The sequence below is a fragment of the Podarcis tiliguerta genome, assembly GCF_965153285.1.
Source record: "Podarcis tiliguerta genome assembly, chromosome: 12".
Taxonomy (NCBI): Eukaryota; Metazoa; Chordata; class Lepidosauria; order Squamata; family Lacertidae; genus Podarcis; species Podarcis tiliguerta.
In genome coordinates, this window is record NC_139545.1 from 54,681,273 (window position 1) to 54,969,630 (window position 288,358).

Sequence of the window (288,358 nt, forward strand, 5' to 3'; positions counted from 1 at the left end):
GTAAAGGATATCGGCATTGTCGGATTACCACGTATAATTCCAGGCTTGGGACAATTGTTTTGAAAATGATGGCTCTGCTGTATACGTAGTAAAGGAAGGCAAACTCTAGGAGAAGGAAAACTCTGATCCTAAATCTTGATGCTAACAACAAATTATTTAAATCCATATCTGCTTTGCTCTCTGTTAAGCATCTCAAAACAATAGACTCATGGAATTGTAGTGTTCCAAGGGATCACCTAGTTTGATCCCTTGCAATGCAGGAATCTTTAACCCGCAACCCTGAGATTAAGAGTCTCATGCTCTACCAAACTGAGCTAGGCGACTGAAGAACAATCACAAATCACTGCGGCAATCACAAATCAACAATGAGCACGTATATGAAACAATAAAAATATTGAAAAATACCATACTTTTCCATGCATAAGACTACAGTGGTGCCCCGCAAGACGAATGCCTCGGAAGACGAAAAACTCGCAAGACGAAAGAGTTTTTCGTTTTCTGAGGTGCTTCGCAAGACGGATTTTCCTAAGGGCTTGCTTCGCTAGACGAAACGGCCCTGCCTCTCGTGTCATGGCGACGGTCACTGCACGCACGCACGCTCGCTTCCCCGCTCCTCCGGCTCCCTCCCACCTTCCTGCTGATGGTTGGTACCCCGCGCCGCTGCCCACCCCCCTCGCGCGCTCCCCTCAGAGAGCCGTTGCCGCCAGCGCCTCTCTCTCCCTGGAGTCACGCTCCTGAGCCCCGCCGCCCTCCAGCAGCCGCGTCACGCGGTGGCCACAACGCGTGGGTGAGTCTGAAGTACCGGCTGCGGCAGCTGTCCTGCTTCTCCCCGCCCCTCCCCGCCGTTGTCAGTGTTTAAATGCAGTGGTGCTTCACAAGACGAAAAAACTCACTCAACAAAAAAACTCGCGGAACGAATTAATTTCGTCTTGTGAGGCACCACTGTAGTTGTTTTTTTACTGAAAAATTATGTTTAAAATAGGGAGTCATCTTATACATGGGTATTGCCTGCGGGGGACGTGGAATTGGTTGATGCCGCGAGCCAAAGGTGGTCTGCAACGTGTTGTTGGTTTCTGTGGCAAGGGGTGGTTGTGATTGGGTGTTGCTGTGGCAATTGGGCAGCCAATAGGCTGCTTCTGCCAGTGAGGGGACAGACATTAGGATGCTGTTGAGACACACATGAGTGTTAGCATCGGCTAGGCAGGTGAGTGATTTTCTGCAAAACCCCCCCCCCCTTAAAAAAGCTTTTAAAACTGTGGGGCACCCTCCCTGGAAAAAGCTCAACAGCTCTGGGCAATCCTCCCCACCCCCAAAAGCTCAACAACTCATTTCCTTAATTTTCAGCCCTCTTATACAATGGGGGCGTGTTATACACGGAAAAGTAGAGTAGTTTCTGTTCGGCAAAACGGACTTAAAATTTGTGTCTGTTCAAGGGATGGAGGATGAAGCTAGTGGACTATGCAGAACTAGATAAACTAACAGGAAGGATTCGAAACCGGCGGGACCAGAAATTCATGGAAGACTGGAGTAAATTTACAGACTACAGTGGTGCCTCGCAAGACGAAATTAATTCGTTCTGCGAGTTTTTTCGTCTTGTGAATTTTTCGTCTTGCGAAGCACGGTTTCCCATAGGAAATGCATTGACGGTTTCCCATAGGAATGCATTGACAGTTTCCCATAGGAAATGCATTAACGGTTTCCCGTAGGAATGCATTGACGGTTTTAAGAAAAAGGCGCAAGACGTTTTCGTCTTGCGAAGCAAGCCCATAGGGAAATTTGTCTTGCGAAGCAACTCAAAAAACCAAAAACTCTTTTGTCTTGCGAGTTTTTCGTCTTGCGAGGTACCACTGTATCTGAAAAGTATTTGTGAAGAGCAGAAGCCATTTGTAGGTTTGCAAGAAGTTTTGTGAGGAGTATTAATGGAATTATTGCAAAAATGGATAAGGGGAAGGATGATTTGTCGAGAGATGTAAAGGCAATATAAAGTTTGGAAATGCATAAGATGTGGTTAAAACGGTGGATCATCAGAGGTGCTGATGGAAGTCTAAAAAGATTGTATAAGTGATAGGTTTTGTGGTACACTTTATAATTTACCGGTATATGTTAAAATTAATAAAAAAATTATATATATATATATATATATATATATATGCAGGTTTTGGTGTCCTCGGGTGTCTTCCCGTGTAAAAGTTGGGGTGTCTAGGCGACGTTTCGACGAGGTCTCACTCGTCATCTTCAGGCTGGTGCTTTCGGCTTCTTGTTACTGGAACAGAGCAGGATCTCAGTGTTTGAGTTCCTATAAATACTGTTGAGGAGGTGTGGTGTATAGCCTCCAATGTTCTGGGCAGAGAGGAGGTTCCCAGGCTAGTGTGCCTTTTCTTCTTTTGTTCCTTAATTACTTGAGGGATATCTTGAGTGATTTCTTGAGTGATTTCCTGAATCCCACTTAGGTGGGTCATTAGGTGTGGATTAGTTGCTAAAGCCTTCGTGTCTTGAACTCTTGAACTTTGTGAAGAGTTTTTCTGAGAAGATGGCTGTACTGCACTTGGTTGTGCTCTGGCTTGGCTTCGTGTATAGGGGCGAGCTGTGGTTTTGTGGCCTGTGCCAGCCAGATCTGTGTAGGGATTGCAGGGGGGTGCAGCATCCGGAGGTGCCACCCTGGTTTGGCTACTGGATGGTGTCTGTAATTTATCTGTGGAGAGGGTCTGGGTTTGGGTCTGGTGTGGTTGATTGGTGATGGCGTTCTGTGTGCCTCTGGATCTGGTGTCAGATTTTGTGGGGAGGGCTAATTTCCAGATGTCTGGCAAGCGGGATGTGTCGTCACGCTTGTTCATGTTGTGAGGGTGTTTCTCTATCTCGATGGCTTCCATGATTATTCTCTTGTGGTGATGTTCCATGTTAAAGAGCAATTTGGAATCTGCAAAATTAATTTCGTGTCCTGTTTCTTTCATGTGTTGGAAAAGAGAGGAAGTTTTTTCTTCTTTTTTGACGGCATTCTTGTGTTCTGCGATACGTGCATTTATTCGTCTGTTTGTTTGTCCAATGTACGTGGCTGGGCAGACTTTGCAGGGTATTTCATAGACCCCTTGGTTTTCCAACTGAATTTTATCCTTGGGGTTTCTGAGGATATTGGCTATTTTTTGGTTGGTGCAAAAGGCTGTTTTGATATTGTGTTTATGGAGGATTTTGCTAATTTTATCTGTAGTGCCCTTGATATAAGGAAGGAGGGCTATGCCATTGTTTTCTTCTGTGTCTTGGTTTTTGGGGGGTGTTTCTTTTTGGATTAGCTTCGTAACCCTGTTTTGCTGGTATCCATTGGCAATTAACACATTTGAGAGATTCTGTAACTCAGTTGTCAAGTGGTCTTCGTCAGCCAGGCGTTTGGTTCTGGAGATGAGAGTCTTGGCTACGGAGTTTATTTGTGCAGGGTGGTGGTGTGATTGTGCATGTAAGTAGCGGTTGGTGTGTGTTTTTTTCCGGTAGATAGTGTGTCCTAGGGAGCCATCAGGTTTTTTGTAGATTAGGACGTCAAGGAAGGGAAGTTGGTTGTTGGCTTCTATTTCCATAGTGAATTGTATTTTGGGGTGTAGGCTGTTGAGATGTGTGAGGAAGCTATCCAGTTTTTCCTTCCCGTGTGGCCAAATTACAAAGGTGTCGTCAACATATCTGAGCCAAAGTTTGGGTTTGTGTTCTGACTTGTCTAAAGCATTGGTTTCAAAGTGTTCCATGTACAGGTTAGCGATGACCGGTGAGAGGGGTGATCCCATAGGTGCTCCTTCTATCTGTTTGTATCTTTGTCCATTGTGGATGAAGTACGTGTTGGTTAGGCAGTGGTTGGTCAGGTCCAAGATGTATTCGGGGGGATTGTATTTGTTTTGAATGGCTGTCAAGGCTTCATTAATGGGCACTTGTGTGAAGAGAGATACAACATCGAAGCTCACAAGTAGGTCATTGGGTTGTAGGTTTTGCTTCTTTATTGTTTCTATGAACTGGAAGGAGTTTGGAACGTGTGAAGAGATGGATTCTGCATAGGGCTGAAGTTGCTTGGCGAGAAATTTAGCGAGATTTTGTAGAGGTGAGCCTATGGAGCTGACTATTGGTCTGAGTGGTGTTCCTTCTTTGTGTATCTTGGGGAGGCCGTAGAGTTTGGGGCATCTGGATGATTTTTCTCTGGGGATGATTCTTAGCTGGATTTCTTCACTGATAGGAGAGGCTTTTATTTTGGATTTGGTGGTTTTTTCCAGATAGGTGGTGGGATCTGTTTTTATAGGTTGGTAGGTAGGGTCTTGGAGTAGATTTGATAGTTTTGCTTGGTAGTCCGATGTGTTCATCACAACAGTGGCATTACCTTTGTCTGCTGGGAGAATGATTATGTTGTTGTCTTTCCTCAGGTTGGTGAGTGCTTTCTGTTCTTCTTTGTGTAAATTGCTTCTGGGTGGTTTGCTGGAGCAGAGGATGTTGGTGACTTCAAGTCTGATTTTATTGGCTTCATCTGGATTGATTTTGGTTAGGCTAGCTTCGACTCCGCATATGATGTTTTCCGTGGGGATGCGTCTCGGGGCGACTGCAAAGTTGAAACCTTTGCAAAAATCTACAAATCTACAAAAAACCTGATGGCTCCCTAGGACACACTATCTACCGGAAAAAAACACACACCAACCGCTACTTACATGCACAATCACACCACCACCCTGCACAAATAAACTCCGTAGCCAAGACTCTCATCTCCAGAACCAAACGCCTGGCTGACGAAGACCACTTGACAACTGAGTTACAGAATCTCTCAAATGTGTTAATTGCCAATGGATACCAGCAAAACAGGGTTACGAAGCTAATCCAAAAAGAAACACCCCCCAAAAACCAAGACACAGAAGAAAACAATGGCATAGCCCTCCTTCCTTATATCAAGGGCACTACAGATAAAATTAGCAAAATCCTCCATAAACACAATATCAAAACAGCCTTTTGCACCAACCAAAAAAATAGCCAATATCCTCAGAAACCCCAAGGATAAAATTCAGTTGGAAAACCAAGGGGTCTATGAAATACCCTGCAAAGTCTGCCCAGCCACGTACATTGGACAAACAAACAGACGAATAAATGCACGTATCGCAGAACACAAGAATGCCGTCAAAAAAGAAGAAAAAACTTCCTCTCTTTTCCAACACATGAAAGAAACAGGACACGAAATTAATTTTGCAGATTCCAAATTGCTCTTTAACATGGAACATCACCACAAGAGAATAATCATGGAAGCCATCGAGATAGAGAAACACCCTCACAACATGAACAAGCGTGACGACACATCCCGCTTGCCAGACATCTGGAAATTAGCCCTCCCCACAAAATCTGACACCAGATCCAGAGGCACACAGAACGCCATCACCAATCAACCACACCAGACCCAAACCCAGACCCTCTCCACAGATAAATTACAGACACCATCCAGTAGCCAAACCAGGGTGGCACCTCCGGATGCTGCACCCCCCTGCAATCCCTACACAGATCTGGCTGGCACAGGCCACAAAACCACAGCTCGCCCCTATACACGAAGCCAAGCCAGAGCACAACCAAGTGCAGTACAGCCATCTTCTCAGAAAAACTCTTCACAAAGTTCAAGAGTTCAAGACACGAAGGCTTTAGCAACTAATCCACACCTAATGACCCACCTAAGTGGGATTCAGGAAATCACTCAAGAAATCACTCAAGATATCCCTCAAGTAATTAAGGAACAAAAGAAGAAAAGGCACACTAGCCTGGGAACCTCCTCTCTGCCCAGAACATTGGAGGCTATACACCACACCTCCTCAACAGTATTTATAGGAACTCAAACACTGAGATCCTGCTCTGTTCCAGTAACAAGAAGCCGAAAGCACCAGCCTGAAGATGACGAGTGAGACCTCGTCGAAACGTCGCCTAGACACCCCAACTTTTACACGGGAAGACACCCGAGGACACCAAAACCTGCATTCCTGTACCCGTGAAAATCTACGAAAGCATATATATATATATATATATATATATATATAATTTGTGTCTGTTCGGAAAAAGACACACTTCAAGTGGGTTTTCATGAGGACATTCTTTTTAAAAAAGTTCTCAAACCCAGGTAAAAACGTAAAAATGAAAAATGGAGAGAGAAATGAGATTGTCATATTTTCCCATTTCCTGGCGTTGATGTAGTCCATCATGACTATGCTAAACAGTGGCAATTGCAGGCTTCTTCCTGCTTCTTCCACCTGTGTCCACCCATTTCTCCTGTGTCGTTCGAAAGGAAGATGCCGGGACTCCTGCTGAGAAGTTGAGCAGTTGGGGGAGTGGTGCAGGAAAAACCACTTACTCCTTAACTTAAAGAAAACAAAAGAGATTATTGCGGACTTTAGGAAACGTAAATTGAATATTCAGCCACTTATTACTGAGGGGAAGTGCGTGGAACAGGTCTCGGTGTTTCGATTTCTGGGAAAGGAGTTGAGAGACGACCTGACCTGGGGAGAAAACAGCAAAGACCTGGTGAAGAGAGCACAGCAGAGGTTATGTTTTCTGGGAATCCTCCGGAAAAACAATCTCTCAAAGGACCTGTTGATGGCATTTTACCATTGTACTGTGGAGAGTGTATTAACTTAGGGTCTCTGTGTGTGGTTTGGGAGCTGCATGGTCAGGGGAAAAACAATGCTGTCCAGGGTTGTAAAGACTGTGGAGAGAATAATTGGGTGCCCTCTTCCCACCTTGGATCAAATCTATGCTTCCAGGTGTCACAAGAAAGCTGCAGAGATAGCGCAGGATAGTGCGCACCCCGGAAATGATCTCTTTCAGCTTCTGCCTTCTGGAAGAAGGTACAGGGTTATAAAGACTAGGACTAGCCGCCTGAGAAACAGTTTCTACCCAAATGCGATTTTGGTTTTAAACGCAGTATAAGGCGTCTCTATGGGGTATATTGCATTTAAAAATGGGGTATCAGAGTTTTTAGGGGGTTAACCAGGTTGGGATAGCAGGCTTGCTGGTTTTTGAATGTCTGATGTAGATTTTTCAATTTCGTTGTTCTGTATGGGACAATAACAATAAAGATTATGGTATCTTTCTCTGTGACTCGCCTCCTTTTCTTCTGTGCAGAAGGAAAGCGATCCCCTGCGGAGAGGGTGGTGGGAGATCGCTCACACCCACCAAAACAGGTTATGTCTTTGTCAGCTAAGGAGCAGGAGGGGGCCTCAGCCTGGAACGTGAAGCTGGTGGGTTTCGGGTTCCCCAGGGCGGCTGCCAGCACAAACAACAGCCTGGTCATCCAGTGATAGCCCAGATGCTTGAGAGGTTTGCATGCATGTCATTGTGTGTGTGGCATAGAGATCTTTGTGGAACATCCATCACTTCTTCCCCAGGCCCAAACAGGTGCAGCAGGTAAAATTTCACTCCTCTTTTGCCTAGAAACCCATCACTCCATCTTCCTGGAAGCAATTCTACTAGCAGTTTTCATCAGTGAAATATACATGGAGTCGAGAGTGGATTTCATGCTCTTTATTCAGCTCATAGTGGTGAGGAAGAATGGAGGTTCCCCCAGAATGTCTTCTTTATATACATTATTTACACAATGGGCCCCACGTGATTGGCTAATTCCGGGATTCTCCTGTAGGCCAATCAGGTTGCAGATTCACTTCCAACTGGAGCTGGATTGGGTGGCTCCTGTGGACCAACCAGACTGCTGCATTCTGGACCCTATTGTACTAGGACCAATCAGACTGCTGCATTCTGAATCCTATTGTTCTAGGACCAATCAGACTGCTGCCTTTTGGATCCTATTCAACTCAGTACATAGCAATCGGGGGGGGGAGAGAGGGGGGATCTCTTTTGAGCTAAAACTAGGCCTGGATCAAGCCCAAGATTTCCATTCCTGCTGATGTGTGAATGTAACTTGTTTTGTTTTTTTGTTCTAAGCCATCTCCCCTGAAGGTTCCCAAGCTTTGGGGCACAAGATATTGGGCATAACATTCAATCTTGGGAAAAATTATGGAAGGGAGATTTAAATTTTACAGCGTGCTGAGCGTTGAAGGGAAACTATATGAAAATGACGTATAGAGGGTACTTAACGCCAGTAAAATTAGCAACGATGTATTGAACCGCTTCTAATGTTTGCTGGAAATGTAAAGAAAAAGAAGGCACCTTCTACCATATGTGGTGGCTGTGCAAGATAACCCAAGCATTCTGGGAAATGATATATAATGAATTGAAGAAAATGTTTAAATAACATTTGTGGAGGGGAAACCAGAGGCTTTTTTGTTAGGCATTTTAGGTACAGAGATTCCAAGAGAGCAGAAAAGACTTTTCATGTACGGGATGACAGTTGCGAGGATATTATTGGCCCAGAGATGGAAAGAAAATAAAGTTCCAACCAGAGAAGAATGGCTGATGAAGATGCAAAGTCTACAGCAGGGTTTAAGGTCTAAGAACGAAAATAGCAGAACATAGCAAGAAATATGTTTAAAAGGATGAAACTTTTCTTTCCTGATTTGTTTTTCTCTTTAGTTTTTTGATACAGTGGTTTTTTTTTATTACAGTGGTACCTCTGGTTGTGAACGGGATCCGTTCCGGAGTCCTATTTGCAACATGAGCAGAACACAAACCTTGTCTGTGCATGCGCGGGTCGCGATTCGCCGCATCTGCGCATGTGCGCGATGTCATTTTGTGCATCTGCACATGCACAAGCGGTGAAACCCAGAAGTAACCCTTTCTGGTCCTTCCAGGTCACTGTGGGACACAACCTGAAAATGCGCAACCTGAAGCAAGCGCAACACAAGGAATCACTTTAGTCTCTTTAGTTGGAATTTTATGGTATGTTAGGTTGAAAATCTTTAATAAAAATAAAAATAAAGGATGAAACTGGATATGATAGATTTTTTAAAAATTGCAATTGTATGTAATCATAATTATAAACATTGAGGCTGGGTGAGTGGGAAGTCATCCGCACTGTAGAATACGACTATAATCACTGAGTGACAAAGTGCAAATAAAATCTTAAGATAAAAAAAATCTAAGCCCATTCCTAATGTTAGGGGAGAGCGCAAAATATGGCCTGAAGCTCAACATCAAGAAAACGAAGATCATGGCCACTGGGCCCATCACCTCCTGGCAAATAGAAGGGGAAGAGATGGAAGCAGTGAGAAATTTTACTTTCTTGGGCTCCATGATCACTGCAGATGGTGACAGCAGCCACGAAATTAAAAGACGCCTGCTTCTTGGGAGAAAAGCAACTACAAACCTAGACAGCATCTTAAAAAGCAGAGACATCACCTTGCCGACAAAGATCCGTATAGTTCAAGCTATGGTTTTCCCAGTAGTGATGTATGGAAGTGAGAGCTGGACCATAAAGAAGGCTGATTGCCGAAGAATGAATGCGCTTGAATTATGGTGCTGGAGGACACTCTTGAGAGTCCCATGGACTGCAAGAAGATCAAACCTCTCCATTCTGAAGTAAATCAGCCTTGAGTGCTCCCTGGAAGGACAGATCCTGACGTTGAGGCTACAATACTTTGGCCACCTCATGAGAAGAGAAGACTCCCTGGAAAATACCCTGATATTGGGAAAGATGGAGGGCACAAGGAGAAGGGGACGACAGAGGACGAGATGGTTGGACAGTGTTCTCGAAGCTACTAAAATGAGTTTGACCAAACTGCAGGAGGCAGTGGAAGATAGGAGTGCCTGGCGTGCTCTGGTCCATGGGGTCACGAAGAGTCGGACACGACTAAACGACTAAACAACAACAATGTTCAGTACCCTCCCACCTTCTCATTTTTTGTCACATAGCTGCGACCGCAAAACTGATGCCCTCCTGTACCTTTGGACGAGCTTCTGGGTGCTATAGCAGCGACTGGGTTAACCGCCTCCTCTCTGCCAGGCTCATTATACGGATCTGGCGGTTGTAATTAGAGCTTCCTTCCTTTCCTTTTCCACTGAAAGTTCTCCAAGGCGTCCAAACAGCTCAAGCCGGCCTGTGCCAGCTCATTAGCAGGTCAACGGGCTCCGTTGCCCCAGCCCTCGTTGAAAAGCCAATTAATAAGAACAAAGGCAGCGGGAAAGTTAACTAGACGGGAAGCGCCACTGGAGAGTGGAGGGCAAGAGGTTTCCAGGAACACACTTAATGGGCTTAAGTGTTTTCAGGGGTGAGCAAACCAAGGTCACCTCTGTTGCTTGCTAATTTTTCGTGTCCTCTTGACCGTGGCTGATATCAAGCCAGGTAGGAGAGGCGAGGATCAAAGGGAAAGGTCTCAAAGGAAATGGAAGTGTGGGGCATATTTAATACACCGTATTTTCCCGTGTATAACACCTCCATGTGTATAAGACGACCTCTATTTTGGGGTACTCCAAATTAAGGAAATGGGTTGCTGACAATCGCTCACCCGCCTGACCGCCACTGCCAATCACACGCCTCGTGAAAGCCACCAATCATCTGCCCACTTGCCCCCAGCAGCCGCCCACTTGCCGCAGCAGCAGCCAATCACCAGCAGGCCTTGCCATAGCCACAAATCACGCGCCCAATCACTGCTTACAATCTCCTGCTTGCAGCTACCCCCAATATTTAACTATTCTTTATAATTCTAAAAAAACCTTGTCTTATACAGTGGTACCTCGGGTTAAGTACTTAATTCGTTCCGGAGGTCCGTTCTTAACCTGAAACTGTTCTTAACCTGAAGCACCACTTTAGCTAATGGGGCCTCCCGCTGCTGCCGCGCCTCCGGAGCACGATTTCTGTTCTCATCCTGAAGCAAATTTCTTAACCCAAGGTACTATTTCTGGGTTTGCGGAGTCTGTAACCTGAAGCGTATGTAACCCGAGGTACCACTGTACATGGAAAAATATGGTACAAGTGTGAAAGAGCAGCATGGCTGGTCCTCAGAGGGTGAAGCCCAGTGTAGGAACATCAGAGTAAAAAAAAAGGTAAAGGTACCCCTGCCCGTACGGGCCAGTCTTGCCAGACTCTAGGGTTGTGCGCTCATCTCACTCTAGAGGCCGGGAGCCAGCGCTGTCTGCAGACACTTCTGGGTCACGTGGCCAGCGTGACAAGCTGCATCTGGCAAGCCAGCGCAGCACACGGAACGCCGTTTACCTTCCCGCTGGTAAGCGGTCCCTATTTATCTACTTGCACCCGGGAATGCTTTCAAACTGCTAGGTTGGCAGGCACTGGGACCGAACGACAGGAGCGCACCCCGCCGCGGGGATTCGAACCGCCAACCATACAATCGGCAAGTCCTAGGCGCTGAGGTTTTACCCACAGCGCCACCCGCGTCCCATATAGGAACATCAGAAGCTGCACAAATATAAGTTAGGGGGCACCTGGCTTGCCAGTAGTACACGTGAAAAGGATCTAGGGGTCTTGGTGGACCACAAGCGCAACGTGAGTCAGCAGTGTGATGCAGCAGCAAAAAAGGCTCATGCTATTCTAGGCTGCATCAACAGAAGTCTAAGTTTCCAGATCAAGGGAAGTCATAGTCCAGGTCTATTCTACCTTGGTCGGAACACGCCTGGAATACTGTGTTAAATTATGGGCACCACAAAGGGTGTTGACAAGCTGGAAGGTGTGCAGAGGAGGGAAACCAATATGATCAAGGGTCTGGAAACTAAGCCTTATGAGGAACGGTTGAAGAAGCTGAGTATGTTTAGCCTGGAAAATACCCAGGTTACAAAATATGAAGGGAACTCAGCTCATCATTTGGAGGGTTGTAAAGCCAGCATCAGCCTGTGTACTAGCTGCTCCCAGACTCCCCTTCTCTTGTTGTTGCTTACAATTCTTACCCAGTGCTCTTTTGTGTCATTGTTGTTGTTTAGTCATTTAGTTGTTTAGTCATGTCTAAACAATGACCCCATGGACCAGAGCATGCCAGGCACTCCTGTCTTCCACTGCCTCCCGCAGTTGGGTCAAACTCATGCTGGTAGCTTCGAGAACACTGTCCAACCATCTCGTCCTCTGGCGTCCCCTTCTCCTTGTGCCCTCCATCTTTCCCAACATCAGGGTCTTTTCCAGGGAGTCTTCTCTTCTCATGAGGTGGCCAAAGTATTGGAGCCTCAGCTTCAGGATCTGTCCTTCCAGTGAGCACTCAGGGCTGATTTCCTTCAGAATGGATAGGTTTGATCTTCTTGCAGTCCATGGGACCCTCAAGAGTCTCCTCAAGCACCATAATTCCCCTCCGCGACTTCCCTCAACTTCCTGGTTTTTTGTCATATTATCTTCTCCTTGTTATTTCTTAGTTTTTTTTAAAAAAAAAATAATTCCTCTTCTCCTCATTGTTTTGACATGCTCATTCTCTTTCCTACATTGATGTTGTTCATTGCAAGTGTTTAATCAAGGGCTGATTTCCTTCAGAATGGATAGGCTTGATCTTCTTGCAGTCCATGGGACTCTCAAGAGTCTCCTCCAGCACCAGAATTCAGCACCCCTTCTATTATAACACCAGAACTCACAGGCATCTGACAAAGCAGGCCCAAAAAGGTACTTTTCACACAATGCACAAACTATTGGGGTTACTAGTTTGCAGGTTGTGACTTGTGAATTTGGCCGGAGAATAGACCGTTCCTTGCTATAATCACACACCGAGTGGTGCTTGTGGGTAACAAAATAAGGAAGTTGTTTACTGTAGGAAGCTCATCACTTGGATAGAGAAGTTTTCCAGTTCCATCCTAAACAAAGCGTGTTCTCATTAAAGGAGAGCACGTGTTGCGGATGGGGCCGAGCAAAGCACCCCATGGTTGCCAGGCAGGATAGATTGAAGGGGCTTGGATCGGATTGGTGGTTGGTGTGACTGGGGTAAATTTGATGTTGCCAATTTAGGGGTGGGAACAGAGGTTATTTAAACAAGGCTCACAGCACGTTCCTTTCTCTTTCGCTGTGGGCACCGGATCACCCGCCCGCCCTCCCTTGATTGGGCTTGTGCTTTGACCTTGCTATGCCTGTCATGGGGTCGTCCGCCTTGGTGCGGGGGCCTGGTAGGAATTTTTCCTTTTGGCTGATTAGTGTGTGCCAATTGGTTTTTGTCTACTGCGTAGCAAATCGTCACAACTTGTAAGGTTGGCGGTTAGGCACTGGTTTAAATTGGTTGGTGGAGGGGTATGGATTGGCTGTGCCTGCCCCTCCAATGCTGCTGCTGCTGCTGCACGGGAATTCCATTAAAGGAATTCAGGGGCTTACCATCCTCTTGTCCAAACCCCTGGAATTGGGTGCGGGCCACGTAAGCTCCTGGGAGCATGCGGGGAGAAGCTGAGGGTCTGTGTCGCAGCTCCAGTTATCCCTGATCTTGTTCCTCCACACTGGCTCCCGCTGGAATCCGGGAGTCAGTGCTGTCCCCCAAGGCGGGGGGGACAGCTAGTCATAACCAATGCCTAAGCAACCACTCACAATTTGTATTTTAATAAAGTTGTGGCCAAAATTATGCCAAAAACCTTAAACAAAAATTATGTGTGATGTGTGAGTTATTGGGGTACGGGTGTTTTGGGGACCTCAGCACGCAACTAATCTAGAGATGATGAAGGCAGTCATTCTATAATACTGTAATTCTATGCTTGGGCCTTATGTTCTCAAAGGGTAGGTGACCTTTCATATTGAGGTCCAAGAGCGAAGTAGGAGGACGTTGTGAACAGAAAGGGACCTAAGATGTATCACTCTAAACTAGGGAGGTCAGCACAGAGACCAAAGGTATTCTGGGAAGCCCTTTTTATTCCCATCTGTTTTAGCCTCCTGCAAACCCCTTTCTGCAAGCTGGCTTGCATCCAAACTTCCAACTTGGTGGGAACTGCAGGGGGTGAATTTATTTGAGGGCATCCCATAGGCCAGGGGTCAGCAAACATTTTCAGCAGGGGGGCAGTCCACTGTCCCTTAGACCTTGTGGTGGGGGACCGGACTATATTTTGAAGGGGGAAAATGAATGAATTCCTATGCCCCACTAATAATCATAATCACAATCACAATCACAATCACAATCACAATCACAATCACAATCATAATCATTTATTTATACCCCGCCCATCTGGCTGAGTTTCCCCAGCCACTCTGGGCAGCTCCCAATCGAGTGTTAAAAAAATACAGCATTAAATATTAAAAACTTCCCTAAACAGGGCTGCCTTCAGATATCTTTTAAAGATGTCTTTTCTCTTTGACATCTGGTGGAAGGGTGTTCCACAGGGTGGGCGCCACTACCGAGAAGGCCCTTTGCCTGGTTTCCTGTAACCTCACTTCTTGCAATGAGGGAACCACCAGAAGGCCCTTGGCGCTGGATCTCAGTGTCTGGGCTGAACGATGGGGGTGGAGACGCTCCTTCAGGTATACAGGACTGAGGCCGTTTAGGGCTTGAAAGGTCAGCACCAACACTTTGAATTGTGCTCGGAAACGTACTGGGAGCCAATGCAGATCTCTCAGGACCGGTGTTATGTGGTCTCAGCGGTCACTCCCAGTCACCAGCCTAGCTGCCGCATTCTGGATTAATTGCAGTTTCCGGGTCACCTTCAAAGGTAGCCCCACGTAGAGCGCATTGCAGTAGTCCAAGCGGGAGATAACCAGAGCACGCACCACTCTGGCAAGACAGTCCGCGGGCAGGTAGGGCCTCATCCTGTGTACCAGATGGAGCTGGTAAACTGCTGCCCTGGACACAGAATTGACCTGCGCCTCCATGGAAGGCTGTGAGTCCAAAATGACTCCCAGGCTGTGCACCTGATCCTTCAGGGGCACAATTACAAATAACCCAGAGATGCATTTGAAAGAAAAGGACACATTCTACTCATGTAAAAACACACTGATTCTCAGACCGTCTGCGGGATGGATTTAGATGGTGATTGGGCCGGATCTGGCCCCCAGGCCTTAGGTTGCCTACCCATGCCATAGGCCTCTGGTGGGCCACTGGGAGAACAGGACCCTGGACTAGACAGGGCTTTTCTGAGGTCATTTGGAGAGCTGGTTGGAAAAAATCCCACTCAGACAGGGAAGACCAGCTCTGCTTGTCCCCTTTTCCCCCTCCCCGACCTCCTGCCCCATTCCTCCTCCGCCCGGTCCACTAATGTCACAGTCTGAAGGGCTTTAAAATAAAACAGGTCACACAAAAATGCGATGACTTGTCAAAAATGCAGCCGGCAAGGTGTTTAAGGCATGAATTTCCTCTTAATGAAGGCTCTCGGAGGGAATATTGCCTTCGGCTAGGAGAGCTGGCGATGACGTGGCCGGGATTTATGACTGTCCCCAAGCAATCCCTGGAGGGCATCGGGGCTGGAGGTGGGCAGGATGGAGAAGGTGGGCGGGAGAGAGGGATGGAGGAGGGGGAAAGGTTCAGAGCGCAGGGGAAGGGCTGTGTTAAATTGCAGCCCCTTCCACAGACAGGGAACAGCTTGAATTGTGTAACACACCTGCCAAGAGTTCAGGTGACCCATCTTTGAGGGTGTGTGACATAGGGAGGTTCCCATTAGGGGCCGGTATTACACCTAAACACTTTTGGCCTTTAGCTTAAAAACGTATAAATTATTTCCTTCGGTCTTCCAGATTACTGTTTCTACATCTTTCTTCTTCTTCTTCTTCTTCTTCTTCTTCTTCTTCTTCTTCTTCTTCTTCTTCTTCTCCTTCTCCTTCTCCTTCTCCTTCTCCTTCTCCTTCTCCTTCTCCTTCTCCTTCATCGTCCTTTGGTTATTTCAGTTCCCACCAGCCGCTGTACCGGGACTAAGTATGTTGTGTTTGTTATTACAGATTTCTTATCTGTCTGAGAAAATTTCAATTAATTTTTTTTTATTAAAAAAATCCAAGAGAATTCAGGTGATCTGTCAGTGAGGGTTTGGGAAATAGGACACTGCCTTTTACAAAGGTCTCCTCCGCGCCGTACCTTAGAAAGCGCTATGGGAACCCTCTAAGAGAATCCTGGAAACTGTAGTTTGCAAGGATGCTGAGAGTTTGGTAGGAGATCCCTAGTCCTCTTACGGAGCTAAAACTCCCAGAGCTCCCTGTGAAGGGAGGGATGGACTGTTCAACCACTCTAGGAACTGTAACTCTGGGAGGGGAGTTGGGGCCTCCAAACGACTCCCAGAATTCTTTGGGGGAAGCCATGACAGTTTAAAGTGGTAGCACAATGCTTTAAACGTATGGTATGAATGTGGCCTGTGTCACATTGGCATTGTAGGGGAGGATATTAATAGACAGGATAGCAAATTGTTTTTATACGCAACGATGGCAGCAAGAAAGAATATTATTGGAGCAGAAATGGAAGCAAGAAGAACTACTGGCGAAAGAAGAGTGGCAAATGAAAGGTTGTTTTCTGCTTCTCCAGAGAAGCGGACACGGAGCAATGGATCCAAACTACAAGAAAGAAGATTCCACCTAAACATTAGGAAGAACTTCCTGACAGTAAGAGCTGTTCGACAGTGGAATTTGCTGCCAAGGAGTGTGGTGGAGTCTCCTTCTTTGGAGGTCTTTAAGCGGAGGCTTGACAACCATATGTCAGGAGTGCTCTGAAGGTGTTTCCTGCTTGGCAGGGGGTTGGACTTGATGGCCCTTGTGGTCTCTTCCAACTCTATGATTCTATGAAATTAATGGACTATGCAGAATTAGATAAGATGACAGGAAGGATCCAAAGGATTCTTAGAGGACTGGAGTAAATATTTGAACTACTTGAAAAGCAATTGTAATAAACAGATTGCGCTAGTAGGATTGCAAGAAGTTCTGTACGAAATATTGCAATGAAGATTATGATGAGAGTTAAGGACGATTAAAAGCAATAGAGAAATTAAGAAATGTAGACTAAGTGATAAAGATTGAAAAATCTTCAGAGGTGGTTGATGGAAGTCCAAAATATTGTATAAGATAAGAAAGTATGTTAAATGATTGTTGGAAATGCCTTGAGTGCTGTTGCCTGAGCCGAGTGTGTCTTTGAGCTCCAAACAATGCATATTCCTTGCCTGGACAGAGGTGGCGTTTGTGTAGAAATCCCCTTGACTTCCATGGGCATGAGAGTCCCTTTCCTAGCTCCGCCCACTTTTGCCTCTGGCCCCGCCCACCCCCACCACATGGCCCCTGCAAAGCTCCCCAGGGGAGAGCATGGATCTCATCTGACAAAGGATTCCCCCCTCATTGTAAACAATACTGATCCAGTTGGACCAATGGGAACACCCCCCAATTTCAAGGCCTTCTTAAGGTAAAGGTACCCCTCCCCGTATGGGCCAGTCGTGTCCGAATCTGGGGTTGTGCGCCCATGTCACTTAAGAGGCCGGGGGCCAGCGCTGTCCGGAGACACTTCCGGGTCACATGGCCAGTGTGACATCGCTCCTCTGGCGAGCCAGAGCCGCACACGGAATGCCGTTTACCTTCCCGCTAGTAAGCGGTCCCTATTTATCTACTTGCACCCGAGAGTGCTTTCGAACTGCTAGGTTGGCAGGCGCTGGGACCGAGCAACGGGAGCACACCCCGCCGCGGGGATTCGAACCGCTGACCTTTCGATCAGCAAGCCCTAGGCACTGAGGCTTTTACCCACAGTGCCACCCGCGTCCCTAAGGACCTCTTACAGGCTCCCAAATATTTTAGGACAGGCATGGGGAACCTCTGACTCTTCAGCTATAACTCCCACCATCCCTTGCCATCAGCCATGCTTGCTGGCAGTGGCGTAGCGTGGGGGGTGCAGGGGGGGCCGGCCGCACCGGCCGCAACATCTGGGGGGGCGCGCTCGCGCTCGCAGCTCTCTACCCCTACCTGGCTCACTCTCTCTCACTGCAGTGCTGGCTGTGCGAATCCGATCCGAGCCGCCGGGTCGCCGCCCACTGTGGAGGGGAGGGTGCCAGGCGTGCAGTGCGGTGCAGAGAGAGAGCGAGGGACTATCTGGGGGAGGGACAGTGCAGCGGGGGGGGCGCAAATTACTTGCCTTGCCCCGGGTTAGGGGGCGCAAATTACTTGCCTTGCCCCGGGTGCTGACAACCCACGCTACGCCACTGCTTGCTGGGAGCTGTGGGAATTATCGTTCAGCTACATCCAATGGACCAAAGGTCCCAGACACCCAGTGGCGTAGCGTGGGTTGTCAGCACCCAGGGCAAGGCAAGTAATTTGCGCCCCCTAACCCGTGGATTTGCGCCCCCTAACCCTAACCCCCAGATGTTGCGCCCGGTGATGCCGGCCCCCCCTGCACCCCCACGCTACGCCACTGCAGACACCTGTTTTCAGCCCAGTCCTATTAACAAGGCGAAGTTCTCCGTCAACAAACATAGCAAAAAAATACTTTTCATTGGATCTGGGTACAGCAAAGAAAGTGCCAGCACACAGACTCCATCCCCCCTCCTCCGCTGAATATTGTTATTTTTCTTGCTCACTTGCGCTCTCCCCCCCCTCACCTCCAATCATCCGAGATCTTGTCTTCCCCGGTCAATCTGAGAGCAGCTGACACTTTCCCTACATGAAAGAATAAACATTTAATTTGCACCACAGGTTGAGGGAGAAGAATGCTAATCCGGTTAGGTCTGCGACAACAGAAATGGAGCCTAACGCCTGCTCTTCCACAATGACTTGCCGGCCATTTAATAATAATAATAATAATAATAATAATAATAATAATAATAATAATAATAATTTACTTATACCCCGCCCTTCTGGCTGGGTTTTCTCAGCCACTCTGGGCAGCTTCCAACAAAACATTAAAAATACAATCAAACGTCAAACATTAAAATATTGCTAAACAGGGCTGCCTTCAGATGTCTTCTAAAAGTCAGAGAGTTGTTTATTTCCTTGACATCTGATGGGAGGGCGTTCCACAGGGCAGGCACCACTACCGAGAAGGCCCTCTGTCTGGTTCCCTGTAACCTCACTTCTCGCAGGGAGGGAACCGCCAGAAGGCCCTTGGAGCTGGACCTCAGTGTCCGGGCAGAACGATGGGGGTGGAGACGCTCCTTCAGGTATACTGGGCCAAGGTGAGGATAACTCAGTTGCATCGCTCAGTGGAGTTGAAGGTTGTGAGGAAAGAGGAGGGCAAAAGCGAGAGGTCCGTCCATCATCCAGCAAACTGCCTTTAAAGTTCTAAATGATCTTGGTTGTGAGGGTGGCCTAGGATGTGGTTGGTTGTCTTCGGATACCTGTAGTGAGATTTGCTTTTGTGTGTGAGCGGTGTGTGTGTGTGTGTATTTTTAAATCAGGTTAGGCAGATTGATTCGTATGCTGTCAGCGGATTCTTGTTGTCGTCTTGTTGGGCTGCGTATGTGTCAGAGCTGGCTCCGGGTCCCAGCTCACCAAGGACCAACGCTAGCCGGTAGTACAGTATCAAAGTCTTTATTGAAGAATAGTCTCCATTTACAAATCTCAGCGTCCCAGCTCTACGTCTGAGCTTTAGACCGGCGAAGCTCTATCTGGATCTCCGCCCCCTGTGCACCAGCTTAAAACTCTAATCTTACTCCACCTCCTCCTTCTCTCTCTCTTCCTCTGGGTCTTACTACCCCCCGGGGTCTCTTCCCTCCTGGACTCTTCTGACGCAGAGCTGGACCCCTCTGACTCCTCCCCCTCTCTTCGGCGTGCTTTAGGACCTGGCTCCCTACCCGGGCTGCCCACCTTGCCGCCCTCCTGTACATTTGAACTTGGCGCGCGCGCGCGTTTAACTTTCCTGATGACCGTTTCCTCGCTCCCTGACGAGGGTGTGGCCACTCCTGCTTCACGCTCTCCCTCTGCCTGCGCGCTCCCTGATCCCGATGCCTTGGACTCCTCCCCCCTACTGCACTCTGGGGGGGAAGCTGGTCCGGATTTCCAGCTGTTACTCTCTGAGTCCCCTCTGGCCCCTTCTTCCCGAGGTGTCCCCCTTGCCCTGACCATGGGGGCCCCTTTCTGTGAATCCTCCGAGTCACTGGAGAGACTCAGAGACCTCGGACTACTGTCGCCGCTGACATTTCCTTCCGACTCCTCCCCCTCGCTCTCCGTTTCTTCCCTCTCCTGTGACTCTGCTCCTGAACCCCTGACATCCATCCCCCCCTCGAAGCCCCCCCTTCCCCCCTCCCCTTCCTCCGGCGGGGGTGCTGGGTGCTCCGTCGTTGTGGGGGTGAATGGTGGATACAGTTCGTCCCCCGTGGCGTGCATCCAGTTAGAGAAATCCGGCTCGTCCTCCATGTCTTCGCCGACCTCGTTCTCCTCTGCTTCCATCTCCGTGCCGCCATGCTCGAACCCCACGTCCTCCCCCATCACGTCCATGTCCCTCTCACCCTCGTTCCCCTCTGGGTCCGTTCCCTGCCAAGGGCCCCTCAGCCACCTCTCCTCTCCTCGATTGTCCCACCAAAACGAGCGGTCTGAGGCAAACCCCGAGGGCGAGCCCTCCGGTGAACGTGTTTCTAATGCTGGTTCTTCGTCCGATGTGAATCCCTGGAACGTGCTGGTAGAAAGCGTGGGTGTGAAAAGCCAGTCGTCGAAATACTCGGCTGGCATGGGCCTGTGTGGGAACAAGGCATGAAACTCCTCTTTGAGGAGAGGCTCGTCCAGGGCATAGTCCGGCACCCAACTGTTGGCGCTGGCCGGGGTACCTTCCCTTGCGAGAAAATATTCTACTCCCTCCTCCCCCCATCTCGAGTCCAAAATCTCTGTGACCTGGTTGATGGGTTCTCTTCTTGGCGACTCCCTCCTTGGGGGGGCCTCCCTATACGGGTCTGGTGCCGTGCCCTGCGCCTGAAATCGGTGAGGTGCTTTGTAGGGCGTGAGCACCGACCTATGGAACACTGGGTGCATTCTGGATCCCTCCGGAAGTGTCAACCGGAAGGCCACCGGATTGATCTGTGCCTCAACTAGGTAAGGTCCTAGCTGCTTATGTCCGAGTTTCTTCTTAGCTAAAGATCTGGTCGGCACTGCGTGGGCCGCTAACCACACCCAGTCTCCCACCTGTATGTCTTCACCAACCCTCCTGTGCTTGTCAGCCTGCAGTTTGTATGCGTGCTTTGCAAGCTCTAATTGCCTCCTAAGCTGATCGTGGACTTCCTGCAATTCCGCCGCCAAGACTTCCGCTGCCTGTGGCTCCCCCTCCCCCAGTTTCTCTAATCCCGGGAAGGTTCTGGGATGCCTCCCGTTGTTGGCGAAGAACGGCGTCACCCCTGTGGACACGTGCTTCGTGTTGTTGTAAGCGAACTCAGCGAGTGGCAGGTAGTCCACCCATGTCGTCGGCTGTTGATTTGCATAGCATCTCAGGTACTGCTGCATGATGGCGTTGACGCGCTCCGCTTGTCCGTTGGTCTGCGGGTGTCTCGCCGACGCTAGGTTGATCTTGACGTTCAGGAAACCCATCAGCTTCTGCCAGAAGCTCGAAATGAACTGGCGCCCCCTGTCGGACAAGATAGACCGTGGCAGTCCGTGCACCCTGAAGACGTGGTCTATGAACAGTTTGGCGGTCTGTTCTGCCGTGGCCACCTTCGCGCACGGAATGAAGTGGGCCATTTTAGTGAACATGTCCACCACCACTAGCACTGCCGTTTTACCCCTCGAGCTGGGTAAATCCGTGACAAAGTCCAGTGCCACCCTCTCCCACGGTTCGCTCGGGGTCTGCAGCGGTTCGAGCAGTCCTGCCGGAGGTTTGTGCACTGACTTGGCCCTTTGGCAAGTGTCGCACCTCGAGACGTACTCCGCGACTTCCCCCCTCATCTTGGGCCACCAGAAATCTCTGGCAACGAGTTCCGCCGTCTTCTCCTTGCCGAAGTGCCCGGCGGTTGGCGCGTCGTGCAACTGCTGCAGTACTTTCGCGCGGAGCTCATCTCCCGGTACATAGAGTGCTCCTCTGCGGATGAGCAATCCGTCCCTTATTTGGAACTCGTCGTTTTTCACCGTGCCCTTGTGCACCTCCTCCATCTTGGCTAGAGCGAAGGAGTCCTCCTGCAGTGCTCGACGGACCGCTTCCAGGTCCACGGTTGCGGAAGCGCACGCCCACGCTTTCTGGGCGAAAATGTGCTTGGCCGCTGCTGGCGCCGCTTCTTCGAGGTATTGCGGCTTTCTGGACAGTGCATCTGCCATGATGTTGTTGTCGCCTGGGATGTATTCTATCCTGAAGTCGAAATCCGCAAAGAACTCCGCCCATCTGATGTGCCGCTGGTTCAGGAACCTTGCCGTGCGCCAGTACTCCAAGTTCTTATGATCCGTGCGAACCTGCACAGTGTGTTTGGCCCCGATGAGGAAGTGCCGCCACGCCTTGAATGCTGCATGAATGGCCAGCAACTCCCTGTCCCAGATGGTGTAGTTCTGCTCTGACTTGCTGAGCTTCCTAGAGTAGAAGGCACACGGTCTCCAGTCCCCATGCGGGTCCTCCTGCAACAGTACGGCGCCCACGGCTCTGTCTGAGGCGTCCGTCTCAACCCTCAGCGGTTTGCTGGGATTCACATGCAGTAGCTGCCCTTCGGACGAGAAGAGACGCTTGAGGTTCAGGAAGGACTGCTCCGCTTGCTCCGTCCAGATGAACTTCTTCTTCTTGGAGCTGAGCGTGTCGGTAATGGCCGCTGTCTGCATCGCGAACCCCTTGATGAATTTGCGGTAAAAGTTGGCGAACCCCACAAACCGCTGGACCTCCTTCCGATTGCGCGGGCTCTTCCAATCCAACACCGCGCGAACCTTGGCACTGTCCATGGCGAGCCCCTTGTCCGACAGCTTGTAGCCCAGGAAATCCACCTCCTTCCTGTCGAACTGGCACTTCTCCAGCTTTGCGTACAGCCGATGCTCCTGCAGTCGCTGCAGAACCTCCTTGACGTCCCCCTCGTGGGTCTCCTCAGATTCTGAGAATATCAGGATGTCGTCCAAGAAGCAGACGCATTTCTTGTAGAGAAGACCCGCCAGGACGTGATGCATGAACGCTTGAAAACAGTGGGCGCCATTTTGTAAACCGAAGGGCATAACTCTATATTCATATGTGCCCAGGGGCGTGAACATGGCAGTCTTCCACTCGTCCCCCTCCCGTATGCGGATCAGGTTGTACGCCCCTCTCAGATCCAACTTTGTAAAAACGCGTCCTTTCCTCACCGTTGCAAGCAGGTCATCTATTTTGGGCATTGGAAAGGCTGTGGGCTTGGTCTTTGAATTTAAGAGCCTGAAATCCACTACAAGTCTTTTTTGGGGCGTGTCCTTTTTCTTCACAAAGAATACAGGACTGCCCCCTGCTGCTTTCGACTCCCGGATGAAACCGCGCTTTAAGTTGAGGTCTATGAACTCCTTGAGCTCCTGCAGCTCGTCTTCAGACATGGAATACAGTTTCCCGGCTGGCAGCGTCGCCCCTGGCAGGAGGTCAATCTGGCAGTCATAGGGCCTGTGGGGAGGCAGCTTGTCTGCTTCCTTCTCGCAGAAAACCTCCAAAAACGCTGCGTACTTGCGTGGCACTGCTTGCAGCGTGCTCAATTGTAGCTGCGTGTCTTCCCCTCCTTCTTCTTGGCTACGAAGAATGCAATGTTCCGCGCAATAGGAGGAACCGAAGGTCAATTGGCGTTGGTACCACGCCAATGCTGGACTGTGCCTGTGCAGCCAACTCATGCCCAAGACTACCGGCGTGCCTGACAGTTTGGTGACGTTGAAGCTGATGACCTCTTGGTGATTTCCAATCCGCATCACCATTGGTTGCGTTTGTTGCACCACTTGCCCCCCTAGCAAGTCCCTGCCATCCACTGTGACAACCTTCAGGGGCAGTGTGGCTGGCAGCAGTGGTATATTGTGCTGCTGAATAAAATCCAGTCCTATAAAGTCGGCGTTGCTGCCGGAGTCAATGGTGATCGGCACTTCCAGAGTGCTTCCGTTGGGCAGTTGGAGAGACGCTGTAAGCTGCACCACTGGTTTGGGTGGGAGGGGGTCTGTGGGCTGCAAAATCCCTGGGGATTGTTTCATTGATTTGTCTGGCTGGACCCCAGTACCTCTTCCTCCAGCCAGACTCTGTCGTTTCCCTGCTGCGTTGCTTCTGTCACTGTTGCTGATGCTGCAGTGTGCTTGTGGAGCCTCTGGGGACACTCTTTCGCCATGTGTTGAGCACTGTCGCAGATGTAGCACTTCCTGTTCCCTCTAGGAGGCTTCGTCTTGACTGCTCCCGGCGTCAGGGCTCTGGTAGCTGACTGAGCCCTGGCACCTCCGAGCTCCATCGGTTCCTCTCCCCCTCCCTGCGAGGGCGTGGACTGCGCACGCGCTGCTTCTTTGGGATAGAAGGGAGGTGCTCTGGCTGGTGCCCTTCCCCAACGTCCTTCTTCTCTGTTGCAAGGACGTTCCTCCAGATGCACCCCGATCTCCAGAGCCCTCTGGACCACTTCCTGGGTGCTCCTTGGCCTCTCCCCCCTTCCAATCTCGGCTTTTACTTCTGTATTCAAGCCCTCCCAAAAGAGATCTCTCACTGGCGCAGAAGCTTTGTCCCATCCCAGTGCATGAACCAGTGCGAAGAAACGCGTATGGTACTGACGCACGCTGGCTTTGCCTTGCTTAAGTCCATGTATGTCTCTCCTGGCAATATCAACGTCTATCTTTGATAAAAAACACGAGTCCATAGCTTTAATGAAAGCCTTCGCGTCTTGGAGCGCCGGATCATTGTCCCTCCATAAATTTCTCAGCCACGTTTTGGCTTCACCATGCAAATGGGATAGGATAAACCCCACTTTCTCTCTTTCATCTCTAAAGTCTTTGTCAAGCAGATCCAGCGCAAACAACAGGTCTGCTCTAAAGTTGGGGTACTGCTGTAAACTCCCGTCAAAATGGGATACAAGGCTGCCTCCCCTCTTTCCCAATCCAATGCCCTCTGCTTTGGATCCAGGTGGCCCCTGTTTGGAAATCACGTCCAATCTTACTTGGAGATCCCGGTAGGCGCTACTCATTTCCTCCTCTCTTTTTCTGGATGCAATTACCTCCGTGCTGAGTCGTGTCACAGCTTCTTGCAGGGCGGATATCTGCTCTTCCGTCGTCATCTTGCCTGAGTTCTGTGAGCTCTTGAAGCACCCCTCCTCTGCCCTCGCTGCGTCAACTCACGTGGCGAGGTTCTTGGTGCCAAAACTTTAAGAATGGAGATAGAGCTTACTGTCAGAGCTGGCTCCGGGTCCCAGCTCACCAAGGACCAACGCTAGCCGGTAGTACAGTATCAAAGTCTTTATTGAAGAATAGTCTCCATTTACAAATCTCAGCGTCCCAGCTCTACGTCTGAGCTTTAGACCGGCGAAGCTCTATCTGGATCTCCGCCCCCTGTGCACCAGCTTAAAACTCTAATCTTACTCCACCTCCTCCTTCTCTCTCTCTTCCTCTGGGTCTTACTACCCCCCGGGGTCTCTTCCCTCCTGGACTCTTCTGACGCAGAGCTGGACCCCTCTGACTCCTCCCCCTCTCTTCGGCGTGCTTTAGGACCTGGCTCCCTACCCGGGCTGCCCACCTTGCCGCCCTCCTGTACATTTGAACTTGGCGCGCGCGCGCGTTTAACTTTCCTGATGACCGTTTCCTCGCTCCCTGACGAGGGTGTGGCCACTCCTGCTTCACGCTCTCCCTCTGCCTGCGCGCTCCCTGATCCCGATGCCTTGGACTCCTCCCCCCTACTGCACTCTGGGGGGGAAGCTGGTCCGGATTTCCAGCTGTTACTCTCTGAGTCCCCTCTGGCCCCTTCTTCCCGAGGTGTCCCCCTTGCCCTGACCATGGGGGCCCCTTTCTGTGAATCCTCCGAGTCACTGGAGAGACTCAGAGACCTCGGACTACTGTCGCCGCTGACATTTCCTTCCGACTCCTCCCCCTCGCTCTCCGTTTCTTCCCTCTCCTGTGACTCTGCTCCTGAACCCCTGACAGTATGTGATAAAAGGGAGCCATACCGGGGTGAAGGCGTCTTCTTCTATTTGTCCCCGTGTCAGTTTCAGTTTGTTGGTTAGTTCTTCTAATAGGGCCGGAAAAAGGGATTTTTGGAGAGTGGGGAGGGGGGAAAATGGGGGGGGGGAATGAAGATGTTATGTTTTTAATAATTTGTGATGTTGAAATTCTAATAAAAACTATTTTTAAAAAAAGACTTTTGCAGGACTTTCCTTTGTATACACCTGCCCTGGGTTGAGGAAGTTCATGTTGCTGGTGGGTGGGTTGGGTGGGGGGGGGAATGACTGGCGCTGGAGTGCCTCAGCTGTCAAAGCTCTCCCCCCCCCCCCGACCCTGGACCGGTGTTTGCTTACCCGGGGCCCGTTGCCGTGGAAACGGCTCCAAAGCAAACAGCATCACATCGCACGGGGTGAAAAGGGAAGACATCCCCGGCGTGACAGAGTTGGCAGCGGTTCCACGGCTGCTGCGGTGGGTGGGCAATGCTTGAGAGACGGATGCAGAACTCCTCGTCCCTCAACACCCCTCTTTCCTATGGGGTGAGCCCAACGCAGGCTCCTTGGAAGCAGGGCGTTTGCAAGATTGCAAAAATGGCCACATAGGACAGAACTAGGGAAGCATGGTCGGCGGTTCGAATCCCCGCGGCGGGGTGCGCTCCCGTCGCTCGGTCCCAGCGCCTGCCAACCTAGCAGTTTGAAAGCACCCCCGGGTGCAAGTAGATAAATAGGGACCGCTTACTAGCAGGAAGGTAAACGGCGTTCCGTGTGCTGCGCTGGCTCGCCAGATGCAGCGATGTCACGCTGGCCACGTGACCCGGAAGTGTCTGCGGACAGCGCTGGCTCCCGGCCTATAGAGTGAGATGAGCGCACAACCCTAGAGTATGTCAAGACTGGCCTGTACGGGCAGGGGTACCTTTACCTTTACCTTTTAGGACAGAACTGTGCGCAAAAAAATGTGTACATGCACACTGAAATGCTGGTGAATTATCACAAGGACTTTTGGCTTGGGTCCCCCCCCCCCCGGATGTTTGGGGGGGGATGTTTTTAATGGTTTGAACTACATTCACAGCCCTTTCGATATTGCTATTCTAAATAAATTTAAATAAATTGCAATGGCTTAATTATTTATCTCGCCTTTTTCGCAGAAGGGACTGGGTAAACCACTTTGTGATGGGGTTGGGGTTTTTTGTACCGAAAAGCAGGCTGGAAGTTCCAAGAAAGAAAGAAAGAAAGAAAGAAAGAAAGAAAGAAAGAAAGAAAGAAAGAGGGGGGGGGAGAGAGAGAAAAAAGAAGAAAAGAAAAGAAAAGAAAGTGGTACCTCGGGTTACATATGCTTCAGGTTACATAAGCTTCAGGTTACAGACTCCGCTAATCCAGAAATATTACCTCGGGTTAAGAACTTTGCTTCAGGGTGAGAACAGAAATCGTGCAGCGGTGGCGCGGCGGCAGCAGGAATCCCCATTAGCTAAAGTGGTGCTTCAGGTTAAGAACAGTTTCAGGTTAAGAACGGACCTCCGGAACGAATTAAGTACGTAACCCGAGGTACCACTGTAAAATAAATAAAATAAAATACTTTCAGTCTAGTTCCAGCCTGAATCTGCGAGTTTTCTCATGTTTGAAATGCCAGGCTAATGGATGTGTCTTGTTTGCTTGTTTATCTGCAGAATGGATGCTGTGGAAAAGTGATGTTGGAAATGGCTTATTCAAGTAGGGTTGCCAAAAGACCAGGCTCTTGTGCTATGAATAGTAGCTGGATCTGCAGATCTCAGCAGGTGAAGCTTCTCAAGTCATATAGGTAGACTGAGGGCATTTTCAGAGGTTAACAATTCTCTCCAGGGCACGAAAAGCAGAACATATTTTTGTGGGGAATCAACTTTTGATTAAAGGCATGGGAGTTGGGTGGGATGATAAACGTTGGACACCCAAATTCAGAACCAGAGCTTAGGGTGAACCTGAGACAGTGCTTCACCCCAGAATCTATTTGAGCTTTGGAATAGAATGCCTCTGAGCATAAACAGAGTGTGTATCACTACTGAATAACTGGTATGTCCCTACTCATCTGGCTTCACAGGGCAAAGGCAACTTCAGGGAAGAGGAGGTTGCGTGTCGAGACCCCGCAACTACCCCCTCGTAAGGAATAAGACACCAGGACACAGATATTAGGTTAATGTTATTGGGCAAAATTTGGCCACAACTTTAATATAATAATAATAATAATAATAATTTATTATTTGTATCCTGCCCATCTGGCTGGGTTTCCCCAGCCACTCTGGGCGGCTTCCAACAAAGATGAAAAATACACTAAAATGTCACATATTAAAAACTTCCCTGAACAGGGCTGCCTTCAGGTGTCTTCTGAATGTCAGGTAGTTGTTTATCGCTTGGACATCTGATGGGAGGGCGTTCCACAGGGCGGGCGCCACTACCGAGAAGGCCCTCTGCCTGGTTCCCTGTAACGTGGCCTCTCACAGTGAGGGAACTGCCAGAAGTCCCTCAGAGCTGGACCTCAGTGTCCGGGCAGAATGATGGGGGTGGAGACGCACCTTCAGATATACTGGACCGAGGCCGTTTAGGGCTTTAAAGGTCAGCACCAACACTTTGAATTGTGCTCGGAAACGTACTGGGAGCCAATATAGGTCTTTCAAGACTGCTGTTATATGGTCTCGGCGGCCGCTCCTAGTCACCAATCTAGCTGCCGCATTCTGGATTAGTTGTAGTTTCCAGGTCACCTTCAAAGGTAGCCCCACGTAGAGAGCACTGCAGTAGTCCAAGCGGGAGATAACCAGAGCATGCACCACTCTGGCGAAACAGTCAGCGGGCAGGTAGGGTCTCAGCCTGCGTACCAGGTGGAGCTGGTAAACAGCTGCCCTGGATACAGATTTGACCTGCGCCTCCATGGACAGCTGTGAGTCCAAAATGACTCCCAGGCTGCGCACCTGGTCCTTCAGGGGCACAGTTACCCCATTCAGGACCAGGGAGTCCTTCACACCTGCCTGCAACTTTATTGATTACAGACTGTGAACAGTATTGGCTTAGGCACTGAATGGACCCGACTATATCTGACTCCTGCCCATTGCGCAGGAAGGGTAAATCACCAGAAAGGGGAGCCTTGTTGATGTAGACCAACTTGAGCTCCCCCAGGTGTTCCCAACTCCCTGAACTGGCCAATTTTCAGAAGGTAAATTAGCAGCAGGCAATATACCAAGCGTTGGCAAGCAGCCCCAATCTGCAAGGCAACCAAAAAAAAAGTAAACCCAGGAGAGAGGTCCGCGAGCCAAGAGGAAGCCCATGGGCTCACGCCACTGCTTAAATGTTTTTGGCCACACCCCCGCAGCCGCCTGATTGGCCAGCTGGCAATGACGTGGCCGGGATCCCCCGGGCAACCCGGGACTATGTCCCCCAGCCCCAGGAGTAGAGGGGGTGGCCACACGGTCCACCGCAACTCCTCCCCACAGGCAAGTGGAGTGGATTTTTCAACAGCTACTAGCCAGGATAAGTGAAAGCTGGACCATAAAGAAGGCTGATCGCTGAAGAATGGATGCTTTTGAATTATGGTGCTGGAGGAGACTCTTGAGAGTCCCATGGACTGCAAGAAGATCAAACCTCTCCATTCTGAAGGAAATCAGCCCTGAGTGCTCACTGGAAGGACAGATCCTGAAGCTGAGGCTCCAGTACTTTGGCCTCCTCATGAGAAGCAAAGATTCCCTGGAAAAGACCCTGATGTTGGGAATGATGGAGGGCACAAGGAGAAGGGGACGACAGAGGACAAGATGGTGGAACATGTTCTTGAAGCTACCAGCCTGAGTTTGACCAAACTGCGGGAGGCAGTGGGAGACAGGAGTGCCTGGCGTGCTCTGGTCCAGGGGGTCACGAAGAGTCAGACACGACTAAATGATTAAACAACAACAACAACTAACCAAGATGGCTGTTCTCTGCCTCCACAGTTGCAAGCAGCAATGCTTCTGAACACCAGTTGCTGGAAACCACAGGCGGGGAGAAGGGTCTTGGGTTCGAATCCTGATTGCTGCTTTCCCACGGTCATCTGGTTGGTCCCTGTGAGAACAGGATGCTGGAGTAGATGGGCCATTGGCCTCATCCAGCAAACTCTTCTTGTCTTCTAAAATTACAGCTTCTCTAAACCCCTCACCCCACTTTCCAGAAATTAAACCCTACAGACATAACCATAACAAGAGTGCTTTGGTGTGTTTCGATTCTTTAGACAAATTGGTCGTTTTCTTGCACAGAAGATGAATTTGCAAGCGTCCTGTTGGCTGTGATTAATAGCATTTAGGGGAATCTGAAGTAGATATACAGCTTGGATGCAGGAAGCTCATACTGACCATAAATAATGAAATAGAGGTTGTTGATTTAAACATTGAATAAAGAAAACAGTGCTGTGCTGAAGAGATCCCATTTATTTACTTTTTGGAATAAAATAACATAAAGACCTTACCGTGGGCACAGAATCCGTTCTGAGCGCTTGGTTGTATCGACGTCTCTGCCTTAACTTCTCTAAACTAGAAGCCAAATTAGGTAAATGAGAAAATTGTAGTGGTGTTTTTTTTCCCCAAAGGAATACATTAATTGATTCATTTATCTCCATGTGATGGGGAAATTTACTAATTAATTCTTCCACATAAAAGAAATTTGCTCTTTCCAAACCCCTTTTTCCTGCTTGCTTTTTTTATTTTTATTCCGTTCTTCACCTGGAAAAAAAATCCCACGGCGGTTCTTAAATGTAGAGTGAACACAGAAATATGCCCCCATCTACACAGTACATTTAAAGCAGTACCTCACCACTTTAAACAGCTCCTGCGAAGGAGAAGAGGGGTTGGTTGGGAATTGTAGCTCTGGGAGGAGAAGGACGCAAGTGGCGCTGTGGGTTAAACCACAGAGCCTAGGACTTGCTGATCAGAAAGTCGACAGTTCGAATCCCCACGACGGGGTGAGCTCCCGTTGCTCGGTCCCTGCTCCTGCCAACCTAGCAGTTTGAAAGCACGTCAAAGTGCAAGTAGATAAATAGGTACCGCTCTGGCGGGAAGGTAAACGGCGTTTCCGTGCGCTGCTCTGGTTCGCCAGAAGCGGCTTAGTCATGCTGGCCACATGACCCGGAAGCTGTATGCCGGCTCCCTCGGCCAATAAAGCGAGATGAGTGCCGCAACCCCAGAGTCGGTCACGACCGGACCTAATGGTCAGGGGTCCCTTTACCTTTACCTAACAACTCCCAGCCCCCTTTAAAAACTACAGCTCCCAGAATTCTCTGGGAGGGGGAGCCATGGCTGCTTAAAGGGGTATGATAGGCTTCCTGGAACAAAACCGTTTTCAGCAGGTGCCAAAAGCACTACAGCGGTGGCAGTCTCTTAATATCAATGGGCAGAAAGTTTCAGAGTGTAAATGCTGCCACACTAAAAAGACTGATTCCTTGCAGGTGTGGAATGAAAAGTGGGATGAAAAGTGGGATGGGTTTTTGGAATACGACTGTGCATGAATTTGTTTTATGGGTGTAGATCAGTGCACACTAACCAACACACAGTCTTCACAGTAAGGCTCTGTTCTGATGGCATGATGACCGGTACTACCAACTTGTACTACCAACCTCACTGTATGCTTGTGAAGCATGGACCACTTATAAACGCCACCTCCAACTCCTCGAAAGATTCCATCAACAGTGGCTCCGGAAAATTTTACACATCACTTGGCAAGACAGGCGAACTAATACCAGTGTACTGGAAGAAGCAAAGATCACCAGTGTTGAAGCAATGATTCTTCAACATCAACTTCGTTCGACTGGTCATGTTGTTCAGATGCCTGATGATCGTCTTCCAAAGCAATAACTATTCCGAACTTAAAAATGGAAAGCATAATGCTGGTGGTCAACAAAAGAGGTTTAAAGACTGTCTCAAGACAAATCTTTTAAAAATGTAGTATAAAGACAACACTTGGGAAACACTTGCCTGCAAGCGCTCCAGTTGGAGAACAGCCTTTACCAAAGGTGTCATGGGCTTTGAAGACACTTGAACTCAGGACGCAAGGGAGAAATGTGCTAAGAGGAAGGCATGCTTGGCAAATCCACACCATGATCAACTCTTGCCCGGAAACCAATGTCCCCACTGTGGAAGGACGTGTGGATCCAGAATTGGCCTTCACAGTCACTTACGGACTCACTGTTAAAACCGTGTTTATGGAAGACAATATTACTCAGCTACGAGGGATAGAAGAAGAAGAAGAAGAAGAAGAAGAAGAAGAAGAAGAAGAAGAAGAAGAAGAAGAAGAAGAAGAAGAAGAAATGAAAACTTTGTTGCATTTGTAAAGGCGCCAGTTTTGCATATCCAAGTGGTTAAATGTGTATACATTTGTGGAGTGTTCATTCTGATTTGCTTGGGCAAAGCCTCTATAGGGGTTAGATTAGATCTGGTCTTTATTGACTTGTATTGACTACAGAGCAAGATTCCAGTGATTTTTCTGCATTAACGGGACTCATTTCCCCCCCTGGAGCAATTAACTCAGAAATGAACGCTAAGCTTCTGCCAGATATTCAGAAGTAGCTTTTACATCATGTGAATGATCACAAAAACCATGGAAATTATTAGGTGAGGAAACATCTGGAAAACAGACTAAACTAAGTGCTGTCTGAATGCAGCCTCAGGAGCTATCCGTGGTGCTAAAACTCTGTACTTGCCTTGCCACATGGCAATCCACATTAAACCCTAACATTTTGCTGTTCTGCTCCTGCGACGGCAACCACTGGGCTGTTCACATGTTATGTTGATAAAGCATGAAGTCTCTGCACCTGCATATAAAACATTTTAAAGAAGAAGAGTTTGAATTTGATATCCCACTTTATCACTACCCTGAAGAGTCTCAAAGCGGCTCACAATCTCCTTTTCCCTTCCTCCCCCACAACAAACACTCTGTGAGGTGAGTGAGGCTGAGAGACTTCAGAAAAGTGTGACTAGCCCAAGGTCACTCAGCAGCTGCATGTGGAGGAGCAGAGACGTGAACCCGGTTCACCAGATTACAAGTCCACTGCTCTTAACCACTACACCACACTGGCATATATCTGGAGAGGGTTGTTGTAGAACTGAGTCTGGATACGGCAACCACCCCGACGCTTGGGCAGATGTGTTCCGTCTACATATCTGTCACGGTTGAAGAAGAAGAGTTTAGACTTGATATCCCACTTTATCACTACCTGAAGGAGTCTCAAAGCAGCTAACCATCTCCTTTCCCTTCCTCCCCACAACAAACACTCTGTGAGATGAGTGAGGCTGAGAGACTTCAGAGAAGTGTGACTGGCCCAAGGTCACCCAGCAGCTGCATGTGGAGAAGCGGGGAAGCGAACCTGGTTCACCAGATTACGAGTCCACTGCTCTTAACCACTGCACCAAGCTGCATAGATCGTGCATGCATACAGAAAGCCTGAACCTGAGTTCAGTGTAAGGGAGAATGAGTGGATAAGGCTACTGAACGCATTATTATTATTATTATTATTATTATTATTATTATTATTATTTATTGAATTTATACCTAGGTGAAAAAATGTTGCCCTAAATACTGGAATATTTGCCCAAATTTTATTAACTGCATTCAACACTTGAATTGGTATTCGATCTCAGTATTTGCTGCTAATCCACACAGTTGGGATAGCTCAGTTGGTAGACCATGACTCTTAATCTCAGCCTTGTATCAATAAGTTTTTAACGTTTGATGTTTTAGTATGTTTCGATATATGCTGTGAGCAGCCCAGAGTGGATCTTGAACCACAACAAGAGAACAAGAAGAACATACATTTAGAGAAGATTGGAAATATTGAATATATGGGAAATAACTGTGTATAGCTGAAAACGGTGGCAGCATTAAGATAAATTCAACAGTGTAAATAAGTTTTGATGGATGTAATACAGTGGTACCTCAGGTTACATATGCTTCAGGTTACATACGCTTCAGGTTACAGACTCCGCTAACCCAGAAATATTACCTCGGGTTAAGAACTTTGCTTCAGGGTGAGAACAGAAATCGTGCTCCGGCGGCGGGCAGCAGCAGGAGGCCCCATTAGCTAAAGTGGTGCTTCAGGTTAAGAACAGTTTCAGGTTAAGAACAGACCTCCGGAACGAATTAAGTACTTAACCCGAGATACCACTGTATTGGCTAAGTTTGGAAGCTCAGCTCTTTGCATTCAAGCCAATGGGTTGTAGGAGAAATTGGTTTTTGGGGAGAAGTTGGTTTCGCTTTGTTATTTTAATGTGTTTTCATTATTATGTTGGAAGCTGACCAGAGTGGCTGGGGCAATCCAGTCAGATGGAATAATAATAATAATAATAATAATAATAATAATAATAATAATAATAAATGCACACTTCCTAAAAAATATTTGGACTGAAACCCAACTACCCAGCTGATTCTCTAAATTTTGTGTTGTGGCTCTCGAGCTGAAAAATTGGGGGAAACGTATGTATCAGTTAAAATAGCATATATAAAAGCAATGCTTTTTACGCACACCCCTAAATGTTTTGTGAATCTAAGTTTGGCCTCATTGAGGGCCAATATTTCAATATGTGTAGGAAAATGAGAGTACCCCAAAACATTTTTTAAAAGAAAAAAGCATTGTATAAAAGAACAAGGAAGGTGAGTCCGGGCACCTCTTTTTCTAGAAAAATAGCACTGTAAATACCATATTGAAACTGCATTTTATTCAGGGAAATTAATTTGCAATAAATAAAAATAACCCCTCTTCTGATGTTCTTAACACGTGTTCCCTCATTCTTTACACCACCGAACCAAAACTCTTGATAGTTGCTTCAATTCTCCTCGCTGACGTTACTGATGACAGGATAGGTCCCTTTTTCTGAGCTGGCCTCAGTTTCAGTTTACAAATAAAACAAATTGATACAATTCATACAGTTTTTTGCATCCAATCTCTTTTTTTTGACTTCCCTCAACTTGGCTGGTACTCCTTCCCTTCTTAATTTCTTACACATTTCTAAAGTCTCACCTAATTATTTATAAATTAAATCTTATTTCACTCAATTTCTAGCATTTCTTTTTTACAGAGCTTCATTAAAGCTTACAAGCGTTATTTGTTTTTCACTTAAGTTATGCATGTATTCTGTAAACTTTTCCCAATCTTCTGTGAATCTCTGATCTCGTCGAATTCGAATTCTTCCTGTCAGTCTATCAAGTTCTGCAAAGTCCATCATCTTCATTCTCCATTCTTCCAATGTAGGTAACTCTTCTTGCTTCCATTTCTGAGCCATCAATATTCTTGCTGCTGTCACTGCATATCAAAATAATTTCCTATCTTTCTTATTTATCTCCTTCCCTACAATACCAAGTAAGAGTGCTTCTGGTTTCTTAACAAAGGTATATTTAAACATTTTTTTCAATTCGTTATATATCATTTCCCAATAACTTTTTACTTTCTTGCACTCCCACCACATATGGTAATATGTACCTTCTTTTTCTTTACATTTCCAACATTTATTACATCCCTTGTTAGTACTCTGCGTTTGTAATGGTTCTAGGGATTGCTTGTGCATAAGTAGCCTTTACTCCTGGCTAGGTTGCATGGTTGAACCCTTTCTGACCAGACAGCCCTCTATTCCGTGGCTGCCTCAGTCGCTGGCAGAATCCGACAGTGGGCGTTTCTTAAACCGCTTCCAACATAAAAGCTGCTTGACGCCCAGTCTCCTCCCCCATTGCCTGCGCGAAAGCTTTCTGCGCAAGGTGGGTGTGGGCAAAGGAGCACTAGTCCCCTCCCCGCTGGTCTCCTGCGAAGAGTTCTGGAGCCACCTCTCCGCTTCCTCTATCTCCTCCCCTTCTCCACTGGTGTTACGCTGATTTCCTTCCCCACCGTATGGGCTATCCCTCCTCCTACTAGGGCCCTCTCCACCATCATGCGGGAGCCCTCTCACCTCCTCCTGCTCCGATGGCAGTTCCCTGACAGCGTTGTGCACAACACACATTATCAACTGCATCAGCACACGAAGATGCCAAGAGTGGCCTTCTCCAGACCTCTTTCCTCCCACCATATAGCAGAGACGCCTCTTCAAGCTTCCCGCTCTACTCATTCACAGTAAGAACATTAGAAGAGCCTGCTGGATCAGGTCCATCTTTTCCACCATCCTGTTCACACAGTGGCCAACCAGGAGCCTGCGGGGGGCAACCAGGGAGCAGGATCTGAGAACGAGAGCCCTCTTACCTCTGGTGGTTTCCATCAACTAGGGTTTGGAAGTATTGCTTGGAGGCAGAGCATAGCAATCTTTAGACCTCTCCTGAATCAATTTGTCTAAAGGTAAAAGGACCGCTGACCATTAGGTCCAGTCATGGCCGACTCTGGGGTTGCGGCGCTCATCTCGCTTTATTAGCCGAGTAGCCGACGTTTGTCCACAGACAAGTTTTTCCAGGTCATGTGGCCAGCATGACTAAGCCGCTTCTGGCGAACCAGAGCAGCGCACAAAAACACCGTTTACCTTCCTGCTGGAGCGATACCTATTTATCTACTTGCACTTTGACGTGCTTTCAAACTGCTAGGTTGGCAGGAGCTGGGACCGAGCAACGGAAGCTCACCCCATCGCGGGGCTTAGAACCGCTGACCTTCTGATCGGCAAGTCCTAGGCTCTGTGGTTTAACCCACTGTGCCACCCGCGTCCCATCAATTTGTCTACAGTGGTACCTCAGGCTACATACGCTTCAGGTTACATACGCTTCAGGTTACACACTCCGCTAACCCAGAAATAGTGCTTCATGTTAAGAACTTTGATTCAGCATAAGAACAGAAATCCGGCTCTGGCAGCGCGGCAGCAGCAGGAGGCCCCATTAACTAAAGTGGTGCTTCAGGTTAAGAACAGTTTCAGGTTAAGAATGGACCTCCAGAACGAATTAAGTACTTAACCTGAGGTACAACTGTAGTTATCTTTTAAAGCCATCCAAGTTGTTGGGCCATCACTGCCCCCGTGGCGAGCAAGTCCCATCATTTGACTGCATGATGCATGAAGAAGCACTTTCTTTTATCGGTCTGGACTTCAAGTCCCAGAAATACAATTTGTCACAGGCTGAGGAACGGCCACACGGCGGGCCTCTCCAGCCCTGGGTGGCCAATTGACCCATCCGTCAAACAGCACTCATTCTTCATCCTACCACTGGCCGTCCACAGCCTGAAAGGGGGGAAAGAATAACAATCTTGTTCACAGCTTGTTACTCTCTCCCTGCAGGGAGATAAGGCTGTCAAGTACCCAACCCTTCATCATAAAACTACTATCTTCTGTGTTTTTCTTGGCTGAGACTGTCTGTTCCTCCAGGGAATTCGTTTCAGCCCAGATGTTGGAATGGGAAATGTTTACCTCCCTACATCCTGGATGGGGGAAAAATACCATACCACCATCATTCCTATGCTTACCCTTATCAGCTGCCCAACAGCAACTGCTTTGAATGAAAAAAGACCCGAGTTCGAATCTCGGGCTTTTCCCCAAATAATCTTTATTAGTTTTCCATTTACATACTCCACATACACATAATGTATTGCATTTTACATTTATACTTGCTCCTAAGTGCTGACTTCCCTCCTTCCCTCTTCTGGTTTTTTACATCACATATAATTTTATCTCATTATTTTCATCCATTTTGTATATTGTTATTCATTTTCCATATATGTCCATGGTATATCCATAAACAAATAAATCCTCCTGTTTATACAGTTCCTGTTGTCTGTCTGTTTTCATTTACAACTACTGTTAGTTATATTAATCTCCTTAAGCAGAGACATCACCTTGCCGACAAAGGCCTATATAGTTAAAGCTATGATCTTTCCCAGTAGTGATGTATGGAGGTGAGAGCTGGACCATAAAGAAGGCTGATCGCCGAAGAATGGATGCTTTTGAATTATAGTGCTGGAGGAGACTCTTGAGAGTCCCATGGACCGCAAGAAGATCAAACCTATCCATTCTAAAGGAAATCAGCCCTGAGTGCTCCCTGGTAGGACAGATCCTGAAGCTGAGGCTCCAAGACTTTGGCCACCTCATGAGAAGAGAAGACTCCCTGGAAAAGACCCTGATGCTGGGAAAGATGGAGGGCACAAGGAGAAGGGGACGACAGAGGATGAGATGGTTGGACAGTGTTCTCGAAGCTAACAGCATGAGTTTGACCAAACTGCGGGAGGCAGTGGAAGACAGGAGTGCCTGGCATGCTCTGGTCCAGGCGTCACAAAGAGTCAGACACGACTAAACGACTAAACAACAACAACATTTTGCTTATTATTATTTTTGTTATCCATCACTTTTCTTAATCTTTCCTGTTATGAGGTTTATTTCCAATTCTACTGGTTTCACTATTTCATCTGATCTTTCCTATATACGACATAAAATTTCCCCATCATTTTTGAAATGTTTCCTCGCCCTTTTGTCTAATTTTCCCTGTTAATTTGGCTATTTCTGCATATTCCATTACCTTCTGTCACCATTCTTCCACTGTTGGTATTTGCTGTTGTTTCTCTGCATTTCCAAGTATAGCTGGGCGAGACTTGGAATTCTTGCAATTCTGGGCTGCATCAATAGGAGTATAGCATCTAGATCAAGGGAAGTAATAGTGCCACTGTATTCTGCTCTGGTCAGACCTCACCTGGAGTACTGTGTCCAGTTCTGGGCACCACAGTTCAAGAAGGACACTGACAAACTGGAACGGGTCCAGAGGAGGGCAACCAAAATGGTCAAAGGCCTGGAAACGATGCCTTATGAGGAACGGCTAAGGGAGCTGGGCATGTTTAGCCTGGAGAAGAGGAGGTTAAGGGGTGATATGATAGCCATGTTCAAATATATAAAAGGATGTCACCTAGAGGAGGGAGAAAGGTTGTTTTCTGCTGCTCCAGAGAAGCGGACACGGAGCAATGGATCCAAACTACAAGAAAGAAGATTCCACCTAAACATTAGGAAGAACTTCCTGACAGTAAGAGCTGTTCAACAGTGGAATTTGCTGCCAAGGAGTGTGGTGGAGTCTCCTTCTTTGGAGGTCTTTAAGCAGAGGCTTGACAACCATATGTCAGGAGTGCTCTGATGGTGTTTCCTGCTTGGCAGGGGGTTGGACTCGATGGCCCTTGCGGTCTCTTCCAACTCTATGATTCTATAATTCTATGAGACTCCTTGACTGAAGCCCTGGAGAAGGGCTGACAGTCAGTGTAGACAATGACTGAGCTAGATGGACCACTGTGAAGCTTCCTTGGTTCTTCGTTAAACAGTTCTTCATTTTCAGCCATGAGGACTAGAATCTTACTTGATTTTTAAGAAAAGGGACTGCAACTCAGAGCCAGAGCATGGTCCCAGGTTCATAATAATAATATTATAATAATTTATTATTTATACCCTGCCCATCTGGCTGGATTTCTCCAGCCATTCTGGGTGGCTCCCAACCGAATGTTAAAAACACAATACAGCATCAAACATTAATAATAATAATAATAATTTTTACTTATACCCCGCCCTCCCCAGCCAATGCCAGGCTCAGGGCAGCTAACAAGCAATAATAAAAATAAGTTGAATGAATACAACTTAAAAACAAAATTAAAATACAACATTAAAATATTGAAACGTTAAAATATTAAAATGTAGCCTCGTTGCGGGAGGAGAAAGGAAAGGAAAAAAGAAAGAGGGGGAGGGAATCAAATTGGCTCCAAGCCAAGCCCTGCGGAAAGAAATCAGATCCTTAAAAACTTCCCTAAACAGGGCTGCCTTCAGATGACTTCTAGAAGTCAGGTAGTTGTTTATTTCCTTGACATATGGTGGGAGGGTGTTCCACAGGGCGGGCGCCGCCACCGAGAAGGCCCTCTGCCAGGTTCCCTGTAACTTCACTTCTCACAGGGAGGGAACCGCCAGAAGGCCCTCGGAGCTGGAGCTCATGCTCTGTTGAAAGTTATGGCTTCTACCCCCCAAAATGATGAGAAGTGTAGCTTTTTACAGGTGCTGAGAGTTATCGGGGCACCCCTATTCCCCTCACAGATCTACAAATCCCAGAGAGGTTTAAACAATCCCTCTTCATAAAAGTGGTAATTTGGTTCCCAAGCGCCAAAAACGTGGAAGTAAGTGTTCCGATTTTCAAACGGTTTTCGGAAGCCAAATGTCTAATGCGGCTGTTGGCTATTGTTTCCGGGGCGCCTGCACCAATCAGAAGTTGCACCTTGGTTTTCGAACATTTCTGAAGTCAAACAGACTTCCGGAACAAATTAAGTTGGGTGCTTTTGTTTTTGCTATTTGTTTTGCGTTTTTGAGGCTTTACGGTTAATTTGTTTTTGTGACTGTGTGGAACCCAGTTCAGCTAGTGATTGATGGATTGTGTGACCACAGAAATGGATAAAAGCCCCCCATCCAAACAATGACTATCATCAGTGCAGGTAAGGGGAAAAAAGTAATTTTATTTTTTATCATCTATAATACTGTCTTATTTATTTTATAGTACATTGATTACTGCTTTCATTTTGGGGATCAATGGTCTCGTTAGATACTAAAATTCATGTTAAATTGCTGTATTAGGGTTTTTTAAAAAGTCTGGAACGGATTAATCAATTTTGCATTACTTTCTATGGGAAAGCGCGCCTTGGTTTTGGAACGTTTTGATTTTGGAACGGACTTCCGGAAGGGATTAAGTTTGAGAACCAAGGTACCACTGTATAGGGCAAGCTGACCGTGATCCTACCTTTGGAATGCTCCCTAAACAAGGAAACAAATTCGTATTTCTTATACCTATGAGGACAAAGGTGAGGGGTTTTTTTGTTTTTAGCAGCTGGATCTTCCAGGGGATCTCAGTGGAGTCCTCTGATGACCAGATGCAGTTGGCAACTTTGTCAAGAGCCTCCTTTGCTCTCACTGATGGGGACACCTGCAGTTGAAGGCCAAGTGAGAACCTTAGCAGGAGATACCGGCCTTTGTTGTTGTGACGAGATAACAAGGCCTGAAGGCTCTGCTTTTTCTCATCAGCCCAGTTCCCAGCCTGAAATTCAAACAGGTTCGTGTGACTCTCTCTCTTAGATGGCCTGGAACAAAACAAAACTGTTTCGAACAGTTGAACAGCCCTGGCTCCCCCAAAGAAAACTGGAAGCTGTAGTTTGCTAGCAGAGAGTTGCTAGGAGACCCCTGCTGCCTTCTCAGAGGTGCAACTCCCGGAGTTCCCAGTGAAGAGGGATTTATGGTTAAACCACTCTGGGAATTGTAGATTGGGGAGGGGGAATAGGGGTCTCCTAGCAACTCTCAGCATCCTTAAGGGCACCTCCCAGAAATATTCAGGCGAAGGCATAACTGATTGAAATTTCAACATAGTGCTTTAATATGTGGTAAGGTAAAGGTAAAGGTACCCCTGACCATTAGGTGCAGTCGTGGCCGACTCTGCGGTTGTGGCGCTCATCTTGCTTTACTGGCCGAGGGAGCCAGCGTACAGCTTCTGGGTCATGTGGCCAGCAGGACAAAGCCACTTCTGGCGATGCCAGAGCAGCGCACAGAAACGCCGTTTACCTTCCCGCCGGAGCGGTACCTATTTATCTACTTGCACTTTGACGTGCTTTCGAACTGCTAGGTTGGCAGGAGCAGGGACGGAGCAACGGGAGCTCACCCTGTCGCAGGGATTCGAACCGCCGACCTTCTGATCAGCAAGTCCTAGGCTCTGTGGTTTAACCCACAGTGCCACCCGCGTCCCTTAATAAGTGGTACCTCGGGTTAAGAACTTAATTTGTTCTGCAGGTCCATTTTTAACCTGAAACTGTTCTTAACCTGGGGCACCACTTTAGCTAATGGGGCCTGTCATTGCCGCCACACTGCTGCTACACGATTTGTGTTCTCATCCTGAAGCAAAGTTCTTAACCCGAGGTACCATTTCTGGGTTAGCAGAGTTTGTAACCTGAAGCGTCTGTAACCTGAAGTGTCTGTAACCCGAGGTACATCTGTATATGGCTTGAATGTGTTCTTGCTTTTCCATCCTCTTTCCAAGTCTCACCATCTCACCCTAGAAGAGACACACGTTAAAATGCTGCTGAGGTTTCATGATCAAATCCACAAACTGATGCAGAAAGAAGAAGAAGAACCGAAGTTAAGACTAGGAAATTTTGAAACTGAAACAGCTAGATACTTCCACCCCTAGCTGTAAAAGGTAAAGGTAAAGGACCCCTGACAGTTAAGTCCAGTCATGAACAACTGTGGGGTTGCAGCGCTCATCTCGCTTTACTGGCCGAGGGAGCCAGCGTTTCTCCACAGACAGTTTTTCTGGGTCATGTGGCCAGCATGACTAAACCGCTGTTGGCGAGCCAGAGCAGCTCATGGAAACGCCGTTTACCTTCCCACCGGAACGGTACCTATTTATCTACTTGCACTTTTGGCCTGTTTTCAAACTGCTAGGTCGGCAGGAGCAGGGACCAAGCAATGGGAGCTCACCCAGTCGTGGGGATTAGAACCGCCGACCTTCCGATCAGCAAGCCCAAGAGGTTCAGTGGTTTAGACCACAGCGCCACCTGAGTCCCTACCCCTAGCTGTAGGATCCTGTAAAAGGTACATAAACACTGAAATAGCTCATCAAACCAGCCACTTAACTGAGGACTTTGCCTTTGGATGCCAAAGGACGAAGCCCAGGGGACAAGGGCACCAGCAGCTCACATATCAGCTGTTTCCTGTTCATTGGCTGCCGATATTCTCATCAAATGGCAAATCCTATAACCTTGCAAAATATATCAGAATTCCTCTGTGCACACAGAGGAGAGATGCAAGAGGAGCGGAGTGCTGTGACCCTCGACTTGCGTTTCAGCATCAAGTGAAAATATTTAGTCTGCGACCATTTGAGAAAATATAAAAAGGGCTTGCATTCCACCAGCCTCACAGCCCACACCTCCCAGACATTCTCTGGCTTTTGGCCAAGGCTCATTCCCTGCTCCCTTCCCAACCCTTTTGGCTCTCTCTCTCTCTCTCTCTCTCTCTCTTTCTCTCTCTCTCTTCCAATTCTCAGAAAAATCCGAAAGGGAAATGATGGAAACCCAGCAAATTGCATTTAAGTTCTGAAGATATATTTTTTTGTTCCACACAAAAATGCAGGGTTCCCTTGCTCCCTGGTGACACCTCCCTTTTGCACACAGATGGTGCTGTTTTGGCATCATTAGGAACGGCGCTCACCACCTGAAGATCACAAACAGAAGGAGAGATTCCATATGGATGGCAGGCAGTTCCAGTTAGGATGTCTGCACTATGGGTCAAAATCCTCCTGGGCTAAAAGTCAGGGGTCTCCAATGCATCAGCAAAGTGTCCCCTGGCTGATATAGATCTCCTCTGAGATAAGAAAAATGGTTTTGCTTCTGAAAAAACTAAGTTGGAAACAGAGTTGTTGGACTCTAAAGTTAAAAATTTGTCTAAAATGTATAATTTATTGTTGGAATGGCATACAAAGGATGAACAAGTTCAATCTGTGGTGATAGACTGGGCAAGAGATGTGGGACACAACATAATTGTCAGGGAACTGCCATCGGAGCCAGAGGGAGAGGGAGGGCTCCAGAGGGATTCCGGAGAGTGTCCCGGGAGGGAGAGAAGCAGCACATCTTCTGGGGAAGGAAATCAGCGTAGCACCAGTGGAGAAGGGGGGCAGATGGGGGAATCGGCGAGGTGGCTCCAAGACTCCTCACCGGGGACCAGCGGGGAGAGCACGGGTCCTCCGATGCCCACACCCTCCCTGCGCAGAAGGCTTCCGCACAGGGAGAGTAGGCGGAGACTAGGCGTCAAAGAACTTTTATGCTGGAAGAAGTTCAAGAAACGCCCACTGACGGATTCTGCCAGCGATTGAGACAGCCACTGGCGAGTGGCTGTCCAGACAGAAAGGGTTCACTCAGGCAACCCACCCAGGTGTGGCGCCGATTTACGCACGAGCAACCCCTAGAACCATTACAATAATGTTTGAAGATTGGGAGAGGCTATGGAGGAAAGGGGTCAAGTTCACTGCATGTACGGTGTTAAAGGAAAATATTATGAAAATGATGTATAGATGTACTTAACTCCTGTAAAATTGGCAAAGATATATCATAATAGTGATAACTTCTGTTGGAAATGTAAAGAAAAAGAAGGTACTTTTTATCATATGTGGTGGACCTGCCCCAAGATGAAAGACTTCTGGGAGAAGATTTATAATGAATTGAAAAAAATGTTGAAATATACATTTATTAAGAAACCAGAGGCCTTTCTTCTTAGAATAACAGGTTTGGAAGTGCCCAAGAAAGATATTAGACTGTTTTTGTATGCCACAACTGCCGCTATAATTTTGTAAGCTAAGAATTGGAAAACACAAGAAGTCCAAAGAGTGGAGGAATGGCAGATGAAGATGATGGACTTTTTGGAGCTAGCCAACCTCACTGGAAGAGTCCACGACCAGAAGGAGGAGGAGTACAAGGAGGAATAGATGAAATTCAAAGACTATTTAGTTAAATATGTTAAGATAACTTAACTGGGAAAAAATGCAAATACCAGATAGGCTTAGGATTTAAATACGTATTGTTAGAGAATAACATGTTTTAAGTTAAAATGAAAAGAAAGAAAGATGTTAAGTGATTAAGTTAATTTTGTGAGAAAATTGGTTTTGGAAACCTGTTACTGAAATTCAGCCAGACGGATTTGAGGAAGTCACTTAATAATGTTACTAAGATTGGATTAAGTACAATTAAGATGTATGTTTGTTTGTTTAAAAATTTTGGAAAACCAATTAAAAAAATTGGGAAAGAGGAAAAAAAAGATATAGATCTCCTCTGCCTTCTGTGGGAATGTTAAGGACAGTAGGAGAGGATATATTGATTAAATATTATCCTTCTTCACTCATGCTAGTGAGTCATGTAACAGAGCAGATTCTGATCAATACATCAGGGAGCTAGTTTGCAGATTCATTTGAATTTCTTCAGTTAAGCAATCCAGTCTGGCTTGATCAGACTGGATTATTCCTGGTGTCCCCTTTGATCACTCTGAAAAGAATAAAGACACAAGAGTCTTTCCTTCAAAGTAACAAGAAGTTTACTCACATTTAGTTCACAGTGTGATTCCTGAAGGCAGGCTTTAGAGCTTGTAGCTACAGATACATAGTGTTAGTTCATCCCTTGTGGGGACTGAGCCCATGTGCTGCTGGCTGAGAGCCAGCAGACAGCAAAATACATTAAGAGAACAGCACCAAGAGAACAAAATGGCTGCAAGAGAGCAGCATGGCATCAAGAGAGCAAGATGGCTGCATGACTAGACCTTTTGTGGGGTCTTCTGGGGTCATGCCCACCTATCTGGTCACATGCAGGAAGAGGACACTCCAGACCTGTGAAACAGGAAGTTATACTGACTGGAATAACATCTCCCTGCCTGTGCCCACTCTAGGGAAACAGGAAATGTTGTATTTGACTGTTCCAATGGATTACTGTACTTTTCTGCGTATAAGATGCCCCCTTGTATAAGACGCCCCCTATTTCGGGGGACTCCAAATTAAGGAAATGGCCCTGAGTTGTTGAACTTTTTTGGAGAGGATTGGAGTTTTAGAGCTTTTTGGGGGGAGGATGACCCAAAGTTGTTCCCCGGAGTTACTGAGCTTTTCAGGGGGGTTGACAAACGTTATTGAGGTTTTTGGGAGGGAGGCAATGCAGTAAATCACTAACCCGATGATTAAAATTGCTTGCATCACTCACTAGCAAAACGCACCTGCCAATTGCCCAGTGGCGTAGCATGGGGGGTGCAGGGGGGGCCGGCTGCACCGAGCGCAACATCTGGGGGTTAGGGTTAGGGGGCGCAAATCCACGGGTTAGGGGGCGCAAATTACTTGCCTTGCCCCGGGTGCTGACAACCCACGCTACGCCACTGCAATTGCCAACAGACGACGGAAACCACAAGCCCAGTTGCCACAGCGGCAGCAAATCAAAATCTGCTCTTGGCGCAGCAACCAAGCACACACATGCATTGAACGCAACATCAGCCAATACAAAGCAGCCTTTGCCACAGCCACCAATTGCACACATTTTCTGCTTGCATCTCAATCCGGGAAGCAAGTCAACACGAGAGGTTGACCAGCACAATCTCCTTCCATGACACCAGACTACTGGCTCTCAGGCTGCCCAGCTTCTGCCAGCTTGCTTTCAAAAGAAATTTAAAACCCCACATTCTCTCATGTCTTCTGACTGCCCAAGATACTCAACTAGCCTGGGACCCAGATGCCTGACAACACCGTTCTAAATAAATATCGCCGTATCTTGGCGTACGACCGTCCTGGAACAGTGTCATCCCGCTTGAGTTTACAACATTGACTGCTGAGAATCTCTTGGGTGGCCTATCTGGTTCTTAAATCATCTCTTTTTAATATTTTTTAAGCGTTTCCAGGATCTATAAATATTAAATCCGTACCCATACGCAAAGCCTCTCCCGAGAGGGCTGTCCCAGGTGACTCAGCGGGCTGAGTAAGATGTCAGAAATATGCCTTTCCTCCCGCTGTGATCTCCTTCGTCCCAGACAGGTAGATAAATGTGTTCGTGGAGGGACTTTGGAACCCAAAGCCTTTGCAAGTTCAGGCCAGGAGACAACAGAGTTGTCTGAAGTCCGTCCAGTTGCTTCCCAGCAGGAACGTTTCCCACAGACATTAGTAATGGTTTTTGCAACCATCGACATTTTCTTCTCCTATGTTCCTAGCTGTCCAAACAAGTTGTGGAGATGTTGTCAGGCCGCGAAGCACCGTCAGAAAGGGGGCCTCCATCCATGAGGGAATGCAACTCTTGGCCAAAGGGTCCTGGAAGGCCAGCTCAGAAAAAGGGACCTATCCTGTCATCAGTAACGTCAGCGAGGAGAATTGAAGCAACTATCAAGAGTGTTGGTTCGGTGGTGTAAAGAATGAGGGAACACATGTGTCAGGGAACTGCCATCGGAGCTGGAGGCGGACAGAAGGCTCCAGAGGGATGCCGGAGAGGGTCCCAGTAGGGAGAGAGGCAGCCCATCCACTGGGGAAGGAAATCAGTGTAACACCAGTAGAGAAGGGGGGCAGATGGGGGAATCGGAGAGGTGGCTCCAGGACTCCTCGCCGGAGACCAGCGGAGAGGGCACGAGTACTCCGCTGCCCACACCCTCTTTGCGCAGAAGACTTCCGCGTAGGGAGACTAGGAGGAGACTGGGCGTCAAACAGCTTTTATGCTGGAAGAGGTTCAAGAAACTCCCACTGACGGATTCTGCCAGCAACTGAGGCAGCCATGAAACTTGAGGCTGTCCAGACAGAAAGGGTTCAACCAGGTAACCTAGCCAGGAGTGGTGGCAACTTACGCACGAGCAACCCCTAGAACCATTACAACATGTTAAAAACATCAGAAGAGGGGTTATTTTTATTTATTGCAAATTAATTTCCCTGAATAAAATGTAGTTTCAATATGGTATTTACAGTGAGATTTTTCTAGAAAAAGAGGTGCCCAGACTTACCTTCCTTGTTCTTTTATACAATGCTTTTTTCTTTTAAAAAATGTTTTGGGGTACTCTCATTTTCCTACACATATTGAAATATTGGCCCTCAATGAGGCCAAACTTAGATTCACAAAACATTTAGGGGTGTGCATAAAAAGCATTGCTTTTATATGTTATTTTCACTGATACATACGTTTTTCCCCATTTTTCAGCTCGAGAGCCACAACACAAAATTTAGAGAATCAGCTGGGTAGTTGGGTTTCAGTCCAAATATTTTTAGGAAGTGTGCATTTATTATCATCATCATCATCATTATTATTATTATTATTATTATTCATCCATCTGACTGGATTGCCCCAGCCACTCTGGTCAGCTTCCAACATAATAATGAAAACACATTAAAATAACAAAGCGAAACCAACTTCCCCCCAAAAACCAATTTCTCCTACAACCCATTGGCTTGAATGCAAAGAGCTGAGCTTCCAAACTTAGCCAATACAGTGGTATCTCGGGTTAAGTACTTAATTTGTTCCGGAGGTCTGTTCTTAACCTGAAACTGTTCTTAACCTGAAGCACCACTTTAGCTAATGGGGCCTCCTGCTGCTGCCTGCTGCCGGAGCACGATTTCTGTTCTCATCCTGAAGCAAAGTTCTTAACCCGAGGTAATATTTCTGGGTTAGCGGAGTCTGTAACCTGAAGCGTATGTAACCTGAAGCATATGTAACCCGAGGTAGCTCCCTGCACCGCTGCTTTCAAACTTCTCCAACAGACACTCTCGCCATCAGAAATAAGGATGTCTATGGACATTCTGTGATCTTCACACCTTCTTCTTCTTCTTCTTCTTCTTCTTCTTCTTCTTCTTCTTCTTTTTCGGCGATCACTCGTAGCTGAGTAAGATTGTCTTCCATAAACACGGTTTAACAATGAGTCCGTAATTGACTGTGGAGGCCACATGCTCTGAACATAACAACGTTGTGTTGACTATCCTTCACCGCTGTGTTGATTTCTTAAAACCTGGCTTTCAGTAGACTTGTCACAAAGCGCTGTCTGGCCTTCTGGGCGAAGATGATTATCTGCCCATCTTGCCGGGGCAAATGCCTCACTTCGTTTTTGATCACAATGGTCCTCTTTGACCATATCGGCCTGCGATTGTTCCAAGCACAGCACCTGCCTTTGTCTCCTCAATCCCCATCAGTCATCCCCTTTGCCTTTCAGCGACCGCAAAGGGTAAAAGTCTCTTGGCCAACACATCAAGACCAAGAGGGCAGCTTGCCTGATTTCTCTCATGTTGAGATCAAAGGGGACTTGGGAAGGACAAAGGCACAATTGGCAGTCAGGATGCAATCGCAGGATGAAATGGGCATTGAGGTGACTTTGATGGTCTCTCAGAAATGTGTGGTTGCTCCCTCACAGCCCTACCTGTTTCCTTCAGTCTGGGCCCTTCCAGTACCCTGGGAGGTTTCCCACCCTCCTCCAAACAGTATATACCGTATTGGCCCGAATATAAGCCGCACCTTTAAAATTCGGGGGGGGGGGGGAGAGAGAAAAGACAATACCCAAATATAAGCCGCTCCCTTAAAATTACGCAGGTGCTCACACCCGTTCCGTTTTACCGTATGTCTGTTTCGGCAGCGATATCGTAAAAGCCCATTTTTGTAAGGCCGCAAATTTAAGCCGCAATTTGGTCGGAATTTGGGTGGAAAAGTGAGGCTTATATTCAGGCCAATACAGTGGTACCTCGGGTTACAGATGCTTCAGGTTACAGACGCTTCAGGTTACAGACTCCGCTAACCCAGAAATAGTACCTGGGGTTAAGAACTTTGCTTCAGGATGAGAACAGAAATCGTGCAGTGGTGGCACAGTGACAGCAGTAGGACCCATTAGCTAAAGTGGTACCTCAGGTTAAGAACAGTTTCAGGTTAAGAACGGACCTCCAGAATGAATTAAGTTCTTAACCCGAGGTACCACTGTATAGGTGGTATCTAAAGCCATTTGCACATGTTGACATGCAGAATGTAGGCACCCTCTTGATAGAAATGAGCAAACCAGTGGTATTTTAGGGAGCAGGCTAGAAGGCGGTACCTTACAGTACCTTGCACTGTTCTCATCCTGAAGCAAAGTTCTTAACCCGAGGTACTGTTTTTGGGTTAGCGGAGTCTGTAACCCCAAGCATATTTTTGGGTTAGCGGAGTCTGTAACCCGAAGCAGGGCCTTGCACTGAGGTACCACTATAGCTAGAAGGCGGTACCTTACAGTACCTTGCACTGTTCTTATCCCGAAGCAAAGTTCTTAACCCGAGGTACTATTTTTGGGTTAGTGGAGTTTGTAACCCGAAGCATCTGTAACCTGAGGTACCACTGTATTATGTTTTTATATATGTTTGAAGGCACCCAGAGTGGCTGAGGCAACCCAGTCAGATGGGCAGGGTACAAATATTATTATTATTATTATTATTATTATTACTATAGAATAGGACCTCTCTATTTACACTAGAGAAATGTTAGAGGGTATGCTATAGAGGATTCTGATTGGCTGCGATGACAACCGAGTGCTGGACTAGATGGGCCTGATCCAGTTGGAGGATGGATGGCGGCTAACAGATTGAGGTGGAATCCTGACAAGACAGAAGTACTGTTTTGGGGGGACAGGAGGCGGGCAGGTGTGGAGGACTCCCTGGTCCTGAATGGGGTAACTGTGCCCCTAAAGGACCAGGTGCACAGCCTGGGAGTCATTCTGGACTCACAGCTGTCCATGGAGGCGCAGGTCAATTCTGTGTCCAGGGCAGCTGCCTATCAGCTCCATCTGGTATGCAGGCTGAGACCCTACCTGCCCACAGACTGTCTTGCCAGAGTGGTGCATGCTCTGGTTAACTCCCGCTTGGACTACTGCAATGCACTCTACATGGGGCTACCTTTGAAGGTGACCCGGAAACTACAACTAATCCAGAATGCAGCAGCAAGACTGGTGACTGGGAACATGTGCCGAGACAACATAACACCGGTCTTGAAAGACCTACACTGGCTCCCAGTACATTTCTGGGCACAATTCAAAGTGTTGGTGCTGACCTTAGAAGCCCTAAATGGCTTTGGTCCAGGATAGCTGAAAGAGCTTCTCCACCCCCATTGTCCAGCCCGGACACTGAGGTCCAGCGCCGAGGGCCTTCTGGCGGTTCCCTCACTGTGAGAAGCCAAGTTACAGAGAACCAGGCAGAGGGCCTTCTCGGTAGTGGCACCCACCCTGTGGAACACCCTTCCACCAGATGTCAAAGAGAAAAACAACTACCAGACTTTTAGAAGACATCTGAAGGCAGCCCTGTTTAGGGAAGCTTTTAATGTTTAATAGGTTATTGTATTTTAATATTCCGTTGGAAGCCACCCAGAGTGGCTGGGAAAACCCAGCCAGATGGGCTGGGTATAAATAATAAGTTGTTGTTGTTGTTGTTGCTGCTGTTCACATTAAAACTTTTAAGTTCCTAAGGACTACAAAGAATACAATTACGAAATTAAAGCACTGCATAAATCGTGCTGGTTAGAGCCACCAAAGGTTGCTTAAAGCCATCTTGGAATACCTGGTCTCTGCCCTTTTGTGACTTGCGGTCAGCAACCCTCCAAGATATTGCCAGTGGGCTTCTCAAGGAAATTCCCCAAAGAGTTGACTCAGCCCGTTGTACAGCGGCCAGCCTTGCTTACGGCCGGCGCTATAAATCCTGCAAATGAGATGTTGGTGACATTATAGACGTGTTTTGCTAGGTTTTCCAGCTGAGTGTCAGGCCACAGGAATAATTTATCCCCTGCGATCCTGGTTGGGGGGGGCAGGATGGGAGGTCGGGAAATTCAAGAACAGAGCGGTCCATAATATATTCCTTTTAAGATGCCCTCGCTTTTTTTCTCGGGACTGCCTGAGAGGGGCTGGTGCAAGGTTAGCTAAGACAGTCCCTGCCAGCAGGCTTAAAAAAAGAAAATCTCTTGCAAAATCATTGTCCCGACAGTTGGCCACACACCCTAGACCAGGGGTAAGCAAACTTTTTCAGCAGGGGGCCGGTCCACTGTCCCTCAGACTTTGTGAGGGGCCGGACTATATTGGGGGGGGGGGGGGATGAATGAATTCTCATGCCCCACAAATAAGCCAGAGATTTACAGAAGATTGGAAGAAGCATGTGAATTATTTGAAGAGCAATTATTTGTAATCAACAAATTACGCTAGTAGGACTACAAAAAGCTTTGTAGGGAGAAATATACAAAGTGTTACAAAGCAGGAAAAGACAGAGATATTGGTTATGAGTTTGAAATGTAATAGGGAAGATAAGAAATGCATACAAAGAGATTAGATTGGAAAATTTTCAGACAGGATTGATGGAAGTCAACAAAATTGAATAAGATGTAAAAGTATGTTTAATTACTGTCGAAAATGATATGCTTAAAAACTAATAAAATAATATATAAGAGATAAAACTATCTCATATATATATATATATATATATATATATATATATATATATATATGATGCATTTTAAATAAAAGCACACATTCTACTCACGTAAAAACACGCTGATTCCTGGACCATCACTGGGCTGGATTTAGAAGGCGATTGGGCCGGATCCGGCCCCCAGGCCTTAGGTTGCCTACCCATGCCCTAGACATCCTAGAAGAGTTTCAGAGTCTGAGCTTTGTTTCGCGAGGCTCTAAAAGTGAATCTTACAGGTTGCAGAGGAGCGATGCCAGCACATGCAAAAACAACTCCTGTGCTAGATGTCAGTGACGGATACAGCGGCCCATGTTTTGTTAGCCCAAAAATGGAAAACGAGCAAGGTCCCAGCCAAAGAAGAACGGCAACTTTAAGTTGACAGAATATGCGTAGCTTGCAGACTTAACGTATAGAATAAGAGATACGCTGAAATGACAAAGTTAACTGAAAGACTTCGAGACAAGGACAATAGAGATTTTAAGAAAGACTGGGAACCATTTATTTCATATTTACAGAATCAGTGCAAAGAAATGAACTCACTAGTAGGGTTTGATTAAACACTTGCAATGAACAAAATCAATGTAGGAAACAGAATGAGCATGTCAAAACAATGAGGAGAAGAGGAATTGGTTTTTTAAAAAATTAAAAACTAAGAAAATAACAAGGAGAAGATAATATGACAAAAAACCAGAAGAGGAAGTTGAGGGAAGTTGCAGAAGGGAATTATGGTGCTTGAGGAGACTCTTGAGAGTCCCATGGACTGCAAGAAGCCTCTCCATTCTGAAGGAAATCAGCCCTGAGTGCTCACTGGAAGGACAGATCCTGAAGCTGAGGCTCCAATACTTTGGCCACCTCATGAGAAGAGAAGACTCCCTGGAAAAGACCCTGATGTTGGGAAAGATGGAGGGCACAAGGAGAAGGGGATGAGAGAGGACGAGATGGTGGGACAGTGTTCTCGAAGCTACCAGCATGAGTTTGACCAAACTGCGGGAGGCAGTGGAAGACAGGAGTGCCTGGCGTGCTCTGGTCCATGGGGTCACAAAGAGTCGGACACAACTAAACGACTAAACAACAACCATGACACAAAAGGGCACTGGGTAAGAATGGTAACTGCGGGAGGCAGTGGAAGACAGGAGTGCCTGGCGTGCTCTGGTCCATGGGGTCACAAAGAGTCAGACACAACTAAACGACTAAACAACAACCATGACACAAAAGGGCACTGGGTAAGAATGGTAAGCTTCCACCTACACTGCTCTCTCTCTCTCTCTCTCTCATACTAGTTGAGCACACAAAAATGTGAATTCTCCAATCAAGACAACGCTTGAGCAACATTTCCCTCTACTGGACATTCCATAATATTGCAATAGTCACACAGCCCAGTGGATTCTCTGGAAGCTGGGATGAATCAATAGAAAATCTGTGTGTGTGTGTGTGTGTGTGTGTGTGTGTCCCTCCCTCCCTCTCTGAACAAACTAGAGATTTATGATCTGCTAAGGCCCAGCCCAGGAGAGGCACCATATGTGATGGGTATTTTGGTCTCCTGTCCGTCCTTTCTGTGCTTCTGTCAGTTTCATCTGACGGATGAGGCCTTCCCTCAACAGGTGCCTGCCTTCCTCCTCTTGTTATCCGGCACTCAAGTTAATCTCCTCCATCACCTACTCTAAATGTTGTGCGTCCCCCCCCCCCCTCCACGGCCAACCCCCAATTCCAACATAGCTGATGTTCGTCAAAGCTAGAATTACATGCAGAGCAAGCCAGGGCTTGTAATCCCATCAAAATCTATTATGCCTCGTCTCGTTTTCCCCTCCTAAGTCCCGCAGGTTATTGCGCAAACCATCATCAAGAATGCATGACATAGGAGGGAAGGATTGGGAGCAATGAACCCCATTAGCTGAGACAAAAGACGATTGCTTCATATGCCAGATTTCCTTGTGTTGTTATTTTATTTCATTGAGCTACATATCAGACCAATGGCCATTAGCCATCAATAGCCCTGTCCTCCATTAATTTCTCTAATCTTTTTTAAAACCATCTCCTTCCTCTTTGGCGATCCCTCGTAGCCGAGTAAGATTGTCTTCCATAAACACGGTTTTAACAGTGAGTCCGTAAGTGACTGTGGAGGCCAATTCTGGATCCACACGTCCTTCCACAATGGGGACATTGGTTTCCGGGTGGGAGTTGATCACGGTGTGGATTTGCCAAGCGTGCCTTCCTCTTAGCACGTTTCTCCCTTGCGTCCTGAGTTCTTTTGGAAGACGCCTGTGCGTGAATTTGTTTTAGGTGTGTAGATACATCACTACTGGGAAAACCATAGCTTTAACTATACGGACCTTAGTTGGCAAGGTGATGTCTCTGCTTTTTAAGATGCTGTCTAGGTTTATTATTGCTTTTCTCCCATGAAGCAGGCATCTTTTAATTCCGTGACTGCTGTCACCATCTGCAGTGATCATGGAGCCCAAGAAAGTAAAATCTCTCACTGCCTCCATTTCTTCCCTTCTATTTGCCAGGAGGTGATGGGACCAGTGGCCATGATCTTAGTTTTTTTTTAAAGTTCAACAATTACTTTGATAAAATACATATCTTGTTATATGCAAATGGCTTTAGATACCAGTTAAGTCCATAAATTACCATGTAGCATATATCCAACACAAAAAACAGCAACAATTTGTTGTTGACAAAGGACAGCTGGATGTATAAAGGACCCCATTACCTTCAGTAGCTTAAAGGTAAAGGGACCCCTGACCATTAGATCCAGTCATGACTGACTCTGGAGTTGCGACGCTCATCTCACTTTATTGGCCGAGGGAGCCGGCGTACAGCTTCCGGGTCATGTGGCCAGCATGACTAAGCCGCTTCTGGCGAACCAGAGCAGCGCACGGAAACGCTGTTTACCTTCCCGCCGAAGCGGTACCTAATTATCTACTTGCACTTTGACGTGCTTTCAAACTGCTAGGTTGGCAGGAGCAGGGACCGAGCAACGGGAGCTCACCCCGTCGTGGGGATTCGAACCGCCGACCTTCTGATCGGCAAGTCCTAGGCTCTGTGGTTTAACCCACAGTGCCACTCACTTAGGGCCTCATCAAACCCTAAATCTGGCCCTGTCTCTCAGTCCTCTTCTTCTCCAGGCTGAATATACCCCGCTCCCTCAGCTGTTCCTCATTTCTAGCCCCAATTTTCATTCACAAAAAGGAATAACCGAAGCAGCTTCCAGAGGTGTCATGCCTGTGATTTCTGGACGCAGTGGACAAGTCAACCGAGAAAACTTGCTCTCGTTCAGCCCCGGTTTCGAAGCTTCCCTAGGGAACCCAGCTGTCCTCTGTCGGAATCAAGATGCTGGGCTCAATGGAACCTCGCTCTGAGAAGGTCATTTTGTACGTATGAGCAAACTAGCTTTGCTTCCTATATAAATGGCACACATTATGATCTGGTGTCAGAGTGATGTTTCTCCCCGCTCTGAAGCAGCTGTGTTTCCGACAGAGTTTTGACGAGGGCCCTAGAAAAACCATTCATTATATTTGCAGAAGAGCGGTAATGAGAATCAGATGATAGTTGCAATGTTTCTCTCCAGCCCCTTTCCTGGTACCAAAAGACAAACATATATAGGATGACTCATAGGATAAGAGCAGCACAGAGATTCCCTGTGCCTATGGAAAGAACGTTAAAAGGAGAAGCTTCTAAAATCCTTTGGCCCAAAGAGCCCTGGTGCCAATCTCTGCCATCTCCATGTCGGACTGTCTGAAACCCTGACGAGCAGCTGCCAATCAGTGTAGGAAATGCTGACCCAGATGAGCTGATGGACTACATGGAAATGGCCGAAATGACTGGCAGAATCCGAGATCAGGGAGAAGAGTCGGTGGAAGAAGACTGGAAAAAATTTAAAGCATATTTACAGAAATATTGCAAAATTAATGAATGTTAGAAGAATGCTGGAATGAAGTTACATGGTTTTAGCAGAAATGTTATAAAGAATTAAGTAAAAACTTAATGGACTAAAGTGGAAAATTTAAAGTTAGATTGGGTTAGGATAAACTATAGAACAAAAAATGGAGAAAGAGGGAAAGGATTTGCTGAAGTAGCTAATTGAACTAGAATACAAAAAAGGGAGGTGTGAGGAAGTTGAGGACACAAGTAAATGAAAGATAAAGATATGGAAACTGGATGTGTTTTTAAATGTTTTGGCTTTTTTCTTTTTTTGCTGTTTAGATGTATTGTTCTTTTTCTTTTTTGTATTTATTTTTGACATATTGTTTGTTAAATTTCTCATCGTTTCTTTTTTCTTTTATACTGTTTTTCTGTAACTATAAAACTTTTAATAAATATCTTTTTTTAAAAAAAAATGCTGACCCAGATGAGCCACAGGTTTCATTCAGTACAGTGGTACCTTGGTTCTCAAACATAATCCATTCCGGAAGTCCGTTCCAAAACCAAATCGTTCCAAAACCAAGGTGTGACTTTCCATAGAAAGTAATGCAAAACAGATTAATCTGTTCCAGACTTTTAAAAACAACCCCTGAAACACAAGACATAATTACTTGTTGAGAAGCAAAGTCGGCGTTGGCACAATCAAGAGCGGATAACAGACATAACTTGGAACTAAGGATATAAATAAATTTAAGAAGAATGTACAGAATGTAGAACCGGGCCTGAATTAACAAGGTGAATTTCGACAGAGGTGAATCTAAATACCCCGCATTTAAGAAAGAATCAGATGCACAGGTATCGTATGGGCGAAATCTGACTCAACAGTAGAACGTGTGAAAAGAATCAAGGGATTGTTTTTTGCCGGCTACAAGTAGAAGCCAAACTGTTCTTGGGTTCTTATGTTCAGGTTCAGAGGGCCAAACAGACAGGTGTCGAGAACTCTTTTCCTCCAGCGCTTGTGTCTAGATGAATTTTGTGCCCTTGTTTTCGTGGGTATCCGATGCCCTGCTGTCCAATAAGGAAAAGGTGACATAGACCTTTATATCCTCAACAGCCTACCTGCCTCCTGTTGAGCCATCGTGGTTCACAGCCAAAACTAGAGGAGACTTTTGGATTTTGCCAGTGGGGGGAAATAGCATTCAAACCTGGCCAGTACTGAACCGTGCCAGGAGTGGTTGGCACTGCCTGTCGGTATTGTGCCTTATTTTCCCGCAAAGTCCGTTAATAAAGGATTACAAGAGTCTATTTAAAAAGAAAACCATTCAGGGGTTGGCTCATTACGGGGGTTAGGAGAGTGTGAGAGCAAGAAAAGGGGTCTATTATCTGCGCGTTGGAGTGCCGACGGCTTTGAACTTGCGAAACGAAGCTGGCGAGTTCCAGAACAAATATGAGCGTACACACAAATAGGCTTATAAACGCAAATATAAATAAGAGTTTGTTTCATTTCTTTCGTTTATGGCACAGGGCCCCCCCCCCCTCAACCCCAACCCCCATCCCTCTCGCTTTTGTCTAATGACCCCTTGATATTTTGCCATCCCGTTAAAACATGTTTCCCCTTCAAGAAATAATAAATGTTAAAATATTCCCTCCCCAAAAGGGACGAGCTATATTTACCTTTTTTTAATGGCAAGGCTGTTTGTTAAAGTGCCTTTGTTGGAGCAAAGGAATTCCGTAGTGAAAATTGAAAATAGAAATTGCGGGGGAGGGGGAGAGAGAAATGGATTGCCACGAGCGGCGATGATTTTCCCAATGAAATCGCTCCATGGGGTGAAGCAGACTGAGTCGTGGAATGCCGGATTCTTGCCTCCTCCGAGAGAGAGAACTGCTATCAGTCTTTCTTGGAACAGATTGACGCCTCCAGAGAGCGGCCATCTTGAACTGTAACATCTGTAGTTCGGAGACCGGCATACAACCCGTTTCAAGATCTGATCCCCATAGAATGGTGTGCATAGCAGAGGAGGGAGGGAGCAAGAGGGAAATCAGGCAAATTGTTTCACTGATAAGATTAGTGGGACTTCCAAGCTTCTTCCTAGGCAAGATGGACATGCGTTCAGAATAGGTTGCCTTCTGGTAACCCTTGAATGGCCATTGGGTGGAAGGGAGGGAGACCAACAGTAGGTGGCGCCAGAGCCAGTGGCAGGTTGAGCCAAGTGGTTCAAGATTTGTCCTCGTTGCTGTTGAGTTCTACAATGGCAAAAGTGAGACTGAGATACAGGTGGCTGACTGCCGGGGCCAGATTTAGGTTCGATGAGGCCCTAAGCTACTGAAGGTAATGGGGCCCTTTATAGGTCCAGCTGTCCTTTGTCAACAACAAATTGTCGCTGTTTTTTGTGTTGGATATACGCTACATGGTAATTTATGGACCCAATAGGTATCCAAAGCCATTTGCACATAACAGGATATGTATTTTATCAAAGTAATTGTTGAACTGAAATACAATTGGAAATGTACATCCAGGTTTCCCCCCCTTTAAATCTTTTGGGGGCCCCAAGAGATTGGGGCCCTAAGCTATAGCTTGTTTAGCTTATACGTAAATGTGGCACTGCTGAGCGCCATGGCCAACTTCCTCCTAATTTAACACTAGAGCAGGGATTGCAAACTCCTGATTTTGGTGACCCTGAAGGCTCAAGTGCTGCCTGCTGTCTGAGAACCACCTCCTCCTCCTCCTCCTCCTCCTTCTTCTTCTTCTTCTTCTTCTTCTTCTTCTTCTTCTTCTTCTTCTTCTTCTTCTTCTTCTTCTTCTTCTTCTTCCTCTTCTTCTTCTTCCTCTTCCTCTTCGTCTCCTTCTCCTTCTCTGATCGCTTGTAGCCGAGTAAGATTGTCTTCCACAAACACAGTTTTAATAGTGGGCCGGTTTTAATTGACTGTGGAGGCCAATTCTGGATCCACATGTCCTTCCATGGTGGGGACATAGGTTTCCAGGCAGGAGTTGATCATGGTGAGGGTTTGCCAAGCGTGCCTTCCTCTTAGCACGTTTCTCCCTCTCATCCTGAGTTCTTTTTGGAAGCCACCTGTGCGTGAATTTGTTTTATGTGTGTAGATCAGTGCACGCTGACCAACGCACCGTCTTTGCAGTAAGGCTCTGTTCTGATGGCATGAGCATCACGACGACCGGTAGATTCTTATCTGCTGCAGCCTTCATCCGTCTTCACGGCCATTGTAACATACTGCTTGTTACCATCCACCTGTTTTGCCGTTGAGGACTTCTTGGATCATTCTTTGTCTATATAATAATAATAATAATAATAATAATAATAATAATAATAATTTATTATTTGTACCCCGCCCATCTGGCTGGGTTTCCCCAGCCACTCTGGGTGGCTTCCAACAAAGATGAAAAATACACTAAAATGTCACATATTAAAAACTTCCCTGAACAGGGCTGCCTTCAGATGTCTTCTGAATGTCAGGTAGTTGTTTATCGCTTTGACATCTGATGGGAGGGCATTCCACAGGGCGGGTGCCACTACCGAGAAGGCCCTCTGCCTGGTTCCCTGTAACTTGGCCTCTTGCAGTGAGGGAACCGCCAGAAGGCCCTCGGAGCTGGACCTCAGTATCCGGGCAGAACGATGGGGGTGGAGACGCTCCTTCAGATATACTGGACCGAGGCCGTTTAGGGCTTTAAAGGTCAGCACCAACACTTTGAATTGTGCTCGGAAACGTACTGGGAGCCAATGTAGGTCTTTCAAGACCGATGCTATATGGTCTCGGCAGCCGCTCCCAGTCACCAGTCTAGCTGCCGCATTCTGGATTAGTTGTAGTTTCCGGGTCACCTTCAAAGGTAGCCCCACGTAGAGCGCATTGCAGTAGTCCAAGCGGGAGATAACTAGAGCATGCACCACTCTGGCGAGACAGTCTGCAGGCAGATAGGGTCTCAGCCTACGTACCAGATGGAGCTGGTAAACAGCTGCCCTGGAGACAGAATTGACCTGTGCCTCCATGGACAGCTGTGAGTCCAAAATGACTCCCAGGCTGCGCACCTGGTCCTTTAGGGGCACAGTTACCCCATTCAGGACTAGGGAATCCTCCACACCTGCCCGCCTCCTGTCCCCCCAAAACAGTACTTCTGTCTTGTCAGGATTCAACCTCAACCTGTTAGCCACCATCCATCCTCCAACCGCCTCCAGACACTCACACAGGACCTTCACCACCTCCCGTTTGACCTTACCGCCTTGGGTGACCCTGCTGGGAGTAAGAGATTCTCGGCTGTTTCGCTCACAAGGGCCATAGGAACGTTCAAGCCCACTCACCACGACAAGGTGATGATCCAGCGAGCGAGTGCCTGAGAGCCATCAGGGAACTGAAGGATTTGTCTTCGACTGCCCTTGTTCTCTAGGTGTCTTGGAAGTGTTGGACGCAGAGGAATGGTGGGAGGAACTAGCTGGAGAACCACCAAGGGAAGAGGGCTCAGAGCTTGGGGGATGAGTGGTCCAAGGGGGAAGAGGAGGTGTGGGAAGCTGAAGAGGCAACAGGGCTTAGTGAGCTGGGAGAGTCTGTGGCAGAGAGAAGCCCAGAATCAGAGGCGGAAGCTGGAGAGCAGGGAAGCCAAGATAATAACACAATAAAGTTCAAAACAGTTAACAGTTGTCAACAGGTTTACCATATCCATTGAGTCAATCACCCACCTCCTACTACCCTTCTGACAAACTGGAACATGTCCAGAGGAGGGCAACCAAAATGGTCAAAGGCCTGGAAACGATGCCTTATGAGGAACGGCTAAGGGAGCTGGTCATGTTTAGCCTGGAGAAGAGGAGGTTAAGGGGTGATATGATAGCCATGTTCAAATATATAAAAGGATGTCACATAGAGGAGGGAGAAAGGTTGTTTTCTGCTGCTCCAGAGAAGTGGACACGGAGCAATGGATTCAAACTACAAGAAAGAAGATTCCACCTAAACATTAGGAAGAACTTCCTGACAGTAAGAGCTGTTTGACAGTGGAATTTGCTGCCAAGGAGTGTGGTGGAGTCTCCTTCTTTGGAGGTCTTTAAGCAGAAGCTTGACAACCATATGTCAGGAGTGCTCTGATGGTGTTTCCTGCTTGGCAGGGGGTTGGACTCGATGGCCCTTGTGGTCTCTTCCAACTCTATGATTCTATGATTCTGAGAAAAACCACACCCTCCCACTATATATAAGGGTCTGGTGACCTCTGTTTCAGTGTATCCGAAGAAGTGTGCATGCACACAAAAGCTTATACCCAGAACAAACTTAGTTGGTCTCTAAGGTACTACTGGACAATTTTTTAAAACTTATGGCACATTGAATAAAAATCCAATTTAAATTATTTAGTTTAATTAATTCAACAAAACTGATTGACTTGACCTTGCAATGCCAGCTTTTCAAAGCCCCCCTTGCTAATTCCCCCTAGGAGATGGTATTGTTCACTTTGGGAACTTCTGATTTATTTTTTTGTCCCCTCCCCCCATTTTAATTTGAGAAGGATTTCTCATCCAGTAGGACCTGGGAAGAGAAGCTGGGGTTCTCTGCGAGGCGCCTACTGTTTCCTTACCCAGAAGCCTCTGCACTTCCCTGCCCTGCTCGCCCATTCCTAGAAAAGCAACGTCAAGCTCAGGTGTGGTGGAAAGGGAAACGAGAAATTCACTTCCCTGCAAACGGACTCGGCTTAAAAGCTTTCTGTGCACTTCAAGGTAAACATCTGCCGCTGCTTCGTCTTTGCCCATGAATGAGCCGGAACGCTTGCAAATTATCCATTCATGCCTGCCGAGTCAAGTGGGAACAAACGCAGAAAGAGGGGTCCATCCAGGTAACAGAAGGAAAAACAAACAGGGTACAGAGATAAGGGGAGTTTCGCCACCAGCAAGATAAGGCAGAGCGAAGAGATTCTGTTTTGGAGACATCAGCTGCAGACGCAATGGAAAGGAAGAGGACTGCAGATGGTACATAATAATGAAGAAGAAGAAGAAGAAGAAGAAGAAGAAGAAGAAGAAGAAGAAGAAGAAGAAGAAGAAGAAGAAGAAGAAGAAGAAGTTGCATTTATAGCCCAACCTTCTTCTCCAACGAGCTCATAAAAATGTTCTCCCCCTCCACATTTTGTCCCCACAACAACCCTGTGAGGTAGATTAGATTGAGAAGCAGTGACTGACCCATGGAAGGAGGAGATAACACCCTCAAGGAAGAATGGCGGATGAAAATCTTGGAATAGGCAGAGATAACAAAATTGATGGCACTGTTAAAAGGTAGAAATTTAGAATCTTTTAAAGATGACTGGAAACCCTTTCTAGCCTATGTAAGAAGGTATTTTCCATATGCAAAGACCACAGCGGGGTTTGAAGTGTAAGAAAACTAGCAGAATGTATTGTTGTTGCTGTTTAGTCGTTTGTTCGTGTCCGCCTCTTCGTGACCCCCTGGACCAGAGCACGCCAGGCACTCCTGTCTTCCACTGCCTCCCGCAGTTTGGTCAAACTCAAGCTTGTAGCTTCGAGAACACTGTCCCACAATCTTGTCCTCTGTCGTCCCCTTCTCCTTGTGCCCTCCATCTTTCCCAGCATCAGGGTCTTTCCCAGGGAGTCTTCTCTTCTCATGAGGTGGCCAAAGTCTTGGAGCCTCAGCTTCAGGATCTGTCCTTCCAGTGAGCACTCAGGGCCGATTTCCTTCAGAATGGATAGGTTTGATCTTCTTGCAGTCCATGGGACTCTCAAGAGTCTTCTCCAGCACCAGAATTCAAAAGCATCAATTCTTTGGCAATCAACCAGCTCTCACTTCCGTACATCACTACTGGGAAAATCACAGCTTTAACTATTCGGACCTTTGTTGGCAAGGTGATGTCTCTGCTTTTTAAGAAGCAGAATGTATTAGAGAGGATGAAATTAGGCAAGACAGAACCTTAAAATGCAGTTGTATGTGATCTGGGTTGTTGACATCAATGCTGAGTGAGCGGAAAGTCGCGAGTTTTGTTGAATTGGAGTATAAATTATTGAGTAACAAATGTAACTTTCTATATGGAAAAAAAAGAATAAAATATTATTGTATAAAAGGAATGAAGACCCTCAAAATTAGCTCGTCTTGGTCTCCACCAACCAGGGTCCCTCCAGATTTTTTTACCTCCTGCCATCCTCAGCCAGCACAGAGGGCACCAGGTTGGCAAAGACTGGTTTGGCCTAACAACATTCCCATAAATAGCCAAGGTAATGGGTTGGATCCAGTCCAGACAGTTGTAGGAACCAGATCTGTGTCCTTGCCATGGAATTCAATCTGTTTCCAACGCCTTTCCCCCCCCCCCTCCATAATTGCCCTATAAAGAATGCAAAAGAAATTTGGAAGACGAGTAAGAAATACTCTGCATGGGTGGTCTGGGCCCCATTCATTGGTAAATACCTACATAATCTTATTTTTGAAAGCTATTTCTCCTGCATTAGTTCTTAATATCATATTTTCTACTCTGGAAAAGGGGAGAGAGAGAGGAGGGATGGGAGAGAACACCCGTAGAGATCTCTAAACCTTAGAAATACACCGAAACCATTCTTATGAGGTCACCCCTATGTTGCCTCTGTGTGACAATGCAGAAAGCAACAAAGGTTGTTGTTGTTGTGCATTTTCTTCAGTCTATAAAGGCTCCCAAAGCAGCTTACGAACATCAGTGAGAGAACAGTCTTTGCCCTTGGGCAATTTAAGAGACGCAACACAAAAGGAAAAAGGACCAGGAGGGAGGAGGGACATTCTTAGTTTCAGAGATATTCTAGAGAACAGCAGGAATGGGAGATTTTGGAGAGGAGTGGAAAGCTGCAGGTCTGTCAGCAGAACCAGTGAAGAGGTTTTGCCGTTCCACCTCTTCCTGCCTCCTACAGCCTGATGGAATAGCTGTAGGAGCAGCCTGTGTGGGAATGTTCAAGATAGTACAGTGGTACCTTGGGTTACTTACGCTTCAAGTTACATACACTTCAGGTTACAGACTCCGCTAACCCAGAAATAGTACCTCGGGTTAAGAACTTTGCTTCAGGATAAGAACAGAAATCATGCTCCGGCAGCGCGACAGCAGCAGGAGGCCCCATTAGCTAAAGTGGTGCTTCAGGTTAAGAACAGTTTCCAGTTAAGTACAGACCTCCGGAATGAATTAAGTACTACTGTAAAGGTAAAGGACCCCTGACAGCTAAGTCTAGTCGCAAACGACTCTGGGGTTGAGCACTCATCTCACTTTACAGGCCGAGGGAGCTGACATTTGTCCGCAGACAATTTTTCCAGGTCATGTGGCCAGCATGGCCAGAGCAGCGCACGGAAACGTTGTTTACCTTCCTGCCAGAGTGGTACCTGTTTATCTACTTGCACTTTGACATGCTCTCGAACTGCTAGGTTGGCAGGAGCTGGGACTGAGCAACGAGAGCTCTCCCGGTCACGGGGATTCGAACTGCCGACCTTCCGATCGGCAAGCCTTTTGCATTACTTTCTATGGGAAAGCGCACCTTGGTTTTGGAACGCTTTGGTTTTGGAACGGACTTCTGGAACGGATTAAGTTTGAGAACCAAGGTACCGCTGTAATGGATTACATCCCAGAGCCTGATGGAACTGATCTTTAGCAGAACTGATGGAGAAGCCCTGTGGTCCCATCTCCCTTCCTGTAGGCTGATGAAATACCGTATTCTTCGCTCTATAAGACACACTTTTTCCCTCCTAAAAAGTAAGGGGAAATGTGTGAGCGAATGCAGGCTGCACAGCTATCCCAGGCGGCGCACCGCTCCCTCTCACTGTTCTAGCTTCTGGCTTAGCTGCGCTCTGTCCCTTCCCCCACCTCCTGGAAAAGCCCCCAAGAGCCGTGTGGAGCGTTTGTGCGGCTCTTGGGGGCTTTTCCCCAAGGAGGGAGAAGGACAGCCAGTCAGTGATGGGCTGCCCTTCTCCCTCCTCAGGGAAAAGCCTGCAGGTGTTGCACACACGCTCCACGCGGCTCGTGAAAGGGAGTGCTGAGCAGAGCCTGGGATGCATACAGGCTCTGCTCAGCGCTCCCTTTAAAGAATTCCCCCCCCCCTTGCAGTCCCCCTCTAAAAACTAGGTGTGTCTTATCGTCAGGTGCGTCTTATGGAGCGAAAAATATGGTAGCTGCTGTGACTGAACATCCTGTGCTGATCCCAGCGGCTAACCGAGAGGCGAGGTCCGAGTCCAGTCCGAGGTCGATGGTGCGGTGTGGAGGCTGTCCATCAAAGCTGTAGCTGGGTCCAAGGTGGGGAGTCGGGAGGAGTCAAGAACTCTGGCAGAAGAGCAGGACAGGGTGCAGGCAGGAACAGGCTAGCAACAACGCTGCTCCTGCAACCTGGGACTGGGGCTGGCTGGCTTTTATCTGCCCCGAGGCATAGGGCGGCCCCGGTCCACAGGGGACTCGCCTCTCCTGGCCTGGAGGCTTGCACTCCTCCTGCGGGAACTTAGTTCCCTCTGCCTCTCTGCCCTGAGCCTCTGCAGCGCAGGAGAGGCTGGAGGGTTACCGGACTCAGAGGCAATCTCAGCTTCCCCTGACGGGGCTGAGAGTGGAGCACCTGCAGGCAATGGGTCCTCCATCACCTCAGGGGCCAGAGCAGGCTCAGCTGATGCCTGCACCTGAGGATCCAGCGCAGGTGAGGACCCTTCAGGCTCAGCCCCCAGCCCCAGCTCAGCTGGTTCTGGAGGCGGGGACTCCTGTGCAGGCTGAGATTCCTCAGGTTCAGCCTCTGAGTCTGAATTCCAGGCCATCACACATCCTGATGGAGCAGATCATTAGCAGAGGTGATACCAGTTCCTTGACATTACAGGTAAGGGAGAGGGCAGTGTTGTGCTGAGGTCCTCCTGCTCAGGGTTCTCTCATAATGGGCACCCAGTTCATCCCTGTGAGATGCTGGTGGGTCCCCTTTAGCCTGACATGCAGGACTACAATTGCCATCATCCCAGCCCTTTGGCTATGCTAGTTGGAGCTGATGGGATCTGGAATTCAACTGCTGGAGGGATCCTGCCCTACATAGGGGAAAGTGTTTATTTATTTCATTTCCCACATTCAGACCCCACTGTGATAGGAATTTTATGCGCTTAGGTAATGTTCATAAGTGTACCAGCCAAGCACATGCATAGATCAGCACAGGAAGGCCAACCTGGAACCATTTTGATTCCTAAACTGACCAAATGTTTTCTCTGCAAGGTCAAAGTGGGAAACCTCCCCATTGTATCTTTCCTCACAGATCCTGTCTTAAGGACACATTTAAGATATGAATAGGGTGTGAGCCTGTGATCTGGCCCAGGAAATAAGTATTTATCATTACAAAAGACTGGCCAGGCTCCCCAGGCAATCCAATCAAGTAACCTGCCAGACAGGAGATAAACAACAACAGGAGAAAACAACATTCAAATTTCTGTTTTAGACCGCCTTTTCTGTGATGTAGGTATGATGTATCTGAGGGGTGGTCCTGGGTTACACCCCTTCTGTGATGTATGTATGATGTTTCTGAGGGTGGTCTTGATCTACGGGGGGGGGGGGGGTTTCAAAAGTCTTTATAAGGCCTTGCATGCCATTTTTATGGGTTCCTCCTCCCTCCTTTGTGTGGTGAGTGGTGAGTCCCCTCAAAGTATCTGCTTTATATACATTATTTACACAATGGGCTGCACATGATTGGCTAATTCCGGAATTCTACTGTAAGCCAATCAGGTTGTGGATTCACTTCTATCTGGAGCATGATTGGGTGGTTCCTGCCAACCAATCATACTGCTGCATTGTTTTAGGACCAATCAGACTGCTGCATTCTGAATCCTATTGTTCTAGGACCAATCAGACTGCTGCAATTTGGATCCTATTGTTCTAGGACCAATCAGACTGCTGCAGTTTGGAGCCTATTCAACTCAGTTCATAACAGGGCCATTGCCATTATGAGAGAATAAGGGAGGTGTTCATGGTGAGTTCCGGCACCTCTTTTTCTAGAAAAATAGCCCTGGTTTGTATAATAATAAATAATAATAAATTTTATTTATACCCCGCCCTCCCCAGCCAAGATCGGGCTCAGGGCGGCTAACACCAGGTATGAAAACAATTGATTGAAATACAACTTAAAAACAAGATGAAAATACAATATTAAAATGCAGCCTCATTTCGGTAGAAACTCAAATCAAAAACTTTTTGGGGATGCAAACATCAAATCTTCACCTAGGCCAACTATTCAGACTGGTCCTATGTGGGCCAGAAAAAAGCCAGGGAAGTCCCCAAATAGGAGTTCCATCACAGGAGGAGAAAGGGAAAAGGAAAGAGGGGGAGGGGATCAAGCTGATTCCAAGCCAAAGGCCAGGCGGAACACTCTGTCTTGCATGCTGAACATCTCCCACCACCAGGAGCACGAGGACGTCCTTTGTTTTTTATCTGTCCCAAATCTTCCAGCATTCTGCTTCATTAGATGTCCAAAAGTTGCACAGTGGTACCTGTTGGGATACTGCCAGGGAGACATAGTCCGTCTTGACTCCATGTCGTCTCCGGACTTCCATTGATCTCCCATAGACATGCAGTATCAGCAATTAGCGACACAAGCTCCAGAAATAGCTTGCCACATTCCAGAACCGATGCACGCTCTATCAGCAGATAATGCACAGCGAAAGATGCACTCAGGAGAGCATGATTTACAAGTTTATTCAGCGTTGATCAGAACAAAGAAAAACATGACTGCCTGCTTCAGATGTCTCCGGCAGAGAGAGAGAAACGAAAGCAAAGACACAACATAAACATCCTGTGAAACAGGAAAACACACAGGCTGTGACACAAACATCCTGCTCCCTTTTAAGGTGGAACGGAAATATCCTAACAGTACCTTGGTTCTCAAACGTCTTGGTGCTCAAACAACTTGGAACCCAAACACTGCAAACCCAGAAGTCTTCCGGTTTGCGAACTTTTTTCAGAAGCCGTACAGACTCCGTTTTGAGTGTTACACTTCCGATTTGAGTGTTATGCTGAGGTCTGCCTGTTTTTGCTATTTATTTTGCATTTTTGTTTTTGCGACTCTTTTGTTTTTGTTTTTATTTTTGTGACTGTGTGGAACCCAGTTCAGCTATTGATTGATTGACTGTGTGACTGCAGTACATTGCTCATTGCTTTCATGTTGGTCTCATTAGATAGTAAAATTCATGTTAAATTGCTGTTTTAGGGCTTTTTTTAAAAAAGTCTGGCACGGATTAATCCCTTTTGCATTACTTTCTATGGGAAAGCGCGCCTTGGTTTTGGAACGCTTTGGTTTTGGAACAGATTTCCAAAACGGATTAAGTTTGAGAACCAAGGTACCACTGTAGTGTTATCAGAAAGGGAGAAAAGCAGCTGGCCACCACATGCTTCCTCCAAGGGCACTGTTCTTTCCTTGCCATCTTTTACAACCTTTCCCCAGCTGGAGCGAGGCAGACATTAACCAGTCCTCCAGAGTCGGCTTGGAAATCATTTTCAAACGGGCCTGGAGAATAATATAAAACGGCACATGAAACGGTCCAATTAAAACCCTATTACAATGAAACCAGACAGGGAGCCCGGGGGGGAGAAACGTACCGACACACTTGCGGGAAACACTCTCGGTTTTTGTGTCACGGTTTTCGTGATCTCCCTGGCAGAAAGGTGTCTGAGCTCAGAAATCTTCCCCACCTGTCCTCGCCAGAGGATCAATTCCCCCCGACTTTTTTCACCAGGCTTTCAAGAAACCTCTCAGGCAGAGGACCCTGCAAAGGGACTTTCCACCCATAACCTGAAGGCATGGGATCTTGCAAATTTCCTGCTAGCTGGGGCTAAGAAAGCAAACTGGGTCAGTGGGTTCAGCTGAGTCAATCCAGGTTCTGCGTTCCAGTTAGCAGGACCAGTCGGTGGAACGGCTTCATTTCCTGCACAATAAGCAACACACACATCAACGATTTCGGATCAGGTAAGAACATTAGAGACAGCCGAGCGAAAGGCAGCTAGGGATACCCCATCACTGTGTTGTTAAGAAGAGGTTAAATATAGTTCCAGGGCAGAAATAGGCATAAAAAGGTAAAGGATAAAGGGACCCCTGACCATTAGGTCCAGTCGTGGCCGACTCTGCGGTTGCAGCGCTCATCTTGCTTTATTGGCCGAGGGAGCCGACATACAGCTTCCGGGTCATGTGGTCAGCAGGACTAAGCTGCTTCTGGCGAACCAGAGCAGCACACAGAAACGCCGTTTACCTTCCCACCAGAGCGGTACCTATTTATCTACTCGTACTTTGACGTGCTTTCGAACTGCTAGGTGGGCAGGAGCAGGGAGCGAGCAACCAGAGCTCACCCCGTCGCGGGGATTCGAACCGCCGACCTTCTGATTGGCAAGTCCTAGGCTCTGTGGTTTAACCCACAGCGCCACCTGCGTCCCAGAAATAGACATAGCCGGCTTGTCCTAAAGGCCTGGACCTAAAGGTCAGGGGTCCCTTTACCTTTAGTGCTGTAGTGATGATGTATCAATGATGCTGCTTGAAGTGTATTCTGGGGGAAGAGGGAAGTTTTTAAAGAATATGTCACCCCATGCTCAGGGTTCTTACTTTTGTGGGGACCTGTTGTGCAACAATAAAGATTTTGGTCTACTGACTATTTTGCTCCTGCATTTGGCTGGAACTTCCTTCATTTCTGACCGTATAGACCTGTGGGCTCTGCCCGACAAGCTGGGCTGTTGAGTAGCCTCTCACCCCAGAATTTTCCTTAGCAAAACAAAGACACGTATATCTGACATATTTTAATACATTATTTTATTTTAGTAACATTGATGTCATTTTGAAGAGAGAAATGTTATTTTGAAATCTTCAGTTAAAAGCAAGTTATAAGTAGTTTGAATGTCTATTTTATGTTTTGGGGGAAGGAGGGGCAGGGAAGCTCGTATCCTGCACCCAAAGGTGTATGCACCAGCCACACCTACCTTCTGTTCTGTTCTGTTCCTGTTTATTTATATGCCACCCAAAGGGCTCCCAAGGCAAAAGTAAATAGATGCAAAGAAATACAATACTGCAAATGCAAAAATAAAGGAAAAGCAAATGATACAAGTTCAAAACAATTTAACAGTGTTAAAAACCAAAAACATCCATGTTCCAGCCGAAAGGGCAAAAAAGCTTTCTTCCAACAATGTTGAGAGCAAACAAAAATATTTAAGCAGTGTCTTTGTTTTAGAAGGTCCCACCAGGCAGGGCAGTAGGGCAAAAGCTTTGTAGTGAAAAAGCTTTGACCCTGGTGGTTCAAGCAGACTCTCCTCTGTGGCAAACCTTTTCTCTCGAAAACACAAGTAGGTAGCTCCCAATCTTGTATGCTTTGCAATTTCTCCTTCTTCCTGCTAGACATCCTGGGGAAGGGGAGGTTATTGTTGCTGCTGTTGTTTTAGTTTTTAATACGCATTTTGTGTTTTTACATTGTGATTTTAGGGACGCGGGTGGCGCTGTGGGTTAAACCACAGAGCCTAGGGCTTGCCGATCAAAAGGTTGGCGGTACGAATCCCCAAGACGGGGTGAGCTCCCGTTGCTCGGTCCCTGCTCCTGCCCACCTAGCAGTTCAAAAGCACGTCAAAGTGCAAGTAGATAAATAGTTGCCGCTCTGGTGGGAAGGTAAATAGTGTTTCCGTGCGCTGCTCTGGTTCGCCAGAAGTGGCTTAGTCCTGCTGGCCACATGACCCGGAAGCTGTACGCCGGCTCCCTCGGCCAATAAATCGAGATGAGCGCCGCAACCCCAGAGTCGGTCACGACTGGACCTAATGGTCAGGGGTCCCTTTACCTTTTACCTATTGTGATTTTATGTTCTAACCATCCTGAGACCTGCAGATATAGGGCGGTTTATAAATAATAATAATAATAATAATAATAATAATAATAATAATAATAATAATTAATAATAATAATATAATATCACCCGATGCTCTGACAGCCCCAGATTGACCTGGGACACCTGAGCAATCCAAGAATCCTCTCCCATTGACCCGACTTGGTTTGGGTCTCATCCAATTCCTGTGAACAGCCCTATGTGGTATATGTGACTGTGATACACACAGAGAGAGAGAGAGAGAAGAAGGAGAGAGAGAAGAACATCTTCACTTGGGGGCATTTTTTTTTTTAATATTTCCTTTCTGCTAAAAACATCTGCTTTGAAAATGAGCACCACCCTCCATCTCAACTCGACTCGATTTGCAACCACAAGGTGTGTTTTGTTCCGGGGCCTCGAATGTGTTTTTAATTTAGCCATTTATATGGTGGCGAAGGTTGTTTACAGCCATGAAGTCACAGATACAGACAGAGAAGGTAATTGCGGGCACAGCTGTCTCCCTTCCATTACGGCACATTTATTTGGCCGTGCTGCTGCCAAGCCACCCGATGCCAGAGGCAGGAAAACAAAAAGAAGGGAGGGGAGGGGAAACGAACGATGGGAAGCAAAATAATGCCTAGGCTCAAATGCCACCGAAATGGGATCTAATAAGGCTCCAGCGGGGATGCGAACACTGCCATTCATTTTGGGGGAGAAACAAACATAGAAAGTCTGTTCTAGACTAGATGGGCACAGGTTTCTTGCTCACCGTGGTTTTGGCATCCCATTCTCAGCAATATTTCCCTCGGATGCTGCAGACAACTTGATGCCCATGATTTATTTTGGACCACAACACTCCCCGCTCCCCCAAATCAAATCAAACAGAAGGCACTAGGTTAACGAAAGCTGACATACAGCAACAATACTTATTAATAATAGTAATACTAATAATAATTGTATACTGCCCTATATCAACAGGAATCAGGGCAGTTATAACATAAAATCTCAATATAAAAATACATAATAAAAATTAAAAAAAAACAACCCAGTTACACCCCTCCCCATTTAAAAAGGGCATTGGATGTCAATCAACCCAAGGCCTGGCTAAAGAGGAACCTTTTCACTTGGTGCCTAAAGGTGTATAATGAAGGCACCAGGCGATACTCCCTGGGGAGAGCATTCCACAGTTGGGGAGCCACTGCAGAGAAGGCCCTGTTCTTGTGTGGACCTCACCGGGTAGGTTCATACGGAAAGAGGCGGTCCTGAGCAGTTTAGGGCTTTACAGGTCAAAACCAGTACTTTGAATTAGGCCCAGAAACTAACAGGCAGCCAGTGCAGTCGGGCCAGGATTGGTGTAATAGGCTCAAACCCTTTTGGTCTGGTGAGCAACCTGAATTCTGCACTGGCTGAAGTTTCCGCAGCGTCTTCAGAGGCAGCCCTATGTACAATGCAGTAATCTAACTTTGAGGTTACCGGATCATAGACAACAGTAGTTATGCTATCCCTGTCCAGATAGGGCTGCGGCTGGGCCACCAGCCGAAGCTGATGGAAAGTACTGGGGCCACCTGAGCCTCAAGTGACAGCATTGTGATGGAGAAGCACTGCATGATAGCGGACACGGAGCAATGGATCCAAACTACAAGAAAGAAGATTCCACCTAAACATTAGGAAGAACTTCCTGACAGTAAGAGCCGTTCGACAGTGGAATTTGCTGCCAAGGAGTGTGGTGGAGTCTCCTTCTTTGGAGGTCTTTAAGCAGAGGCTTGACAACCATATGTCAGGAGTGCTCTGATGGTGTTTCCTGCTTGGCAGGGGGTTGGACTCGATGGCCCTTGTGGTCTCTTCCAACGCTATGATTCTATGATTTTATAAATTTCGATGCGCTGCTACTTAAGTATCCTTTTAATGGGAGATTTTGGAGGCCGGATCAGGGACTTCCTGCATGCTGAACACAAGCTCCACCGCTGAGCTATGGCCCTTCCCAAATCCCTTGGTAGTTTCTCAGAACAAGAGGGGAAATGGAAAAACACGAGCTATAAATATTGCTGGCTTTGCCGATGGGAGAGAGGAAAGTTCAGGGAACGAGTGCGGTGAAGGAATATGGAAGGGCAGAAACCCTGCCTTGGGTTTCAATGCCCACAGAGGAAGGGAAGAGGTTTTGAGGACACAGCAGATTGCGCCTTTGAGGTTCATAGTTCCAGGCCATAAATTCTCCCCGGCCGCTCGACTCGATGCCTCAATTGTCCGGTCCAGATGATCTCCGTTTCTCCGCACTTTGGGTTTCTCCAAGAGTGACTCTGCTGATTTGACCACATTGTCTGCTGTTGCAGCCAAGCCCAACACTTGAGAAGGAAGGGAAAACCTTACCCACAATCCACCGGGAATGATCCTCACAGCCACAAGGACAGGTGGGGAATGCCACAAATGAGAGGGGTCAGGATCCAAGTCTTCAGCTGGCCCTGTTGCAAAAAGAAACCTCATTGACAGACGTAGGGGTAGATTATCTTATCGAAGACTGATGCTCGTCCCACCACATGTTGCTGGCTGCCTGAGGCATCCCCGTCATTTTCTAACGTGCTGCACATCATCGTTCTCTGCCTGCGTTCCTCGGACATCTCAGAGCCACAGAGGTCCAGATGGTTCCTATTGAGGCTCTGTCTCGACACGCTAATGAGAGCCAGCCACAGCCCTTGCTCCTCGCATCGGGCATCTCCCCACACTAAGCGCCGTCATCTTCCATCGGAGACCAGAGTTTGTTTTCCTCCAGACAGGCCCACACAGCAGCTTCCCAAGTTTGTTAGGGAAGCTTGAACACGGAAGGGTGGAGTGGGGTCTCGCTTGCCAAAGCTGGCCTGTTGGAAGTTGGCCTTGGAAGTTCCCTACCCAACACCTCAAACAGGATCACACACCACCAGGGCTGTGTGTGTTCTAAAAGTTTGAAAACAGGAAAATGGAATCCTGCCATGTGTTGCAGGCCAGCAAATTTGTGTAACTTCTGCATTGCTGATTGAGGTTTCTGCTAATTGGAGGGGAGGGACAACAAACTACGCAGGGAACTGAAGAATCACAGGAATTCATGTTCCACCGCATTTCTGAAATCTCACCAGAAATCCTCACATATTTGAAGTCCATTTTTGCAGACACAGAAGCTTGCATCCAATTTCGTGCTAAGTAACCGCCCTGTTAGCACAAGGATTTCCGCCTGGGCTGCAGGACTCCCCCCTCCTCCCCCATGCACCCCCTAAAAATGGTCTGCGCGCTCTTCTGGAACAGATCTAGCAGGAGGGATGTCCCATTGCACAAGCAGAAATTCTTGCACCAACAGTATGTTTATTTAGAGTTACAGTGGGCAGAAGCCAAGTAGAAACTTGTACAAACTAAAAGTGCAGAACCATAGCATGCAATGAGCTCCCTGGTGCATTGCGTGATGGGGAGTAAAGAAGAGGAAAGGGATTAGACATGAGCAACTCAGCAAGTGTGAACTGAAGGAGCCAGAAGTGCACTCAGGGCACATTATTTTATAGCACCGTTAACATGCATGACACTTCTCAGAGGCCAAGGGGTTTGCAATCTAAGACAGTGATAGGGAATATCAGGCTGAGGGGCAAAAGACGGCCTTCTAGTCCTCTCCATACTCTCCAGGCCACATCTCCTCCTTAGTAATTCCCCTCACCTGTATCCTTCATGCCCTTCATTAGTGTGTGTCTGGCTGGAATTGGTCTTGGAACTCTGAGGTCTTTTGCTTGCCTGGGCAAAGCATAGAATTATGAAATCACAGAACTGTAGAGTTGGAATGGACCCAAAGGATCACTTAGTCCAACCCCATGCAATGCAGGAATCTCACATAAAGCATCCATGACACACACACACACACACACACACACACACGTGAGTGTAATAATAATAATAATAATAATAATAATAATAATAATAATAATAATAATTTATTATTTGTACCCTGCCCATCTGGCTACGTTTCCCCAGCCACTCTGGGCGGCTTCCAACAAAAATGAAAAATACACTAAAATGTCACATATTAAAAACTTCCCTGAAGTTTTTGTCTTCTGAATGTCAGGTAGTTGTTTATCGCTTTGACATCTGATGGGAGGGCGTTCCACAGGGCGGGCGCCACTACTGAGAAGGCCCTCTGCCTGGTTCCCTGTAACCTGGCCTCTCGCAGTGAGGGAACCACCAGAAGGCCCTCGGCGCTGGACCTCAGTGTCCGGGCTGAACGATGGGGGTGGAGACGCTCCTTCAGATATACTGGACCGAGGCCATTTAGGGCTTTAAAGGTCAGCACCAACACTTTGAATTGTGCTCGGAAACCTAGATCCCACACTTTTTCAAGCCACCGCTCCTTTGGCTCCATAAATTTATCTGCAGTTCCCCCTACCCCACCCTATAAAAAGCATTACTCAGAATAGTGGTTTGCATGACCCACTAATGAAGGTATCGACGCAATGAAATACAAAACGGGAACAATTAATTGCACCTTTATTGAAAATCCAATGAAAACAATTTAGTTTAATTAATTCAACAACATTGAGGGACTGGATCCAGTGATACCAGCTTTTCAAAGGCTGGTAGTCATTTATATCTGCAGTGTCCCCTTGCCTCTTAATGCCCTTCTAGGTAATCCCACTGTCCCCCCCCCGGGGGGGGGGGTACTGCCCACTTTGGGAAGCACTGACTTAGACGAAGGAAACAAGACAGGGAAAGCCCTGCGTGAAATTGAGCTCCCAAACCATTTAGCAGTTTATGAAACTGAGCCCGGCACACAATTGAGCAGGACACTCAAAGCATCCATTCTTTAAAAGGGTTGCAGGCTAGCGTTACCAAAAGTCATCCAACGCTAGCATGTCTTCCCATAAGCAAAAATAGTCTGGTGTTCGAAGATATGCCACCATTTTAATGGGAGGAAGAAATGTGCTACAAACTGCCAAATGAACACCCCAATTTGAACTTGGAAAATCCTTTTGATCAAGGTTGTTTGATGACACTCCCCACCTTGCAAAGTCAAGGAATTCAAACCCAGTCACTGAAATTAGCAAAAATAAACACAACTCATGGAAAATTAAAAAAAACAAACAAGGCCATGTTAGAAAAAACAACAGAAGATAAACATAACTTAATAAAAGTGCATGTGCTACCTACAGGTATTCTTTCTATATTTGAGTGTGTTAGAACAACCTGATTTTATGCAATTTAAGTCACGGACAGGTCAAGCCTGAAGCTCTTTTGCTGCTTCTATTCCTTTCTATGGGTTTGTATTCTACACCCTTACCAAGCTGCCTCAATTTCAACTGAATGCCACAAAATCATTGGGTACAGTTGCTTAATAACAACCACCCAAATGCATTTCAACTGCGAAACGCAGGTTTTGGGTTGTTGTTTTTTTCATAGGATAAAAATGAACTTAAGTTTCCCTTTAAGCAGGCATCAGTTGATAATTTTCACTTAATTCCCTGAAATTCAGGATACTTTCCCCAAATATTCTGCTTTAAATTATGAACCCTTAAAATCCATGCAGCATGTGGGGAGCAGCCATTGTACGAAGCAATCTGTCCGCCCTCACAAGTAAAGCATCATGGGAAATGTGGTTTCCCCAAAAGACTGTTCAATCATGTGAAAATATGGCTCGTCGTCATATCAAATGATGGCTAGAAACAATATTTAAATACACGAACATTGTAAACATAAGCTTCTTCTCACAGTAATACAAAGCTGGCAAAACACCTGGACCGTATATAAACTAACCTGCATCTTACTATGGATAGAAAAGTGTTTGGGATGCAGGTCAACAGGCTCAGGTGTGGCATACAAAAGGTACAAACCAATCATAAAGGTAGTGGGAAATCAGAATGGGCAGTAAACAGTTCAAAAATTTGCAAGTTGGCACAATGATTTGGGTTCACCATGGAAATCTTAAGATCTCAAAGTCATCCACCACTAAAGGATGCAAGGCTGTTGCATCCAGCTGATCATTCCAAACATGTTTAATGGCTCTGCTGCTTAATTACTGTAATGAAGAAACAAAGCATCTCACGGTAAGCGCCTGATATACAGCACCAAGAATTGAAAAAAATTCCACCTCCCTTTACTGAATAAAGGCACAGTCCCACAAAGATCATGATTGCAAAATAATCACCAGATAAAATAGCATCTAAGTCTGCAAAATGGCATGCTCTAAAACCAAGGAGCTGGGCTCTGGGCCAGTCAAATCTCATGCTACACTAAGCTAGTCATTAATTTGCCAAAGCGCCTTTTACCGCTGAGTCAAAATGGGGCTTGGAGATGTCCCATGAGTACTTTTGTCCCCCAAAACTAACACCTCTTTGGGGCTTGCTTTTTTTTTTTTTTTTTTTTTTGGCATGCCTTTGCAAAAAAAAAGTGAGGAAGAGGGAACATGTCCTTGTTGCCAGTTCTCCTTCATCCCAATCTAGTCAAGTAAACAGCAGACAAGCCAGGCAAAATGTGATAGGGGTTCCACATCTGGAAGGAAGCATTGCTGAAAGTAATATAGTACAAATGGACAACATCATAACCAGATGTGCATCTTAAGTTGGGTGCATCTTAAGTTGCAAATCTTGCAGAATGAAAGCCCCAAATACCTGGAAGACTTTCTCCTTCCCTACAGAACCTCTCAGGTGTTGAGATCGGCAGAGGGGCCCTCTTGGAAGTGCCTCCACCCTTAAAGGCTTGCAGGGAGCGGTGGCCCAGAAGAGGGCCTTCTCTGTGGTGGCCCCTAAGCTGTGGAACTCCCTGCCCACATAACAGTGGCTGGCACCTTCATTGTACAGCTTCCAATGAATGCTGAAGATGCACTGCTTTACCCTGGCTTTTCACCCTTGAGGTGTACTGTTTTGGGACCCACCGTATTTTTATGATTGCAAGTTGCTTTAAATGTTGTGTTTTAATGCTGCAACCTGCCCTGAGACCTTAGGGTGAAGAGCGTAATAAATGATAAAAACTAGAGCAAGACCCATAAAGAAGGCTGATCGCCGAAGAATGGATGCTTTTGAATTCTGGTGCTGGAGGAGACTCTTGAGAGTCCCATGGACTGCAAGAAGATCAAACCTCTCCATTCTGAAGGAAATCAGCCCTGAGTGCTCACTGGAAGGACAGATCCTGAAGCTGAGGCTCCAATCCTTTGGCCACCTCATGAGAAGAGAAGACTCCCTGGAAAAGACCCTGATGTTGGGAAAGATGGAGGGCACAAGGAGAAGGGGACGACAGAGGACGAGATGGTTGGACAGTGTTCTCGAAGCTACAAACATGAGCTTGACCAAACTTCGGGAGGCAGTGGAAGACAGGAGTGCCTGGTGTGCTCTGGTCCAGGGGGTCATGAAGAGTCAGACACGACTAAACGACTAAACAAACAAGAGCAAGACAGGGAGCATCAGCCCAGCAAAGTAGTCATGTGTCCAATAAGTGATCCCTGATTGGCTGTGTAGTCACTCATGATCCAAAATATCATAGAAATGTAGAGTTGGAAGGGACCCTGAGGGTCATCTAGCTCAATCCCTTCCAATGCAGGATCACACCTGTTTCAGAGTCGTGAGTTTGAGCCCCTTGTTAGGCATAATATTCCTGCAAGCGGTGGGTTGGCCTAGATGACCCTGTAGCCCATTCCAGCTCTAAAATTCTATGATTCTGGTGTGGTTGTTTGGTTTTGTAAAGTATGTGTGATGAAGCAGGGTAACAACACCTGCAAAAAAAGAGAAGTTCTAAATATGGGGAATAGTGGATAGGATTTTTCAAAGATTCCACTTACTCCCCACCCCCACCCTATGCACTGGAAAAGGAACCTCATCTAAATTTGGCACAGCATTACTTTTTTTCCAAACTAATTTGCTCTAAAAGTGCAATTAGCAGGCAATATACATGTGAGTAATATTAAAGTACAGCTAAAACACATTTTTGTCTGTAGACGTTCAGAGAACCTAATGGGTCTTCTGGCTGAAATGCAAAAACTGCCCCTGAATTCAAATTCAGGTGCTGGAGAAAACACTTAATCTGACACTTAATTCACAAATGTTACTTCTGGATCGCAAGTTTCTCACGGAGTCCAGTAATTCCAGAGCGAATAATGATAAATCGGCAAATTCAACTTTTAGAACTAGCTTTGACGTAAGACACATGGTTATGCCGAGGTAAATTTGGAATGGCACTGAACTACTGTGTTCAACACCAGAAAAACCCAAGGTAAGGAGGATTGGATTCTTCCTATAAACTATTACATCACATCTAAAACTTGTTTTATGAAGTAATTCTTGGTAATAAATCAATCATATTCAGCTAAATAGACTGTATAGCCATAGGAACAATGAAGTTCAAACATTGCGGCTGTTTCTTTTTTCAATTATATTAAATATGTACAGTGTATCACAGGCATCTAAAACTGGCTTTTCAAAGAGGGGTGCCTCACGCTTTCCCTCTTAAGTATCTGTTTAGGAAAGACAGTAGAAATAGAAGGGGATTTCACTTCCAGGTCACTGGCACGAACCGACAGTGATTCCAATTAAGTCAATAGGTATTTGCCACTAGTTTAGATGGCCTGAAAAAGAGATCAGGCAAACCGATGCATTTTGAGTCCGGTTAATAACCACAATAGTCCAATGGCACCTCCACGTTCAGAAGCAGTAGTATATCTCAAAAATGCAAAGTTGTCGGTAACAGAAAAGGAAGAACTGCTGCATCTGGGTCGCTGCTGGAAGAAATAGAAAACTGGAAAATATGGATACACCAGTGCAGTGTAGTGGTTAAGAGTGCTGGAGTATGACCTAGGGGACCAGGGTTCGAATTTGCACTCAGCCAGGAAGCTCACGGGGTGACCTTGGCCCAGTCACTGCCTCTTGGCCTAACCTTGCAGGGCTGTTGTGAGGATGAAACAGGGAGAAAGAGAGCATATATGCTGCCCTTGAGCTCCTTGAAGGAAAGGCAGGATAAAAATGTGAGATAAATAAATAAATTAATTAATTAATAAATATTGGCCCCAATCCAGCAGGTATAGTGATTCACTGGTCACAAGCTGCCAAGGCAGGTCAGTTCCCTTATGGCTGAATAAACACAGCAACTAAAAGTGCTAGTCTAAATTTTCAATTATTGTTAGTCATAAAATGCATCATTTGCAAATCATGCTTTGCCTACATTACCATGAGTGGACTTCAGGATTCTCCCCAAGATACTGCTGTATTCTATTCATTCCCTTGAAGCACAGTGCAGTTTTCTTTCAAAAAGTCAATGAGCATGCAAGGCAGTATCCTCAAATCTGCCACAAATCAGGATACTGCCCGATTCCAGTGGTACAGATTAAGCTCCTCATACTTTAGCAGAACTTCACTGCAATTTAGAGGGGGCTTATCAAAATCACCTCCATTGCTCAGCATTTTCTTCTTCCAGTCCTAAGCCCTTTCGGGAATTCAGTCAGCTAACACAAACATTGGAGATCGTATGGCTTGAGCTCCAAGCAGCAATTTCTGCAACCGGCTTCTCGGGGGCGCTACGTCAGTTTCTTCATTCTGCGGTTTTGTTTGTCAATATTCATGGTGGCTCGATCCACAGAAGAAGTGATGCCATCAAGGGCTTCGTCCTGCCTTTCCAGTTCCGTCTCCGTTTCCAAGGCCAGGCTCTTGAGTTTCCGGAGAATCTGTTCAGAAAAGACACCAAGATCAATTTATCAGCAACACTTGGTTAAAAGCTATGCCAGCAATTAGCACAATAACCTTTAAAACCTTTCAGATTCTTTACTGCGGGGTGAGGAGAATAGAAAAAATACACTCTTGGAAGAGACCTAGAACTTATCTAAAATCCCAAATAATTTATAATTTATAATAATTTATTCCTCTGATTAATTGATAAGAGGACTGTCTTCCACCAAGGAGCGAGTGGATGTATGCATGTGAAACCAATCTCATAGAATCATAGAGTTGGAAGAGACCACAAGGGCCATCGAGTCCAACCCCCTGCCAAGCAGGAAACACCATCAGAGCACTCCTGACATATGGTTGTCAAGCCTCTGCTTAAAGATCTCCAAAGAAGGAGACTCCACCACACTCCTTGGCAGCAAATTCCACTGTCGAACAGCTCTTACTGTCAGGAAGTTCTTCCTAATGTTTAGGTGGAATCTTCTTTCTTGTAGTTTGGATCCATTGCTCCATGTCCGCTTCTCTGGAGCAGCAGAAAACAAGCTTTCTCCCTCCTCTACGTGACATCCTTTTATATATTTGAACATGGCTATCATATCACCCCTTAACCTCCTCTTCTCCAGGATAAACATGCCCAGCTCCCTTAGCCGTTCCTCATAAGGCATCGTTTCCAGGCCTTGGACCATTTTGGTTGCCCTCCTCTGGACACGTTCCAGTTTGTCAGTGTCCTTCTTGAACTGTGGTGCCCAGAACTGGACACAGTACTCCAGGTGAGGTCTGACCAGAGCAGAATACAGTGGCACTATTACTTCCCTTGATCTAGATGCTATACTCCTATTGATGCAGCCCAGAATTGCAATCTGTTTATTATTATTTTTGTGCTGGATGAGGCAGCATAGATTGGGAAATTCTGTCGATAAAGGATCAATATCAGAAGACTGACAAGACAAGGGTCTTCTAGTCCCAAACCCCTATTATTTCAATGTATGACACGTACAAGATATGGTGCTCAATTTCAATTATTTGTGATAGGCACTGATGGAGTATCTTCACAACGTTGCTTTCCAGAAAAAATGGCTTGTTTTTGAACATGTGTGGAGGTATGCAGGCACTCTCTCACATAAACACACACACAATTTTATTGTTGCTTGTACCCAGGCATCGTTAACAAACATTTCAACCTGAACAGACAGTATTAAAAATTATTAGTAAGTGAATTTCCTATGTATGCTTACTCCAAAGTAACTACAACTGTGTACAGTGAGGTTTGCTTCCAGTCAAGTGTGCCTATGATTTCCACCTCAGTAGCTAAAACATCAATTCTATTTGTTCTGCCTTAATAACTTTTCCATCTGCAATGTAATGACCAACTGAGGCATAGGCAGCATCAGTAAAATAAAAAGGGAGTAAAATAAAAATCCATTCTTTTTTTCCAGCAGCTGACAACAGCTGGATTAAATCCTCCTCTTTCAGCAGCTTTGCAGCTAGGGCTGCTTCGTGTGAGAATGAGGTTTGACTCTGAGGTTGGGCCAAGTTGGGGGAGAGAGAAAGAGGTGGCTATTTTGGTGGAGTAAAATGATGACAAGATGTCTGGTCATTGAAGCCTGGGCTCAACCGGTTTCCTAAAAGATTCAATGCCCTTTTAAAAAAATCAAACTCTACTTTGGACAGAGGCATTACAAATCAAAACTGAAAACCTCATTTTACTGTACAACATGATAGCAAGTATTGGGTAATCAGCTCCCAAAAATCTGATAATCTGTCATTAACCAAGGAAACTCTGTTATGCAAACCAGCTAATTATAGACATTCAACAAGTGTCCCCATTTAGCCCCAAAACAGCATGATCCAATTAAAAAGCCTTTCAGGGAAAACATTGCTGAGCAGCTTCCTTCTCTGTGGCACTGAACTACATGCAAGGCAATTCATTCCCACTCTCTCAGTATCCATCTATACGGTCATGGAGTAAACCATGATATGGTCTGGGTTGTCAACATGTGAATTGCTCTATCAACAGCTGCAAACATGGGCACCAGAATGAGTTTCTACATTCTAGCAGGAGAGGACAGTACCTATCAACACTCATCATATGTCCTGTGCATCCCATTCCCTCATTTCTTGGAATTTCATTGCCTCTGGTAAAAGGAAAACTCTCAGCAGGAAGATACCTAATGGGTTTTGAGTTGCTAATCTGCAGTGATCCACCTCTAACTGGATGAAAATGGAGATGTGCCCTCTCTCAGCTACTCACACCTGTTCATTGGCCCTTCCTCCAATGACAGACCAAGGCAACATTCTCTATAAAGCTTATAGGACTTCTCTGCTAAGGCAACTAGAGCCCACTGTTGGAAGTTTGGGTGCAACTCAGCTTGAATAAAAGAGGTTTAGAAATAGAGTGGAAGGCTAACCTTTTCTCTGACATCATTTCCCCATTGGCATCTGGTTGGCCATCGTAAAAACAGGATGCTGGAATAGATGGGCCATTGGCCTGATCCAGTAGGCTCTTCTCATGAGCCCGGGAAAGTCTTAGTCAAGCCCTAGATAGCCACATTTCTCTGGAAACTTGCATTCTTTCAACAAACCCCAATCCTTCTGTATCTCATGAGCCTAAGCCAAAATTGCACTTAATTATTGTAAGATTAGGGTAGATCGATCAACCAAGTACCGTATTTTTCGCCCTATAGGACGCACTTTTTCCCCTCCAAAAATGAAGGGGAAATGTGTGTGCGTCCTATGGGGCGAATGCAGGCTTCGTGGACCTCTCCACAAGCAGCGGGAGCGCTCCCGCTGCTTGCAGAGAGTTGCCTGCATGCTGAAGCCTGCGCGTGCTGAGCTCAGCGCGTCCAGGCTTCGCGGACCTCTCAGCAAGCAGCGGGAGCCAGCGCTGGGCTCCCACGGCTTGCAGAGAGCTGCCTGTTCTGGGGGCTGGGGTTGGGGGAAGCTCGGGTTTCCCCCGTCCCAACCCCGCGCCTGGGGGGGAAATATTTTTTCCCCCTTTATTTCCCCCCAAAAAACTAGGTGCGCCTTATGGGACGGTGCATCCTATAGGGCGAAAAATACGGTATGTGGCACTGACTCGAAGTACTACCACCATTTCTGCTCTAGCGGAATACAGCTGGAGTTCAAAATCTAACAAGCTTTTACTGTCATAAGTAAAGGCTGCATTCTGCACACAGGTCCAGCACGTGAAGAAGCAACAAAATGCCTCAAGCTAAACATCCTACCTCACAGGCGATTCTGCTTGCTTTGTGCCAGAATTCTTCCTTGAGGCTGTGTGGGGAAAGAAAACCTCCACATGGGTTCTAAGGAGAGGGAGGCTCTGTTTTGTTGGCAGGAAGGGAGGGAATGTGTAACCAGAGTACAGGAGGCTGGGCAATTATGAGCCAGGAGGTCAAGAAGCAGGAATGTCAGGCAGATAAGAGGCAGAGGCAGTGTATGTGGTAGCTGTGAGCTGGAGGCCACATTAGTTTGAAAGAACTATGTTTTTGGTTTTTTTTAAATAGAGCTTGCATTCCATTTTGGTATGCATTTTTATGCTGAGTAATTCTGATTTGAAATAAGCAAGTATTTACACTTTCCTTCCCTCCTGCTCCTATGTTAGAACTAGCCAGACCCTAGCTGGGCAATACAAACAAGTTAACCATCTCCCTTCTAGACATTTATTCCATGCTCCACAAACCACACAGCAAGAAAGGAGGGAGTCCCTAGCTGAAAAATGGGAGCATAATAAGTATGCTGTGGACCAAGAAGCTGGGCTGCCCACCCTGCTCTCAGCCTGAACTGACGATGACGTACCTGTTTGAGTTCCTGAGTTTCGGACTCTGAAACCACCTGCTGTTGCTTCTGTATCTGAGCCTGCTGGCTTCCTCCTGCTCCTCGCGAGGAGGAGGGTGTTGGTCCGGCTTGCACTATGTTTCCTATCAGTCCTGTTGCTGCAAGAAGAAGATGGTAGGTTGGAATCCAGAAAAAACAACAGTGCTCGATATATTTTATTTGGAAAAATCCAAAGCTTTCTATTCATTAGGGTAACCATTTCACATACCATGGACACAACTGTACATTGATATAAATGTAGGCTGCCCAAAGCGGCAACCCTATATTGAGCCCATACCCACAGCTGTCAACGTTTCCATTTTTTAAAGGGAAATTCCCTTAGTCCGAATAGAATTCCTCGCAAGAAAAGGGAAAAGTTGACAGCTATGCCCATGCCCCACACCCCTTCCATAATGTGAAGGACTTTTCACCGGGGGGGGGGGGGCGGCGTTGATGGACACCTCTTTGCCCAGGCTCCATGTCACCAGCTGATGCCGTTGTGACAGCAAAATTCTCAGAACCATGATGTCAAAGTCAGCTGTTCCTCGGAGTGGGAGATCTTGACACGGGGATTACATTAACACATTTGTGTGCTGAAGAACAGGCAGTTCTACAGACTTGCAAAGGGCTGTGCGGCTTTCAACCAGCGTATTCTTGCTTAAAGAGATGGGGGGGGGGGGGAGAGATAGCAACACAGTGACACCTGCAGGATAAAACATGCTATTAACTGCAAACAAGACTTCATGTAGCAGATGGAACTGGGTGCGGCGAGGGTGGGGAGGAATCAAGACTTGCTAAGCATGGGGGTTACTCCCTCCATGCAAGAGCTTCCCATAAGGCTTCAGAGTTCACCACTGTTGAAAAGGGAATACTGGATGAGAGACCTTCCGTCTGCTGCAGAAATATAGTTTTCATATCCTGAGGTGGCAACGGCCTGCAATTGCTTGCTTAGGAAAAACTTATTCATGGGCTTTCCTGTAGGGCAGCGTGCACTAAAGGAAAATCTACAAGGCTTCCTGCAAAGGCAGAGGTCACCTTCTGATTTACCACTCATTGTGCATATTAGGCAAGCTCACTGGGTGGCTTGCATTCTAAAAAGTGGGTTGTGACTGGGCTGGTGGGAAGAGGCCAGGGGTGAACAACTAGCAGGGATGGATCTGAATAACTAGATGAAGGTTTAATGGGCAACATGCATAAGTAATACATGTGGACGACACCACAGTGCTCACTTATAACTTCCAAGCTAATGTCCACATGCTATCTGCCTTTGCCATAGGTGGATAGGACTTGGAGTACATGAACAAGCCCAGAGTACAAGAGCCTGTAGGGGAGATGGGCGCTCCCATTTCTGGAGAAAGGGAAACAGGAAAGGGGGGGGGCGCAACTTCCATCCTGGCGCAAATCCCACAAAACAGCCCCCTACCCTCTCATGCCCAAGACTCATCTTCCTCTTGGCGTTTGGTAAAGGAGGCCCAAGTTGTCTGCAGCCTATTGCAACTCTGAACTTCCCTCGCTCTATTATTTGGAAAGCTGCATTAACTTTTCTCTTAACGTCAGTGCTGATGCCCTTTTACTCCTCTCCCTCAGTGCTGATTAACCAGCAGGGTGCAGATCCTCTGAAAACCACTTGCAAAGGCAGTCAGCTAGCCAACCTCAGAACAAAAATGTAAGCCGGATGATATTGGGGTCCCGGAGTGAATCCACATGGTAGACTCCTGAAACAGCAAACCACCTGTGGTTTATTTAAAGCGCTGGCTCCTATCATGGCATCTGATACCAGCTAAATGTGGCAATTAAAAGGCATTATTTGCAACGCAGATAGTTGCAGGTGCTTAGCACCAGGAGTATCTCGTTCTTGAAATGCTCTGAGTACTCCCCCACCCCAACCTGTGGTCCTTGCTGGAAGGGAGGAGGACAACACATTTTAGAGGAAGCTGCCACTGCCATATAGCATCCTCCACCACCCCGACAGCTGTGGGGCAACGGGCCAGAAAGTGCGTCGGAAGCTGAAGCTCGCTCTTGGTTTCGAAGGACCCATGCCAAAACGTCTGGCCCTGTGACAGAGCCTGCTCCACTGCTCTGGATTGTGTTACTTAATGTAAAAGGCAGACACAAAAGCTAAGGCTAAAAATAAAAGCTTCTAAATCCCCACAGGAGTAATTACTGCAAACTCTTAATCCCCTGGAATTATTTGGTTATCGCAGCATTAGCTCCTGAGCTGGGACCCAGGCAGATCTGCTACAAGAGAACCATTCATACCGGTATAAATTTAAACTTTGTCTGAAATCATCAGCTTGTGCCCAGTGAATCAAACTCCTGGTACAGGTGTAACACTGTAATTTCCACAGTAACACACTGGCTAAAACTTGTTTCTGTGTGTGTGCTAGGGATGTTCTGCAACTTCCCCTTTCAGGTGCCTCTACTAAAACTTTAGCTGCTTGGTATACACTGCTTTATAAGAATACGTTCAGGATGGGAATCAGGCACACAGACAAAGACTCAAGTGCGGGGAAATATGGCAAGTGCGGGGCAGCACCATACTCGGACAACTGTGAATTCTGCTGGAGCTCTGGTTTTAGTTAGGGTAGATGGTGATCTCACATTCTGAGTTGCTGAGCTGAGACTCAACACAGATCCATCAAAGTCGCTCCTCTCCGCATAAAATTAATTCATTCAATCAAATTTGTTATACCTTCCTAATAAGAGGTGGCAAGTTTTTTCTAAGGCAGACAGTGGACCCAAGTTGGAAGAGGACATATACTCAAATTTTGTTCAATGTGGCTCCTACAAGGTCGAGGAGTAAGAAGATAACACAATAAACTTGCCAATACCGTTGGTAGGCATTTCACACCTTTTTTTAAAAAAAAAAGGATACACAAACATTTGAGATGTACATGTGAACTTGCAATGTGCACATGCTGCAAACTTGGTTCTGACAATGTACATTTTCCAGGGAAGAGGAATAGAATCATAGAATCATAGAGTTGGAAGAGACCACAAGGGCCTTCGAGTCCAACCCCCTGCCAAGCAGGAAACACCATCAGAGCACTCCTGACATATGGTTGTCAAGCCTCTGCCTAAAGACCTCCAAAGAAGGAGACTCCACCACACTCCTTGGCAGCAAATTCCACTGTCGAACAGCTCTTACTGTCAGGAAGTTCTTCCTAATGTTTAGGTGGAATCTTCTTTCTTGTAGTTTGGATCCATTGCTCCGTGTCTGCTTCTCTGGAGCAACAGAAAACAACCTTTCTCCCTCCTCTATGTGACATCCTTTTATATATTTGAACATGGCTATCATATCACCCCTTAACCTCCTCTTCTCCATGCTAAACATGCCCAGCTCCCTTAGCTGTTCCTCATAAGGCGTCGTTTCCAGGCCTTTGACCATTTTGGTTGCCCTCCTCTGGACACGTTCCAGTTTGTCACATGGCTCCCTGCCATGTGTACATAAAGTAGACAATATGTATATACTTTTCCCAGTGTGTACAGAAGCACCAAGTTAAGGAAGATGCTGTATCTGACAAATGATGGGTAGCCTCAAATGTTAAGAATTCCAAAGAGCCTCAAAACCTTTATTTGAGTCTAAATTCTATCAGAATTATAATAATACAATGGTTTTTAATTCCTTCCACTTGCCTCATTTCCTCACGTTCTGCACCTATCAGCAATAGTTTTGATTTATTTTCACAAACATGAGAGCAACAAGGGGAGGCTCAGGTTCATTCCCCAACATCTCCAGAAATCTCAGGGAGCAGGGCTGGGAAGAACCTCTGGGCGGGACTATGGGAGGCACTGCAGGTAGCAGGAGCAGACAACCATCAGCTGAATGAACTGGCAGCCTGATTCAATACATGGTGCCTTCATACGAAAAGTGTCCTCACAATACAAGGCATGCGCAGCAAAATTAACTACCCTGAGCAATATGGGGCACACCTTCCTCCAGAGCCTCTAGGTTAGTGTCTCTCAATAATCATTCAGTTCTAGGGAATTCTACCTTGGAATAAAGGCTGACCTGATGTCCCAGGAAGCTACAGTGTGGTGCAGTGGGAAGAAGGGCTTTGAGTCTCAAAGAGTCAAGGTCAACTCATCCAAGGTGGAATTTGCTGCCAAGGAGTGTGGTGGAGTCTCCTTCTTTGGAGATCTTTAAGCAGAGGCTTGACAACCATATGTCAGGAGTGCTCTGATGGTGTTTCCTGCTTGGCAGGGGGTTGGACTCGATGGCCCTTGTGGTCTATTCCAACTCTATGATTCTATGATTCTAAGGTCATGAAGCTCACTGGGCGGCATTTGGCAAGTCATTCTCTCTAGTTTGGTGTTCGTGTACGCATATTGTCCTATTGACATCTCTGGCAAAATCTAATTTGTGCTTACACTGTGGCAACAGGGAGAAGGGCCATAGAACACATGTTTGCATAAAAAGGTCCCCACTTTAACCCACAGTATCTTTAGGAAGAGCTGGGAAAGACTGGTGTCTGAGCTAGCTGGATCAATAAGCTGACTTGGTATAAGCCCAGCCCCCTGCCAAAGCAAGCAGACACCAGAATTCTGGAAGGGAGGGAGCAAGACAATGGACTGTAGCATCCAAGCATCCTCATCAAATCAAGTTTTGGCAATGCCAATGCATTTCAGCTCAGGTGCAATTCTCCTTTCTGGGAACTGTTCCATGAAAGTGTCTGCCACTTTCAACAAGAAACCTATGGCTCAAATGCCCTGGGATATTCCCAGACACAAGGCTTTTTAAAAAGCCGAAAATACTTTTGAGATATTTCCTTGACGATTTTGCTCACTGCAGTTTAAAGCAGGTTAAAACAAACTGAAAAATAAGTCATGTCAGACTAACCTGATCTCATTTTTTGACAGAATTACAAGCCTGGTAGATGAAGGGAACGCAGTGGATGTAGTCTACCTTGATTTCAGCAAGGCATTTGACAAGGTGCCCCATGATATTCTTGTAAAGAAGCTGGTAAAATGCGGTCTTGACTATGCTACCACTCAGTGGATTTGTAACTGGCTGACTGACCGGACCCAAAGGGTGCTCATCAATGGTTCCTCTTCATCCTGGAGAAGAGTGACTAGTGGGGTGCCACAGGGTTCTGTCTTGGGCCCGGTCTTATTCAACATCTTTATCAACGACTTGGATGATGGACTCAAGGGCATCCTGATCAAATTTGCAGATGACACCAAACTGGGAGGGGTGGCTAACACCCCAGAAGACAGGATCACACTTCAAAACGACCTTGACAGATTAGAGAACTGGGCCAAAACAAACAAGATGAATTTTAACAGGGAGAAATGTAAAGTATTGCACTTGGGCAAAAAAAATGAGAGGCACAAATACAAGATGGGTGACACCTGGCTTGAGAGCAGTACATGTGAAAAGGATCTAGGAGTCTTGGTTGACCACAAACTTAACATGAGCCAACAGTGTGACGCGGCAGCTAAAAAAGCCAATGCAATTCTGGGCTGCATCAATAGGAGTATAGCATCTAGATCGAGGGAAGTTATAGTGCCACTGTATTCTGCTCTGGTCAGACCTCACCTGGAGTACTGTGTCCAGTTCTGGGCACCACAGTTCAAGAAGGACACTGACAAACTAGAACGTGTACAGAGGAGGGCAACCAAAATGGTCAAAGGCCTGGAAACAATGCCTTATGAGGAACGGCTAAGGGAGCTGGGCATGTTTAGCCTGGAGAAGAGGAGGTTAAGGGGTGATATGATAGCCATGTTCAAATATATAAAAGGATGTCACATAGAGGAGGGAGAAAGGTTGTTTTCTGCTGCTCCAGAGAAGCGGACACGGAGCAATGGATACAAACTACAAGAAAGAAGATTCCACCTAAACATTAGGAAGAACTTCCTGACAGTAAGAGCTGTTCGACAGTGGAATTTGCTGCCAAGGAGTGTGGTGGAGTCTCCTTCTTTGGAGGTCTTTAAGCAGAGGCTTGACAACCATATGTCAGGAGTGCTCTGATGGTGTTTCCTGCTTGGCAGGGGGTTGGACTCGATGACCCTTGTGGTCTCTTCCAACTCTATGATTCTATGATTCTATGATTCTAAGATTGTGCCATTGGCCCGAGAAAGACTGGACTTGAAGCAGAACCATCCATGACTTTTTTATATTAGACAGTCGAAGGATATACATGGCTCTTACTATTAATAATAGTAATAACGACAACCTGTGTTGCAGGTTAGGGCAAAAAGAAGGACCTCAGTTTCCAGAGGTTTAAGATTACTGGTTTAAAATGCCAGAGAAGACTGAATGATAGCAATTTGCACCTAAAATTGTGGGTCTCTTGATTCTGACAGGTGAACAAGTTACCTTGGTAAAACGAAGTGCTCTTTCAGAGATTATGTTCAGCTAAGAGGCAAGTGCACACAATTCATGCTATTCACAGTTTGATCTCAGCGCACCATTCAACAGACAACAGCTAGTTACAAGGCAGCAATAGTATGCCCATGCGTCACTTCATACAGGGACTCTACAAGAAGTCTCTGAATTGCCTTGATCTGTGAATAAGACAGACAGATCTACTTGCTTCCTCCCTGCTCTACCACTTTAGGAAAATTAATTTTTTGTTTATGTAAAAAGAGATGGGGAAGAGAAAACACTGGCGGGTAAGATGTGGTGGTAGACTACCATCTAGTGGCAGTGCAACGTCAATGGCAAAATAATATAGAGAATGAAAGAACAAGCAAAATGACTGGAGCAGCTTTTGGGGGAATTGCAAAAAGTCAAAATTTCCACCACCTCTTGCTTTCTGTTATTGATATTTCCTACTTAACAGTAAAAACACTTTTTGGTTGGTGTGTAAAAAATAAAACTGACTGAAATATAGAAGTAGCAAAGAGGAGAGAGTTAAGATCCGGACCACAAAAGAAGTTCTTTATGTAACAGCAGTTGTCACATCAGGAACTAAACACCAATTTGCCAGGATGTAGCTCAGTGCTTAAAAAACCAGCAGGTTGTTTTTCCTCTGAGTTGTTAACGCTGACATTTTACCGCCAGGTGCCTGGGAGTTATTTCCTTTAAAATTAATAAGCTTTTCCAAGCACTGGACCTCAGCGACTGGTCAACAAGAGAACGTTTTAATCCCTGCTGAAATCTAATTTTAGCATGGGGCACAACAGAGCACAGCTTCTTAACAGATTGGCTTGTGATTGCATTGTATGTTTCTGAGTGCTGGAAAATTCTCTTAAAACAAAGTGTTTGCAAAACCAGATTCCTCCCAACTGCTTAAGGAAGAAACACACAATCAAAGACTAAGATGCACAGGGTCTTCTGTAATATAACCCAAATTTTGTGCTTAATTGTTCAAAACAGCCTACTCACAGTTCCAAAATTTGGAATTTCCATAGAATAATTAAGACAGGAAATGATGGAAATGACAAAAAGAACACACAGGAATTTCACAGAAAGATGTGTTGCATTATGGTAATAGAAGGCTGGAGATGTAGATTCCATCCGGTCTTGTGTGTGCTGTGGAATGGGCTTACATCACCCATGTTTGGAGGTAGCAGTTAAAATGGGTCTATATGTAAGGATATCTGTAAGGCTGAGCAATCTCCAGTTTAAGCAAATTATGAAAGGAGGACATTCATTCAGTGAGATTCCTCCAAGATTATTTCAGTAATGTCCCAGTGGTACTCTCTTGCATCTAAAACTGTACTGCAGAACTACCAGAAGAATATTATTTGAATGGGCTAAGGAGGACAAAACATTTGAGAACTAACAATCAGCAAATTCCTAGTCCAAATTCTACTGCAGCCACAAACTCATCAGCAATTGCTGATATTAATGCAAACCTGCCTTAATGCATTGTTGTAAGAATTACTGAGATGATGTATTTGAGGTGCTCTGAATACTCTTAAAATGCCATGTATTATTATTGCTAATACGTGTTCTCAATAAATGCACTAAATTTATTTAACAGATGGTTAGTTCTGTTGATTAATATGCAGGATTAGTGATCATCTTCTCTCTGCCCTTTACCTGCTTGCCAAATGGAAGCGCCAACATCTTCCTGATGAGTCTTCCTTGTCCCAGCAAATGCCAAAGCATCTTCCATGAACTGTATTTTCTTGCTGAACTGCATCTCTAAGATGGGGATGGCTTCCGGCATCTTTGCTGACAGCAGCCGATAGCTGATGTCTGGTTTCCCAATGAACCTCTGGCGGACGCTTATTTCATATGGTGTGTGAACTTTGACATCGTCTACATCCTTCTTGTCAAACCAGTGAAGGAGCTGAGAGTTGGAATCGCTGATCTCCAGGCCAGAAGCCAGGAGGGCGAGTTTGCCTGGCTTGACGTTGGAATCTGTCCTTTCAGTGATAATAACTGGGATTCGCAATATTACTCCATCCTTGTTTCCAGAATCAGAAACGGCAGGGATTTCCTTGGGCTTTACGTTTAATGGCCCCTTCAACAGTTTGCTACCAAATGGCCACCAAGCGGGAGATTCCAGTTCTGACAATAACCTAACAGGAAGAAACATACGCCATGATCAGAAACAGAAAGTTATATTGGCATCTCACACACTTTTCCTTGAAAAAGTGTGGTTTCAGCAAAAAACCCAGAAACTGCCTAGCTGGATCTGACTAAGGTCTAGCTACTCTAGGTCCAACGACAACCTGCAAGATTCTCCTAGAATACCCCACATGCAGGGCATGAAGGTGATGGCCACCCGCTTTTTTTTGTCCACAGCACTTCTATCATAGAGCTAATAGTTGTGGTTCGAGGACCCGACCCCCGCGGAGGAGGAATGAATACACGAGGACACGTGATATATGGTTTATGGGCATGAAAAGGCCGCAACTTTATTGGTTACAGCAGTGAAAAGGTATTGGCTTAGGCATTGGATATCCACCGCAGGGGTTGAATCACCAGTAGGCGGAGCCTGTTGATGCTAATTCAACTATAGGCTCTCCCCTGATGCCACCGGGGGTCGTGCCATGGCCTCCCGCCAAGCAGGCATCGGACAGAATACACGACCGCCGGATTCCTTTAACGGAATACCCAAAATTGAAGGCGTAGGCGATGGCCACACCTAGCCTTCCAACACACCACAACACCATAATCCAATGCCTAACCTACCCACCAATACCACGAAAGTTGTGACGATTGCTACGAGGCAGGCGAAAAAACCAAATGGCCTAATGCCATGTGGAAAAACTCCTACCAGACCCCCCGCCTAACCAGGGCGACCAACCTAAGGTCCATAGCAAGGTCAAGACCCTAAGCTGAAGGGAGTGGAGGGTGGGTGACTCTCGGCGGACGAAGAGAAAATGAGGCCGGGGAGAGGGCTGGCGCGGTAACTTGAAGTTACCTGGGCACGCCCCCCGCCGGCTCCCGATTGGGTGCCGGTCAGTGGGCGGGGCGCCAGCCAGGTAACAGGGAAAGCAGGGGGCGGCTGCCCCCTGCTAGGGGCGGTGCTCAGGCTCCCGCCCACAACCACTCCCCTCCCTTCCAGGGAGGAGAGTCCTTGCTGAGAACCCCTCCTTCCATTAGCATTTCCATTCCATTTTTAAAGACATTTAAGCTGCCATCCACCATCGCATCCTTTGGTGGAGGATCTGTAAGATAAAGTAAGCTGAGAGAGCAACTTGCTCAAGCCCCCCCCCCCCCAATCCAACAAGCTTTACTGATGAACTAGGAGCCAAATCTCTATGAAGTCCAGCGTTGGTTCTTAAAACAAAACCTTATTCTTCCAAGAACCTGTCCTTAAAACACACTTCCATCACAAAGAGCAGGCACAGCAAATTCAAGCACGTAGTGAAGAGAGAGAAATACTTGTGTATACACCTGGGCTTGCAGGCTACTAAGTCTACATCTACCACTGAGACTGCAAACAGTTGCTTGGAAAAAGCTCTGGAATTGAAAATCAATCTGGAAACAGGTTGTGCTTAGGGCTGCAAACATTAAGAGGCTGCATCTGTAACTATGCATTCCTAGTTGCACAACTCAAGAGAATCTCTCTTGGTTTGGCACTGTAAACCTAGTCATACAAAATACTGCCTTGGTTTTGGAATCTATCCTTACCATTTATTTTGGTAAGCATTTGTTCCGACATTACTGGAATATTCAAGACCAGTCTAGTACGCCATTTCCCCTATGAGGTTGTTAATCATTATGTATATTGCAGGCCTGAAATCAAAGATCAGTATGTGAAATTCAGTTCTTCCCCCTCTAATGCCCTGCCTAAATCAAAGAGCACCAAACATTTTTGCCTGCCTGTTTTGTATAGTGGGGGTGGGGGGAATGCAATAGGGCCATGAGAAGGCTGCATCTCCTTTCGAGCTCTGAAAACTGCAGTTTGTTTTTAGTTAGCTTTTAGTCTATAGTCATTAGCCAGATTAAGTTTTTATATATTTAATCTTACAGTGGTACCTTGGTACTTGAACAGCTTGGCTCCCGAACAAATCAGTTCCTGAACGCCGCAAACCCAGAAGTGTTCCGGTTTGAGAATGTTTTTCAGAAGCTGAATGTCTGACACAGCTTCTGCGGCTTCCAACTGAGTGCAGGAAGCTCCTGCAGCTAATTGGAAGCCGTGCCTTGGTTTTTGAACAGTGTAGGGGTCCAACAGACTCCCAAAATGGATTAAGTTTGAGAAGCAAGGTACCATTGTATTATAATATTTCTTGGGAGGTTTTGAAGCTTTCAAGGATGACTGGTAAAGTCGAACAGCTCTGTGAGCAAGTGAAGATATCCTCCTCTGACTTGGGAGAGGCGAGCAACACCAAGCAGCAACAACACCTAATTTTCTGAGTTGCTTTAACATTCGTATCTGAGTTCTGTATGGTTTCCCAGGATTCTTTGTGAGGTTTTCCCTTTTCCCACATCTAATCTCTCACCCTTCCTTTCGTCTTTCCCTCAACTCTCCTTGTTCTGGGCCTTCTTCCTATCCAGTTTTTCAGCTTTGTTTCCCTACCTCTCTCCCTGCCAAACAGCAACTGTTGTCCTTAGGCCTCGGGACAAGTTTTCTCCCAAGCTAACTTTTATGACAAATGCCTCTTGGGAATACCTTTACTGTGAGAAGTTGGAATGTTTATGAATGCTCCATGACATCACAGGTACTCAGCCAACTGGGGATGGGAGGGTCTATTCACAACAACCCTTGAATGTTCTTGTTATTCTCATTTTACACATGGTGAACCACAGCTAAGAATTATTTGTCAAAAGCCCAAGTTACATCATATTCTAGCAAATGTTCCTGTTTGGAAACTGGTGAGTCAGGCAGCAATTCTGAAGAAGGAAGCTAGCCAAGAAGGTTGAAACGGAGAATTTCTTTAATCTTGAATAATCCAAATTAAACCGGTAGAACCACAGTTAACCTCAAATCAAAATTAAATTAATTAATTTGGAGTTTGGAGATTGCTCAAGAACACAAGGAAATAAAGGTGCAATCACTGTAAAACATATTCAACTTCCACTTGACGGAAAATGCCAGTTGTTTCCGATTTCAAAAGCCAATTAAATATCTCACCAGGGGGAGAACTTTTTTAAAAAATCCAGAAAGGTAGGAAGTCAATTCAGTGGGTAGATCTTCTGTGTCTAACAAAATAGTTCTCAAACTACTACCAAAGAAATGCATCAACAGAATTCTGCTTTTGTTATAGATATGTCTGCAAGTATTAGTTTCTCGGACTCAGAAACCCTTTCCTTGCGTCCTCCCAGTCTGGCAACAGACTCAGAATGGCCCCTTGTGGTATGATTGTGGAATTACTCCTGAAAGGTTACTCAGCTTCCACTGCACTGAGGTAACACACAAACTATTTTTCCGGTTGGCACTTTTGCACAACATCATCCAGGTGAGACTCTGGCCTGTTACGGATACCTATCCTTCCTCTGGGAGCTAACATCATCCAGGGAAAGCATTTTGGATCTGGCCAGTCCTTTGGTTCAACTGCCAACCCAGCCACCGACTCCTGATATGGACTTGGGCAAGTAACTTCTTTCTCCACTGCTAAGATTTTATTCCTTTAAATTAAAAACAGAATGCCTAGTTCCACAAGCACAATGGAGCTGTAGGCTTGTTTCTCCAATAATAGCTTACCTACACCATGTGGCAAATTGCTTTTGAAACCAAGAGGTATTTTAAAAATAGTTTGTAATATGATACAGACATCAACTAATGGGGAGGGGGGGGGGACACAAAGAGAAACAAAAGCAAAAAAATTCAAAGTATTTGTATAAGCTCTAAAAAAGTGAGCCGAAAATAGTTCTTTCATCATGGGCCAAGCTGATACGTTGGCTCCCTCGTCTGGTTATGTACATATTCAGCTATGTTTTCCAAAACTTTGCAACCAACCAAACCATTTTTTAAAAAGTTTAACTGTGGGCCTGCTGAATCACACAAAGGGATAGTACAGACTACCATATCTTGACCTAACAAGCAGAGATACAAATTAAACTTTGCATGTGCACAAAACCCATTCACATGAGCCATGATTTAATAAGGAAGTCTCTAATAAACCATGGTTTCCTACTTGGTTAAAATAAAGAAATTGTGGTTATCAGCTTTGGAACAAGCCAGGATATTCAGTCACATTCAATCCACGGTTTACTATTCTGACTTCTTCTGAAGCTGTTAACCACTGTTTCCTGTTTTGGACAAACAGAGAACTATGGCTAATTGAAGACTTTCTGGTTTGCTTCCTCACAAAAGGAAGGCAAAGGACCTGAGTGTGCAAGTAAAAGAATCATTCCGATGTCAGTTGTGTGTTATCATACCTGTCTGCTACATCCATCTCTGATTCAATCTTGTCCAGCCCTTTCATGATGTTATCAAACTGTTCCCCCTGGTGCTCAAGCACCTTTGCAGTGTCTTCTAGCCGCTTCTGAGATCCTGCCAGTAAGCCGGTCAACTCTTGCCCCTTGGATGTTTGGGGGCAAATGGCCCCGGCTGCAGCCCCCTCCGAGGAGAGCAGCTGTTCCCTCCAAAAGTGCTCAAGGATATTGAAAACAACATTTCGGTTGGGCTGAAGGGAACTGAACCAGTGCTTGGTGCTCTTTTCCAAAACAGTGAGGGAACTGAAGATGAAGTTGGAAGATTCCTTCTTGATCTCACTGATGCCAGAGAGATGGAAGTCAGCCAGGACCTCTCCAGATTTGTCAGCTGTAAATCTGACCGAAATGGGCGTCAGGCAGAGTTTGCCAGAAATCCATCGTTTCTCAGAGTTGATGTAATAGGAGCAGGGCCACGTGTGGATACGAATGACCTCATTCATCACCTTTTTGCTTGTGTCTTCTTCCTCAAGGCAAATGGAACAATCAATTTCTAAACAAGGAGCAAACAAATGATGCAATTCACGATTCACAACAAAATGACATTTTGACCATTCCATCATGTTTTACTGTAAAAAAAATTGCTGTGAAATTATTTCCCCGCTTCCCTAATTTTTTGGGTGGGTTTGGACTGAAACATACAATCCAAGACTGGATTGAAATTTCAACCCACTAATCCCAAATCTGAACCCATTAATACCAAATCCGAACAAGGATCAATTGCAATATGCAGTCTCTCAGATGAACTCAGAAACTAGCATTTCTCAATTATGAACTGTAATAGGTTAATATTTTGGTATGTAAGCATGGTGTTATTTATATGAGAAGCTGCCTTATTCGAAGTAAAACTATTGGTCTACATAGCCCAATGATGATTGGCAGTAGCTCTTGAAAGCCCCAGTGGGACATTAATTTCCCAGAACTACTACCAAAGAACTTTTTAACAAGTGATGCCAAGGAGTAAGCCTGAGACCTTTTGTAAAATGCTCTATTGATAAAAAAGGGAAAGATGGTATTTTTGAGAGACGAGAGTTGTGATTATAATAGAACCTATAAATATCTTGGCACAGCTACCAAGTGACATTTACCTTTTCCATGCTGAGTAGTAGGAAGCAATTAGGGAGGCATCCATATAGACAAAGGCTACTGGTTTTCTTCCCAAGTAATAACTGTAGTAATTATGTCACACCTGAGTTGATTACATGCACAGACATCCATTCTATTACTCAGTGACGGTATCTGATAAAGGGTGTCAGTTCTGCATTTATCTACTTAGCATGTGAAAAGCAAAGCAAAGCAAAGTGTGTTCACTGCTGTACTTGGTTGCCAAAATTTGGACAGCCCCAATTCTTAATATAAATTTGATATGCTGATAAAGCACACCAGTAATAGGAACTGCAACACTCCGCTCTGCTATCTGAGTCATAGAATGAAATCTAAACGAGAAAATAACTATGTGCTCCCAGACACTAACCCAAGGTCTTTTATTCCCCCTCTCTTGCACCTAAAAAACCCTGCTAGGGCTATATCACAGATAACAAGGATGCTGTTGTATCAGTGACTCCAGGGGCCAGGGAAGAAAGGAGAGAGGTGCTTAGAGAGAGTAAGATGTAATCTGAAACCTCCATCCTGCTGAAGCATCAGCAACTGCAGCATCTGGAATTTGGGGTGCTCATAGGGGAGCTGGAGGTTCTGAATCCTGGAGATGCAGAGAGGGATTTCACATAATCATAGAATTGTAGAGTTGAAAGGGTCCACCGGAGTCAACTAGTCCAACTCCCTGCAAAGCAGGAATCTTTTGCCCAACATGGGGCTCAAGCCCATGGCCCTGAGATTAAGAGTCTCATGCTCTACCGACTGAGCTAATGGCTCGCAGAGTGAAGCAGTGGGGAAAGAGATTCAGACTCCTTTGCACATCAACTGATGCCATTTGGAATACAATGGGGCTCAATTTAGCCCAAGAATTAACCAATCTAGTAATCTTATTTTTGAGGATAGTAACTCAGTTTGCTGAGCCCAGTTCTCAACTGAACCAAAGAGGCCTTGCTCATCACTACACTTATGGTGTCTATTAACATTAAAAATAAGTAAGTAAGTAAGTAAGTAAGTAAGTAAGTAAGTAAGTGATTTCTTTCTGATGCTTATAGTCACGAACAACCCCACACGGATGCACAAATAATTCTGACCACAAACTGTAATGAAGCCTAATACGAACACACACACCAAAACTTTCTCTAAAAACATAAATAATTCTACCACATCTGCAGTGCGTGAAGAGGACGTGATGTAAAGTCTTTCCAAGTACAGGCAACCCCCCCCCCCCATTTACTAGCATTCAATATGCGTGCAACTGCACACAAGTGATTTGCGCTGAACCCAGAAGTGACCCAAGAATATCACAAAAAGGGACAGAATTGGGTGCTTGCAGGCTTTTTCAATTGTGTTTCAAATATATGTGATTTCACTTAAACACACGGTGCCTTAGAACATAACCTGTGGGTATAGGGCGGTACATAAATTCAATAAATAATAAAAATATTAACAACACCTACGTAAATGGGGGGTTGCCTGTAAATAGATGATTTAGTCCAAACAGCCATATCAATAGGCATTAGACAATATAAGGAAGACCTAGAGACCAAAGATACAGGAGGATTGCAGACCATTATATGACCTTGCCTTGGTGGGTTATATTATAACCCACAAAGAGATCAAAACCTAACATTAGTTGCAGGATGCCATCTCCTGAGAAAATCAAGAGAGAACTGGTAAAAAAACCCAAAAAACTAGAAAGACAAAAATTGGCAGAGAAAAGAATGAGATCCTATAGGATCAAGGAAACAGAAGGATGCCATGTGGCACACTCTTTTTAGAAAGACAAAATATATTTCCACAATATTTATTCTCCAGTAAAGCATGTCTGGCACTGACTACTACCATTTCAGCACTAGATAAGAATGTTTTTATCCTCCTAGGCATACAGGCAGCTTTAATAATAGTGTTGTAATCCTGGCTTTAGGGTGTGTTTTGAGTAATACTGATATTGTGAATTGTTTAATGTTTTATTGTATTATATGCACTGTACTGTAAATCACTTTGTGACTTTTAGTATGAAGCAATATACAAATCTAATAAATCAAAACAATATTTTATTATGTGTTCGCTTCTCTTGCTTTTACTTGCCTTGTTCTGGTGCCAACACTCATTATTAAGCAGAATGTAGGCTAGTATGATGTACACAAGTTTTAGAGGGTTAGCTGAGTTAGTGTGTTGCATAAATACAAGTGTTGTGGCACCATAAAGACTAATAGTTTAATTATGGGATAGGCTTTCGCAGACTAGTCTGCTTCATCAGATGTAGAACTATCCTGACCTTAAGTAGAATGGAGTAATAAGACTGGAGATAAATTAAAAGCGAATCTCATGTCGCAAATGAATGCTAAATGGTGGGCCTTAGGTCTAGAAAAGCTGGCAGCAGTTGCTTTATAACTTAAGTAACATACAAGGGTAGTTGAAAAATATTTTAATTGAAATGAAATAGGTCAGATCAAGCCTGTGTAGCTTAGCTTTCTGTTGCCAACACTGGCTAGCTAAATGCCTTTGGGAGGCTAAAACCTACAAAACATGCCATGAAGGCAACAACCCTCTCCCCCCGCCCCATATTTTGTGTTCAACAGTAACATGCCTCCACATGTGAAGGGTCCCTTTAGCCAGCGTGGCTAACAGGCACTGACCAAACTCTTCTTTGCAAATTTGTTGAATCGCCATCTAAATCTAAGCCAGTGGCCATCTCCTCTTATGGAAGCAAGTTCTATAAATTGATTATGTGCCGTGTTACATGAAAAAGTATTTTCTTTCATCTGTCCTGAATTGCCTGCTAATTTCAGTAGATGATTCCAAGTTCTAGTATTATGAGACATAGGGGTAAAAAGTGTCTGTCCATTATGGAAAGTCCACTGTATTCTTTCTCCCACGTGAAGATTCACATTAAGTCAAGGCTAATAACTGGGGCTCTTCAGGCAATTATGTTATTATATTTGCAATTTGTTAGCCACTGCCTAGCCTAATAAACAATTTCAAGGCCTTGCTTGTTGCCAGACACTGAATAATTATGTCATGAATAATAGTCTATTATAAGCTTTTGATTGATCACTATGAAAGGTTACATGTCACTGCAATTTACATGCTGTACTCAATGAAGATCTAAAATGACATTTATGTTTCATATGGTGCCCATTAATTTAATCTACACAAGTTTGCACAGTGCAAGCTATTATCTGAGTTGCCAATATGAAAAAGAAAATCTTCCTGTTGCATTCTTTTATTGCAGTTCGATGCCACTGATCCAACTATGGCTTACAATGTTAAACTATATCCCCTTGGTGTATCACAAAACAAAACAAACTGTGGACTTGCACACAACTGAGTGTAAAATAGTCTCTTTTTCTATTTTGTATATCAATTAATATTTTCGGCTGGGACTAACGGGTGGGGCAGTATGGTCAAGGGCATTTTTATATTATATGTAATATAAAAATATCTTAAGTGTTGTTGCTATCATTTGATAAGAAAGGCTATTACCATTGTTAACCTCCATTAGAGGCAGGTCCACCCTTTGTAGCCTTTAAGTACTTTGTGACCTACAGGGTTGTTGGTCTTTGCAAATGAATCAAAGTTGTTCAGAAGAAGGAAAGGCATTTTGATGATGTATGCACATCTCAGAACAGGAAACATTTCAGAAGAGACATTCCTTGGAGGAGGTATGGGAGAGCAGAGGAAAGCCTATTTTAAGATGCTTTAATTTAAAAAGAAGTACCGTATTTTTCGCCCTATAGGACACACTTTTTCCCCTCCAAAAACGAAGGGGAAATGTGTGTGTGTCCTATGGGGCGAATGCAGGCTTTCGCTGAAGCCTGGAGAGGGAGAGGCGTCGGTGCGCACCGACACCTCTCGCTCTCCAGGCTCCAGGAAGCTATCCGCAAGCCTTGCGCACCCGGGGGGAGTTCCCCTGGGCGCGCAAGGCTTGCAGGCGGCAGCCTGCAGCGCGGAGCACGGGGCGCCCTCCGGAGGACGCCCCGTGCTTCACGTAGGTGTCCGCAAGCCTTGCGCACCGGGGGGAACTCCCCCCGGGAGCGCAAGGCTTGCGGGTGGCAGCCTGCAGCGCAGAGCACGGGGCGCCCTCCGGAGGATGCCCCGTGCTTCACGCAGGTGTCCGCAAGCCTTGCGCGCCCAGGGGGAGTTCCCCCGGGAGCGCAAGGCTTGCGGGCGGTAGCCTGCAGCACGGAGCACCCTCTGGAGGACGCCCCGTGCTTTGCACAGGTGTCCGCAGCCTGCAGCCCGGAGCGTGGGGCGTCCTGAAGCAGAGCGCCCCTCGCGCCGGGCAGACATCGGCCAGCCCCACAAGCTCGGGGGACAGCGGGGAGGCGCAGCACCGCCATCCCACTGTTCCCTGACCTGGTTTTGGGGGGGAAATAAAGGAAAACGTTTTTTCCTTTATTTCCCCCCCAAAAAGCAGGTGCGTCCTATGAGACGGAGTGTCCTATGGGACGAAAAATACGGTAAATAGAACATAAACTATTCAAAACAATGCAAAAGTCACTACAGTATTTTGCTGAATAGACAGCAAGCTATTTCTTCAAGCATCATCAGCTTCATGGCATGTTCAATGATATCTGATCGCCTATTATTTGACCATCATGCCAATTCTAGAAGCAAGGTTTTCAGGGGGTTTAATGAACTATTTTAGCTGGAAGCACCTTAACATAATCAATTAACAAAACCCTGATGCCCTAGTCACAAAACAATCCTGACAACCCCAAGCAGAAAATAATACTTAAGTAAATTAAAAGGTATAATGACTGCCTGTAATTATTACATAAAACATAGCACAAAATTCTGGAAGAGTAATCTAGTCTCCAATAAACAAGACTATATAATTCTTACACAGAGAACCTGTTCAAATAATGTCAGTCCTGGAGACATCTAAACAGACACAGGAGACTAGTTCACATATGTATTATTCTTTCCCAGAATGAACACAAAAATGAATGAATGGTCCATCACACATAATTGCCAACAGAAGTTCCAGCAAATGTAGTCTTTTTCAATAGTCAATTCATATCCGGTTTACAGTTGTCATTAGAGAGAAACTGCTCAAAAAACAATATACATGTGTCTAAAGCCCAACAATCATAGCCATTTTGCCTTCTATAAACAGTGTTTCATGCTGGTATGGTTTACAAGCACACACAAAAATTACTTTGCAATATATGTTTCCATACATATGTAACTATGTTGTTCCCAATGTTACCTTCTCTGGATGCTGATTCAGACAACCACTTTAAGGCTGTCATCTCTGAAAATTTCATGTCACTGAGTTTTCTTTTAATTTCAGAGTCAAACAAAAATTGTCCAATCTCTTAGAAGCAGATACTTGCTAGCCTTCCAATAACACAAGGAAATTAAGAGTCTCTGGAGAATACTGGATATTATATACTCTTGGCTCTCATGAGTCACTGTTCATCTGTGAGCCAGTTACCATTTGACTAGTCATGTTTTCATATTGCAGAACCTAGTATACTATTACTATCCCAGGTATCATATGCAGACCACACTACAGCTGATCACTCGTGCAAAATGATCTTAAAGGTGTCAGGTGAGCCATGCCAGATGAGAAACCCTAAATACCATTACTCTATGTCTCAGAGGAGGACACTGGGACTACCCTAAGCAGATGGCTTAAACAGGAAAGTTACACCAAAAGAAACAAAAATTGTACATATTGCATTCAAACTGAGACACTGCTAACAGAGATTGTCTGGAGGTTCCATGGAAACTCTGAGCGAAATAGGGTTTTTAAAGAATGCCGGACATGAAGCTCTATTTTTCATGTTTTCACCCAACTAACTGCAAGAGGTACTCACAAAGGAAGTAGCCATAGATTCTCTTATCATCCGTGTCTCAGCATTAATGAGTTACAAGTTTGTTTTACCAAACTAAAGCCTGCCTTATACACAAAGAAACGTAACAGCAACCCAGTAACCCATTTAGTTCCAGGAATGCTGCTTCCAATGGGAACTGGGAAGCAGTGACAGCTACGTAGGCTGTAAGTCTACTATTATATGCATCGACTTATAGGCAAGGACCATTTTGCGCATGTTCAAAGCGCATAAGCATCGCCACAAACCAGGAAGTGGCAGTAAAAGGGGGCGTGGTTATATGCGCTCCGCTACCACGGATGATGACCCAGATTGCAACCCCTGCGCAAATCGTGGATTGCCTGTATAATGTATAAAGGTAAAGGGACCCCTGACCATTAGGTCCAGTCGTGACCGACTCTGGGGTTGCGGCGCTCATCTCACTTTATTGGTCGAGGGAGCTGGCGTACAGTTTCCGGGTCATGTGGCCAGCATGACTAAGCCGCTTCTGGCGAACCAGAGCAGTGCACGGAAACGTCGTTTACCTTCCCGCTGGAGCAGTACCTATTTATCTACTTGTACTTTGACGTGCTTTCGAACTGCTAGGTTGGCAGGAGAAGGGACCAAGCAACGGGAGCTCACCCCGTCGCGGGGATTCGAACCGCCGACCTTCTGATTGGCAAGTCCTAGGCTCTGTGGTTTAACCCACAGCACCACCTGCGTATAGCTTGGTCTTAATTCTTACCCACCCAACTCCTGGTTTTCTAAGAATCAGTACCTTTCAGTTTAGAATGAAAGAATGCCAGAGGAGCAGCCCTGCTAGGCCTGCTGTGGAAAAACAAGAGGCCGGAACCCAACTGAAGGTTTAGAAGTTTGTTGCAACATGTGATTCTACACCTGCATCATATTGTGTGTCATCATTTTGTGTGTCTACAAAAATCATGTTGCAATAAATTTGAGATGACAGAGAACTGTTCGTCATGTCAGCCTGAATGGATAGTTCAAAGTCATTCAGTTCCATAGTAGTCAGGCTGCCATATCTTTCCAATAGATCTAACACTGGAACAATTACTGAAAAGCCCCTGCCACTTTAGAGCTCACATATCCTTGGGGTATTATTTATTTGTCAGGTCACAGAAGAGATCCAGGCACTCTTGGAGGAAACAGATAATCTAGATTCATTTCAATCAGGGGTTAGGCCGTTTTGGCATAGAAACTGCATTACTTGCCCTGAATGATGACCTATGTTGGAGGAGAGACAGGGGAAATGTGTCCGTGTTAATTCTCATTGACCCTTAGTGGGGTTTTTATATCATTGACCATGGTATTCTTCTGGAGTGACTGTCCAAGTAGGGGTCAGTGGCACCGCTTTGCAGTGGTTCCAGTCCTACATGGATGGTTGTTTCCAAAGGGTGATACTTGGGGAGTGCCAATAATAATAATAATAATAATAATAATAATAATAATAATAATAATTTATTATTTATACCCCGCCCATCTGGCTGGGTTTCCCCAGCCACTCTGGGCAGCTTCCAGGAGAATATTAAAATACAATGATGCCCTTCAATGCAGGGTTTCTCAGGGTTCAATTTTATTTCTGCTTCAGCACATTAGCAGTGCTGACCTACTTTAGAAGTTTGTAACAAACACACAATAATAAATGTGATTCACTTTTTTTCCTAAGAAATAATAATGTTATTATCAGATTCAAAACACTAGACAATGTTTACCAGGTACAGTGTTATCCATACTCTGTTATTTACTGTTAAGCAGCCTTCACCAACCTGGTGCCCTCCAGATGTTTTAGACTATAACTTCCATCAGCTGTTCTGGCTGGGGCTTATGGGAGTTGTGGGAAACATCTGGAGGTTATCCAGTTGGTGAAAGCTGCTATAAAGCAGTAATGCTTCACCCTCAAGAAATGGGGAAGAAAACAGGGAAATAAAAATTCCCCTCCTGGGAAGTAAACATTTAATCATCACAATCCACACATTCATTTCTTCTTATATGCATAAAAATGTAAGACTGTCATCATACAGCCCCCATTGGATGATTTGTGGTGCCGAATCACAAACCTGGATTTGCATGAGGGAAAACCCAAAAGGTCGAGAAAAGTAAGCTGAGTGGTTGCATGGGGTAGAAAGGGGAAGCTCACGGGAGTTAATGTGAGGGGAAGTAGCAGGGGATTGGTAAGGGGTAGGGGCACATTTCTAACCAACCTTCATTATTACCAATCCTAGGGTGAGTGACAGCATAAAAAGATCACATGAAAATACCGCTAAGCCACAGTGGATAAAACACATCACTAAAACACCATATTAAAACAATTATTACTAAATATGCTGTTGTGCAGTGGAAATGCCTGGGCAAATAAGTATGTGTTAAATTGGCACTGAAGAAAAAAGATGGCTATCAATTGTACTCGAGATCACCGGTCCCCAAAGACACATGAACGTGTGTGTGAATGGATAGCACATTTTCCACATGGAATTGCTTTCCCTAATATAAAACAAAACACGAAGCATACATTAACTAGCATTGGCAATGAGTGGCACCTCTATAACCCTAACAAGTGTATGTTTTAATTTTATTAATTTAAGAAAAAAAATTACGGCAAGCCCACAACTTCCACTCATTTTACTTGTGTCCATTCAAAAAATTAAAAAGGTTGCAGGGTTACAGGAAAAATGACTTGGGCAAATCCACTCACCATTGAGCCCACTGTGTTTTGACTATATGCAATTTTGGCCTCAGACATGATCGCCGGAATGTAACTCCCACGTATTTGCAAAACTAAGCAGGGCATGGTGTGGTTTCAAATTGGATTGGGGGCCGAGTGTCGAGATTTCTGCATTGCAGGAACGGCCCTTGGGGTCCCTTCCAACTCTATGATTCTATGAAAATGACTTTGTTAATTCTGGTCCAGTTCTCCATTCTGTGTGTCATTATCATTAAATTTATTTACATCCTTAGCGCTACGCTATGTCTCTTACCCACTTTGGATGGTGCCATTGCTGACCTTACTTCTCAACGATTAATTCTGCATCTGCTCTTCCGAATATAGATTTCTTACATTTATATACCACTTTTATGTTCCAAGGATCACTGGGTAGTGTACATGGTCTCTTAGGGGTGGAAGGACGCATCTTGTTATTCTATGGATCTATTATTATTGTTACTATTAATATTAATATTATCAGGGCCGGATTTAGGTTTGATGAGGCCCTAAGCTCCTGAAGGTAATGGGGCCCTTTATATGTTCCGCTGTCCTTTGTCAACAACAAATTGTCACTGTTTTTTGTGTTGAATACAGTGGTACCTCTGGTTGCGAATGGCCTCCATTCCAGAGGCCCGTTCGCAACATGAAAAGAGTGCAACCTGCAGCGGCGTGTGCGCGCATGCGAGGGTTGCAATTTGCCACTTCTGCGCATGCAGCAAAAACCGAAAGTAACCCTTTCCGGTACTTCCGGGTTGCCGTGGGATGTAACGTGAAAGAAGTAAACGTAACATGAGGTATAACTGTATATGCTATATGGTAATTTATGCATGTAATCATAGAATCATAGAATCGTAGAGTTGGAAGAGACCACAAGGGCCATCGAGTCCAACCCCTTGCCAAGCAAGAAACACCATCAGAGCACTCCTGACATATGGTTGTCAAGCCTCTGCTTAAAGACCTCCAAAGAAGGAGACTCCACCACACTCCTTGGCAGCAAATTCCACTGTCAAACAGCTCTTACTGTCAGGAAGTTCTTCCTCATGTTTAGGTGGAATCTTCTTTCTTGTAGTTTGGATCCATTGCTCCGTGTCCGCTTCTCTGCAGCAGCAGAAAACAACCTTTCTCCCTCCTCTATGTGACATCCTTTCATATATTTGAACATGGCTATCATATCACCCCTTAACCTCCTCTTGTCCAGGCTAAACATGCCCAGCTCCCTTAGCCGTTCCTCATAAGGCATCGTTTCCAGGCCTTTGACCATTTTGGTTGCCCTCCTCTGGACACGTTCCAGTTTGTCAGTGTCCTTCTTGAACTGTGGTGCCCAGAACTGGGCACAGTACTCCAGGTGAGGTCTGACCAGAGCAGAATACAGTGGCACTATAACTTCCCTTGATCTAGATGCTATACTCCTATTGATGCAGCCCAGAATTGCATTGGCTTTTTTAGCTGCCGCGGGTATCTATAGCCATTTGCACGAAACAATATATGTATTTTATCAAAGTAATTGTTGAACTGAAATACAATTAAGAAGTATATTAATAGTGAAATTTATGGGAGGGGGGCCCTAAGCTATAGCTTGTTTAGCTTACACGTAAATCCAGCCCTATTACAGTATATTAATAAGTTTGCGTACCGCCTTTCACTCATAGATCTCAGCATGAACTCAACAATTCTGTAATATACAGAATATGATGAAGGTTCCCACACACGACTTTGCCAGTGTTGAATAAATAAATAAAAATACGAAGGGGCCAAGCTTCCCTGGCCCGTGTGGGGGGGGGACTTCCAGAGGGCCTTGCTGCGGGCTTCCCCAATGCTGCTGCTGCTGGGCCCTCCCCACAGCCAGGGGTCGGCGGGGGCTCACCCACTTCAGGCAACAGGGGGGCGTTTTCCCTTCCCCACACCTCCTCCGCCCCCCGGTCCCCGAGAAGGCCTGCGAGAGGGAAGGAGGGATGGAGGCAACCTCAGCGGCAGGTGCGGGGAAGGCCGGGGTGGGGGGGGGGTGGCGCCCCGAAATCACCTCAGAACCCGGGCGAGGCCTCGCGGAGGCGTTTACCTTCTACCCTCAGCCCACCTTCTCGCTTCCAAAGCGGCTGAGGAGAAGAACCTGAGGCGAAGGAGGAAGACGGAGGAGTAGGCGGGGCTTACAAAGGGGGCGGCTTCCCCCCCGAAAGTTCGTTGGGCGCGCCTGCGCGGAAGCGGAGGGCACGTGCCGAAGTATTTGAAACGAACAACAACAACAAAACCGACGGACGCTTCCTCGCGCCGGCTCGAGGGCGCACGCGCGGAGGCCGTCGTCGCTTCTTCTTCCTCCTCTTATTCTGGGCTGCGTACGGCTAGCTCCGCCCACTTTCCGGGTTTTTGTTTTTTTTATGTGCGCTGTGCAGTCAGTGAATAAGGGGGCGCGCGCGCGCCGGAGCAGTTACGGCGCATGCGCTTCGCTCTGGGCGCTCCCTCTGAGGGAAGAAGCGGCGGCAGCAGCAGGAACCTCGAGCCGGCTCTGGAGGGGGGTCAGTAATGGGGACAAGGGGGGGGGAGAGGGAGGGCGGGGTGGGTGAATAATAGAGGAGGGGGGAGAAAACGTGTCCTCTGTGTTTTTTTGGGGGGGTAGAGAAGGTATTGGGGGGAGGGGCTCAGGTTTCAAAACGGGGGGGGGGGAGCTGTGCTAATGGGGGCAGCAGAGCCCCTCCCCCCACGGTGGGGTTTATTTTATGAGGTGGGTGAATTAAGGGGGGGGACAACCAGGGGGGAGGCTGTGTCCTACCTATGACAGGCCTTGAGAAATGGTGGGGGTGGCATGGCTGGAATTAGGGGAGGGGGTGGGGAAGGGGGGCGGAGGTCCTGAGGGGGGACCCTTTGAGGGGATCTGGGGATCTTTGAGGGGATCTTTGAAGGCAGGGGTTGGGATTTCAGGGCGGGAAGGGGGGTGGGAGATTCTGGGTTGATTTTTGTGGGTGCTAAACTTTACCCCCCCACACACACCCTCCAAAAAGGTGGCCACTTACGTTGATCTGCGGCAGTTATTTATATCCTGCCTTTCGCAATACTGATCATTTCAAGGTGGTTTGCGAAATAATATCTCTGCCCTCTAAATAAGCACAAAAAAAGGCATAATAAGCCTGCATCAGCATATAGGAAACATTATAAGGCAGATGGTGTTACATAGCCCTGGCAGGGGAGGCAGGTTGTCTGGTTGGTTAGGTAAAACAGGCCCCTGGTGTCTTAGGTCATTTGCCTCCCTTGCATTTCTGAACTGGCATGTTGTGCTAAGAAACCTGTTGTGTCAAGTGGAGCCAGGGGCCAATCCATGCCTCCAGGGGCCAATCCATGCCTCCAGGCCACAACATACGCTTTTGCGTGTTTTTACCTGGCTGCAAAATACACTCGCACCCTGATGATGCTTCCAGATGGAGGATAGAGAATTGTGTGTAGAAACTAGCCTGCTGTGCAAAGGTAATGTTTACATTCAGTGCTCCACCCACATGTCCATCTGGCCCACCCACGGCTGCTGTGTGGCCCCTGGAAAGTTGCCCAGGGCAAACAGTGGCCCTCTGGCTGAAAAAACGGTTCTCCATCACCATCCTATTCTACAGACCTGTTGAGATATTGTGTCTAAACTTCATGAGGTTTTGCCTTTGGAGAGAGGTTATAAACAAGGAAAGTGCAAGGGTAGATTGGGAGGGATGTCTGTGTGTGTGTGTTGTAAAATAGTTGCCATGCTTTTCAGCCAAATCAGGTTTACTTAGAGTCATGCTGAGCTCAGTGGGGGTTAATCCCAAATAATTGTGCATTTTGGTACAGTGTTATACAAAATATAGGATAGTGCTTTTTGAGTAATGGCCCAGTTCTGTGTATGTTTCGTAAGAAGCAAACCTCTGAGAATTGTGCATAGGGTAAGGTTTCTGGTGCATTTCACTGATTATTTTAGCAGTAACTGTAGGCCACTATTACTGTCGGCCTGCCAGAGAGATTGCTGAAGGCCACATGGTGTTGTGGCTTTGCTGAGATTTAAATCCAAGACTTCCAGCTCCTAACTCATCAGCTTAACTGCTGCGCTGCAGTTGCTGGAATTGGAAGAAAATGAAAATGTAAGGTTGTTAGAAGAGCCAGAGGATTTGGACAGTGGGGATAGAGCAGCCAATTTGCAATCTCATTTATCTCTCCCTTATTTGCTCTTCATTTCAAAACAAGTGTATGCTGCATGGGAGTTTATAAAGCGTCCTCTCCTGTGATTGATAGTTTGAGGCCACAGTTAGCAAAGTGTGAGATATAGGCAATTGCCAAGGGATGAGTGAGTTTCTTGGCTAGATTCAGGGACAAACCAGACATAGATTTGCAACCATGATCTGTTGTGGTTCCTGTGATGGGTAAAAGCAGCTGGAGTTGGGAGCAGATCAGGACCATAGTACTCAGAGAGGGAAGTTCTGTTCTCTTTCACACACACCCTGCTACTTGCCCCATGGGGGGAAGCAAACAGGTGCCATATATCCCTATATGTTTCTCTCATGAGCAGCACAGTGTTCTCTACTTGTGTTTTAATTAGTGCAGAACCATCAATTCTTTTGGCTTTTCTGCTGCAATGAGTTGTATGGATGTCTGACTTTGCGCTATTTGGCCTAATCTCATTTATATTAATAAGAATAAAATATTAATGACTTTCGTGGGGTGTTATGTGAAGGAGGGAGCCACTTCAAAGCGAGGCTTTTTTTAAAAAAAATAAATGAATATATTATTGTTTGCTTATAGAATTCAGGAGGAAGTTGCCCTTGATTGCTGCTTTCCATAAAATGCCAAAGAGGAGTGTGGAAGTTGTGCCTGTGCAGATGTTCCAAGTTTGAAGTGAAACTGCTCTGTTAGTTACTGCTGCTCAGTACAGCCTTTCAGGCATCCTTCTCCTAAAGAACCAAGAACATAAGGAGCCATATATGATACAAGCCAAATGGGAAGATTTTCCAGCAAGATTTGGAACTGGACTTGCTTATTCTATACCCTCCATCTTTCCTGAGTCTTCAGTGACACTTCCTTTTTTTTAATTTACTGGTCTAGCCCAGCTATTTATTTTATAATTTAATTCCGTCTGTCACCTGACAAGTTAGGTGTCAGACACTTTCTATCGCCTGAATGGACAGGGACACTTTTGCTTACTCCACCAAGTTTTTTCGCGATTATAGCGGCCCAACTCGGGGCGCAAGCTGCCAATCCCACGAACATGTTGACTACATTGAGAAGCCAGAAATATTCACTTATGCAGACTTTTTCAAGGATTACTTGATCCCCAATGACCCCTGTGTTTTCTCTGCCAAATTCACTGAGGGCTGGGGCAGCAGGAGGAAGTGGGTGACTCCTGATGGGAAGCCTAACTTTGAGTATCTTCTGCGGACTTTTGGTAAGCCACCTTTAAACTAAAATTGCTAGCTGTGATTTTGCTCCTCTTAGAATTTTCAGTCTGCCTTCTGACTGGCCAAAAAGCTGTGATTGCTGGTGACCATGTCCAAGTCCCTTTTCATTTGCTTCTAGTAATGTTTGATTCTGCCCTTATGCTTTCTTCACTGTTAATGTGGTATGTTTGTATTCATGCCTTAGTATGGAGTAGAAAGAAACGTATATTGTAAGAGGTGGCTTAATTGACACGTTTAATTGCAGCATCACCTCTCATAGTTAGAGCTGTATAAAAAATAGGGTTGTATACAAATGTGACTTTCCACTAGCGAAAGCAGTGTTTTTAGATGAGGCACCCCAATTGCAGCCTGCTATGCCTTGTCCCATTCTGTTCCCTCAACTCTCCAGAGAAATTCCTGGGTCCCATTGAATGCAACCCTTAGCATTAAATAGCCCTTTTGTGTGCTCAAAGCACTGTAAAGACATAATTCTGTTGGAATCCTTACCGTAATCCTGTAAGATGGGACAACATTCGTTGTGGGCATTCTGCTGGTTAATGTATCTATGATTCAGGTATTGCAGCAATTGGAGGAAGTTCCTTTTGTTTCCATTGTCGCTCTGCATAGCACCTAACCGTGCCACATAGGTGGAATGTTCAAACTGGCAGGATCAAGGCCCTTACACTTTCTTTTTTATTGGTAACCCCAACAGGGCATCAGTTATTTTCCCATATGGGCTCAAAGGGTTTATATTGCAGGGGAAGCTGTAGTACCCGTTGCCAACTGTGATGTCAAGGAATACAATTCTAACCCAAAGGAACATCTTAAACTCAAGGAATACATAAGTTATTGGAGAGAACACATTAAAAAAAGCTACCGGTCGCCCCGGGGGTGCCTTTACCTCAAGGACTGGCACCTGCACAGGTAAGCAAAACCTTTGAACTCCTCGGCATGCTCTTACGAATCCCTGGCATGCTGCTGAATTGTACCTCTGATGTTCCCTTACCAGATGATTCAGCTTTTGGGAGCATCCTTAGATAGTAGCCGCCTGTTTCAAAACTGCATCCTAAGAATCTACGGCTGTGACTGCATGGTAGGACACCCCAGTGATGTATAGCGCTGTTTGGCTTAGCTTTCTTACGGTGCATGTACCTGGCACTGTCTGCTCTTTCCAATGTGAATGCACATTTTTCCTTTCTTTTTCCTGTGTTTGCACACGTTTTGATTATGCCAAAGTTGGTCTGCATGAGAGAAGTTTCCTTCTCTGACCCTGTTCCTTATATTAATTATCATTGTATGTTTGCATAGTTGCACTGGAACCAAACAGAAGAGAAGGCAGGGGAACCTGCTGAGGGGAACACAAATGCACTGTAGGCATCACCCACGCTCAGCCGTTGCACTAACACAGTCAATTGAATTTATACCCTTCCCACGTTTTGGTTGCACAGCAAGTTGAAGCAGGAAAATTGATCAGTCTTTAAGCAATGTTCAGCTTAATTAGTTATATACCGCCTACACCAAGTCTCAGTTTAAAAGAACTTAATAGGTGCTTGAAAGCAACACTGATGTGAGGAAACACCTAATACAGGCAGGGCCACAGTGTGCCACACAAATAGGATGCCAAGGCAACTTCTTAAATGCCTTTTTATATTCTTGGCACTTTGCTTTCCTTCTGATGAATCTACCGTTTACTTAGTGTATATTGGCTATTTTTTATGGTTATAGGGCATTCAAAAGATAACTTCCAAGTTCAGAAATTGAGAATGTTTGCATGTTCAGAGCTACTGTACTTCTTGGCTTGAACATATGCAGAGCCTAAACACTGCCTCCCTGCATAAGTCTTATGTGTCCCAACCCAAAGCCCTTTACCGCTGGTGGAAAGGAAAGGTTGGAAAGATGGTTGGTTTAGAGTGATACCCCTTCCATATCCATTGCTTCAGGCTTAGGCTCAGAGTCCATGGACTGATGTTACTTTGGGCGGCTTCTTCCTTTTGAGATCAAATATGTTTTTGTATTTATACGAAAACCAGTAAAAATTATTGGAGGGAGTAGTCATTGCACTCTCAAAGCATTGAGTAGACTTCTAAGTGTGTAATATTTCTTATATCCCCAAGACTTGGGAAAGGTGGCTGGTGCAGAAGTGAAATAAAGTACCAACTGCCAGGCCATGATCTAACGTTTACCATGCTGTTATGCAACTTTTGAATCCGTCTTGAGTGGATTTTTCTTTGATACCATTTTCAATATTTTAAGGGCTTTCCAGGAGCAAGATGTTTACACCACTCCCATCTATTTCTCATCTGACTGGCTGAATGAATACTGGGATGCCATATCAGTGGACGACTATCGCTTTGTCTACATGGGACCTAAAGGCTCATGGTACAGCCGTTTGGATACTTTCATAGGTTCTCTTTGGAAAAGTTAGTCGTATTAGAAGTGTGAGGTAGGACATACATGGAGCTTGGTTCAGTGGGACTTCCTAGTAACTATTCACGAGAGCAGCCTGTGAGATGTCTTTTTGAGGAAGAGGAAGACAGCACACCTTCTCGGAGCTTTAAACATTGTGCACCTTTTTCACATCAAGCAATGGGATCCCTACCCCTCCCAGATTGCAGGGCCGGACAGTATTCAGCCCTTTGGATATTATGCATTGTATAGTCCCTGCATATGAAGATGCTTCTTTGTTTTGAGACTTTACTTTTTTTAGCTGTCAGGATATTGGTGAAGTTCTAGACTTCTCACAACACAAGCCAGTTTCAGTTTGCAGTAAGGTTAGCAGAAAGTTGTTAGGTATGCACACATTACTGTCTCAGGTGCAGGGGTATGCACTTGCATACTTTCAGATGAAAGACCCTTGTAAATCACTAGGTGTATCGGAGTACTTGGACAGTGGAGAAATAGACGTTGATGCACAAATAGCTTTCTATGAAAGCCTGATTAATGTCTCTGCTGGAAAATAGGTCTAGGTTTGGGTGTGTATACCTCATGTCTTCAGGGTGCATAAGTAATTTTCTGAATGACTGTGATACTAATGTTTTGGGCCTCCTGAGATGGTAGGAGAGGAGGGCCTACTCCCTTACAAATCGGCTTCTACTAAATAAATACTATTCCTGCAGCTATTCAGCTGCCTTCTCCTAACCTCCTGGTTTTCCCCTCCTCCCTGTAGGACTCCATTTCACGCAGATGTCTTCCGCTCCTACAGCTGGTCTGCCAACATTTGCGGGAAAAAGAAATGGCTAGTCTTCCCCCCGGGGCAGGAGGAGTTCCTCCGCGATCGCCATGGTCACTTGCCATTTGACATCACTGCACCTGACCTGAAGAAGAGCAACCTTTACCCTCGCTATGCCCAAAGCAGCCCTCCTGTTGAAATCATACAGGAAGCTGGAGAGATTGTCTTCATCCCGAGCGGATGGCACCATCAGGTTTACAATTTGGTAAGATGTTTCAGACAGCCACAGCCTTGGGGTAGTGCACCATTAAGTGGATTTGGGCGATGCTTTTGCTCATTGGGGACTGATAGGGCTTAAGGCCAGAAGCCGAACAGTAGATGGAGCCACAGCCAGTGACAGGCAGATCTGATTCTAGTGTGTCTGCATCTTCTGCCCTGCTGAGCTCTAGAACGGCAACACAGATAGAGGAGGGAGCTGACAAGCAGTGCTACCTGATGGGCTAGGTAGCAGAGGCTTTGAAGCAGGCTTCTACTGGCGACTGGATAAGCTGAGTTTGTATGCTGCATGATGTCATATGTTCACTATGGGAATCCAGCTGAATATGCCAGCAGGCAAAAAACTGTGACTCCCTTCAATCTTAAACATGTGGAATAGCCATTTGGACTGTCCTTGTTTTTTCCAGGAGGATACAATCTCCATCAACCACAACTGGGTGAATGGATGCAATGTAGCCATCATGTGGAGCTTCCTCCAAGACGAACTAGCTGCTGTCCAGCGAGAGATCAGAGAATGGAGAGACAGCATGGAGGACTGGCACCTGCAGTGCCAGGTAGAGCAGCTGTCTGAGAATGTTTGACATGGTCATAGATGCCCATTAGCAATCGAGTGTCTGAAATGGTGAAACACAGGAATTAAATGGCTATTCGTGGATGAACTGTAGTAGCAGCTCAATATTGTTTTCAAGATTTGGATCCAGCTCATCGGTCTTAAGTGTTTGGAAAGAAATTCCCTTGCACGTCAGTTGGCTAGCTATAGCAATCACTACTGAGGACTGAGCAGGAGAAATGGAAAGGGGATGTGTAGATACATGGGAGGCTCTTGTGAAGCTAGTTCACATCAAATAGGAGCAACTTTTCTATATGGTGTCTGGAAAGGGCCAGTGTGTTATCTTCTATTGTCAGGTTTGAGAGGTATGATCTAGCACAACCTGTGTCCTCACTCTCAGGGCCATTCTCATGCTTTGTAATGGGAAATGATTGAGACTCCTTAGTAACTTAAGAATTAAGCATTCCTATGCTTAGCTTCCTGGGCCAGCTTTGCGCCTTATGCTTTTTCAAAAATTGACATGAATTTAAAGCATTTCCTTTTCATTCAACGTTTTCAACTGAACACCAGTTCTCATGTAATGGGTGGAACAACTGTGTCCTTTGACTTGTTCTCTCACCTTTGCAGGTGTTGATGAAGTCTTACACAGGAATCGACTACAAGGAATTCTACAACTTCCTCAAAATCATTGCAGAAAACCGGATTTATGTCCTTGAAAACCACCATTCTGAAGAAGATGCCTCCAAGCATTCGTACAGAGCTGCCATCTCCGGCCTGGGAATGCTGCATGCAGTCTTTGACTTGAAAAGGACTGCAAAGGTCTTGACCTCTTTGAATGCCAATGAGGAATTCAAGAAACTGAACCCAGAGACCCTTTCCCCCCCTCCTCAGGCACTGCTGCACCGCCTGAAAGCAGCGATAGATACAGCCCTCCTCTAGTTCCCCATTTGATTTTGACCACTTGCAGAAATGCTTCTTTTGCAAGCTGGGTGCATGCTGATAGGTTATGTCGATCGCCCCATTTAGAAGTCGTAAGCACAGTGGATTTTAGTGACCGAGTAGAGAATACAGAACCAGAGGCAGAATGTTAGGGAATTTAACCATCTAGAAAACTGGCAGTAGTTGGAAAAGGAGAGCATCCCTCAGTGAGATGTTCTACTTCCTCAGTGACTAATATGACCATTTATTTTTACCAGTATTTCTAAGCCCTTTGGGCTGCAACCCTATATGGCAGAGATTGGAGCACCTGCGTCCCTCCAGATAATGTTATACTACAACTGGTCATTCCTGTTGATCTTGCTGATGAGACTTGGGAGTCCAGCAGCATTTCGAGGGCCACAGACTCCTCCTCCTCTGCTCTACATTCTCACCTGGGAGTATGACTTACTGAATACAGTGGATCTTAACTTTTGAGTAAACGTGTAGGATTGCACTGTTGGTTTCGGGAGCTTTTGTCCCACCAAAATACATGTGAAAAGCATTTCACACTAGACTGTACAGGTGAGTCTTCTTGTTTACCCACAGTGTTAGTGGAAGAATTTGATCCTATTTACATGATCAATAACTATCCCTTTTCTCTCCCACCAACTCACCTCCCTGCCCCTGAGCAATTCCCAGAGACATGTGTTTTGAGTGAAATAAATATGGGGGTGGGAGGGAAAGAAAAGTGAAAAATTTCAGCTCTTATGTTGAAATGGCTTAACTCCTTGAGGTAGGTAAGTATGGGAATAAAAGGTGTGTGTACCACCTCATTAAGTGGTGTGCAATACTCGCCTGTTCATAGCACCTGCTTCCATCACTCTCTGCTTTATATGTGTGAGAGAGAAATCAGGAATATACTCACCTCAGGATTGGCACCACACTTTCAGGGACTCTGAGCCATCAAACTCAGTGGGCCTAAACAGCCCAAGCATGGCAGCTGAACTCTGTGTGCCCTCCCCTCCAGTATGATAAGCTGGGGCAATTGTGTACTGCAAGCACTCTCTTCTCTCAAGCTACCGTTTTGGTTATTTCCCAGATAAGGTGGTCTCAGAGCTGTAGTTGAATGGGCTTGCTTCTTTTTCGATTCCGAAACGGTGGTGCCTTTTTCACTGCCTGAACAGTTGTAGCACGACCATCCCCAGAGACGTTGAGGCCAAAAAAAATAGATATATTTTTAAAAATCACCCTTCAGGGCTTGTTGCATGGCAGCCTACCCATAATCCAGCTGACTGTACCGGATTACAGTCTTAATGGTGATCCTCCTTTGTTTCTTCCAGTTCCCTTTCTCCTCCTACACTTCTTCTGAATTGTTTCTGTGCCTATGCAGAATATCCTAAAGGAACACAGTTGCTGGAACTGGAGCCTTCTCTCCCCCAACTCCACCCCCCCCCCCAAAAAAAAGCCACTAGGGGAGAGCAGAGGAAGAAGCCTGGGGCTGCTTGAGAATGCCCAGCTAGTTTAGCACAGTCTGCCAATCGAGGCAAAAGCTCTAAAAGCAACCAGCAACATTCAGCAAGCCAAAGGGGCCCTCTTGTGTCTCCTCGCATTTGCCTTGTGGGAAATGTGTCCCTCTCTGAAAAGGTATCGCATGGTACACAACTAAGCAGGTACACATCTTGGCAATGATCCCCTTGGGTGGATAAGAGGTTAAAATGGGGGCCAGCTTGCATTTTTACCTTGGGTGGCTGCTGTCTTTTGGAATGGAGCGTGTCACCTTTGGGACCAGTGGTTTTAACATACCAGCGCCAACATTTCTTGTTACTGAGCACAATTAGTCATAGCACTGTATGTGAGTAAGGGCTGGAAACGGTTTGTACAAGAAGCACTTCCCTTGCTGCTGGCAGCGGCGGCAGAACTAAAATGGCAGGGGCTTTCTTCTGAATGGGGACCGGCTGAGTTTGTTCCCATTTGCTATCTAGCCTGTTTGTTAGACTTTCACTTGAACCCTTTGTAGGGAACGTTTAAGCACTGAGCTGAAGTTTACTCAACCCTCGACTGTTCTGCCAAGTTGCCCCGAGACCTTTCTGAAACTGCACATTAAAAATATTTAAGTGTCCGTGGTTTCTGTCTTTCTTGCAGATGGCCAGTTTGATGCTGAAAATATTTCAGGACAAAGAGGATAGCTGTAAATGAGGTTTACTTGAATCCCTGTCTGCTTGAGGGGGGGGGGTGTTTCTTAAATCCTGTGTTCTGTGCTGTGCCGTCCTAGGCTTCCAAAGGGAACACACATTTTTAATTCACTCTAGTTTGCCCACAGATGCAAAGTTTTTCTGGAGAATGGCTAGTGTTCCTGTGACTCTGTAAGTGGTGTTTGACTGCAGTGCTCCGCTAGCCTGCCCCAATGATCAGGGATCATGAGAGTGAAGCACTGCTGTATGTATGTTACAGAAGGCTCCATTTGCCACAATTGTGGAGCACCTGTATGAAACCATGAGAAGTGATCTGATGCCTTGGCAGGCAAATTGGTGGTTCTACTTGGTAGCAGCAGCTGCTGAGGCTCAGATGGGAGAAATAAAAAGTTCTCTACACTTTACAGAGCACCTTCAGGGAATTCCTTCCTAGACACATGGATGTTACCCTGTGAAATTATATGATGGTACCTCGGGTTACAGACGCTTCAGGTTACAGACTCTGCTAACCCAGAAATAGTGCTTCAGGTTAAGAACTTTGCTTCAGGATGAGAACAGAAATCGTGCTGCAGCGGCAGCAGGAGGCCCCATTAGCTAAAGTGGTGCTTCAGGTTAAGAACGGACCTCCAGAACGAATTAAGTACTTAACCCGAGGTACCACTGTACTCAGATATTCAATATAGATCATACATTCTCTGGGGATGGGGGGGGGGGCAGGTTCAGCTTTGAAGCTGCGCTTTAAAACATCACAGCAACAGCTAGTCCAAATTGGGGATGGACAAATTTCCAGTCCCATCTCCCTTTCACACGTTTTTACCCATAATTCTGTTCCCACCTTAATCCAGTAAATTTTGTTTCTAAACATTAAGGCCCCAAATAATGCATTTAAATGTGTTTCCTCTCCAGCTACGCATTAAATCTGTATTTTGATACACTGCTGAAAATTGCTTCCCAACAACTGGAGAAATGTAAAATCAGTTGGGTAGGTTTATTTCAAGTTGTAGATTAGCCAGAGGCACCTGAATTCCAAAGACAGACAATATTAGAATTGAGAGAACAGTGGTCTGACTCAGTTAAGGCAACTTCATTTATTCATTTCATATAAATAGCTACATGTTTCCAAAACAACGCAATAAAAAAATTTCCATACAAAGTCATTTATAATGAAGTTAGCATATTAAATATTTTATCCAGTGTAATACAGTGAGGCAGTAATGTACAGTTTTATGCAGCATATTAAAGCATTAAAAAGTTGTTTAGTTAAAAATGTACACACGTTTTAGCTCTTACACCATTCAGATAAGAACAGTGTTTTCACTTTTAATTTCAAAGCAACAACTCTTTTATGCATTCAGTAGTCAAAAATGAGCCAATATTGACCTAGTTTACATCCAGACTGAAGAATAAACCAGGCTTTTGCCAGAATCTCTCATTTTTGCTAAATTTGACCTAAGAAAATGGGGCTCTGCATTTTTATATTAAACTTGTCAGTTACCTTAGAAGAGGTTTGCAACACCAACCCTTTTGCAGAAAAAAGCTCTGAGGCAAGGATGCAGGGTTCGTTAATCAAAGGAAGGGCAACTATGAGATTTTCAGTCTGTTCAAGCACAGTGGAACAGTAAAAGACCCAGACAACCGATGCTTAGAAAAACCTCCAAAAGTCTGTACCATGACTGCCGACACCTTGTAGTCCCATCCAAGAGTTTAACCTGCCTCCGTAGAAGTCGGGGCTGGTTAAACCTGCGGCCTTCCAGATCCCTCCAACAACACTGAGGGCCATAGATTTGCCCGTCCAGATGTAGATTCTGGAGTTCCTGTTCTATTTGTGTGTCTGAGCACAAAAACCCAAATAAAAGCAGTGATGTCACTGGAAAAATTGGGTGGTGCATGTTCACTCTCCCTTGCATGAGAAATACAGGCAGTGCGTATATGTGTAACTACAGCTCTCGGTTGTTGTAACTTGCAAAATGCTACACTTTGAGCTGCATTTTCCAGTGGATAACTGGGTGCGGAAATCAATCCTTGACATGATCTTCCCTTTACATTGGAAAAGGGGTAAAAGGTAAGTTAGCAGCTTTGAATAAATGGAATGTGTGGTGGAACATTTTCTGCCCTGGTATTGGATATGCTGTTTGCTTTTGGTGGGAGAAAGGCAGAGAGGAGAGTCTTTGCAAATTCAAGGGCATCATTATAGTCCAAATGGTATGGTAGGAGCTGGACTGACCAGCTGGGTTGCATTGCTCATCTGAACTCCTGGTTGAGTGAGCTTGAATTGCCATTATTGTGCTAACGGTGATCCAGAGATCACTGCCTCCTCACCAGAGCGTTTGGATTACCAGCAGACCATTGCTGAAACAAGTAAGACTTTGACCTTCCTTCAAATATTTTAATTTCAGCGTGGCTGCCAAAATTTTGCAAAGCCCAAATAAAGTGATCGCACCACAAGCAATGCATTAACTAAAATAACCTCCAGTATGTTTTAGCAGTACACAAGATGCTCCATGAATCATAAACAAACAAGGAAATAATAAACGGTGGTAATTTGACATGAAAGGTTAAAGCGCTTGGTTAAAAAATTGCACTGGCCCAAACAAGATTGGTTCTGGCAAATTCCTGGTTTTGGTGACCTTCAAAACAGCTTTGTTTCTGGCCCCAGGAGGACCAGAATTAACCTCTTGCCTCCAAAATGAGAAGTCCTCTGGTCCAGGAATAGAAAGTTGCATTTTGCATGAGGATGAGACAACAAGGAACGGGAGTATTGCACCTGGAATCAAGTTGACTTCCTTCTGTCTGCAGCCTTCTCATCAATGTCAAAGAACCATTCTTTTTCAAATGTCAATTTCAAAGAAATTGTGTCTTAAAAACCAAACATCCTTCCCATAGGAAAGACATACCAAAAAATGGAAAACCCAGCAGCGACAATTTCAAGTTCCTTCTCTTTTCAGCATCCTTTGTTAGGACAATGAATGCTGCTGTGCAACTCTCAGGAATTGTGTAGGACCTGCCAACTTGGGCGGAGTCTTATTTCCTTCTGGATGAATTTATAACACGACTGGAGATGGGAAGAAAGAAGAGAAACCTTGTGGTGGAGACTGGCACTCATTTGTAAGATTAAGATCATCCTAGATACACCAGAAATCCTTTGTGGCACCCATGGCAGATACTCTCAGTGCTATGAAACCTCTCTTGGTTCTGTGGTAAACTTCTCTGAACGCCTGCCTGCTCTCTGGGGTAGCTCAGTTGGCAGAACAAGGGACTTATTCTGAAGGTCATGGGTTCGAGCCCCAGAATCAGCAAAAAATTGGACTAGATGTATTCTATGATTCTAGCAATTATAGGAGTGGACCATTGCATTCATGTTTCACTAGTGGAAGCCCCTGGGTGGCCAGTTTAGGAAATAATGTTATCTATTTTCCATCAATCTAATTCGACTGTTTTATCCACCGTCAGAGTCTAATTTTTGTCCTTACCTCGAGTGCTGTCAGTAGGAAGTCGTACATGCCTCCTTCATTTGTCGGATCCATCAGATCTCTGATCAGGTGGATTTCTGCTCCTAAATGTTGTATACTGGATTGTGGAGGGGAAGGCAAGATTATTCTGTTAGAACAGCGATATCTTATGACATCTTAAAGACTTCTTAAAGCTTTCATGGGCCAGAGTCCATTTCGTCAGATGTATAAAGGCATCGTCCTCATTGTACATACTGTACAGTGGTACAGATGCAGGCAGAAAGTATTAGAATCAGAGAATCATAGAGTTGGAAGAGACCACAAGGGCCATCGAGTCCAACTCCCTGCCAAGCAGGAATCACCACCAGAGCACTCCTGACATATGGTTGTCAAGCCTCTGCTTAAAGACCTCCAAAGAAGGAGACTCCACCACACTCCTTGGCAGCAAAGGTCAAAGCCAACCTCACCCCCTAAAAACAACATCAAAAAGCAGACTGTTAATTAGCTTAAATGTGCCAAGGACAAAACATCCCAGCATTGTTAACCTAATTAATACCTGTAAAAAAGGGTAAAGGTACCCCTGACCATTACGTCCAGTAGTGACTGACTCGGGTTGCGGCGCTCATCTCGCTTTATTGGCCAAGGGAGTCGGCATACAGCTTCCGGGTCATGTGGCCAGCAGGACTAAGCCGCTTCTGGCGAACCAGAGCAGCACACGGAAACGCCGTTTACCTTCTCATCGGAGCAGTACCTATTTATCTACTTGCACTTTTGTGCTTTTGAACTGCTAGGTTGGCAGGAGCAGGGACCGAGCAACGGGAGCTCACCCTGTCATGGGGATTTGAACCACCAACCTTCTGATTGGCAAGTCCTAGGCTCTGTGGTTTAACCCACAGTGCCATACCTGTAGTGGAGTTCAAACCCATTATCTTGGTTTAGGTCAGGATTAAACATCTTGACAAGTTCCTACAGTGGATGCTCGGGTTGCAAATGTGATCCGTGCAGGATGCACGTTCGCAACCCGCGTCTGCACATGCACGGGTTGCGATTCGACGCTTCTGCGCATGCGCACTGTGCAATTAGCGCTTCTGCGCATGTGCGACTGCCGAAACCCGGAAGTAACCCTTTCCAGTACTTCTGAGTTTTGGCGATCTGCAACCCAAAAAAACGCAGCCTGAAGTGGCTGTAACCCGAGGTATGACTGTACAGTGGTGCCCCGCAAGACGAATGCCTCGCAAGATGGAAAACCCGCTAGACGAAAGGGTTTTCCGTTTTGGAGGTGCTTCGCAGGACGAATTTGCTATGGGCTTGCTTCGCAAGACGAAAATGCCTTGCGATTCCTGGGGTTTTTTCCCCCTCCCCCCCTTTTTCCCAAGCCCCTAAGCTGCTTAACAGCTGATCGCTAAGCCGCTTAACAGCTGATCTAAGCCGCTAATAGCCTTTTAGCAGCTAATCCACTAATCCCTTAAACCTTTAATAGCCGCTAAACCGCTAATAGCGCTAATAGTGCTAATCCGCTAATGGGCTTGCTTCGCAAGACGGAAAAAAACGCAAGACGAAGAGACTCGCGGAACGGATTCTTTTCGTCTTGCGAGGCACCACTGTATTTGGTTAGGGTCGCCAAAATCACGAGGAATCCTGCGTCTTTAATAGTTGCACAGAAGCCATAATTCTAGCAGGTATATATAGCTTGCCTTAACAGCCTCTTTTGGTTGCGTATAGTCAGCATAAATTCAGGGGTATAACACTTACGCCAGAGAAAACAGCTGCATTGAAGGGATTCTTGGTAAGGGTCTTTGTGTGTGTATACAGACTCCAGTCAGCTAACTGTCAGCACGCTTTGTAGCCTGACTTGAACTCAGTTCTCTGCACTTTAAGCACATCTTGAAATCTGATCAACTGAAAGCCCACTTTGAATAGGGATCGACTGCGCACCTGCGAGCTGGGAACTCGCAAGCAGATCTCAGTGGGACTTGCCGTCAGCACTGGTTAGTGCTGAGACGGGAAGCCCCGCTTTTAAGCAAGAACCAGCTCCACTTGGCAGCTCTTGTAACCAATCCCAGAAGGGCTTGCATTTGCTATCAATAAAATAATCATTTCCAATCAAAACAATTATTCAACATGGCATTTTACCCCCACCAACTTCTTCTAAAATGCTCCACACAAGCGTACATGTGAACAAAAACGTAAAAAAATGACATGTGGCCATAGCTCAAAAACTTGACCTGATTGAGCAAAACCAATGTGATTTTTGGATTCAGCGCATCAGATTTGTCCTAAATCAGCTGAAAAAACGCAGACAACAATTTTTTTGTTGACCAGTGTAATAATAATAATAATAATAATAATAATAATAATAATAATAATAATTTATTATTTATACCCCGCCCATCTGGCTGGGTTTTCCCACTCTGGGCGGCTTCCAACAAAATATTAAAATACAGTAATGCATCAAACATTAAAAGCTTCCCTAAACAGGGCTGCCTTCAGATGCCTTCTAAAAGTCTGGTAGTTGTTGTTCTCATTGACATCTGGTGGGAGGCGTTCCACAGGGTGGGTGCCACCACCGAGAAAACCCTGTGCCTGGTTCCCTGTAACCTTATTTCTCGCAAGGAAGGAACCGCCAGAAGGCCCTCAGCACTGAACGATTGGGGTGGAGACGCTCCTTCAGGTATACAGGACTGACGCCGTTTAGGGCTTTAAAGGTCAGCACCAACACTTTGAATTGTGCTCGGAAACGTACTGGGAGCCTATGTAGGTCTTTCAAGACCAGTGTTATGTGGTCTTGGCGGCCGCTCCCAGTCACCAGTCTGGCTGCCGCATTCTGGATTAGTTGTAGTTTCCAGGTCACCTTCAAAGGTAGCCCCACATGGAGTGCATTGCAGTAGTCCAAGCGGGAAATAACTAGAGCATGCACCACTCTGGCGAGACAGTCTGTGGGCAGGTAGGGTCTTAGCCTGCGTACCAGATGGAGCTGGTAAACAGCTGCCCTGGACACAGAACTGACCTGCGCCTCCATGGACAGCTGTGAGTCCAAAATGACTCCCAGGCTGCATACCTGGTCCTTCAGGGGCACAGTTACCCCATTCAGGACCAGGGAGTCCCCCACACCTTCCCCCCTGTCTCCCCAAAAACAGTACTTCTGTCTTGTCTGGATTCAATCTCAATCTGTTAGCTGCCATCCATCCTCTTGAGCTACAGGGGAGGCAATTTCAAAAGTCTATATAACAGCTTGCACACCAATGTTCTGAATCCCTTCCTCCTGCCTTGGGGGGGGGGGGCTGAGCACCCTATTGCAACAGATTAATAAATATCAGGCTTACTAGCTGCTTTGCTTCTCAATATTCTCTGGCTGGCCTCTGTTATTTTTCTCTTGCCAATAGAGAACCTACATAAGGACACTATATGGGCTCTTGGGTACCCCATAAGGGAAAAGGAGCAGTTTTTTTCTTATAACACCCCCACCCCCAGCTGGGAAAAACCAGAAGAAATTTATGATGCTAAGCTCCAAAACAAACCAGCAACAACGGAACAGTTCCGGAGCTATTTATACTCCAATCTGCAGACACGGAAATGGACCCTCCTGAGGACCTGACCCAACCACATTGGAAAGGATGAGCAAGAAGGAGACCTGTTTTCCTTACCTTGCCCTCGTCACAACATACATCAACAGTGGCAAGAGGTCGTCCATTGGCAGGCTATATTCCTTCTCCAGCACCCGGTTCACTGTCTTCTCAATTTCCTCGTATGTCTTTTGGAGGATGTCCAGTTTTTCCCGCGGGTCAACGGTAGTGCTGCAAAAAGGGGAAGACCTGGTGAGCATCAACGTAAGCCCTAAAACACCCAAACCAGAAAGCATATGAAAATCCTTGGGGAGGCGAGTGTGGGCTTAGTCCTCCTCGATTTGGATAGGGCCTATGATCCAGTGCCTTGGGAATCTCTGCTTTCCTTTTGGTGAATGAGCAAGTTGCTAGTCCCTATGGAGGAACTGTCAACCCACAGTAATGCTGGCCAGGCTAGAGGGCAATAGGGTTGGGGGCGGCTGAGTTAAGAGAGTCAGACCAAAGTGCATGGCCCAACTAGGCTCATAGGAAGTTACTATTTCTCAATCGAACCCATCTCACAGGGTTGTTGTGAGAATAAGGAGGTGCAGAACCATGCAAGCTGCCTCCAACACCATGGAAGGAGGAAAAATAAAAATAAAATTGGTTAAAGCTGACCAAAAGTCCAGAGGTACCATTATTATTATTGCAGTCACGAAATTAAAAGACGCCTGCTTCTTGGGAGAAAAGCAATAACAAACCTAGACAGCATCTTAAAAAGAAGAGACATCACCTTGCTGACAAAGGTCCTTATAGTTAAAGCTATGGTTTTCCCAGTAGTGATGTATGGAAGTGAGAGCTGGACCATAAAGAAGGCTGATCGCCAAAGAATGGATGCTTTTGAATTCTGGTGCTGGAGGAGACTCTTGAGAGTCCCATGGACTGCAAGAAGATCAAACCTCTCCATTCTGAAGGAAATCAGCCCTGAGTGCTCACTGGAAGGACAGATCCTGAAGCTGGGGCTCCAATACTTTGGCTACCTCATGAGAAGGGAAGACTCCCTGGAAAAGACCCTGATGTTGGGAAAGATGGAGGGCACAAGGAGAAGGGGACGACAGAGGACAAGGTGGTTGGACAGTGTTCTCGAAGCTACCAGCATGAGTCTGAGCAAACTGCGGGAGGCAGTGGAAGACAGGAGTGCCTGGCGTGCTCTGGTCCATGGGGTCACGAAGAGTCCTAAACGACTAAACAACCACCACCATTATTATCAATTTATGATGATGGGGTGGAAGGTTCACAGGCTATGAAGGACTTGCTCACAAATTTATTGACAGCTGCACAAATTATGATAGCTAGGAAGTGGAAGGGGCAAGCAGAATATAAAATGGAAGAATGGTATAAAGAGGTGTGAGATATCGCTCTTAACGTTAAATTAACATGTGCCATTACAGTAAGACGGGGAATATGCAGGATTTTGAAGCGATACGGAGGGTGTTTGCAGAATGTGTGCTGTTAAAACGGAAAGGAGTCAAACCATCGCAAGAGGTTCTTGAAATTTTGGGAGGTTGGATAGTTACAATAAAATGGTCTCGGTGACACACATTTTTATTCCTATTCATTTATGATTATTACTTTGTCAGAGAATGGAAGAAAGAAAGTGTCAAGAGGAAAAAAGAAAACAAATTTCTGCTGTTAACTGTTTCTCCACTTAAAAAATAAATGGGTGGCAACTTACATCAGCTTCTGTAGACATTCAGTAGCAGAAAGAAAGCAGCGGTCTTTGACCAGTGATCGTCTCTAAAATACACACACACACACATATATAGAATTATTGTTGTTCCTATTTATTTATTATCCACTTGCACCTGGGACCTTGTGCTTGAAAAGCAGGTGTTCTGCTCCAGAGCTGTGGTCCCTTCCCATGCTTGGAAGTGAGGAAGCTTCCTTATGCTGAGCCCAGACCATTGGTCCACTAGCTCAGTATTGCTTCAGACAGAATGTCCCCCTACCCTGCCCAGAGATGCCATTGAGGACTGAGCTTGGGACCTTCTACGTCAGGCATAGGCAAACTCGGCCCTCCAGGTGTTTTGGGACTACAACTCCCATCACCCCTAGCTGGTACGGAAGCTGTACTACCCAGGACAGGATGGGGTTGTGCAGGGTTGTTAAGGCAGCAGAGAGCATTGTTGGCTGCCCACGCTCCACCTTAGAGCAGATTTATGCCACAAGGTGCCATAGGAAGGCACTGGACATAGTAAAAGATCCATCGCATCCTGGTCACTGTCTCTTCGAGCTCTTGCCGTCGGGACGGAGATACAGGACGATGAAGACAAGAATGAGCCGTCTTAAGAACAGTTTCTTCTCCAGAGCGATCTCGGCCCTGAATGGGAAGCCCGGACTTTGAAAGTCATCTAATCTCCCTTGCTGTATTATATTGTATTGTTTAATTAGTGTTTTTATGGAGCAGTCAAGTAATTTCGTTGTCCCCGAAGGGGGCAATGACAATAAAGATATTATTATTATTATTATTATTATTATTATTATTACAACAGGACCAGTGGTCAGGGATGATGGGAGTTGTAGTCTCAAAACATCTGGAGGGCTGAGTTTGCCTGTCCCTGTACTATGTGCAAAAGATGTGTATTACTAGGAAATTGGAAAGCTCCTTTGTACCACCAGACCCTCTAAGTTAGCTATATTAACTGGCTGAAGCTCAAGAAACCACAGAATTGAATTCCAAATATCACTGAATTTGTCAACAACAACAACAACAACAGCAACCAGAGCTTTTTCCTAAAAAAATTTTTAGGGGTACTCTCATTTTCCTACTCATATTGAAAAACTGCCCCTCAATGAAGCCAAACGTAGATTCACAAAATGTTTAGGGGTATGTGCCCGCCCCCGCATCCCCCCAGGAAAAAAGCACTGATGATGATAATAATAATAACAACAATAATAATTGATTTATTATCCATCTGGTTGGATTTGCTGTTTTAGGGGTTGTTTTTAAAAGTGTGGAACGGATTAATCCATTTTGCACTACTTTCTATGGGAAAGCTCGCCTTGGTTCTGGGACGCTTTGGTTTCAGAATGGACTTCTGGAATGGATTAAGTTTGAGAACCAAGGTACCACTGTATATGTGTGTGTGTGACCACAGAATTGACCCTGGTTCCTTCTCCCTGCAAGGCAGCTCCTTCTCCATTGAGCCACACCTGTGCTACTCAAATGAGTTTTACACGAGGGATCTGTTTCTACATTTTTTCAAGGCATCCTCTCGCTGTCATCTGCAGCGGTCCAGTCCCAGGTTACTGCATACGCAAACCAGAAGAGAACTGAGAGTAGACTTACCTGGTTACTTGTGAGCGTCAGATCTTTGAGGGGCCACAAATATCTGAAATGAGAAGAGGCCGGGGTCAAAGGGTGGAAGAGGGATTTGCGTCTGGAGCAGCAAGGCTTGCTTGTGGGCTTCCCAAAGGCATTGTGGGAAACAGGATAAGAACGAAACACAAGCCTTTTAGTATGAGCCAATAGCCCATCTAGAAAGGTTGCTTTCTGCTGCTCCAGAGAAGTGGACACGGAGCAATGGATCCAAACTACAAGAAAGAAGATTCCACTTAAACATTAGGAAGAACTTCCTGACAGTAAGAGCTGTTTGACAGTGGAATTTGCTGCCAAGGAGTGTGGTGGAGTCTCCTTCTTTGGAGGTCTTTAAGCAGAGGCTTGACAACCATGTGTCAGGAGTGCTCTGATGGTGTTTCCTGCTTGGCAGGGGGTTGGACTCGATGGCCCTTGTGGCCTCTTCCAACTCTATGATTCTATGATTCTAGTCCAGAATCCTGTTTTCAAAGTGGCCAGCTAGATGCCTTATGGGGAACCCTGAGCATAAGAACTCCTCTCTCGCAGTGTCCAACAAATGGGACTCAAAAGCAATGCTGCTTCCAGCCGCAGATGTGCATTCTTCAACAACAACTTCGTTGGACTGGTCATGTTGTGCAGATGACTGATGATCGTCTTCCAAAGCACCTACTCTATTCCCAACTTAAAAATGGAAAGCGTAATGCTGGCGGTCAACAAAAGAGGTTTAAAGACTGTCTCAAGGCAAATTTAAACACCAACAATTGGGAAACACTGGCCTGCGAGCGCTCCAGTTGAATAACAATACAGTGGCACCTTGGTTCTCAAACGCCTTGGTACTCAAACAACTTGGAACCCAGACACTGCAAACCCAGAAGTATGTGTTCCGGTTTGCAAACCTTTTCAGAAGCCAAACGCAAACCCAGAAGTATGTGTTCCGGTTTGCAAACTTTTTCCAGAAGCCAAACGTGCTCCGTTTTGAGTGTTACGCTTCCGATTTGAGTGTGACGCTGAGGTCTGTCTGTTTTTGCTATTTACGGTATTTTGCGTTTTTGTTTGTGCGGCTCTTTTTTTAAAAAAAAATGTGACTGCGTAGAACCCAGCTCAGCTACTGATGGATTGGTTGGGTGACTGCAGCACATTGTTTATTGCTTTCATTTTATGGATCCATGGTCTCGTTAGATAGAAGAATTCATGTTAAATTGAATTCATGTTAAAAGTCTGGAACGGATTAATCCCTTTTGCATTACTTTCTATGGGAAAGTGCGCCTTGGTTTTGGAACGCTTTGGTTCTGGAACGGACTTCCGGAACAGATTACGTTTGAGAACCAAGGTGCCACTGTAATAAATAATAATAATTATTATTATTATTAGGTGTGGACAATACAGTGCTAGACTGACTGACCAAAGATATGACGGGAAAGGGCTTTAGCTCAATGGCAGAACATCTGCTTTGCATGCAGGATATAGAAAGGGAGGGAGAGAATTTCTACAGCATCCACAACCACTCACTTTTGGACCTCCAGGAATTCAAGCAGCTTAACATCAGGAAACAGGCTCAGATCCACAATCCCTTGGCAATACAGGTCATCCTCTTTCTGGTGGTAAAGCATGTAGAGCATTGAGAGTTCTGGGTAGAAACACGGCAGGATGAGGGGCAGCACAAGGGCCGGTCCGTTGAGGTCACTGAGGCAGAGGAAGCGGAAAGGGAAGTTTGTACAAAGGGCTGCAATCCAGAATACGGCAGCTAGACTGGTGACTGGGAGCGGCTGCCGAGACCACATAACACCGGTCTTGAAAGACCTACACTGGCTCCCAGTACGTTTCCAAGCACAATTCAAAGTGTTGGTGCTGACCTTTAAAGCCCTAAACAGCCTCGGTCCAGTATACCTGAAGGAGGGTCTCCACCCCCATCTTTCTGCCCGGATGCTGAGGTCCAGCGCCGAGGGCCTTCTGGCGGTTCCCTCATTGCGAGAAGTGAAGTTACAGGGAACCAGGCAGAGGGCCTTCTCGGTAGTGGCCCCCGCCCTGTGGAACGCCCTCCCATCAGATGTCAAAGAGAAGAACAACTACCAGACTTTTAGAAGACATCTGAAGGCATCCCTGTTCAGGGAAGCTTTTAATGTTTAACAGACTACTGTATTTTAACACTCTGTTGAAAGCCGCCCAGAGTGGCTGGGGAAACCCAGCCAGTTGGGTGGGGTATAAGTAAAAAATTATTATTATTATTATTATTATTATTATTATTATTATTATTCACAGAGGACCTTGTGCTTGGCGCTTGCTTTTCGCAAACCGGCCTTGGGAAACAGAGCAGCGTAAAAAGGATTTTTTTTAAAAAAATGCAGAGTGTCTATTTTGTAAAATTTAGACACCGCTTGATTGAAAACGAAACCTCAAATTGGATTAATGCATTCTAATCAAGTAGCTGGGTCAGAATGGAGCCAACCGTTGAGGGTAGGTTAGTGGGAGAGGGTCTTTTACTGTAGGATCATAGGGGCAGGGACCTGTTTTTGATCAGAATCCCCTGTTGCTAAGCACACCGTGGGCTTTGATGGAGCTCTAGAAGGGAAATAAAGTAGAATCTAAAAAGGTAAAGAACCCCTGACAGTTAATTCCAGTCGGAAACGACTCTGGGGTTGTGGCACTCATCTCGCTCTATAGGCCGAGGGAGCCGGCGTACAGCTTCTGGGTCATGTGGCCAGCAGGACTAAGCCATTTCTGGCGAACCAGAGCAGCGCACGGAAACGCCGTTTACCTTCCCGCTGGAGCGGTACCTATTTATCTACTTGCACTTTGACGTGCTTTCGAACTGCTAGGTTGGCAGGAGCTGGGACCGAGCAACGGGAGCTCACCCCATTGCGGGGATTTGAACCGCCAATCTTCTGATTGGCAAGCCCGAAAGGCTCAGTGGTTTAGACCACAGCGCCACCCGGCTCCCCAAAGTAGAATCTAATTGCAAATAAATAAATAGATTGCAATGCGCTTTAAAATAGGACTAGGATGTAACCCACAATGGTGATAATTAATTGGGAGGGCAGGGGCTATGCCCATATTATAAGGGTTGTGGGTCAATGGTAGGGCCTGCTCAAGGGCATCCTCAAGGGCATCAAAGTAGGGCTGAAAAACCTGGCGAGCTGCTGCCAGCCAGTGTCGACAATACTGAACTAGCTGGACCAAGGATCTGAATCAGTGTGAAGCAGCTTCCTGCATTCAAGAAGCAAGAAAACCATCCCGTGCCGCTACCTCTCCTCCATGCCTCCGGCAGACGGTTGACCTTTGACCTCCAACGCAAGACGCAGCAAGCCCCTGAATGGCAAAAACAGCAAATAAAAGGAAATTAGGGCCACTTAAAATCAGTGGGTGCTCACAAGCCAGACAGGATTGCTGAACTCAAATGGTTCTAACAAATCTATCAGCTAGCTTCCTGCTATGTACAAGGGAATGTGCTTTGCTACTAGCTTACTTCCCAAACCGGAATTAAGATTGCCGGAAAAAATATCAACAACCTCAGATATGCAGATGACACAACCTTGATGGCAGGAAACGAGGAGGAATTAAAGAACCTTTTATGGAGGGTGAAAGAGGAGAGCGCAAAATATGGTCTGAAGCTCAACATCAAAAAAACGAAGATCATGGCCACTGGGCCCATCACCTCCTGGCAAATAGAAGGGGAAGAAATGGAGGCAGTGAGAGATTTTACTTTCTTGGGCTCCATGATCACTGCAGATGGTGACAGCAGTCACAAAATTAAAAGACGCCTGCTTCTTGGGAGAAAAGCTATGAGAAACCTAGGCAGCATCTTAAAAAGCAGAGACATCACCTTGCCAACAAAGGTCCGTATAGTTAAAGCTATGGTTTTCCCAGTAGTGATGTATGGAAGTGAGAGCTGGACCATCAAGAAGGCTGATCGCCGAAGAATTGATGCTTTTGAATTATGGTGCTGGAGGAGACTCTTGAGAGTCCCATGGACTGCAAGAAGATCAAACCTCTCCATTCTGAAGGAAATCAGCCCAGAGTGCTCACTGGAAGGACAGATCCTGAAGCTGAGGCTCCAGTACTTTGGCCACCTCATGAGAAGAGAAGACTCCCCCGAAAAGACCCTGATGTTGGGAAAGATGGAGGGCACAAGGAGAAGGGGACGACAGAGGACGAGATAGTTGGACAGTGTTCTCGAAGCTATGAACGTGAGTTTGACCAAACTGTGGGAGGTAGTGGAAGACAGGAGTGCCTGGCATGCTCTAGTCCATGGGGTCACGAAGAGTCGGACACGACTAAACAACAACACTAGCTCACTAGCGTGAGCGAGGAAGGGTAATATTTAATCAATATAGCCTCTCCTACTATCCTCAACATTCCCACCATTAGCTACCCGTGAAAAACATTAAAGACTGGTCTGGTTTGCACCCAAGAATACTGGGAATTGCAGTTCACCAGCCAGGCTCTCCCAAGGGTGCCCCATTTCATACTCTCTCCCTCTGCCACCCAAGACTCAGCACCCATTGGCTACCGAGGATGCTCATTGGATTTGCTTCCTGTGAATTATTCTATTAAAGATTTATTGTGCTTCTGCGAAACCCCAGGATTCCAATACTTTCTGAACCCTGTTTCTATCTTCGCTAAACACCTGCATTGGCTGTGACAGGAACCATTATCACTCCCTCTAAATGGCAACCATGTTCCAGGGCCCCATCATTACTTATCTGCATATTGAAACTGAAATACTTTATTGTTACTTGTACAACTTGTATACAGTGAGATTACAGGAGCACCCCCCACTCAGCTCTCTTAGTCTTAATTCCCCTCGTTTACTGACGCACACCCACCAAACCCAAAAGTCAGTTGCCCTGTTGTTATCTTTTCATTCAGCAGCCTAACAGCCCAGGGATAGAAGCTGTTCTTTACCCTGTTGGTGCGACTAATCCTGCTTCTATATCTTCTGCCCGAGGGCAGGAGATCAAGAAAGTGCCGGCCAGGGTGTGAATCATCCCTGAGAATTTTCCTCACTCTCCTGGGGCAACGTTCTTCCGCTATTTCATCCAGCGGATTCATGGGACAGCCCATAATATCTTGTGCTGTATTCACCACCCTCTGTAGGCACTTCCTATCAGATGATGTCAAACCAGCGTCCCACACTGTGATGCAGTATGAAAGGACACTTTGTATTGTGGACCGGTAGAAGGAGGTCATCAAATGTTGATTGACATCGTTCTTCTGCAATACTCTGAGGAGATGGAGTCTCTGTTGGGCTTTCTTAACCACCTGGGTTGTGTTTATTTTCCAAGTAAGGTCTTCACTGAGATAAACTCCCAGGAATTTAAAGGAAGAGACTCTCTCCACATATACAGAAGCCCTGGGGGTTTGGATTTCACTAGCGCATCCTTGAAAAGAATCCCCTGGCAAAATTTGCCACAAGGTAAGCTACGCAAGAGGTCACCTGCAAGGTGGATCCTCTTTGAGTTTCTCGGAGCAAAAACAACCATCCCAGAGGGATGCGTGCAGATACGTACTGGTAGAATTCCCAAATCTTCTTTGCGTAATGCTTGACCTCCTCTTGCGCCATGCTGAGAAGATGCTTGTTTGCTCCAATCCCAGAGTAGCTGGCTTGGAACGCCAACGTCAGAGCCTTCAGGAATTTCCCCAGGGGGTGCAGAGAAGATTGCAGAGCCTGCGAAAGCGACGGGAAAACATAGCCTCTTCAGATTCAAGGCAATATTCAGCTATTGGGAATTGATTTACAGTGGTACCTCTGGTTGCAAACGGGATCCTTGCTCCTGCCTCACCTGGCTGGCGCCACCACCCCCCCGTCGGCAACCAACCAGGTGCCGCCGTGGGGGGCGTGTTCAGGAGGCTATATGCCGTGGCACCAGCCTCCCGCTCGCCCTCACTCCTCGCGGACCCGTCTCGAGTCACCCGCCCTCCACTCTCTTTAGCTCAGGGTTAGGTTTACTTGGCCTTGCTATGGACCTTAGGTTGGTCGCCCTGGTTGTCTGGGGGGCCTGGTAGGAATTTTTCCATTTGGCACTAGGCTTTTTGGTTTTTTCGCCTACCTCATAGCAATCGTCACAACTTTCGTGGTATTGGTGGGTAGGTTAGGCATTGGAATAATGTGTTGTGGTGTGATGAAGAGCTAGGTGTGGCCATCGCCTATGCCTTCAATTTTGGGTATTCCGTTAAAGGAATCTGGCGGTCGTGTATTCTGTCCGATGCCTGCTTGGCGGGAGGCCATGGCACGACCCTCGGTGACATCAGGGGAGAGCCTTTCGTTGGATCAGCATCAACAGGCTCCACCCCCTTGGTGAATCAACCCCTTTGTGTGAGCATCCAATGCCTAAGCCAATACCTTCTCACTGCTGTAATCAATAAAGTTGTGGCCTTTTCTTGCCCATAAACCTTATATCACGTCTCCTTGTGTGTTCCTTCCACATCGCGGGGATCGGGTCCTCGCACCACAACCCCGTTTGCAACATGAGCAGAATGCAACCTGCATCTTCAGGTCGCGATTCGCTGCTTCTGCACATGCACATGACATCATTTTGAGCGTCTGCACATGCGCGAGCGGCGAAACCCGGAAGTAACCCTTTCTGGTACTTCCGGGTCGCCACCGGACGCAACCTGAAAAGACGTAACCTGAACCAAACGTAACAAGAGGTATGACTGTACAATGAAATGAAAAACATGTTTAAGACGTTTGTTAAAAAAAAACCCAGAAGCCTTTTTGTTAGGTATTACAGGACAGGACTTGCCAAAAGACTGGAAGAAGTTTTTCATGCATGCTACAACAGCGGCTAGGATCTTGCTAGCCCAAAAATGGAAAGATGAAAAGACAGGAAAGAAGAGTGGCAAGCAAAACTTATGGAATATACCAAAATGGAGAAGCTTATTGGTAACAGAGACTTTAAGAAAGATTGGGAACCGTTTATGATGTACATAGAAAAATATTGTAAAGAAGTGGACTCATTAGCAGGGTTTGTGCAAACACAATTAAGAAAACAAGTGTGAAAGTTAAGGAGCGATAACTGGGAAAATAAAGTGTAAGAGGTCATTTGGAAAGATTTGGTATAAAAATGGTAAGAATATAAGAACATTTAGTTAAAAGATTTCAGAATTAAGGTAAAATAAAATAAGCAGAAGTAGCAAATATTTAAAGAACCAGAAGAGGAAGTTGAGAGAAGTCAAGGGTGGGTGTGGGTGGGGGATATTAAGATTAATATATATCTTCTTGTGTTGATGATGATTATGTTGAATATAAAATTGTAAAACCAATTTAAAAAAACAGATTCAAGGCTAGGTTGGCAGGAGCTGGGACCGAACAAGGGGAGCTCACCCCGTCGCGGGGATTTGAACCGCCGACCTTCCAATCGGTTTAGACCACAGCGCCACCCGCATCCCCAATTTTGACATAAGGTATAATAAAAGTTAATTTGGGGGCTAAACTACCGTATTTTGTGCCCCATAGGACACACCGGCCCATAGGACGCACCTAGTTTTTTGGGGGGGAAATAAAGGGGGAAAAATTATTTCCCATTGGGAGCTGGGCGGGACTTCGCGCCCCGCTCCCGATGGCCGCGCAGAGCTGCGCTGAGCCCGGGACTGCAGGCAGCTCTGTGCAACCCTCGGAGCCGGTCTCCCGAGGGTTGCGCAGAGCTTCCTGATGCCTGGAGAGCAAGAGGGGTCGGTGCGCACCGACCCCTCTCGCTCTCCAGGCTTCAGCGAAAGCCTGCATTTGCCCCATAGGATGCACACACATTTCCCCTTCATTTTTGGAGGGGAAAATGTGCGTCCTATAGGGTGAAAAATACGGTAAATTTGGGGGCGCTGGGCAGATCTTTGCACCCCAGGAGCACATATGCTAAAGACGGCCCTGCTTGGCGTTATCAGGATCACACTCTTACCAACAGAGCTATTATGCAAACAGTGTGGAACAAGTTACCTGGTGCAGGTAATCTTGCAGGTCATCCTTCTCCTGGTGTTCAATGAGTTCTTCAAGGTAGTCAACTTTCCTGGGAGCCTCTTCAGTTCCTCTGAGAGAACAAAGATTAACAGAGCGCCTGGTTCCCTGTAACGGCTTCTCACAGGGATAGAACCGCCAGAAGGCCCTCGGAGCTGGACCTCAATGTCCGGGCAGAACAATGGGGGTGGAGAAGCTCCTTCAGGTTCTACCTGGACACTGAGGTCCAGCTCCAAGGGCATTCTGGCGGTTCCCTCCCTGCGAGAAGCCAAGTTACAGGGAACCAGGCAGAGGGCCTTCTTGGTGGCGGCACCCGCCCTGTGGAACGCCCTCCCACCAGATGTCAAAGGGAAGAATAACTACCAGACTTTTATAAGACATCTGAAGGCAGCTCTCTTTAGGGAAGCTTTTAATGTTTAACAGACTAAAGGTAAAGGTAAAGGGACCCCTGACCATTAGGTCCAGTTGTGACCGACTCTGGGGTTGCGGCGCTCATCTCGCTTTATTGGCCGAGGGAGCCGGCGTACAGCTTCCGGGTCATGTGGCCAGCATGACTAAGCCGCTTCTGGTGAACCAGAGCAGCGCACGGAAAGGCCGTTTACCTTGCCGCCGGAGTGGTACCTATTTATCTACTTGCACTCTGTGCTTTTGAACGGCTAGGTTGGCAGGAGCAGGGACCGAGCAACGGGAGCTCACCCCGTCGCGGGGATTCGAACCGCTGACCTTCCGATCGGCAAGTCCTAGGCTCTGTGGTTTAACCCACAGCGCCACCCGCGTCCCTGTGTTTAACGGACTACTGTATTTTAATACTTTGTTGGAAGCCGCCCAGAGTGGCTGGGGAGACCCAGCCAGATGGGTGGGGTATAAATAAATTATTCTTATTCTTATTCTTTTTTATTATTATTCTGGGCTGAGGCCATTTAGGGCTTGAAAGGTCAGCACCAACACTTTGAATTGTGCTCGGAAACGAACTGGGAGCCAATGTAGGTCTGGACCGGGGTTATATGGTCTCGGCTCCCATTTCAAATGTGAGCTGAGTTCAGGTTTTGCTCCAATCCCTTCTCCTCACCTGTGGCAGAAGAGATACTCTTGGGATTTCCTCAGCTCTTTGCTCGTCTGGACGTGGAAGCCCATGAAAGCCTCCTCTGTTTCCCCTTGACCACCTGAGCGGATGAACTCCAGGAAGGGGCTGTAGAGGCCTTCCCATCTTTTCTCTACCGGGAATACTTCCTGACCCAGCTGGCTAAACAAGGAGAGAAAGGTTTCTCAGACAAGGGAAGTAATAGTGCCACTGTATTCTGCTCTGGTCAGACCTCACCTGGAGTACTGTGCCCAGTTCTGGGCACCACAGTTCAAGAAGGACACTGACAAACTAGAACGTGTCCAGAGGAGGGCAACCAAAATGGTCAAAGGCCTGGAAACGATGCCTTATGAGGAACGGCTAAGGGAGCTGGGCATGTTTAGCCTGGAGAAGAGGAGGTTAAGGGGTGATATGATAGCCATGTTCAAATATATAAAAGGATGTCACCTAGAGGAGGGAGAAAGGTTGTTTTCTGCTGCGCCAGAGAAGCGGACACGGAGCAATGGATCCAAACTACTAGAAAGAAGATTCCACCTAAACATTAGGAAGAACTTCCTGACAGTAAGAGCTGTTTGACAGTGGAATTTGCTGCCAAGGAGTGTGGTGGAGTCTCCTTCTTTGGAGGTCTTTAAGCAGAGGCGTGACAACCATATGTCAGGAGTGCTCTGATGGTGTTTCCTGCTTGGCAGGGGGTTGGACTCGATGGCCCTTGTGGCCTCTTCCAACTCTATGATTCTATGATGGTCTCCAAGAATCACAGAGTCGGAAGGGACACCCAGGGTCATCTAGTCCAACCCCCCGTGTTACCGAGTTAAAAACAAAAGAGGAATGGAAATGGGCAAAACTGATGGTAATTGCAGCCTGACAGGTTATGGTGAGTGATTGGGAAAATGCAGAAGAGCTAGGGGTGAACCAATGGAGGGAAAAACTGAATAATATTATAATTTTAGAATACCTAACTGTGAAGATACTTAGAATGAAAGGGTTTAAGGTCAGTAAGAAAGAGGAGGATTGCTTTGAGAAGATATTGAATTATTTGAAGAATTTGGGGCAATTAAAATGTTAAAAGTTAAATAAACCTTGTGGAAGGAGGAGTGTAAAGGTATATGGAAGTGTACATATGGTTAATTTGAATATGTTATTATTGAATATTATATTATTGAATATTGTATAACCAATGTATCAGCTGCCTGGGGGAGGGATTTCACTGTGTTTTGGTGGTTGGTAAAAAATAAAATTTTATATATATATATATATATATATATAATCTAGTCCAACCCCCTGCTATGCATTCAAATTCACACAAGCCCCTACATTCCCGTCCCTTGACGGCTGCAGAGTAACGGAGGTAGTATCCCTGTGTGAATGAGCCAAGAGAGGAAGCGTGGTGCAGTGGTTAGAGCAGCCTCTCTCAGATGTTCTTGAGCTACAAGACCCATCATCCCTGACCACTGGCCAAGCTGGCTGGGGTGTGTGTGGTAGGAGTGGTAGTCCAATGGCATCAAAGCTTGAGAAAGGCTGGATTAGGGACCTGGGAGACCCGGATTCGAGTCTCCACCTTGGGCCAGTCACTGGCTTCTCCCTGTCTCCCTCTCAGGGTTGCTGTTGTCGTGGGGACTGAATGAGGAGGGAAAGGGCCGTGTGTGCCATTTTAAGCTCCTCGGTGGGGAGGAGAAAGGTGTGGTGTAAATGAAAGAAATAAATTAATAAGAGCACAGATCAAATAGCCACAAACGATCCTTCAACGCTTCTCCAGCCCCACGTTTGTTGTCTTCTATTAATTATATTTATTCCACGCCTTCCCTACGAAGAGCTCAAGGGGGCAGCAAAAGCACAGACTCTAAATGTGCTTGTATGGTGGTAAAACAGTAATGTATAGTTCAAGCTCTGGTTTTCCCAGTAGTGATGTATGGAAGTGAGAGCTGGACCATAAAGAAGGCTGATCGCCGAAGAATGGATGCTTTTGAATTCTGGTGCTGGAGGAGACTCTTGAGAGTCCCATGGACTGCAAGAAGATCCAACCTCTCCATTCTGAAGGAAATCAGCCCTGAGTGCTCACTGGAAGGACAGATCCTGAAGCTGAGGCTCCAATACTTTGGCCACCTCATGAGAAGAGAAGACTCCCTGGAAAAGACCCTGATGTTGGGAAAGATGGAGGGCACAAGGAGAAGGGGACGACAGAGGATGAGATGGTTGGATAGTGTTCTTGAAGCTACCAGCATGAGTTTGACCAAACTGCGGGAGGCAGTGGAAGACAGGAGTGCCTGGCGTGCTCTGGTCCAGGGGGTCACGAAGAGTCAGACACGACTAAACGACTAAACAACAGCAAAAGGTGTAACAAAATAATCGTAATAACCGCGGTTCCCACTCGCCTCCGTTTTCACCTTCGCAAAAACAACCTTGTGAGGGAGGTTAGGCTAAGATGGGACGGCTGGCCCAAAATCCGCCACCGATTCACTGCAATTCCTGCGTGTAAGGGGGTTGGACTGGATAATAATAATAATAATAATAAAATATAATAATAATAATAATATAATAATAATAATGTTTTATTTATATCCCGCCCTCCCCAGCCAAAGCCGGGCTCAGCGTGGCTAACAAGAGTAACAACCCTTGAGGTTCCCTACCTGACTCAACAAGCCAATGAAATGCAGGAAGAAAGTTGCCCCCGCTTTAGGCCAAAGCACTGGTACTTAACAGGTTAACCAAACTCTCTTTTTATTAATCAATCTGTCTATATAATTTTTATTAAATTTTCTGTCTGCGATTCAAAGTCTGGGGCTGCTCTAGCAAAATAATCAAAATATAATTTTTATTACATTTTCTGTTTTACAATTTAGGATATTCATTTATACAACCCTAAAATATCAGTGACTTCCCTTCTTCCCTTTCCGTGGTTCATTTTACATATCATAAATCCCTGCAGATTTTACATAAACGAAACCATTCAATATTCCATTATTTCTTCCGTCAAAACTTATTTACACTGTTGAATTTATCCTAAGCTGCCAACATTTTCAAGTGTACACAAATCCCCCCATATAGTCCATAAACATTGTCCAATCTTCTCCAAATGTATGTTCTTCTTGTCCTCTTATTCTATATGTTAGGTCCGCAAGCTGCGCATACTTCATAATTTTAAGTTGCCATTCTTCTTTGGTTGGGACCTCGCTCGTTTTCCATTTTTGGCTTCGGGCCGCCGTAGTGGCATACATAAATAACCCTTCTTGACACCTAGGAATTTCCATCTGAATTATCCCCCACCCACCCAAAAAAAGGACTCTGGCTTTTGGGGGAAAGGTGCTTTTAAACATTATTTTCACTTCATTATAAATTATTTTCTGGCCCACGTAGGACCAGTCTGGATAGTTAGCCTTGGTGAGGACTTGACGTTTTCATCCCCAAAATGTTTTTTTACTTTCTGCTGAAATGAGGCAGCATTTTAACGTTGTATTTTAATCTTGCTTTTTAAGTTGTATTTCAATCAATTGTTTTACATCTGGTGTCAGCCGCCCTGAGCCCAGTCTTGGCTGGGGAGGGCGGGGTATAAATAAAATTATTTACAGTGGTACCTCAGGTTAAGTACTTAATTCGTTCCAGAGGTCCGTACTTAACCTGAAACTGTTCTTAACCTGAAGCACCACTTTAGCTAACGGGGCTTCCTGCTGCTGCCGCGCCACCGGAGCACAATTTCTGTTCTCATCCTGAAGCAAAGTTCTTAACCTGAAGCACTATTTCTGGGTTAGCGGAGTCTGTAACCTGAAGCATGTGTAACCTGAAGCGTATGTAACCTGAGGTACCACTGTATTATTATTATTATTATTGTTATTATTATTATTTCCCAATACTCCTTTACCCTTTTACAAGTCGACCACATATGAAAGAACATTTTTTTCAGAAGTAAACCACACTCTCAACTCCCACTTACAGTTTCTCTGCGGTGTCATCCTGTTCACCGGACGTGTCCAGGATTCCTTGAGTTTGCAGCCCGTGGGTTGATTTGCTGCTGAACGTGCCCTCCAGAGTGAATCCGTTTGGGAAGGTCAGCTTGCCCTGAAAACCATCACCAAAAGCCTGGGTTAATTTTTCATTCATTCATCGAAACCATTCATACCCTGGGATTGTATAGCGGCAGCAGAATTTCAGGTAGCCTGGCATCATTGGCAAGGAGCAGGCGGGTTAACCGATGGATGCCATTTCCTCTGGCAAATTGAGATTCCTGCTTTGCGGGGGGAATGGGAAAGTCTTATCTAAATCATACCTATTGGGCCATGGTACACACAACTCCGGGACGCGGGTGGCGCTGTGGGTTAAACCACAGAGCCTAGGACTTGCCGATCAGAAGGTTGGCGGTTCGAATCCCCACGACGGGGTGAGCTCCCGTTGCTTGGTCCCTGCTCCTGCCAACCTAGCAGTTCAAAAGCACGTCAAAGTGCAAGTACATAAATAGGTACCGCTCTGGCGGAAAAGTAAACGGCGTTTCCGTGCGCTGCTCTGGTTCGCAAGAAGCGGCTTAGTCATGCTGGCCACATGACCCAAAAGCTGTATGCTGGCTCCCTCGGCCAATAAAGCGAGATGAGCACCGCAACCCCAGAGTCGGCCACGACCGGACCTAATGGTCAGGGGTCCCTTTACCTTTGCACGCAACTCCAAATATTCATTAATGCCCCCACTGTTCTCCAGGCAGAGTAAGTCCAAGAGCAGGGGTTGTCAAGAGCTAGTCCTACACTCGAGTAGGACCCTGGCAGATACACATGCCCGACTGGCATGTTCTCTCCCTCCTGGTAAATCGTTCGGGAGCTTCAAAAGCTTTCTTCTGCCCAAACATCACAGTGACTGATGCCAACAGACACAGGCACACTTAGGGATCTGCAGAGTCTTCGCAGCTCGCGTAACAGACCTCAGCAACTCAGCATTTTGGCTAATCTACTTTATTTACATATAAACACACACGGAGCACTGCAACATGGCTCCCTCTCTCTCTAGCATCAGACAGCAAAGAGAGAGAAAACAAACGACAATAGTCCCACTTCACGGAACACAGTAACACAAACATCCTGTCTCCGTCACTTCCCACTCTGTGGAGTCAAAACCTACACTGTCATGTGATAGACAACAATCCCATGACTGCAATCATGGAGCAGGAATTCTAACGGGTCAGCAATTTTTTTCAGCAGGGGGGGGCGGTCCACTGTCCCTCAGACCTTGTGGGGGGCCGGACTATATTTTTTTTTGGGGGGAATGAATGAATTCCTATGCCCCACAATTAACCCAGAGATGCATTTTAAAGAAAAGGACACATTCTACTCATGTAAAAACACGCTAACCATGTGTGGGAAGGATTGAGAAGGCGATTGGGCCGGATCTGGCCCCCAGGCCTTAGTTTGCCTACCCCTGTCCAAGAGCAACATAGTTCCTCCTGTGAAGCTTACATACCCAAAGGAAGTGACACAGCAGCAAAGGGGGAAAGTTTGAGGAGGGAAAAGGAAAAAGAAGCAAACACGAAGTTCTTCATGTTACGAGGTTCTCATGATGACCAGAGAGCAGTGCCGGATTTACGTATAAGCTAAACAAAGTATAGCTTAGGGCCCCACCCTCTTGGGCCCCCCCAAAAAAAATTAAAGAAAAAAAACAGCTGGATGTACATTTCCAAAATATAAGATAAAAAAACAAATAAAATGGCTCTAGATACCTATGAGGTCCATAAATTACCATATAGCATATATTCAGCACAAAAAAATCAGCGACAATTTGTTGTTGACAAAGGACAGCTGGACATCGAAAGGGCTCCATTACCTTCAGCAGCAGAGGGCCGCATCAAATCTAAATCCGGCCCTGCCAGCATCTTAAAAGCATGGCTTTAGGAATATTTTCCAAACAGCACACTCTTTCCCGACCCAAATGTGGTCAGTCAAGCCCAGTTCGCAGCTTTTTAAGCCCAGAGCAATTGAAAAGCCGAGCCCACAACTCACTTTGCCGACAAAAGTCAAGTCTCTGGTGAAGTTTCCCACAAAGATTGAGTCGTCTTCCAGAAGGAGCGTCCCAGGTCCCTGCAGATCGTAGGAGAGAAGGGGAGGTAAATTAGCAAAACAGGCCTCCTAACTGTGCATACTTAAAAGCAAAAGGGAATTATGAAACCCATATAACATTGTGCAAACTTGACGAACTCAAATGACTTTTTATTTTGCAGAAGTTATTCTGATGGAACTCTTGAGTCCAGGCAATCCTCCGCCTCTGCAAGCGTCTATTTGCACTCATATGGGCTAGAAACTTTTCTTCCCTTTTTAAAATAAAAAGTAGGAAGAAGAGTGAGGTTCTGCTGGTTCAAATTTCTCCTAGGTCCTTGTCTCTCAGCCTCCATCCTTGCAATATGATACTGGACCGCTTTGCAGGGATGTTCGTAAGACTTGCTTTGGCACGACACTTGAGTAAATTGGCAAAAATCCAAATCAAATACAGTGGTACCTCGGGTTAAGAACCTAATTCGTTCTGGAGGTCCGTTCCGAACCTGAAACTGTTCTTAACCTGAGGTACCACTTTAGCTAATGGGGCCTCCTGCTGATGCCACGCAATTTCTGTTCTCATCCTGAAGCAAAGTTCTTAACCCGAGGTACTATTTCTGGGTTAGTGGAGTCTGTAACCTGAAGCGTATGTAACCTGAAGCGTCTGTAACCCAAGGTACCCCTGTAAGTATAGAAAATGTAAAGAGAAAGAAGATTCTTTTCATCATACGTGGTGGTCTTGTAGTAAGGTTAAAACTTGCTGGGAAATGATATACAGTGGTACCTCGGATTACATACGCTTCAGGTTACAGACCCAGAAATAGTACCTCAGGTTGAGAACAAAAATTGTGCTCCGGCGGCTCGGCAGCAGCGGGAGGCCCCATTAGCTAAAGTGGTGCTTCAGGTTAAGAACAGTTTCAGGTTAAGAACGGACCTCCGGAATGAATTAAGTACTTAACCCGAGGTACCACTGTATAATGAATTGGAAAATGTGTTTAAAATAACATTTGTAAAAAACAAAACAAAAAACCAGAAGCTTTCCTTTTGGGAATTATAGGAACAGAACTACCCAAACTGTATAGAAATTTATTCATTTGTGCAATTGCAGCAGCAAGAATGCTCCTCGCCCCAAAATGGAAGGAAACAGAAGTCCCAGAAAAGGAAGAACGGATACAAAAACTTATGGAATATGGAGAAATGGCAAAACTCACCAGAAAAATAAGAAATCAACCTAACAAACTTTTTTTTATAAAAGAATGGAATAGTTGCAAATAAACTGTAAACGGATAAGAACATTGGCAGGATTCTTGTAATAACCTGCAGTTTTATAAAAAAAGTATATACTTAAAGTGGATGACTATATGAGCAAATTAAGCTACAGTGGTGCCTCGCAAGACGAAAAGAATCCGTTCTGCTTTTTCCCTCCAGACAGGCCAGAAAGATGATTTAAAGGCCTCGGACACCAGGCAACCTGGCTGATGGACTGAATTGATGGATTGGAAAGACTCTAAAAATTTGTAAAAAGGATTGGCAGCACCCGATACCGGGGGGATGAGATGGGGGAAAAAATTGGAGATTATTAAGTAAAACTTGACAAAATATGGTTTTAATAAGTATTTTGAGGGGATGACGGAAGGAAGTTAACTGGTTCCAGGAGTAAGATAAGGAAAATGAAAAACTAAGATATAAGGGTACATAATTATAGAATTTAAGATTAGAAGTTTTAAGATAAATTCTCTTTTTCTATTATTATTGTTTGTTTGTTTTTAAAAGAGGTAAAGGTAACTAAGGGAAAAAGTATCAAAAGTTGGAGGGAATTTGCCGATTAGATTAAAATCAGGAATATAAAGAGGGAGGTGGGAGGAAGCCATGGAAACAAGTTAAAGGAAAAAAGGGAATGTGAGACTTTGTGTTGTGTGGGGTATTTTTGTGTTTTGTTTTTTTGGGATTTTTGTGTTGGGGGATGGGGAAGAGGGTTTTTTGTTTTTTTGTTTTTCTTTTCTCCTTTTTTTTTTTCTTTCTCTCTTTCTGCTCTTTTTTTCTCTGTTTTTTTGTGGATATGTTTTGTTTTATGTTGTTGGAAAATCTCAATAAATATTTTTTTTTTTAAAAAAAAAAGAATCCGTTCCGCGAGTCTTTTCGTCTTGCGGTTTTTTCGTCTTGCGAAGCAAGCCCATTAGCGGATTAGCGCTATTAGCGGTTTAGCGGCTATTAGCGGCTATTAAAGGCTTAAGGGATTAGCGGATTAACTGCTAAAAGGCTATTAGCAGCTTAGCGCTTCAGAAAAAGGGGTTGGGGAGCGGAAAAAAACCTCAAAAATCGCAAGACATTTTCGTCTTGCGAAGCAAGCCCATAGGGAAATTCGTCCTGCGAAGCACCTCCAAAACGGAAAACCCTTTCGTCTTGCGGGTTTTCCGTCTTGCGAGGCATTCGTCTTGCGGGGCACCACTGTAATTTGGATATGCAGAAACTATGAAAAATAAATTTAAGGAACCGCAGAAAGAGGGGGAAGGAAGTCGAGTTTTGAAATGTCAAAATGACTGTAAAATGATCGAAATGTATAGAATTGAAAATCATAATTTATTTATTTTTAAGCACTTGATGAAGGCTACCTGACAAGCCTGCATGAGAGTTCAAACCTTTTATTTCCTGGTGATCCTTACCACCATTTTATCCATGTGGAAAGTTCTCTGATAGCAGACGCCTGATTGCATGACCACAAGCCCCGGCCCATGTCTCTGGTCTTCATGCCACATCCCAATGTACCTCTCCCCTCTGAAATATAATGAGAAGAATCACAGAATTGTAGTGTCGGGATATGACCCTGCCAGCATATCAGGATGAAAGCTGAATAAATCATTCCGAGCATATTCTCTTTCTGCAAACCTCATTACAGTGGTACCTTGGTTCTCAAACTTAATCCGTTCCAAAACCAAAAGCGTTCTAAAACCAAGGCGTGCTTTCCCATAGAAAGTAATGCAAAACGGATTAAGAAGAAGAAGAAGAGTTTGGATTTGATATCCCGCCTTTCACTCCCTTTAAGGAGTCTCAAAGCGGCTAACATTCTCCTTTCCCTTCCTCCCCCACAACAAACACTCTGTGAGGTGAGTGGGGCTGAGAGACTTCAAAGAAGTGTGACTGGCCCAAGGTCACCCAGCAGCTGCATGTGGAGGAGCGGGGAATCGAACCTGGTTCCCCAGATTACGAGACTACCGCTCTTAACCACTACACCACACTGGCTCCGTTCCAGACTTTTGAAAACAACCCCTAAAACAGCAACTTAATGTGAATTTTACTATCTAATGAGACCACTGATCCACAAAATGAAAGCAATAATCAATGTAAAAGGTAGGTCCAGTTGTGACCAACTCTTGGGTTGGGTTGCGGTGCTCATCTCGCTTTACTGGCCGAGGGAGCCGGCGTACAGCTTCCAGGTCATGTGGCCAGCATGACTAAGCCGCTTCTTGCTAACCAGAGCAGTGCACGGAAACGCCGTTTACCTTCCCGCCGGAGCGGTACCTATTGATCTACTTGCACTTTGACATGCTTTCAAACTGCTAGGTTGGCAGGAGCTGGGACCGAGCAACGGGAGCTCACCCCGTCGCAGGGATTCGAACCGCCGACCTTCCGAACAGCAAACCCTAGGCTCTGTGGTTTAGACCACAGCACCACCCGCGTCCCTAATAATCAATGTACTGTACTATAAAATAAATAAGACAGTATTGCAGATGATATTTTTTTTAAAAAAAAATATTCTTACGTGCACTGATGATAGTCATTGTTTGGATGGGGGGCTTTTATATTCATTTCTGCAGTCACAATCAGTAGCTGAACTGGGTTCCACACAGTCACAAAAACAAGGCACAAAAACAAACTCACAAGCCACAATCACAAAAACACAGACACAGTGACACGTCAGTCCCATAAATCGAAGAACAAGTCACAGTCAAAGAAATGAAAAAGCTGCACAAACAAAAAACGCATATATATATATATATATATATTTGCTTTCGTAGATTTTCACGGGTACAGGAATGCAGGTTTTGGTGTCCTCGGGTGTCTTCCCGTGTAAAAGTTGGGGTGTCTAGGCGACGTTTCGACGAGGTCTCACTCGTCATCTTCAGGCTGGTGCTTTCGGCTTCTTGTTACTGGAACAGAGCAGGATCTCAGTGTTTGAGTTCCTATAAATACTGTTGAGGAGGTGTGGTGTATAGCCTCCAATGTTCTGGGCAGAGAGGAGGTTCCCAGGCTAGTGTGCCTTTTCTTCTTTTGTTCCTTAATTACTTGAGGGATATCTTGAGTGATTTCTTGAGTGATTTCCTGAATCCCACTTAGGTGGGTCATTAGGTGTGGATTAGTTGCTAAAGCCTTCGTGTCTTGAACTCTTGAACTTTGTGAAGAGTTTTTCTGAGAAGATGGCTGTACTGCACTTGGTTGTGCTCTGGCTTGGCTTCGTGTATAGGGGCGAGCTGTGGTTTTGTGGCCTGTGCCAGCCAGATCTGTGTAGGGATTGCAGGGGGGTGCAGCATCCGGAGGTGCCACCCTGGTTTGGCTACTGGATGGTGTCTGTAATTTATCTGTGGAGAGGGTCTGGGTTTGGGTCTGGTGTGGTTGATTGGTGATGGCGTTCTGTGTGCCTCTGGATCTGGTGTCAGATTTTGTGGGGAGGGCTAATTTCCAGATGTCTGGCAAGCGGGATGTGTCGTCACGCTTGTTCATGTTGTGAGGGTGTTTCTCTATCTCGATGGCTTCCATGATTATTCTCTTGTGGTGATGTTCCATGTTAAAGAGCAATTTGGACTCTGCAAAATTAATTTCGTGTCCTGTTTCTTTCATGTGTTGGAAAAGAGAGGAAGTTTTTTCTTCTTTTTTGACGGCATTCTTGTGTTCTGCGATCCGTGCATTTATTCGTCTGTTTGTTTGTCCAATGTACGTGGCTGGGCAGACTTTGCAGGGTATTTCATATATATATATATATGCAAAAACAAAAGCGCCAAATGTTACCTCAACAGGAAGCCTATGATTAGGAGCGGGGGACTCAATTTACAAATGGAGCACACTCAACAAAAAGCAAAACATGTTCAGTCTCCAAGGCAAAGTTCACAAACCGGAACACCTATTTCCGGGTTTGCAGTGTTCTATTTCCAAGTTGTTCACAAACTAAGCTGTTCCAAAACCAAGGTACCACTGTACATCAGGTGGCTTAAAGAAAAACGCTCCAAACTTATGGGAGATTTACCTCTCTTTGTCGTCCCAGACGCCATAGCCGTGTTTCTTGTCGTTTTCCCAGTGCCCGGAGTACTTGAACGGCTGCTCAGCATCCGAAGCGTTCTCCAAGATGCCAAAACCCTGGCGTACGTTGTCCTTGAAATACCCTTTGTAGACCATCTCGTCGCCATACCTAGGAAAAATGCATGCAACATCTATTTTGGATGCTATTTTGCAACTGTGGAACTCCCCGCCAATTGATTCTAGAGTTATAACTGCTTCTGGTGCCTGCTAAAAGCTTAAGCAAGCCTACCCAGACATTTAAATGGGACATGCATTTTAATACGTAAATTTCAATTCATAGTGTGTATTTTTGAAACTGCTGGTTTTGTTTTGAAAAATTGGGAGGGGGTCAACTCGTTCTTAACGTTGGATTCCACTGGGAATTTCCACGTATACTTTATATCAGATGCTTAAGGATTGTGATGATTATGCAGTATAAAATCTTTGGAATTGTAAAGTTGGAAACAGCCAATCCACTTGCAGGTGTGAGCATGGAGGAGGTGGAAACAACCTCTTTTTTCAAGGCTTAAAAAAGGTAAAGGTAAAGGGACCCCTGACCATTAGGTCCAGTCGTGGCCGACTCTGGGGTTGCGGCACTCATCTCGCTTTATTAGCCGAGGGAGCCGGCGTACAGCTTCCGGGTTGTGTGGCCAGCATGACTAAGCCGCTTTTGGAGAACCAGAGCGCATGGAAACGCCGTTTACCTTCCCGCCGGAGCGGTTCCTATTTATCTACTTGCACTTTGACGTGCTTTCGAACTGCTAGGTTGGCAGGAGCAGGGACAGAGCAACAGGAGCTCACCCCGTGGCGGGGATTCGAACCGCCGACCTTCTGATCAGCAAGTCCTAGGCTCTGTGGTTTAACCCACAGCGCCACCCGTGTCCCTTTGCAAGGTGAAGGTAGAGGTAAAGGGACCCCTGACCATTAGGTCCAGTCGTGACTGACTCTAGGGTTGCGGCACTCATCTCGCTTTATTGGCCGAGGGAGCCGGTGTACAGCTTCCGGGTTGTGTGGCCAGCATGACTAAGCTGCTGCTGGCGAACCAGAGCAGCGCACGGAAATGCCGTTTACCTTCCCGCCGGAGCGGTACCTATTTATCTACTTGCACTTTGACGTGCTTTTGAACTGCTAGGTTGGCAGGAGCAGGAACTGAGCAACAGGAGCTGACCCTGTGGCGGGGATTCAAACTGCCAACCTTCTGATCAGCAAGTTCTAGGCTCTGTGGTTTAAGCCACAGCGCCACCCGCTGTGATTTACTCACTCGCAAATCCCATAACCGCTCATCTTGCCTTCTTGCCAGTGACACTTGTAGCAGTCATAGCGGTCCTCCGAGGCGCGAGGGATGAGGCAGATGCCAAACCTGTAGCCAGGAACAAGATGATCATAGAACCACAGAACTGTGTAGCCGGAAGGGCTCACCAAGGCTCATCTAGTCTAGCCCCCTGACAATGCAGGAATGACAGCTCAAGAACCCCTGAGATATTTCCATCCAACCTCTATTTTAAAACCTTCAAGGAATGAGAGCCCACTGCCTTCAAATGAGACTGTTCCACCAATGAACAGCTCCCACCATCAGAAAAGTTCTTCCTGATGTTTAGTTGGAGTCCGGGTGGATAAAAATCAATGATTTAAAAAACAAAACAAAAAATGGATTTTTAAAATTTAAATTCGATTTTTAAAATTTAAATTGGTTTTTTTAAAATTTAAATCAGATTTTTAAAATAAAAAGCTTTCGGAGGGAAAATCTTTCTAAAGATAGTTTTCTATTTAAGTTACCGTATTTTTCGCCCCATAGGACGCACTTTTTCCCCTCCAAAAATGAAGGGGAAATGTGTGTGCGTCCTATGGGGCGAATGCAGGCTTTCGCTGAAGCCGGGAGAGCGAGAGGCATCGGTGCGCACCGACCCCTCTCGCTCTCCAGGCTTCAGGAAGGTCTCCGCAAGCCTTGCAAGCCCTGTGGGAGTTCCCACAGGCTCACAAGGCTTGCGGGCAGCAGCCTGCCGCCCGAAGCACGGGGAACCCTCCGGAGGACTCCCCGTGCTTCGGGCGAGTGTCCCCAAGCCTGGCGCGCCCGACGGGAGGTCCCGCCGAGCGCGCGAGGCTTGGGGCGGCAGCCTCCCGCCCGAAGCACGGGGAGCCCTCCGGAGGACTCCCCGTGCTTCGGGCGCGTGTCCGCAAGCCTTGCGCGCCCGACGGGAGGTCCCGCCGAGCGCGCGAGGCTTGGGGCAGCAGCTTGCCGCCCAAAGCACGGGGAGCCCTCCGGAGGACTCCCCGTGCTTCGGGCTAGTGTTGGTAAGCCTTGCGCGCCTGGCGGGAGGTCCCGCCGGGCGCGCGAGGCTTGGGGCGGCAGCCTCCCGCCCGAAGCACGGGGAGCCCTCCGGAGGACTCCCCGTGCTTCGGGCGCGTGTCCGCAAGACTTGCGCGCCCGACGGGAGGTCCCGCCGAGCGCGCGAGGCTTGGGGCAGCAGCCTCCCGCCCGAAGCACGGGGAGCCCTCCGGAGGACTCCCCGTGCTTCGGGCGCGTGTCCGCAAGCCTTGCGCGCCCGACGGGAGGTCCCGCCGAGCGCGCGAGGCTTGGGGCAGCAGCTTGCCGCCCAAAGCACGGGGAGCCCTCCGGAGGACTCCCCGTGCTTCGGGCTAGTGTTGGTAAGCCTTGCGCGCCTGGCGGGAGGTCCCGCCGGGCGCGCGAGGCTTGGGGCGGCAGCCTCCCGCCCGAAGCACGGGGAGCCCTCCGCAGGACTCCCCGTGCTTCGGGGGCGTGTCCGCAAGCCTTGCGCGCCCGACGGGAGGTCCCGCCGAGCGCGCGAGGCTTGGGGCGGCAGCCTCCCGCCCGAAGCACGGGGAGCCCTCCGGAGGACTCCCCGTGCTTCGGGCTAGTGTTGGTAAACCTTGCGCGCCTGGCGGGAGGTCCCGCCGGGCGCGCGAGGCTTGGGGCGGCAGCCTCCCGCCCGAAGCACGGGGAGCCCTCCGGAGGACTCCCCGTGCTTCGGGCGCGTGTCCGCAAGCCTTGCGCGCCCGACGGGAGGTCCCGCCGAGCGCGCGAGGCTTGGGGCGGCAGCCTCCCGCCCGAAGCACGGGGAGCCCTCCGGAGGACTCCCCGTGCTTCGGGCGCGTGTCCGCAAGCCTTGCGCGCCCGACGGGAGGTCCCGCCGGGCGCGCAAGGCTTGGGGCAGCAGCTTGCCGCCCAAAGCACGGGGAGCCCTCCGGAGGACTCCCCGTGCTTCGGGCTAGTGTTGGTAAGCCTTGCGCGCCTGGCGGGAGGTCCCGCCGGGCGCGCGAGGCTTGGGGCGGCAGCCTCCCGCCCGAAGCACGGGGAGCCCTCCGGAGGACTCCCCGTGCTTCGGGGGCGTGTCCGCAAGCCTTGCGCGCCCGACGGGAGGTCCCGCCGAGCGCGCGAGGCTTGGGGCGGCAGCCTCCCGCCCGAAGCACGGGGAGCCCTCCGGAGGACTCCCCGTGCTTTGGGCTAGTGTTGGTAAGCCTCGCGCGCCTGGCGGGAGGTCCCGCCGGGCGCGCGAGGCTTGGGGCGGCAGCCTCCCGCCCGAAGCACGGGGAGCCCTCCGGAGGACTCCCCGTGCTTCGGGCGCGTGTCCGCAAGCCTTGCGCGCCCGACGGGAGGTCCTGCCGAGCGCGCGAGGCTTGGGGCGGCAGCCTCCCGCCCGAAGCACGGGGAGCCCTCCGGAGGGCTCCCCTTGCTTCTGGCGGGTGTCCGCAAGGCTTGGGGCGGCAGCCGCAGCTGAGGGGGGGAAATAAATTTTTTTTATTCATTTCCCCCCCCCAAAAAACGAGGTGCGTCCTATGGGCCGGTGCGCCCTATAGGACGAAAAATACGGTACATTATAGTCCAAAGGCTATTCATCCGGAAATAAGGATTTGTTTTAAGTTTTTCATGTGTGCTACAACTCAGTCTAAGTTTTGTTTTTAAATTGTTTAACCACATCGGTTAACAAACATGGATAGATATGCTATAACGGTATTGTTTTAGTTAAATAAATTGTTTAAATTGTTATTAAGGAAATGATTATTTTCCTCCTTCCAATAAAGCGCAGCAGAAAAGTTGTCCAAATATAAACACTAATTTCATAATTATCTATGCATTTCTGATAGTATAACCAAATCAGTAATTTTTGATACAACTGTAAAAACTACTCTGAAAATTTATTATTTCGAAAACGAAACCTTGATCTGGTTGCAAATATTAAGGTTGAACCATTCTGTAAAAAACCCGATTTAAATCAAGTCTAGTAATTTAAATCAAGTCTTACTGACTTGTGATTTAAATCAATTTGATTTAAATCAAATCCACCCTGGTTGGAATCTCCTGAGAGCCAGTGTGGTGTAGTTGTTAAGAGCGGTAGTCACGTAATCTGGGTAACCAGGTTCGCGTCTCCGCTCCTCCACATGCAGCTGCTGGGTGACCTTGGGCCAGTCACACTTCTCTGAAGTCTCTCAGCCCCACTCACCTCACAGAGTGTTTGTTGTGGGGGAGGAAGGGAAAGGAGAATGTTAGCCGCTTTGAGACTCCTTAAAGGGAGTGAAAGGCGGGGTATCAAATCCAAACTCTTCTTCTTCTTCTTCTTTCACGTAACTTGAGTCCTACCCTCCAGAGAAAACAAGCTTGCTCCATCCTCTATGTGACAGCCCTTTCGATATTTGAAGATGTCAATCCTATCTCCTCGCAGTCTCTCCTTTCCAGGGCAAGCAAACCAGGCACCCTCAACTGTTCTGCTTAGTTTCCAGACCCTCAATAATCTTAATCTCCCTCCTCTGCACACCTTCCAGCTTGTCAACCTCCTTCTTAAATTGTGGCGCCCAGAACTGGACACAGGGCTCCAGGTGGGGTCCGACCAAGGCAGAATAGAGCAGTACCATTTACACACCACCGAGGTGTGCAATTCAGGAGGGACCAAAGCTCTTTCCCCTGCACACCTGACAGGTGAGCCTGGTAGCATCCTTACCCATGTTCCATGCCTTCCTGGAAGTCCCCAACATAATTCTGACCATCTGGCCATGTCAGAGTCCCCCTGTAAAGAAGATAAACCCATTATGGCCAGAGCAAAGCCAAGGTTTGACTCAGTCCAGTGAAGCAATGTCTGTGTATTGGAGCAGGGTCAGCAACTATCGGCCTGCAGGCCCAATTCCGCCCATTTAGCTGGCTTGTCCCTCTCCTCCCTTTTTTTACAAGTTAAAAGTGGAAGTGGGGATGGAAGGGAGAGAGAGAGAACACACACAGGGGCTATGGACTTACTTGCCGTGCGGTTTACTCAGGCGCCACTCTCCCTCGTAGGTCGCACCCTTCAACCTTCCTTCCTCCCGGAAAGTGAAGCTGGAGAAGCGGCAGACTGGCGGGTCTCTCCCTCGGCCGGCCTCGCCCCACAGAGGGAAGTCTCGCTTCCCGCTCAACGCCTGGCGCACGGCCTGGTTCAGCTTCCACTGCCACACAGCCTGCAGGAGGGAAAGAGGAGGAGAGCAGGGAGGATGAGGGGGTTAAGCAAGGAAGCAGAGATAGAGGAGGGGGCTCCAGCTGCAAAGTCAACTCATCGCTGGGAGGTGAACAAAAGTGCCCGTTCAGCTCTTCGCAGCTCCATACCTGTTTGCCTGTCAAAACGAACCCCACAGTTTGCCCAATTGCCAATGCAAACCCCTCGTTCTCGTTATATACAGTCATACCCTGTGTAAAGGTAAAGGTAAAGGTAAAGGTAAAGGGACCCCTGACCATTAGGTCCAGTCGTGGCCGACTCTGGGGTTGCGGCGCTCATCTCGTTTATTGGCCGAGGGAGCCGGCATACAGCTTCTGGGTCATGTGGCCAGCATGACTAAGCAGCTTCTGGCGAACCAGAGCAGCGCACGGAAACGGCGTTTACCTTCCCGTCAGAGCGGTACCTGTTTATCTACTTGCACTTGACGTGCTTTCGAACTGCTAGGTGGGCAGGAGCAGGGACCGATCAACGGGAGCTCACCCCGTCGTGGGGATTCGAACTGCAGACCTTCTGATCGGCAAGTCCTAGGCTCTGTGGTTTAACCCACAGCACCACCTGTCTCCCCTCATATACAGTCATACCTTGGGTTAAAGTAGCTTCGGGTTAAATCTTTTCAGGTTGCATCCCCCGGCGACCCGGAAGTAACAGAACGGGTTACTTCCGGGTTCAGCCAGTCGCGCATGCGCAGACGCTCAAAATAGCGTCACGCGCAGAAGCGGCGAATCGCGACCCGCGCATGCGCAGACGTGGGTTGCGTTCTGCTCAGGATGTGAACGGGGCTCTGGAACGGATCCCGTTCGCATCCAGAGGTACCACTGTAAAGGTAAAGGACCCCTGGACGTTGAAGTCCAGTCAAAGGCAACTATGGTGCTGCGGCCCTCATCTCGCTTTCAGACCCAGGGAGCCAATGTTTGTCCGCAGACAGCTTTCTGGGTCATGTGGCCAGCAGGACTAAACCGCTTCTGGTGCAACGGGACACCGTGATGGAAACCAGAGCGTATGGAAACGCTGTTTACCTTTCTGCCGCAGTGGTAACTATTTATCTACTTGCACTTGGCATGCTTTCAAACTGCGAGGTTGGCAGGAGCAGGGACCGAGCAACAGGAGCTCACCCCGTCACGGGGATTCGAACCACCAACCTTCTCATCAGCAAGCCCAAGAGGTTCAGTGGCTTAGACCACAGTGCCACCCGCATCCCATGCATTTGTGTATACATTCCTTGGCAGGAGAACTGCATTGCCAAATTGGGAGAAGTGTGAATCTCAAAGGACGACTGTGCTTCAGTTCATGTAAAAAGGTAAAGGGACCCCTGACCATTAGGTCCAGTCATGACTGACTCTGGGGTTGCAGCGCTCATCTCGCTTTATTGGACGAGAGAGCCGGTGTACAGCTTCCGGGTCATGTGGCCAGCATGACTAAGCCGCTTCTGGCGAACCAGAGCAGCGTACGGAAACGCCGTTTACCTTCCCGCCAGAGTGGTACCTATTTATCTACTTGCACTTTGACGTGCTTTTGAACTGCTAGGTTGGCAGGAGCAGGGACCGAGCAACAGCACCTCACCCCGTAGCGGGGATTCGAACCGCCGACCTTCTGATTGGCAAGTCCTAGGCTCTGTGCTTTAGACCATAGCGCCACCTGCGTCCCTTCAGTTCATGTAATTAGATGCAAATTAGGTCGGCTGTCCTTTAGAGCCAAATTTCTCCCTCGCACCCCAGACAGATCCAACTTCTAACCACCAGCATCTAGCCCTAGGCAGTGAGTGCCACACAGCTACATACCCGTGACTCTGGTTCTTTGGCCAAGAGGAAGAACATGCCTTCTGGGGTGTTGATGCGGAGGGTGTGCCTTGAGAAACAGAAAGCAAAACAGAGAGCGGAAGGAAAAATATTTCTAAAGATTTGTATTTAAGTTAGATTATAGTGCAAAGGCTATTCATCAGGAAATAAGGATTTGTTTAACGTTTTTCATGTGTGCTAAAACTCAGTCTAAGGGGGTTTTTTTCATCGTTTAACCACATCAGTTAAAAAATATGGATGCATATGCTATAATGTTATTGTTTTAGTTAAATAAATTGTTTAAATTGTTATTAAGAAAATGATTCTTTTTCTCCTTCCAATAAAGTACAGCAGAAAAGTTGTCCAAATATAAACAATAATTTCACAATTACCTGTCTTGTATTTCTAGTGGTATAATCAAAACAGTAATTTTTGATACAACTGTAAAAACTACTCTGAAAATCTATTATTCCAAAAATGAAACCATCACCTGGTTGCAAAGATTATGATTATACCAGTAAAAAATGAGTCTTTCTGTGGAAAAAATGATTTAAATCAAGTCTTACTGACTAGTGATTGAAATCGTGATTTAAGTCATGATTTAAATCAATTGGAATTAAATCTTCCCTGTTTGGAAATACAGTCCTACCTCGGGTTACAGATGCTTCAGGTTGCGCACAACGCTGAACCCAGAAGTACCATAACGTGTTGCTTTCGGGTTTCGGCACTCGCACATGCGAAGAACTAAATCGCGCTTTGCACATGCGCAGAAGCACCGAATTGTGACCTGCGCATGCACAGACGAATGTGCCTCCCGCACGGATCACGTTCGCTGTAAACAATCTGCCACCAGCAGAACACAAGGAGAGCCTTCTGGATCAGGCCAGTGGCCCACCTAGTACAGAATCCTGATCTTACAGCAGCCAATCAGATGCTTTTGGGAAGCCTGCAAGCTGGACATGAGTGCGAGAGCACTCTGTTCACCTGCGATTTCCGGCAAAAGGAATTCGGAAGCATTTCTGTCTCTGAGAACGAAGGCAGAGCCATTGTGGTTCGGGGTGTTATGTACTGAAGTTCTCACCCTGGGCCAGCAGGGGGATACTGTAGATAGTTATGCAAATAAGGGATCGAAAGTGACGTTCAGTGATTGGATAGTTTTAGGAAGTTGTTACAGTAACGTTGTACTGGAGCTCTATATAAGCAGGCTGACTGAACCCTTCAGTTCAGTTCTGGCCTGGCCTGTGAATAAACAAGAGCTGTTTGAAGAATCGCTGTGTCGTCTGATATGTTCACCCACAACTTAACACGGAGGAAGTCCACTTACTTTCCTGTTTCCTTGAAAGTAGCGTCCACCCAGGTGAGCTTCAGGTCAAAACTCTGGAAGGTGTTCCCCTAGAAAACGTTCAAGTGCAGAATTAGATAAATTAGCAGGAAGGATTCGAGATTTAGATAATTAGATAAATTAGCAGGAAGGGACCAGAGATTTTTAGAGGACTGGAGTAAATATCTGAACTATTTGAAAAGTAATTGTAAAAAGCAGATCACGCTAGTAGGACTGCAAGAAGTTCTGTAAGGAGGACTATGCGAAATATTGCAAGGAAGATTATGAAGAGAATTATTAGTTAATGATAATTAAAAGTAATAGAGAAATTAAGAAAGGCAGAATAAGTGATTAAGAATGGAAAATCTCCAGAGGTTGCTGATGGAAGTCTAAAATACTGTATAAGATAATAAAGTATGTTAAATGACTGTTGGAAATGACATGTTAAGTTTATAAGTTTATTAAAAACTTAACATGTCATTTCCAACAGTCATTTAACATACTTTATAACATAACTTATAATAAACAATGTTATTACAGAAGAATTGAAAATCTCTAAAGGAACAAGACAGGGATGTCCACTTTCGCCATTACTATTTATAACGGTGTTAGAGGTCCTTCTGAATTCAATAAGACAAAATGAAAACATAAAAGGGGTAACGATAGGACAAAACGAATATAAAATTAAAGCATTTGCAGATGACCTGGTGGTAACAATAGAAGAGCCAACAACGACAGCTAAAGAAGTTATAGAGGAAATGGACAAGTTTGGAGAAGTGGCAGGTTTCAAGTTAAACAAGAAAAAAACCCAAAATGATTGTAAAGAATATGGACCAAAGTGCAATCGAAACAATGCAACAACAAATTGAGATAGAGGCGGTTAAAAAGGTGAAATATTTGGGAATATGGCTAACTCCGAAAAATATTGATTTATTTCAAAATAATTATGTACCAGTGTGGAATGCAATTAAGAAGGACCTGGAAGTGTGGGGAAGAATGAAATTCTCATTTTGGGGAAGAATTTCTATAATCAAAATGAACGTGTTGCCAAGAATGTTGTTTCTGTTCCAGACTATCCCCATAATTAAGGGGATTAGCCTATTTAAAGAATGGCAAAGAATGATTTCAAGATATATATGGCAGGGCAAAAAGCCGAGAATACAATTTAAACTTTTAACAGATACAAGACAAAGAGGAGGCTTTGCCCTGCCTGATTTGAAGTTATACTATGAGGCGTCATGTCTTTGCTGGTTGAAAGAATGGATAAAACTAGAGAACAAGGAACTGTTAGATTTAGAAGGATATGATAATAGATTTGGTTGGCACGCGTATCTGTGGAAAGATAAGAAAAAAGTACATAAAGGTTTCGGGGACCACATTTTCCGGGGGCCATTAATTGAAGTTTGGGATAGGTATAAAAACCTATTGGAACCTAAAGTACCACACTGGCTATCATAATTAGAGGTTATGAGTGTTAAGAGAATCAATATGAGAGGTGATTGGGCAACATATAGCCAATTGTTAGTGAAAGAAGGAGGAAAATGGAAAGTGAAACCATATGAACAAGTCAAAAAATATGTATATGATTGGTTGCACTATTATCAGGTAAATGAAATGTTCAGGAAAGATGTAAGAGAATGGGGCTATGTAGATAAAGATTCAACATTCCAGTCAGAAATAGTAAACAAGGAGGTTAAAACTTTGTCAAAAATGTATAACTTGCTGTTAGAATGGAATTTAAAAGATGAAGAAGTAAAGTCGGTTATGATTCACTTGGCCAGAGATTTTGGTTACAATATACAGTTGGAAGAGTGGGAAAAACTATGGAAGGAGAACTTAAAATTTACTGCTTGTATGGCATTGAAAGAGAATGTGATGAAAATGTTTTATAGGTGGTATATTACACCGGTAAAATTGGCAAAAATGTATAAGACCTGTAATAAGTGTTGGAAATGTAAAGAAAAAGAGGGTTCCTTCTACCATATGTGGTGGGAATGTAAGAGAGTGAAAGATTTCTGGGAAATGATATACAATGAGTTGAAGAAGATTTTGAAATATACTTTTACAAAGAAACCAGAGATCTTTTTGTTAGGCATCTTGGGAAAGGAAATTAAGAGAAAGGACAGTAAATTTTTCCAATACGCAGTGACTGCAGCAAGAGTGTTACTGGCACAAAGATGGAAACAACAAGAAATACCGACAATGGAGGACTGGAGGTCCAAGTTGTTAGACTATGCTGAACTGGATAAGATGACTGGAAAGACTAGATACTTAAGAGACCAAAAGTTTACAGAAAACTGGGGGAAATTTGTTAAGTATCTGGAGAGCATAAGTGATGGCCAAATAACGCTAGAAGGTTTCTAAAGAGCACTGTGAATATATGAGAGACATTGTCAAAAGGAAGGTGAGGGAAAAATATAGCTAATGACAATGGTTAAAAAAAGAAATGCGGAAATTAATAATGGCTACGAAAGATTTACGGAAAAGCTGAAGGAAGTCCAAAAATCAAAGACTAAGAAATCGAAATGTGAAATGTGAAAATAATGTATGTTTTGTTTGTTTTGTTTTGTTGTAAATTAATAAAAATTATTTATATAAAAAAAAGGAAATGACATGTTAAAAATCAATAAAAATGTATATAAAAAAGAAAGAAAATGTTGAAATAATTTTCATTGCGGGGGTGGGGGGGAACTGAGGACTTGCTCACAAATTTATTTACAGCTGCACAAATTATGATAGCTAGGAAGCGGAAGGGGCAAGCAGAATATAAGATGGAAGAATGGCATAAAGGGGTGTGGGATATAGCTACTAATGATAAATCAACATGTGCTGTTAAGAAATGATTTTGAGGCAATGTGGAGGGTGTTTGTAGAATTGGTACTGTTAAAACGGAAAAGGGTCCAACCATCGCAAGAGGCGTTGAAATTTTGGGAGGTTGGATAGTTACAATGCAACGGTCTCAGTGGTGGGGCGCACATTTTCATTCTTATTTATGTATGATTGTTCCTTTGTCAAAAATATAAATAAAGAAATAAATAATAAGGGGGGGGGGGGACCACAAGAGCAAAATGTTGCACAGCGTTGGTATTAGAAAGGCGAAGGGCCAAAGAGATTTAAAGTATCAGGTCTTCAACACGCCCTCAGCAACGTCAAGGGCGCTTTATAAATTTAATAAATAATAATAACGCGAGGAAAAGCTGGTGTGTGTTGAACCACGGGCGATTTGTTCCAGGAGCTCTGCTGGATACTCAAGATAACCTCACAATTGAGTATACATGCAGAACTGCAAAAAATGCTAAAGATGTCTTTCAGTAAAAAACCAGAGGCCTACCTCCTGGGAATAACAGATTTGGATATTCCACAAAAGAGGAAGGGTATCTTTTTATATGCCACGGCGGCAGCAAGAGTTTTGATCGCAGCAAAATGGAAGAGTAATAAAATCCCCTCTATTCAAGATTGGATCCAAAAGCTGACAGAATATGCTGAATTAGATGGTTTATCAGAAAAAAATAAAGAATAAATCAAAACAGGAATTTGTTTTTAAATGGGAGGTTTTCAAAGAATATCTGAAAAATAAATATAGTAGCTTAAATTCTGTTGCAGCATTCGAGGAACTTCAGTAATAGTTGTAAGGTAGATATAAGAAATTAGATTTAATGAGAATAAGTTTAATTATATAAAAAAAATGTGTATTGGCAATAAGTAATATGAATTTGAAGTATGGAATAGACGGGAGGTTGGGTCTTTAGTGTTAAGACCAATAGATGTTTTATTGTTTGCTAAGAATATTATGTGTCTATGGTTATTCTTGTAATTTGTGTATAATTTGGTATTTTTGTTTGTTTGTCTTTCTTGTTGTATAAATAAAAAACTTTTTTTAAAAAAAAGATAACCTCACAATTGGTGGAACGGTCTCCCTCAAGAGGTTCCTTGGAGGTTTTTAAGCAGAAGATGGATGACTGTCTATCAGGGATGTTTTAAGTTGAGATTCTTGCATTGCAGGGAGTTGGATGATCCTCCAATTCTATGAGAAATTGGAATTCCACCTAGCTGCCCTAAAAACAGTACACCAGAACACACTGAATGCAAAAGAAGAATCCCATTGACCAGGCGAAGAATCTTTGGCCCTCTAGAAGTTGCGGAACTATTTTTTGATGTCTATTTGTTTGGAGATGTTGGGGAAGAAATAAGCTTAAAGGGGTTAAAAGTAAATAAGTGGAAAAGTAGTGAAAGTTGGAAGGAATTTGCCGACTGGATTAATAACTGGAATACAAAGAGGGAGGTGGGAGGAGGCCGAGAAACCAAGTTAAGGAAGAAGGAATTTGAAAAATGAAATTTTTCTTTGTTTTGTCTGAGTGTTTTTGTTTTGTTTTTTTTTGAAAGCTTTTGTGTTGGTGGGGTGGGGAAGAGGGCTCTTTTTATATGTATTTTTTTGGGTTTTTGTATTTCTTTTTTCTTTTCCCTTTATTTTTTTTTATTCTTTTCTCTTTTTTGTATGCAGTTGTGTTATTGGAAAAATCAATAAATATTATTTTTAAAAAAAGAAGAAGAAGTTGTGGAACTATAAAAAGCAGGAAGTACCAACAGTGGAAGAATGATGGAATTCTCGGAGCTAGCCAACCCGACTGGAAGAGTCCGTGACCAGAAGGAGGAGGAGTATCAGGAAGAATGGACGAAATTCAACGACTATTTTGTTAATTATGTTAAGTTAAATTAATTGGGGGGGGGGGACTTGCAAATACCGGATAGGCTTAGGATTTAAATATGCAATACGTGATGATTCAATATGTTGAATACTGAATTGGTTAGAAAGAAAGATGTTAAGTGATTAAGTAAATTTTATAAGAATACTGAATTGGAAAACCGTTAAAATGATATCCATTGAAACCCAACCATGGGGATACGAGGAAGTCACTTAACAATGTTCATTAGATTAAGGCTCAAAAAGGCTATGATTTATGTTTGTTTATTTGTTTATGTGTTTGTTTATCTGTTTGTGTGCTTAAATATTTGTGAAAAAGCCAATAAAAAAATTTCAAAAAAAAGGAGTAGTAGTTGCTGAACTATAACTCCCATCAGCACCAACAAACATGGTCAATGGCCAGGGATGATGGGAGCTGTAGTTCATGAACGTCTGGAGGCCCAAAGATTCCCCATGCCTGGGTTAGGGCCATCGTTCCCTCCATTTCCAACGTTCAAGTTGTGGGTGCGAATCCTTGAGAGCCAGTGTGGTGTAGTGGTTCAGAGCGGTGGACTCGTAATCTGGTGAACCGGGTTTGATTCCCTGCTCCTCCACATGCAGCTGCTGGGTGACCTTGGGCCAGTCACACTTCTTTGAAGTCTCTCAGCCCCACTCACCTCACAGAGTGTTTGTTGTGGGGGAGGAAGGGAAAGGAGAATGTTAGCCACTTTGAGACTCCTGAAGGGGAGTGAAAGGCGGGATATCAAATCCAAACCCTTCTTCTTCTTACAGAGAGGAAACAGCGCCACATAAGTACAGAAAGGATCTCTCTCAGGTTTGAAGGAGGGCAAAAAAGCTTTAGGAAAAGCAACATTAAGGAGAAGCAGGGCACCAAAACACTGGCGATGACCAGTGGCTTCAGAATTCTGACTGGGAGGGAATGGGAAAACAGAGGGAGGTGAAGGTAATGGGATGGAGCGGCTTGAATCCTGAATGGGGAATGCTCCACACGGCAGCAACTTTTGGCACAGGTCAAAGTGCACCTGGACTCCTTACTTGAATCAGCACAAGGACGTCATTGAAGAGCAGAACCCGGTCAGATCTTCCTGTGCTGGGATAGAGGGCAAGATTCCGGCTGTCTTCCAGCAGCCTCCTCTCAGGAACGCAAAGAACATCCTGGAAGAACAGAGTTATTTCATCATTGCGCAGTATACCTGAAGGAGCGTCTCCACCCCCATCGTCTAGCCCGGATACGGAGGTCCAGCTCTGAGGGCCTTTTGGCGGTCCTCTCATTGTGAGAAGTTTCAGGGAACCAGGCAGGAGGGCCTTCTCGGTAGTGGCACCCGCCCTGTGGAATGCCCTCCCTGTTAGAATTCCTGTTCCATGATTGCAGTGATGGGATTGTTGTGTATCACATGACGGTGTATGTTTTGACTCCACAAAGTGGGAAGTGACGGAGACAGGATGTTTGTGTTCCTGTGTTCCGTGAAGGGGGACTATTGTCCTTTGTTCTTTTTCTCTTTGCTGTCTGATGCTAGAGAGAGAGGGAGCCATATTGCAGTGCTCCGTGTGTGTTTATATGTAAATAAAGTAGATTAGCCAAAATGCTGAGTTGCTGAGGTCTGTTATGCGAGCTGCGAAGACTCTGCGGATCCCTAAGTATGCCGATGTCTGTTGGTGTTGGTCGCTGTGATATTCGGGCTGAAGAAAGCTTTTGAAGCTCCTGAACTGTTGACCAGGAGGGAGAGAACATGCCAGTCGGGCATGTGTCTCTGCCAGGGTCCTACTCGAGTGTAGGACTAGTTCCTGACACTCCCGTCAGATGTCAAAAGTGCAGGACTAGTGGCGGACATGTAAAATAGTAAAGGAATTCTGGGAAATGAATACAGTGGTGCCTCGCAAGACGAAAAGAATCCGTTCCGTGAGTCTCTTCGTCTAGCAGGTTTTTTCGTCTTGCGAAGCAAGCCCATTAGCGGATTAGCGGATTAGCGCTATTAGCGGTTTAGCGGCTATTAAAGGCTTAAGGGATTAGCGGATTAGCTGCTAAAAGGCTATTAGCAGCTTAGTGCCTTAGAAAAAGGGGGTGGGGAGCGGAAAAAAACCCTCCAGGAATTGCAAGACATTTTCGTCTTGCGAAGCAAGCCCATAGCAAATTCGTCCTGCGAAGCACCTCCAAAATGGAAAACCCTTTCATCTAGCGGGTTTTCCGTCTTGCGAGGCATTCGTCTTGTGGGGCACCACTGTATAATGAATTGGAAAAAAAAAATGTTTAAGATAACTTTTATCAAAAAAAAACCAGAAGCTTTTTTTACTAGGAATAATAGGAGATGAAATACCAAAGGGTTTTAAAAGACTGTTTATGTACGCGACGACAGCCGCAATAATGCTTCTTGCCCAGAAGTGGAAGGAAGAGAAAGTCCCAATCAAAATAGTCCAAGATGATGGACGATGCCAAAAACGGCAAAGGTGACAGTGAAGATGAGGCAACAAGATGAGGAAAAATTCAATGAAGAGTGTTTGGAAAATATAGAATACCGTAGGTATTTAAAAATGTTAGCAGGATTGTTGTAACACTTATAATTTTTTTAAAGTTAAAAAAGAATACAAAATGAATGAGGAAAACGTAATTAGATGTAATAGAAAGAATAGGAAAAATTGGAAATCAGGGGTGGGTTAAGTCTGGGGATTTGAGTAATCTCAGATGTGTAAAAATGGGAAATGGTTTAAATGTATAAGAATATTATTTAAAAAATGAAAATAAAACTAATGGTCCAGCTCAACATAACATCAAAACATGTTGATGGGATAGCATGATCCTCTTAATCTCAGGGTTCGAGCCCCACGTTGGGCAAAATATTCCTTCATTGCAGAGGGTTGGGCTGGATGACCCTTGCGGTCCCTTCCAACGCTCCAATTCTATGATCCTGCATTTAGCCAAGGCAGTGCCGGATTTGCGTATAAGCTAAACAAGCTATAGCTTAGGGCCCCACTCTTTTGGGGGCCCCAAAAAATTGAAAGCAAGAAAAAACTGGATGTACATTTCCAAAATATAAGATACAAAACAAATAAAACCTACACACAGCAACAGTGTTGTGTAGGCTCCTATGGTGTAAGTCATGGGCGCCACCTACTAGCCTGCTCCCTAAAATATCACTGGTTTGCTCATTTCTATATATAGGGTGCCTACATTCTGCTATTCATAATTATTAGTAAGGTAAAGGGATCCCTGACCATTAGGTCCAGTCGTGGCCTACTCTGGGGTTGCGGCGCTCATCTCGCTTTACAGGCCGAGGGAGCCCGTCATGTGGCCAGCATGACTAAGCCGCTTCTGCCGCAGCGCACAAAAACACCATTTACCTTCCCGCCGGAGCGGTACCTACCATATTTTTTGCTCTATAAGACTCACTTTTTCCCTCCTAAAAAGTAAGGGGAAATGTGTGTGCATCTTATGGAGCGAATGCAGGCTGTGCAGCTGTCCCAGAAGCCAGAACAGCAAGAGAGATCGCTGCTTTTGCTGCACAGCGATCCCTCTTGTTGTTCTGGCTTCTGAGATTCAGAATATTTTTTTCCTTGTTTTCCTCCTCCAAAAACAAGGCGCGTCTTATGGTCTGGTGCGTCTTATAGAGCGAAAAATACGGTAATTATCTACTTGCACTTTGATGTGCTTTTGAACTCCTAGGTTGGCAGGAACAGGGACCGAGCAACGGGAGCTCACCCCGTCGCGGGGATTCGAACCGCCGACCTTCTGATCGGCGAGTCCTAGGCTCTGTGGTTTAACCCACAGCACCACCCGCATCCCTCCAGGGGAGCCCTTAGACCTCTCCGAACCGTTTCCCTGCTGTGACGCACCGTGAACTTGTGGCCCAGGGACTTCCAGAGGTTCCGGGTGAGGTTGGCTTCATCCAAGGCTTGACAAATGAACAAGTGAAGCTTTGCAAACCCTTCGGCAGCTTCGCTCACTTCTTTAACCAGGTTCTGTTAGGTGGGGATAAAACAACAACAACATAGATCTTCAGAAATCTTTCCTTTTTTAAAAAAAAAAAAAATCACCAAAAGGCAGATCTACACCACCGGAAAAGTGGATGTTATTTCTTTATTATATTGTATTATATTATTGTCGTTTTGTTTGCAAAGTAGCATATAACTCCTACCGCACAAAAATCCTTGGGAATCTAGCTCAGGAAGCATGCTGAGAATTGCTAGGAGACATCCTCCACTTTTAGCACCATGCATAAAATTGCAACCTATCTGAACACATAATGTCCATTCCACACTTACAAGGAATCAATCTTTTAGCCTGTGGAACTCCCTGCCCATTGAAATTAGGCACCTTCACTATACTACTTCCCAGCACATGCTGAAACCTTTTCTGTTTTGGCAACCCAGATGCATAAGCTAAATACAATTTAGTTTTTTACTGCTATTTCTAACTCCTTGTATTATTTATATTATGATTTTTCTTAGGCCACATCGTTTTTAACTTCTGGTTTCTGTCCAAAAAATGTACGTTATGTAAACCACTTGGCAGTTTATTTACAAATACAGTGGTACCTCGGGTTACGTCACCAAAATAAAATAAAATAATCTGCACAGACAAGTCTAACAGCTTACAGTGGTGCCTCGCAAGACGAAAGTAATTCGTTCTGCGAGTTCTTTCCTTGAGCGAGTTTTTTTGTCTTGCGAAGCACCACTGCAGTTAAACACTAACAACAGCGGGGAGGGGCGGGGAGAAGCAGGGCAGCTGCCGCAGCCGGTACCTCGGACTCACCTGTGTGGCTGCTGGAGGGCGGCGGGGCTCAGGAGCGCGACTCCGGCTGCAACGCTGGCTGCTAGCGGCAACGGCTCTCTGAGGGGAGTGCACGAGGGCGGTGGGCAGCGGCGCGAGGCAGCCGGAAGGTCGGCCGTCAGCCGGAAGGTGGGAAGGAGCCAGAGGAGCGGGGAAGCGTGCGTGCGTGTGTGCAGTGACCGTCGCCATGACAGGAGAGGCAGGGCTGTTTCGTCTAGCGAAGCAAACCGTTAGGAAAATCCGTCTTGCGAAGCACCTCAGAAAACGAAAAACCCTTTCGTCTAGCGGGTTTTTCGTCTTCCGAGGCATTCGTCTTGCGGGGTACCACTGTATTTTAAATTATTTTTATATATCCTTTATTTATTTATTATTGCATTTCCTCCAAGGATCTCAAGGTGATGCGAAGCGGTTCTCCCCCTCCTCAATTAATCCCCCAAACCACAACGCTGATTCTGTGAGGTGGGTAAGGCTGAAAGGTGGCGACCGAGCCAAGCTCACCCAGTGAGCTTCAGGGCCAAGTTGGGGGTGTGAACCCAGGTCCCCTGAATCCTGGGTCCCAGCGCTCTAATCGCTATGCAACGCTGCCTACTGGAAGGTGTACAGGATCCATTACCTGGCCAGGAGCTTCCTTGAGCTGGGAGAAGACCAGGCTGTACTTGTGGAGGTGCTCCCAGAAGGGCTTGTGAAGCACAGTGTGGAGAGCGACAGCGATTGACGTCCCCGGGGAGAAGTCGCTGAGGAACTGCTGCAGCGACGGCTTGTGGCTCTTCCAGAAATCGCTGCAATGATTCAGAGTTGGCAAGACAGAAACAAGCTGTGAGTGGTGTGGGATGTGAAACGCAAGAGCAGTGAAGTACAGCATTCCTAGAGTGAACATGTTTACCCATGGGGAGGAATGTTTGTCCAGCCAGCAGGTAAACTTCCTGTTTCCTTCTGGGCTGGGACAGACTTCCTCTGCATGTGACTAGAGGTGGGCGTGGCCTCACCTGTGCAGGTAATGACAAAAACACAGGGCAGGGCAGCCATCTCTCTCTCTCTTTGACTACATGCATCAAAGAAGCAACATCTGCTTAGATACTCTCTTGGCCTCCAGCCAAGGGAGGACAAAGGGACTGCCTCTTTATGAGATAGTTTCCAGGTGTATGTTACTTTTCTAAGCTAAGTCTGCCTTCCGGGATCCAACTGTGAACAGAATGATGTGTGAGTAAACCTTTTTATACTTTTATAGAAGACCATGTTGTGTCTTATCTTTTATGAGGGAATAAGATGTCTGCTTCTTGGAAGAAAAGCAATGACAAACCTAGACAACATCTTAAAAAGCAGAGACATCACCTTGCCAACAAAGGCCTGTATAGTTAAAGCTGTAGTTTTTTCAGTAGTGATGTATGGAAGTGAGAGCTGGACCATAAAGAAAGCTGATTGCCAAAGAATGGATGCTTTTGGATTATGGTGCTGGAGGAGACTCTTGAGAGTCCCATGGACTACAAGAAGATCAAACCTATCCATTCTGAAGGAAACCAGCCCTGAGTGCTCACTGAAAGAATCATAGAATCATAGAATAGAATCATAGAATCATAGAGTTGGAAGAGACCACAAGGGTCATCGAGTCCAACCCCCTGCCAAGCAGGAAACACCATCAGAGCACTCCTAACATATGGCTGTCAAGCCTCTGCTTAAAGACCTCCAAAGAAGGAGACTCCACCACACTCCTTGGCAGCAAATTCCACTGTCGAACAGCTCTTACTGTCAGGAAGTTCTTCCTAATGTTTAGGTGGAATCTTCTTTCTTGTAGTTTGGATCCATTGCTCCGTGTCCGCTTCTCTGGAGCAGCAGAAAACAACCTTTCTCCCTCCTCTATGTGACATCCTTTTATATATTTGAACATGGCTATCATATCACCCCTTAACCTCCTCTTCTCCAGGCTAAACATGCCCAGCTCCCTTAGCCGTTCCTCATAAGGCATCGTTTCCAGGCCTTTGACCATTTTGGTTGCCCTCCTCTGGACACGTTCCAGTTTGTCAGTGTCCTTCTTGAACTGTGGTGCCCAGAACTGGACACAGTACTCCAAGTGAGGTCTGACCAGAGCAGAATACAGTGGCACTATAACTTCCCTTGATCTAGATGCTATACTCCTATTGATGCAGCCCAGAATTGCATTGGCTTTTTTAGCTGCCGCGTCACACTGTTGGCTCATGTCAAGTTTGTGGTCAACCAACACTCCTAGATCCTTTTCACATGTACTGCTCTCAAGCCAGGTGTCACCCATCTTGTATTTGTGCCTCTCATTTTTTTTGCCCAAGTGCAATACTTTACATTTCTCCCTCTTAAAATTCATCTTGTTTGTTTTGGCCCAGTTCTCTAATCTGTCAAGGTCGTTTTGAAGTGTGATCCTGTCCTCTGGGGTGTTAGCCACCCCTCCCAGTTTGGTGTCATCTGCAAATTTGATCAGGATGCCCTTGAGTCCATCATCCAAGTCGTTGATAAAGATGTTGAATAAGACCGGGCCCAAGACAGAACCCTGTGGCACCCCACTAGTCACTCTTCTCCAGGATGAAGAGGAACCATTGATGAGCACCCTTTGGGTCCGGTCAGTCAGCCAGTTACAAATCCACTGAGTGGTAGCATAGTCAAGACCGCATTTTACCAGCTTCTTTACAAGAATATCATGGGGCACCTTGTCAAATGCCTTGCTGAAATCAAGGTAGACTACATCCACTGCGTTCCCTTCATCTACCAGGCTTGTAATTCTGTCAAAAAATGAGATCAGGTTAGTCTGACATGACTTATTTTTCAGAAATCCATGCTGACTATTGGTGATCACAGCATTTCTTTCTAGGTGCTCACAGATTGTTTGCTTAATGATCTGCTCCAGAATCTTCCCTGGTATTGATGTCAGACTGACTGGGCGATAATTATTTGGGTCCTCTCTTTTCCCCTTTTTGAAAATAGGGACAACATTTGCCCTCCTCCAGTCTGCCGGGACTTCGCCTGTTCTCCAGGAATTCTCAAAGATGATTGCCAGTGGTTCTGAGATCACACCTGCCAGTTCTTTTAATACTCTTGGATGCAGTTCATCTGGCCCTGGAGACTTGAATACATCTAAACTAGCCAAGTATTCTTGTACTATCTCCTTAGTTATTCTGGGCTGTGTTTTCTCTGCTGAATCATTTGCTCCAAATTCTTCAGGTCGGGCATTGTTTTCTTTATCGGAGAAGACTGAGGCAAAGAAGGCATTGAGGAGTTCAGCCCTTTCTGTGTCCCCTGTTTGCATTTCACCATCTTCTCCTCTGAGTGACCCCACTGTTTCTTTGTTCTTCCTTTTGCTACGAACATACCCATAAAAGCCTTTTTTGTTGCTTTTAACCTCTCTAGCAAGCCTGAGTTCATTCTGTGCTTTAGCTTTTCTGACTTTGTGTCTACACGTGCTGGCTATTTGTTTGAATTCCTCTTTGGTGGTTTCCCCCCTTTTCCATTTTTTGTACACATCCTTTTTTAATCTTAACTCAGTTAAAAGTTCTTTAGATAGCCACCCTGGCTTCTTTAGGCACCTTCCATGTTTCCGTCTCATTGGTATTGCCTGAAGTTGTGCTTTTACTATCTCCCTCTTAACAAACTCCCAGCCATCATGAACTCCCTTTCCTTTTAGTATTACTGTCCATGGGATCTCACCCAGCACTTCCCTAAGTTTTATGAAGTCGGCTTTCTTAAAGTCAAGAAATTGAGTCCTAGTATGCTTGGCTGCTCCTTTCCGCTGTATAGTAAACTTCAGAAGAGCATGATCACTTGCGCCTAATGATCCTTCCACTTCTACCCCATTAACCAGGTCATCAACATTGGTTAGGACCAGATCTAAAATGGCTGTTCCTCTTGTTGCTTCTCCCACTTTCTGGACAATGAAGTTGTCTGCAAGGCCAGTGAGGAATCTGTTTGACCTTATGCTCTTGGCTGAGTTTGACATCCAACAAATATCTGGGTAATTGAAGTCCCCCATTACTACTATCTCCCTTCCTTTTGCATGCTTGGCCATCTGTTCCAGGAAGGCATCATCTATGTCCTCCGTTTGGCTTGGGGATCTATAGTAAACTCCCACAATGAGGTCACTGTTATTCTTCTCTCCCTTAATTTTGACCCAAATGCTCTCACTTTGGCTTTGAGGTTCTAAATCTTGGATCTCTTCACAGGTATACACATCCCTGACATATAATGCCACTCCTCCTCCTTTCTTGTCTGGTCTGTTTCTCTGAAATAGATTGTATCCCTCCATTTTTACATTCCAATTGTGGGACTTATCCCACCAGGTTTCAGTGATGCCTATTATGTCATATTTAGTTTGCTGTACCAAGAGCTCAAGCTCATCTTGTTTATTTCCCATGCTTTGTGCATTAGTGTACAGACATTGAAGTCCGTTAGTCATTAGTCATTAGTCAGGACAGATCCTGAAGCTGAGGCTCCAATCCTTTGGCCACCTCATGAGAAGAGAAGACTACCTGGAAAAGACCCTGATGTTGGGAAAGATGGAGGGCACAAGGAGAAGGGGACGACAGAGGACGAGATGGTTGGACAGTGTTCTCAAAACTACCAGCATGAGTCTGACCAAACTGCGGGAGGCAGTGGAGGACAGGAGTGCCTGGTGTGCTCTAGTCCATGGATCATGAAGAGTTGGACATGACTGAACGACTAAACAACAACAACCAGAACAGTTATTATAAAGGCTTTAGCGAGCCTGAGCAAATGCATCCGCTGTGAGTTTAAAATGGGGAATGTTACTCTGCTAAATTGTGAACTTGTTAACACAAGTTGGAAAGGCTATAATCAAACAATATATCGTTCTCCTGCAATTCCTGAACATTCCCACAAGCGGGAGGCCAGAGGATGAATTAATGCGACCACAAGTCATGCCTCGGTGTGGATTCTATTACAGCAAATTTGCTCTCTGTGTGTGATAGGGGAATCCTAAGGCTCCTTCATATAGAATGCTTTTGTAAGAACATAAGAATAGATCAGGCCAGTGGTCCAGCATCCTATTCTCACAGTGGCCAACCAAATGTCTATGGGCCACCAGCAAGCAGGATTTGAACACAAGACCTCTCCTCTCCTGTGGTTTCTAGCAACTGGTCTTCATAAGCATCATTGTCTACCAGCTCCATCTGGTACGCAGGATGAGACCCTCCCTGCCCGCAGACTGTCTCACCAGAGTGGTGCATGCTCTGGTTATCTCCCACTTGCACTACTGCCATGCGCTCTACGTGGGGCTACCTTTGAAGGTGACTTGGAAACTATACTTAATCCAGAATGCGGCAGCTAGACTGGGGACTGGGAGCGGCCACCAAGACCACATAACGCCGGTCCTGAAGAACCTACATTGGCTCCCAGTACGTTTCCGAGCACAATTCAAAGTGTTGGTGCTGACCTCTGAAGCCCTAAACGGCCTTGGTCCAGTAGACCTGAAGGAGCGTCTCCACCCCCATCATTCTGCCCGGACACTGAGGTCCAGCTCCGAGGGCCTTCTGGCGGTTCCCTCTCTGCGAGAAGTGAGGTTACAGGGAACCAGGCAGAGGGCCTTCTCGGTGGTGGCGCCTGCCCTCTGGAACACCCTCCCATCAGATGTCAAGGAAATAAACAACTATCCAACTTTTAGAAGACCCCTGAAGGCAGCCCTGTTTAGGGAAGCTTTTAATGTTTGATGTTTTATCATGTTTTTAATATTCTGTTGGGAGCTGCCCAGAGTGGCTGGGGAATTCCAACCAGATAGGCGGGATATAAATAATAAATTTACCATCATCATCATCACCACTGCCTCCAACTGCAGAGGCAGATAACAGCCATCCTGGCTAGTAGCCATCAATAGACTTAATAATAATAATAATAATAATAATAATAATAATAATAATAATAATATATTACTTATACCCCACCCATCTGGCTGGGCTTCCCCAGCCACTCTGGGCGGCTTCCAACAAAATATTAAAATACAGTAATGCATCAAACATTAAAAGCTTCCCTAATTAGAATTGACTAATTCTCTTTTAAACTCATTTAAAGTGGAGAGAGAAAGGTCTTTCTCCCTCCCTCATTACCCTAGAACTTGTGGACATCCGATCAGGCTGAATGTAGGAATATTCAGGACAGATAAAAAGAAATTACTTCTTCATGCAGTGCAGAGTTAAACTACGGAACTCCCTGCCACAGTGATGGCCTCCAACTCTTGCGCTCAGATCCTGTTGGTGGGTTTCCCATAATGGGCATCTGGTTAACTGCTGTGAGAACAGGATGCTGGACAGATGGGCCACTGGCCTGATCCTGCAGGGTCTTCAAGCACGCTACAAGCCACACTCACCTTTTATTCCTGGCAGCATGGTCAAAGACTTGGGTCACGACACAACTGGTGAAAGTGGAGAAGTACCTGTTTAAAATAAATCGGGACAAGCATTAGGCTGCGTGTCTGAGCTCCCCGGGACTGAAGGAACTTTGCTGGCAGTAGGAGTACAATATGGGCATGTCTTTAAGTTAACATCTTACATTAAAAACCTGACAGTACCAAACTATCGAAGGCTTTTCACCAAAGCCAGACTAAATGTCTTTCCTTCTGCAGTGTTGGATGGCAGGTTGAGAGGAGTTCCCTACCAGGACAGACTTTGCTCGTGTGCCCAAGACATCGATTCCATAAAACATATTTTGTTTCACTGTGCAAAATATGAGCAGGCCAGGGCAGAACTGATACTACCCTTGCTGGTACCTTTCCCGGGAAAATCAGAGGCTCTCTATGTCAGGTTCCTATTGGAAGACCGGACAAATGCTAGAACAGTGACAAATGCAGTGGCAAAGTTTTTATCGGTGGTTGCAAGAACCAATGATCCCTATATTCTGAACAAAATGCTTCTTTAACCTGGAGGTAGGCTGTATGAATTGTGTATTGCTTTGTGATGATTTGTTGGGTCTCTGGACCATAATAAAGATTGTTGTTGTTGAAGGAACTTTGCAGACGTTTTGCAATGATCTTTTACGAAAGTTTGATGGGAAGGTCAGGGCAAGCTAACAGGTATCTAAAGCCATTTGCAGATAACAAAACATGTATTTTATCAAAGTAATTGTTGAACTGAAATGCAATGAAGAAGTATATTAATAGTGAAATACAATGAAGAAGAAGTATATTAATACAGTGGTACCTTGGGTTACAGACGCTTCAGGTTACAGACTCCACTAACCCAGAAATAGTACCTCGGGTTAAGAACTTTGCTTCAGGATGAGAACAGAAATCGTGCGGCAGCAGCAGCGAGGCCCCATTAGCTAAAGTGGTGCTTCAGGTTAAGAACAGTTTCAGGTTAAGAACGGACCTCCAGAACAAATTAAGTTCTTAACTTGAGGTACCACTGTAGTGAAATACCGTATTTTTTGCTCTATAAGACTCACTCCCCCCCCCCTAAAAAGTAAGGGGAAATGCGTGTGCGTCTTATGGAGCGAATGCAGGCTGCGCAGCTATCCCAGAAGCCAGAACAGCAAGAGGGATCGCTGTTCTGGCTTCTGGGATTCAGAATATTTTTTTTCTTGTTTTCCTCCTCCAAAAACTAGGTGCGTCTTGTGGTCTGGTGCGTCTTATAGAGCGAAAAATACTGTAATTATTAAGCTCTTACTTAAAATGATTTTTATTCATAGCAAACTTAATAATGCAAACACATGGGCATTTGGCAATAACAAAAGTTATTTTGATAAAATATGTATTTTGTTATGTGCAAATGGCTTTAGATACCTTTTAGGTCCATAAATTACCATATAGCATATATTCAACACAAAAAACAGCGACAGTTTGTTGTTGACAAAGGACAGCTGGACATATAAAGGGCCCCATTACCTTCAGTAGCTTAGGGCCTCATCAAAACTAAATCCGGCCCTGGTCTCACAGGTCCTAGTCCGACACTCTTAACCCAGAGCTTTCCAAACTCTGTGTCACGACACATTAGTGTGTTGGCTGCAGTGTGTAGTCGCACAAATGCTCCTTGTGCTCCTCCAGGGTCTGGAAAGAGAGCGGGCAGCCGGCCAGTTTGCTAGCCAAACTGAATTACTGCGTCGCAAATTGATGCACATCTGAAAAGTGCGTCGCCAACAGGAAAAGTTTGGAAAGCTCTGCTCTAACCACTATGGCACGCTGCCTCCACGGGTTTGCGGTTGTACTCACTGGATGTAAGCGTCAAGGAACAAGTCGGCTTTCTGGGCCAGGTAGAGGTCTTGGATGCTGACGGATTCTGACACGCCGAAGGTTTGCTTCAGAGTTCTGTAGCTCTCCTCCGTCAGATCCCAGATGACTTGGAAGCGGTCGTTGAGCTCTTCCAAGAGCTTCGTGTTCTCAAAAGACCCTTCGGTGCAAGCGGGGAAGATATGGCAAGGAGGAAACGTTAAATCAGGGGTCAGCAAACTTTTCCACTGTCCCTCAGACCTTGTGGGTTAGGGTTAGGGTGCCTCACAAGACGAAAAGAATCCGTTCCGCGAGTCTAGCGGTTTTTTCGTCTTGCGAAGCAAGCCCATTAGCGGATTAGCGGATTAGCGCTATTAGCGGTTTAGCGGCTATTAGCGGCTATTAGTGGCTATTAGCGGCTAAAGGGATTAGCGGATTAGCTGCTAAAAGGCTATTAGCAGCTTAGTGCCTTAGAAAAAGGGGGTGAGGAGCGGGGGGAAAAAACCAAGGAATTGCAAGACATTTTTGTCTTGCGAAGCAAGCCCATAGGGAAATTCGTCCTGCGAAGCACCTCCAAAACGGAAAACCCTTTCGTCTAGCGGGTTTTCCGTCTTGCGAGGCATTCCTCTTGCAGGGCACCACTGTATTTGCCCCCTGCTGCAGCCACAAGCAGAGGACCACCCTGCCGTCCGTACGGCATACATAGCAGCGCACACACATGCGCCGTACGTAGTGGCACTGTGCATGCGCTGCTGGGCGGTTTGCCCCGCCCCTCAACACACCGCACCGCGTGCCGAAGAGCCTTCCTTCCTCCCTGGCACAGAGTGTGAAATTTCAAGGCCAGGATGCCCACGCTACACAAGTTTGCCCTCTGCGCTCACCTGACTGCAGGAGGGGCTGGAGGACAACGCTGTTGATCCGAGCAAGGCAGGCAGAGAAGGAATCCTCCGTCCTAAGCAGTGAGGCAGCGACGTCTGTGATGCTCATGTCCTGACAGGGATCAGGAAATAGGGGAGAACACAAAAGACTCCAAATTAGACCGGAGCTGCAAAATGAGAATAAAACCAGCCACCCAGCTTGCTGTTTATGAAGCCCCAGCCCAACCCAAGTAGCCTGAACCACGCTGAACAAATCAAATTTGCAAATCTTTATTGGCATATACAGTGGTACCTCAGCTTAAGTACTTAATTCGTCCCGGAGGTCCGTTCTTAACCTGAAACTGTTCTTAACCTGAAGCACCACTTTAGCTAATGGGACCTCCAGCTGCCGCCGGAGAACAATTTCTGTTCTCATCCTGAAGCAAAGTTCTTAACCCAAGGTACTATTTCTGGGTTAGCGGAGACTGTAACCTGAAGCGTATGTAACCCAAGGTACCACTGTATACAAGATTCCAGCAGGGTTCGGAGCAATAAAAGAACTCAGCATAATCTGCATCGGACACTTAAGTTAACATTGTGTAACATTCACAAATCTTCATTGCGCGTTGCAGAAACCTCCATTTTTCAGAGACACAGTTGATGGAATCTTTCGAGGAGTTGGAGGTGGCGTTTATAAGCGGTCCGCATTTCACAAGCGTACAGTAAGGTTGGTAGTACAATAGCTTTGTAAACAAGCATTTTGGTTTCCCTGCGAATGTCCTGGTCCTCAAACACTCTGAACTTCAATCGGGAGAAAGCTGCACTCAACAGAGCTCAGGCCAGGCATAGGCAAACTTGGCCCTCCAGATGTTTTGGGAATACAACTCCCATCATCCCTAGCTAACAGGACCAGTGGTCAGGGATGATGGGAACTGTAGTCCCCAAACAGCTGGCGGGCCAAGTTTGCCTATGCCTGGCGAAGGTGATGCTGGATTTCGGCATCACTGTCGGCCCTTGTGGAAAGATAACTGCCCAACAAGTTGAGAAAGGGGGACCTACGCATTTTTCATCTGGCACAGAACCGCTTCCTTTGTTACCTTAATAGCCCATCGCCTCACCAGGAAGCTAACCTGGCTATTCGAGGGATTTCTATCCCTGCTTAGATTTTAACACTTGCTGGATACAGGGATTAGAAGGGAGCCCAAGCATACAACCTAAACCCCCTTTTTAAAGGGCTGCATCAATAGGAGTATAGCATCTAGATCAAGGGAAGTAATAGTGCCACTGTATTCTGCTCTGATCAGACCTCACCTGGAGTACTGTGTCCAGTTCTGGACACCACAGTTCAAGAAGGACACTGACAAACTGGAACGTGTCCAGGGGAGGGCAACCAAAATGGTCAAAGGCCTGGAAACGATGCTTTATGAGGAATGGCTAAGGGAGCTGGGCATGTTTAGTCTGGAGAAGAGGAGGTTAAGGGGTGATATGATAGCCATGTTCAAATATATAAAAGGATGTCACCTAGAGGAGGGAGAAAGGTTGTTTTCAGCTGCTCCAGAGAAGCAGACACGGAGCAATGGATCCAAACTACAAGAAAGAAGATTCCACCTAAACCTTAGGAAGAACTTCCTGACAGTAAGAGCTGTTTGACAGTGGAATTTGCTGCCAAGGAGTGTGGTGGAGTCTCCTTCTTTGGAGGTCTTTAAGCAGAGGCTTGACAACCATATGTCAGGAGTGCTCTGATGGTGTTTCCTGCTTGGCAGGCGGTTGGACTCGATGGCCCTTGTGGTCTCTTCCAACTCTATGATTCTATGAATAAGAACAACAATAAGGACTGGCAACACTTTTCGAGAAATGAATATTTTCCTATTTCAGTGTTATAAGCCTAGCCCCCCCAATTTGGTGCCCTCTGGGTAATGTTGAACCTTTGACCATGTTTACTGACAGCTGGTGGCAGTCATAGCTTGACAAAATCTGTAGGGGAGAAGGTTACTGGGGAAACCCATTGCAAAACCCAGCTGAAGAAACACCACTGATTCAGTGCCATTTTTAGAAAGCTTTTTCTCCAGAAGTGGTATGATTAATGTGGAAAACAGGAAGCCGCTGCTTATGATGGTCAGTTGATGATAAATTAACTTTCATTCTCCCCCACGGTTTGCCACCGAAAGGAGTGCCTGGTCACCTCATCTGTCTCCTGAGAAATCTCTATGTGGGACAAGAAGCTACAGTTAGAACGGGATATGGAACAACTGATTGGTTCAAAATTGGGAAAGGAGTACAACAAAGCTGTATATTGTCTCCCTGCTTATCTAACTTATATGCAGAATTCATCATGCGAAAGGCTGGGCTGGATGAATCCCAAGCCGGAATTAAGATTGCTGGAAGAAATATCAACAACCTCAGATATGCAGATGACACAACCTTGATGGCAGAAAGTGAGGAGGAATTAAAAAACCTTTTAATGAGGGTGAAAGATGAGAGCGCAAAATGTCAGGAGTGCTCTGATGGTGTTTCCTGCTTGGCAGGGGGTTGGACTCGATGGCCCTTGTGGTCTCTTCCAACTCTATGATTCTATGATTCTATGAAATACGGTATGAAGCTCAACATCAAAAAAAAAACGAGGATCATGGCCACTGGGCCCATCACCTCCTGGCAAATAGAAGGGGAAGAAATGGAGGCAGTGAGAGATTTTACTTTCTTGGGCTCCATGATCACTGCAGATGGTGACAGCAGCCACAAAATTAAAAGATGCCTGCTTCTTGGGATAAAGGCAATGACAAACCTAGACAGCATCTTAAAAAGCAGAGACATCACCATTCCAACAAAGGTCCGTATAGTTAAAGCTATGGTTTCCCCAGTAGTGATGTATGGAAGTGAGAGCTGGACCATAAAGAAGGCTGATCGCCGAAGAATGGATACTTTTGAACTATGGTGCTGGAGGAGACTCTTGAGAGTCCCATGGACTACAAGAAGATCAAACCTCTCCATTCTGAAGGAAATCAGCCCTGAGTGCTCACAGGAAGCACAGATCCTGAAGCTGAGGCTCCAAGACTTTGGCCACCTCAGGAGAAGAGAAGACTCCCTGGAAAAGACCCTGATATTCGGAAAGATGGAGGGCACAAGGAGAAGGGGACAACAGAAGACGAGATGGTTGGACAGTGTTCTCGAAGCTACCAGCATGAGTTTGACCAAACTGCGGGAGGCAGTGGAAGACAGGAGTGCCTGGCGTGCTCTGGTCCATGGGGCCACGAAGAGTTGGACACGACTAAACAACAACAACAACAGCTGCAGTTTCATCTGCCCTGCACCGAAAGGGTGTCGGAGAATTGCAACAGAAACAGAAATGGGAGTGAAAATTGCTTATGTTCCCCGACTCCTCCTATTTCTGGAATGCAAGATCTGCTGATATCTGCTGCTGTTTCTTCTTCCATTCTTTTTTGGTCTTGTTGACTTGTTAACAGAAGAAGCGTGCAAACATTACAAAAAGAAACAGAAAACAAAGATTCAGTCTTTTAAACCAGAAATCACCACCACCTGGAAGCACAAATGTACAAAGCAGCAGGGATAATTAAATATTGACTCGTAACCATTTTTGGTTGTTGAAAAATTCTCCAGAGAGCGGGGTATTTATAGAGTTCATGTAAAAAGAACACTGTCAAAAGATCAATCCGTTGGAAGGTCTTGATTGAGCTGCGGTGGGTTAATTGGATAACGGTACAAAACAAAATTTATAGTAACTCAAATAATATGGAGAAAGTAAAGTTTAAGTGCGTGTTTAAATCGGGGATGTAAAGGGAAGATCAGAAGTCTTGATAAATTTAATCACAAATGGATGTACAAAGGAAATATTAAGTTAAAAAAGGAATAACGGTTTATTTTTATTTCTCATTTTGTCTATAATATCTATTGTATACTTCTGTTATAAAGTTTTTAATCATTAAAGCACTCAAAAGAAAGAAGGGGCGGAATAAAATAAAGAAATATTGACTCATAAGAAAGATTCCCTTTAAAAATAACCAAGATATAGAAAAAGAAAAGTCTCATCCACTTGTGAGTTCCATCATTCTAGAGAATAAAGGTTCTACAGAGCGCAAGATATGATCTGAAGCTCAACATCAAAAAAGAAAAAAAAGCCAAGATAATGGCTACTGGGCCCATCACCTCCTGGCAAATAGAAGGGGAAGAAATGGAGGCAGTGAGAGATTTTACTTTCTTGGGCTCCATGATCACTGCAGATGATGACAGCAGCCACGAAATTAAAAGATGCCTGCTTCTTGGGAGAAAAGCAATGACAAACCTAGACAGCATCTTAAAAAGCAGAGACATCACCTTGCCAACAAAGGTCCGTATAGTTAAAGCTGTAGTTTTCCCAGTAGTGATGTATGGAAGTGAGAACTGGACCATAAAGAAGGTTGATCGCCGAAGAATGGATGCTTTTGAATTATGGTGCTGGAGGAGACTCTTGAGAGTCCCATGGACTGCAAGAAGATCAAACCTCTCCATTCTGAAGGAAATCAACCCTGAGTGTTCACTGGAAGGACAGATCCTGAAGCTGAGGCTCCAATACTTTGGCCACCTCATGAGAAGAGAAGACTCCCTGGAAAAGACCCTGATGTTGGGAAAGATGGAGGACACAAGGAGAAGAGGACGACAGAGGATGAGATGGTTGGACAGTGTTCTCAAAGCTACCAGCATGAGTTTGACCAAACTGCGGGAAGCAGTGGAAGACAGGAGTGCCTGGCGTGCTCTGGTCCAGGGGGTCAGGAATAGTTGGACACGACTAAACAACAACAACAGCAGCTGCAGTTTCATCTGCCCTGCACCGAAAGGGTGTCGGAGAATTGCAACAGAAACAGAAACGGGAGTGAAAATTGCTTATGTTCCCCGACTCCTCCTATTTCTGGAATGCAAGATCTGCTGATATCTGCTGCTGTTTCTTCTTCCATTCTTTTTTGGTTTGTTGACTTGTTAACAGAAGAAGCGTGCAAACATTACAAAAAGAAACAGAAAACAAAGATTCAGTCTTTTAAACCAGAAATCACCACCACCTGGAAGCACAAATGTACAAAGCAGCAGGGATAATTAAATATTGACTCGTAACCATTTTTTGTTGTTGAAAAATTCTCCAGAGAGCGGGGTATTTATAGAGTTCATGTAAAAAGAACACTGTCAAAAGATCAATCCTTTGGAAGGTCTTGATTGAGCTGCGGTGGGTTAATAGGATAACGGTACAAAACAAAATTTATAGTAACTCACATAATATGGAGAAAGTAAAGTTTAAGTGCGTGTTTAAATCGGGGATGCAAGGGGAAGATCAGAAGTCTTGACAAATTTAATCACAAATGGATGTACAAAGGAAATATTAAGTTAAAAAAGGAATAACGGTTTATTTTTATTTCTCATTTTGCCTATAATATCTATTGTATACTTCTGTTATAAAGTTTTTAATCATTAAAGCACTCAAAAGAAAGAAGGGGGGGGGGATAAAATAAAGAAATATTGACTCATAACAAAGATTCCCTTTAAAAATAACCAAGATATAGGAAAAGAAAAGTCTCATCCACTTGTGAGTTCCATCATTCTAGAGAATGAAGGTTCTATAGAGCGCAAAATATGGGCTGAAGCTCAACATAAAAAACAAAACAAAAAACGAAGATCATGGCCACTGGGCCCATCACCTCCTGGCAAATAGAAGGGGAAGAAATGGAGGCAGTGAGAGATTTTACTTTCTTGGGCTCCATGATCACTGCAGATGATGACAGCAGCCACGAAATTAAAAGACACCTGCTTCTTGGGAGAAAAGCAATGACAAACCTAGACAGCATCTTAAAAAGCAGAGACATCACCTTGCCAACAAAGGTCCATATAGTTAAAGCTGTGGTTTTCCCAGTAGTGATGTATGGAAGTGAGAGCTGGACCATAAAGAAGGCTGATCGCCAAAGAATGGATGCTTTTGAATTATGGCACTGGAGGAGACTCTTGAGAGTCCCATGGATTGCAAGAAGATCAAACCTCTCCATTCTGAAGGAAATCAGCCCTGAGTGCTCACTGGAAGGACAGATCCTGAAGCTGAGGCTCCAAGACTTTGACCACCTCATGAGAAGAGAAGACTCCCTGGAAAAGACCCTGATGCTGGGAAAGATGGAGGGCACAAGGAGAAGGGGACGACAGAGGACGAGATGGTTGGACAGTGTTCTCGAAGGTTACCAGCATGAATTTGACCAAACTGCGGGAGGCAGTGGAAGACTGGAGAGCCTGGCGTGTCCACGAAGAGTCGGACACGACTAAACGACTAAAACAACAACAGAATATGTCTCTTGAATGAGACAGACATTTGCTTATACTGGTGGCCTTGAACGACCAGAGGGGCACCACGTTGGTGATGCTAGTTTGGCTATTTTCCCCTCTCCCTTTTCCTGCTGGGGAAAAAAAAAGCATCTCCCATTGTTAAGGCACAAGAGACTTCTCTTCCAGGAAAGATAAAACAAAAAACTCAGCAGGTATTCAACCTTATTGAAGCCTGGTTTGAGTTTCAAACACAGGAAACCAAACAAAGCCAGGTGTGATGCAACAGGAAAAAATGTGCATCAAGTCCATTCATAAGAAGCAGCCCAATGCGTACACCGGCCTTTCGCAAAATGGGGAACTTTCACAGCAGCCGTCATTTCATTCATTCACTTGTTCCATTCTTTCAGCCTTCCGCTAGCCGGTCCCAGCCAGATGTTGCTGGAATACAACTCTCATCATCCCCAACTGTTGGGTCATGCTGTCTGGAAGCTAAACAGGGTCATTGACAGTCCCTGCCGGCAGGCTCACCATCTAATAGACACAGCACAAAAGGAAAACGGAACTGGGAGGGAAGAGGTGAGAAAGTGAATTCAGGTACGATGCCTTAAAAGCTAAAAGAAAAAAGAAAGGGAAGTGATGGAAGGATGATCTAGATCTACAGGACAGAAAGGGAGCAAAAGCGAAGTCTTTTTAGGAAGAATGAGACCTTGGGATGGTAGAGCTAGAGGAGCGAATATTCTGGGCAGTGAGCTTAGAACGAAGGAAGGAAGTTTGCCTGCCATGAATGGTGAAGAAAGGGCCCTGAGAAATCCCATAATGTAAGGGATCTGGCACCCTCTCGACTGTGCTGGACCACAAATCCCATTAGCCCTGACCATTGAGCATGCTGGCTGGGGGCCGGGGGGAGTGGGGGCCCAAAATCTGGAGGACACCAGGTCAATGAAAGTTGAATATTTCAACAGTCACTGTTCAGACTTGAAAGCAGAAATTGTCCAGTATGTGACAATTTTTTTGGGGGGGGGGTGGACCTCGTGAGTCAAGTTTCAGCGGAATGATCGTCAATTGCCATATTTCGAAAAGAAAAATTCCTGACACCTGCAAAGTGTTGAGCTTTTTGGGGGAGACCACCCCCCAATAGTACCCTTTTTACTTTTACTTTGGGAGTTGTTTTCGCTGCTTTTTCCATCGCATTGCCATACACCTGGGTTTCCCCTGACATTTTGCCAGCAAGATTCCCCCCTGACCCCATTTACACACCCGAAAACCAGAACATTTTTCTTATTCTATATTAACTTGACATGAGCCAACAGTGTGACGCGGCAGCTAAAAAAGCCAATGCAATTCTGGGCTGCATCAATAGGAGTATAGCATCTAGATCAAGGGAAGTAATAGTGCCACTGTATTCTGCTCTGGTCAGACCTCACCTGGAGTACTGTGTCCAGTTCTGGGCACCACAGTTCAAGAAGGACACTGACAAACTGGAACGTGTCCAGAGGAGGGCAACCAAAATGGTCAAAGGCCTGGAAACGATGCCTTATGAGGAACGGCTAAGGGAGCTGGGCATGTTTAGCCTGGAGAAGAGGAGGTTAAGGGGTGATATGATAGCCATGTTCAAATATATAAAAGGATGTCACATAGAGGAGGGAGAAAGGTTGTTTTCTGCTGCTCCAGAGAAGCAGACACGGAGCAATGGATCCAAACTACAAGAAAGAAGATTCCACCTAAACATTAGGAAGAACTTCCTGATAGTAAGAGCTGTTCGACAGTGGAATTTGCTGCCGAGGAGTGTGGTGGAGTCTCCTTCTTTGGAGGTCTTTAAGCAGAGGCTTGACAACCATATGTCAGGAGTGCTCTGATGGTGTTTCCTGCTTGGCAGGGGGTTGGACTCGATGGTCCTAGTGGTCTCTTCCAACTCTATGATTCTATGATTCTATGATTCTATTCTAGACCCATAACAGGAAGGAATATTAAGTTGGCTCTTGTAACAGCTGTTGGCTAAAATCAGGAAACATGCCAGACGTTAACCATGTTGCTGGAGTTGGTGAGACCCGTCTATGGTCCAGATCTTTATTTCTTTAACATTGGGGGCTTTTTGTGGGGGGGGGGAACCCTCAATAAATTCACCTCTGCATCTCAACTAAAGGCAGCTTACAATAAATGGGTTTTCAAGGCCTGATGGAACCAAATGGGTATCGCTTGGGATTCTGGAGCCAATACCATTGACCTTCAAATTGAAACCTTTACAACAACCCTGCAAGGTAGATGGGCATTCTTCCTCCATCTCCAATGGTAGGGGGAAGCCACAACCGCACAGCCTAAGGCCGACAAGCAAGTTCATGGCAGAAGACAGATCTGCCACTGGGGACCTCTTGAATCAGAACTAGCCTTGAACACCACTCTAGACAGTTCCAGATGATATCTTCCTATATGCATAGAAATGTAAGGCTGTCGTCACGCAACACCCATGATTAGAGCATCTGGAGTACATCTTCAGAATCCAGGATTTGTATGAAGGGGGAAGGAAAGGGGGGGAAAGGCAGGTTGCAAAGTGGGTTAATGTAGGGGAAAACATAGGGGGCTGGTGAATGGAGCAGACAGGGGTGTAGCCGTGTCTCTGTGTATTTAGCTGCGGTTCCTGCATTGCAATGGGTTGGACTAGAATGGGGTAGGCAAACTTTTTTAGCAGGGGGCCGGTCCACTGTCCCTCAGACCTTGTGGGGGGCTGGACTCTTTTTTTAAAAAAAATAATAATGAACGAATTCCTATGCCCTACAAATAACCCAGAGATGCATTTTAAATAAAAAGACACATTTTACTTATGTAAAAACAAGCTGATTCCCGGACCGTCCGCAGGCCGGATTGAGAAGGCGATTGGGCTGGATCCGGCCCCTGGGCCTTAGCTTGCCTACCCATGGACTAGATGACTTTCAGGGTTCCTTCCAGCTCTCGTTTTTATTACACATTTTGTATTTCTGTCTTGTATTTTTATGCTAGGACAGAATCCTAGAGTTGCTGAAATAAATGAACTTTCCCACGATATTCTAATTTTTCGAGTTTCACCTGTAGCAACCTTCATATACTCCTATCATATGGCTTGCAATCTTCAATATAGGATCCCAGATATTATTTTTCCACTTGCAAGGAAGTTTTATATAAGCATTAAGAAGTCGTTCTTCCATCCCCATGCAGACTGACTTGGTACACTCCTCTGGAAGTCTTCCACACCCACCCACACACACACACCTCCACTTACAAGTATAGGCTGGTCCCAACTTATAACCCCAAAGTGAATCCTCAAGTCTCTGGCGAATAAGCAAGACTTTCTCCCACCCTTCCGGCTTACGCCTCCCACCTGGTCCAGCCTTCCAGGGACGCCAGTCCCTCCCCATGACTAACTCTCCTGGCATCTGTTTACGCTGCAAGAGTGAAGGCTCGATTCCTTGGCCTAGCCGACCGCGGTAGGAAAGCTTCCATTCAAGCCCAAGGAAAGAAACGAAAGAGGTAAAAGGGAAGAAAAAGCAAGTTTCTGCACAGACAAAAACTGCCCCTTTCCGTTGCCAGGAAAACCTCAGAGTTCAAGCCCAGGGAGGGCGCCCCGCTGTCTCCCGGTTCTGAATGGGAGTTTCGCTGCTCCGGCGTGATTCACATCGTAGGGAACAGAATGCAAAACACAGAGAGTTTCAGTCCTGGCACAGGTTTACAGCAGAAACATTACTGCCTCCAAGCTGGGTGGCACAACAGAAGCGATCGATAGCGCTCTCCTCCTCCATTAATTTGTCTAAACCTCTTTTAAAGCCATCCAGGCCATCACTGTTTCCAGTGGCAAGGAGTTCCATAATTCGACAGCACTGCATTAAGAACGACTTTCTGTTCTCTGTGCTGAATCTTCCAACGCTCAGCTTCACTGTCCACAAGTCCTAGTGTTATGAGAGGGAGAAAAGCATTCCCCTATACAGTGGTACCTCGGGTTACATATGCTTCAGGTTACATACGCTTCAGGTTACAGACTCTGCTAACCCAGAAATAGTGCTTCAGGTTAAGTACTTTGCTTCAGGATGAGAACAGAAATCGTGCTCCGGAGGCGCGGCGGCAGCAGGAGGCCCCATTAGCTAAAGTGGTGCTTCAGGTTAAGAAGAGTTTCAGGTTAAGTACGGACCTCCGGAACGAATTAAGTACTTAACCCGAGGTACCACTGTATCCACTTTATTTGTGCCGTGCATAATTCTATAAACTTCTAGTACATCCCCTCTGACTCCAACCCCCCCCCAAAAAAGCTGCAACTTTTTTCATAGAGGAAACTGCTTCATCCCTGTGATCATTTGGGCTGCTCTTTTCTGAACAGAAAGAGTCGGTGCCCACCATCTGAACCCAAACGCCACAGCAGCGCACTTCCTATTTGTGATTCTCAGAAAGTGCAATCCAGAGGAATGCTGCCTCCAACTGAATGAGAGACTACTGCAATGCGCTTTACATGGGGCTGCCTTTGAAGGTGACCCAGAAACTGCAACTAATCCAGAATGCGGCAGCTAGACTGGTGACTGGGGGCGGCCGCCGAGACCATATAACACCGGTCCTGAAAGACCTAGATTGGCTCCTAGTACGTTTCCGAGCACAATTCAAAGTGTTGGTGCTGACCTTGAAAGCCCTAAACGGCCTCGGTCCAGTAGACCTGAAGGAGCGTCTCCACCCCCACCGTTCTGCCTGGACACTGAGATCCAGTGCTGAGGGCCTTCTCGGTGGTGGTGCCCACCCTGTAGAACGCCCTCCCTTCAGATGTCAAGGAAATAAACCACAATCTGACTTTTAGAAGACATCTGAAGGCAGTCCTGTTTAGGGCAGTTTCTAATGCTTGGTGTTCTATTGTGTTTTTATTATTCCATTAGGAGCCGGCTGGGGAAACCCAGCCAGATGGGCGGGGTATAAATAATAAATTATTATTATTATTCCAAGGAAAAACAGACAACAACGGTTCCACCTGACCTGCCAGGAATTGCTTTCCGACTCCAGATATGGCGACCCCACAGCAGAGAATCAGAGGAAAAGCCACCCAACTGAATCATCTCAAAAAGAGAACCTTCCTAATGCAATGCTCATCACTTCCTCGAATGCCACCATCCCCGATGCCTCAGAGGAAATGGGGAAAATCCATTTGGTGCTCTAGTGAGCAAGGCGCAAAAGAAGCGTCAAAACCAGGGTGTAAGGTGGCGCCCACAAGGGATCCTTGCATTAGTTGCCAAGGCCAGCTTGTGAGATTTTCTGCACGTATCTTGCTTTAGGATTTGTAGGTCTCACAGGCAGAAACCCAGACACACAACCAAATTCCCACACTGCAAATACACGTCCTTTGCTTCACCAACTCTGCATTATCCCATGTGTAAAGGTAAAGGTAAAGGGAGCCCTGACCATTAGGTCCAGTCGTGGCCGACTCTGGGGTTGCAGCGCTCATCTCGCTTTATTGGCCGAGAGAGCCGGCGTACAGCTTCCGGGTCAAGTGGCCAGCAGGACTAAGCTGCTTCAGGCAAACCAGAGCAGCGCACAGAAACGCCGTTTACCTTCCCGCTGGAGCAGTACCTACTTATCTACTTGCACTTGCCGATCGATAGGTCGGCGGTTCGAATCCCTGCGGCGGGGTGTGCTCCCGTCGTTCGGTCCCAGCGCCTGCCAACCTAGCAGTTCGAAAGCACCTTCGGGTGCAAGTAGATAAATAGGGACCGCTTACCAGTGGGAAGGTAAACGGCGTTCCGTGTGCTGCGCTGGCTTGCCAGATGCAGCTTGTCACGCTGACCACGTGACCCGGAAGTGTCTGCGGACAGCGCTGGCTCCCGGCCTCTAGAGTGAGATGAGCGCACAACCCTAGAGTCTGGCAAGACTGGCCCGAACGGGCAGGGGTACCTTTACCTTACTATTACTTTACCACACATCAGGTGCAAATGTAGGCTGCATACATGCCATATATTCAAAGCACATATCTCACACACTCCCAATAATCTTGGGAACTGTAGTTTACCCCCACAGAGCTATAATTCCCAGCACCCATGATTCTTTTTTTGGAGGGGGAGTTTGAAATGTATGGTGTAGATGCATCCACAGGCTTGGGGGGGGGGAAATCTGCCAATTTCCATTTTTTTTAGGCCCCCCCCCCATTTTTTCCAGTCTTAAATTTAGTGTTCCACACTTCTGCAGCAGCTTGCAGGTTTTTAAACGCGTCGGCATTTTCCAAGCGCACAAATTTGTGCTAGCAATTCCCCCTCCTACAATTCATTTCTGCATATTATTTTACCGTGCTCTCCCATAACATACCCATTTTGGCACACATTTCCTGGCCAAAGAGCGGCACTGCAAAATGGAGAGGGAGGGCACCTGTAGTTTCACGTTACGGTGCAAACGGAATTGAATTTCAACCCCCTATCCCCGTACAGATGCCAGGCACAAGGTAGGGCGAAATATCACATGCTTCAAAAAGAACAAAATCCAATAGCAATAGATGGAGAGCGTGTCCTTTTCTCCCAGAATCCTAGAAACTCAGCAAAACTGATGGGCAGACAAAAGTTCTAGGACTCCTCTGCGCAATGCAGAACGTGCGGAACCCGCTGCCACAAGGTGCCGTTGGTGACGGCTACGAGCTTGGAATGCTATAAAAGTGGATGAGACAAATCACAGAGGAGGGAGTATGTTCCATCTCCATGCTCAAAGTCCACTGAATTCCAGGAAGTTTGTTGCCTTCATGTCCTGCCAAGAACATCAATAAGGTCTTGGTGGTAAAAAAAAGAAGTAAAGGACCCCTGGACGGTTAAGTCCAGTCAAAGGAGACTGTGGGGTTGCGGCACTCATCTTGCTTTCAGCCTGAGGGAGCCGGCGTTTGTTCACTGACAGCTTTCCAGGTCATGTGGCCAGCATGACTAAACCGCTTCTGGCGCAACGGGACACAGTGACGGAAACCAGAGCACACGGAAACACCGTTTACCTTCCCACCACAGTGTTACCTATTTATCTACTTGAACTGATGTGCTTTCGAACTGCTAGGTTGGCAGGAACAGGGACCGAGCAACGGGAGTTCACCCCATCACATGGGTTTGAACCGCTGACCTTCCAATCAGCAAGCCCAAGAGGCTCGGTGGTTTAGAGACCACAGCGCCACAGTCTCAGTGGATGAGGCCGGTGGTCCCTCTATTTCAGCATCCTGTTATTGCAGTAGCCAACGAGATGCCCATTTACAAGAAGGCAGCAAGCGACAACCAGCTCTTCCTTCTTAATGCATCGCTCCCTCCGGAATAGCCATACAGCCAGATTCCTCCTTTAACAATACAATCCTCTCTGTGAGTCTACTCAGGAGCAAGCCACCTGAATCCAATTGCGGGAGGTATTACTCCCAAGTAAGTATCAATCTTCCCCTCGCAAGCCCTGGTTAAACCAGGATACACATTTAAGCCAATTCGCCAACCTAGACTGCATCGTCCCACGCTTAAAAATAACAGGAAAACCGCCTTTGATTTGAAATAGTGCATTGTAAAAGTTTTTAAGAAAAGGAACCAGCTGGGCAAACCAGCCTCCATTGCGTCCACATCCTAGGTGACTCCTATTTCTAGCAATCTACAGGCTGCCTGTTCATCAGAAAGCAGTCTGCGCATGCTCTACAGTCCTGTTACTTCAGAAGAAGCCAGGCTTGAATTCAACTCAGGCTCCTTGCCTTCAAGAGGAGAGGGCAGTCTAATTCACAGATGGCCCGATTTCGCAGGCTGAGGCAGTGAGGGGTCTCAGTCGCTACCGAAAAATCCCAGCTGGTCAAAAGGGGGTTGGACTAGATATCCCCTGGGGCCCAACTCTACGAGTCGAAAAAAGAAGACGGGAAAACAACTTGCCTTATATTGAAAGCGACATAGCTTGCGTGGTTCGTTGCCGGAGGCACCTCTGAGCAGTTCTGGGCAGCCTGGCTGTTTAAGAACCTGCGATGCCACTGCCGCCCGCCTCCCACTGCCAAATTTCCTTTTCTGTTCAGCTGCAGATCCTGCTTCCTGGATGACACACACACACAACACACACCCGCCGCAGCCCAGAGGTACGATTACAAAACCATCCTGGGGAGAAGGTTTCGAGCCAGCCGCACAATTCGTTTCCTCCTTCGTCCCGCCTCTTTACAAACAAGCCTTACTGCCTGCAGCCTGGCGAAGGGCAAGGATTTAGTTTGAAAAGATCGGGAGCCTGGGAGGAAGATTTAGGCCAGGGGTCAGCAAACTTTTGGAACATGTTTATTGAATATATGGGGGTGGGGTTGTGTATATTTGAAAACATTGACAGCATTGAGATAAATTCAGTGTAAAGAAGTTTAGTTTAGTTTATGTTGCAGGGATTTATGTTGTGCAAAACAAACCATGGAAAGAGAAGAAGGGAGATCATTTATATTTTAGGGTTGCTTAAATGAATACAGCGGTACCTCGGGTTAAGAACTTAATTTGTTCTGGAGGTCCATTCTTAACCTGAAACTGTTCTTAACCTGAAGCACCACTTTAGCTACAATATATCCATAACAATGGGAGAAATTGGAAGGATCTCAAAAGAGAAGGCAGACAGGGACTGGAAGGTGTTTAAAAGATACTTGCAAAACTATATCAAAAAATCAGAACTCCTGTTAGAATAAACAAGTTTCGTTTCAAATATTGGAATACTAAATAAGATGGATAACAATGTGTAATAGAAAAAGAAGTAAGAAATTAGGTTAAAGGTGTGTGAAAGAAAGTAATAGAAGTGGAAAGAAATTGCAATTGAGTAGATTGGAAGTCTAACACAAAGGTGGGGTGAGGGGTGGTGGATGGTGATGGGAATTATCTGTGGGATTGAGTGTAGGTATGTTGTAGGTATGTTGTATGTATGTAGGTATGTTGTAAGAAATGTATGTTTGTATGTGTATTAATGTTGAATTATTTTAACAATAAAAATTTATATATATAAAAAAGCTAATGGGGCCTCCCGCTGCCACCGTACCGCCGGAGCACGATTTCTGTTCTCATCCTGAAGCAAAGTTCTTAACCCGAGGTACTATTTCTGGGTTAGCGGAGTCTGTAACTTGAAGTGTATATAACCTGATGTATGTAACCCAAGATACCACCGTACTCTAAATTGTAAAACAGAAAGGGAGCTGGTCCACTGTCCCTCAGAACTTGTGGGGGGCTGGACTATATATATTTTTTGGGGGGGGGGGGGAGAGAACAAATTCCTATGCCCCACAAATAACCCAGAGATGCATTTTAAATAAAAGCACACATTCTACTCCTGTAAAAACACGCTGATTCCTGGACCATCCGCGGGCTGGATTGAGAAGACGATTGGGCTGGATCCGGCCCCCGGGCCTTAGTTTGCCTACCCATGATCTAGGCGGTGGCTAAACTGCCAAGCCAAAGCGGCTGAGGAATTTACAGAGCGGTGCATCTCAAACAAAGGAGCTTTGAAAAGAGAGAGGCTGGTGTTTAAAAAAATGCCAGTCCGAAAAATGCTGAATTGAAACTTATCGAGAAAAGAGGCGGAACCCAGTTCAGCTACTGGTGGATTGACTGTGTGGCTGCAGTACACTGTTTATTGCTTTCATTTTACAGATCCAGTGGTTTTCAAACTGGTTTTCAAACTGCAAACATGCATTTCGTATGTAACGAGACCATCGGTCCATAAAATGAAAGCAATAAACAATGTACTGCAGTCATGCAGTCATTCCACCAGTAGCTGAACTGGGCTCTACACAGTCACAAAAACAAAAAACAAAAGAGCCGCAAAAACAGAAACGCAAAATAAGTTGTGAAAACAGACAGACCTCAGCATAACACTCAAATTGGAAGCGTAAGACTCAAAACGGAGCACATTTGGCTTCCGAAAAAAGTTCGCAAACCGGAACACTTATTTCCTGGTTTGCAGTTTGGGTTCCAAGTTGTTTGAGTACGAAGGCTTTTGAGAACCAAGGTACCACTGTAGCCAAATTCGTGGGCAAGAGCAAGAACAGGGGCTATCAAGAGCAGGGGTCAGCAAACTTTTTCAGCAGGGGGCCGGTCCACTGTCCCTCAGACCTTGTGGAGGGCCGGACTATTTTTTTTTTGGGGGGGGGGGGGGGATGAACGAATTCCTATGCCCCACAAATAACCCAGAGATGCATTTTAAACAAAAGCACACATTCCACTCATGTAAAAAACACACGCTGATTTCCGGACCGTCCGTGGGCCGGATTTAGAAGGCGATTGGGCCGGATCCGGCCCTTGGGCCTTAGCTTGCCTACCCATGATCAAGAGCCACTAGCCTGGTTCTCTGTCTCCAAGGTTGGGGGCAGCGATGCTTCTAGTTGCGGGAAACCGCTGAAGGAGAGAGTGTTGAAGAACTAGGAGTTCCTTTGATCTCAGATTTTTATTTCTTGCAAGCCAATTATGCCCCCACACAAATCCATTCCAGCTCCACAAACCCGCTTTGCCAGAGCACCCTGCGGGCAAACCTTGTTCTGTAAAACTGTAGGCCAAATGTTTAAAATGACATTTCTTAAAAAAACAGGAGAGCTGGACCATAAAGAAGGCTGATCGCCGAAGAATTGATGCTTTTGAATTATGGTGCTGGAGGAGACTCTTGAGAGTCCCATGGACTGCAAGAAGATCAAATGCATCCATTCTTAAGGAAATCAGCCCTGAGTGCTCACTGGAAGGACAGATCCTGAAGCTGAGGCTCTAATACTTTGGCCACCTCATGAGAAGAGAAGACTCCCTGGAAAAGACCCTGATGTTGGGAAAGATGGAGGGCACAAGGAGAAGGGGACGACAGAGGACGAGATGGTTGGACAGTGTTCTCGAAGCTACAAACATGAGTCTGACCAAACTGCGGGAGGCAGTGGAAGACAGGAGTGCCTGGCGTGCTCTGGTCCATGGGGTCACGAAGAGTCGGACACGACTAAACAACTAAACAAAAAAACAAAAAAACAGAAGCATTTTTGTTAGGGATTGTTGGAGAAGACATGCCAAGAAAAATAAAGAATTTGTTTACGTAAGCAACGACTGCGGCGAGAGTCTTGATAGCGCAAGGATGGAAGAATGAGGAAACCCCAACAAAAGAACAGCGGCAAGAGAAATTAACGAACTATGAAGAACTGGCGAAACTGACACGTAAATTGCGAGATAAAGACAACTGTGACTTTAAAGAAGAATGGGAACTTTTTACAGTCCATTTAAAACAAGACAACAGAATGAACTGGACTCCTTGGCAGGTTTTGAATAAACATACACAAATTTATTGGGTTAATATGGTGGATAGATAATATAAGGATGTATACAATTTTGCAATATGCAGAGAAAAATATGAGATAAGAAATTACAGAGAGGAGTTGCAATGGGGGGAAGGAGGGAGGGTATGTTGGGGAGGTGAGAGGGGAAAAAATGGGAGGGGGAAAAACAAAGAAGATGATTTGTATTGTTGATTTGTTATGTTGAATTTGTTAATAATTTTTTTTAAAAGTAAAACTGTAGGCCAAACCAGTTAGCCAAAGAATGCAAAACCTCACGCACTGCAGCCACCAGGCGTTTGCTCTCTGGCAAGAATGCAGCTCAGCAAAAGCATCCCACGGAGTCCCTCTGCTTCAGGGAAGCGCTAAAGGAGTCCGAACAAAAGCCTCTTTGTATTCTCAGGCGCTCTTTGCTCTTCGTAGGCGAGGAGATGCCAAGCCGATCTTCCTTCGCTTGATGGACCAAGCTGAGCAACCTGGGACAGAACATTCCTGGACCAGCCAGCCAGAACCGGAGCTTAGGTGAGAGACGGAGGAGGGATAGACCATGCACACCATTTATTCTAGGGCTTGGGAACCTCCAGCAGCCCTCCAAGGACATATAAGAGCATGGCAGCTAACAGATTGAGGTTGAATCCTGACAAGACAGAAGTACTGTTTTGGGGGGACAGGGGGCGGGCGGGTGTGGAGGACTCCCTGATCCTGAAGGACCAGGTGTGCAGCCTGGGAGTCATTTTGGACTCACAGCTGTCCATGGAGGCGCAGGTCAGTTTTGTGTGCAGGGCAGCTGTCTACCAGCTCCGTCTGGTACGCAGGATGAGACCCTCCCTGCCCGCAGACTGTCTCTCCAGAGTGGTGCATGCTCTGGTTATCTCCCGCTTGGACTACTGCAATGCGCTCTACGTGGGGCTACCTTTGAAGGTGACCCGGAAACTACAACTAATCCAGAATGCAGCAGCTAGACTAGTGATTGGGAGCCGCCGCCGAGACAACATAACACCGGTCCTGAAAGACCTACATTGGCTCCCAGTACATTTCCGAGCGCAATTCAAAGTGTTGGTGCTGACTTTTAAAGCCCTAAAGGCCTCAGCCCAGTATACCTGAAGGAGTGTCTCCACCCGCATCGTTCTGCCCGGACACTGAGGTCCATCTCCGAGGGCCTTCTGGTGGTTCCCTCCCCGCGAGAAGCCAAGTTACAGGGAAGTTACAGGGCCTTCATGGTGGTGGTGCCCGCCCTGTGGAACGCCCTCCCATCTAGTGTCAAGGAAATAAACAACTATCTGCCTTTTAGAAGACATCTGAAGGCAGCCCTGTTTAGGGAAGTTTTTAATGTTTGATGTTTTATTGTACAGTGGTACCTCAGGTTACAAATGCTTCAGGTTACAGACGCTTCAGATTACAGACTCCGCTAACCCAGAAATAGTACCTACAATGGTACCGAGGTACCACTGTACTGGGAAAATGAATTAGATAGCACGCTGTAAATTGCTTTTCCATAATTCCTCCCATTTTTGTAGTTCAATTGAGATAAATTCAGTGTAAAGAAGTTTAGTTTAGTTTATGTAAAATATGTAAAATAATTTGTTCTGGAGGTCCATTCTTAACCTGAAACTGTTCTTAACCTGAAGCACCACTTTAGCTAATGGGGTCTCCCGCTGCCACCGCACCGCCAGAGCACGATTTCTGTTCTCATCCTGAAGCAAAGTTCTTAACCCGAGGTACTATTTCTGGGTTAGCGGAGTCTGTAACGTGAAGTGTATATAACCTGATGTATGTAACCCAAGGTACCACTGTACTCTAAATTGTAAAACAGAAAGGGAGCCGGTCCACTGTCCCTCAGAACTTGTGGGGGGGCTGGACTATATTTTTTTTGTGGGCGGGGTGAACGAATTCCTATGCCCCACAAATAACCCAGAGATGCATTTTAAATAAAAGTAAAATTGCTTTTCCATAATTCCTCCCATTTTTGTAGTTCAATTGGGTATCCAAAATCCTGGTGCTCATCACCACGTCTATCAGCATACCACAGATCTTTGGCATTCTCCCCAGAACTCCAAAGCTGCCATGTGTGGGACACTTTGGTTAATGTAACACAGCTCAAAGCAGCCTTAAAGTTTCCAGGCTGCAATGGCTGTCTTCTAACTTCCTCCTAGATGCACAGAATTGATGAGTGGCATGGCTTGGAACAGCTGAGGTGGCCATTTTTCGGTCAGTGACCAGGAACAGCTATTTAACTCATGACAGGGAATAACCTTGAGAAGTTATGGAAACCTTAGCTGCTCAGTGCCTGTTTTAATGGTAGCTTCTTGTGGCTGAAAATGGAGAACACCAACCGCAGGGTGTGTGGGGTTTTAGGGGACGGGTAGTATCTGGATAAGGGAAACGGGTGGCGCTGTGGGTTAAACCACACAGCCTAGGACTTGCCGATCAGAAGATCGGCGGTTTGAATCCCCGCGACGGGGTGAGCTCCCATTGCTCGGTCCCTGCTCCTGCCAGCCTAGCAGTTCGAAAGCACGTCAAAGTGCAAGTAGATAAATAGGTACCGCTCCGGCGGGAAGGTAAACTGTGTTTCCGTGCGCTGCTCTGGTTCGCCAGAAGCGGCTTAGTCCTGCTGGCCACATGACCTGGAAGCTGTACGCTGGCTCCCTCGGCCAGTAAAGCAAGATGAGCACCGCAACCCCTGAGTCGTCCGCGACTGGACCTAATGGTCAGGGGTCCCTTTACCTTTCTACCTTCAGTAGCTCAGGGCCTCGTCAAACCTAAATCCGGCCCTGGTTAAACCAGATGAGCACAGCCAATGGGTCTCAAGCCCTCAGTGAATTAGGGGCTTCCCATGTGTGAAAAGACAGGATCAGGAGCAGACGAGACTAATTGTGGGTCCAACGGTCAACAAGGCGGTCTCTGCATATGCCATAGAGAGAAGGGAGGGACAGATTCAGTTCATCCACCTGGGAAAGGAGCCGCTCTAGAAGAAGGAAAACTCTGATCCTAAACTTCCACTGCCTTGAGGGATATCTTCGGGAGAAGTAAAGGCTCTGGAGTAAACATTACACAAATCCAAAATGGAGTCCTTCCTCCAGCCAAGCTGGGGCCAAACATCCTCCTCTACTTTCCTCAGCGAGGCCGAGAACGGGGTCTTGTCGTCTGGGCAGCCCAAGACCTCCATTCACACTGCTAGAGGTTTAATTGCTGCACCACCGGCGTAGCGGTGGCCGGACTATAACTCCCATCATCCCTGTCCATTGGTTAAACTGACTGTGGACGATGGGAGTTGTAGTCCAACAACATTTGGGCGTCTGAGGCTGGTGAAATCCCTGTCAGAAGGCCAGTGTTGGAAACAAGAGCTTGGAAAGCAGAAGCAGCAGCATGACATGATCCTGAAAGGTCAGAGCTGGTCCTGAATGGGGTAACTGTGCCCCTGAAGGACCAGGTGCGCAGCCTGGGAGTCATTTTGGACTCACAGCTGTCCATGGAGGCGCAGGTCAATTCTGTGTCCACAGCAGCTGTTTATCAGCTCCATCTGCTACACAGGCTGAGACCCTACCTGCCCGCGGACTGTCTCGCCAGAGTGGTGCATACTCTGGTTATCTCCCGCTTGGACTACCGCAATGCGCTCTACGTGGGGCTAGACAGCTAGACTGGTGACTAGGAGCAGCCTCTGATACCATATAACACTGGTCTTGAAAGACCTGCATTGGCTCCCAGTACATTTCCAAGCACAATTCAAAGTGTTGGTGCTGACCTTGAAAGCCCTAAACGGCCCTGGCCCTGTATACCTGAAGGAGCGTCTCAACCCCTGTCATTCTGCCTGGACACTGAGGTCCAGCACGAGGGCCTTCTGGCAGTTCCATCCCTGCAAGAAGCAAAGCTACAGAGAACCAGGCAGAGGGCCTTCTCGGTGGTGGCACCCGTCCTGTGCAACGCCCTCCCATCAGATGTCAAAGAGATAAACAACTACCTGACATTTAGAAGACATCTGAAGGCAGCCCTGTTCAGGGGAGTTTTTAATGTGCGACATTTTAATGTATTCTTAATCTTTGTTGGAAGCCACCCAGAGTGGGTGGGGTATAAATAAGAAGTTGTTGTTGTTGTTGTTGTTGCTGTTGCTGTTGTTGTTGTTGTTTTGTTGTTGTTGTTACAGGTCATCCAATCCAGTTCAATGCAGGATGGAAGTGCAATCTTCAATGACAGGTGAGCACCCAGCTGAACATCAATGTGTCCATTCAAGGAGGGCCCACAACCTCACAATTTCCACTTTCCTTCCCTGCTTTGGGGACAAATCATCTGTTCTTTGCAGAAAACCACATCCTTGAGAAAACCATAATGGGGACACCTAATGGCCAAATGGCACAACTACATCGGAGCATTGGAATCAGGCTTACAGACACACTTCAAGCCCTTTCCCCAGGGGTAAGTGTAGTTTACCCTTTGCAGAGCTGCAGTCCCCAGCACCCTTAGCAAGCTACAGTACATATTTTTGGGGTGCTTTAAATGCATGGTGCGTACACAGCTAGAGTCAGACCATCTAGCTTAGATTCAGCAATAAAGAGCAAAACTCTGGGGATGCATAGGATTGCGAAATCGGAAGGGACCCAGTGGGTCATCTAGTCTAACCCCCTGCAAGTCAGGTGGGGCATTCCCAGCCCCACCTGAAGCTCCTGGACTTGGGGTTTTTCCATGCAAAGCATTCCATGCCGCCTTAGAAAATGCACATGAAATGTGTTCTCATCACCAAACATGGCAGGCAAGCTTACTGCCCAATGATTTTGCCCTTTCTCTCTTTTTTGCCCCGCTTGGACCATCCTCCTACCATTTTTAAAGTTTTAAGACTTGCCACCTGATCTTGCTTTTTTTCCTCATCCCTCCCAGTTCCACTTTCCTTTGCTGCTGCATCTCTTAGACTGCAAGCCCGCAGGCAGGGACTGTCTCGTTTTTTACTTGTCGGCATGCAGGCCGATCTGGGAGTCTGTTTGGCTAAAGAGCAGGATGCAATTGCAAATAAACAAATAAGTCAGCAGCACTGCCACACCTCCGACTTCTCTCAAACACCTCCTCAAAAGATCCATCTTTAACCTCAAGCCTTCCACGGGCAAGCTCTCAGTGTGACGCGGCAGCTAAAAAAGCCAATGCAATTCTGGGCTGCATCAATAGGAGTATAGCATCTAGATCAAGGGAAGTAATAGTGCCACTGTATTCTGCTCTGGTCAGACCTCACCTGGAGTACTGTGTCCAGTTCTGGGCACCACAGTTCAAGAAGGACACTGACAAACTGGAACGTGTCCAGAGGAGGGCAACCAAAATGGTCAAAGGCCTGGAAACAATGCCTTAGGAGGAACGGCTAAGGGAGCTGGGCATGTTTAGCCTGGAGAAGAGGAGGTTAAGGGGTGATATGATAGCCATGTTCAAAGATATAAAAGGATGTCACCTAGAGGAGGGAGAAAGGTTGTTTTCTGCTGCTCCACAGAAGCGGACACGGAGCAATGGATCCAAACTACAAGAAAGAAGATTCCACCTAAACATTAGGAAGAACTTCCTGACAGTAAGAGCTGTTCGACAGTGGAATTTGCTGCCAAGGAGTGTGGTGGAGTCTCCTTCTTTGGAGGTCTTTAAGCAGAGGCTTGACAACCATATGTCAGGAGTGCTCTGATGGTGTTTCCTGCTTGGCAGGGGGTTGGACTCGATGGCCCTTGTGGTCTCTTCCAGCTCTATGATTCTATGATTCCATGCCCTACTGTAAATACAACAAGGCATTGCGTCTCCTACCTCCACTCCCTGCCTTTCTCTGTTGTTGTCTTTCATGCAGTAATCTCCTGGGAATAATAAAAAAAGGCTTTTAAAAAATAAATGATCAAACCCAGCAGTTACTTCTCACTTTCTTCCTAACACAACTTTCTGCCCTAACACAGCCATATCTGCACTAAACATTTAAGGCGCATTACAATCCCCAGAAATATTTTTTTTTTTTTTTGGGGGGGGGACGCTTTACCCCCTGCAGAACTACCACTCCCAGCACCCTTAACAAACTACAATTCCCAGGATCCTGGGTGCGATGGGGGAGCCATGAGCTTTAAAATATGTTCTAAACATACTTGTACAGTGTGGAGTACAGTGTGGATACTGTGCTGACACAGTATCAAGTCGAGAAATTTCTGTACCTTTGACAAGAGTAAATCAAGAGCTCAACAGCCACATCCTCCTAAAGTTGCATCTCAGCAGATTGTCCATAGCGCAGAGCTGACCCCTCTCTGTCTCTTTGCAAACTCTGTTCTTTCCCTGACACTTTTTGCACAGCGACGGGCAGGGGAGAAATTTATAGAGAACGTTATGATACGATAATCTTTACTGTCATTGTCCCATACAGAACAATGAAATTGAAAAAATCTACATCAGACATTCAAAAACCAACAAGCCTGCTATCCCAGCCTGGTTAACCCCCTAAAAACTCTGATACCCCACAATTAAATACAATATACTCCCACAGAGAATACCTTACACTGCGTTTAAAACCAAAATCGCATTGGGAGAGAAAATGTTTCTCAGGCAGCTAGTCCTAGTCTTTATAACCCTGTACCTTCTTCCAGAGGGATGCGGGTGGCACTGTGGTCTAAACCACAGAGCCTAGGGCTTGCCGATCAGACGGTCGGTGGTTCGAATCCCCGCGACGGGGTGAGCTCCAGTTGCTCGGTCCCTGCTCCTGCCCACCTAGCAGTTCAAAAGCACGTCAAGGTGCAAGTAGATAAATAGGTACCACTCCGGCGGGAAGGTAAACGGCGTTTCCGTGTGCTGCTCTGGTTCGCCAGAAGCGGCTTAGTCATGCTGGCCACATGACCCGGAAGCTGGACGCCGGTTCCCTCAGCCAATAAAGCGAAATGAGCACCGCAACCCCAGAATCAGCCATGACTGGACCTAATGGTCAGGGATCCCTTTACCTTTTACCTTCTTCCAGAAGGCAGAAGCTGAAAGAGATCATTTCCGGGTGCGCACTATCCTGCACTATCTCTGCAGCTTTCTTATGACACCTGGAAGCATAGATTTGATCCAAGGTGGGAAGAGTGCACCCAATTATTCTCTCCACAGTTTTTACAACCCTGGACAGCATTGTTTTTCTCCTGAAAGCCACACACACAGACCATAAGTTAACACACACTCAGCAGTACAATGGTAAAATGCCATCAACAGGTCCTTTGAGAGATTGTTTTTCTGGAGGATTCTCAGAAAATATAACCTCTGCTGCGCTCTCTTCATCAGGTCTTTGCTGTTCTCTCCCCAGGTTAGGTCGTCTCTCAACTCCATTCCCAGAAATCGAAACACCGAGACCTGTTCCACACACTCCCCCCCCCCCATAATGAGTTTCGGGTTTCGTTCAGTCGCCCGCAACTCACCCGCATAGAAGGCAGAGGCTCATTCTGCTAGAAGGTGGGGTCAGTCAACACCAGCAAGGCACGACCACAGGGCAAGGACCTCAGCTTAGCTGCACATCGGTTTCCTCTGTGAAACACAAATGTCTTTTCTCCCCTGTCTGGCCCTTCCCCAAAGTCCCAGCCCTTCAGGAGAATTCTCAGGCTCACATGCTCTCCTGTTGACGGAAGTCTCCCAGGCCAGCCCCTTCGGATTTGCTCTCCAAAGGAAGGGAAAAAAAGAGAGAGGCACATTTATGTCTCCCAGGATGCACTGCGAGCGCATTCCTGGTGCTCATGGAAACTGCTTGAACGGCAGCCAAGATCTGTACGCCTTGGCAGAAGGCCGCAGCGGCTGTTGTCGAAGCTAAGCTGGCAAGCAATTAAGAAGCAAGGATACATACATCATGACTGACAGCTCTAAGCCGGAAAGCAGACACTGGGTTCAGCATCTGGGACGGGGAAAACAAGACATTGTTCTGCAGCAAGGATACGAAGGGTCCTCGCCCCCAAAGAGCTTACAATCCGACTGGCAGGGGATAGGAAGTTTGCATGGTTCCACAACCGCATGCTCAAACTTGACATTTTGAAATGTGAAACTTAATTGGGAGGGATCTGTTGGGCATCCACATTGCTCCCTAAACTGAGTTTGTGGCTTGCCCCGCAAGAATGCAAGGCAGAGGATATTATTGAGGGTGCAATAGCGTTTATGGAGGAGTACATTTTGCTCTAGGGACACGGGTGGCGCTGTGGGTTAAACCACAGAGCCTAGGACTTGCCATTCAGAAGACAGGTGGTTCGAATCCCCGTGACGGAGTGAGCTCCTGTTGCTCGGTCCCTGCTCCTGCCAACCTAGCAGTTCGAAAGCACGTCAAAGTGCAAGTAGATAAATAGGTACCACTCTGGCGGGAAGGTAGACGGTGTTTCCGTGCGCTGCTTGGTTCGCCAGAAGCGGCTCAGTCATGCTGGCCACATAACCCAGAAGCTGTATGCCGGCTCCCTTGGCCAGTAAAGCGAGATGAGCGCTGCAACCCCAGAGTCAGCCACGACTGGACCTAATGGTCAGGGGTCCCTTTACCTTTATATTTTGATCTGCTCCTCAACACAAATCAAAACTCAGCATCCAACCACGACTGGTCACCCCACCAACACCCCAGAGTTCTCTTCCCTGGGGAAACCCAGCCAGATGGGCGGGGTATAAATAAAAAATTATTATTATTATTATTATTGTTATTATTATTCCCTACCCTTTTTCAAAAGAGGGAAATTGGGTGGTGTTGGTGATGGGAGAGATAAGCAACCCTCTTCCAGCGTAAATCAGCTTCTGCGTCTGGTCGCCTGGAGGACGTCGCTGCTCGTCATAGGCGAGCGGCCGTTCCGCAGCTTGCACAGCCCATACAGGTGCCCTTCTCATTTACCCATCTGTGCAATCAGGAGGAGGAAACCAGGCGATTCAGAGCCAGTTCCTCCGCCGGAGAGAAAGCAGGCCTTGGTTAAGTTAATAAGCCGGGTCTCCGGGGAGCCGGGCAAAAGCAGCCAGCAATATCATCCCGCTGCCGACCTGGGAGATCGCACCCATCCACCCCGGCTGCTCCCCGGACCAAGGCTGCTGAGTGTAAACGAACCCAGCCTAATGAATTAATTAATGCCTCCCCAGGGCTGCCTTTGTGGCTGCGAGGGAAGCGGCCGCAGATTGCTGGAGGGTGCAGAGCCATCGCCGGCAGATGTTAGGGGGGTGGCTGGTGGCGAGCCGGCGATTGACAAGACAGCTAGCAGCCAGCTAGTTGGACCATCCATCAGCCGCCCTTCTCAGGCTCCGCTTTGCAGAGAGACAAGAGGAGCAAGACACAGACAGGGGAAAAGATGGCGCTGGACCACCTCATGAGACCGACGCTTTGTCCCTTCAGCGGGTCGCCCTCTTTGCTGTTATGCTACTCCCGGACCGCTCTGAGTCAGCTGATAGAGGTAAGGAGAAAGACCCCTCAGGGGAAAAAACCCCCTGCACAGAATGGAATTATTCTCCTTTAACTGCGTCTGGCACCAGGGCAACTCGGAGACCCTGTTTGGGTTTCAGGTGGTAGCAGCAAGCCAGAGGGGCTTGGTTAAGTTAGTTTTCTTCCTATGATGAATTTTGCACCCCAAGAGAGACAGGTGGTTTGTCTGTACCGGGGGAGACCTAGGGGGAGAAAAATCAAGTTTCTAGCTCTCATGGCCGAGGTTTAATAATAATAATAATAATAATAATAATAATAATAATAATAATAATAATTTATTTATACCCTACCCATCTGGCTGGGTTTCCCCAGCCACTCTGGGCGGCTTCCAACAGAACACCAAAATACAATAACCTATTAAACATTAAAAGCTTCCCTAAACAGGGCTGCCTTCAGATGTTTTCTAAAAGTCTGGTAGTTGTTGTTCTCTTTGACATCTCTTCCACAGGGTGGGCGCCACCACCGAGAAGGCCCTCTGCCTGGTTCCCTGTAACTTGGCTTCTCGTAGTGAGGGAACCGCCAGAAGGCCCTCGGCGCTGGACCTCAGTTTCTGGGCAGAACAGTGGGGGTGGAGACGCTCCTTCAGGTATACTGAAAAGACTACTTCTATCATCACCATGTAACTACAGCTCCCACACACACACACACACACACACAGAGGGTGAGCTGCCAAATCAGTGGGTATTTTCTTCCAGATAGTGTTAAGCCTCGGTGGTTGTGTATTTAAAGATTTGCCCTGGACCCCATAGAGAGGGCAGGTGCTGTCCTCCCTCTTTGTCCTGGGGCAAGTCTGTCTGTCTTGAACGGAAGGAAAAAGGAGGGGCGATCCTCAATAATTATATTTTCTTTCTAATTAGTGTGCTGTTCCCCAGGGGTGGAGATGCCCTGGGTCATTAAGGCTGTATAGAGAAGAGGGCTATTAATGGATACTAGACGCAAATCAGTGTTAGAAACTGAGATAGAAAAGCTAATCACCAAATAAAATAATAATAATAAAAAGCTACAAATCTGCCCATGAGCTTGCCAACTTGGGCAGGTAAAGCCCCTCAGTTATCTGAGGCAAATTCAGGCCAGTTCTTAATCCAAGCATATCCCAAACCTCCCATCTCAGAAGCAAGTTTGCAAAACCTGCTCCAGATTCAGACCATCATTAACAGCAATTAGCTCCGCCCATCGGCTCACCATCTCTGAATATTTAAAGCAAGCACCAGTTGCAAACACAAAAGGGGAAATTGGAGGTACAGTGGTACCTCAGGTTAAGTAATTAATTCGTTCCGGAGCTCCGTACTTAACCTGAAACTGTTCTTAACCTGAAGCACCACTTTAGCTAATGGGGCCTCCTGCTGCTGCCGGGCCGCCGGAGCACAATTTCTGTTCTCATCCTGAAGCAAAGTTCTTAACCTGAAGCACTATTTCTGGGTTAGCGGAGTCTGTAACCTGAAGCATATGTAACCTGAAGCGTCTGTAACCTGAAGCGTATGTAACCTGCGGTACCACTGTATTGTTCAAAATATCATTATCACCACCATTATTTCATAAAATTTATACACCTCTTGATGGTAAAAAAACAAACCGTTTACTAAAAGGAATAAAACAATATAGTTAGCACTAAGTAATAATTTAAGACATTTGAAAAATTATAACAGCAACATGCTAAAAAGAGATGAAAACTCACATCAACTTTCTAAACACCTGGCATATTTAACAAAAATGTTTTTGGCAGGTGCCGAAAACAGTATAGTGATATCAATAGGAAAAGACTGGATTCTTACAACCCATACAGCACTTTTTAAGAAGTTGCCCTCTGAATTTGCTAGCTGCAGACCTTTTGCCATGATTATTAAGACTCCCTGGTCCTGAATGGGGTAACTGTGCCCCTGAAGGACCAGGTGCACAGCCTGAGATTCATTTTGGAGGCGCAGGTCAATTCTGTGTCCAGGGCAGCTGTTTATCAGCTCCGTCTGGTACATAGGATGAGACCCTCCCTGCCTGCAGACTGTCTCACCAGAGTGGTGCATGCTCTGGTTATCTCCCGCTTGGACTACTGCAATGCGCTCTACGTGGGGCTACCTTTGAAGGTGACCCGGAAACTACAACTAATCCAGAATGTGGCAGCTAGAATGCTGACAGGGAGCGGCCGCCGAGACCATATAACAGCGGTCCTAAAAGACCTAGATTGGCTCTCAGTACGTTTCCGAGCACAATTCAAAATGTTGGTGCTGACCTTGAAAGACCTAAATGGCCTCAGCCCAGTACACCTGAAGGAGCGTCTCCACCCCCATTGTTCAGCCCAGACACTGAGGTCCAGCGCCGAGGGCCTTCTGGCGGTTCCCTCATTAAGAGAAGCCAAGTTACAGGGAACCAGGCAGAGGGCCTTCTCGGTGGTGGCACCTGTCCTGTGGAACGCCCTCCCACCAGATGTCAAAGAGAAAAATAACTACCAAACTTTTAGAAGACATCTAAAGGCAGCCCTGTTTAGGGAAGCTTTTAATGTATAATAGGTTATTGTATTTTTGTGTTTTGTTGGAAGCCACCCAGAGTGGCTGGGGGGACCCAGCCAGATGGGCGGGGTATAAATAATAAATTATTATTATTATATTATTAGAGGCAAAGCACCTCTGTCTACCAGGTCTTAAGAGGCAAACAGGAAAGGTGGGTTGCAACACACACACTTCTTGTCTCAGAGAGCAAATATTGTCTTAACCCAAGTCCCAGATCTGACTCCCAGAGGCAGTGCTTAAGGAACACACAAGCTGCCTCCAAAATAACACATTTTAACCACAAGTTTGCAGGCAAGACATCTTCACAACTTGCTATCCAGGTGTCACACATCCTACCTGAGCTTTGTCCTGGGTCCCTGGTCAAATCTTGGTAGCCTCTTCTTTTCTAGGCCACTGTGTCCTTTTGAAAAGCTTGTTTTCCCCTTCCTTCCCTTTCCCTCTTTTCGCTTCTTCAAGAAAGACTTTGCTTCAATTTCCTCTTTCTATAAAGCTCCCATTTGGAGAGGAGGCGGGTCTAAAAAGCAGCAGCCCCGCCTCCTAGCCAAACAGTGGAACTTTGCAAAAGATGGAGGCCAGTGAATGGGGAGAGGAATTCTCTTGCATGAAGCGAGATGCCTAACATCTACCTGGGAGTAAGTCCCATTCAACTATCTGGGGCTGAATGCTGAGTAGAAAGTTCAGTGTAAAGACTTCCTCGTGGGCTAGAGGTTCACTGGGGTTTGAGAAATGAAGAAGAAGAAAAGGAGAACTGTTTATTTCCACCCACCACCACCAAGATCTGCAGAAAAGAATGTGTATTAAAGATTCCTGTAAAATTCCTAAGGTTGCATAACTAGCAATAGCAAGGTTGCCAGCTGCTTTTAACTGGAGAGCTGCTGTCCCTTTAATCTTTGGACACTGGGAGGAAAAGCGGTTTTTCTACTCAAAGGGCTGGGAAAGGGCTATTGGACGCCCAAGGAAGATGAATGTTGGAAGATTCTTTTATTTTATTTTTTAAGAATAATTTTTTATTAACCGACCAATCACATCAAATCAAACCAAATTACATATATTCCAAATTACACAGCCGAATTTTAAATTTTTGTTGGGGGTACCCATATTTCAAGTTCCGAAGGGATCCAATCAACTTCTTGCTTCTTACTGCTGTTTTAATGTCCACAAATCTAACCTTATGATGTTCACAGTACTATCCAGTCCTTTCTTATTGTTTTTCCACATCTCTTGTTGTTATTTTCATATATTTTTCCTTTCTCGTTGTGACCTCTGATAGTCTCCGCAAGCTGGTTAGAACAGTTTGTAATCCTGTGTGGATATTATTTTTTTTATCCAGTAGCCATATCCAGACGTTTTCCATATAACATCACTTCCATACATCAAAACAGTCTTAAGCGTCATTAATCTTCACCAATCTGCCTCCTTTCTCAAAACCTCTGAGGAGATTCACTAGGAATGCAGTCTGAAAACAAGTCCATTCTTCCTCCCGGCTATAAATCCTTTGGCAAGATGGCGACTCCGAATTAATTGCTGCGGCATTCCCAAAAGCTCTTCTTGCATCTCGGTCTCCATAAAGCATACTTTTGGTTAAAGTTTATCTCCACACAGACCTTAATCATCCTTAGATTCCACCTAAACATTAGGAAGAACTTCCTGACAGTAAGAGCTGTTCGACAGTGGAATTTGCTGCCAAGGAGTGTGGTGGAGTCTCCTTCTTTGGAGGTCTTTAAGCAGAGGCTTGACAACCATATGTCAGGAGTGCTCTGATGGTGTTTCCTGCTTGGCAGGGGGTTGGACTCGATGGCCCTTGTGGTCTCTTCCAACTCTCTGATTCTATGCTTGGGTCAGTTCAACCGACGGTTCTAATGAGGAGGGGTTCTTGTAAATCACATGAATGTTGGAAGATTCAGGCCAGAGAAAGAAATGATTTATTCACACAGTGCTTTGTTAAATCTGCAAGCGCAGCTTTCTCCCGATTGAAACGCAGAGTGTTTGAGGACCGGGACATTCACAGGGAAACCAAAATGCTTGTTTGCAAAGCTATTGTACTACCAACCTTAGTGTACGCTTGTGAAACATGGACCACTTATAAACGCCATCTCCAACTCCTCCAAAGATTCCATCAACGGTGCCTCTGAAAAATCTTACACATCACTTGGGAAGACAGGTGAACTAATACCAGTGTACCGGAAGAAGCAAAGATCACCAGTGTTGAAGCAATGATTCTTGAACATCAGCTTTGTTGGACTGGTCATGCTGTGCAGATGCCTGATTATCGTCTTCCAAAAGCAACTACTCTATTCCCAACTTAAGAATGGAAAGTGAAATACCGGTGGAGAACAAAAGAGGTTTAAAGACGCTCTCAGGGCAAATCTTTTAAAATGTAGTATGAGCACTGATAACTGGGCAACACTGGCTTGCGAGTGCTCCAGTTGGAGAACAGCGTTTATTGAAGGTGTCATGGGTTTTGAAGACACTCGAACTCAGGACGCAAGGGAGAAACGTGCTAAGAGGAAGGCATGCTTGGCAAATCCACACCGTGATCAACTGCTGCCTGGAAACCTATTGTCCCCACTGTGGAAGGACGTGTGGATCCAGAACTGGCCTCCACAGTCACTTTCGGACTCACTGTTAAGACCGTGCTTATGGTAGACAATCTTACTCAGGTTCAACTCCGAGGGCCTTCTGGCGGTTCCCTCCCTGCGAGAAGCCAAGTTACAGGGAACCAGGCAGAGGGCCTTCTCGGTAGTGGCACCCGCCCTGTGGAACGCCCTCCCACCAGATGTCAAAGAGAACAACAACTACCAGACTTTTAGAAAACATCTGAAGGCAGCCCTGTTTAGGGAAGCTTTTAATACATTACTGTATTACTGTAAAATAATTCAGCATTACTGTATTTTAATATTCTGTTGGAAGCTTCCCAGAGTGGCTGGGGAAACCCAGCCAGATGGGCAGGGTATAAATAAATTATTATTATTATTATTATTATTATTATTATTATTATTATTACTATTATGAGTGATCGCCAAAGAAGAAACTGCAGAACTCCCTCCAACAGGAGGCAGTGATGCTACCAACCTAGATGGCTTTAGAAGGATCCCACAAATTCCTGAAGGAGAGAGGGCTATTGATGGCCGGCAACAGCTCTACCTGGAGCTACTAGGGCTTGAACCGGGGACATTTTGCATGTAAAGCAGATGATCTGCCACTGAGCTATGGCCCTGGGGCAGGGGGTTAACTCAGCCTGACAACTCTCCTCTCCTTCTTTCCATTGCAGTCTGCTCTGCAGACATCTGGTGCTGGAGAAGACTCTTGATAGTCCCATGGACTGTAAGAAGATCCATCCTCTCCATTCTTATGGAAATCAGCCCTGAGTGCTCACTGGAAGGACAGATGCTGAAGCTGAGACTCCAATATTTTGGCCACCTCGTGAGAAGAGAAGACTCCCTGGAAAAGACCCTGATGTTGGGAAAGATGGAGGGCACAAGGAGAAGGGGACGACAGAGGATGAGATGGTGGGACAGTGTTCTTGAAGGTACCAGCATGAGTTTGACCAAGCTGCGGGAGGCAGTGGAAGACAGGAGGGCCTGGCGTGCTCTGGTCCAGGGGGTCACGAAGAGGCGGACGCGACTAAATGACTAAACGACAACAATAACTGCAAACATCAGGAAGCTTTTAGCAGTCTGCTGAGAAAACACACCATCTGCTAATAGCCAGAGATCAAGTTGCAGGCGCCAGGCAGAAGGCACCAGGGATGGGAGCAGCCTGGCCACCCTGCACTATCATGGCAAAGGGGTGGATCCTGCAACAAGATGTGTCCAGTTCTGGGGGATATTGGCAGGCTGGGACGCAGGCAGAGCTTTTTTCTTGCTGCTCCAGAGGATAGGACCTGAAACGATGGATTCGGATTCCCGGGAGATTCCGACGAAACATTTAAAGAATTTCCTGATGGTAAGAGATGTTCGACCTCGCAAGATGGTGGACTCTCCTTCGTTGGATGTTTTCCAGCAAAGGTCAGGTGTCCGTCTTATAAAATCACAGAGTTTCAAGGGACCTCTGAGGGTCATCCAAACCAACCCGCTGCAATGCAATCTGTTGGGGATTTTTGAGCTGTGATTCCTACATCGCAGGGGGTTGGGCTAGATGATCGCTGGGGGTTCCCTTCCAAGTCTACGGTTCTGATTCTAGACACTGGGCTGGAAGGAGCGCTTATCTATTGTAATAAACAAAAATCTGCCCTTATGGGGGACACAGGAGCCCTTATAGAGTCCTTTGTAGGTTCTTCATCAGTCGGAGAAAATAACAGAGGCCAACCTGAGAATATTGAGAAGCAAAGCAGCTCGTAAGCCTGTTCTTTATTGAACTGTTGCAACAGGGTGCTCCCCTCACACACAGGAGAAGGAGGAGGACCCAGAACAAAGGTGTTCCCGCCCTTATATAGACATTTTAAATTGCCCACCCTGGAGTCCAAGACCACCCCCAGAAACATCATACCTACATCACAGAAGAGGCAGTCTACAACAGAAATCTGAGTGTGTTGTTTATCTCCTGTCTGGCAGGTTACCTGTTAATGGTTACTTGATTGGATACCCTGGGGAGCCTGGCCAGTCTTTTGTAATGATAAATACTTAGTTCCTGAGCCAGGTCACAGGCTCACCCTGTTCATACACAGACAAACCCTTAAGACAGGATTTGTGAAGGAAAAGACAATGGGGAGGCCTTTCCATTTTCCTTCCACCTTGCAAAGAAATATTTGAGGTCAATTTGGGAGGGACAAAATGGTTTCAGGACTTTTTCTGTGGGGTTTCAAACATGTGGTTTATATATGCAGTTATGAATATTTATTACATATATACAGTGGTACTTCGGGTTAAGTACTTAATTCGTCCCGGAGGTCCGTTCTTAACCTGAAACTGTTCTTAACCTGAAGCACCACTTTAGCTAATGGGGCCTCCTGCTGCCACCGCGCCGCCGGGGCCCAATTTCTGTTCTCATCCTGAGGCAAAGTTCTTAACCTGAAGCACTATTTCTGGGTTAGCGGAGTGTGTAACCTGAAGCGTATGTAACCCGAGGTACCACTGTAGATATAAGACCTTAATATTTTTTATTTTAATATATTGAGGAATATGTAAATAATGTAACACAATTTACATCTTTTTACAACTGGGTGTCCCATGTCACATAGAGGAGGGAGAAAGGTTGTTTTCTGCTGCTCCAGAGAAGAGGACATGGAGCAATGGATCCAAACTACAAGAAAGAAGATTCCACCTAAACATTAGGAAGAACTTCCTGACAGTAAGAGCTGTTCGACAGTGGAATTTGCTGCCAAGGAGTGTGGTGGAGTCTCCTTCTTTGGAGGTCTTTAAGCAGAGGCTTGACAACCGTATGTCAGGAGTGCTCTGATGGTGTTTCCTGCTTGGCAGGGGGTTGGACTCGAGGGCCCTTGTGGTCTCTTCCAACTCTATGATTCTATGATTCTATTATCTCTTGGGGTTTATTGAGATGTGATTCCTGTGCTCTTGCCCACCTGAAGAGTCACCCATCACTGCGAGGACACCAGTTGAACCTGGAGGGATAACAGCCCTACAAGGATGTGATCGGCAAGGCTGTGTTTCAGCAACCCCCCCTGCACAGTGGCTGCTCACATGGATTCTGCCTTTTAACAGCAGACACGCTGCCTTCCGAGGGGGAGACAGAAATGCAAGCCTCCCACAATGGATTGTCAAGGGCGTTTGTTTTGGATGCAGCGAGAGGCTGGGCATGGCTGAAAGATGGGCCTCTGCTGCCCAAAGATCCATCAGCTGTAACCCGAACCTTGCCAACCCTCTTCCCTAAGAATTAGCTGGCAGCAACTGAACAGGAGATCAAATAGCAGGCATTAGAATTCCCTAGAAAGCAAGTCTGTCTGGCAGAACTGCAGCTTATCTTCTTCGCTCTGGTGTTGGTGCTGACCTTTCAAGCCCTAAACGGCCTCAGCCCTATATACTTGAAGGAGCATCTCCACCCCAATCGTTCTGCCCGGACACTGAGGTCCAGCTCCGAGGGCCTTCTGGCGGTTCCCTCCCTGCGAGAAGTGAGGTTACAGAGAACCAGGCAGAGTGCCTTCTTGGTGGTGGCACCCGCCCTGTGGAACGCCCTCCCATCAGATGTCAAGGAAATAAACAACTATCTGACTTTTAGAAGACACCTGAAAGCAGCCCTGTTTAGGGAAGTTTTTAATGTTTCATGTTTTTAGCAGTCCGTGGGTGGCGCTGTGGGTTAAACCACAGAGCCTAGGACTTGCCGATCAGAAGGTCGGCGGTTTGAATCCCCGCAATGGGGTGAGCTCCCATTGCTCAGTCCCAACTCCTGCCAAACTAGCAGTTCGAAAGCATATCAAAGTGCAAGTAGATAAATAGGTACCGCTCCAGCGGGAAGGTAAACGGCGTTTCCGTGTGCTGCTCTGGTTCGCCAGAAGTGGCTTAGTCATGCTGGCCACATGACCCAGAAGCTGTACGCTGGCTCCCTCAGCCAGTAAAGCGAGATGAGCGCTGCAACCCCAGAGTCAGCCACGACTGGACCTAATGGTCAAGGGTCCCTTTACCTTTACATTTTAAAACCCAGCCAGATGGGCAGGGTATAAATAATAAATTATTATTATTATATTTATATTATTAAAAGAAACAAAGCAAGCAAGTTCCTAGCCCTCATGGGTTTGCCGAGAAAGGGTTAAAACGGGCTCCGCTGACCCCAGCAGAGGGCTGAAAAAGCAGACGGAGCTGGTCACGTTTCGGCTATTTGGTGACATTACACAAGCCGGCTCCCAATTTGTGTGTACGCAAATGCACATAGGGAGGTGCCAAACTGGATCTTTGACCCGGGTGAAATGCAGTGCTACCTTGGTTCTCAAACTTATTCCATTCCGGAAGTCCGTTCCAAAACCAAAGTGTTCCAAAACCAAGGCGCGCTTTCCCATAGAAAGTAATGCAAAAGGGAATAATCTGTTCCAGACTTTGAAAAACAACCCCTAAAACAGCAATTTAACATGAATTTTACTCTCTAACGAGACCATGGTTCCATAAAATGAAAGTGATAAACACTGTTCTGCAGCCACACAGTCAATCCATCAGTAGCTGAACTGGGTTCCACACAGTCACAAAAACAAAACAAAAAGCAGCAAAAACAAAAAGGCAAAATACATAGCAAAAACAGACAGCTCAGCATAACACTCAAAACGGAAGTGCTGTACTAAAATCGGAAGCGTAAGACTCAAAACGGAGCACGTTCGGCTTCCGAAAAAAGTCTGTAAACCGGAACGCTTACTTCTGGGTTTGCAGTGTTTGGGTTCCAAGTTGTTTGAGAACCAAGGTACCACTGTAAAGCCTAATTTCGCCCCTTAAACATTAAAAAATGTTTTAATGAGCTTTTAATGGGCTTTCTCCTCTTATCTTGTAATTTCATATTCAAATAAGGAAGGGGAGAGAGTAAAGCAATGAAATAAGTGTTTTGCAATACCCTCACGTTCCTTTTGATCCCTTCGAGGACTGCACCAAGCGATTGCAATTTGCCTGCCAGTGGGAGTATGAATTAAAATGCATTGGGGAGGGATTTCTTTTTGGGGGTGGGGGTTGTTTTTAGGAATACCGTTTTGCTTTTTAATTTCTCTTTGTATTTACAATTGCACCAAAAGTTCAGCCAGCTAGAAAGCAACTGTTTAAAATCAAAAGCGAAAATGTATCTTAAATTCCGATAACCTGCGCCTCCCAGTTTGCGTTTCCTCAGTTGCAGTACGCACTCTGAATAGCAAGCGGCGCTGCAACACAGTTTAATTGGCATCACAGACTGTTGCTAGCAACGTTATTTGCTAATGCAATCGCGTATTCCAGCAAGATACGGCTGGAAAAAATATTTTTATTAGCTTGCTCTGAGCTTGATTCCGTCTTGAATCCTCACTTGTGCAAAGATCTAAGGGCAGCGCAAACTTCCTTCAAAGGGTTTGCTGCCTTTGAAGATGCTTTTGTAAAACATTAATTACGGGGCGCTCTAATCTTCCTAGAGATTGCCAACTTATTTGCTTCGCTCTCTTGTTTCTGCTCCTCTGCTCTGCTTTTCCTAGCAGCTTCCTCTACCAATCATGCTTACTTCCAGGTCGGGAGAGTTGCTGCTGTTTAATTTGTAACCACTGAGTGCCCAGATTGACTCCTAAGCCGCTTACAAAATTTTTAAAAAGAATGGCACAGCATTGTCAAAATACAGAATCTCGTTTACTAAAACAACAACAACAACAAACCACATAATTAAAATACATGTAAAAAAAGATTGCATTTGAAACTTTCAGGTGTAAACGACCACGATTAAAAGGTGCAGAGGAACAACACCATTCAACCGTCGCAATAATAGAAACCAGAGACACTGGTGGAATCTAGACGCATATAAAAAAACACTGTGAAAATGCTTTGAGGGGGGAAAAAGGGGTGTGTGTTGAAAAATATGTTGAATTTGCCATAAGCTCATCATCGCCATCTAGTGTCACATTTGTATAAAACTTAGGGAAGAAGCTGTGCTACCAAAATGACTGAGGTTTTAAATGACAATTTTAGGTTGTATTTTAGTGATCAAGATTTTATATATATTTTTAACTGCTATATCTGTATAGTCTATTTTATAAAGTAAAGGTAAAGGGACCCCTGACCATTAGGTCCAGTCGCGGCCGACTCTGGGGTTGCGGCACTCATCTCGCTTTATTGGCCGAGGGAGCCGGCGTACAGCTTCCGGGTCATGTGGCCAGCCTGACTAAGCCGCTTCTGGCAAACCAGAGCAGTGTACGGAAACGGCGTTTACCTTCCCACCAGAGTGGTACCTATTTATCTACGTGCACTTTGACGTGCTTTTGAACTGCTAGGTTGGCAGGAGCAGGGACCGAGCAACGGGAGCTCACCCCGTCGCGGGGATTCGAACAGCCGACCTTCTGATCAGCAAGTCCTAGGCTCTGTGGTTTAACCCACAGCGCCACCCCCGTCCCTCTGTTATACCCAATTGCAATTCAATGTATTCCTCCTGTGTTTTACGATTTTCCTGATATTCTAAGTGAGACGGAACTGGTCTTTGACCGCAATAATAAAATTCACTTATTCAATGCGCTTAAAATGTGGTATTTGCAGCTGTATAGCTGAGTCCGCAGGCTGAGAGATGAAAGGAACTATGTAAACAGATGCATTTTCAGAAGCCAGAATTGGTGGAACATTTATAATATTGTCTTCACTCGGCTCCAGAAAGCCACCAGATGGCCACACACTTCATCACCTTTCCTCCCACAAACTCAAAGTGGTGTCCATAATTCTCCTCCCAATCCTTGTTTTATCCTTCCAACAGCCCTGCTAGGTAGACGATCTTCACGACCGAGTGGGGATTTGAAGCCGCGCCTCGCAGGTACTATTCTGACCGCCAAACCGCTACATTGCACTGGCATTTAAAGACACTGCAAATCTGGCCTCTTAATACCCGACATGCAATTTATGGTTTATTTGTGTGCTAAACTGGTTTGATCTCTTTTCCTGCAGCCGGAGAAGTTTTTATGTTGCTGCTGATTGTATTTTATTCTTGTGAGCTGGAGAGAGAACGCTATCCGAAAGGGCAGCCGATATAACGGTAGTACAATACTAGATTTTGGGGCCGTGCAATGAAGCTGCAGGTTGAAAGACTCGGGGCAGACAAAATAAAGTTTTTGTTCCCGAAGCGCATAGTGAAACTGTGGAACTCACTGCCACAAGGTGTAAGGCTGTGCGCATGTAAGAACATCCCCCCATTTTATTTCATCTCTGAATTCCTTTTGCGCAGTTAGAGCTCTGCAGTCTGAAATCTGTGTACGAGGCTTAATAATAATAATAATAATAAATTTTATTTATATTCCGTCCTCCCCAGCCGAAGCCGGGCTCAGAGCAGCTAACCACAGTAAAATGATACAACATTCTAAAATCATTTCATTATAAAATCAATTCAAATCAGATTAATGGCAACCATTGGGCTAGAGTGCTATGAGGATTACAGAAGGAGGGGGTCAGACTGTGCCTTGGTCAAAGGCCTGGTGGAACAGCTCCGTCTTGCAGGCCCTGTGGAAAGATGTCATGTCCCGCAGGGCCCTAGTTTCTTGGGACAGAGCGTTCCACCAGATTGGAGCCACAGCCGAAAAAGCCCTGGCTGTGGTTGAGGCCAGCCTAACTTCGCTGTGGCCTGGGACCTTCAATATGTTTTTGTTTGAAGACCATAAGTACCTCTGTGGGACATACCAGGAGAGGTGGTCACGTAGGTATTAAACCCCCCTAGTTTTTAATTATTAAGTTTGCAGATGATGCTACCATAATGGGTCTAATTACAGGTGGAGATGAATCAGTGTACAGCGGAGAGGTTCAAAAAGTATCTACCTGGTGTTTAGAGAATAACTTGCACCTAAATATTAGCAAGACAAAGGAGATGGTGTTGGACTTTCTGAGGAAGAGAGGGTAATTAGCCATGTTGTATATTTTGTGTGTGTGTGTGTGTTTGTGGAGAGAGAGAGTCTCTTCCTTTAAATTCCTGTGAATTTACCTTAGTGAAGACCTCACTTGGAAAACAATATAACTCAGGTTGTTGTTGTTTAGTCGTGTCCGACTCTTCGTGACCCCCTGGACCAGAGCACGCCAGGCACTCCTGTCTTCCACTGCCTCCCGCAGTTTGGACAAACTCATGCTGGTAGCTTCAAGAACACTGTCCCACCATCTCGTCCTCTGTCGTTCCCTTCTCCTTGTGCCCTCCATCTTTCCCAACATCAGGGTCTTTTCCAAGGAGTCTTCTCTTCTCATGAGGTGGCCAAAGTCTTGGAGCCTCAGCTTCAGGATCTGTCCTTCCAGTGAGCACTCAGGGCTGATTTCCTTCAGAATGGAGAGGTTTGATCTTCTTGCAGTCCATGGGACTCTCAAGAGTCTCCTCCAGCACCAGAATTCAAAAGCATCCATTCTTCGGCAATCAGCCTTCTTTATGGTCCAGCTCTCACTTCCATACATCACTACTGGGAAAACCATAGCTTGAATTATACGGACCTTTGTTGGACCTTTGTTTAAGTGTGTGATATATTAATTCCAATGGGTCTACTTTGATTAGGGCTTAGCTGGGTACGATCCCCTGACCCTTCCGCCCGTATGCTCTAACATTTCCTGTTCTTTTTTTAGGCCACCACCGAGCCGCCGAAAAAGAAACCGGACCCCATCACATCAGAGACTGTGGTGATCTGGGGCTTGCGCCTCTGGCAAGTGGTTGGGATCTTTGCCCTATTTGTCATGAGCGTCAGTAAGTCCCACCTCTCTGTCTTCCATCCTAACCCCGAGAGCCTCATTACAGCATTAGAAACTCAGATATACAGTGGTACCTTGGTTCTCAAACTTAATCCGTTCCGGAAGTCCGTTCCAAAACCAAAGCGTTCCAAAACCAAGGCACGCTTTCCCATAGAAAGTGATGCAAAATGGATTAATCTGTTGCAGGCTTTTGAAAGCAACCCCTGAAACATAGCTGTCAACTTTTCCCTTTTCTTGAGAGGAATCCTATTCGGAATAAGAGAATTTCCCTTTAAAAAAGGGAAACGTTGACAGCTATGCCCCGAAACAGCAATTTGACATGAATGTTACTATCTCATGAAGCCATGGATCCATAAAATGAAAGTAATAAACAATGTACGGCAGTCACACAATCCATCAGTAGCTGAACTGGGTTCCACACAGTCACAAAAACAAAAGTGCTAAGTTGTGGGTGAACATATCAGACGACACAGCGATTCTTCAAACAGCTCTTGTTTATTCCCAGGCTAGAACAAAACTGAACTGAAGGGTTCAGCCAGCCTGCTTATATAGGGCTCCACTACAACGCAACAGTAACCACTTTCTGTAACTATCCAATCACTGAACGTCACTTTCAATCCCTTATTTGCATATGTGGACCTGAGTGAAAACTATCTACAGTATCCCCCTGCTGGCCGAGGGTGAGAACTTCAGTACATAACAAAAAGAGCTGCAAAAACAAAATGCAAAATAAATTGCAAAAACAGACAGACCTCAGCGTAACACTCAAAACGGAAGTTTGACACTCAAATTGGAAGTGTAACACTCAAAACGGAGCACGTTCAGCTTCCGAAAAAAGTTCGCAAACCGGAACACTTTCTTCCGGGTTTGCAGCGTTTGGGTTCCAAGTTGTTTGAGTACCAAGGCATTTGAGAACCAAGGTACCACTGTATAAGCTAGGCGCCAACAGACTCCTTAAACCAGGGTTACAGTCGCCAAAACGGAATGTCTGGTTGCCATTTTGGGGGACGGTGGCTTAAAAATGTGTATTTTTCAATTTTGGGTTCCTGAAATTCATTCTGATGGTGCAGATAAAATAGAACAGATAGAATTCTGCAGGATGCGTGGCTAGTGTGTGAAAACAGCCAAGATCCAAGGATCCCCAGACTTGCATCTCCAGATGGTGGGAACATCAGACGCTATCCTGGCGTCTGGGCATCTTTACTTGGTCGCAAGTGGCTGATAGCCGGGTGCAAAATGCGCCTGGTGAATTTCGAAAGTTGAATCATTCACACAACAAGATGTGAATGGTGCACATTTATGTTCCAGCTCTCACTTCCATACATCACTACTGGGAAAACCATAGCTTCTTCTGAAGCATAGCTGTCAACTTTTCCCTTTTCTTAAGGGAAATTCCCTTATTCCGAATAGGATTCCTTGCAAGAAAAGGGGAAAGTTGACAGCTATGTTCAGAAAAAGCTATGGTTTCCCCAGTAGTGATGTATGGAAGTGAGAGCTGGACCATAAAGAAGGCTGATCACCGAAGAATTGGTTCTTTTGAATTTTGGTGCTGGAGGAGACTCTTGAGAGTCCCATGGACTGCAAGAAGATCCAACCTCTCCATTCTGAAGGAAATCAGCCCTGAGTGCTCACGGGAAGGACAGATCCTGAAGCTGAGGCTCCAGTACTTTGGCCACCTCATGAGAAGAGAAGACTCCCTGGAAAAGACCCTGATGTTGGGGAAGATGGAGGGCACAAGGAGAAGGGGACGGCAGAGGACGAGATGGTTGGACAGTGTTCTCGAAGCTAGCAGCATGAGTTTGACCAAACTGCGGGAGGCAGTGGAAGACAGGAGTGCCCAGTGTGGTCTGGTCCATGGGGTCACGGAGAGTCCGACACGACTAAACGTCTAAACAACAACAACAACATGTTCAGAAGACCGACAGGAATGAACCCATGGAGGTTAGGAGACCGTGTGTGCCAATACGATCCTGCTCATAGAGGCCCTCTCGGCAGAACGTAAGTGTCGTACTGGATCAGGCCCAGGGCTCAGCTAAGTCCTGATTGGCCATCCAAAGTGGCCAATCAGAAGGCCAAAAGCAGTACCTGAGCGCAACAGCAACTCTCCCCCCATTGGCAGTTCTGAGATGCATGTTACTCATAAGTAATTCCCTGGTTTTAAGTGGCATTTGCTTCCAAAGCAACAGCTGCAGAACCGTGAACAAAACGTATTCTTCAGGTTAGCTCAGAAATAATCTCTGCTCTCAAGCAAGAAGGCTTAGGCCCCTTCAGGCAGCCGGCATAGGCAGGTCTACTCGGGAGTAGGTTTCCAAGATGCTCAAAGACCAGGGTTGCCTATTGCTCCCTTCTTCTGAGAGGTGATTCACAGACACACAAAAATACTTCTTCATGTAGAAGTTTATAAAAATGCATGGCATGGGGAAAACACATACAGTGGTACCTCGGGTTAAGAACTTAATTCATTCCGGAGGTCCGTTCTTAACCTGAAACTGTTCTTAACCTGAGGCACCACTTTAGCTAATGGGGCCTCCTGCTGCCTCTGCGCCGCCAGAGCACAATTTCTGTTCTCATCCTGAAGCAAAGTTCTTAACCTGAAGCACTATTTCTGGGTTAGCAGAGTCTGTAACCTGAAGCGCCTGTAACCTGAAGCGTCTGTAACTCGAGATACCACTGTAGTTAAATAGTGCTATTTTTGCAAAACACAATAATAGGAATGTCATCACAAGCATAATAATCTCTAGAACTTGCGGAGGTCCAATGAAGACGAATGTTGGGAGATTTAAGATGGATAGAAGAAAGTTGTTCTTCACGCAGCACAGTGTTAAACGGTGGAACTCCCTGCCACAAGAGGCAGTGATGGCCACGAAGCTGGAGAGGTTTAAAAGAGGATTAGAGGAGAGGGCTATCGATGGCTGCTAGCCAGGGTGGCTGGGCCATGTCTCCACAGTTAGAGGCAGTGATGGTTCTAAATCCTAATTTCTGGAAACTACAGGTGGGAAGAGGGCTCTTTGTTCGAATCCTGCTTGCTGGTTTCCCATAATGTGCATCTGGTTGGCCGCTGTGAGAATAGATGGACTAGATGGGTCACTGGCCTGACCCAGAAGTTCTGTTTACATTCTTAAATTAGCTCAGAGGGCTGCCTATCACTCTTTTATTCTGAGAGCTGATTCACATTTTTAAGCAGAATATTCAGAGTCCACTGGATCCCAGCAAAACTATACCAGAAGAAAATAACAAGGGCAGACAACTGCTGGAGATGTGGGAGTAAAAATGCGAACTTAGTACATATCATGATTAACTGCCCGGTGATAAGATCATTTTGGTGCGAGGTAAGGATATTTATAGTAAGAGTAATACAGAGAAATTGTTATTTAGGGGAATTTAATTTAATTCTAAATTATATTCCGGATACGTGGGAGATTTCAAGGGGTAAAAATAAATAAATGGATGTACCGTGCTATATTAGAAGCAAAAAAACTTGTTTTGATGAATTGGAAGAGCCGCAAAAAGATTCCATTGAGCACATGGATTGATAATATGGACAGATTAGCTACATACGAACGAATTGCATGTCGACGCAAATTAAGAATGGATAAATATGAAGAAATCTGGAAGGAATATTTAAGCGATAAGGCGGACAGTGGTGGGAGGAGAGAGAGGTGGGAAAATATTGTTAAAAGGGTGCAGTCATAGGTATATCAGTGTGTTTAAATCTGAATTGTCAAATTGTGTTATTGTTACTATGACTTTTGTTGTAGTGTTTTTTGCGGTTGTTGTTTGTATTGGAAAAATGATTAATTTTTTTTTTTTAAAAAAAAGCATGTGTCACCCCAAAAGTAACATGGGTATAAGAGACAACCTCACGGCTTTACTCATGAGCGAGGCAGATTTCGCTCTCAAGTCAGCAATCGTTTGTAGCAGCAAACAAGAGTGGAAGGATCTTTCGGCTAATTTCATTTATTGTTTTCCCACCAACAATGCTATTTATCTCCAGGAGCAGAAAGGGAATCTATCATTTTTAGAACAAGCCTGCTGAAGGCTGACTTTGGAGAATACTTGTAATTGTTTTCAAAATAAAGTGAGGTTTGTGTGTGATCTATTACCTCAGGGTAACGGCAATGGTATCCAAAAAGCCAAACTTCCATTAATTCATACCCCCCAACATTTCTCCTGTGAAAATAGGGATGTCCCATTCCATTGTGATTATTTTACTATTTATACCCCACACATCTTACTGGGTTGCCCCAACCACTCTGGGCAGCTTCCAACAGATGTAAAAACATAATAAAATATAATAAAAAAATAACATTCCCTATACAGGATTGCCTTCAGATCAGTGGCGTAGCGTGGGGGGTGCAGGGGGGCCCGGCCGCACCGGGTGCAACATCTGGGGGTTAGGGTTAGGGGGCGCAAATCTACGGGTTAGGGGGCGCAAATTACTTGCCTTGCCCCGCGTGCTGACAACCCACGCTACGCCACTGCTTCAGATGGTTCGGGGGGTCAGATAACTCTATACCCTCTAACATTTCTCCGATGAAAATAGGGACGTCCTAAGGGAAAATGGGACATTCCAGGATCAAGTGGCTTCTCAAAATCAGGGACATCCCTGGAAAATAGGGATCCTTGGAGGGTCTGTTAATTTTGGCAGCCATAATGAAACACAAAGAGATACAGTGGTACCTCAGGTTAAGTACTTAATTCGTTCCAGAGGTCTGTTCCTAACCTGAAACTGTTCTTAACCTGAAGCACCACTTTAGCTAATGGGGCCTCCCGCTGCCACCACACCGCCAGAGCACAGTTTCTGTTCTTATCCTGAAGTTCTTAACCTGAAGCACTATTTCTGGGTTAGCGGAGTCTGTAACCTGAAGCATATGTAACCCAAGGTACCACTGTAATTTTATCTTTATCATCACCTCCCAAGGAACTAGTTGATGCAATTGAACAGCACAGCATTGAGTTCCCACTTGCACCCCAACTGACTTTGGAGGAGACCCCCGACTTGCAGGCCTGATGTCATAGAATAGAATCATAGAATCATAGAGTTGGAAGAGACCACAAGGGTCATCTAGTCCAACCCCCTGCCAAGCAGGAAACACAATCAGAGCACTCCTGACATATGGTTGTCAAGCCTCTGCTTAAAGATCTCCAAAGAAGGAGACTCCACCACACTCCTTGGCAGCAAATTCCACTGTCGAACAGCTCTTACTGTCAGGAAGTTCTTCCTAATGTTTAGGTGGAATCTTCTTTCTTGTAGTTTGGATCCATTGCTCCGTGTCCGCTTCTCTGGAGCAGCAGAAAACAACCTTTCTCCCTCCTCTATGTGACATCCTTTTATATATTTGAACATGGCTATCATATCACCCCTTAACCTCCTCTTCTCCAGGCTAAACATGCCCAGCTCCCTTAGCCGTTCCTCATAAGGCATTGTTTCCAGGCCTTTGACCATTTTGGTTGCCCTCCTCTGGACACGTTCCAGTTTGTCAGTGTCCTTCTTGAACTGTGGTGCCCAGAACTGGACACAGTACTCCAGATGAGGTCTGACCAGAGCAGAATACAGTGGCACTATTACTTCCCTTGATCTAGATGCTATACTCCTATTGATGCAGCCCAGAATTGCATTGGCTTTTTTAGCTGCCGCGTCACACTGTTGGCTCATGTCAAGTTTGTGGTCGACCAAGACTCCTAGATCCTTTTCACATGTACTGCTCTCAAGCCAGGTGTCACCCATCTTGTATTTGTGCCTCTCATTTTTTTTGCCCAAGTGCAATACTTTACATTTCTCCCTGTTAAAATTCATCTTGTTTGTTTTGGTGCAGTTCTCTAATCTGTCAAGGTCGTTTTGAAGTGTGATCCTGTCCTCTGGGGTGTTAGCCACCCCTCCCAGTGGCTCACGGTGCCATTTTTGGTCAACTTGGCAACCCTGGCCAGGCCTTGGGTTTGACCCTGATGCCTTGCGATGATCAACCTACCATCTAGAACAGGGGTTGGCAAGGTTTACTGGCCATGGGCTGAGGGCCTTCTGGAGCTTCCATCGCTGCGAGAAGCCAAGTTGCAGGGAACCAGGCAGAGGGCCTTCTCGGTAGTGGCACCCGCCCTGTGGAATGCCCTCCCACCAGATGTCAAAGATAAAAACAACTACCAGACTTTTAGAAGACATCTGAAGGCAGCCCTGCTTAGGGAAGCTTTTAATGTTTAATAGGTTATTGTATTTTAGTGTTCTGTTGGAAGCCGCCCAGAGCTGGACCTCAGTGTCCGGGCAGAAAGATGGGGGTGGAGACGCACATTCAGATATACTGGACCGAGGCCGTTTAGGGCTTTCAAGGTCAGCACCAACACTTTAAATTGTGCTCGGAAACGCACTGGGAGCCAGTGTAGCTCTTTCAAGACCGGTGTTATGTGGTCCTGGCGGCCGCTCCCAGTCACCAGTCTAGCTGCCGCATTCTGGATTAGTTGTAGTTTCTGGGTCACCTACAAAGGTAGCCCCACATAGAGCGCACTGCAGTAGTCCAAGCGAGAGTTAACTAGAGCATGCACCACTCTGGAGAGACAGTCTGCTGGCAGGTAGGGTGTCATCTTGCGTACCAGATGGAGCTGATAAACAGCTGCCCTGGACACAGAATTGACCTGTGCCTCCATGGACAGCTGTGAGTCCAGAATGACTCCCAGGCTGCACACCTGGTCCTTCAGGGGCACAGTTACCCCATTCAGGACCAGGGAGTCCTCCACACCTGCCCGCCTCCTGTCCCCCCAAAACAGTACTTCTGTCTTGTCAGGATTCAACCTCAATCTGTTAGCCGCCATCCATCCTCCAACCACCTCCAGACACTCAAACAGGACCTTCACCACCTTCACTGGTTCTGATTTGAAAGAGAGGTAGAGCTGGGTATCATCCGCATACACAAAATAACTGAGCAAGTATTAGAAGTCACCCCAGAACTGGCCCTACTAAGATAATAGAACAAGGATGGGGAATTTATAGTCCTCCAGATGAAACTGGACTCCAACTCCCATCAACCCTGAGCATTAGCCATGCTGGCAGGGGCTCATGGGAATCGGAGTCCAAGGACGTCTGAAAGTCCACAGGTCCCCCGCCCCTGAATTTATGCAAAATTTGCACGACAGTATTGAGCCTCACAACTTACCACCTGTCCACGCAGAGGAGGGGACCCCATCTTCTTAGGGCTCGAAGCTCGCCGTCCCCGGGAAGGAGGGTAAATAAATGGCAGGACTTTGTGGGTGAAAAAAGGTGGCTCTTTGGCTGAACGCAGAGTTCCTTCCTCCAGCACACATAACCAGGATTTGCCCGGCATCAGATCTGGAGGGCTAAGAAATTCTTGAGACAGGCCTGTCTGGCCTGGGAGGTCCTGGTATCAGTCCGGAGCAGGGAGATAAGGCGAGAAATTTCATGGCGACAGGATTGTCCTCTTATCTTCATCCCTGAAATGCTTTGAAGTTTTCCTGAAGGCGGGATCTGAGAACAGGGCTGTTCTTTGACCATTCATGGTATGACCAAGCCCTAATTCTGGTGGAGGAGATCAAAGACCTCTGGAGGCAGAAGTAGAGGTGTAGATTCACAGAAAGCCCAGTTAGGGAGAAGACCCTTTCCTGTGTTCCCCACCAAGCATTCCTCTGAGGGTCTCTGAAGACCTCAGAGCCTTGTTCGTTTTGCACTGTCCTTCAGGTAGTCTGTGCCTAAGCTTAAAGCAATAAAACCATGCGTAAAAAGAGTGGAAAACAGCTTTTGTAAGCATGCGAATGGCCGTTTAAATCAGCGATAAGCTAAGAGCAGCTTGAAACGCATGCAAATAGTCTACATATCTGGGTTGGTATTCAGGGATTGTCCTAAGACCTTTGCTCAGATAGGAAGAGGCAGATCAAACATTCTTTAAGAGTGATTCATGCTGTTTTCTGACGGATTTCAGGAAGGAAAGAATTTGATACTCCAGGGAACTTCCCGATCTCTGCAGCCTGTGATGAAAAGAAGGAGTTAATAGGATCTGTGTCATTTTAGAGTCAGGGTGGGCTGGCTTTAGCCTGTGGAATCATAGAATTGTAGAGTTGGAAGGGGACCCCCAAAAATCATCTAGTCCAGCCCCATCATCCACAAAGGCCGACATTGATGCTAAAATCCAGCATCGCCTGAGTTCTGTGAGTGCAGCTTTCTCCCGATTGAAGCGCAGAGTGTTTGAGGACTGGGACATTCGCAGGGAAACCAAAATTCTTGTTTGCAAAGCTATTGTACTACCAACCTTGCTGTATGCTTGTGAAACATGGACCACTTAAAAACACCATCTCCAACTCCTTGAAAGATTCCGTCAACGGTGTCTCCGAAAAATTTTATGTATCACTTGGGAAGACAGGCGAACAAATATCAGTGTACTGGAACAAGCAAAGATCACCAGTGTGGAAGCAATGATTCTTCAACATCAACTTCGTTGGACTGGTCATGTTGTGCGGATGCCTGATGATCGTCTTCCAAAGCAACTACTCTATTCCGAACTTAAAAATGGAAAGCGCACTGGTGGTGGTCAACAAAAGAGGTTTAAAGACTCTCTCAAGGCAAATCTAAAAAAAGGTATTATAAACACCAACAATTGGGAAACACTGGCCTGCGAGCGCTCCAGTTGGAGAACAGCCTTTACCAAAGGTGTCGTGGGCTTTGAAGACACTCGAACTCAGGACGCAAGGGAGAAAGGTGCTAAGAGGAAGGCACGCTTGGCAAATCTACACCATGATCAACTCCCTCCCGGAAACCAATGTCCCCACTGTGGAAGGACGTGAGGATCCAGAATTGGCCTCCACAGTCACTTACGGACTCACTGTTAAAACTGTGTTTATGGAAGACAATCTTAGTCGGCTACGAGGGATCACCAAAGAAAGAAGAAGAATGCAACTTCCCTGTTTAGGGAAGTTTTTAATGTTTGATGTATTACTGTATTTCAGTATTTTGTTGGAAGCCGCCCAGAGTGGCTGGGGAAGCCCAGCCAGATGGGTGGGGTATAAATTATTACTGTTGTTGTTGTTGTTGTTGTTGTTGTTGTTGTTACAGCTAAAGAAACCCTGGCATTGATGCCATCCAACCTCTGCTTAAAAACCTCCAATGAAGCGTATTATTATTATTATTATTATTATTATTATTATTATTACCTTTGAGTATTTTCCTTGTTTTACCACTCCCTGCATGTTCAGCCTGATGGGTTTTTACATTTGTAAAGGAGCAGGGGATTCGATTCCTGGGGAGAGAAATGTTCGCTGTCACGGGCACTTAAAAATGGCAAACATTCAATTGCTCGGGCCATTAAATCCACGCTGGGATGCACCGTTCCAGCATTAGGGCTCTAATTTCACTGCTGGCATCTGAAGTAGGAAAGGAACAGAGCCTGTGTTTGGTGTGGAGAGGATTTGCACTGTTAAATAAGCACCACTGTTTTGAAAGTGACCAGATGTTTCAAGCTTCTATATGTTTGTCTGTCTGTCTGTCTGCTGGCTATCTGTCTGTCTGTCTGTCTGTCTCTGTCTGTCTGTCTGTCTGTCTGTCTGTCTGTCTGTCTATCTATCTATCTATCTCCCCTTCATGAATCACTGCCTTGCCGTGGCGAAGGGGCTTGAATAACTCATTGAAGCTATGAGCTATGTTGTGCAGGGCCACAGGTCATAGTGGAGAGTTTTGACCAAACGTGATCCACCTGGAGCAGGAACCGGCAAGCCACTCCAGTATCCCTGCCAAGAAAACTCCACGGACAAAGACAACAGGCATATAAAAGTTATGACGCTGGAAGATGAGCCCCTCAGGTCAGAAGGCGTCCAACATGCTACTGGGGAAGAGCGGAGGACAAGTACAAGTAGATTCAGAGCTGATGAAGCGGCTGGGCCAAAGCTGAAAGGACGCTCAGTTGCGGATATGCATGGAAGCGAAAGGAAAGTCCAATGCTGTAAAGACAGTGTTCTCGAAGCTACAAACATGAGTCTGACCAAACTGCAGGAGGCAGTGGAAGACAGGAGTGGCTGGCGTGCTCTGGTCCAGGGGGCCACGAAGAGTCGGACACGACTAAACGACTAAACAACAACATCTATCTATATCTATCTATCATCTATCTCTATCATCTATCTATCTATCTATCTATCTATCTATCATCTATCTATCTATCATCTATCTATCTATCATCTATCTATCATCTATCTATCTATATCTATCTATCTATCTATCTATCATCTATCTATCTATCTATCTATATCTATCTATCTATCTATCTATCTATCTATCTATCTATCTATCTATCATCTATCTATCTATCTATCATCTATCTATCTATCTATCTATCTATCTATCTATCATCTATCATCTATCATCTATCATCTATCTATCTATCTATCTATCTATCTATCATCTATCTATCTATCTATCTATCTATCTATCTATATCTATCTATATCTATCTATCTATCATCTATCTATCTATCTATCTATCTATCTATCTATCTATCTCTATCTATCTATCATCTATCATCTATCTATCTATATCATCTATATCATCTATCTATCTATCTATCTATCTATCTATCTATCTATCTATCATCATCTATCATCTATCATCTTTCTATTTTAAAACCCTCCTCTTGCTTAGCAGCTAGAAAGGGGGAGGGCTTCAATGTAGTGTTTTCCGTGGTGCTGTTTCATGAGGGAGACAGAATGACAATCGCAAGGGAATTACAGTGGTACCTCGGGTTAAGAACTTAATTCGTTCTGGAGGTCCGTTCTTAACCTGAAACTGTTCTTAACCTGAGGAACCACTTTAGCTAATGCGGTCTCCTGCTGCCGCCGTTCGCAAGAAGCACAACAGGCATCCAGAACACAAAACCCCTTCTCTGAATGGTGATTAAGCACCCAGGCTTTCCAAGAGGTTTTCAAACTACAGCGGTACCTTGTTTCTCAAAGTTAATCTGTTTCGGAAGTCCGTTCTGAAACCAAAGCGTTCTAAAACCAAGGCGTGCTTTCCTGTAGAAAGTAATGCAAAAGGGATTAATCCGTTCCAGACTTTTAAAAACAACCCCTAAAACAGCAATTTAACATGAATTTTACTATCTAACGTAGGGGTCGGCAAACTTTTTCAGTAGGGGGCCAGTCCACTGTCCCTCAGACCTTGTGGGGGGGCCGGACTATATTTTGAAAGGGGGGGGGAATGAACAAATTCCAATGTCCCACAAATAATCCAGAGATGCATTTTGAATAAAAGCACACATTCTACTCATGTAAAAACACCAGGCAGGCCCCACAAATAACCCAGAGATGCATTTTAAATAAAAAGACACATTCTACTCATGTAAAAACACGCTGATTCCCGGACTGTCTGCGGGCCGGATTTAGAAAGCGATTGGGTCGGATCCCGCCCCCGGGCCTTAGTTTGCCTACCCATGATCTAATGAGACCATTGATCCTTAAAATGAAAGCAATAGACAATGTATTGCAGGCACACAACCAATCCATCAGTAGCTGAACTGGGTTCCACACCGTCACAAAAATAAAAAAGAGCCGCAAAAAATGAAAAATAAAAAGCAAAAACAGACCTCAGTGTAAGCATGACACTCAAATCGGAAGTTTAACACTCAAAACGGAGCATGTTTGACTTCCGAAAAAAGTTCGCAAACCGGAACACTTACTTCCGTGTTTGCAGCGTTCAGGTTCCAAGTTGTTTGAGTACCAAGGCGTTTGAGAACCAAGGTCCCACTGTATAGCATTGGAATAGATCTGCAGAAATCACCAACATTATTAACCATGGGACGACATTTTCATTTGTTAGGACAACCGCAGCCTTCCTTAAAGGCTGATTAAATGCTTTGCTATCTTGTCTCCTCAGCTCACAGCAAGGCTTTTAATTTTTTTTAACTTCCTCTAATTTATGGTTTCCAATTCCATCATTGCTGAACGATAGCAAATGCTCCATCATTTCCTTCCTGCCTGATGCGTTCCTCATTTTTCATCCTCTCCTGCCTCCTATTTTTTCCTCCCAAGTTGAGTCTTTTCATTACCCCACACATAGGACACTGAGGTCCTCCTGAACCGGCCTGTATATGTTAATTCCAGATGGGGCAGAGCTGCTTGGGGTTTCTCAGCCGTCGGCAAAAGGCACTCTGCGCGTGCTCAGGGGATCTCTTCCCTCTGTTATCACGGTGTGCAATCCACTGAAGGGAAACCTTAACATACGCAGGCTTTGAAGCTTAAACAAGCTTTGCCAGTGAACTAAAGGAGGCAGTGATAGCTTCCAACACACTGAAAGATCTGTGTCAGTGAAGGAGGGTATGAAATGGATTTTCAGAAGGGAGAAATAAATCATTGTCCATTAACAGAAAGCTAGAATGGAGGGTTTGAATTTCTCTGGAGATGCCCACGCTGGAAGAATGGCAAATGAAGCTCATTGACTATATGGAACTTGCAGAAATGACTGGCAGAATCAGAGACCAGGGAGAAGAGATGGTGAAGGAAGACTGGAGGAAATTTAAAGATTATTTACAGAAACATTATAAAATTATGAACGTTTGAGGTATCAGATTGAATGTACAAGAATGTTATTATAAAAACGACAATGTTACAGAAAGTATATTTAGTAAGATATAGGGAAATGTAAGGATAAATAAGACAATAACATTAATCTGAACCAAAGATACGCCAGAGGGAAAGAGTTTACTACCAGAATATAAGATCTAGAATACAGAGTGGGAAGGCATGGGGAAGTCGCAGACTTAAGTTAATGCTGAAGAATACAATGACATAATATTTGTTTTTAATTTTTTTATTCTTATCTTTTTCATTTTTTCTTTTTCTTTCTGTATAATGTATGTATTGTTTTGTTTTTGCTATTTTCTTTTTGATGTGTTTGGCGATTTGTTTTCTGTTTGTTATTGAATGTGGAAAATAAAATATTATTTAAAAAAAATAAAAAAATGAATTTCTCTGGAGATGGTTCACGCCTCTTATCTGAGGGATGAGAGAACTGCAACCAGCCCTCATTTTCGTCTGGGTTGAAAGCTCAGCTTCATCCGGTCATAAAAGGGCAGCAGAGTATATTACTGCCAGGAGCTGTTTGATATATTTAGTTTTTTTAAATGTGCTTGAATGCTGTTCACTAGGGGCTGGGGAAGAGTTCTCTGCAGAATGAGCATGTCAGGGGAACCAGGACTTTTCTCCCTGAGGTGCTAGATTTCTACCTGCAAGGAGGCTTTGCAAAAAAATCCTCAAGGTGTATTTATATAAACTGCCTTAGGAGGAGGAGCTTAGCTTACATGGCCTGCCTTCTTTTTATTCCTCTAAAGAATATTGGTGGAAAATGTGGGACAGTTCACAGGGTCTGAGTTACACATTCCCGTTGCTTAAAATGCCTCTAGATTGCCTGGGTGGAAAATGGGCACAAGACACCTCTGGCTTTTGCATCGTTGGAATGTAAACCGTTTTGCAAAGGTAGAATTCGCAGAGAAGAGACGGTGGAAGAAGATTGGAAAAAATTTAAAAATTTATTTAGAGAAATATTGTAAAATTAATGAATGTTAGGAAAATGTTGGAATGAAATTACACGGCTTTAGTAGAAACATTATAAGGAGTTAAGTATAAATAAGCTTTAGGGTTTTGATGATAAGGTTAAAATAAATTAAGATAATTAAATGACAGAAAATAGTGAAAGGTGGAAAGGATTTGCTGAAATAATTAATAACTAAAACACAAAAAAGGGAGGCGTGGGGAGGTCGAGGAAACAAGTTAATGAAAGATAATGATAAATATTGGATGTGTTTTGAATTGTTTTTGTTTTGATGTATTGTGTCTTTTCTTTTCTTTTCATGTATTGTAATGTATTGATTTGTATTGTTCATTCTTTTTCCCTTTTCTCTTTTTTTTTCTGTAATCTTTAAACTTTTAATAAATATTATTTTAAAAAAAAACAAAGGTAGAATTCGCACCTGTAGCTCTGCTCCCTTTTGCCTCTGGAGCCAGAAATTCTGAATGCATCTGAAAGAGGCTTCCCCACTCTTGATTTTAGAGTCATAGAACTGTAGACTCAGAAGGGACCCCACGGCCATCTAGTCCAACCCCCTGCGATGCTCAAAAATCCTTTTGGCGAATTATAGCAGCAAGAATGTTACTCACCCCAAAATGGAAAGGAAGTCCCAGCAAAGGAAGAATGGATACAAAAACTACTCCTCACCTGGAGTACTGTTCAAGAGTTCAAGAAGGACACTGACAAACTGGAATGTGTCCAGAGGAGGGCAACCAAAATGGTCAAAGGCCTGGAAACGATGCCTTATGAGGAACGGCTAAGGGAGCTGGGCATGTTTAGCCTGGAGAAGAGGAGGTTAAGGGGTGATATGAGAGCCATGTTCAAATATATAAAAGGATGTCACATAGAGGAGGGAGAAAGGTTGTTTTCTGCTGCTCCAGAGAAGCGGACACGAGCAATGGATCCAAACTACAAGAAAGAAGATTCCGCCTAAACATGAGGAAGAACTTCCTGTCAGTAAGAGCTGTTGGACAGTGGAATTTGCTGCCAAGGAGTGTGGTGGAGTCTCCTTCTTTGGAGGTCTTTAAGCAGAGGCTTGACAACCATATGTCAGGAGTGCTCTGATGGTGTTTCCTGCTTGGCAGGGGGTTGGACTCGATGGCCCTTGTGGTCTATTCCAACTCTATGATTCTATGATTCTCCATGCAGAAATGGCAAAACTCGCCAGAAGAATAAGAAATCAAGATAACAAACTTTTTTTATATAAAAGAATGGAAATGATTTATTGAATATTTTCAGATCAATTGTAAACACATAAAAACATCGGCATGGTTATTGTAATAACCTTCAGTTTCATAAGAGTTTATATTTAAAGTAGATGCTGTAATTAAATGAGCAAATTAAATGAATTTGGAGATGCAGAAGATATTAAAAAACAAATCTGAGGAACCACAGAAAGAGGGGGAAGGAAGTCAAAATTGGGAAATGTTAAAAGGATTGTAAAATTAGTGGAATGTATAAATGTATAAATTTGAAAAGTGTAAATGACAGGCGGCCAACCAACCTCTGTTGGGAATGACTTGAATCCACTGGTATGGATCCTACCCTCTGGATCGCTTCCAGCACTGATCCTGCTAGCTCCCAATCTCCCATTTGGACTGAAGAGCAGTGGTGTTGTGCAATGGTTGGAGCGACAGTCTGGGAACTGTCTTCCATAGACATAGCCCTCCTTGTTGATAAGATCAGGAGCTGGGACAGAGCAGTGGGAGCTCACTCCGTCAAGGGGATTCAAACCGCCAAAATTCCAATTGGCAAGCACAAGAGGTTCAGCGGTCTAGACCCACGTCCCAGCTCCTGCCCACCTAACAGTTCAAAAGCATGCCAGTGCAAGTAGATGAATAGGTACCACTGCAGCGGGAAGGTAAACGGCATTTCCGTGCTCTCTGGTTTCCATCATGGTGTCCCATCGTGCCAGAAGCGGTTTAGTCCTGCTGGCCACATGACCCGGAAAGCTGTCTGCGGACAAACACCGGCTTCCTCGGCCTCAAAGCGAGATGAGCGCCCCAACCCCAGAGCCGCCTTTGACTGGATTTAATCATCCAGGGGTCCTTTAAATGTAAAGGTAAAGGACCCCTGTCCTGCCAACCGAGCAGTTCGAAAGCACGTCAAAGTGCAAGTAGATAAATAGGTACCGCTCCGGCAGGAAGGTAAACGGCATTTCCGTGCGCTGCTCTGGTTCGCCAGAAGCGGCTTAGTCATGCTGGCCACATGATCTGGAAGCTGTACACCGTAACCCCCGTAACCCCCGAGTCGTCCACGACTGGACCTAATGGTCAGGGGTCCCTTTACCTTTACTAGAGGACCCCTGACAGTTAAGTCCAGTCGCGAACGACTCTGGGGTTGCGGCGCTCATCTTGCTTTACTGGCCGAAGGAGCTGGCGTTTTTCTGGGTCATGTGGCCAGCATGACTAAGCCAATTTTGGCGCGTCAGAACACTGAAACCAGAGCAGCACACGAAAACGCCGTTTACCTTCCCACCAGAGTAGTACCTATTTATCTACTTGCACTGGTGTGCTTTCGAACTGCTAGGTTGGCAGGAGCTGGGACTGAGCAATGGGAGCTCACCCTGTCGCGGGGATTCAAACTGCCAACCTCACGATCGGCAAGCCCAAGAGGCTCAGTGGTTCAGACCACAGCGCCACCCGTGTCCTGAGGGGTCCTTTACCTTTTCGAGAAGATGAGTTTGGCAGGTGAATCCCTTGCCCAGAGCTCTCCAAGAAGAGCTCTGTTGAGTATGACCTACAGCCTTCCTCTCCCCACCAGCTGCTGTGTGGTTTTAACCCCTTGCAGCCCGTGCTAAACTCCCCCTTGTCTTTCTCGCTGCCTGCAGTCATCACGCTGTGCTGCATCTTCAAATGCCGTATTCCTCGGACCAAGAAGGAGATTGAGGCTCGCTACGCCAAACGCCAGGCTGCCAAGACCTACGCAGACAAGCTGGACACGGTGCCTCCTCTCAATGAGCTCACCGAAATCCCAGGAGGTAGTTTTATTATTATTATTATTGTTTGGTTTTTCGGATTGGAATTTTACAGTCATATATGAACATAGGTCATAAAGACAAGATTCCAAGGAATCTCGTGGACTTCCCTCTTCCCCTTTGTGGGTCCCATTGTTCACCCTTTCCTCCCGCATCTTTAATCCAAATCTTTTACCTCTCCATTGCTTCCAAAATTCACCATTAAACTACAAGTCTTATTCCTACACTTTGCAGAGGTGGGATTTATGTGTGTGATTTTGCTAAATTTGGTGGGACTTGTCATCGACACTTCCCTGCCTTCCCTTTCATAATTCAAACACTGTTGTGTGCAGGGTGTGTTGTGTTGTGTATGTGTGTGTTCACCTGCTACATTCCCTACTCTTATTGGTTTGTTTTTGTCATGCATTTTTGTGTGTTTTTTATCTTATTTTTTTGCATTGTGAGCCGTATCGCTATCTGTTGCTGGAGAGCAGTACAGTGGTACCTCGGGTTAAGTACTTAATTCTTTCCAGAGGTCCGTTCTTAACCTGAAACTGTTCTTAACCTGAAGCACCACTTTAGCTAACGGGGCCTCCTGCTGCTGCCGCCGTGTGATTTCTCTTCTCATCCTGAAGCAAAGTTCTTAACCCGAGGTACTATTTCTGGGTTAGCGGAGTCTGTAACCTGAAGTGTATGTAACCTGAAGCGTCTAAATCGAGGTACCACTGTATGCAAATAATGATGATGATAATAATAATATTTCAAGATTAAGCATGCTGCTAGACCTCAAAGGTTCTCCTTCATTTCCCTTCCCTTTGCTGTTTCACTGTTCTCTCTTTCTCTCATTCTCTCTTATATCCTTTTCTGGTTCTCTGCCCCTTTCAGGCTCCACTGAAAACCTCCCAACTCTCTCTGGGCAAGTGGATTCCCTTCCTCTAAGTTCTTTGCCGGTGGTGAAAGAGGAAGATGAAATAGCACTGCCGATCCACTAGGGGGCACCCTCTGCCTACGACTTCCCTTTGGCTTGTTTCGTTTTCTTTGGAGAAGGACTCTGCTGTAGAAACTTTTGAGATTCTGCCGGCTCCCTCTGCTTTCGACCTCATCCTTCCAGATCTTTCTTCTCTGATTCTGCCATTTTCCTCTTACTGCTTTCTCTCTCGCTCGCTACATAAAGAGGATATTCCAGCCACGGAAGCAAGCTGCGTAACGCTCACTTTATTCAGCAATCCCGTAGCTCTATTGAACTCAGTGACGCTCCCTTCAAATTGCAGTCCATTTAATTTGCTTTAAAACAAAAAACCTGCCAAGCTTCAACAAAAGGTCTCCAGCCGTCTGGAACGCTAGCATTAGCTTTTAACCGGAAATTCACCTTGCGAAAGGAAAGCGTTCCCATTCAAGTGGCTTGCATGAAGTAGGAACCTTGCCAAAGAAAAGAAGAAGACGTACCTAGCCTCTGGTGGAATTAAGATCGCCGGAAGAAATATCAACAACCTCAGATATGCAGATGACACAACCTTGATGGCAGAAAGTGAGGAGGAATTAAAGAACCTTTTAATGAGGGTGAAAGAGGAGAGCGCAAAATATGGTCTGAAGCTCAACATCAAAAAACCAAAGATCATGGCCACTGGGCCCATCACCTCCTGGCAAATAGAAAGGGGAAAAATGGAGGCAGTGAGAGATTTTACTTTCTTGGGCTCCATGATCACTGCAGATGGTGACTGCAGTCACGAAATTAAAAGACGCCTGCTCCTTGGGAGAAAGGCGATGGCAAAACTAGACAACATCTTAAAAAGCAGAGACATCACCTTGCCAACAAAGGTCCGTATAGTTAAAGCCATGGTTTTCCGGGTAGTGATGTATGGCAGTGAGAGCTGGACCATAAAGAAGGCTGATCGCCAAAGAATGGATGCTTTTGAATTATGGTGCTGGAGGAGACTCTTGAGAGTCCCATGGACTGCAAGAAGATCAAACCTCTCCATTCTTAAGGAAATCAGCCCTGAGTGCTCACTGGAAGGACAGATCCTGAAGCTGAGGCTTCAATACTTCGGTCACCTCATGAGAAGAGAAGACTCCCTGGAAAAGACCCTGATGCTGGGAAAGATGGAGGGCACAAGGAGAAGGGGACGACAGAGGACGAGATGGTTGGACAGTGTTCTTGAAGCTACAAACATGAGTCTGACCAAACTGCGGGAGGCAGTGGAAGACAGGAGTGCCTGGAGTGCTCTGGTCCATGGGGTCACGAAGATTCGGACATTACTAAACGACTAAACAACACAACAAAGCCTCTTCTGGATCATTTTCCTTGTTTTCTATGCTAAGCACCCACTTCAAAGCTTCATTTTCACCTTGTTCAGTTTGCCGGAGGAAGGAGTGTCCATCAGTAACTTTGACATTCTGGCAGATGAGACCAGTCCAGAACAGGGACTCATCCAGAGGACCACCTATGGCTTTCTCAATGCGATGGGAAGATTCAAGGACAATCAAAGAAACATTTCAACATTTCAGTCTGGCATAGTATAGTATCAAGAGCGGATAGGACAAGGCTTCTTTGGGCTGATGAGGAGACGAGGAGTTAGACCTAAAATAAATGAGATTACCCAGCAAAAGCATGCTCACACCTCTCTCTCTTTTTTAAAAAATATATCTTTATTAATTTAAAATAAATGCATTTATGAAAAACAGACATACATACAGTGGTGCCCCGCAAGACGAATGCCTCGCAAGACAGAAAACCCGCTAGACAAAAGGGTTTTCTGTGTTGGAGGTGCTCCGCAAAACGAATTTGCTATGGGCTTGCTTTGCAAGACGAAAATGTCTTGGGATTCCTGGGGGTTTTTTCCGCTCCTCACCCCCTTTTTCTAAGGCACTAAACTGCTAATAGCCTTTTAGCAGCTAATCCGCTAATCCCTTAAGCCTTTAATAGCCGCTAATAGCCACTAAACCGCTAATAGCGCTAATCCGCTAATCCGCTAATGGGCTTGCTTCGCAAGACGAAAAAAACCGCAAGACGAAGAGACTCGCAGAATGGATTCTTTTCGTCTTGCGAGGCACCACTGTACAAGTAAACAAACAAATAACAGAAAAATCAAAGAAACCACCACACTATAAGATATAAAAAGATTAATATAATTATCATCATATATACTCCTGGTATTGAACCCAATTATAAAATTTATAGAAAAGAAATTTAAAACTGACTTCCAATTAATCTCACTGTACTTTGTCTATCCATTTCTTTATATCTCACAGTTACATATTTCTTATATAATTTCTTTTTACCTCCCTACAAACTTGTATTTATACAATACAGGGATCAGTCTAATTCTGCCAAGATGTTTCCTTTTATTCCATAGTTTTCTAAAGATTCTTTAAAGATTCTCCAATCCTTATAGACTTTTTGTTTCGGTTGGCCTCGTACTCTTCCTGTCGCTTTCGCTAGCTGCAGATATTCTACCATTAGAGCATGCTCACACCTCTCATTGAGTTTGTAGGTACAAATCCAAGAGGATTGCCTGTAATTACCGTATTTTTCGCTCTGTAAGACGCACCAGACCACAAGACGCACCTAGTTTTTGGAGGAGGAAAACAAGAAAAAAAATATTCTGAATCTCAGAAGCCAGAACAGCAAGAGGGATCACTGCGCAGTGAAAGCAGCAATCCCTCTTGCTTTTCTGGCTTCTGGGATAGCTGCGCAGCCTGCATTCGCTCCATAAGACGCACACACATTTCCCCTTAGTTTTTAGGAGGGAAAAAGTGAGTCTTATAGAGCAAAAAATACGGTAATTATATTTTGGGAATAATTCGTGTTCTTAGGTAGCTGCATTTTTTATACTTTTCGGATGTCCTACAATCATATTATTAAGTAGTTGAGGTATATGCTATAAATCAAGCACTGCCAGGAATTTTCCAATGTATCTCTTATCAATAAAAAAAAATGGTGTGGCGCAAGATTTATTTATTTTTTAAGTGTGGCCCAGAAAAAAAAGTTTGAGACTCACTGCCCTCTTTGAAACCCATCCCTTCATGCCTTCAGTTTTGTTCCTGGTTTTTTCCCATGAAACACCTCCGTCGACCTATGAAACTGGGGTTCTTTATCATACGTGTCCCCAGTGACGGATTTACGTATAAGCTAAACATGCTATAGCTTAGGGCCACACTCTCTTGGGGGCCCCCCCAAAAATTTAAAGGGGGAAAAAAACCCTGGATGTACATTTCCAAAATATAAGATTAAAAAACATTTTGTTATGTGCAAATGGCTTTAGATACCTATTAGATCCACAAATTACTATCTATCTATCTATCTATCTATCTATCCATCTATCATCTATCATCTATCATCTATCATCTATCATCTATCATCTATCATCTATCTATCTATCATCTATCTATCTATCTATCTATCTATCCATCCATCCATCTATCCATCATCTATCATCTCTATCATTATCTATCTCTATCATCTACGTATCTACCTACCTACCTATCTATCATCTATCTATCTATCATGTATCATCTATCTATATCTATCTATCTATCTATCTATCTATCTATATCTATCTATCTATCATCTATCTATATCTATCTATCTAGCTATCTAGCTATCTAGCTATCTATCATCATCTATCTGTCTGTCTATCTATCATCTCTCTACCTACCTACCTACTTCTATCATTATCTATCTCTATTATCTACCTACCTACCAACGTACCTACCTATCTATCTACCTATCTATCATCCATCTATCTATCTATGTATCTTAATTTGCTCATTTAATTACAGTATCTAGTTTAAATATAAACTCTTACGAAACTGCAGGTTATTACAATAATCATGCCAATGTTTTTATCTGTTTACAATTGATCTGTAAATATTCAATAAATCATATATTCAACACAAGAAACAGTGACAATTTGTTGCTGACAAAGGACAGCTGGACATATAAAGGGCCCCATTACCTTCAGTAGCTTAAAGGTAAACGGTAAAGGGACCCCTGACCATTAGGTCCAGTCGTGACCGACTCTGGGGTTGCGGCGCTCATCTCGCTTTATTGGCCGAGAGAGCTGGCATACAGCTTCCGGGTCACGCAGCCAGCATGACTAAGCCGCTTCTGGCGAACTAGAGCAGCGCACGGAAACGCCGTTCACCTTCCCGCCGGAGCGGTACCTATTTATCTACTTGCACTTGGACGTGCTTTCGAACTGCTAGGTGGGCAGGAGCAGGGACCGAGCAATGGGAGCTCACCCCGTTGTGGGGATTCGAACCACCGACCTGCTGATCGGCAAGCCCTAGGCTCTGTGGTTTAACCCACAGCCCCACCCACGCCCCAATTTTACAATATGCAAAAATTAATATGGGTAGAGAAATCAGAGAGAGGAGCTGGGAGGTGGGAAAAGGGGGGGATAATGAAGATGATTTGTTTTGATAATTTGTTATGTTGAAATTGTTAATAAAAAAAAAAACAACAAATTTAGGATTTAGGTGGGGGTTTGTTTGTTTTTTGTGTAAGAGTTTTCATTTTTGCTCTCTCTCTTTCTGGTCCTTCCTTGACAGCTGCGACCCCCGGGGAAAAGAAGGAGGAGGAGGAGGAGGTGCCCACGGTCTCGGGAAAGGTTGATGCAAAGAAGAAGAAGAAAGACGAGAAGAAGTCAAAGAAGAAGGAAGGAGAGGAGGGGGAGGAGTCCCAGAAGGAAGAGAAAGAGGGGAAGAAGAAGGGAGGAAAGAAGAAAGAAGGGGAGAAGGAAGGCGAGAAGGAGAAAGGGGAAGAGGAGGGTGGGGGCAAGGACAAGCCCAAGGCTGGCGGTGCCAAGGGAGGGGGGAAAGGGGCTGGGAACCCCAAGGGAGCTGGGGCCAAGGGAGGTGGGGGCCCCAGAGCTGGCGGTGCTGCCAAGGGAGGGGGGCAAGGGCCTGGGACCCCCAAAGCTGGCGGTGCCAAGGGAGGTAGGCAAGGACCTGGGACCCCCAAAGCCGGCGGTGCCAAGGGAGGGGCGCAAGGGCCTGGGACCCCCAAAGCTGGCGGTGCCAAGGGAGGGGGGCAAGGGTCTGGGACCCCCAAAGCTGGCGGTGCCAAGGGAGGGGGGCAAGGCAGCGGGACCCCCAAGCCTCCAGCCAAGAAGCCCCCACCGAAGAAGTGAGCAGGGGGGGGGAGACGCAAGAGGGATTTCCCCACCACCACCCAAAGGCAGGGTCTTCAAACGCCGTTTTCGTCCTCCGCACATAGCTATGCAAACCTCATGCCTTCGCTTGACCCAGAAGAGGCAGACTCAGAAATTGTGCGACGTGAAAGAGAGACTGACTCTGCAGATCAGAGCTGGCTGTTCGATTCCCCCCTTCTCAAGATAGACACTGTTAGCTCTCAAGAAGAGGAAGAGGTGGATGGCAGTCAGAGTGACGCTAGGCAACCAGCAGATAGGCAAAGGTCTGAGACTGTGTCAAGTGAAAATGGGGAGGGTGAAGGCCAGTCTCTCAGTCCCCGTTCTAGGAGACTGGATAAGATCAGAGGGCTACGGAAGGCCAAGAGGGGAAAGGTGGAAGTTTGGCATCCTTCCTGCTGTGGGAGGGGCAAAGACTCAGACTGACCAACTATCGTCAATGTGAGGAGGCAGGAAGCCATGCTCTGGATGTGTTTGGTTGTAAATAAATGTATATAAAACTGCCGGAGAGTCAATACTTGCTTGCCTGCCAGAGATTATTACAGTTGTGCTCAGACGCAGCTTAAGATTGTGTAGCTAAGACCCTGCAGAGGAGGGGTCCTAGTGGACACGGGGACAGCAGGGATATTCAGTCCTTGCAACTGTTGGGGCGAGACCTCCTAGTCTCTGTCTCGTCTGTCTCGCCAGAGTGGTGCATGCTCTGGTTGTCTCCTGCTTGGACTACTGCAATGCGCTCTACGTGGGGCTACCTTTGAAGGTGACCCGGAAACTGCAATTTTCCGGCAGCTAGACTGGTGACTGGGAGTGGCTGCCGGGACCACATAACACCGGTCTTGAAAGACCTACATTGGCTCCCAGTAGGTTTCCAAGCACAATTCAAAGTGTTGGTGTTGACCTTTAAAGCCCTAAACGGCCTCGGCCCAGTATACCTGAAGGAGCGTCTCCACCCCCATCGTTTTGCCTGGACGCTGAGGTCCAGCCCCGAGGGCCTTCTGGCGGTTTCCTCACTGCGAGAAGCAAAGCTACAGGGAACCAGGCAGAGGGCCTTCTCGGTGGTGGCGCCTGCCCTGTGGAACGCCCTCCCATCAGATGTCAAAGCAATAAACAACTACCCAACATTCAGAAGACATCTTAAGGCAGCCCTGTTCAGGGAAGTTTTTAATGTGTGATATTTTAGTGTATTTTTGGTTTCTGTGGAAGCCGCCCAGAGTGGCTGGGGAAACCCAGCCAGACGGGCGGGGTACAAATAATAAATTATTATTATTATTATTATTATTATTATTAATTATTATTATAGTCAGTGTTGCTGAGACCACCAGGCCTGAGCTGTTGTTTGTTTCCTTGAATAAAGATTTAATTTCCTTGGCCTCAAGTGATTTATTGTTTTTCCTGCTGACCTACGCAATTCTAACTCTGACATCTGCAAACGCCCCAATTTAAATGATGTCCTCTCCTTCTGGAAATATCACTAGCTCTTTGATTCTATGTACTTGAGCAACTCTTTAGACATGTGAAAAGGATGCCTGACAGGTCAGGGCCAGTAACCTAACAGAAAAACTGGTCCGACCACTTCAGCCGGTTCCTTCTACCACAGATGCCCGTCTTACAGATGTAAAACCACAGGCCTGAAGGGACCCTAATATATCATCAAACCCCACCCTATCCTATAGCAATATGTATACCTTAATGCATCCATTTCATCCCCAAGTCTTCATTCATTCTCTCTTTTTTTAAAAGATTTTTATTGATACAGCAAGAAAAAAAAACCCCGCAAATACCAAATTACACACAAGAATAACCACAGACACATAATTTTCTTAGCAAACAATAAAACATATATTGGTCTTAACACTAAAGACCCAACCTCCCGTCTATTCCATATTTCAATTTCATATTTCTGATTGCCAATACACACTTTTATCATAATTAAACTTATTCTGAATAAATCTAATTTCTTATATCTGCCTTGCAACTATTACTGAAGTTCCTCGAATGCTGCAACAGAATTTAAACTACTATATTTATTTTTCAGATATTCCCATTTTGAAACAAATTCCTGTTTTGATTTATTCTTTATTTTTTTCTGATAGACCATCTAATTCGGCATATTCTGTCAGCTTTTGGATCCAATCTTGTATAGAGGGGATTTCATTACTCTTCATACGTTCTCATTTCAGTTTCAAACGCTTTTTCTCTGTGTGCAAGATGCAGAAAAATAAAATAAAAATCCAGCTTTTTTTGTAGTTTGGAAAGTAATGAATATTCACATGTTTACCGCTGGTGAAAGCAGAACACCCATTCGGGGGAGCAAGGCACCTGTTTGAGCTTTTTGGATGGAAATTGCAATTTCAAAGTTGCACATTCTCCTTTGAGGCAATCAAGATGTTGATCTGCGTTGTGGGAAGAGTGCGGGAGGAAGAGTATTGAAACCTCTACTTCTGGGACTTGTCAATCAATGTCTGCGGTTAACGAGAGAGAACTCAGGGAAATGGAGGCGTGTTGCCAGTTAAATATTCCACCCCAAGAAACTCAAAATTGTTTGCGATGCCAGGGGAAAACGAGTGGATTCTGATTGATTCGAACGCTGCCTTGTTGTTTAGTCATTTAGTTGTGTCCGACTCTTCGTGACCCCCTGGACCAGAGCACGCCAGGCACTCCTGTCTTCCACTGCCTCCCACAGTTTGGTCAAACTCATGCTGGTAGCTTCAAGAACACTGTCCCACCATCTCGTCCTCTGTCGTCCCCTTCTCCTTGTGCCCTCCATCTTTCCCAACATCAGGGTCTTTTCCAGGGAGTCTTCTCTTCTCAGGAGGTGGCCAAAGTATTGGAGCCTCAGCTTCATGATCTGTCCTTCCAGTGAGCATGTTCCAAAGTGCATTATACAAATGTGCCTCTAGATGGCGATGGCGAGCTATGGAAAATGTAATATATTTTTCAAAACATTTTTTTTAAAAAAAAAATTAATCATTTTCACAATGTTTTTTTATATGTGTCTAGATTCAACCTATGTCATAAAGGGTAAATAGAAGAATGACAACGGAGATTTTCCTACTGTTCAGCCCAACCGGAGGCCACTACAGCTTCTTGGAAATCTGAATCTGATAGCCCTGTCTAAAGTGCTCTGTTTGTCCTGTCCCAGGTCTGGCTTAAAGAACCTTAAAAGAGGAGTCTGGGGGGGGGGGGTTGAGGGGGTGAGGATTAGAAATTATCTGTCAACAATGACAGGCAACCTAGTCACCGTCTTATTCCCCACTAGGGTGAACGATCTGGCGTTTCTATTTAAATCATGGTAATTATTTCTAAATTTGCATCTGGACGTTCAGATAAATGCATGCAAATGTTATGCAAATCCCTTTCAGGGATGCATCCCACTTCTTTGGGAGAGTCATTGCATTTCTCTCTGGAATAACAGACATGAATCTGCTATTCTAACTTTATCCTTCCTGGACGGGGGTGTTTTCAACCTTTCAGTTTCAGGCAAATTGAAAGTGCATTTTCTTTTGAAAAATGACACAGGTAGGGCTGGATTTAGGTTTGATGAGGCCCTAAGCTAATGAAGGTAATGGGGCCCTTTATATGTCCAACTGTCCTTTGTCAACAACAAATTATCACTGTTTTTTGTGTTGAGTATATGCTATATGGTAATTTATGGACCTAAGAGTTATCTAGGGATGCGGGTGGCGCTGTGGGTTAAATCACAGAGCCTAGGGCTTGCCAATCAGAAGGTCGGCGGTTCGAATCCCCGCAATGGGGTGAGCTCCTGTTGCTCGGTCCCTGCTCCTGCCAACCTAGCAGTTCGAAAGCACACCAGTGCAAGTAGATAAATAGGTTCAGCTGTGGTAGGAAGGTAAACAGCGTTTCCATGCGCTTATTTGGTTCACGAGAAGCTGAGCGCTGCAACCCCAGAGTCGGCCACGACTGGACCTAATGGTCAGGGGTCCCTTTACCTTTACATTTAATAGTTATCTCAAGCCATTTGCACATAACAAAATATGTATTTTATCAAAGTAATTGCTGAACTGAAATAGTTAAAGCTATGGTTTTCCCAGTAGTGATGTATGGAAGTGAGAGCTGGACCATAAAGAAGGCTGATCGCCGAAGAATGGATGCTTTTGAATTCTGGTGCTGGAGGAGACTCTGGAGAGTCCCATGGACTGCAAGAAGATCCAACCTCTCCATTCTGAAGGAAACCAGCGCTGAGTGCTCAGTGGAAGGACGGATGGTGAAGCTGAGGCTCCAAGACTTTGGCCACCTCATGAGAAGAGAAGACTCCCTGGAAAAGACCCTGATGTTGGGAAAGATGGAGGGCACAAGGAGAAGGGGATGACAGAGGACGAGATGGCTGGACAGTGTTCTCAAAGCTACCAGCATGAGTTTGACCAAACTGTGGGAGGCAGTGGAAGACAGGAGTGCCTGGTGTGCTCTGGTCCAGGGGGTCACAAAAAGTCGGATACGACTAAACAACTAAACAACAACAATATTAATAGTGAAATTTGGGGGGGTCCCCAAGAGAGTGGGGCCCTAAGCTATAGCTTGTTTAGCTTATATGTAAATCCGGTACTTTTGAGTATGTCTCCAGTGCATTGGACTGCCATGGGATTCTGAAAAGTTTCCCCATTCTGCTCCAGATTTAATTCAGGGAGCGGGAGAGTTGTGTACCTCCAACTACTAGAAGTTTAGGAAACTGTGTATTAAACTGTGTATTAAACTGACACTACTGGGAGGTAATGATAGATCTGTCATCATCAGGATAATCACCATCTCACGGTCATAATTTAGGGATCCTTTCGATGTAAATGTGAACCTGCCTTTCTCAATCTCAGGGCCTTTCTCTTTTAATGAGGCTTTGTAAGACTGTGATGAATTCTCAAAAGGATAGGTTGATTGAGAGTGGGAGGAAAACCCATCTGAGTTGGTTGGAAGGTAACCTGAAAAGCTATTTGTGGTGCCATCAAGATATTGTGCTATTTTCTAAAAGACTGGAACAAATTCATGTTCTATTTGAAAGACAACTTGAAATATACTCGGAGTCCTGTAGTGATTTCATGTTCTTTCATGCGAAACGCAGGGCTGGATGAATCCCAAGCCGGAATTAAGATTGCTGGAAGAAATATCAACAACCTCAGATATGCAGATGACACAACCTTGATGGCAGAAAGTGAGGAGGAATTAAAGAACCTTTTAATGAGGGTGAAAGAGGAGAGCGCAAAATATGGTCTGAAGCTCAACATCAAAAAAACAAAGATCATGGCCACTGGGCCCATCACCTCCTGGCAAATAGAAGGGGAAGAAATGGAGGCAGTGAGAGATTTTACTTTCTTGGGCTCCATGATCACTGCAGATGGTGACAGCAGCCACGAAATTAAAAGACGCCTGCTTCTTGGGAGAAAAGCAATGACAAACCTAGACAGCATCTTAAAAGGCAGAGACATCACCTTGCCAACAAAGGTACGTATAGTGCAAGCTATGGTTTTCCCAGTAGTGATGTATGGAAGTGAGAGCTGGACCATAAAGAAGGCTGATGACCGAAGAATTGATTCTTTTGAATTATGGTGTTGGAGGAGATTCTTGAGAGTCCCATGGACTACAAGAAGATCAAACCTCTCCATTCTGAAGGAAATCAGCCTTGAGTGCTCACTGGAAGGACAGATAATGAAGCTGAGGCTCCAATACTTTGGCCACCTCCTGAGAAGAGAAGACTCCCTGGAAAAGACCCTGATGTTGGAAAAGATGGAGGGCACAAGGAGAAGGGGACGACAGAGGATGAGATGGTGGGACAGTGTTCTTGAAGCTACCAGCATGAGTTTGGCCAAACTGCAGGAGACAGTGGAAGACAGGAGTGCCTGGCGTGCTCTGGTCCAGGGGGACATGACTAAACAACAACAACAACAACAACAACAACAACAACAACATTGCACTTTGTAAAACAGTGATTGAATTGCCCCCCCAAACACACTGTGGGCTCATGTTCAGCTTGTGGTCCACCACTGGATCCTTTTAACATGTACTGCTGGCAAGCCACTTGTCAGCTCCTGCCCAGGTAAAATAACACCTGAAGCACCAGGGCTGATAATTCCCTTGTGATTGTCCATCTCCCACAAAGCACCACCACCTAAAAGACAACTTTGAAGCTACTTTCTCCCATGTCACAGCCTTGAGATATTTGAAGTTGGTTCTCAAATCTCCTCTTGGCCTCCTCTTTTCCATGCTAACCATACCCAACTCCTTCAACCATTTCTGAATGTGGTTCAGAGGCTTCAGGCAGCTTTTTCTGGGCTAAGCTTAATTTTTTTTGCCTAGACATTCTTTGGACAAGCCCCTTTGTCCCCTTATCAGTATGTATCATTTGTTCATCTCCATTCCGAAAATCTACAACACAAGGACACTTGTAGGAATGCCCAGAGGTAAAGGAATTCTGGAATAAACTCCTAAAGGTTATTAATAAAAAATTTAAAGTGAAGCTTTCAATAGACTTTGATTTCATGACAATGGGTATACAGTGGTCTCTCAGGTTACATACGCTTCAGGTTACATACGCTTCAGGTTACAGACTCCGCTAACCCAGAAATAGTGCTTCAGGTTAAGAACTTTGCTTCAGGATGAGAACAGAAATTGTGCTCCGGCTGTGCAGCGGCAGAAGGCCCCATTAGCTAAAGTGGTGCTTCAGGTTGAGAACGGTTTCAGGTTAAGTACGGACCTCCGGAACGAATTAAGTACTTAACCTGAGGTACCACTGTAGTTGGAAACACAGCTATAGAGAAAGGTGACTAGTTTACCTTCAAAGCTATGATATTAGCAGGAAAGACAACGATAGCTTTAGGTTGTAAAGATAGAGAAAAATGGACAGTAGAGGTATGGAATAGTTATTTGTTTGAACTTATTCATTTGGACATTGTCGCAGTCATGTCACAGGAAACAACGTGGAAGGTCAGGTCCACCACGATAAGGAGCAGATGGAACCCCTATCTTCAATGGATAAAAACTACTGGAACAAAAGACATTTGGTGGAAACGAAAGATACTATGCCCGTGGCTGAGGATAATAGTTTGAACCCTTCCAATGGATATGGGGGGGAGGGAGGGAAAGGAATAAATTGTACGGGAAATTTAAAATCGGAAGGAGATAATATAATGTATGTAAAAATCCCGAACTTGAATAAAACTTTTTTTTTTTAAAGGACACCTCCCTCTATGTGCTTTGCTCAACACTCCCCAACACAGATTTTCCTGTGTGTGTCCACCCTCCCAAACCCACAGCCCATAACACAGATCATGGAAGAAAGGAAATGATTAGCCAAACATCCCATTCACAAGCAACATTCAGCCAGAGCTCTGTTTCATAGGACTGGGTGTTTGTTTCATTCATAAAGTCAGCCTGTATGTGCATTTGAAAATGCTGTCCTCATTCATTCATTCATTCATTCATTCATTCATCCTGGTTCCTTCCTTCCAGATCCTTGCTACTTTAGCCACCCTGTCTGCAGTATTAACCTCCAGGGATGTTTAAAATATGGGTTGTAGGGAACCGGGAGAAGGAGAGGCAGTGTAAGAAGCTGGAGATGGGGTGATATAACAGGGAACTGATTAATTAGGTTCCCCTGCAAGACAAATTCATTAAATCCGTATCGTGAACACACTGTCTGCGATTCAAAGTCTGGGGCTGCCTTAGCAAAATAATCATAATATAATTTTTATTACATTTTCTGTTTTACAATTTAGAATATTCATTTATGCAACCTTAAAATATCAATTACTCCCCTTCTTCCTTTTCGTGGTTCATTTTACATATCATAAATCCCTGCTGCATATTTTAGGTAAACTAAACCATTCAGTATTCCATTCTTACTTCCATCAAAACTTATTTACACTGTTGAATTTCTCTTAAGGCTGCCAACATTTTCAAGTGTACACAATTTCCCCCATATATTCAATAAACATTTTCCAATCTTCTTTAAACAAATGTTCCCTCTTGTTCTTTTATTCTGTAAGTTAGGTCTGCAAGCTGCGCATATTCCATCAGTTTAAGTTGCCATTCTTCTTTGGTTGGGACCTTGCTCGTTTTCCATTTGGGGGCTAACGAAACAGGGGCCGCCGTAGTGGCATACATAACTGTAATGGTTCTAGGGGTTGCTTGTGCGTAAGTTGCCTTTACTCCTGGCTAGGTTGCCTGGTTGAACCCTTTCTGTCTGGACAGCCTCAAGTTTTGTGGCTGCCTCAGTCACTGGCAGAATCCGTCAGTGGGCGTTTCTTAAACCGCTTCCAGCATAGAAGCTGTTTGACGCCCAGTCTCCTCCCCCGTTGCCTGCGCGAAAGTTTTCTGCGCAAGGTGGGTGTGGGCAAAGGAGCACTCGTACCCTCTCCACTGGTCTCCTGCGAAGAGTCCTGGAGCCACCTCTCCGCTTCCTCTATCTCCTCCCCTTCTCCACTGGTGTTGCGCTGATTACCTTCCCCAGCGGATGGGCTATCCCTCCTCCTACTAGGACCTTCTCCACCATCGTCCGGGAGTCTCCTCTCCGCCTCCCGCTCCGATGGCAGTTCCCTGACAATAACTAACCTTTTTTGACACCTGGGAATTTCCATCTGAATTATCCCCGACAAAAAGGACTGGTCTTTTTGGAAAGGTGAGTTTAAACAGTTTTTTCAATTCATTATAAATCATTTCCCAATACTCTCTTACCCTTTTGCAGGTCCACCACATATGAAAGAACGTACCCTCGACTTCATTGCATCTCCAGCACTTATCTGACTTATACATCTTAGCAAGTCTAAAAGGTAAAGGTAAAGGACCCCTGACATTTACCGTATTTTTCACCCTATAGGGCGTACCTAGGTTTTTTTGGGGGGGGGGTAATAAAGAAAAAAAATCCCCCTGCAGTTGCGGAGCTTCCCTGACTCCAGCCCCCAGAACAGGCTGCTATCCGCAAGCCTTGGGAGCCCGCGGGAACTCCTGCTGGGGTCCCCAGGCTTGCGGATATCTGCCCAAAGACCGGGGCACGCTCCGCTGCGCTCCACTGCGCTCCTCGGGTTTCGGGCTGCAGGCTTCTGTCCGCAAGCCTTGGGAGCCCGGCAGGAACTCCCGCAGGCTCCCAAGGCTTGCGGATAGCTTCCTGAAGCCTGCATTTGCCCCATAGGACGCACACACATTTCCCCTCCATCTTTGGAGGGGAAAAAGTGAGTCCTATAGGGCGAAAAATACGGTATGTCTAGTCACGAACAATTCTGGGGTTGCGGCGCTCATCTCGCTTTACTGGCTGAGGTAGCCGATGTTTGTCCGCAGACAGTTTTTCCAGGTCATGTTGCCAGCATGACTAAGCCACTTCTGGTGAACCAGAGCAGCGCATGGAAATGCCGTTTACCTTCCCGCCAGAGTGGTACCTATTTATCTACTTGCACTTTGATGTGCTTTCGAACTGCTAGGTGGGCAGGAGCAGGGACCGAGCAACGGGAGCTCACCCCGTCATGGGGATTCGAACCGCCAACCTTCTGATTGGCAAGTCCTAGGCTCTGTGCTTTAACCCACAGCGCCACCCGTGTCCCTCTCGTCTACTTGGTATTGAATGCCATCTGTGAATCATTTTCAAGTAGTTCTCCTTCAGGGAATAACATGCTGTGAACTTCAGACCGCTCTTCCAGAGTCCCCCCCCCCCGAGATTAAAATCTATATTATGCCCTATAAAGCAAATTTTTAAGGATTGCCATGTTTCGGTTCTCAGGTTCTTTCAGAACATGTGAATGAGTTGCATTTCCCTTTCAATGTGGACCTCCCTGCCCATACCTGTGACCGCCAGTTCCTTCTAAGTGGAGCTGCTGTTAGAACGCAAGACATTCTACATGCAAGGCACGTGCTCTGTCGCCCCTGAGCTGCAGTTCAGCTTGTGAGGTCAGAAGATGCTCTTGTCCAAGCGCCCCTTTGAGCTATCTGCACATCAAAGGGAGTGCTCCTTCTGCAAATCCACCGTCAATAGCCTTTTGCTTTAAGAATATTTAAGCCTGCCAAAAGAGAGGGGGGGCGGACCTCCGAATTCCAGTTATCCCGGTGGAACGGGCTAACCAGATTCTAATTCCATTTTGCCGCACATTTAACAAGCTCTCCCCTTCTCTCTCAGGTGATCTCCTGCTTCCTCGTTATGAATGTTTACCTGTTTAATTCCAGGAAATTCCGCCAGCATCGCAGACCAATAAAACTGGGAAAGCAGGCAATCATTATGCAAAGATTTAACGAGGACTCCGACTCAAGCCGGGCTCCAGCTGGAGACGCCGCCGTCCGCAAGGCAAAGGCTGTGCTGGGAAGCAGGCTGAGTTCCCTGAGCATATTAGGATTCAGGAGGAAAGATTTGGGTGGAGGAAACGTTAAAATTTGTGTGGTTCAAGAGAAATGTTCAGTTGCGTGCCTGATGGGCGAAAATGGCAGTGTGCAGCAGGGTAGAGAATTGCATGGAAATTCCCTAATCAAGGCCCAGGAAGCAATACCACATGACTTGCAAAAAGGGTAAAAGAGTATTGCGAACAGCTCTTTTTTTTTTTTTAAAGTAATATTTATTGCTTTTCCAACAATTAGAAAGAAGAAATAAAATAAAAAAGAAAGAGAAAAAAAAGAAAAATACAATACAGTACAATACAATACAATACAAAAACAATTTAAAATACATCAAACACATCCAATAATTTCAATATTTTATCTTTCATTCACTTATTTCCACGACCTCCTCACGCCTCCCTTTTTGTATTCCACTTCCATTAATTATTTCAGCAATTCCTTTCCATCTTCCTCTGTTTTCTATCCTATAATCATCTTAATACATTCTAACCTTAATTTTCCCTTTAATACTCTATTCATCTATTTACACTTAATTCCTTATAACATTTCTACTAAAGCCATGTTACTTCATTCCAACATTTTTCTAACATTCATAATTTTACAATATTTCTATAAACAGTCTTTAAACTTTTTCCAATCTTCTTCCACCGACTCTTTTCCCTGGTCTCGAATTCTGCCAGTCCTTTCCGTCCATTCCATATAGTCCATCAACCTTCTTCATATTTAAAGAAGAACTTTACTTTGTCTGTATTGCGAACAGCTCTTACTGCCAGAAAGTTTTTTTTCCGTGTGCTTAGTGGGAATCTCCTTTCTTATAATTTGGAGCAAGACATGCTCAGGTCCTTCGACCGTTCCTCATAAGGTTCGCGTCCAAGCCCTTTATCCTCCTGGTCTCCCTCCTCTGCACACCTTCCAGAAAATGTTTCCGTGTGCTTAGTCAGAATCTCCTTTCTTGTAACCTGAAGTCACAGGTTCGATTCCTGCCCTCCAGAGCAGGAGAAAACAAGCTCACTCTCTCTTCCATGTGACAGCCCTTGAGACATTCCAAGGTAGGGTTACCAGACGTCCCCGGTTCCCGGGGACAGTCCCCGGATTTGCAAATCTGTCCCCGGGCAAATTCTGTCGCCGGAATGTCCCCAGATCTGCAAATCTGTCCCCGGGAAATGTGGGAGCGGCAGCCTCAGCAGCCAGGAGCCAGCACTGTCTCGCCAGAGTGGTGCATGCTCTAGTTATCTCCCACTTGGACTACTGCAATGCGCTCTACGTAGGGCTACCTTTTAAGGTGACCCAGAAACTGCAATTAATCCAGAATGTGGCAGCTAGACTGGTGACAGGGAGCGGCTGCCAGGACCACATAACACCGGTCCTGAAAGATCTTCATTGGCTCCCAGTACGTTTCCAAGCACAATTCAAAGTGTTGGTGCTGACCTTTAAAGCCCTAAACAGCCTCGGTCCTGTATACCTGAAGGAGCGTCTCCACCCCCATCGTTCTGCCCGGACACTGAGGTCCAGCTCCGAGGGCCTTCTGGCGGTTCCCTCCCTGTGAGAATTGAGGTTACAGGGAACCAGGCAGAGGGCCTTCTCGGTGGTGGTGCCCACCCTGTGGAACACCCTGAAGGAAATAAGCAGCTATCCTATCTTTAAAAGACATCTGAAGGCAGCCCTGTTTAGGGAAGTTTTTAATACAGTTTTGCCCCACAAGACGAAATTAATTCGTTCTGCGAGTTTTTTCGTTCTACGAGTTTTTTCGTCTTGCGAAGCACCAATGTGTATTGACGGTTTCCCATAGGAATGCATTGGCGGTTTAAAAAAAAAAGGCGCAAGACGTTATGTATTGCGAAGCAAGCCCATAGGGAAATCCGTCTTGCGAAGCAACTCAGAAAACGGAAAACCCTTTCGTCTAGCAAGTTTTTCATCTTGCGAGGCATTCGTCTTGCGGGGTACCACTGTATTTAATGCTGTATTGTTTTTAACACTCTGGTCCATGGGGTCACGAAGAATCGGACACGACTAAATGACTAAACAACAACAACAACAATGATAAATACTTAGTTTCTGAGTCAGGTCACAGGCTCACCCTATTCAAACACAGACATACCCTTAAGACAGGATTTGTGAAGGAAAAGACAATGGGGAGTCTTTTCCATTTTCCTTTGACCTTGCAGAGGAAACATTTGGTCAGTTTGGGACAGTTTGGGAATAAAAAATGGTTCCAGGTCGGTCTTCCTGTGCTGATCTATTTACGTGCTTGGTTGGTACACTTATGAACATTTAACATATATCTAAGACCTCAAATCTTAGATACCGCATGTCTAAGACCTGATTGCTGAAGAATTGATGCTTTGGAATTATGGTGCTGGAGAAGACTCTTGAGAGTCCCATGGACTGCAAGAAGATCAAACCTATCCATTCTGAAGGAAATCAGCCCTGAGTGCTCACTGGAAGGACAGAGCGTGAAGCTGAGGCTCCAAGACTTTGGCCACCTCCTGAGAAGAGAAGACTCCCTGGAAAAGACCCTGATGTTGGGAAAGATGGAGGGCACAAGGAGAAGGGGATGACAGAGGACGAGATGGTTGGACAATGTTCTCGAAGCTACCAGCATGAGTTTGACCAAACTGCGGGAGGCAGTGGAAGACAGGAGTGCCTGGCGTGCTCTGGTCCAGGGGGTCACGAAGAGTCGGACACGACTAAACGACTAAACAACAACAAGATCTCAAAATTCCTATCACAGCCTCCAGGTATCCCACCTGAGCAAGGCGAAGCCAAGCCTGTGCTAATGGTGCTGCATAGGGTCCAGGGGGCTGCGCGCGACCACGCAAAGGGTGCCCCCCATTTAATGTGGGGAGCGGTCATGGTTACGCCAATGCTTTCAAAGTTGATTTTTGCCTGCCTGCCTGGTATGTGTCCCTGAAATAAAACCTTCTGCATGTCTGGAAGGAGGTCGGAGAGGGATGTGTGTCTGGCTACGCCTGCTTTCGCCAGGGATCCAGTTTGGGTCAGCCCTAGGAAATGGTTTCCCCCAGTCTAGTCTATGGATGCACACAGAAGAGCAAGCGGTTAAAACCACTGGAAGATCACGGCAGGCCTCCACTCGCAACATGAAATTAATTAAACGCTTTCCCTTCGTGGCCTCGTTGATCCACACCAATATTTGAGTTCGGTGGGTGACTCATTTGTTCTTTTTGGCAAGCAGCAGGGCTGAGGCTCTGCTTTCTGGAGAGAAAGCAAGAAGAAACACGCTGGCATCAGAAATACGCCCTGCAAGAGAGCAGCAGGAGAAGAGCTGTGTAGCTATTTCAATGCTGGTTGCCACATCCGCAGCGCCTGGAAGCAGGAGGATAAATTGCTGCCTTTGTAAATTCCTTGGTAGAGGAGGAAGGGATGGAAGTGTTGCACGGCTGAATTTTAAAATCCAGAAACGCAGGCTGCAGCCCGTACGGTGTGGAAGCGATGCAAAGGTTTACTCTCAAGGAGCATGGAGGAAGAGGCTGTTGCCAAGAAACACGCGGTGTCGGATTTACGTATAAGCTAAAAACAAGCTAAATAAGCTAAACAGGCTAAACAAACCTCAGATATGCAGATGACACAACCTTGATGGCAGAAAGTGAGGAGGAATTAAAGAAGCTTTTAATGAGGGTGAAAGAGGAGAGCGCAAAATATGGTCTGAAGCTCAACATCAAAAAAACAAAGATCATGGCCGCTGGGCCCATCACCTCCTGGCAAATAGAAGGGGAAGAAATGGAGGTAGTGTGAGATTTTACTTTCTTGGGCTCCATGATCATTGCAGAAGGTGACAGCAGTCATAAAATTAAAAGACGCCTGCTTCTTGGGAGAAAAGCAATGACAAACCTAGACAGCATCTTAAAAAGCAGAGACATCACCTTGCCAACAAAGGTCCATATAGTAAAAGCTATGGTTTTCCCAGTAGTGATGTATGGAAGTGAGAGCTGGACCATAAAGAAGGCTGATCGCCTAAGAATTGATGCTTTTGAATTATGGTGCTGGGGGAGACTCTTGAGAGTCCCATGGATTGCAAAAAGATCAAACCTCTCCCTTCTGAAGGAAATCAGCCCTGAGTGCTCACTGGAAGGACAGATCCTGAAGCTGAGACTCCAATACTTTGGCAACCTCATGAGAAGACAAGACTCCCTGGAAAAGACCCAGATGTTGGGAAAGATAGAGGGCACAAGGAGAAGGGGACGACAGAGGACGAGATGGCTGGACGGTGTTCTCAAAGCTACCAGCATGAGTTTGACCAAACTGCGGGAGGCAGTGGAAGACAGGAGTGCCTGGCGTGCTCTGGTCCATGGGGTCACGAAGAGTCGGACACGACTAAATGACTAAACAACAACAACAAGCAAGCTATAGCTTAGGGCCCCACTCTCTTGGGCCCCCCCAAAAAAATTTAAAGAAAAAAACTGGATGTACATTTCCAAAATATAAGATAAAAAATGAATAAAAGAAAACCTACATACAGCAACAGTGTTTTGTGTTGTGTAGGCTCCTATGGTGTAAGTCATGGGCGCCACCTACTAGCCTGCTCCCTAAAATATCGCTGGTTTGCTCCTTTCGATATATAGGGTGCCTACATTCTGCTATTTATAATTATTAGTAGTTTGCATCATATATTTACACCTGTTATTATTTCATGTTATAGCAAGTTTCCAGAGACTAGATTATGAGTCTTTGTCAATTGTGTTTCCAGAGGAACTTTTGTAATTGCCAAATGCCAATGTGTTTGCATTATCAAGTTTGTTATGAATAAAAAATCATTTTAAGTTAGAGCTCAATAATTATTTCACTATTAATATACTTCTTCATAATTGTATTTCAGTTCAACAATTACTTTGATAAAATTCATATTTTGTTATGTGCAAATGGCTTTAGATATCTATTAGGTCCATAAATTACCATATAGAATATATTCAACACAAAAAACTGCGACAATTTGTTGTTTCCAAAGGACAGCTGAACATAGAAAGGGCCCCATTACCTTCAGTAACTGAGGGCCGCATCAAACCTAAATCCGGCCCTGGAGGTCAGGACCTGGACTGACATGAACTGGCATCACTGGGGAAACCTACTCATGTCGGTGGAGTATAAATAATAAATTCGTTGTTATTATTATTACAGTGGTGCCTCGCAAGACGAAATTAATTCGTTCCGCGAGTCTCTTCGTCTAGCGGTTTTTTTGTCTTGCGAAGCAACCCTATTAGCGGCTTAGCAGATTAGCGCTATTAGCGGTTTAGCGGCTATTAGCGGCTATTAAAGGCTTAAGGGATTAGCGGATTAGCTGCTAAAAGGCTATTAGCGGTTTAGCGGCTTAGAAAAAGGGGGTGGGGAGCGGAAAAAAATCTCAAAACTCACAAGACATTTTCGTCTTGTGAAGCAAGCCCATAGGGAAATTCGTCCTGCGAAGCGCATCGAAAAACGGAAAACCCTTTTGTCTAGCGGGTTTTCCGTCTTGCGAGGCATTCGTCTTGCGGGGCACCACTGTACTTCTGAGGTAGATGGTGGTTTCTTGAAGAAGGGGCCACCCCTCCGTCATCCACAGAGGTGGTTTAGCTCCAGAATTTTCCTTCTCCTGAATGGGGTCCCTTCCCAGGTGGACGAGCCCCATCGCCCCCCCCCCCTATCTTTGCATCTATCTCTAATCTTCTTTGCAGCCTTTGCAAAGACAGGCACTTCCTTTGTCACTGTGATGGTCAGGGAATCTGATTCATAAGCTGAATCTGAGGAGTCCCAGCCTGCACAGGAGTCCCCGCCTCCAGGGCCAGCTGAGCTGGGGCAGGGCCTTGGATCTGAAGGGCCCTCACCTGTGCCGGGTCCTCAGGAGCAGACACCAGATGTATCCGCTCTGGCTCCGGAGGTGATTGAGGACCCATTGCCTGCAGGTGCTCCTCTCCCAGCCCTGTCAGGGGAAGGTGAAGCTGCCCCTGGGTCCGGTAACCCTCCAGCCTCTCCTGAGCTGCAGAGGCTCAGGGCAGAGAGGCAGAGGGAACTAAGTTCCCGCAGGAGGAGTGCTCGCCTTAAGGCCAGGAGAGGTGGGTCACCTGTGGGCCGGGACTGCCCCGGCCTCAGAGGTGATAAAGGCCAGTCAGCCCGGTCCCAGGTTGCGGGAGCAACGACGTTGGAAACCTGTTTCTGCCAGCACCCAGACCTGTTTTTCCGGAGTTCCAGAGTTCCCGAAGTTCTTGGGAGAAAAGCAATGACAAACCTAGACAGCATCTTAAAAGGCAGAGACATCACCTTGCCAACAAAGGTCCATATAGTGCAAGCTATGTTTTTCCCAGTAGTGATGTATGGAAGTGAGAGCTGGACCATAAAGAAGTCTGATCGCCGAAGAATTGATGCTTTTGAATTATGGTGCTGGAGGAGACTCTTGAGAGCCCCATGGACTGCAAGAAGATCAAACCTCTCCATTCTGAAGGAAATCAGCCCTGAGTGCTCACTGGAAGGACAGATTGTGAAGCTGAGTCTCCACCTCATGAGAAGAGATGACTCCCTGGAAAAGACCCTGATGTTGGGGAAGATGGAGGGCACAAGGAGAAGGGGACGGCAGAGGACGAGATGGCTGGACAGTGTTCTCGAAGCTACCAGCAAGAGTCTGACCAAACTGCGGGAGGCAGTGGAAGACAGGAGTGCCTGGCGTGCTCTGGTCCAGGGGGTCATGAGGAGTCGGACACGACTAAACGACAAAACAACAACAACATTGTTTTCTGCTTTGAAATGTGAAAATAGGTAGCGCTATAATACTATCCGAGACCCCCTTTTATTTTAAAGGTAAAGGTACCCCTGCCCGTACGGGCCAGTCTTGACAGACTCTAGGGTTGTGCGCTCATCTCACTCTATAGGCCAGGAGCCAGCGCTGTTCGCAGACACTTCCCGGTCACGTGGCCAGCGTGACAAGCTGCATCTGGCGAGCCAGCGCAGCACATGGAAACGCCATTTACCTTCCCGCCAGTAAGCGGTCCCTATTTATCTACTTGCACCCGGGGGTGCTTTCAAACTGCTAGGTTGGCAGGCGCTGGGACCGAACGACGGGAGCGCACCCTGCCGCGGGGATTCGAACTAGGCGCTGAGGTTTTACCCACAGCGCCTAGATACCAAATTAGCCGGCACTCTTGCTGTCAACAGCAGAACCGACATAGCATTTTAACAAGCCTTCTCATGGACCAGAGGCAAAACGAGTCTTCGCTACAAATCATCTTTATTATCCCTTTTTTCAGATTTAATTAGAAAACAAACTGTGCTTTTAGTGGAGGCAGCAGCAGGGGCGCAGATCTTTATTTACACATCAGCAGATTTGGCGTCCTGTCACTCGGAATGGGAGCTTTACGAGATTGCACAAATCCCAAGTTTCCATCCCGATGCAAATCCTGGAAGGCATAAAAGACTTTCCAGATTGATCGCAGCCAGTCAGCTTTTGTGGGCTGGGAAGCTTTCTCTGCTCAACAAGCAATAAATTGGTGAGTCTTTAAGGTGCCAGGCTAGTCTGTTAGGGAACCAGCAAGATTGTTGCTGTGGGATTTGAATTTCTTTTGGGACTTCAGAAAATCCACAGTAAAACTTCTTATTTAGAAAAAGGGAAAGGAAATTCATATCACTGACCACTCCTAGCCAGGGTCAGATTTAGAACAATAGAATTGTAGAGTTGGAAGGGACCCCAACGGTCATCTAGTCCACCCCTCTGCAATGCAGGAATTTAGTCTAATAATAATAATAATAATAATAATAATAATAATAATTCTAATTCATTATTATTTATACCCCACCCATCTGGCTGGGCTTCCCCAGCCACTCTGGGTGGCTTCCAACAAAATATTAAAATGCAGTAATGCATCAAACATTAAAAGCTTCCCTGAACAGGGCTGCCTTCAGATGTCTTCTAAATGTCAGGTAGTTGTTGTTTTCTTTGACATCTGGTGGGAGGGCGTTCCACAAGGCGGGTGCCACTACTGAGAAGGCCCTCTGCCTGGTTCCCTGTAACTTGGCTTCTCGCAGGGAGGGAACTGCCAGAAGGCCCTCGGAGCTGGACCTCAGTGTCTGGGCAGAATGATGGAGAGGGAGACGCTCCTTCAGGTATACTGGACCATTGAGGGCTTTAAAGGTCAACACCAACACTTTGAATTGTGCTTGGAAACATACCGGGAGCCAATGTAGGTCTTTCAAGACCACTGTTATGTGGTCTTGGCGGCCACCCCCAGTCACCAGTCTAGCTGCCACATTCTGGATTAGTTGTAGTTTCCGGGTCACCTTCAAAGTAGAGCGCATTGCAGTAGTCCAAGCGGGATATAACCAGAGCATGCAAGACAGTCTGCGGGCAGGGAGGGTCTCATCCTGCGTACCAGATGGAGCTGACAGACAGCTGCCCTGGACACAGAATTGACCTGCGCCTCCATGGACAGCTGTGAGTCCAAAATGACTCCCAGGCTGTGCACCTGGTCCTTCAGGGGCACAGTTACCCCATTCAGGACCAGGGAGTCCTCCACACCCTCCCACCTCCTGTCCCCCCAAAACAGTACTTCTGTCTTGTCAGGATTCAACCTCAATCTAGGACTCCATAACCAAGAGAGTGGGGCCCTAAGCTATAGCTTGTTTAGCTTATATGTAAATCTTGCACTGTTGCCCTCCCAGGCCATGTGGGGAAAAGCCTGCAAGACAGGGAGCAGGTCTTTAAGGACTCACAAACAAGGTTGACTTGTAAGTGTAGCAGATAGAAAATCACTTCCCCACTGACCTTTGTCCATAAGAAGGACTCTGGGTCCTTAGTACCCAGGAAAGGAGAGAAACATTTCTACGGCAATTGACCCCAATACTGATGTCAGTACATGGATTTATGTTTCCAGCTCTGCAATTTGTGGGGGGGCGGGGGAGGCAATCTATTTGCAGCAGGGAAGGAAATGTTGAAAGCAAATCTTAGGAAATGATGGGAAATTAGTGTTCCTCTCGATTTTTCCTCCCTCCTATACCTTCTTCTAAGAATAAAATAAAACCAATCTGAATATGTGACGAGGAAGGAAAATGTAATTTTGAGGTTGCAGCAACGTTTACCAAATGCTTCCCTGACTGCTTGCAAATGTTAACCTTTCTCAGAGGTAAGTAAATGGAGCGAAATGAATCTGCAAAGGGTCAGTCTTCGCTCTAATCAAAATCCGGCAGAAACACATTCATGTCAACCTGTCATGCCACTTCACTTCACAGAAGAGGAAACATCTGTTCAGCGAAGAGGTGAGCAACCTGTGGTCAATTTGTATATTTATGGGTCATTAGCGTAATGTGCCCAATAACTTACAGGTCAGGTGTGAGAGGGAACAGCGAAATGTAATAGAAAAACAGGAATTAAGGGCGTTTTCAGAATGTCAATATTTTGCGGGAGGCATTCAAGAATATTTAGAAATTTCGATTTATGCATGCTGATTCGTTCACCCTAGGGCAACAAACCCACTTAAAAACAAACACACAAAACCCTTTTGTGATTAGAAAAATGGCAAGAAAATGTACGGGAAAGTGTGGGGTGAAGTCGGGGTTAATGGGAAAACATATAAACACGGTAGGATGTTCATTGTGATATAATTTGCCCCACAAAAATATCAGAACCAATGCTCGATAAAGATAGTCTAACCTCTGCAAAAGCTTTGTGCAAGCAAATTGAGATGAATGCTCCATAGGCATTCTGAGAGATGATCTATAATGAAATGAAAAGGGTATTTAAATATACCTTCCCGAAGAAACCAGAGGCCTTTCTCCTGGGCATGGTTGGCCAATTGGTGTTAAAGAAGGATAGAACCTTCTTTATGTATGCTACAACAGCAGCAAGAATACTCATCGCGAAGTATTGGAAGACACAAGAACTACCCACTCTGGAAGAATGGCAGATGAAGGTGATGGACAATATGGAATTGGCGGAAATGACCCGCAGAATCCGAAACCAGGGAGAAGAGTTGGTGGAGGAAGATTGGAAGAAATTTAAAGACTATTTACAGAAATATTATAAAATTAATGAATGTTAGAATGATGTTGGATTGAGGTTAAGGGGTTTTTTAGTAACAACGGTACGAAGGGATATGTAAAAATGGAATGTTAACAGGTGAAAATTTAAAGGTATAATATATTAAGATCAAGATAAGGATAAAGTAAAGAGGAAAAGGATTTGCTGAATAAATAAATGGAATTGGAATACAAAGAGGGGAGGTGTGGGGAGGTCCGGGAAACAAGCAAATGCAAGATATGTTATGAAAAATTGAATTGTTTTTAATTGTTTTTCTTTATTATTTTTGTATTTTTCTTTTTTTTCCTTTTGTAACGTTATGGAAAATCTTAATAAAATATTATTATTTTTTAAAAAAGAGATGAATGCTCCATAAACAGATCATCTTGAGGAGCCCAAAGGCCAGAGATCCCCCAAATGCCTGCAAAATTTGGAACAGACGGGGAAAATGTGAGAAAGCAACCGCTGTCTGAGCTGGAGAAAGTCAAAATTGAGATAAAATGTGGCAGCCGTCAAGCTGGGAAAGAGGATAACAAGATCTTGACTTGAGCCTAGTAGATACTTTCAGTTGTGCTGAGAACATCAGGTAAAGGTAAAGGTAAAGGTACCCCTGCCCGTACGGGCCAGTCTTGACAGACTCTAGGGTTGTGCGCCCATCTCACTCAAGAGGCCGGGGGCCAGCGCTGTCCGGAGACACTTCCGGGTCACGTGGCCAGCGTGACATCGCTGCTCTGGCGAGCCAGAGCCGCACACGGAAACGCCGTTTACCTTCCCGCTAGTAAGCGGTCCCTATTTATCTACTTGCACCCGGGAGTGCTTTCGAACTGCTAGGTTGGCAGGCGCTGGGACTGAGCGACGGGAGCGCACCCCGCCACGGGGATTCGAACCGCCGACCTTTCGATCGGCAAGCCCTAGGTGCTGAGGCTTTTACCCACAGCGCCACCCGTGTCCCTTGAGAACATCAGGAGAGTCTTCTAAATCAGGCCAAAGGCAGACAAAACTCCCAAGCAGACAGTATTTGATTGATTGAAATTGTCTGCAAAGCCTCTAGCCTTTCAAAGACGGATTGCAAACACGGCCAATTTAGCGGCAGAAAAGCTTAGCGGGTTTCATGTTTTGGACTCGCCGTCGACAATTTGCTGAAACCCTTGCAAAGCGTGAAATAATACTCCAGAGACCCAGTGGTGTGCCTCTGGTGTCAACTTCCCTGTCGAGAGCAAGATTTCTTACCACTAGTTACAGGTAGGTAGCCGTGTTGGTCTCTTAGTGGTCTCTAAGGTGCTAATGGAAAGATTTATTTTATTTTATTTCTTCCCACTGTTATAAAGCTCTCCTACTTCTCAGCAAAGCGGCGGTCAAAAGCAAACTTGCATCTTAGAAGTTTCATGAGGAAAACATTTCAAAGGCATGTAAAGGGCATCTCTTTGCATCCGTTCTCTCTCAAAACATCAGCCGAAACCGAGAAGCCCTTTCACCCTAGTGGGAGTGTGATTTGCCTGGCATTCATTAAAATGGGCTTTATTGACAGATGTGTGTTCTTAAAAAGATCTCGCTGCCTAGATTTCACTGTAAAGCTTGAATCAAACAGCGGAAATAGCATTAAGAGACATCTGAGAGGACGGGTTTCTTTTTTTCAAGCCGGGGGAGGAAGGGAGAAACAGGCTGACTTTTTTGTACAACATCATCTTTAAATTCACTTCCACTCCTGAAGTTTAGCAGCTGAAGTTTAGGCTGAACTTCATAATCCCGTGCCCCTTTGTTCTGAATGAATGAATCTTTATTTGCACCAGACACAGCAATAAGACAATCAAAACGCGGTATACAGAGGATAAAGGTAAAAAGTCAATTATATAAAATGCATTTTGGGGGTTTGGGACAATAGTCAAATAATGGATCTTATTCCAATTTCCCCAGCTAGGAACCTTGCAACCTTTGCTTTCGGCTGCTCAGCTTGATCTGCCAAGAGAAAGGACACTGGCAGTGGTTGGGTGACGCAGAATGGACAATAATAGAGAGGTGATAACTTCATTCCTCAAATCTTTATAAAGAGTGCAAGCCAGAAGGACATGAGCCACCGATTCAGTACAGCCAACTCCACAGGGACATAACTGTTTTTCGAGTGGATTTTTTTTGGAATCGTTCCTTGAGTGCAGTCGAAGGCAGTATAGTGGTACCTTGGTTCTCAAACGCCTTGGTACCCAAACGTTGCAAACCAGGAAGTAAGTGTTCTGGTTTGCAATCATTTTTCGGAAGCCGAACGTCCGATGTGGCTTCTGCAGCTTCCAACTGAGTGCAGGAAGCTCCTGCAGCCAATCAGAAGCCGCGCCTTGGTTTTCAAACGTTTTTGGAAGCTGAAAGGACTTCCGGAAGGGATTCCATTTGAGAACCAAGGTGCGACTGTACTGCTTGTGAGGGCTTGAGTCAGGCATGGGTCAGCAACAAAAAACTTCAAATCACCCGAGACCAGCAAAGTTAAATCTTTATTAAAAGAAGCTAAACATAGCTCAAGGGACGCAGGTGGCGCTGTGGGTTAAAGCACAGAGCCTAGGACTTGCTGATCAGAAGGTTGGCGGTTTGAATCCCCGTGACGGGGTGAGCTCCTGTTGCTCGGTCCCTGCTCCTGCCAACCTAGCAGTTCAAAAGCACAAAAAGTCCAACTGCTCCGGCGGGAAGGTAAACGGCATTTCCATGCCCTGCTCTGGTTCGCCAGAAACGGCTTAGTCATGCTGGCCACATGACCCAGAAGCTGTACGCCGGCTCCCTCGGCCAATAAAGCGAGATGAGCGCTGCAACCCCAGAGTTGGCCACGACTGGACCAGATGGTCAGGGGTCCTTAAACATAGCTCAGGCTGAGTGGTCTCAGCAGCTCTTCCTAGGACTGAAGATGCCAGGAATTGAAGGCACCCACTTTCCCACCCCTCTCTAAGGCTCCACCTCTCCCGGGTTTTCCCCATGCAATCTCAAACTGTGCTTGCACAAAGCGTGTTCTCCATCGAAAGCATGTGTTGCGGTGGGGTCTGAACAGGCCACCCCTCTGCTGCTGGGCGGGTTAGTATGGATGACCATCTGCAGTGATTGGGCGGTTGGGTTACACTGCAACTTTTGGTGTTGCCATTTAGGGGGACGGACTAAAGGTTATAAAATCAAGTCACGCAGCACTGACTAGGCTCTTTTGCTGCATGCATCGGATCACCCGCCCACCCTCCCCAATCTAGGGCTATTGCGTTGACCTTGCTAAGCCTGTCATGGGGTCTTCTGCTTTAGGGGTAGAGGCCTGGTAGGAATTTTGTCCATTTGGCTGATTGGCTGGTGCCATTTGGTTTTCGCCTACTGCGTAGCAAATCGTCACAACTTGTAAGGTTGCGGTTAGGCATTGGTTAAAAAATTGGTTGGTGGGGGGGGGGGTAAGGATTGGCTGTGCCTGCCCCTCCAATGCTGCTGTTGCCTAAGCAACCACTCCCACTTATGTATTTTAATAAAGTTGTGGCCAAAATTATGCCAAAAACCTTAAACAAAAATTATGTGTGAATTGTGAATTATTTAGGGGTAGCTTGGGGGACCTCGACACACAACTAATCTCTGTTCTGCTCTTTCCATTTCTCTTTGGGTTCTAGGAGACCTGGAGGGAAGGGAGCTGGTCACGGCAGGTGGGGGAGACTCCCTGGATTCTCCAGCCGCTTCTTGACCCCTGTCCTCTCCAGCCTCCTCTTCTACCTCTGTCTCTGGACTTCTCTCTGCCACAGACTCTTCCTGCTCACTAAACCCTGTTGCCTCTTTAGCTTCTGAGACTGCCTCCTCCCAGTCTTCTCCCTCTGATCACATCATCGTACCACCACCACTTCCTGGGCTCTGAGTCTTCTTTCCATCGCTTCTCGGCATCCAGCCCAGTCCGTAACACTGCTTAACTTGTCTCTAAGCAGTTTACAATGATACAACACACACACACACACACACACACACAATTAAAACTATAAAATCGATTAAAATGCCTTCTGGAATATAAAAGAAAGTCTTCAGGGGTGCTGGAAGTTCAGCTGGAAGGGAGGTCCATAAAATTGGGCCCACAATACTAAAACACACATTTGCTGGTGGGTGTGAGCCATGCAGTCGAGCCTGAAATGGAAACTGACAGATTCACTTATCCCGGGCCCAAATTCTTAACAGCCTTTTAAATTAATTTAAAAACCTTGAACCTGGCCCAGTAATGTATGGGCAGCCAGGCAGACTTTGGGGACCCCACTGTTGTTTAAACTGTTGTTAATATTGTGTTTAAAAAGTGTTTCTGCTTGCCCTGGACCTCATGGTGAAGGGTGGCTAAGAATTATAGTTAACTTATTTTAGTTCTTATGCTTCTTATGTTTTATAGTTTATTGTGTTTTATTATGTTTTGATGGAAGGGTTAGGGTTAGGGTTAGGGTTAGGGTTTGTTGGAAGCTGCCCAGAGTATACCGCACAGGTATTATTATTATTATTATTATTATTATTATTATTATTATTATACAGAATGCATTTTGAAGAGATAGTTGGGGGGAGTAAATCTCTATTTAAAGTATCCTCAGTCTGAAGGGCTGGTCAGCCTAAGTGCAATTCAGAAATAATGGTCCCATCTGCACTGCACATTGAAAGCAAGTTAAGGTAAGGCAAAGTAAGGTAAAGGACCCCTGGATGGTTAAGTCTAGTCAAAGGTGACTATGGGGTTGCAGCGCTCATCAGCAAGTCAGTGGTTCGAATCCCCGCGACAGGGTGAGCTCCCGTTGCTCGGTCCCTGCTCCTGCCCACCTAGCAGTTCAAAAGCACACCAGTGCAAGTAGATAAATCGGTACCACTCCGGCGGGAAGGTAAACGGTGTTTCCGTGTGCTCTGGTTTCAATCACAGTGTCCCGTTCTGCCAGAAGCGGTTTCGTCATGCTGGCTACAGGACCTGGAAAGCTGTCTGTGGGCAAACAGCCTGAAAGTGAGATGAGCGCCGCAACCCCATAGTCGCCTTTGAGTGGACTTAACCATCCAGGGCTCCTTTACCTTTTTTACCTTTACATATATTGAAAGTGGTATGATACTCCTCTAAACAGCCATGGCTTCCTTGCAAAACATCATGGGAAGTGTAATTTGCAAAGGGTGTTACGAAAGCCCTATTCCCCTCGCAGATATACTTTAAAATGCATCTATTAGGAACTTTACAAAACAGACGATGGCAACATTATTAACCAGCTAACACAGGATTTATCTGACAATTTGAAGCAGAAGCATGCTTTATTCAGCAACTGAACAACAGCAAAAAAAAAAAAAGCAGTGTGCAGTCATCAAAGGCTAATGACTAATGAATTTATAAACCATCGCCCAGATCCAAATATTTGGAAAGCCTTCAGCAGGATTTGGCATATTCTTAGTAACCGTGGTAATTAAACTGACTATCAGTCTCTCTCTGTGTGTGTATAGAGAAGAGATCATTTTCGACAATGCCAGGCAAGCTTCCAGGTGCCGAATAACTGAACAGCAAAATAGGCGAGATTTTATGCAATCATCTCCTGAAGTGGCTGGCAACCTGATATCATAAGCTCAGGAATAAAGCTGTAATGGGAGAGGGTTTTTCCATTTTCTGTGGGATGACTATATTCTGCGGGAACATACGAGAACCAAAAACACAGTTATCCTTTGAAATTCGCGTTTTTCCCAATTTTGCAATGCAGATCTCCAGTTAGATAATGTGTATAAAAATGCATAAACTGGGATAAAGGGTCCATAAAAATTAATACTGTTGTAAAAATAACATGCCAGAATGCACTGAAAAACAGCCAGAATGCGGGGAATTGCATTGCAAAAATATCTATCTGTATTAGGCAAAACTGCTTATTTTGATATACATTGGTACCTTGGGTTAAGTACTTACCGTATTTTTCGTCCCATAGGACGCTCCGTCCCATAGGACGCACCTACTTTTTGGGGGGGGAAATAAAGGAAAAAAATTTTTTCCTTTATTTCCCCCCCAAAACCAGGTCGGGGAACAGTGGGATGGCGGCGCTGCGCCTCCCCACTGTCCCCCGAGCTTGTGGGGCTGGCCGATGTCTGCCCAGTGCGAGGGTGCTCTGCTTCAGGGCGTCCCACCCGCCGGGCGGCAGGCTGCCGCCCGCAAGCCTTGCGCGCCGGGGGGGAGTTCTCCCCCGGTGCGCAAGGCTTGCTGACACTTGCGCGAAGCACGGGGCGTCCTCCGAAGGGCGCCCCGTTCTCTGCGCTGCAGGCTGCCGCCCGCAAGCCTTGCGCGCCAGGGGGAATTCTCCCCCGGCGCGCAAGGCTTGCTGACACTTGCGCGAAGCACGGGGCGTCCTCCGAAGGGCGCCCCGTGTTCCGCGCTGCAGGCTGCCGCCCGCAAGCCTTGCGCGCCGGGGGGGAGTTCTCCCCCGGTGCGCAAGGCTTGCTGACAGCTTCCTGGACCTGGAGAGCAAGAGGTGTCGGTGCGCACCGACGCCTCTCACTCTCCAGGCTTCCGCGAAAGCCTGCATTCGCCCCATAGGACGCACACACATTTCCCCTTCATTTTTGGAGGGGAAAAAGTGCGTCCTATAGGGCGAAAAATACGGTAATTCGTACTTCGTATCTGCGACTGGACTTAACTGTCAGGGGTCCTTTACCTTTTTTTTTTTTAAGAGGTGGGTGTGACCTTACCTGTCCAGGTAACAAAAGGACAAGTCACACAGCACCCCCTCTCTCTTTTTCACTTCCTCCTTCGTTGGACCAGCTTTTAGCTAGGACTGCTGTGCTAGCTCTCAGATAGCAGAAGCACTGGGATTATTCCCCCATATGGGGTAGATCCACATGTATGTATTTGTAACTAAATCTGCCTTCAGGAATCCAACTGTGAACTGATGTGAGTAAACTTCTTTTATGGACTTTAAATAAGATTGCCGTGTCTTTATTCTTTTAAGAGGGATAAAAGGGAACTTACCAGGAACATACAATTCAATACTGAATTGTATAATAGTGAGAGACTTACACGAGCCTGCAACCAGCGATCTGCTGTGTATGTATGAAAGGGGAATGCAAACTCTGCTAAGCAAAGAAACTTGCCAGCACAAGTTTGGTAGGATATTATTATTATTATTATTATTATTAATAATAATAATAAATTTTATTTATACCCCGCCCTCCCCAGCCAAAGCTGGGCTCAGGGCGGCTAACAACAATAAAAACAATCCAACATTCTAAAAACTTTTCACCATAAAATCAATCAAAAACAAATTAATGGCAACCAGCAAGCAAGACCCTGTGCAGATTGTCAGAGGAGGGGGTCAGGCTGCGCCCTGACCGAAGGCCTGGTGGAACAGCTCTGTCTTACAGGCCCTGCGGAAAGATGTCAAATCCCGCAGGGCCCTAGTCTCTTGTGACAGAGCGTTCCACCAGATTGGTGCCACAGCCGAGAAAGCTCTGGCTCTAGTTGAGGCCAGCCTAACCTCTCTGAGGCCTGGGACCTTCAGGATGTTTTTATTTGCAGACCGTAGGTTTCTCTGTGGGGCATACCAGGAGAGGCGGTCCCGTAGGTACGAGGGTCCTAGGCCGTATAGGGCTTTAAAGGTCAAAACCAGCACCTTAAACCTGATCCTGTACTCCACCGGGAGCCAGTGCAGCTGGTATAGCACCAAGTGAATGTGATCTCGCAGCAAGGACCCCGTAAGGAGTCTCGCCGCGGCATTCTGCACCCGCTGGAGTTTCTGGGTCAGTCTCAAGGGCAGCCCCACGTAGAGCGAGTTACAATAATCCAGTCTGGAGGTGACCGTCGCGTGGATCACAGTGGCTAGGTCAGGGCGAGAGAGGTAAGGAGCCAACTGCTTAGCTTGGCGGAGATGGAAAAATGCCGCCTTTGTTATAAACAATATTAATAAACAATATATCCTCTCCCGTCACCCTGAACATTCCCACAGAAACATCCCCACTCAATTTCAACGCTCTCTCTTGGGCTCAGCCGGGAGCACACAGACCCACAGCCCTCAAAAAAAGATCATCATATTTTAAACGTTAATAAATGCCGACGGTGGGTTTTGTTTGCTTTCTCTGGTTAGTCATTTTGAGCATTCCGGCCTTGTCCTTCTCTCTTTTTCTGGGAAATATATATACATCCCACATTAACCCCACAATTAAATTCCAGACAGGCGGTGGGTCCACCCTCCCGGCAGGCAGAGGGACCGTTAGCAAAATGATTGCATCTATTATGGGAGGAGAGGAGCCAGAAATAACACAAGTACCCCACCTCTCCCCCGTGGGGGTAAAAGAGGACAGAGGACCACCCAAAAAGGCCTTGTTTTAATAGACAGGGCTGACTTTCCCTTCCAGTTAGAAGCAAAAATCAAAGGCCATTGTGGGAGATGAAATGATTAATTTGTTCAAACTCGCCCACCTTTCTTTTCTTTTTTTATAATAATATTTATTAGTTTTTCCACAAACACAAAAATTACAACAACAAAAGAATCAAATACAACAAAATAAAAAGAGGGAAAAAGGGGAAAAAGACAAAAACCCAAGTATGCATACAGAAAGAAAAAAAAACAGAGAAAAAACCCACACCCTCCCTCCACCACTCCCACCAACACACACACAAAAAACCCAAAAACAAAAACATTCAGAAAAAATAAATTTCCATTTTTCCAATTCTGTTTTTCAATAACTTATTTCCTCGGCCTCCTCCCACCTCCCTTTTTGTATTCCAGTTATTAATCCGGTCAGCAAATTCTTTCCACCTTTCACTGCTTACTCACTTATTTACCTTAATCCATTTATACCTTATTCTCTCGTCAGCATCACAATATAAGTAAGCATCTAAAAAAAATTTATCCAAACTCCAATTCACTAGATAAGAAGAAAAAAAGAAAAGAAAAAAAACCTTATACTCTTAAATCCTAATATCATATACCCTTATATCTTAATATCTTAAATCTTTATGTTATTTCCACTAAATATTTCTCTCTGCAGCCCAAATTATACAGAAAGGTCTACGTGCAAAGGTGAGGCAGCTGTTCTTCCTTTTACACCCTCCCGAGGGACCCGTTAAATGGTTTCCCCCTTTTTTCCAACTAAATATGAAATAAAGAGATGCTCTTCCGAGGATGCTTGCCAGCAAAAGGCTGAGTTTGAAAGGATGCTTGGCAGCCGAGGTACGAGGAGTGAACTAACATACCCTCCAACCTTTCTCCTGATCCCTTATTTTCAAATCTGAAAATCTGCTGATCCCTTATTTTCAAATCTGAAAGTTGACAGCTATGGATAGAGGCGGTGTGGCCCTTTGGGCTCTGGCCCCGCCCACCACAACCTCTGGCCCCGCCCACCAACATATATGGCCCTGCCCACCACAACCATGTGATCCCTGGCAGGCTGTTCCCAGGAAAGTACAGCGCTAACCAGGAAAAAGGGTTCTTTAGGCCTGCTTTAGGAGAGGAATAATTCTTCCTATTGATACGGAAGAGGGGGGGCATGTCTTCTTCACCTCCTTCTTCGCTACAATATATCCATTTATTTCCAATTGTCAATGACAAAAGGGACTAAAATCTATAAAATTCATAGAAAATCAACGTGCCAATTTGCTCAATTTCTCTAGAACTCCATGACACCTCCCCTGTCCTCCATAATCCCTCAAGCAAGGTGTCAAGACCCTAATCCTGTCAAATCACTCTGCCAAGCTTTTCCTCTGGGCAATGCCAGGTGGCAGACTATGCATACATGGACCATTGTCTTCTCATCACCTGGACTCAGGATGTGCTTATCTATGCATATCTCCAGCTCTGCATATTCCCCCCTCCCTCCTCCATATGTTAATCCTGTGTAACCCAACCTCTTCTTAATATATTCATGATGTAATCTGTGTAACCCAACCTCTTCTTAATGTATTCATGATGTAACTGGGATGTATTTTGCACTGTATTCTGGGACATGGAGGGAAGTTTCAAAAGTTCATGTCACCCCTTTCTCGCTGTTCAATCTCGCCTTGAACCTTATTGCGCAATAAACATGGATCTTCTGCAGTTTGCTCCTGTCTCCGGCTGAACTCATTTTCCTCCGCAGGGACCCACGGACTTAGTCCGACGAGCTGGGTGGCAGAGCAGCCTCGCAGCCAGATTTTGCCGTAACACTATTTTATCCACCAGGACAGATCTACCTAATGTCAGCTCTTCCCCTGATACGTTTCCAAGGAGACCCTGTTCCTAAGGGCACAGCTTTAAAAATAACCTGTAAATGGTACCCTGTAATAAGGCAGAGGTTAGATGAGCGACTCAGCTATTATTTCTAATTCTGCATTCTGTAGGAACGGGGCACTGCAGTCAATTTTCAATTGCTAGCATCTAAATCAGCAGGCCGTTTGGGTCTCAGGAAATTAGAGGCTGCGCAGTGATGCATTTGTGGGATTTTTACAGCTGGGAACCAGCGAGCAAAACAAAGGCCATTCGCCTCTTGCATGTCTTGCGGTGCATTTGGAAAACTCCGTTTCCACGCAGACCTAAAAACACTGCAGGGAAAGGTGGTCTTTAGGGGGGCCTGTTGCTGTCTGTGGGTTCAGTAATGAAGCCAGGCTTTTGTAGATGGCTTCCTGCTAACCATGAAATGGTGATGGCAGAGGGAAATAATTAGGCCTTGCTTCGGGATGGTGCTGATGTTTGGCAGCTTTGCCGGTGATTAGCAATGGAAAAGCACGGAGAAAACCTGATGGGAAGGCTGGAGTTAATGTGGAAATGGAGAGAGCTTTGAGTTTAAGAGTGGAAAAACCCGAAACCGAAATGGGCAGTTTCTCCCATCCCTAGTTAAGAGCAGACATGTACCCGGGTTCCCCTTTGCCCTTGGCAAGGAGCTGTATCAACGCCAGGAAAGACCAGGGACAAGAATCTCAAACAAAATGGCTTTTTGTGCCCTTTTGTGCTCTGCCAGTTATAATAATAATAATAATAATAATAATAATTTATTTGTACCCTGCCCATCTGGTTGGGTTTCCCTAGCCACTCTGGGCGGCTTCCACTAAGACCAAAAATACACTAAAATATCACACATCAAAAACTTCCCTGAACAGGGCTGCCTTAAGATGTCTTCTGAATGTCAGGTAGTTGTTTATCGCTTTGACATCTGATGGGAGGGCGTTTCACAGGACTGGTGCCACTACCGAGAAGGCCCTCTGCCTGGTTCCCTGTAGCTTTGCTTCTCGCAGTGAGGAAACCGCCAGAAGGCCCTCGGCGCTGGACCTCATTGTCCGGGCAGAACGATGGGGGTGGAGACGCTCCTTCAGGTATACTGCCAGTGACTCCGTCTGCTCAGGGGCGTGCGAAGGGGGGGTGCGGGGGTGCGGTCCGTCCTGGGTGTCACCCAAGCAATCACCCAGGACCTTCAGTATTTTAACTGCTTCCGATTTTAAAAAAAGGTAGAGCTGGGTATCATCCACATATTGATGAACACCCAGCCCAAACCCCCTGATGATCTCTCCCAGCGGCTTCATGTAGATGTTAAAAAGCATGGGGGAGAGGATGGAACCCTGAGGCATCCCACAAGTGAGGGCCCAGGGGTCTGAACACTCATCCCCCAACACCTGGGATGCAAGTGGCGCTGTGGGTTAAACCACAGAGCCTAGGACTTGCTGATCAGAAGGTCGGCGGTTTGAATCCCTGCGACGGGGTGAGCTCCCGTTGCTCGGTCCCTGCTCCTGCCAACCTAGCAGTTCGAAAGCACGTCAAAGTGCAAGTAGATAAATAGGTACCACTCCGGCGGGAAGGTAAACAGCGTTTCCGTGCGCTGCTCTGGTTCGCCAGAAGCGGCTTAGTCATGCTGGGCACATGAACCGGAAGCTGTACGCCGGCTCCCTTGGACAATAAAGCGAGATGAGCGCCGCAACCCCAGAGTCTGTCGTGACTGGACCTAATGGTCAGGGGTCCCTTAACCTTTACCCACAACACCACTTTCTGGACATGGCCCAGGAGGAAGGAGCGGAACCACTGTATGACAGTGCCCCCAGTTCCCAGTTCCTCTAGATGGTCCAGAAGGATGTCATGGTTGATTGTATCAGAGACTGCTGAGAGTTCCAGCAGAACTAGGAAACAGCTCTCATCTTTGTCCCTAGCCCGCAAGAGATCACCAACCAGTGCGACCAAGGCAGTTTCAGTCCCATGATGAGACCTGAATCCCGATTGGAAGGTATCCAAATGGTCTGCATCCTCCAGGCATGCCTGGAGTTGTTCAGCAACCACCAGCTCAATCACTTTGCCCAAGAATGGAAGATTTGAGACTGGGCAATAGTTGGCCATACTGGCCGGCTCTAAAGATGTTTTTTTAAAAATGCGGTTTAATGACTGCCTCTTTCAGCAGGTCTGGGTATGCTCCCTCACAAAGGGAAGCATTCACCACCCTGCAGAGCCCATCGCCCAGCCCTTCCCGGCTTGCTTTTATTACCCAGGATGGGCCAGGATCAAGGAGACAGGTGGTTGGTTTCACGCATCCAAGCAGCCTGTCCACATCCTCGGGGAAAACGGATTGAAATTGATTCCATGCAACTTGACCAGACAGGGCTCTAGCACTCTCCTGTCCCGGCCCTGCTCCCACGGTGGTGTCTGTTCTTCTTTAGTCGTTTAGTTGTGTCCGACTCTTCGTGACCCCCTGGACCAGAGCACGCCAGGCACTCCTGTCTTTCACTGCCTCCCGCAGTTTGGTCAAACTCATGCTGGTAGCTTCGAGAACACTGTTCAACCATCTCGTCCTCTGTCGTCCCCTTCTCCTTGTGCCCTCCATCTTTCCCAGCATCTTTCCCAGGGTCTTTTCCAGGGAGTCTTCTCTTTTCATGATGTGGCCACAGTATTGGAGCCTCAGCTTCAGGATCTGTCCTTCCAGTGAGCACTCAGGGCTGATTTCCTTCAGAATGGAGAGGTTTGATCTTCTTGCAGTCCGTGGGACTCTCAGGAGTCTCCTCCAGCACCAGAATTCAAAAGCATCCATTCTTCGGCGATCAGCCTTCTTGATGGTCCAGCTCTCACTTCCATACATCACTACTGGGAAAACCATAGCTTCAACTATACGGACCTTTGTTGGCAAGGTGATGTCTCTGCTTTTTAAGATGCTGTCTAGGTTTGTCATAGCTTTTCTCCCAAGAAGCAGGTGTCTTTTAATTTCGTGACTGCTGTCACCATCTGCAGTGATCATGGAGCCCAAGAAAGTAAAATCTCTCAGAAGGTGGTGTCTACCTCCTTCCTAATATGAGCGACTTTATCTGCAAAAAACTTTGCAAAATTGTTGCAGGGGATTTCGGCCGATGGTAAAGGTGGTTCTGTTAGATTGCGAACTACCTGTAGGGTGGCTGAGGCCCTGCTGCACACCCTGTCTCGTCCTGTATGGGCGCCGTGCCCTGCCCCAATGGGCAGTTCGCCCCATCCCTGGGCATGCTGCCGCAGGCGCCCAAGAGCCAGTGTGGTGTAGTGGTTAAGAGCGGTAGTCTTGTAATCTGGGGAACCGGGTTCGCGTCTCCGCTCCTCCACATGCAGCTGCTGGGTGACCTTGGGCCAGTCACACTTCTCTGAAGTCTCTCAGCCCCACTCACCTCACAGAGTGTTTGTTGTGGGGGAGGAAGGGAAAGGAGACTGTTAGCCGCTTTGAGACTCCTTAAAGAGAGTGAAAGGCAGGATATCAAATCCAAACTCCTCCTCCTCCTCTTCTTCTTCTTCTTCTTCTTCTTCTTCTTCTTCTTCCTCCACCACTGCCTCTGCAGCCATTGGGATTGGGTCGCACTCTGCTCTGCCTTCACTCCCCCTTCTCCTCCATCCCTCTGCCTTCCTGCCCCCTCACTCTGCTCGCTGCTTCCCCTTCTCTCTTCTCCCTCCTTCCTTCCTTTTTCTTTCACCTGCAATTCTCGGCCTCATTCCCTGTCTTTCCTCCCTCTGAGCCCACCTTGTAGGCCAAGACTACCCCCCTAAAACATCACACATACATCACAGAAGGAGGCGGTCTACAACAGAAATCCTCCCAGGATACCTGATAATGGTCACTGATTGCATTACCTGGGCGGCCTGGCCATTCTTTTGTGATGACTAATACTTTAGTTCCTGAGTCCAGGTCACAGGCTCACCCTATTCATGCACAAATATGCCCTTAAGACAGGATTTGCAAGCAAAAAGACAATTTGAAGGCTTTCCCCATTTGCCTCCCTTACTGCAGAGGAATATTTGAGGTCATTGGGAGAGTCAAGATTGCTTCAGGATTGCTCTCCCATACTATTTCAGACACATGGTTCATATATTTAGATATGTGTGCATTTATGAATGTTTATTTTGTATTTGAGACCTTAAAATTCTTATAACACTGCGTCCAACTACGGCAGCAGAGCCTAGCCATTGTGGCTGGTAGCTATCAATAGCCCTCTCCTCCACGAATTTATCTCACCTTCTGAAAGCCACCCAAATTGGTGGCCCTCCCTTCCTGCGGGACTCCTGGCGATTTCCAGGAGCTGAGTTCAATTTTTCCACGAGAGAACCAGGACCGAGAAAGGGGGACATTCTTCTTACTGAGACCTAGTAACTTGAGATTCCAACCTGCCTGTGAGTTCCCTCAACAGGAAAAGCTGAGAGCGTAACATCCTGTTTCTCACAGAAGCGATAAGAACCTACAGGGAACTTTTGTGATCTGACCTAACAAGGCAATCATTAAGTCTTCCTCTCTTTTTTTGCACCAAATTAAGAGAAGGTGCATAAAATTAATGCCGTGTGCCATGACGCTAATGGAATTGGCTTTTAATGCGGTATTAGCGACAGTTAATTGCAAACCCTGCTGTGCCAAACACTGTATTTAACGCACCAGGAAAAAACTAATGAAAGTGAAACTTTGGCTGCTTCTCTATGCTGTGTCTTTGACCTCTGGCTCTGGGGTTATACCGATGCTTTTAGGATGCTTATTTCCCCCCCTGGTTTTTGCATTTCTGAGCTTCATGGTTTCAGAAACGTTTTCATAGAATCATAGAATCATAGAGTTGGAAGAGACCACAAGGGCCATCGAGTCCAACCCCCTGCCAAGCAGGAACCACCATCAGAGCACTCCTGACATATGGTTGTCAAGCCTCTGCTTAAAGACCTCCAAAGAAGGAGACTCCGCCACACTCCTTGGCAGCAAATTCCACTGTCGAACAGCTCTTACTGTCAGGAAGTTCTTCCTAAGGTTTAGGTGGAATCTTCTTTCTTGTAGTTTGGATCCATTGCTCCGTGTCCGCTTCTCTGGAGCAGCAGAAAACAACCTTTCTCCCTCCTCTAGGTGACATCCTTTTATATATTTGAACATGGCTATCATATCACCCCTTAACCTCCTCTTCTCCAGGCTAAACATGCCCAGCTCCCTTAGCCGTTCCTCATAAGGCATCGTTTCCAGGCCTTTGACCATTTGGGTTGCCCTCCTCTGGACACGTTCCAGTTTGTCAGTGTCCTTCTTGAACTGTGGTGCCCAGAACTGGACACAGTACTCCAGGTGAGGTCTGACCAGAGCAGAATACAGTGGCACTACTACTTCCCTTGATCTAGATGCTATACTCCTATTGATGTAGCCCAGAATTGCATTGGCTTTTTTAGCTGCCGCGTCACACTGTTATTCATTCCTCAGCACAGGGGCTGCCAACTTCCGGGAGGCCAGTGGCCACGTTTGGAACTTTTTATTATTTCTATTTATTTATATATAAAAAAATATGGACAGATAGAGGCTATATGATTCTGAGTACCAGTTGCTGGAAACTTCAGAAGGTGAGAGTAGGCTCTTGTTTTCGAATCCTGCTTGCTGGTTTCCCATAAAGCCACTTCCACCCTACGGAGGACGTGGGGTTGCGGGCTTCATGGCCACTCCACGCGCACAGTGGGTGGAAGCCAGCCCCCGTGCGACTGGAGGAATTCCCAGCCGTGTCACCCCCTGGCCAGCCAATCAGCTGGTTCAGGGGGCATGGCCTGCCCTATAAAGGCAGGATGCAGCCGGGGATCTCTCTCTTTGCTGCTCATCAGCTGTTCCTGTTTCCCCACCCTCCCGCCCTATAAGGTTCTCATTTTTTGACCTTGCTATGGACCTTGGTTGGTCGCTGTTTAGAGTCCTGGGAGGAATTTTTCCACTTGGCAAATTGGCACCAGCCACTTGGTTTTCACCTACCTCGTAGCAAATCATCACAACTTCCTCGGTATTGGCGGTTAGGCATTGGTATTGTTCTGTAGATGGACGAGGGGAGGTCGCGCCATCACCTGCCCCACATATTGAAGGGTAGTCCGGTAAGGATTCCGGGGGGCGTGGCCCTGTCCGAAGCCTGGGGGGTGAGGACCTAAGGCACGCCCCCTAGTGGTGACCCCAGGGGAGTTCCTAGTTGATGTGCATCAGCAGGACTCCCCCTACTGGTGGTTAAGCCTTCCCGGACTTCAAGCGGACGGGCTGAAGCCGGATATAGTCGGTTAGGACCAATGCCTAAGCCAATACTGCTCATCACCTGTAACCAATAAAGTTGTGGCTTTATTTAGTCCATTAACCTTAAAAATTGTGTCATGTGTCATTATTTCCACTGGGGGGGGGGGACTTGCCACGCAATGGGCATCTGGTTGGCCCCTGTGAGAACAGGTTGGTGGACTCGATGGGCCATTGATCCAGCAGGCCATATTCTTAGAGATTAAGGGAGGACCCCCCTAAACCCTAGAAATTAATAAATGCTAGGATTTTGATTAATTGGGATATGGATTAAAGTACAAGCTGCAGAGCTATTCTAGACAGGGAATTCCTGGGCTGGCTTATCCAAACCTGGCTGGCTTAGTGAAGAGGTAAAAAAGGTAAAGGACCCCTGGACTGTTAAGTCCATTCAAATGTGACTCTGGGGTTGCGGCGCTCATCTCGCTTTCAGGCTGAGGGAGCCGGTGTTTGTCCACAGACAGCTTTCCGGGTCATGTGTCCAGCAGGACTAAACCGCTTCTGGCACAACGGGACACTGTGACGGAAACCAGAGCGCACGGAAACGCCATTTACCTTCCCGCCAGAGCGGTACCTATTTATCTACTTGTACTGGTGTGCTTTCGAACTGCTAGGTTGGCAGGAGCAGGGACCGAGCAACGGGAGCTCACCCAGTCGCGGGGAGTCGAACTGCCGACCTTCTGGTCGGCAAGCCCAGAGGCTCAGTGGTTTAGACCACAGCGCCACCCAGGTCCCCTTCTTAGTGAAGAACAAACACGTTAACATGACAAAAGGTGTTGATGGGACACTGTGCAGGGGTGCCCAAACTTATTTCAAAGAGGGCCAGATTTGTGCAGACCAAAGTTGTTGACCTTTTTTTTTTGGATTTAAGTTGTTGAGCTTGTTTTGGGATTTTACTCCAGGAAATAAACTACCACAGGGGCCAGATTAAACCAATCGGCAACAAATCCCCGATAGGGACTTTGGACATGCCTGGTTGAGAGGAATAATCCTTTTGGACTGGGGAATGAGATGTTACCAAGGTGATGAGTGTGTGTGTTTGAGGGGACAGGAAAAGACTTTGACACTTTCATTAAGGCAGCCTTTAAGTTTCTAACTCTGTATCCCCATAAAGGATGCTGCTGTTTTGTTTTGTTTTGTTTTGTTTTTTGTTTTGTTTTGTTTTGTTTTGTTTTGTTTTGTTTTGTTTTGTTTTGTTTTGATGCACAAGAGACAAGATGTTTGAGGACTGGTTTTCGAATTAAACTCCCAATTCCGCACTTTCATTAAGAACTCTGGCTGAGCGCTCTCGTCTCGCTGGATAATTGCCGGTGCTAGCTTGCAGGCTGTCATTTGCAGAGGACCGAAAGATATATTTACCCAGTGGAAATGGGACATGGAAGAATTCATATTTCATGCTCTGCTTCAACTGTTCCAATAAAACAAACGAACAGAAAAGTATATTCATAATAGAAGTTTGTAGATGCTCGCAAGGGGTTCTCACCGGGCTGCACTTTTGCAGAGCAACCCTGAGCAAAGTTTTGGTGAGGTTAAGAGGAACTCAAGTAATTTTCTCAAGCGGACATCTGTGAATAGGCATGCAAGCAACTGGACCACAAATGCGCGCGCACACACACACAAGTACAGTGGTGCCCCGCAAGACGAATGCCTCGCAAGACGGAAAACCCGCTAGACGAAAGGGTTTTCCGTTTTTCAATGCGCTTCGCAGGACGAATTTCTCTATGGGCTTGCTTCGCAAGACGAAAATGTCTTGCGATTCTTGAGATTTTTTTTCGCTCCCCACCCCCTTTTTCTAAGGCGCTAAGCTGCTAATAGCCTTTTAGCAGCTAATCCGCTAATCCCTTAAACCTTTAATAGCCGCTAATAGCCGCTAAACTGCTAATAGCGCTAATCCACTAATCCGCTAATAGGGTTGCTTCGCAAGACGAAAAAACCGCTAGACGAAGAGACTCGTGGAACGGATTCTTTTCGTCTTGCGAGGCACCACTGTAATGTGAAATCTGGACAAATGACAGGAAAGATTTCATCCTGCAGGCCTTTGGGTTAATCCAGCACGGCTTATTTTAGGTCTTTGAGATGTTTCAGTGGCCATTGGCTTAGCTTTCAGAAAGTCTTGGACAAATTTGTGGAGGATGCTTCTTTCAATGGAAACCCCATGGTCATGATTCATGGCTCTAATTTTTTGGAAGGGCTGCAGCTCGGTGGCGGAGCAAGAGAAGATCCCAGGTTTAATAATAATAATAATAATAATAATAATTTTTGTACCCTGCCCATCTGTCTGGGTTGCCCAAGCCTCTCTTGGCAGCTTCCAATAGAATATTCAAAAACAGGAATATTCATCACACATTAAAAGCATCTCGATACAGGGCTGCCTTCAGATGTCTATGGAAGGTTGGAGAATTATTTATGCCAGTTGATGGAAGGGCGTTCCACAGGGTGGGTGCCACTGCCGAGAAGGCCCTCTGCCTGGTTCCCTGTAACATCACTTTTTGCAATGAGACAACCGCCAGAAAGCCCTCAGAGGAGGACCTCAGTTTTGGGGCTGAACGATGGGGTTGGAAACACTCCTTTGGGTATACAGGGCTGAGGCCATTTAGGACTTTAAAGGTCAGCACCAACACTTTGAATTGTGCTCAGAAACGTACTGAGAGCCAATGCAGGTCTTTTAGGACCAGTGTTATATGGCAGCTGTATCCTGGATTAGTTGTAGTTTCTGAGTAGCTTCCCACCTCCCAAAGTAATATTTCTCCGCAGTTTTTATGGGCAAGAGTTCCTCCACATGCAGACTCTGATATCCTCTTATTTTACGTGACGTTGACATATATAAATGGCTCTAGACAAAGCTTTAGTGATGTATGGAAGTGAGAGCTGGACCATCAAGAAGGCTGATCGCTGAAGAATTGATGCTTTTGAATTCTGGTGCTGGAGGAGACTCTTGAGAGTCCCATGGACTGCAAGAAGATCAAACCGATCCATTCTGAAGGAAATCAGCCCTGAGTGCTCACTGGAAGGACAGATCCTGAAGCTGAGGCTCCAATATTTTGGCCACCTCATGAGAAGAGAAGACTCCCTGGAAAAGACCCTGATGTTGGGAAAGATGGAGGGCACAAGGAGAAGGGGACGACAGAGGACGAGATGGTTGGACAGTGTTCTCGAAGCTACAAACATGAGTCTGACCAAACTGCGGGAGGGAGTGGAAGACAGGAGTGCCTGGCGTGCTCTGGTTCATGGGGTCACGAAGAGTCGGACACGACTAAACAACTAAACAACAACAAGACAAAGCTTGGGTTTGGCTGTGTGACAGCAATTGGGGAGCTGGTTTCTGCTGAGGGCTTTGGTTCCTGGTTGTTCCTGAGAGATGATTCCCCTACGGAGAGCCGCTGTTCTTTTGTAAACCCAACAGAAAGAAGAAGAGAGGAATTGTTCTCAAAACAAACAGCGCTGCTGGAAAGTCCCCTGTGTGCAACAAAAACCCAGCAAACGCCATGTGAAAATGTTTCCCATTGTTGATTCCCAGGAGAGACGGATGATTAGCAGTCTGTGTGCAGCTGAAATCTGTTCAAGGATGTCACTCCTGCCTAGATGTCATGGGACACCTTAGCAATTGTGTCACTTATGAGTCGCCTTTGTGTGCACTTCCAAAGGAGGCTTTGAATATCCTCGAGGCTGCCAGTAGTTGCATTAGTTTAGGGAAAACCATGTTCTGTTGCAAGTGGCATGGGACCATTGTCAATGCATGAAACCACTGAGCCTCTTGGGTGTTTCCATGCGCTTTGGTTTCCGTCACAGTGTCCCATTGCGCCAGAAGCGGTTTAGTCCTGCTGGCCACATGACCCGGAAAGCTGTCTGTGGACAAACGCCGGCTCCCTCGGCCTGAAAGCTCATGTTATCACTTTTATGGATTCTGATAATGGATTGCCTCTCCCAGTGCCAAAGTGCTCTGTTCAGGAGCCGTGAGTGATTTTCTGCCTTCAGACTGGCCCTCCTGAAGCCTTTCACCATCTGAAAGGATCATCTCGACCCTCCAGGCTTTCTCAACCACTAGGAATAGAAAAAATATGCCTTATTAAAGAGCTTGTAGATCAGCAATGAAGATACTCGTTCCCAATTTCATGCCTGGATAGAATTACAATAGTACCTTGGTTCTCAAATGCCTTGGCACTTGTTAGGGTACCAAGGGGTTGCTCGAGAGCAAGTAGGCAAATGCCTCCTTGCTCAGCTGTGAAGCCTTGCTTTTGATGCCAAAATAAACTTTCTCTGTGCAGAGCTCCACTGTTCCGTGGCTGGCTCATTCACTGGCAGAATCTGTGAGTGGGCAGTCCTTAAACCTTTCCCAGCAAAGTAGTTTCTTGACGCCCAGTCTGCGCCTTCCCTCTTGGCGCGAAAGCTTACTGCGCAAGGAGGGCATGGGTGACGGAGGACCTCTGCCCTCCCCGCTTTGCCCAGGCAAGGTGTCCTGGCACCGCCTTGCCTCCTCTGAGCCCTGAAGCTCCTCTGCACCGGAGGCGTGGTTACTCTCCTCCGCTGAGGAGGCGCTGCTTCCCACGATCTTTGGGGGCTCTCTGTAATCCATCTGGCTTTCCCCCTCTCGCCCCTGAGCTGATGGCAGTTCCCTTACAGTACTCAAACAACTTGGAACCCAAACACTGCAAACCAGGAAGTAAGTGTTCTGGTTTGCAAACTTTTTTTGGAAGCTGAACGTGCTCCGTTTTGAGTGTTACGCTGAAGTCTGTCTGTTTTTGCTATTTAGTTTGCATTTTTGTTTTTGAGGCTCTTCTTTGTTTTGTTTTTGTGCCTGTGTGGAGCCCAGTTCAGCTACTGATGGATTGATATTGTGTGACTGCAGTACACTGTTTATTGCTTTGATTTTATGGATCAATGGTCTCGCTACAGAGTAAAATTCATGTTAAATTGCTGTTTTAGGGGTTGCTTTTCAAAGTCTGGAATGGACTAATCCATTTTGCACTACTTTCTTTGGGAAAGCGCACCTTGGTTTTGGAACGCTTTGGCTTTGGAACGGACTTCCGGAATGGATTAAGTTTGAGAACCAAGGTACCACTGTACTCAAAACATTACCACACTGCTGACAACTAAACAAAAATTGAACTCCTGTACAGGGTTTTGGAAGGCACTCTGTGGATGTGAGTTATCCTCGTGGTTCCAGAGTTTAGCCCCATTTCTTGTTTTGATTTTCAATCATAGAATTGTAGTGTTGGAAGGGACCCAAAGGTCATCTAGTCCAACCCCCTGCAATGACTCTGTGTCGCTGTGATCTGTTGGCTTGGCTGGTTGATCATGGGGATATGCAGTCGCGGAGCTCTGCAGATTTAAGCAGCGGCACTGAGCTAGGGGTTACTGAACACTCTTCCTTCTTGGGTTATTGGTTTTTTTACAATTCAAACCCACACCCCAGTGTCCTGTTTCTCCACGGGTGGAAAAGCAAGACATCACCTAACCAGTGTGGTGTAGTGGTTAAGAGCGGTAGTCTCGTAATCTGGGGAACCAGGTTCGATTCCCCACTCCTCCACATGCAGCTGCTGGGTGACCTTGGGCCAGTCACACTTCTTTGAAGTCTCTCAGCCCCACTCACCTCACAGAGTGTTTGTTGTGGGTGAGGAAGGGAAAGGAGAATGTTAGCCGCTTTGAGACACCTTCAGGTAGTGATAAAGTGGGATATCAAATCCAAACTCTTCTTCTTCTTCTTCTTCAATCACACAATGCTGGTGAATCCAGCTGCACCTTACAGAACCAGAATGCCGGGGGATCGAATAACAACAATGAACTCTACTTTGGCGTTGTCACCTTTGATATATTAAAATCATTTATGTAGACACGCTGCTTTGAAAGCAATTTTGAAGAGGGTGTACTGCACAATACCTTAAAGAGATCCAGTAAAACAGAAGTAATGTCACTAAGCTACTCTCGCTCTTTGCTTGCACCAGACGATATTGACAGAACAGTTTTGCAAGGTTCGTATAAGCCGCGTCCTCTCATTCACAAGCCCCTCTCTCCACAGCTCAGCCTGAAATATGGGCCTAATAATGGAGGGCGTTGGCTGCATTTAGGGGATGCGGGTGGTGCTGTGGTCTAAACCACAGAGCCTAGGGCTTGCCGATCAGAAGGTCGGTGGTTTGAATCCCCGCGACGGGGTGAGCTCCCATTGCTCGGTCCCAACTCCTGCCAACCTAGCAGTTCGAAAGCAGGTCAAAGTGCAAGTAGATAAATAGGGAAGGTAAACAGCATTTCCGTGCACTGCTCTGGTTTGCTAGAAGCGGCTTCTCCTGAAGATGTCCTGCAAAGCAGTGGAGTTTTGGGATCAGAGTTTTCCTTCTTCTAGATAGGCTTCCTTTCCAGCTGGATGAGCCCCATCTGCCCCTTATTTCCCTCTATGGCACATGCAGAAATTACTTTCTTGACCGCTGGACCCATTATTGATCTCACCTGCCAGAGCCTGTCTTTGCATGCAGGGGAAGCCCCTAACTTACCGAGGGCTTGAGACCCATTGGCTCCCCTCCCCTGGTTTAGCCTGCTGATCAAGGCTGTTTCCTGGGATTGTGGCCACTGTCACGTGCGAACAGCTTCTAGGAGCCGCAGGTGAGAGCTGAGTGCATGCACACAGACACACATGTATATAGACTACTTCTTCAGGATGTACATTTACAGGAGAGACAGGTCCTGCATATAGAAAGCTAGGTGCTCAGGGTCTAGAAAGCATGCACACTCTTTTCTTTTTCTTCTTCTTTTTTGGCAATCACTTGTAGCCAAGTAAGATTGTCATCCATTAACAAGCTTTTAACAGTATTCCGTAAGTGACTGTAGAGGCCAGTTCTGGATCCACACGTTCTTCTACAGTGGAGACATTGGTTTCCGGGCAGGAGTTGATCATGGTGAGGATTTGCCAAGCGTGCCTTCCTCTTAGCACGTTTCTCCCTTGCGTCCTGAGTTCGAGTGTCTTCAAAGCCCATGACACCTTTGGTAAAGGCTGTTCTCCAATTGGAGCACTCACAGGCCAGTGTTTCCCTGTTGTCAGTGTTTATACTACATTTTTTTTTGAGCTAGATGTGCCAATACAGTCATATCTCTTGTTGCATTTGCTTCACGTTGCGGCTTTTCGGGTTGTGAACGCAGCAAACCCGGAAGTGTATGCTTCTGGGTTTCAGCGCGCACACACATGTAGAAGCATTCTGCATGCTTCGCACATGCGCAGAAGCATTCTGCGTGCTTCGCACATGTGCAGAAGCGCTCTATCGCGCTCTGTGCTTGCACAGAAGCGCCGCTCTAGTTGCAGACTTTTTGAGTGCGAACGGCACCCCGGAACGGATCGTGTCTGCAACTAGAGGTACCACTGTACTCAGTAATAAGGCATGTGTTGCTTTTTCAGAGGGCCTAATCGCCTTAACGATAGCAGTATTCTTTCTTTGCTCAAATTTGGGGCACTTGTGACAAATTGAGGCAATGGCCTCCTGCTGCTACAAGTGCTTGTTTTGTTCAGAAACCAGGCAAGCTGTGTGTGTCATTATTACTCATTAGCTGCCCACGTCTCTCCTTCAAACACATCAGCAAAGACTTTAGCAACAATTTCTGCAGGCAGACGGGTACCATTTTAGCTATCTGTCCAACAGAGACATCCATCCATTTATCCGTTGCCCAACGAGAAGCGTTCTCTGAGCGATACGCCAAATATAAATGGATTTAAGAACCCCGGTTCCAATTAAACTAGCACGATTCCAAAGCAGAATTCCACAGGGTAAAGACATCACAGCGACAACCATTTGACACAAGAAGCCATCAGGCAAATGAAAAAGGCTAATGCAGACATCAATGTTCAAGGCCTCTCCATGCTTTCTGATTATGGGTTAGCGCCACCAGATTTGCACATAATTGGGTCCATGCTGACCACGTTGCCAAGCCGGTTGAGACAGGCTCAATAATCAGCAGCCCAGCTTTTGTGTGCAGTGAATACCTGGCTCAATAATAATAATAATAAGAAGAAGAAGCTGGATTTTGAAGGGGCAGAGGAACCAGAGACCAAATTGCAAACATGTGCTGGATTATGGAGAAAGCTAGAGAGTTCCAGAAATACATCTACTTCTGCTTCATTGACTATGCAAAAGCCTTTGGCTGTGTCGACCACAGCAAACTATGGCAAGTTCTTAAAGAAATGGGAGTGCCTGATCACCTCATCTGTCTCCTGAGAAATCTCTATGTGGGACAAGAAGCTACAGCTAGAACTGGAGATGGAACAACTGTTTGGTTCAAAATTGGGAAAGGAGTACAACAAGGCTGTATATTGTCTCCCTGCTTATTTAACTTATATGCAGAATTCATCATGCGAAAGGCTGGGCTGGATGAATCCCAAGCCGGAAATAAGATTGCCGGAAGAAATATCAACAACCTCAGATATGCAGATGACACAACTTTGATGGCAGAAAGTGAAGAGGAATTAAAGAAGCTTTTAATGAGGGTGAAATAGGATAGCGCAAAATATGGTTTGAAGCTAAACATCAAAAAAAATAAGATCGTGGCCACTGGGCCCATCACCTCCTGGCAAATAGAAGGGGAAGAAATGGAGGCAGTGAGAGATTTTACTTTCTTGGGCTCCATGATCACTGCAGATGGTGACAGCAGTCATGAAATTAAAAGACGCCTGCTCCTTGGGAGAAAGGCGATGGCAAACCTAGACAGCATCTTAAAAAGCAGAGACATCACCTTACCAGCAAAGGTCCATATAGTTAAAGCCATGGTTTTCCCAGTAGTCATGTATGGAAGTGAGAGCTGGACCATAAAGAAGGCTGATCGCCGAAGAATGGATGCTTCTCTGTGGTGGCGCCCACCCTGTGGAATGCCCTCCCACCAGATGTCAAGGAAATAAACAACCACCTGACTTTTAGACGCCATCTGAAGGCAGCCATGTTTAGGGAAGTTTATAATGTTTGATGTTTTTATCGTGTTTTTAGTTTTCTATTGTGAGCTGCCCAGAGTGGCTGGGGAAACCCAGCCAGATAAGCGGGGTGTTGTCGTTTAGTCGTTTAGTCGTGTCCAACTCTTTGTGACCCCCTGGACCAGAGCATGCCAGGCCCTCCTGTCTTCCACTGCCTCCCGCAGTTTGGTCAAACTCATGCTGGTAGCTTCGAGAACACTGTCCCACCATCTCCTCCTCTGTCGTCCCCTTCTCCTTGTGCCCTCCATCTTTCCCAACATCAGGGTCTTTTCCAGGGAGTCTTCTCTTCTCATGATGTGGCCAAAGTCTTGGAGTCTCAGCTTCAGGATCTGTCCTTCCAGTGAGCACTCAGGGCTGATTTCCTTCAGAATGGAGAGGTTTGATCTTCTTGCAGTCCATGGGACTCTCAAGAGTCTCCTCCAGTACCATAATTCCAAAGCATCAATTCTTCAGCGATCAGCCTTCTTGATGGTCCAGCTCTCACTTCCAGTCGTGCATTTGCCTAATTCCCTTGCCAAGCCATCTGAGTTGATGGCCGTCACTGCTTGCTGTGGCAGTGAGTTCCATAGTCCAACTGTGCACTGCACGAAGAAGCGCTTTCTTTTGTTCTTGCAACATTCAACTTCCTTGGCCATCCACAAGTTATAGAGTTATGAGAGAGATAGGAGAAAACACTTCTCTATCCGGTTTTTTGGGAGGGAAAGACCAGCTCTGGGATAGAGATGAGAGGCAGAGTGGACTGTGAGCGTCCCTTGTAGCTTTCTAGTGCCACCTGTAGGCGAGAGGCCGTTTTGCACCGTGTCAAATTCCTTGCCTGAGTGGCAGTTTCCATCATTCGACTGATGGGCAGCCAAAGTGACTCACTTATTCTTAGCTCAGCAGTTTCCAGCCAATACCCCTGTCTGGAGGCTGGCATAGGCTCCGACGTCGCCCTGTCCTTCGTCAGGCTGTGTGTACCTTGGCCGTCAGGGTGAATGCAGAGTGGTAAAGTGTTGGGCAAAAGATGCCAAGCCCTCTCTCCCTCCACACCCCCCCAATTTTGCCAAAGAGCCCAGTGGGCATCCCTGCCAAGAGCTTCCCAGAATAATGACTAATTCGAGCGAATGAGCACGCCTAGCTCCTGTCACCGCGGCCAATTAGAAAATGTTACAGGCTGGCTTTGGAGGGACAGAGGGAGAATCTCGCTTCAGCACCCACCAAACAACCTGGGCTTTTATATAACCTTGGTTATCGGGACGCGGGTGGCGCTGTGGATTAAACCACAGAGCCTAGGACTTGCCGATCAGAAGGTCAGCAGTTCGAATCCCCGCAACGGGGTGAGCTCCCGTTGCTCGGTCCCTGCTCCTGCCAACCTAGCAGTTCAAAAGCATGTCAAAGTGCAAGTAGATAAATAGGTACCACTCCAGCGGGAAGGTAAACGGCGTTTCCGTGCGCTGCTCTGGTTCGCCAGAAGCGGCTTAGTCATGTGGTCACATGACCCGGAAGCTGTACACCGGCTCCCTCGGCCAATAAAGCGAGATGAGCACCGCAACCCCAGAGTCGGCCACGACTGGACCTAATGGTCAGGGGTCCCTTTATCTTTTACCTTGGTTCTCAAATGACTTGGTAATCAAACAACTTGGAACCCAAACACTGCAAACCAGGAAGTAAGTGTTCTGGTTTGCGAACTTTTTTTGGAAGCCGAACGTGCTCCGTTTTGAGTGTTGCACTTCCGTTTTGAGTGTAACGCTGAGGTCTGTCTGTTTTTGCTATTTATTTTGCTTTTTTGTTTTTGCGGCTCTTTTTTGTTTTCTTTTCTGACTGTGTGTTCAGCTACTGATTGATTGTGTGACTGCAGTACATTGTTTTTTGCCTTCATTTTATCGATCAGTGGTCTCGTTAGAGAGTAAAATTCATGTTAAATTGTTGTTTTAAGGTTTGTTTTTCAAAGTCTGGAATGGATTAATCCCTTTTGCATTACTTTCTATGGGAAAGCGCACCTGGGTTTTGGAATGCTTTGGTTTTGGAACAGAGTTCCAGAACCGATTAGGTTTGAAAACCAAGGTACCACTGTAAAGGGTGTCTGTGTGTGTGTAATTTATACTTTTCAAGTTTATACATTTCACTAGTTTTATACATTTCACTAATTTTACATTCATTTTGACATTTCAAAACTTGACTTCCACGGTGACACCATCTTGTGCTATCAGGATGGCGGAGGAGTTGGACTGGTAACCTGAATAAGCACATGAAAGAATAAAATTGTCTCACATACTGGAAGTCCGGTGAGAATTGGCATCTCTCCATTCTGCAGATTCCATCTTTGTTTCTTTTGGATGCTAGTTCCATGGCTCATCTCCGAGTCTGGCAGCGCCTGCTTCTCCTCAACCCAGCCACACCTCTGATTCTTTCCCAGAACAGCTTGTCTAGCTACAGGTGGTCTTCTGGCATATCACAAAAGACAAACCTTCTTCTCTGGTTTTAGCAATCATGAACATAATGTGATGGCCTGGCACTCAGGCTCAGACTCGGAGCCAGAGGAGTCTCAGTCCGCACCGGATCCTTTGCCTTAGGCGGCAGCTGAACCAAGTCTGGGGCCGGATCCTGAAGAGTCCCAGTCTGCACAGGTTCCCCTTCAACAAACGCCAGCTGGGCCGTTTCAGGGGCCTGGCTCCAGATGCGGGGATGACCTCGTTGCCTTCAGCTGGGCCATCACTTACAGCTGCTCCAGTACCGGTTGGGTCAGGGGAGACTGAGGCGGCTTCTGGGTCTAGTAACCCACCGACGTCTGCCGAGCTGCAGAGACAGGGCTTTTTTGGCTGTGGCCCCAATCTGGTGGAACGCTCTGTCCCAAGAGACTAGGGCCCTGCGGGACTTGACATCTTTCCGCAGGGCCTGCAAGACGGAGCTGTTCCACCAGGCCTTTGGCCAAGGCACAGCCTGACCCCCTCCTTTGGTTATCCTCATAGAACCCTAGCCCAATGGTTGCCATTAATTTGATTGTGAATTGATTTTAGAATGAATTGATTTTAGAAT

General features: G+C 46.1%; 4 protein-coding genes across 18 annotated transcripts; 2 read left to right on the forward strand and 2 right to left on the reverse strand.

Annotated features, from left to right (window-relative positions):
- Window positions 1-74,707: 74,707 nt before the first annotated feature.
- SNAP47 (synaptosome associated protein 47) lies at window positions 74,708-108,420 on the reverse strand. Of its 10 annotated transcripts, none has more exons than XM_083406656.1 (5): window positions 108,182-108,420; window positions 96,418-96,964; window positions 91,681-92,165; window positions 83,673-83,809; window positions 74,708-79,879 (listed from the first exon to the last, which is right to left on the reverse strand). In XM_083406656.1, exons 2-5 carry the CDS (start codon window positions 96,912-96,914, stop codon window positions 79,733-79,735), a joined length of 1,266 nt encoding a protein of 421 aa, XP_083262782.1. In that variant the 5' UTR covers window positions 96,915-96,964; window positions 108,182-108,420; the 3' UTR covers window positions 74,708-79,732. The 10 variants fall into 10 exon arrangements, with proteins under 10 accessions (XP_083262782.1, XP_083262786.1, XP_083262785.1 ...); XM_083406660.1 differs by having other exon boundaries at window positions 96,418-96,934; window positions 108,182-108,366; XM_083406659.1 differs by having other exon boundaries at window positions 96,418-96,934; window positions 108,128-108,366.
- A 75-nt stretch (window positions 108,421-108,495) lies between these two features.
- On the forward strand, window positions 108,496-118,517 carry JMJD4 (jumonji domain containing 4). 3 transcript variants are annotated; one of them, XM_083406673.1, is made up of 7 exons: window positions 108,510-108,617; window positions 110,854-111,493; window positions 112,198-112,409; window positions 113,739-113,864; window positions 114,652-114,919; window positions 115,338-115,484; window positions 116,108-118,517. In XM_083406673.1, the coding sequence occupies exons 2-7, from the start codon at window positions 111,455-111,457 to the stop codon at window positions 116,417-116,419; spliced, it is 1,104 nt and encodes a 367-aa protein (XP_083262799.1). In that variant the 5' UTR covers window positions 108,510-108,617; window positions 110,854-111,454; the 3' UTR covers window positions 116,420-118,517. The 3 variants fall into 3 exon arrangements, with proteins under 3 accessions (XP_083262800.1, XP_083262799.1, XP_083262798.1); XM_083406672.1 differs by having other exon boundaries at window positions 112,244-112,409; XM_083406674.1 differs by lacking the exon at window positions 110,854-111,493 and having other exon boundaries at window positions 108,496-108,617; window positions 112,244-112,409.
- Window positions 118,518-119,663: 1,146 nt separating this feature from the next.
- On the reverse strand, window positions 119,664-224,857 carry ALS2CL (ALS2 C-terminal like). Of its 4 annotated transcripts, none has more exons than XM_083406169.1 (26): window positions 224,170-224,857; window positions 176,333-176,441; window positions 175,455-175,632; window positions 173,619-173,684; window positions 167,895-168,060; window positions 166,345-166,470; window positions 163,552-163,671; window positions 157,818-157,885; window positions 156,497-156,563; window positions 154,487-154,683; window positions 154,197-154,262; window positions 150,503-150,601; window positions 149,210-149,371; window positions 146,634-146,745; window positions 143,941-144,018; window positions 141,897-142,021; window positions 137,957-138,130; window positions 136,870-136,960; window positions 134,447-134,604; window positions 132,183-132,245; window positions 130,449-130,622; window positions 128,931-128,973; window positions 127,317-127,378; window positions 125,684-125,833; window positions 122,061-122,157; window positions 119,664-121,642 (listed from the first exon to the last, which is right to left on the reverse strand). In XM_083406169.1, the coding sequence occupies exons 1-26, from the start codon at window positions 224,335-224,337 to the stop codon at window positions 121,574-121,576; spliced, it is 2,988 nt and encodes a 995-aa protein (XP_083262295.1). In that variant the 5' UTR covers window positions 224,338-224,857; the 3' UTR covers window positions 119,664-121,573. The 4 variants fall into 4 exon arrangements, with proteins under 4 accessions (XP_083262295.1, XP_083262298.1, XP_083262296.1 ...); XM_083406172.1 differs by lacking the exon at window positions 224,170-224,857 and adding an exon at window positions 206,064-206,197; XM_083406170.1 differs by lacking the exon at window positions 224,170-224,857 and adding an exon at window positions 201,218-201,452.
- TMIE (transmembrane inner ear) lies at window positions 202,688-234,980 on the forward strand. Its single transcript, XM_083406830.1, has 4 exons — window positions 202,688-203,197; window positions 216,905-217,022; window positions 233,401-233,550; window positions 234,412-234,980. The coding sequence occupies exons 1-4, from the start codon at window positions 203,096-203,098 to the stop codon at window positions 234,516-234,518; spliced, it is 477 nt and encodes a 158-aa protein (XP_083262956.1). The 5' UTR covers window positions 202,688-203,095; the 3' UTR covers window positions 234,519-234,980.
- The last annotated feature ends 53,378 nt before the right edge of the window (window positions 234,981-288,358 follow it).

Excerpts from the sequence above, each read along its gene's own strand:
- SNAP47 (XM_083406651.1), bottom strand. The coding sequence starts at position 102,839 with ATGAAATTTTCAGAGATGACAGCCTTAAAGTGGTTGTCTGAATCAGCA. Across the intron at positions 96,935-102,781 it reads TGAATCAGCATCCAGAGAAG|AAGACACAAGCAAAAAGGTG; the intron begins GTAACATTGGGA and ends GCCTTGAGGAAG. Across the intron at positions 83,810-91,680 it reads CGCTTCCATTTGGCAAGCAG|CAACAGGACTGATAGGAAAC; the intron begins GTAAAGGGCAGA and ends TTCTTCTTGCAG.
- JMJD4 (XM_083406672.1), top strand. The coding sequence starts at position 111,229 with ATGGACAGGGACACTTTTGCTTACTCCACCAAGTTTTTTCGCGATTAT. Across the intron at positions 112,410-113,738 it reads AAGGACTGGCACCTGCACAG|GGCTTTCCAGGAGCAAGATG; the intron begins GTAAGCAAAACC and ends CAATATTTTAAG. Across the intron at positions 114,920-115,337 it reads ACCATCAGGTTTACAATTTG|GAGGATACAATCTCCATCAA; the intron begins GTAAGATGTTTC and ends TGTTTTTTCCAG.
- TMIE (XM_083406830.1), top strand. The coding sequence starts at position 203,096 with ATGGCGCTGGACCACCTCATGAGACCGACGCTTTGTCCCTTCAGCGGG. Across the intron at positions 203,198-216,904 it reads CTCTGAGTCAGCTGATAGAG|GCCACCACCGAGCCGCCGAA; the intron begins GTAAGGAGAAAG and ends TTCTTTTTTTAG. Across the intron at positions 233,551-234,411 it reads GCTCACCGAAATCCCAGGAG|GCTCCACTGAAAACCTCCCA; the intron begins GTAGTTTTATTA and ends TGCCCCTTTCAG.
- ALS2CL (XM_083406169.1), bottom strand. The coding sequence starts at position 224,337 with ATGCCGGGCAAATCCTGGTTATGTGTGCTGGAGGAAGGAACTCTGCGT. Across the intron at positions 149,372-150,502 it reads AGCGGTTATGGGATTTGCGA|GTATGGCGACGAGATGGTCT; the intron begins GTGAGTAAATCA and ends CATTTTTCCTAG. Across the intron at positions 138,131-141,896 it reads GATGACACCGCAGAGAAACT|CCAGCTGGGTCAGGAAGTAT; the intron begins GTAAGTGGGAGT and ends CTCCTTGTTTAG.